Genomic DNA, 231,539 nt, shown 5'->3' with positions numbered 1-231,539 from the left:
CTAAGGAGAAAAACATTATTACTGAAAAACAAAAACACACACACGCACACAAGCTCACACACAATGGGCAATTTTGGTATCAAACAAAATCTGTAGTAATTACTATTGAAATGCAGTAGCTGACATTTTTCAGAACAAAACCCTAAAACTCAGTGATTGAGGGGAACATTCTGGACAGCTGTAAACGCCTCATTTAAGGCTGTTGGCAGCTTATTGGAGTGTTACAGGCGGGGGGGAGAGAGGGTCCAGGTCCCCCCACTAAACCTCTGAGAAACAGCGTTCTGCCTCCCAAAACCACACCTGCGGCTGATGCTCTCATCCTGCGAGCCCCCCCCATTACATAAGCGCCATTATTACCCCCGTGTGGGATGAGGTAATGCCCTGTGAGTGCCGGCTGTCTGCACCGACTCGCTGCATTGTTCACCATTGCAGACAGGAGGCGCTGGTGGACCGGGCCCATCTCGGGCAGTGTGCCTTAGTGGAAGTGCTGTAAACAGACAGCTAGAGTGCTGCCCTACTGTCTGATATAGATGACTTATAGGAGAGTAAATTAGCTACTCCTTTAACAGGCTGTATCTGTTATATATTTATATACATGCATCCTGTAAGTAAATGAAATATCTGGTATACAAATGTTATTAAAGCATAATGGCAGATGACAGTTTATATAAAACGATTCAGGTGAATTATTTTTATGTATTTTGGAGAAATTAAAATTTAAGCAAGGAAAAAAACCCTAAAAAGCAATTTTAAAAGTATCATTCAAAGCTTACCCATATTTGTAACAGTACCCAGCTGAGATTTGTGAAGTTAATGCAGGTATCGATCACATCCAATTTCAATAACTACTTACGGCTACTGGGAGAGGAACCGAGGACGTGGCACGACACGCCCCAACCAGCACATACTGATACGGACACAAATGGAAGTCTTGGTGTCCACCAAATGACTATGCAAGCATTTCTAAGTATATGAAATAAGCAAATCATCAGTGTTTGTGCAACAGTGCAGAGAACCGTACATACATAACCCCCTGACCTATACGAGAACCTTAGCTCCCATGAATTGAGCAAAGGCTGTAATATTATTACATCATAAGTGATGCTTACATTATGACATCACCGCCATCCTATCTAGGGTGTCTGCCTGCCTTGTGCCCTGCACTGCCTCCCCCGCCCAACCCTGACCAGGATCACTGGATAGAATATGAGTGGATGTATGGACAGATGATGACATCATGTTTTTTTTAAGTCAGTCTCAGACTGGCACTGCGGCTTGGAAGAGGCCTTCAGGAAACATCTGGAAGGGAGAAACCTGGACGCCGTAAGATGGCACAGCCCCAGGGCTCACAGAAAGGCATTCAGCTGGAGTTTCCATGGAGACAACAGGGTCACCATCCTGCATGACCCCAGAGTCTGTCTCGCTTTGGCCAAAGTGGAGCTTCCTGTTATCTTGGAAGGTCCTCATCTGCGAAATCCTCACGCTTAGCAGAAATAAACATTATTTATGAAGTATCACATCAAAGCTCAAGCATCGAAAGTGTGAAGTGAAATCCTGATTAGTGACCAGGCAACGAGTATGGTGGTCCGAACTCAAAAGTGTAACATAATGAACAAGCGGCACAGATAGTGCTCTGTTTGCAGAATATGCAGCGATGCCTGCCCGCGACCCTGCAGGGTGAGTGGCAGAGGGCTATCAGGGCCCTCTCAGAGATAAATCGGCCGCCATGCGCTGGCCGGCTGCGAGGGACATCCGCTGGGGCCTCCCGTCACTGAGAGTGATGTTTCTGACTCCATTTCGTGCCGTTTGTATAAACGCCTCAGGACACAACGGCTCTAAATGAAATGTAAACCCACAAAGTTCCTAATCAAAATTTGCATAATTCATTTGCACGCATTTCCTTGAAAAATGCATAATATGCAGTGAAGGAGGGGATGTGAAGCTGTCTGGCTTCGCAGTGGCTAACCAACGAGTTTCTGCATCCAGCAGGATTCTCCGACAAAGGTGCACCTGTGAGTTCACTACACAGGTCTGGAAGGTTCTCTACACATATTCAGTCCGGCGTATGCAAACAGCTTGTTGTCACGGTACCTGTAATACTCTTCATTGGATTCTGAATATCAGTTTTTTGCACTTTCTAATGGATACTCAGCTCTCTTTTGATGTCGTAATGAAACACTCATATTGGGTTTTTTTTTTGCGTTCCTGGTCAAATTATCACATGCATACTAGATTAAGTTCTTTTTTTCCGATATATGGTAAACATGAGGCATCACAAACACCCCACAATCCTATTAAGATCGCCCACTGTATGGGGGTGTTCCATGCTATAGAAGGTCGCCAAAGAGAAATGATTAAAGTTTAAGTTAATTAGCTTAAGAGGAAATGGAGGAATTTCATCGCCCAGCTCTCCATTCATGGTAGTGTGTGAAATATTGGTGAGAAAGGTGGTTTCGTGAAAGAAATATTCCCTTTTTCATGATGGGGCAGTACAATGAGGATGTTTCGCTTAACAGATTTAGAGTGGGAAAAAATGAAAATAAGCACAGGGGGAAAATCGTTTTAGTCAGCCTGGGAAAAGAGGCCCATTTGTTTGCCAAACTGAAAAGCGCACAGGCAAGGTGGTTTTTACTGTTATCCTGTAAATCAATCCACGACTTGAGGTCATTTTTCTCCTGTGCACATGCTGAACCTGCAGCAAGCCCCGCCTTTACTTCCGTGCTGACCTCTGCCCCCCCCTAAAATGGTATGCGGAAGCGTACTGCAGTGATTTTCAGATGGTGTGTAAACCTCTACGTCCTGTCCACTCTCTCGGCGCCACGCTGTAAGGCAGCGAGAGAGAAGCAGAGCCCAGCAGAGGTGAATGCCATCCGCGTTAAGTAGCCTTAATGCTCAGGGATTTTGTTCAGAGAGAGTTAGGAAGTGCAGGACACACATTCTTCATCTGCACCCTCCCGCTGATGGCTTTCATCTACAAACTGTGGACAGCAGGACATGCAGTGGGGGCCGGTGACTGCATGTAGAAACATCTCTGCGGGTTAATGTGTCACTGCCATCGGGTCAGCAGGGGTCGAGACGTCGGTCGCACCTCCTCAGGACTGATGGAGTCCGTGTGGGGAGACGAGGAATGAAGGAGCCGCTCTGGCTAACAAACTAAGAAAATTAGCATGACTGAAAACAGGGCTGCTATCAGAGGAGTCAAGACAAAACAGACAGAGCCAATCAGCGCACAGAGACCCAGTCACCTGACTTTCCCTCCAGAGATTGCCATAAATCCATGCGTTCATGATTTGGATTCTAATAAGTTAGCATCAACCATTAGCTGTATCTAACTTTATTAGATGCAATATACCTATCAGGGTGCAGCAGTTACATGCAGTTATAGTGCTGCCCGTGTCACTGGAGGATCTCAGAGGGAGCATCAATCACAGAGCGAGTCTCGCATATACTGCCTGACCGAGAACATGGTGCTACCCAGAATGAGGGAATCACAGCGCGAACGCAGCTATGAATGTTAAGTGTGCTTCAAGTGTTCAGTACAGGCAACCCCCCCTCCCGTTAAGTCATGATGTTTCAATCACATGGCAACACTGTTTCTGGGGCCAACCCAGGTACAGCAATATGATGCATGTTATTGTCTTTTAATCAGTTTGAAACAAATAAAAAAGAACTGTCCTTATACCCCTTTCCATGCCATGAAAAAGAAAAGAGTGTGTAAACTAGACAGCCATGTTTACAATTTTTTTCATGTTTAGTATTAGGAGTGTAATGGTACTCAAAATTCACGGTTTAGTACAAACCTCAAGTTGGGTTTACGGTTCGGTGCAATTTTGGTGAATGGAATTTGTTCTGAGGTTATTTGTTATTACAGCCACAAACATCCATTTTCTCCCCCCACAGTCCAATTTTCCAAACCGCTTATCCTACTGGGTCGCGGGGGGTCCGGAGCCTATCCCGGAAGCAATGGGCACGAGGCAGGGAACAACCCAGGATGGGGGGCCAGTCCATCGCAGGCCACACTCACACACCATTCACTCACACATGCAATTTAGCAACTCCAATTAGCCTGGGAAACCCCACGACGACATGGGGAGAACACGCAAACTCCGCACACATGTAACCCAGGCGGAGACTCGAACCCGGGTCCCAGAGGTGTAGGCAACAGTGCTAACCACTGCACCACCATGCTGTCCCACAGCCACAAACAGTATTAGAAAAAGTTGTAAACCAAATCTGTCCATCAACATGTCTGAATAACAAGAGATTCTTATTTGCACATTGTAAAAAATATATATAGAATTTTTTTATTGAAAATACAACGTCATACAAATCGTAATGAATATCCTCTGCTACTGTGAATGATCGACGATCTGTAGGTGAATTTGATTAAATGCCTTGCTCCGGTCCTTCACACTTTCAGATGATGTCGTCTTTAACTAGTTAGCATGTTGGATGTGGTTTCAGAAACAGTCGAGTTTGGTATAACAGAGCCAATGGACAATTTTGGTTTTATCAGCTACTCTCTCCCAAGTGATCGTGTAATTTTATGGGAAATCAAAATGTTCCAAAACAATTATTATGATTATGACTGACTGTAATTAGGATTAGCTGTAACAAACTCACAGCCCCAATTAGCATAATGTTTTTCATGTAGAACATCTACTTGTGAAATAAGGTTTCATTTGTGTCAAGAAATGTGTTCCTTAATTTCTTTGTGCGTACTGAACTAAAAACAATGCACCTAGCCTGTAATGATATACCAACTGCATTAAATTGCAGTTTTTTAGGTATTTTTCACCCGTTCATTCCTGTCTTTCACCCTAAGTGATGCCTTACTGAAGAAAGAAGTTATACTGGATAAAATTATTGGGTCTGTCATCACAGTTTGTTTGACCTGGAAATATTTTCACGTCATGAGTTAGATCAGATTCAATTAGTAGATTGAATATACTTTCCATGACACTATGGAATATACTGTAGATTCTAATAGTTTCGATGGCAGTATGGAATATAGATTGTTGTAGTTTCCATGGCAGTGTGGAATATAGATTCTATTCACTGCAATCTGCAGAGTTTCTATTTAAATTCAAAGAACCACATACCGGTATTGGGTTGTACTTTTTATCTAGTGACTTTAAGTAGTTCAGTGTTTCCCTGAAAGGGCCACTCTTCTGTGTTCGAAACTTTTTAAGAGAAATGCGATCACAACACAGCCACCAGGCTCCCTTGGATGAGGACGAGGGATCGTCCTTCACCCTCTCGAAGGGCAGGACTTAACGGCACACCGCTGGCCTCCCGCGCCTCTGCACTTGAGAATGACAGAAATGTCATCATCTAGTTTCGCGAAGTTTTGGTAATAGTCCTAGATTCAGTGGGTAAAGGGGGGAGGAAGAAGGGAGGGGAATAAAGGAGGGGGGGGCATAAAAGCCTAGTGGGAGATTGCGCCTGCGGTAAGACACAGGTGGACGAAGCCGGGAGCAGGGTCACGCTAAAGATTTATATTATGTACAAAGTTAAGACCGGAAGAAAAATGGCTACTCATGTAGCGTATCAGTGAAGCGAGCGAAACAGCTGTTCATGGAGTGAGGAAATGGTCAGGTAAGACAGGCTGGAAATAATAATCACAGGGCCATCTGCTGACCTGGGACCACGGCGCCCCCAGGGCTGCCGGAACAGGCGTCCCCGATGGAGCGCGGCGGGCAGGTGGGCGCGCAAGGCGGTCGTGGCGGCGGCGGCGGGTGGAGGCGGCGGGCAGGCGGTGGCGACAGGCCGCTTGCTCCACCGCCCGCCCTTTCTCTCCCATCTCACCCGCTAACGCAGCCCGAGGACTTCCAGCGCGGTGCCGTCAGGGGAGGCGCGCGTGACAAATAAGGCCTGCGATGCGCTCGCAAATACAGACGGATTAGATTACTCCGCCATATCATTTCAGCCTCTGTTTTTCTAGGCAAGTATGATGAATTCTTACTTTTTTCCTAAAATATGAATGATTTCAGGTAGTCAGATAGCAAAGAAGTCTCTTAACCTTCTCAGAGAAAGAGCCAGAAAGTCGTGGGACTGCACGGTCCGGCAGCCAGGGCTGTTTAATCAGACCATTTATTTAGTTTGCTGTGTAATGAAACATGGAATTAAAGGCATTTATCATATTAGTCTGCATACGGGGCGGATTCCACCTTGCGCTCCCTTAACAGATTCTCTCGGAACTGATCAATACCGTGTTATAATTGACCAATGGGGAGGGTGAGGGGTGTGAGAGCCTGGATTATAAATTTCTATAATTTATTCCTGAAGGAGGTGATGGAAATGGACGCACGGATCTTCCCGAAGATGAATGGAATCGTCCCAAGTTTGCCAAGTCCTTAACTCCATATAGCTTCTTCCTGATGTCCTCTGATTTCTCACTATAGACTAGTATGCCTGATAATAGGATGAGGGTTGTGCAAATAAACCATATTATCCTGGGTTAAACTATCTGGTTAAACTAGACTCTGGCAGCAGCTGCAGAAAGGAAGCAGCTCTTATACCTTATGACCATTATCCAGTACAGGGTCACACAGAGACTGGAGTCTGTCCCAGGAATCGCGGAGCATGAGGCAGGGTGCATCCTGGACGGGACGCCGGCCCACTGCAGGGCACAAACTCAACCACGCCTGTGTCTGTAAATTACCCAATTACCCAAAACACGTGTGTCAGGACCACAGGAGGAACCTGGAAAACCCAGAGGAAACCCCACACACACACAGACAAACACACACACAGACGCTTGGGTGGGAGCCAAACCCCCATCCCAGGAGATGCGAGGCCATGGCGGTACCTGCTGAGACACGGCACTGGCATCGCACACAGCCATTACTGACGTCCGGGGTGAAATCACACGGCAGGAAGAATCTGCAAGTTCGCAAAACGAACTCATGCTGGCCGAGGGCGGGAGAACCTCTAAAGCACAAACATACGGCAGCGTGAACATATCAGGCTGCGGGCCGGGCAGCTTCTGGAGAGGATCGTACACCGTGAAACGGGATTAGCCGGGTCACCGGGTCACAGGGACGGTGGGTAACCGGCAGGATGTTCACATTCACACGTGACATGTGACACGTTACCGCCCGAGTGAGCCTGTTACCCAAAAGCATCATACACTTTCATGTCGGTTTTCATGGTGAAAAACAATCCCAAAATTAAAAGCCTTCCCACCTCATGAAGGCCTCAGAAACTAAATAAACTGTCTGTGTCAACAAATATAAGCAGCGGGGGCCCTTAAATTAGGCAGATTTTAATACTATGGAGAGAAACCAATGAACAGATATTCGTCACACTACTGCTGACTTCCTGAAATAATTTGTCTTATACAAAGTAGATGTTTAAGTTGTGAAGCATACTTTCACTGATGATAATATTTATGCAAATGGAAGCGGGGAAAAGGGAAGTCTGCTGAGAGCGGACTTTGAAACAGAATGGCAGCTTTGCAGAGTAAAGCCCCTTTTAATGCCATTGATTCAGCCTCACAAATGTGTAATTCCTGTATAAAGTGTGGGAGTCAGCAGTGTCTCTCGCACCCGGCTACAGGAAGCCAGCATCTTTTCAAAGAGCCGCCGTCTCGGAATGCAAACGCGCACAAATTCTGGTGCAGCTCGTGCAACAAAACATGAAGAAAAAAAAAAATCCCAAAGCCTGTTAAAGTGATAAATATATCAAAAGCAAGACAAACTACAGAACTTAATGTGCCAGTAATTTCATGACATTTCGGCAGGATAATATAACAGGCTAAAAGACTTTTTTGGGAGCGACCGGTTTTTGGTTGTTTTTCACCTGACACATGACAGATGATTTTAAAGAGACGTGTCAGGTGTGAGTCGTAATAAGGTAGACTGGCCAAATCAGCCTCCCATTACGCTGCCTGTGGATCAACAGTGCAGATTTCGCTCGACACGAGCCGGTGATTATTTTCTGTTTTTCAGCTGTAGGTAGCTATTATGCCAAGAGCTCCCCTTTTATCACATATTTGCAAGGATAAGGGAAAAAAAGGAAAATAAAAGAATCACTGTCATTCATAAACAAAAGGGAACACATTTTTGCAAGCAAAGCCACAGTTTAGAAGAGCGGGAGTGTGGCTGCATCTCAGAAGCTGTCTGTCGTACTTTTTGTCCGGTTTATAGAGCAAACACTTTGATGACGAATCACAGGCACAGCGCACCATGGATACCAGAAAGGGACCAAGCAGCCTCATTGGAAACTATGGCACACGTTACAAGCGGGCAGTCAGCCTCATCGGAAACTATGGTACAAATTACAAGCAACTAATCTGCCTCACCGGTAACTATGGTACACGATAATAGCAACCAAATTAGCCACTCCAGTAACTATGGTACACGCTAATAGCGACCAATCAGCCTCACTGGAAACTATGGTACATGCTATCTCCCTCATCACCTGATGTCATTATAGGTTTCCCTAGCCTGCTAATCTGAAGATGGCCATCTTCATTTAGTGGTAAGTGGTAGGTCGCGATGCTCACTTCCCTTTGTCGTCCTTTTCTCACTCAAATCCGCCCTGGTGGCCCTCACACCGACGACCTTCCCGGGAAGCCTGCGTTTGAAGTTCTAACAAATTGTTTCATCATCCGGAATATTTTAAAAATTAAGGGAAATATTTCTTGCGCAGGTCGAACAACTCGCAACAAGCGATTAAGCAGTAGGCAGACATTAATTAATTAGCTGAGTGCTTTCACAGCTCTGCCATCAGAGAGCATCACGGTACACACAGTGCCCCCCCCCCGAGTAGCATGGCAGCGTAGATGGGAGCAGGCGCTACAGGCCTGTTTAAATGCAGGAGTCTGGGCCAGAATTCAGCCACTTGCCAGGGGATAAGATGGGGCTTCCGGTCCAGTGAGGAATATCACACCTCAGATGATTGCATCATGGGTGGCATCATGGGTCACACCGGGAGGGTTGGGGGTTTGAATCCCACTTCTGTTTTGCGTCTGGCGTCTGCGTGAGCCTCCCCCAGCCTGGAAACATGCAGCTGTGCTCTAAATTGGCGCATCCTGTGATGGACTGACGCCCTTACCTTGGGCCCTGTGCTTCCTGGGAAAGACCCCAGCCTCAATGCGACTCCGCTACGAATAAGTGGAAGATGGATGTGTGATGTTTTATCTTCCTGCACCAAACCGTTCAACGGGGTAACAGTTTGTCTAGTACTACTCGTACATTCTTCTAAAATACAGGTCGTCGTCGACTTACAACCAAATTGAGTCGGAACCGATCGCAGTCGTAAGTTGCCACTTGATTTTTTTTTATGTACAAATTATCATATGTATAGTGTACTGCGTAATAAAATTGTATCATTGCTAAGTCATATTGTTTGGTGTTTTTTTAAGCCTTTTTATCACCACTTTCTTAGTCCACCGCTGCCGACAATTGTGGCAGAAACAGTCACGCTGGGCGACACTGGAGTTGGCGCGGTGAAGTCGTGGCTACATATCTACCGCCTCAGAACAGTCATAAAGTCAATCGCTCATGAGTTGCATAGGTCATAATCCAATGACGACTTGTATAGAATATTTCTGTGATGGCAAGAGGAGCAGTTAAATCACAAAACATTAACCACAGCATCTGTTACACAAATACCACCAGTTTATTTTATTGCACGCACTTCTATGTTAAAGGCTAATAAACAAATCCAGCAAGGGCCCCGTCTGAGAGCACTCCGTAACCCAGGGTGCTTATTCAATTTTTCCTCTGTACAAATATATAACGTTCCCCTCACCCACATAAGAGCATTTGAAATGATCCATGTTCCTCTCGGGACCTATCCGGGCCATTTATTAGTCCTGCCTTCCTGCCTGCACGTGTTGTACAGTTACCGCCTGTAACAGCTCTCACGACGGCCTCGGGGGCAGGAGTACGCCGATGTCGGGTGGGGGGGAATCGCACAATCAGATTAACCCTTCTGACCCAATGGCAATAATTGCAGAAACAGAGCTTCTGCTATCCCCCAGCCTTGAAGATTATTTTTTAAATGCCCTCGGAGTGCAGGGTGTTTGTTCTGTCGAATAACGAAACGCTCCACGTTTAAATCGGCTGGTTTTGTGCAGAGCACCATCTTAAATGTAACGACAGCTCGGCAGCGGAAAACGGTACGTCATCACGGCCACATTCTGGCTGCGTTTAATTAGTGTAACGCTAAAGGTTTTGTGAAGCTCAGCTATAAATACGGCACGTTTTCCTCGAGCGCACGGTGCTTAATTGAGCCAGCGTTCTGATTGGACGGTGATAGCATCTCGATACCATTGGTGCCTCGATATCTGACATCAAGCATCTCTATGAGGTGACATAGTGAGCTGTCCCAGAGATCAGAGTGACGATGATCCCGAAGCAGCCTAGGGGGCACCAGGGCCTTGTTCAGCTTCAGCCTCATCGCCCCAAAACGCTCCCAATTAAGGGAAGCTGGCCTGTTCCCCAAACAAGGATCTTATAGTTATAAGGGCCAGCCGTGGAGTTGGGAGGAAGCACCGACAGTAAACTGGGCCTTTTTACAGTCTCCTCTCTGCTCCTTTAAAATTCTGTTTGTTTCTTCTTTTTTGCATGTTTTATGCTACCTGTTAATTAATGCCCGTGTTTAGGCAATGCTTCTGTGTGTGATTCTGCTGCCGAGTTATGCATTCCTTAACAATACAGAAACAATAATTAAACTATATAAACTATACAGAAAATGATCAGTTACAAATGACTCTTAATTTAATGAATTGACTTTCATTAAAAAGATGAAAGCATTCCTGGGGATACGCGGACTATGACGTGTAGATCATGAAGCTTAATCTGGTGAGAATGAATTTGTCTTCACGCCTTTTCTCCTCCCGTCGTACGCGCTTGTAAGCGCTTATCGTCGCCGAGACGGACGCCGATGTGTCTTTGATGAACCGTATCTCTCCACTGATGTCCTGTCTCGCGGGAGTCAGCATTTATTCAAGAAGCCAGTGTCGGAGTGACAGAGCTGCAGAACTTTACTCTAAAATGTCTGAAGAAACGGTTATTTTCCGTCCTTTTACTCACACAATATCGCCAACCTGTTTAACACAGTTATCACTTTGAGATTATTAAATTAGAAATTAACAGCAGTAGTGTATTAACACACTCATACACTATAAATGACAGTAATTCATTTAATGATTTACGGAAGATTTTGGCATCATACTAATTATCCAGGGCATTGGTGGGAGTCGCATGTTATGGAGCCGATTCCTGTAAGTTGGTTACGGAGGAAATGAGCCCTCGGATTCTGCGGAGAATCCGATGGGATCACTTTTACGACGGACTCTAAAAATACCAATAATTGCATGTGGGATCCTTCAGAGAAAACGCGAGCGGCCCGGGTGGAGAGGAGAGCCAGCAGCGGTGGGGAGGCCTCCTCGAGGTACAGCGCTGACAGGCCTTTGTTCCCGACGATACTACCAGAGACAGCGGGGTGAGCCGCTGGGCGGAGGCATGTTTGAAATGCAGAAAGATGTGCTGCATCATCAAAGGCGTGCGAGGCCACGCAGCGTCAGTGAGGAATGAATCTTTCAAGAGGGGTCAGTGCCCATAATCACCCGCTAAAATCAATATAGTTAAAATTACGCTTGTTATTAGTGTAAATAGGACACATCTGTTTATTGCACCAGAGCGTGACTTGTTTAATGAATTCTCAAGTGTTTTTTTTTAGGTTGCATTGGTTTATTTGGCATTGCATCATCTTTGAATAATGTAAAATATGTTGTTTCTTTTCTCAAACTCACACTGTGTCACCAGGAGCCGAAGTGTGTATAAACAGAAGTGTCAGCTTTAAACCCCTCTGCAAACCGGCCGCGAGACCAGGACAGGACCGAATGTGCTTCTTGGAGAGCCGTGAAGGACGACTCATCAGCTGTTAGGTTGGAAGAACGGTCAGGAAAACGCCAGCGAGGACCACGCGTGAAAGTGAGCAACAGGATGCTTATGGAAATGCAAAGAACTGCATTTCAATCTACCCAGCCCACATGCCAAAACTCACATAGCTCTCACTCAGGTCCACTACTGGACGATATCCTTGTGAAACTAGTGCTAATGTTTTTCTATCAATTCACCGTTGATGTTGCTCTATTAACAAGGAAACTGACGAGGAAGCCTTCCTGAAGCACATGAGCAGTTCACCCGCAAGCTCAGTTGCAAAGGCACATGAATTTCTCTGTGTGACGGATAATTCACTCTAATGTTGACTTTAGAGAGCTTCCAGCTACTATAAGCCTCAGGGTGAAGGACAAGGCATGGATAGCTTTGGGTTTGACAGGGCTGGGCGTCTAGCCTCCCAAGACAGGAAGCACTTTCCTCAAGGTATTGCATGCTCACTAGGTGTAGGTTATAACCCAACAACAGTTTTTGTAAGACTCCTTCTGTTCGGTTGGCACCCACATCATGCCTCAGAAAATGGGTGCTAAAGTGGAACAGGCATCACTGCTGGGGAGGAAGCCAGGTAGAACTTCAAGGAGGACAGCGAGGGGTTTGGATCAACCGATGCCCTAGAGGATTGGTCCGCGGGGAGCTACCTGCAGCTGTCCTTCTTCCTCTCCCTTCGGGAGCATTCCATCAATCGCCTGCAAGGTGAATACATCTCCAGCACGTCTTGGTGGGGGCATGCCTTTCCAGGCCTCTCAGCGAGGTCCTTCAAAAACACTGGGGATGAAGCAGATCCTGCTCCACCCGGCAGGTTGCCTTGGTGCCGGGCAGGCGGGGTGAATCTCCTACTGCTCCATAACTACTAAATTAACAACCGAGAAAGTCTTCACCTTCCTTTGACTTTCTCCGGTTCCTCTCCGGAATTCTTTAAATTTTCCCTTCTGCCCCGGCGGGTTGTCCTTGACCCGGAGCGGACCGCACTCAGCCAGGCTGCGGCAGTCGGGGGATCGGGCCGGACGCACGGCCTCACCTGCACCAGCCGCCGCGCCGACATTATTAATATACAACTTTCAATCAGTCTTTATGACTTATTAAAATGGGTCAGTTGTTTCATTACACACGGAATTTACATGTCTCCCCTGAGAGTAAGGAAATCTCCGAGACACCGCGGTCGGCGGTAACGTTTCTGGGGCGAGAAAAACACACATGACAGGCTGCTGTTTGTGTGGCTGGATTCGACGTCCCATTCCCGATGGCGCTGGCTCCATCCGCGGAAAGTGCCCCCCCCCCCCCCATCTTCCTTGAGAAGTTCGCGCCGCGGACGACGTGACGCGAGCGAATTCATCTTCGGTACCGTGTGCTGTGCATTTGTCAGATTAATTGGCAAGATCATAATGCATGGGACAGTGAAGCCATTTGTCACTGTCGGGGAGGGGGGGGCAAGTGTAAATAAAAAGCAGGGAAAAAGGGAGACTCAGGGCTGCAGTACTTTTTAAAAAGTTTTTGAGGTTGAATAAGAAAATACATCCCAGCTAGACGTGAGATGATGAACAGGGTATTTATGGCATTCATACAGGGCACTTCCACCAAAATGCTCCGTCTGAAAAATCGTTTGCACACTTTTGTGGTAATTAATTCCCTTTATTCCTAGAGCTGCTATAGAAATAGTTTCACTAATGGTGATGGAGTCTGATCATCGCTCTTCCTTACAGGAGTTACCCTGAATTTTGAAGGCACTTTCTGCTGTTAGTCCAAGAGCCCCTTATGTAGAGCAGGGGCCAAAACAGATCTGGGGTGGGGGTCATTCTGTCCAGGAAACTGCCTCCTATTACACAACCAAGGCACTCTCCATGTTGGGGCTGAACCGAAGTGCAGGAGGGTGGGGGAGCCAGGCGGGCGGCCATTAGGACCCAGGGAAAGCACAGCGGATCCAAACAGCTTCATTTACTGCCTGGAGGAGCGGGGGTCAGCGCACACCTGAACCTCTTTGAGGGCCGGGGACGGGGGGGGGCGCTCCAGGGCTTGGGGGGGTAGTTGGTTCACCAGGGCCGGCGGAGCACATCGTTAATGGCTGAGTGAGGAGGGGTGCTGGCATTTTAACATAGCGATCATAAAAGCACCACGGTCCTGCACGCTCGGGAACCACGGTCCTGCACGCTCGAGAACCACGGTCCTGCACGCTCGGGAACCACGGTCCTGCACGCTCGGGACGGGAGCCTCGCATTACAAGCATTTCAAAAGAGCTTTGTTTTTTCTTCTCCATCTTTCCAGATCTTTTTTTATTGTTCTGTATGAAACACAAAGTCCCCTTTTTTGGTTTATATCTCCATCTGGTGGACACTACCTGTCTGGAAACAGCCCCTCCTGGGGGGCATCAGGAGAGAAGCAGTGGCGTTCCGCTTCGTCCGAGTCGCATTCGAAACAATGATACACAGCCCAGAGTCACCAGAAATTATAATGCAAACGGAATACTTCAAAACTGAAAATGTCATAAATGTATAAAAAGTTAGAACTGTAAGTCAAGTAACTTCTGGCATTTCGCTGATTCAAGGTCAGGGGGGTGCCACCTGACTGTTGTCAGTTTTGTGAGTGTTTGTCCCCCCCCACCCCCTGAGCGGCTTTATCGGATGACAGCACAGGTGACCCCTGTGGAGAGAGCGTCTCCCCTCCTGCAGCCCTGCCGCCTCTAATACGCAACATCTGTGCCGAGCGCGCTGTTCCAAAATGGCTGCTCCTGGGAGTGGGGGCGGGGCCTGAACAGAGCCGATCGGGGAGGCCATTCGCCATGCAGATGTTAGCGCTCACAATGTCACTACGTCCTTGGCGAGGGCGACGGCGGCTCGCTACGCTTACGGGACGGAGACAAAGGCCGGGCAGAGCGGGGGGAGGGGGGGTGCAGGCATGGCCATTTCTTCCTTGGCCTGCTCCGCTGTGTGGCCTGTCAGTCTGCCCGCTCCCCTGCCATCCCATCTGCCACCGCCGCACCGCTGACCCTCCCTCTCCTCCGCCGCCCTTTCTGCTCAGACACACGCCTCTCCTCCTCCGCTTGGTAATCAGCCACTTCATACCATTACCCCCACGGTTACAGTGCAGGTCGGATAACACACTCACCTGCTGAAGGAGAACCAGCTCTCAAATGCTTTGGGAAAATGTCCCAGTCACATTTCTTTGTCACATTTAGGAAGAGAAACAGAAGCTAATTGGCAGGCAGCTGTGATAAGATGTCTGTGAAGGATTAAAAGCATCCTTCATACTACTGCCTTGGAGGACACTCAAGGGGTCCACCCTCTGAAAGGAGACAGAGAGGAGACGACACAGGATGGGAGGGGAGGGGAGGAGAGATGGGACAGAGAGAGGGAGAGACAGGATGGAGAGAGAGGGGGCAAGAGGTAGAGATGGGAAGAGGTGGATAGATGGGACGGGGGAGGAGGCAAGACAGAGGACAGACAGGATGGAGTGAAGGAGAAATAGGACAGAGACGGACATGGAAAGGAGGGGAGGCAGGAGAACTGGGAACAGTGAGGGAGAGACAGGATTGAGTGAGGGAGGAAGAGATGGGATGGAGAGACAGGGGAAAGGGACGGAGAGGCAGGAGGAGGATGGAGAGGAGAGGGGATGGAGAGTGGGAGAGAACAGGGAGGAGGAGAGACGGGATAGAGAGAAGGGAAGAAGAGAAAGAAACTGGATGGGAGAGTGAGAAACGGGATGGGGTGGAGGAGAGATGGGACAGGAGAGGAGGAGAGATGACTGCGTAACGCGCCGCTTAGCGAGCAACGATGTTCATATTTAATGTCTGCCGTGACGGCTGGGGTTCCGACAATCTGCCGTCTCTCCTACTGACAGCAGCCGCATCCCGGCAAATTATGCGCATGAATTCCTGTGAAGGAAAAGAGTGCAGAGCAGGGAGTATGACGGGGCTGTGGATCTCAGGCCTTGACGGGGAGCGTGTCGCCTCGCATCAGATCCATCATGCCGAATGGGGAACACAAACACCCCAGAAAAACAGCCTGTGGTGCCTGTCCGCGCAGAGAGGAGGCGCCGCCGGGACCAGGGAAGGCGAACGCCGGCGATTAACCCAGGAGGAAAGGAGACATGGCTACACGTACGGGGAACTGCACACCAGCGACCGCCACCCAACCTCTAAACTCACGCCAAGAGCACGAGCGTCGGACGCCGCCGAAGCTGGCAGGCAGCGAAAACTGCCAGAAGTTTCCGCTGTTGTCTGGGGCGGCTTTAAGTGGCAGGAGACAAAAGATGAGCCGGCCGGCGCTCGGGGTGCAGCCTTGAGTTATGTATGCGCCATTAGCGTCTAACAAGCCTCTGCGCGGCCAGCCGGAACATTCCGGCGATTCATTTGGGTAACACAGAAAAAAGCAGCTGTCATTCTGCTTGTTCAGCTGAATTGTTCCCGCTGTTCATCACTGGCAGGGCTGGAGGTGAGAGATCGGTGTGTTCACACGGACTGCGTGACTGGCCTCTGGCTTATCACACCTCCCACACACACGTCCCTGGGGGGCCATGCTGGCTGCCCCACCTTAAGACATCATATCTCTCTGTTTCTGTCTCTCTCCTTATTCCCTCCATCCTCACTGTCCAGGCTTTTGTACCTTTCCCTCGATTAGCCGCCCTGTTCCTCAGCCAAACAAGGAACCTTTCACCTTCCGCCAGCTCAAGTCCCGTCACCAGGCGTGTTGTGAAACCCCTGAGGATGTCCGAGTAAGAGCCCCCCCCCACTCCACCTCGCTCCCCACACATGTTCACGGTATTGTATACCTGTCCCTCAGCCTGGGGGGGGGGGGTTAGGGGTGCCCCTGCTTTTCTGCGAGACCCTTGAGGCGACTGTTTGCCGGAAGCTTGTGCTCCAGTCGGCCGGGGTTCCTGGTAAGATGGTAGATGAGAGCAAACCCCTCCACAACCATCCGCCCTCCTCCGCCTGTCCACTGTCCTCCACCCATCCTCCACCTGTCCTCCGCCCATCCTCCACCCGTTCGCCGCCCCTCCATCTGCCCGCCCGCCTCTCTCTCCCACTTTTCAGAAACGCGCCTGTTCCTGGGGTCTCCTTTCAAGGAGACGTCTTGACGCGTAAGGAGACTTGAAAAATTAAATTTGACTAAAATAAACTTGTCGGCTGCTAAGATGCATGTGTGCCAGGCTAACATTGGCCTATTTAGGGCTATATTTACAAGGGCAGCTTCAGCTTTCCCTGTGAGTCGATCGCGTCTGAAGAAGACGCGTCTCAACCAGGGTGAGGAGTGAAAATAAAGATCAAACAGTGAGGAAATTGGATCTTAATCAGGCTTTTACTGTCTTTGAAAGAAAGGTTTCGAAGAAGAAATGAGAGCACAGGCATCTTTACGAAGGTGTGAACCACAATTACACTATAGAGTAGTGGTATCTCACAAATAGCAAATTTCCAACAAGACTCATTTTACAATTCCTTCCATTTCGCTCTCTTACATGTTGGCTCGGGGACAAAGTTAATACAGCAAAATATGTAAACGCCGGCGTGTGAAAGCCGCAGGCTGGGGTGGAGAGTTATGAGCCAACACGCCCGTGTGCGAAACATTTATGACCCACACTAGCAGTGTTTAGTGTGGCCTTCTGCAGCAGTGCATGCATTATTTTAAAAAAAGGTGCTGTCAAGTAACTCTCACTAGAAACATAAACTCGGTGAATAAGTGCAAAAATAAGGGATATTTCATAGAGCTGCACGTATTAAAAACGAGATAAAAATTCCACAAATGGGGCCACTATATTATTGTATTTGATTACGCACAGGTCATTTATATCCCTAAAGAATTACCGTGTAATACCGATTAGCCAGAACACACCTGCTACAAAATTCTCAACAAAATTCTTCACTGATCATTTATCGTCTGACATTCAACGATGCCTTATAATAATCTCAAAATATCTGTCAGTCGACCCATTAATCCCTGACTAGTCCAGCACTGTGGAAAGTTCTTTTTATTCAATTACAGGTGGTCAGGATCAACCAATCAGATTAGTGCATTGCGATCCTGTGCTGCCTCGTACCCGAGGCTCTGCGCCGGTCTCACTGCATGCCGCTGACTTTGACGAAGCGTTGAGACTTCTGCTTCACCATCTGATGGTGCCGTCGGGCCACCTGAGCCTCCACGATGGCGTTGCACACTTTCTGTGGAGCAGAACCAAGGCGGCTTTCAAAATGGGCCCCCGCCTCGGCCATGACGACCGCACCCGGCCCTGCCGGCCGGCGAGTGCCCCGCAGGCATCCACACGACAGACCTTCACTTTCAGCTCCGTTGAGCTGACCGCAAGCACAACAAAGCCAGCGTCTGTTTAAGAGAAACCGCTTAAAGTCGTCCACCTAACCCTCACCAGGTGTCTGGTAGGAGGCATTACCTCAGCGATTACTGCTTTCTGCAGGTACAGTACCCTCACTGGCTCCTGCCCATCCTTCTTCTGGATCTTCAGCTTACTGAACTCCTGCAGCGATTTGGGGACAAGCTCAGACCGGACAACACACGGACAACGCAGTGGGAAGCATAGATTACACAGTAGAGAGTATGCAGCTCGGACTATGTGGCAAAAATAACAGCCTACGTGGTGGACAACACAGCTCTTGCAGGGGAGAGCACGGCCTATGCAATGAAGAGCACGGCCTATGCAATGGAGAGCACGGCCTATGCAATGGAGAGCACAAATAATGCAGTAAAAGCACAAACTATGCAGTGAAAAGCATGAACCATGCATTGGAGAGCACGGTCTATGCAGCGGAGAGTACAAACTATGCAGTGGAGAGCACAGCCCATACAGTGGAGAGCAGAAACTATGGAGTGGAGAGCATGGCCCATGCAGTGGAGAGCAGGAACTATGCAGTGGAGAGTGGCCGGCCGTACCTTGCAGTATATTCTGAGCTCACTGCCCTGTGCACATGGTGCACGGGAAAAGTTCTCGAACATGCACTCCCACTCTTTGTTGAAGTGTCCCACAAACTCGATCTCCTTAACACACATGACTCTCCTGCAACGCAAGAAATGCAGAACACCGACACGGTGTTCAGACGGTGGATGGATCACTTCTACCTTCGGAACTGCAGCAGGATGGGTACACGGCCAGTCAAGCTTTCAAGATTTTGAGTCTAATGATTAGCACATACAGACATAGTCCCCAAAAACTCATAGGTACTATGTTATTACAGTTACCATGGCCAACAAAAACCCTCACCTGTTCGTGACTAATATATTGGTCCTCCTGTGTCCGGGGTATTCAAAATGCTCCCGGAAAACCTCCCCGTGAAGCAGTTTTATCTCTGACCTCTGAAACAAATCGACAGGGACAGTTTCACGCTGAGAGACATGCATAGGTGCCGCTGCGGGTTTGGATTACAGCGGTCACGCCTCCAGAGTCTCAGTGACCTGTTCGTTAGTCACAAACAGGTCACATGCAGTGACCGCCTGAGCCCGGAGAGTGTCAGCGATGCTACGCGTGTGCGTCCTACGGTATTCCCGATAAACTTGTCATTTTTGCAGGTTTTCCCTCTTTGTGCGAAGATGCCACATAGGTGCTTCAAAAAACAGCACAACAGAGTAAATATAGATGAGTTTATTATTTCTAAGTTTACACAGGACACAAGACACCGAGTACACAGTGAGCAATGTCAAAATATTCACTTTACAGTGACCTTAGGGTTAATATTTAAGGCTTTTTAATGAATATTAGAAATAAAAATCAAATTTCTTGCATTTAAGGAATGATAAAAATTTTTTGCAAACGAAAATTCACATCTTTTCAAATTAAAAATGTTAAAAAGTTTATATTTGTGTACATAAACTTGGGTCATGCAGTACGAATTATGAAAATACAACAGTTTTGCAAGTCAAAATTGGCATTTATACACATCACAAATTTGGAAGCTATTCAATGTTACAATATATTTAGATTTCAACAAAAAGCTAAAATGTACTTCTTTCATGAGCATGCCAAAGTAATGTGAATATAATTCAAGGCAACCTTAGAAAAACAGGTATATATATTTTGCAATTTTTCTGGAGTAGGACAATAATGCCAAAATAAGATGACACAGGTGAAGTTTAACGATGCAAGACATTTTTAGCGCTAAAATACATTATTCAGTTTCCATGGATACATTAATAGTGTAGCATGTGAAATTATAAAATAATAGATTTAAGATAAACCCACAACAAAATGGGAAAAGTTTACCCAGCAGGAATCTAAAGAACAGTCTGGAGTAAACATTCCCACAAGGCCTACATCATCTTTAGACTGCTTTGCTGGGGCTTCTAAATTTAATTCTGTATAAAATGCGAAACGCTGTGGCATTTAAGCTGTAGGAGCCAAACAGGCGCCACCCTCGGAGCTTAAAAGGTGGGTAAGGTAGGGCAGGAAAAGCGGAGCACGCTTAAACTTACACCGGGGGCCACATCACCCGGAGAGCACGGCACTTTCTAGAATGTGGCGACATGACTCTCCACGTTGTGCTGTACAAACCGGTCAATCGAAACGCAGGCAGCCCTCGACCGACACAAGTAGCCCGTCTCACAAACCCATACAATCCACAAGTCAAGTTTTACCATACAAGACACCCAAAACAAAAACACACACAAGCCAAAATATAGTAGCAATATGTACTAAAGGACACGTATTAAATAAATGAAGGGATAAAGTGTAAATTTACTCGCAGGCCCATCACCTTTTATGTGCTATTATCTGGAATATTTTTTAAGCAAGTCAGGAGCTGCCTGTATATCATAAAATGTGGATTAATTGAACTTCCTGACCAGGTTAAGGAGCCACAGAGTGATGTGGGCATGAAATGGAGTCACAGAGTGATGTGGGCATGAAATGGAGTCATGGACTCATGCGTGAAATGGTACCTTGGCACTGGGCTATGTGCATGGTGTAATGCATGATGGGTAAACATGAGAAAATGAGGGAGCTCTAAGAGGCTACATCTGGCATAAGGACTCTCACACTTCGGGGAGTCATATGAACCCCCCCCCCCCCATCTCAGTCCTTTTTGTGCTGCATGTGAAGAAGAGAGACAGAAAAGGACAGGTGTTAGCATTCAGGAGAGCAAAGCACCTCGACATGATGACCCCGCTCTCTCCGTTTATAAACGCAGTTGGAAAATTCAGGTCCAGAGATTAAAAGTCCAGAGAGGGATTTTGTTTCAGCCAACTAGTTGAGTATCCTGTGACTCTTTATGCTCAAATGGAAGCAAAATCTTGGTCTGAACTTTTACTCTCTGGACCTGAATTACCCAACTCTGCTTGTAAAACACAAATCTCTAAGCTTAGAAGCTTTGGACTTGCTAACTGGACGCCACCGACTTTAAAGCAGTTTGGCTTCATATATGAATTTCGCCTCAGAGCGGGGAGTGTCCCTCCTCACCTGGAATAAATCGTAGCCCTGCGACTCCTGCAGGTCATAGGGCCGGACGATGCCGTCCTCCCGGATCAGCCGGACGGGTCGCAACCTCGTCACCTCCTCCGTTGACTCCGCCACCCTGCAAACCATCAGCCATCAGCAGCTGTTCTCCCACCAACTTTCCCTGCAGTCACATGATCTTGAGAACGTCGGCACTATGCCATCTGAGACTTGCTTATTTGTTCTTATTTTCAGATCCTTTTGCATCACATTCGTATCAAATACAAGTAATTTTTGTTTCTAATCATATTTACTTGTGAAAGCAGTTGTGATATTGAGGCTAAATCCCACCACCTCCCCTGAAGGCGACCCATCAACCCACTGGGAACCAAAACACCCTGAACTACATTACATTTACGTTTCATTTATCTAGCAGACACTTTTGTGCAAAGTGACACACATTTGAGAAAGCAGGGTTATATCCTGGAGCAACTGAGGGGGCTTTTGCTCAGGGGCCCAATGGTAACATCAATGCTGACCCTTGGATTAACACTGTGACCTTCTGATCGCAGGCACCCTAACCCCCCGAGCCACACAGTGCCTCCCCCCACCCCACCCCAAAGTAAAGTCCAGTGGGGGTTCAGGACCTGCACGTGCGTGCAAGAGGATTCAGGAGGTTTCTCAGTCTCACCTTTGGTTATCTCTATTGAGAGAGCATGAAATAATAAGTTGATTTGGTTATTAATAAACGCAGCTTTTTGGTTTATGAACAAATGGTGCCGGACGGCAGATGGAGGATTGGGTGGGTGATTACCAGGGTTTTGGTGGGGGGGGTTACCAGCATCAGCATGTTTAATGGGGGGAGGGCAGGGAGAGCTCAAAGGCAGAAGCATGGGGGGGGGGGGGTTGGCTGCAGTGTCTGACCTAAGGGTCTCGTTCGTACGAGTTCAACAGTCCAGCTGAACTCGCGTTAAACCAGGCTGGGTGGATGGAAGCTTCTGGTAGCTTCAATGGAGCCACAACGCGCCCCTCTACTACCCTGCAGAGGGCATCTTCACAAAGGTGGGACGCTGACCCGGCGCCATGGCGGAGGAGGAGTCTGCTCACCGGACACCATGCAGCCGGCCACGGCGGTGGGGGGGGCTCTGTCAGTGTGTGTGTGCCTTCACGGGGGGGGGGTGGGTTCATACAGCTCCTTTAATTTGCACAGCATATAAAGGATGATTTTTTTTGGAAGCTCCTGCATATTTAATCATGCCGATGCTCACAAAGCAATCTGCTCCGCCCTCGGGGCCATGCGGTCTCTCTCAAAATGCTCCAGCCGGGAAGAGGAGGTATCAGCCGGTGCCGTAAAAGCCCGGGGGGGGGGGGGGGGGTGAATGGCGCTGACTTTTCAGCCCATGAGCACGTGTTAGAGATGGTGAGGATGTATGGTGCTCTGCACGTGGATTCTCCAACCCCCACGATGCATCTGCACCCCCACGATGCACCTCTTACCTTGTCGCGGGAGATGGAGACGTCCCGCCCAACCGGCATACCAAACGGAGCCCTTTCCTTAATGACCCCAACCGTAACTACAGCAGTCAAGCGCGGGGCGGTTAAGAGTCATGTGGCGCATGGACACGCCCATCCGAGGGGAAAAGAAAACGCCAGAGCTTCACTTCCAGAAAACGATTAAATGACTCAGGGTGATTGAATTAAAGGGGAAAAGACCAGAAGAGGGGGCGTTAAAAAAAAAACACACACAAAAGCTGCACTTAAGATGGAGATTTATCTCGCCGCTTGGAAGTGGGAGGGAGGTCTCTTCCGCAGAAAAGGGGTGGAATTGCGTTGGGGGGCTCATACCTCTGGATGCCCTGGAGAGTGCTGCTGGCCATGTCCACGATGCCCCCTGTTGGTCGGGCCACCACCCCCACCAGACCCTTCCCGATGCCCTTGAAGAAGCCGGCTGCTCCTTCCTTCATGGCTCCTGGGAGGGACCCACATGACACATTTCCTGTTTACACGCAGTGGTGGCATTTGTATGGGAGCCCCCTCCTGGCCACAAAAAGTCACTACACTAAGAACAGGGGGCCCATAAAGTGACTTAAAGTGGGCCCCAGATACAACAAACTTGCCCCCCCACTCCTGCCTTTGCCACAACAACTGGAAGCTTCTAAATATAGTGAGGTCACACCAGGACATGTAGTTCAAACATCTACAGGGAAGGAGTTACAACAGAGAGGGTGAGTGTGAGGGTGGGCGATCGTACCCTCGACAGGTTTGGTCACGATGCCGGTCACTCCCCCGACGACACCCTGCGGAGACAGGACAGTCAAATATCCATCAGGACGGCAGACTGCCACACCACTGCATACCACACCGGGAATTCACTGTGCTGCCGTGACTAGCAGCCCGCGGTAACACGAGCAGTACATTCCGGCAGTCTTACGCAGAAAAGAGGAGAAGCGTCTTCTCTACACGTGAAATGACAAGGAGCAGGGTGTATTCACCAACGCTAAAGACAGGGAAATCGCTCACCCACGAATCCACCATTTTACAAGAATATTTCTCCCAAAACCAGCTTTTAATTTGTCTCCTGATGGAAAAATATTAAAAGACGACTACACATCTTCCCCTGGCTCACACTCATCGTGACCTCGGCGACGAACTCCCAGCGCACCCTCTCAAACATAATTAATACGGCTATGTGTTGCTTTTACCTTTCCGCGTCATGAATCACGTGCGATCATATTGCACTGAACTCTGCATGGCTGAAGATAAAATATCCACCAAATATGGAATGCATCAATTAAAGGCCCAACTGGCCCCGCCATCAACACTATCTGCATAATATAAAGCATTAGGGCTGCCTATTTGATCTATAATGAATGTAACTCGTAACTGCATCGCTTTATAGTAATTACTACACCAGTGACATGGTAATTCGAGCCTTGCAGCTAAAAAAATATTAATAAATGATCCAGGTGCTTTTAAACAGCAGCAATAAAATTCATTCATTCAGTAATGAGGCTGGAACAGGCAGCTATAACCCTTAAGTCAGAATTAAAGGAAACTGCACTTGTTTTTAGATGTGACCACAGAACCACATGACTTTGTAATTTACCTGCGAGGGATTCTGCCCGATTCATTAAAAATCACGCTATTTGCGAGCCCTTATCTGTATGCTGCTTGCGAAGTGCCGGTCTCCTGCGGTCTGTTTCATGTGCTTTGCATAGCGTCTGGCTTTTCCAGGCTGCCTTTTAAGGCACATTTTAAGGAACCGGGGCTAATGAACTGCAATGATTCGCGTGCGGCTCATGTCAACATGAGTGCCTCCCCCCCCCCCCCCGCCCCGCCGCGACGGCTCCCCCGCCCCGCTCGAAACCGCACTCAGCGGCAAAGCACGCGATTCATATTCATGTGATCCGTGCCGGAAGCCATTTCAATCTCCTAAAAATAGCAGCGGGATCCAAAGGTCTCTCCTGCCCCTGTAAGAGGTGTGCCCTGTGCGCCGCCGATAAACACACACACATCGGAGGTGTGCTACACCCCCACCGGAGGTGTGCTACACCCCCTCTGAGGTACACAGTGATCAGTGGCCCCCCAGTGGTCAGTACCTTCAGGAGGCCCTTCCCACCCTTGGCCAGGCTTTCTCCAAAGTCTTTGGGCGGTCTGTTCATCTCCTCCCTGCGCTTCTGCTGATATTCCTTATCCATTGTGATGGCCGCCAGACCTTTTCCCACAGAGCCTGTGATGCGGGACACCATGCCTGCTGCGCCCCCTACAGGGAGACGGGAGAACAGCTGGAGTGCCAGGGCACCTTGGGATCATAGGTCTCTGGGAAGTAGCCTGGCCTTACCCACGGTGTGACCGAGCAGGCTGCGGACGCCAATCACAAAGCCCTCCGCAAACTCCTCTGGGCCTTGGACAGCCCCCTGCAATGACAAACACACACTCTAGCCATCTTGATCTTCATGGGGACTCTCCATTCATTTCTATGGACAAAACTCTAATCCCAACACTGACCCCTATCCAGCCCTAACATTAATGAGAAATAACCAAACAAAATACAAGCATTTTAAGCATTTTTAGTTCACCTGGAAGGGCTCATAGAAAAAAGCTTCGACTCCCTCTGACAGACCCCGGATCAGTCCAAACGGATTGCCCAGCACATCGAGGCCCAATACCAGGACGTACATCTGCTTCAGGAACTACGGGGGGAGAGACACGCTCAAGTCTCGACCAAGTCAGAGTCCCGTTAGATTACACTGCTGCTGTAGCTTAGAGAGTCCTGCCATGGTTTAGCATGGAGTCACCCACCTGCTCGGTATAGTGGCGAATCACAGCCCACATGAGTTTATCCCGCCTGTAGAACTCATACCTCACCTCAAAGAAGGCTAATCTGTAGCAAACAGAAGGTGTAAACGTCAAGACAAACACCCCACCAACAGTCCCAGAGCGTGTCAGGCGACTCACTTGAAGATGAGGTCATCGACGTCAGTGAGCGTTGCTCCGATGCTCTTCAGGAGCAGATTGAGCGACTGGATGGGCAGCGTGTCCTGTTGGTTGGAGTCGTCCCCGCTGGGGCCCAGAGACAGGCTGAGGTGCAGCTGGCAGGGCGCAGAGCACACTCAGCATCCGTCACCGTCACCGTCGACCCGCGGGGGGGCCGGGCCTCCGACTGGCCGCAACATTCCAGAACGGAAAGACGTCGGCAAGGCCAATCGCTCACCTTGATGGGCGAGATGTGGAAGTGCTCGAAGAAGCTGAGGCCCGACGTGTCCGTCATCGACGCCTCCATGAGCTCCGCCCGCAGGCTCTCCAGGTCCCGCTCGATGAGCTTGGTCTGTAAAGCGTGCACAGGCCACGGGGCCATCAATCACCGGGCCGGCAGCCAGCCGGCAGCCACGGCTAGGCGGCTGAACCGCTAACGTTCATTAATGATCGCGGGGACCGTGGCTGTCCGGGCAGCTTGAGGAAAATCACCAAATACACACACGCGTGTTCAGAGACCAGCTGAACACACAAAACGACTCTCAGATCAACACTAGAGAGTCGCACTGCTGTACATTAAGGTCATAAACTATTCAGTGTTTCCGATTAAATCGTGAGCGTTTTATCCATAACAGTACTCGATTACAATTTAGCAAAATCAGTGTCACCGCTACCAAAAAGGGGGCAGCATTTCACACACAGCCGGCTGGATTTTTTACAGCGTTATGCCAGTCACCTTCTGCTTCTCTGCCCGTGGGTCCGTGGCCGCGGTAAACAAGGAAATGATGGCCCCAAGGAAGCCCTGGTCAATCTTCACTGCCATCTCTTGAACCAGGGCCATGAAATATCTGGGGAGAAGCGGGATGCTAGCTAATGCTGACCCTTACTTTCACACTCTAGCATGCAGCTCAGAAAGACGCTGAGGTTGACATCGACATCCATGCACCTACACAGCACAGATTCCCCAGCATACGGAAGGTACGCCCCGCATCCAAATCACAGGACGAAAGGGATACAGCCAGGGACGGATTACGGACCGGGCCAGCAGGGCCACTGCCCAGGGGCCCTTGGGGTGCAGGGGGCCCGTGGGGCCCCTAGCCCAAAACAATTTGCAACGCTTATCAGCAATGTATTTTCGTTTGTCTATTTTAGAGGGCCTACATTCTTTGATCGTCTGCCTACATGGGCCCCTGACCCTACAGGGAGGGCGTTTGGCTGCCAAGGGCCCTTGAATTGTGGTGGTTGTGGTGCTGGTGGTGCTGGTGGTGGTGGTGGTGGTGGTGGGACGACCCTCGCCAACGTTTTGCCCAGGGGCCCACACAACCCATAATCCGTCCCTGGATACAGCAAAAACACTTCACCGCTTTTCAAGGAAAGTAAGCGGCAGACATACTTGAACTGCATAACTTGGCTGTGCTCATTAAACCTGGTGATGATGCTGATGTCTATGAAAGGCTTTGGCTCTGCAAGACAAGGAGGGACATTTCAGCCTCTGGCAGCGTGAAAACACGGTGATAAATGGGGCCCTTGCTGGACTGGGACCGTCGGCTACATACCAGAGTCTAAGGCGATGGACTTGGGTGGGGGGACGGGGTGGAACATGATGGGGAATACTGCACCCGTGAGCTGGTTGTCCACCTGGTTCAGGAAGAAATAAAATTTGATGGCGTGCGCTGTGAGCGGTTCTAAAAGCATATTCCATCGTGCTCTTCATTTTTCCCCCACATATTGAGGTGAGAGTGACACTTGGGGTCTGAGTGCAGGGTTAGTCATATACCTAGAACCCTGCAGCATTTTTCAGAAGGTTAAGGGCCTTACTCAAGGGTCCAACAGAGATGTGGCTACCATGGAAGGTCACGGGATTAAAACCAGTCACCTTCCAATCACAGGCACAGAGGCCGAATATGCGGAGCCACACACTGCCCCCTGCTGCACATCTTTAATTCTGGCAATGAGCGCAAGCTGCAGTGGAGGTCCGAGAAGCAGCTGGAGAACATGGGGGAAGGCGTTACCTGGAGCCAGTGCAGCTGGGCCCGGAGACTCCGCTGGTGACGGGACTGCTTCAACTCCACCTGGATCCCAGACAGGAAGTTCCTCCTGATCATGCAAGCGAAGGGCTGCCGCATGGCCATAGGCACCTTGCTGAAGTTCACCTGCAAGCGAGTGATGCGTTTACTCACTGGAATAGGGTGTTCTGTGTTTGTCGCCAGCTCAACTATCATGGAGAACCACCAGCTTTCATAATATATTTATTTGCACTTTAGCTGTGTGAGGACATGAGACCATTCTAAACACTTAGAGGAACCCCAGGGATTGAGCCACCTCCAGATGGAAGCTCTCAGCAGAACGCGAGAAGGTCTCACCTCAATGTTGGTTTCCAGCTTAACCCAGCCGGGCTCACTCTTCTCAGATAGGTAGGTCTCGTATGCCTTCTCAAGGAGGTTGATGTTCTTTTGGTTAAATGGCTTCCAGCGATTCTTTGGTTTCATCTCCCACACGACACCGGAGCTGAGCGGAATCAACGCAAAGCGTGTAGCATGTCAGCGTCAGAGCTAAACACACCGCACGCATGTATCGGAGCGTGTTTAGCATGTTACCTGGTGATGCCCACATAGGCAACTTCCTGCCGACTATCGTTGTTGATGAGCGACAACCCCAGGGTCTGCAGGGAAATGGTGACCTCCTGCTGGAACTGCTCCATGTCCTCGGCCTGCCGAGCCTTGGTGACCAGGGCCACGTCCTCCGTGAAGAGCAGCACCCGCTGCCGGCCGTCCAAGAAGGAGACCCAGTGTATCTGAGTAACGTCATCATAGGCGAACTGGCCACACTCATCCTGCAGGGGGTGGGACAGTGTCAAACTGACCATCAGACAGCTCATGCGGGCTTCAGCAGCGACAGCCGAGCCGCCCAGAGGCTGATCACACTCAAGAGCGCCACCTGGCGGGCACCGGGCAGACTCCCACCTTGACCAGGTCAAGCTCCCCCTTCTGCTCCCGGTAGCCCCAGCTGAGCCTCCTGACCCCGGCGGGGTCGTCCCAGGCAAAACGCCGGACCTCTCCTGGTTTTAGCTCCCGAACCCCTGAGGACCCGCTGTGAAATGACCACAAGAAGGAGAAAGAGAATGAAGGTGAGAAAAAACACGCTTTCATTGCCACAGGTGATTACGGAAATGGAAAAGTGACCGGGTTCAGGCACACAGGAATATTAAAAAATGACTATAGAGAGAAACTGAAGAAATGTAATCCTCCAAATTCAACGCTGTTCATCATAAAGACTGAGATATGAAACCCCTCACTTCTTCGAAATATGCCGCATCGATCAAACCTAATAAAGCCCATCATCGCGACCCGCCCACTCCGCACCGCCAATCCTCTGCTTCGCTTTCACGCGGCTGACTCCCGCTCACCTCTGCCAGAAGCTGACCGTGACCCAGGACGTGTGGTTTACAAGTAGGGCGGGGGCCGCACCCTCGTAGTAGTCAGTGAAGCTGACGATAGTGGAGTGGTCTGAGATGTTCACGTCTACGATGACGCCCCCATACTGAAAGGCAGTAGGACACAGGGAAATAACGATTTACAGGTGTCAGTGTTTAAGAGTATAACCCACTGTCCATCCATCACACCAAACTTGGATTCTTAGCATACATTATATTAATAAGAAGTATTACTATATACCTATCTATGCAGTTATACAATTCACTTAAAGTTGTTATCTAAACGCAATAGATACCTTCGTAATGCATTATAATGGTTCATATAAGACTTTAAAAACATTAAAACATCTTCTTTTGATAGTAATAAGGCATTACAGTGTTCAATATAATACTTCACAAGCTCCAATGAAGCTCTTGTCTATAATGCATTATAGATATCTTCATAATGCATTATAATGGTTACAGTAGGAATTAAGGATTCTTTGTACTGCATTATGAAGGTATCTATAATGATAGATGAGTTTCATGAAGCATTCATAATGCTTAATAAATAGCCATTATAATGGGTTATACCTATTTGCAAAAATCTATAGCCATAAGCCTGATATTGAGCTTTTTCAGTGTATTAAGCGTTATGAATACATCCATAAATGATTATAGACATGGTATTCATAGAAAGTGTTACCGTAAATGTTTTATGGGTTTATTGTCCAAAATGTCTTGCATGACAAACACAGACTAAAACTCTCTGCTCCATCACTGTACTCTTACGTCACACACCTTCCATGTCTCCACCTCACCTACACTGCACCACACACCTGCCTGTCATTTGTTCATATGTGTATGGGAAGGGGGGCTGTTGGGCTGGGGAGTTATTTTTGTGACGCTGCTGGATGTGGTGACAGTGACCCACCGTGTCCATGCTTAGCAGGGTGCCGCTGTCCTGCTTGTTGAAGAAGAAGGACTTGGAGGAAGACTCGGAGCCCACGACCCGGACGCAGAGCTTCCCGGTGGAAGACTCGGACCAGAGAGGAAGACACTACAGCAGGGGGAGGGGAGGACGGATATTCAGAGACAAGGCTGCTCTGTGTGGGGGGACGCTGGGGCTTTAATCCCACCCACTCTACCTCTTCAGAGCCCACATAGTGCCAGCGCTCGTTCACGGTGGTCGGGTCACTCGGAACTTCGCCCACCTCCAGCTCGTAGGAGGACCTGTTTACCAACGTGTAGAAGGGGCTCATGGTGACGATGCGGCTCAGGTTGAAGCTGCTCATCTGGATGCTGACCCCCACCTGTAAGAGGACGTTATGTTATCAATGAAGACGAAAGCCGATGGTCGCAACACAAGGCGAATCAATCTAAGATCCAGAATGCCTTACCAGGTAATCCATATTACTGGCAGGACACTTCACACATCCATAACTTCCCACTGTGTCCAAGGAAAAGCCTTCAGACCAGCTGCTGGTGGAGACGCATAGCTGCAGCTGAAAATGCCAGTGAATGACAACGGCATCAGTGTCATGGATGGGCAGTGATGGAGTAACGATAGTAGGGTTGGGCGATATCATACAGATATTATATCGTACATGTGCAATAATCACCAGGGCTTCAGATGACGCCGTATCCTTATGTTTAATAAACATGTCGGACATTAAACTGCAAAAAGTACTGCCACACCACTGATGTCTTTAACTGGTTTATCCACATGGTCTCCTCTTTTAAAAGACGTTGTGGCTGCTGAGCTGTTCCTTTCTTCACCACCACTTCAGTGCATATCATGTGAAGTATACCAAACCATAGTATACCAAACCATAGTATACCAGAACAGTATTATGCAGTGTGCCCCGCTAGCGAAAGATACGCAAGTTTATACAGATTACTAACTTTTGGATGTCACAAAATGCATTTCATTAATATTTTAGCCATACTACTAATCTGCTTAACAAATTGTGGGTGTAAATAAACGTCTGTATAGTACCGACAAGCTGGCATCCGTCCAAATACTTCACCTGTCATCTGAAACCTTGGTGATAATTGCGCATCTGTGATATGATATCTGAAGCGTATTTTTTTTGGGTTGTTTGTGGGAGGTGATTGGTGTGAGCTGAGGGGCGGCCCTATAGTTCCCAGAAGGCTGTATTAGGTCACTGGCCTTAATTTAGGGGGGGCAGGATAGAGTAAGGCTGGAGATGCTGGTGTGGAGGTGGGGGTCTAGGCACTGTAGCCCACATCCCTGTAATTGTTAAAGGTGTATTTCCTCCAGTTGTATCTGATAGACTTTATGCCTGGATTTTGTTTTCTCTGTCTTGTACATTTATTTCAATTGTTTTCTATGCGAAAGGAAGAAATAAATATTACAGTTTGCACTACCTCTGATCTCCTCCTCTGCCTCTATCCACTGCCCATCTTTCCGATTAGCGTTAGCAGAACAGCATTAGCATTAGCCTCTGAGTGCCCATAAAGAGCTTGGAGGAGGGGGGGGGCAGCTAATACCTTGTTCTTGCTGAAGAGGTTCTTCTTTTTGAAGGAGAAGAGGATGACATCGCGGAAATCAGCGGGGTGCTTGACATGCACGTCCTCGGCCCGGTACTGCAGCACCCGCGAGGTCTTGTTGATTATCCAGTACGGACTGAAGACGGAGAGCACAAGGCGGCCGCTGACGCGTGACACGTGCACGCTCACATCCACCGTGAGCTTCTCGGCGGAGTCACACGAGAAGCACACGGGGAAGAACTCTGCCATGGCCTGGTGTATCTTCACGTGGCTGTTCCAATTGCGGCCCTGGTACCGCATGAGCACCAGCTCCATGATCTCGCCACCAATGCGGGCGTTCAGCACGTCGGCTGCGCTGCCCTCGTGCAGCTCGTAGGTCTCTGCTGACCCCTAGAGGCCCGACACAAACACGCTGTAAGCGCGAGCAAGGCGGTGCGAGCTATTTTCAAGTAGAAGGTGTTTTGTTAAGTTCATTTAAAGCAGCAGTCTCGGACTTAAATAACCTGGAGGCCACTGGCTCGGAGATCTTTACCCAAGGGGGGCTGCTCAAGCTTTTTTTGAGCAGAAAGAGAAACGGAAGGGTGGATTTTGGAGGGGGGGGGGGGGTGGGGTGCAATAGGGGAATGTTGTTACATCATTTTTCATTCTCTGTAGAAAATGAAAGCGAAATCGATCTGTGGACCAAATTTAATTAAGTAAATTAAAAATATGTCGCAGGCTGTACGAACTTGTCTCTGGCCTCAAGGCTGGTACTTTGAGATCTCTGCTTTAAAGGGTGAAAAAACTGTGATGGCATAAAGGGCAGAGGAGAGAGGGTACGGCCGTCACCTCCAGCAGGAAGCGGATGGAATACGGCAGCAAGTTGCGCAGCGTGACGGAGGGATGCAAGTGGATGATGTAGGCGGGGTCCCAGTCATCCCCACCCTGACAGGAGATGAAGCACAGGTCGTCGGGCATGGCCAGCGTGTTGACCACCAGTGGCAGGAAGGGGCTCTCACTGGCCGGGCACTGCAGCACTGACTGCACCTCCGAACTACAGTGCACCTGCTCCTTCCAGGAGATGCAGGTGGACGACTCACGGTACTGACCCTCCAGGGGCCCCGTGGGTATCAGGAAAAGCTGACACCTGCGGCGACACCAAGCACGACCCCGTGAGAGTCGAACAGCAAGCAGAGGTGCCGTCCACCATCACTCAAACCACGCATCTGCGTGAGCCCCCCTGCTGGCTGCAAACAATCACCGCACTAAATATTAAATACACACATTCCTTATGCAGGAGATGCTGAAGTAGCATGGTATGCTAACAAGCTAGCTATGATCTTCTGAATCAACTCTATTCATTTAGCCTCATGAGCGGGCACAGTAAACGCCTCAGGGTCACAAGAGAAACCAGCCACATGGCACTGCAGACAGGTGACAATTCGGGGTACCGGTATGAGTCGAGAGCGACGTGGAGCTCCTTCTCGGGCTCAGCGATACCGATGTGAGTCAGGCCTTGCAACACCGGGCAGTATTTCAGGATGGCAAAAGGCACAGAGAAATGGTTCTTAATCTAAAATAAAAACAGAAAGCATACATTATGGGTCTTCCTGCCCGGTCAGGATCGACGCTCCACTGTTTTCTGCCATTCATTCTCTCTCTTCCCCATTTCATGCACCAAGGCAGCAATGCCAAGGCAGGCCACACCGTCCAGTCAGGTGCCTTGGGCCGACCGTGTTGTGAAAGGCGCTATATAAATATGAACCGATTTGACTTCAGCAAGATACCGGAAAGAGCTTGCAGCCCTCACCTGCAGAGGCGAGCGCACTGTTATGACTTTGTTGCCCTCCGTGGCATCTATCTGCACCAGCACAGACACTGCCTCCTGCTGGCTGGGGCTGCGGACGTTGTACAGCCTACGTCCGGGTCTGTCCACGGGGATGTTCGTCACCTCGCTGTAGCCAGTGGGAACTGAAGCGTTCAAAACATTCACACAGACAGAAAAAAACGCACTTAGATATACCAAGCAGGACTGTCAACCAGAATCACCGAGATGCTGAAATGTGACGTGGATATCATGAAGATTTTGCTGGTTAAAGCCAATGTTTACAGTGAATGTTTGCTGTGGCAGGAAGCCAGCGTTTGATTGTCTGGATTCCTTCCCCCCAGTGTGGAAACTTCCGGAAACTAACGGCACGCCTGCAGAAAGGTGTGAGAGGTGCTGACCGAGGCTGAGGTTGAAGAGACAGCTCTCCTGCCGCTGCAGGGCGGACAGCTTGCCACGGCTCGACGGCTCGAAGACGGAATGTTCCAGATCGACGCTCTTGCCCACCCCCACCTCGTGCAGCTTGCCTACGGATGGCAAGCCCACCACGCGCAGGTTGGCGCCGTGCTGCATGAGGAGTGGGATGCCCAGGGCGTTGCGGATGGTAAAGGGGGCCTTCTCTTTCAGAGAGTGGTCAAAGGTGGACGCTGTTCCCTCGGAGAAAGCCTGTGCAACGTCGCCAAGGAAGATCATATGACGTTAAAAATGCAAATCGACGATTGGGAGCAACTGGTGAACGAGGCATCAACCTAATCGGGCCTACACTTTTCTTCATTACAGCGCCACAAGAAAGCAACCATCAGTGCAGTGACCCTGGTCAACAGGGGGCACCTAAATTGCAGGGAGTCCCACAAAAATGTGTGGCTTGATTGGTGGTAAATATCTCTGCTTTCCTACACAACAAAGTTCCTATGACATCCACAGCAGCTCATGTCTGTAGAGGCCCCAGCTGTCTGTTAAGTATCACCAGACAGCAGGACCTGGCAAAATAGGCAGAGACAGGAGACAGGCTCAGTTTTCTGGAAGTCTCTGCAGCATGGTGATAAGAATTTATCAGTCCAAACATCAGCAGCAGCAGGAATGCTAACAGCTTCCATGCCAGTATGTGATGTGGGTACAGGAGTTTCACGCTGCCCTGTTTGAAAATGCTCCCCGTATGACAGGTCGGTCTCGGCGTACCTGTGCCAAGTTGGAGAAGACGTTGAGGCTGCACTTGGACATGGTGATGTTCATGGTGTCCTTCGAGCAAATGCTAATGGCGGTCTGGGGTTCGGAGATTACCATGAAGTCATCTCCAGGAATCGGACTTCTGTCTTGGGATGGATTGTTCTTCATCTGCGTAGAGAGCATGATTCACAACATGAAATTCGCTCTGAAATAAGCCGGCATGTGACGTCATTACTGACAGGGAGCTGAGGAGGCCACACCTCTAATTTCAGGTTCCATCGACGCGTTCCATTCTCCACCCTTTCGATGAGAGGCTCCCACACAGCATGGCTCTCATTGAAGTAATTGACCTGAAGGAGGCGCCAGAGAGCAAACACTCACCAACATTGAATAAATGTCCAATTTCAAGAACCAAGGACGACCAAACTATATTCAGGCCAATCAATCCAATTAAAAATTACATTACATGCATCATAATTAAGTAATCCAGTAATCCAGAGCGGATGGTCCTTCACATCTCAAACACAGACCAGGGTCTATCGGCACTCCTCACCTCCAGGGTCATGTCTGCGCTGATGTTCAGGTAGGAGGACCAGTTCTTAGCTATTCCACACAGGGAGGACTCTGCTAAGAGTAAGGGCATGGTGCGATGGCCCATACCGGACTCCAAGGTCACCTGCACGACCTTGACATCCACCCTAAAGCTCTCGCCGTCGTTCCTACTGGGCTGCTCTCTGAAGTTCTCTGTCATTTCATGAGCAGAATCCACCCCCAGGAACCAGTAGTTGCACTGATGTATGTTCATGACGGACCAGAGGTTGCTGATGTCGACGGCCTTCTGCTCGCCTTGATCTTCCTTGGGTTTGGGGCTCATGGCTGCCATGATAGTCATGACCGTATTGAGGATGACCGGAGAGATCTGAGAAAAGAGACCCAGCATTTTAAGTGGTTCCTTACATTTTCATTAGGGCTGTCAAAGTTAACCTGTTACTGTGTCAGCTTTAGTCTTTAAGTCAGAATGCTTTATTACGTCTTTGATTGTTCATCAGTTTTGAATATTTGTACTCCTCTTTTACAGAGTTAAGGTTTTTAAACAGAATTTAAATTTCTATACTGAATATACAAACTAATATCTTTTTTTGATGGTATTGTAACTTGATTCTATATGGGATTAAAATGTCAAGCTGTGTCAGATTGCAGTGTAAAAAATAATTGTTAACTTTTGAAATGGTTTGAGCATAATTCTTTTTTAATCATGGTTGTAATTTTGATTAATTTATTGTTCTTTATTTCATTAATTTTATCTAAGAATATTTATTGCCTTTCATTATGGTGTGTACAGCACTTTTAAATGTGCTTTATAAATAAACTTACTTGACAGCCCTATGAATAAGCATTGCTTATAATCTTTTCACACTAGGTTATATAAATTAAAGCATTAGAAGTTAAACACAAACACATTATACTGTGGCTTTAAGATGAACACTAATGTGTTGATGCATCGACTTTGATCTCATTTTTATTATTCATTCATTTATTAGCCATCCAAATATGGACATTTTGAGAGAGAGAGACATGTTCAGGTTCTTCTACCTTAACAATGACCTCCTCCACAGTCAAAAAGCCCGTCAGTGGTTTCTCTGTAGACATTGACGTTTCTAGGACCACAGAACACGGACGCAGTACCTGTGAGAGCAGAGGCGACATCGTGTCACATTCTCAGTCATCCACTCACTGAGAGCAAGTTCAAACTCTGCTTTAATATCATCGAGATGAAGATCAGACTCTCACCGTGGTGACGGCCTTGTCCTCCTTGTTCCTGATGAAGGGGCAGGCCAGGACTTTGAGATCCTTCAGGTTGGCCTTCATGGTCTGAGAACCTTCCTCAGACACCAAGTTGAAGTTGCACTGAAAAGAGGCGACCAAGGCTGGGGCGTCGGCCTTCATGAGGTTAGCCACAAACACCACTTCTGGGTCAAGCACCACAGCCTGGATCGTCATCTTTGGCACAGAAGCTGGAAGGTAGGAAGGAAGGAAAGAATCAGTTATGGTAGCATTCTAATCATAGAGTTTTTAAGAATGGTTTCTACAAATAACGATTCAGAATCACTCACTGCAGCAGACTCAAACTCAGACATACGAATAAGAATATGGACGGTTTGTGCTCCATAGAAGACCCTTCGCCTAATTGTGTTTTACCAGACCAGTCACAGGGATCCACCTCAATGCAAAACAGAAGCCCTGGAATCAGGAACATTTCTCACATGTGGATCCCCATTGGTGGAATGAACTGCTGAACCACATCAATTCAGACTCTCTCTCCAATTTCAAGAAATGCCTCAAGACCTATCAGCTCAAGGAATTCATCTACTAGCTGATTATGTTCCCTGAATGCTCTTAATGCTGTACTGTCTGCTGATTTGAATAGCAGTCTTGTTATGTACTTGCTCTGTCTGGTAGATGTTGTATAGCTCCTACTCTAACGCTGCTCACACTTGTACCTGGGCGTTCGCTGGAAGCTCAGCCTAGCTGTATGTCTGCAATGTGACACACAGGTACCAGCGGTCTGGTCCTGAATGACCCGCGCTCACATGCTTTGGGCTCCGCGCTGCTCTTTGGCTCGGAGATTTGCCTGAGCGACAGCTGACCGCCCCGGTCGGGCACCGCCGCTGGACTCTGGGGCATGGCCTGGATGAAGAAGTCGGCCACGGCCATGAGGAACTCCACGCTGGCGCACACGTAGAGCTTCTGGAGGACGGCCACCACCCTGCGCTCGCCGTCCCGCTCCGAGTACGTCACGTCGATCATCTTGTCGGCACTGCTCTCATCCTGCTTACCCACCATCCTGTGGGGTCATGGATGACAATGTGGTCAAAGGTCAGGAGCAGGATAAATTAAGGGGACGCCGTATTAGCAAGAATGTGGCCCGGAATTCCACTGCTAACTATAGCTAATGGCTGTGTAAACACAGTATAACCTTGTCACAGTATAACCTGAGATAATTCATTGAATTTAAATGGATTAATATGGTTCGCCTACACATCCAACTATTTTTCTTATTTCTCTGCAGCAAGGAGATTCGAGTCGCCACACAGTCTCAGAACGTCCTCAGAGAATCTCTCAATGTGACTCCTCGGCAGGAAGATTCTGGGTTACCTTGAAGTTACCCTCTGGATCCCAGTCCTCCTGTCATCTAGGGTACATGCGGTGAGGATGGTGGAGACCTCCAAGGCACCGCTGCTGAACATTTTCCCTGATGCCTTCATTAAATGCAAGGTTAACTCCCCCAGGCAGAGAGATTCCTGGTGCTGGCTGATTGGCGCCACCTAGTGGAGGGAGTGGAGGAAACATCACCGGGCCTACGCATGATGTCAGGCAGCGGAGTAAAGACCCCCGACAGCATGGCATGAAATGTCTATAATAAAAGGGAAGCACTCGTTTTGTATTTACATATTAGTAGTTTAGCAGATGCTTTTCTTAAAAGCAGGGTCAGACAGTCCTTGGAGCAAATGGGGGTTAAGGGTTTTGCACCCAAAAGTAAAATTACTCTGCCAACCTCTGGGATTTGAACTAGCAACCTTCCGGTCACAGACACAGTGCCCTAACTCAATGAGCCACACATTGCCTCCATTAGTGTCCAAGAAGCAAACCGGTAGATAACCAGCAGATATTCGAGATATTTGAACCATATGATTATATTAATCAACAAGCCATGGTTTCATCCTCTTTGGAGGGTGTCTGGAGAGCATGTGTGAACACGTCAGTCAGACAACAAGACAGTAAGTACATGTTGGCAGCCCGCTGTGGTTTTTACCTGCGTGGGATCATTCCTGAACAGGAGCAGAGTCAGAGCCTCCACATTGATCTTGAATTTGACGGTGACCAGCGGGTCCTGTTGCTGGTCTGCAGGGTTAGTCTCCGTGCTGATGTCACCTAGGGAACAGAGAATGTCACAGCTTACATCTGGGTCAGCGCAGCTTCCAGGCTTATTTTTAACAAGACATCAAAGTTATACCACAAATGTAAAATAGTCTTCAATTTCTTCATAGTATTTCTGACGAAATAAATATTTAATGGGACTCAGACAGACCTAAAGGTCTTCGGAAATGGACATCAATATTGTCCTTTTCCGGCGTTCCCACCTTTGGGAGATTCCGGCCGGCGGAGCGATTCCTGCTTCAGCACGACGCCTTCGGACACGTGGCCGTCTGTCGGGACACTGCCGGCTTCTCCAAGATTATCCATTAAGATTTTCAGCAGGACGGACAGGTCCTCCTGGCTCAGAGCCACCTACAGGAAAAGAGGGCAAGAACCCGTGTCCTTGACGAGCAAAACACCATAGGAACAAAGATGAGGCAGAACCCCAAGCTGGAGGCTTTTAACAGACACCCTGAGACTTTCCATTTCCTGCCTCCATTGGCAGGAGACCACAGAGAGGTGGAACTTCCACAGGGCTGCAGCGGTCTCCACACACCCGATTGGTGACTTACAATAATTTAGCTTAGCGATACATAAAGGTCATTCATGCAAATCCCCAAGGCCTGAGCCGTCTCTCATTACTTTTTAAAATTTATTTATTTAGTTTTTATTTCAAGAGATGTAAAACAGAGAGCAGGATCAGACAATCCCGGGAGTAACTGGGAGTTCAGGGGCCCAACAGTGAAATCACTGTGAAGGCCATGGGATTTGAACCAGTGACCTTCTAAGTAGAGCTATAGAGTCCTAACCTGCTGTGCCACACACCAGTTATTTAACTATATGTGTCAAGGAACACAGATAGAATGGCAAAGCGATCACCTTCATGGGTTTGAGGTCCCCGTCGACCTCCACGGCGGCCATCTTCTGGAACCAGGAGGCGGCCAGGTTCCGCCGGACGGACAGCAGGAAGTTGACGGGTTCGAGCAGCTCTGTGTTAGGGGTGGCGCCCTCTGTCTGTGGGTAGATCCTGATAAACAATGACAGGCCGGAATCAAACTGAGACCCACACAAAGTATGAGGAGTCTGTTTTGCTGCCAGTGGTGGCTTGGAGTGCGGTATGGGGGAGGGGGGGGGGGCACATGGGCAGTATGGTGTCTGTGGGGGGGGCATGCGGGCAGTACCTAGACAGCTTGAGCTGGCTGAGCTGTACGTGCATCTCGTCGATGACAGCGGGAAGGGGGCAGCCCTCCACGGGCAGCAGGGAGAAGCTGTTCCCCACCGTGATCAGCCCCAGATCCACCTCCACAGCGTCCTGGGACGTGGACGACTGCGGCACCACGATGACGGGGGCCTTCAGTCGGATGTCCATGGAGAGCCGGAAGCTCTTCTGGGCGAGGTCCCTCACGCTGGAGGCCGCCTTCTCCGCAGCCTGAGCCGTGGCTGCAGTCAGGGCCTCCTTCGCCGTCTGGAAGTTGTTTGTAAAATTCTAATATGGGGGGAAAAAGCAAAAAAAAAAGAGAATATGTATTTTAAATATCAAGTGAAAAATATGAACTTTCAAGGGGGAAGCGGCCAGATTGGTCCTGTGCCTGTGATCAGAAGGTCACTGGGTCAAATCCCAGTGTCACTTTTGGGCCCCTGAGCAGGGCCCTCAACCCCCAATAACTTCAAGGACTGGCTGCCCTTGCCCTGCGACCCCCCAAGTTCGCTCTCACATGGGTATTCATCCGTGCTTCTCATGGAAAGCAGGACGGGGTAGGTGAAGAGACGATTTCCTCATGGGGGTTAATGTAAAGTAAAGTATCCCCATCATAGAGCGAGTCGACCTAAAGGACAAGCGAGGTAGCAGGGTACGTTCCCGACAAACTTACCACAAGAGACATGATGAACTTGTGCAGGTAGACCACCTGGATGCAGCCCACGTTCAGCTTGACTTTGCCGTCCACTTTGGAGGTGTCCGTGTAGCCGCCGCCCTCCGTGGCCTTGGGCGTGAGGCTCAGGCTGAAGTTAAACACCTCATCTCCCATGATGGAGATGGCCTGCAAGCAAGCGTCAGCCATGAGTGGTCAATGCGGCCGGCGGTGGAGAGGAAGCCATATTCCCCAAGCCCCCAGCTGGCCCCACTTGCCTTTTTGTGAATGGTTTTGGGGTCGACGTTGATAACGATGAAATCTCTCAGGCGAGTGGAGATGTGAGTTTGGGTCCCTTGCATCAGTAGCGAGCCATGACAGCCTACACACAAACCGCACTGTCACGATCCCACAAGGAGGTCATCATTACCCAGAATCCTCTCTGAGGACCCAGGTGCAGACCGTTAGCGGTCGGCCAACCTTGGATCCTAATGTCGGCGATGCTGCCCTTCTCGTCGCATACGAGCACGTTGAAGGCACCCAACTGCATGGCGATCTGCAGATCGATGACATCGCCATCGGAAGGGGTGGGCGGGAGTGCTGTAATGCACGAAGCATACAAAGAAACATCATGACCTTTGACCTTTCCCTGAACTCCACAGCAGAGCAGGGCCAGACAATCTGTAAGTAAATTTGACTAGAAGCAGATTGTCTCATGAAAGAGGAATAGGAATACCTATCTATATATAAATACATGGAGCTGTCACCTTCCATTAGCCTGAGATTCTAAAAATGAAATGCTCACAGTAAACAGCAAAAAGGTAGTTCTTCATATATGGCACAGTATACTTGTGCATTCAGGAACACACATATAGGTCTCATATAACTTTCAGGCAGGATTTCTTTCATTTGCACGAGTCACAGCAATCATCTCCAGACAAAATGAAAGCCTGAGTGGCCCTCGAGCTGCCGGCCAGAGGGGTATTTACTCGGTTTGGCCACTAGGGCCTTGCTGTCCTCCGTCTTCAGCTTCTGCTCTCGTTCTGGGGAGGGCATGGAGCTGAAGGACAGGGCGGCTGACAGGAAGTTAATGGAGGAGAGCAGCGCCTCCGTGTGCAGCATCAGGTCGAGAGATGTGAAAATGACCTGCAGGGAGTGGGACAGGCATTACGAGGGACACCTCAGTATGTCACACAGGACCCCGGCATGAGGCCTCAGCAGAGGGGGTAGGGAGAGGCACATGGGAACAGCATGCAACTATGCATATAGACTTTAATGCAGAGGTAGACATTTTAGGTCCAGAAAGAAAAAATCCAGACCAAGATTTTGTTCCAACCAACCACTGGTGTACGAAGAGTCACAATCACAGAGTACTCAACTGGATGGTTGAAACAAAAGCTTGGTCTGAATTTGTACTTTCTGGACTTGAAAGGACCACCTCTGCTTAATGTATTTAAATCCTGAAGACCTGACCGTGTACAACATAAAATGATCGGGAGCCGGATCAGGCTCCTGGTCATATTTACTTGTCAGACAAATTACATCACGACAAATATACAAAGCCGAAAAAGCGAGGTAGTACAAGCTGCAACTCCACTTACGTCAATCTTCTGCTCTGTGTTCATGTGAACAGTCGCAAAGTGCGGCCCATTTTTGTCAGCCTGTGGAGGGAGAGAAAGGAGCGTAGGGTGGGGGGGGAGAAATCAGGGGAGGGGCCTTCCTGACCGCACGCCGGGTACCGTCACCCCAGGAAAAATGCAATGCGAGGGAAAACTCCAGCTTCCAACGTTATCACTACGTCAAATGTCTGAGGAATGCCATCCTAAAAAGGCGTCATGGCTGGTAGTTCAAGCAGACCCTACCTTTCCTGAACACAAAGCGGCTTTTCCTGAAGACCAAGCGTACCTTGAAATACTGAACTTTAAGGAGCTCCCCGCCAGACTCCACGGAGGAGCTGACCAGGCTGAGAGGATCCCCGCAGGAATCTGCAGAACCAAGACATGACACTTCAACACAATGCTGATCTCACAGCATACCGGCTGGGCCAAAGTAGGTATACAGTTTTTATTTTACAAAATAAAGGTTCTACTTTACAAAGCGCAAAGGTGTCGTCAAGGTGGCTAAAGTGTGTCAGTGTCAGGGACGAGCTCCAGGAATGTACCAACGTTGACGGAGGGCATTTCGAAGACCCCTAAGAGACACCCAAGACTAAACATGACCCAATTAGTACTATAAAATAAACAAACAGTCTATACCTACTTTTGCCTCCCCCGCAATATTAGTGTGTCCCTCATATGCCAAGGTAGAGCATTCATATGGGTTTAACATCTATAGGTAAGCACAGTGCTGTGGAGAACCACCGGTGAGGAACCATGGACCAGGAACCGCAACGCTACTGAAATGCATGTTCTATTGCCAGTAAACATTGCCCCTGCATGGATAGAGAACCACAAAGAGTTGCAGGTTTTACCTGAAAACTCGAGGCACTTCAAGGTGATCTTCTTAATGTAGGTCACAGCTGACATGTCGTACTGCCGCATTCTTGCATCAGTTCCAAAGTGGTCCACGTAGAGCACCAGGAAAGGCAGCTCTGTCTGGCCCTGCACCTTCTTCAGCTTCAGCACCACCTAGGAGACCACATGACCGACCCTGAGTGCACAGTCTAATAAGCTGCACTCACAGAACACGATTCCCAGAAGCTGACACGGGGAGCGGGGCTTTATAGGGAAGCGACCAGACCTCTTTGATCTCAAAGTTGACGAGCACATTGACGGTATTTTCACAGCTTGCTCCGTGGGTCACTGGCGACATGCTTCCCATCTCCACTGCTGAAACCGTCGCTGATCTTGGCTGCGCACCTTCCTCCGCTTTGCCTTTCACTGAAAAACATTATCACTTCATTTCTAGCTGTGATTAAAAAAAGCCAGAAGCTCCCCAAAGCGGCCTGAAGCTCCTCGGAACTTCCCATGGCTCCCCGAGGATCCCTGAAATTCCCCGACCACTTGCCGGCATTCTGAGCTCACCTCCTCGGTCAGATGCTCTTGTCATGTCCACTGCTTGCTCTTTACTTCCTTCCCCAATGTTCTCAACAAGGATTTTCATCAGGACACCAAAGTCCTCCTGACCCAGCTCCATCTAGAGGACAAGGACCATCAAACACTTTACCATAATGTTCACCAGAGTAACATAGATAATCAAAGCACAGCTGATCACATTCATCACTTTCTTTGATTAGCGCTACTCTTCGGCAGCATGTATCAACGAGAGACGGGTTTAACGGCGGAGAAGATGCTGTGTCACCTACATTCATGGACTTCAGCACCCCTTGAACTTCAACTCCTGGGATCTTGGTGAACCAGGACGCTGCCAGATTTCGCCTGATGATCAGCTCCAGATTGACAGGCTGCAGAAGCTCGATGTCAGAGTGCGGTGAGTCGTTCTTCAAAGTCGTTCTGAGAAAAGACGGATCGGAGTTAAAGAATCTGGCCACACATGGTCATACTTCACCCACATATATGCTACCAACTATGTCCTTGTCAGCATTGTTATGGGGTAACAAGATGGAGGTTTCCAGCACTTGGGAATGTCGGCTGTGAAGACAGGATACTCAACCTGGAGAGCTTGAGCTGCGTGAGCTTCACGTCCATCTTCTCAACCACAGCTGGAAGAGAAAAGCCCTCAGCTTCCATTAAAGAAAAGCTGTTTGTTACAGTGATTAGACCCAGGTCTATCACAAATGCATTGTGGGATGTTGGAGACTGCGGCACCACGATGACAGGGGCCTTCAGCCAAATGTTCATGGAGAGCCGGAAGCTCTTCTGGGCGAGGTCCCTCACGCTGCAGGCCGCCTTCTCCGCAGCCTGAGCCGTGGCTGCAGTCAGGGCCTCCTTCGCCGTCTGGAAGTTGTCTATAAATGTCTGCGAAGGAAGAAACCCTCAGGTTATACCCAGAACGTTAAGGCACCGCAGGCGGGGTAGCCTGGCCTGGAGGGGAGATCTTGGCTATATCAAATCACGCTTTTGGCCGGTTTGTTTCACAAAGCCATGCGGGACGTGGGAGCGAGGCTTTAGCGCATCTTCTATCAAATCACATTTGCGGATGATTGATGCAAATTTAAAGATGGTCACTGGATGCTCAGACATCAAGAAAAGCATAAAAGGTGAACGCAAAAAGAAAAGTTCATAAGTAGATAAAGAAATGGGGTCCATATATTCCTCCAGTGTGATTTTCTTCAGAATACGTGATGTGTTTCATAGTGCACACGCATGCAGGCAAACAAAACATAGCATTTTATACAAAATCGTATCAAAAAGGGAATGAACTACAAGATAGCTTCAGAAAACACTGATATGGCTACATCTGTTGAGGTCACAGCATTTTAATTGACTGATGCAGAAAGTCCCTTTATAAATGGCTGAATCAGGCATGACAGTGACATGGGGAACTAACTGGATACATTTAAGCCTCTCATTCATCATTCGCACAGATAACAAGCGGATTATTTAAAAACATGAAAGTTTAATATGCAATACATTAGTACGCCTGCAAATCTGCCCTTATATATCATGAGCACAAAATATGCAGTCTGTTTATTTGTGGATGGAGTTTCTTTTAAAGCTGATTTTTGTTCCGGTACTTTCTCCAGTGCAGTGAGATCATGGGGGCTGCATGGTGAACAATAAATGCAGCTAAGGGTGGCATGCCACAGCCTGTACCTCATCGGGCGAAGGGTATCGATAGCTAAAAGACTCCTGAAAAGAACGAGAGAGATTTAGGGGAAGAGGAACTGAAAACAGGGAAAAAGAAAGAATAAGGAGAAGAAAATAAAAAACAAAGCAAAAAACACTTTTTCGGAGATTTTTGTAGGAGTAACCAATGTTTTTGCAGCTGCTGAGGTTGACATCAGCCACAAGTCAATTTTTTAAACGAACAGTCTCTTAATACTTTCTGAAGATTTCTGAGATCATTATAGTGCAGTGTTTCCCCAATCCAGTCTTTGGGGACCCACAGTCGGTCCATGTTTTTGCTCCCTGCCAGATCACTGCCAAACACTCCACATTTTTGCTCCCTGAGCTGGGAGGGAGCTAAAACGTGGACCGTCTGTAGGGCTCTGAGGACCGGACTGAGAAACACTGTTATAATGTAACACAAAGTCAGTGTATTTCTCTAAAGTAGTTCATCTACAGAAATAAGACCAGCCCACTACGTACTACAAAGTACAATAAACCTAAGAAAGTGAAGTGCAGAGACGATGTTTGTTCCTACTTCACGGAGCACAGACTCACCAGCAGTGAGACGAGGAACTTGTGCAGATAGACAATCTGGATGCAGCCCAACTTCAGCGTGACCTTCCCGTCCACCTTGGAGGTGTCTGCGTAGCCGTCGCCTTCGGTGGCATTGGGGTACAGCAACATTTTGAAGCTGAACACCTCACCTCCCACTATGGACACAGCCTAGAGCAGACACACCGACATAAGCGAGGTCCCATAAGAGCACAGGGAGAACTGCAGATGACAGCAGAAGGGTTTATTGACCAACCCTTCGCAATGCTGCACTCTGCTCAATCAGCCCATTCATAGTCATCCATATCCACATTATATCCATATACATATTCAGATGGCTATGCTCTACCAAGTATCTTTGACTTGACAAGATGGTCTACATTGCACAACCAATGAACCGAGTATTTGCTTTTGTACGGCCATCTGTCGGCGTCACATGTGGCCTTTTTCAGCGACCTCACACCTATTCTGGTGACCTCCCCACGGTTACCAATGACCTTCCTGCAGTTTTCAGCAGACTTCCTGCCTATTTCAGGGATTTCCCTGCTGTTATCGATGATCTACTCCCCTTTTTCCGTGACCTCCTGGCCTTTCTCGGCAACCTCCTCGCCTATTTCAGCGACTCCTCTGCCTTTCCTGGCGACCTCCCTCTCAATTTTGACAACCTCTCCGCCTTTCTTAGAAATCTCCCTGCTTATTTCAGAGACCCCCCCACTTATTTCAGAGACCTCCCTGCCTTTCCTGGCGACCTCTCCGCCCATCCTGCTGAGCTCCCCGCTCATTTTTGATGACCTTCCCACCTTCCTCGGCAATATAGTCGCCTTTTTCGATGGCCTCCTGACTTTTTTCAGTGACCTCACTGCCTATTTCAGAGACCTCCTTGCCATTCTCAGCGACCACCTTTTTTGGTGATCTCACCTTCTTGTGAATGGTTTTTGGGTCGACATCTGTGACGATGATGTTTCTCAGCCTCGCAAACACCTCAGTCTCCTTGGCCTGGACTAACACCGATGCATCGATGCCTGTTAAACACAAAACCGGCATCAGAACTAAATCTCAAGGCGACACAGAACCACGGCATGACCGTGATCCAAGTTGGTACCAACAGCTACGTGCATTCGTACCCTGCACGATGATGTCAGCGATGCTGTGCCAGTCATCACAGACCACAACTCGAAAGGCACCCAGTACTGCAAACAGCTTGAAGTTAAACACGTTCTTCTCCTTGGAACCCCTGAACACTGCAAGACACCAAGGAGCAGAAGAAAATTCAGAAGGGGAAGATCAGAAGCAGATGGGTCATTAAGACTAACACCATGAATCAATCTGTACATAACGGTCATGTGATGTCGGACAGATTGTCTAATAAATGATGCCGCTATGACAAAGACAAGAAAGGACTTCGCAAAAAACTCAGAGAAGCCGGAGTTTTGTCCTTACAGGGGAATGTGCCTTACAAAAGGAGCAAAACTACCAATAAATAACAAATAAAATAAATGACAGATATCTTAAAGCATAACTCTGACATGTCACAAACACGCATGCAGGTTCTCCATGCAGTAGGAATACATTCTGTGTTCACAAACATAAATATGTATGAAGACAGTGGGGGGGCTTTACCCAGCTTGCCAGGAGCGTCCTTATCAGGCAGTTTGGTGGTCTCTCTGGGGTCCGTCATCTGCTTGGGCAGAGCCGTGTTGAAGTAGCTGATGGTGGACAGCAGAGCCCTGGTGTGCATCAGGAAATCCAGCGAGGAGAATTCCACCTGAGCACCAACACAACGGTAAAGCAGCGTCATACAGGTAACCATATAATTATAACAACCTAAATGCCAACAGCCCACGGTAAAGCCTCATTATGCAGGTAATCATACAATTACAGCAAGCTGAACGCCAACACGGGGACCTGAGCACAGCTCATGGTAAAGCCTCATTATGCAGGTAATCATACAATTACAGCAAGCTGAACGCCAACACGGGGACCTGAGCACAGCTCACGGTAAAGCCTCATTATGCAGGTAATCATACAATTACAGCAAGCTGAACGCCAACACGGGGACCTGAGCACAGCTCACGGTAAAGCATCGTTATACAAGTAATCATACAATTATAGGCATCAAATGAAATTACATGCAGTTTACAACTTGTTATTCAGAGTAATTATACATAATTATTTCAAAACAGCTATAAAGATGTCAGAAAATTGGCAAAGAGCAGGTTGGTGATTTTCCCCAATTAAATACACCAACTCAGATATCAAATATCTGCAATCCAAAACAGATAAGAACCAAAAATAGACCAAGTACACCAGGAACCAATTAACCTATTATTAGTACACTTTTATCAATTTCCATTCATACTTCTTTTGATGATAAATATGACTAAACTCTTTGCCCAACCTACATACCTACATTATCATTAAGTACATGCTAAACATAAGTGCTGTAGTCATTGTTTGAACTGCTAATCTGTTTTTTTACATCAAAGGTGTCTGAAGGGCATGCAGAGGGTCAAGATGAAATTAGGGCAGAGAGTCACCTTCTGAAATGCCTTAAGCCTACTTGCACTTTTTTTTTTTTTTTTTTTTTTACTTAATATTACCTTATTGTTTAGAACGGTTTTTGTGTGCATCTGCAATTATTGTTGTCAATGTCTACGCATGGGACAGTGTGAAACGTAATTTCGATTCCTTTGTATGTCAAGTACATTTGAAGGAATTGACAAATAAAACTGACTTTGACTTTGAAATACTAATCCGACTCACTCACTTATAATCCACACCCGATATTCCCATTCCCAGAGACATTTACAACAAACATCAGCACCGACCAACCACAGACATACACACAGCGCTGATTACATCTGAAATTACAAAAATAATGCAGTGAATTGCTCTTCATCCCACAGTCCGGTTACATTGTCTGGTTGCATACGGAGCAGCATGACCCTCACAACATGACTAAAATTACAGTACCGACCTGTCTGTCAATTCCTCGAGAACTGAATGTGTCACCCTGGATTTGCAGTTATTACAGTTATGCCTGAGGACACCAGTCCATCACAGGGAACGTGCCGGTACACACACACACACACACACACACACACACACACACACACACACACACACACACACACACACACACACACACACACACACACACACACACACACACACACACACACACACACACACACACACACAGCCAAGAAAAACACTGCAGAGGAATCTGGTCACACTGTATATCAGCACCACCGACCCACCTTTAGTGTTTGCTCAGTGTTATCAAACATGCTCTTGAAATTCGGGCCATTTGTGTCAGCCTGAAAGAAAAAGAGAAACGTGTTTACAGTCTCTTGTGTGTTTATCATGAGTTTATTAAATCACAATTACAATGAAATACATGGTGCGGGGCTCTGTGGTAAGAGACCATTCAGGTGATATTTTAAAGCATTCTGATTGGGGGGGGGGGGGGGATAACACACTCACTCTGATGTACTCCACTTTCAGGAGGGGCGACCCGTGTGTATCTGACGAGCTGATTAAGTGCAGAGGCTGGTTTTGGGGGCCTGAAACATACCAGAGGATGTTAACAGCTTCTCCTTTATGGAATGTTCCGGTAACACCGTTGACCCTCCCACATCGGAGCACTTTGACCCAGTTTAGAGGAAAGGCATTAATCTGGCTGTGTTTAATCACAATCCGCACAATCACTGAGGCGGCCCCAAAGCCCACCACCAACCTCGCTCCTCACAGTAGTCCAGGCTAATCTTGCACAGGTACGAGGTCACCATGAGGTCGTAGGTCCTCATTTTGCCCTCTGCGCCCAGTTGGGACACGTTCAGCGCCAGAATGGTACTCTCCTGTTGCGCCTGCCTTGTGAGCTCGACCAGAACCTGCCGGAAAGAGCGGAATAAGCTGGCCGGAAGCGATACCTCAAAGCCAATGGTCTCGAAACTCCTTTTGATTCATGTGCTCCATCTACGCTTTGAATCAAAGCCCAGAACCTGCACAGGCGTATTTTCAGAAAGGCCAGACTCCCCCTCCCACAGCATGCATGGAACCATCGGTGTGGTTTGATGCAAGCGGATGGACGTACCGCCTTGACCTCGAACTTGAACTGCAGGTCCGTCAGCTCCTCTGCTTGGGGCACCTGGGACTCGTCACTCAATGCCATCTCACTGGCGTCCTCCTCCGAATCTGCAACAAGGCACCGCAGCCATCTCAGCTCACACAAATGCATGCTTCAAATCACACATACCTTAATTCCTTGTATAAATGAGCATAGAAAAAAAAAAAAAAAACTCGCATGGAAAAAGAAATGGGATAGAAAATCAGATTGCAGACGATGCTTGGATAATTATACAGTGTTAAAACTACTAATTTAACTGGGAATAAACATATTACCGATGCTCAATATTACATTACATTTTTGTGAGAGTGCTGTCATCTCCTGCAGGGGTAGCTATTGCCCTTTGGAAACGCCACACCTGGCTTACTATAAATACACAGTCACACAAACACAATCACACACACACACACACACACACAATGAGACAGACAGACACAGACAGACAGACAGACACACTGACACAGACAGACACACTGACAGACAGACACACTGACAGACAGACACACTGACAGACAGACAGACAGACACACACACACACACAGACAGAATGATGCAGACAGGCAGATAGACAGAGACCTGTCTCCATTGCATCCAGAAGTCCGGAGGGACCCAGGCTCAGGATGCCAGCTCTGGAATCAGCCAGAGGAACCGGCAGCCTCTAGAATTTAATTAAAAAAAACAATAATAAAAATACAGCCGCATGATATATGACGCGTGAAGTACATTCCCAGAGGGCCTTCAGGCTTTCCGCTCAGTTTCATAACCAAAGCTGTGGGCGACACCAAGGTGACGCCAGCACCAAAGGGCCATCGAAGAGCTCATTTAGCATGGAGGACAGGACATGTCACCCGAACAAGCGCAAGACTAGAGAGGTCACCCTAAAGTCACATTTCAAGTAATGAAGTCAACTCCAGAAGCAAAAAGAGACCGGATATAATACTCTTAATTTAATCTTGGGACATTCCAAAGGAACAACATCAATATTAACTATAATAATAACTAAAGTCAAGGTTTCTTTGGTATTATTTGACCTCATATAATCATACACAGCATATCGTCGTCATTATGTTGCATATTATAGTTTGCATATTAGAGCCTCAGTCCTGAGACCTTGTTGTAGGACATCCAGCAGGTGAACAGCACAGCACTTTTCCACCAGAACATCGACATCACAGCATGAGGAAGGTGCACAGCACTGAAGCAGAAGGACTCACTTTTTTAGTGGGGGTGGTCGGCGTCGATGTCACTTGAGGGAGAGGGATGCTATTCACCAGATCCAGCACACCGTGGATTTTCTGGTCAGATATCTTAACGTGAAGCAGAGGAAGTTCTCCAGACAGTTTGAACCTGTAAAACATTAGGTTGGCTGTTGGAAAGGGTTTACGCTGTGTCCTTGTACTGCTGAATTTATGTTTGTCACATTACAGTCTACAAAAGCACAACAGACGTGGTTTACGGCGGAGTGGTGTGACCTGGGCATCCGTGCATCTCTGTCCACCATGGACTTGGCCAGCTGCACCTTGAAGTCCATGGGCTGCAGGATGTGCTGAGAGGAGGACCCATGAGTACGGGCAGCTTGCCACGACTCTCCTGCAATTCAAAAGAGATGCGCCGTCCCTTTAAAACCTACTGATTCCACATAAACCACTTACTGTAAAGGGATTCACTCAAAAACAGCCTGGTATCTCTCTGCATCGTGCTCTAACAGCTAATATTCACGTACCAGACTTGCTGTAAAGTATCTGAACGCTCCTGAGTTCCAAGGCATATCTCTCGTAAGCTCGGTCCATGATCTCCTCTAGAGAGGAGAAGCTGGCGCTCACTTGCTGATTGGCTCCCTGGTCCACGCTGTTCAGCTGCAGAGGACGACCCACAAAGAGGACACGGTCACACCACGCCTGTCAGCTTCAGACTACATGCACCCTCTGAAACTCACCTTCAAGCTTCCGAAATCTAAAATCATCAAGTCCGATTTGCCGTCGTAGAAGCCGGACTTGGGCACCAGCAGATACGAGGGTTTCAGATCGATCCTGAGATCGAGGATCTTGCGTGTTTCGATGATGTGTGAAAGACCTGGGAACGAAAACCAGTGTTGAGCTTAGCAGGGTACGCCAACAAACTACACATTACGTGAGAAGATGACGCATTTTTCATTTTCATGATAATATCCTTGGACATGTCAACAGCCGCATCATGAAAACATTAATATTCTTCATAATTTAAGGGTTTACAGGGAGTGACACTGCTGCTTTGTGCTAAATGTGGCTTCGCTTAGCCTGAAGTGCCTGCAAAGGAAATGGCAATGAGAGTAACGCCTAAGCACCCGTGGCAGTCTTCTCTTTGATCTCCTCGAGCTTCATCAGCGTGGCAGACGTGATGACCTCCAGATCCAGGCCTTTGCCGGTCTTGAAGAAGTCTGCCATACTGTTCACGGTCATCTGTAAGGAGAGAGGCAGCACTCAGTGACTGAGGTTCGAAAGCGCAGCATGATGGTGGGGAATTACGAGTCATTTTTCTCAGTATGATCACAATCAGCAATGATTAATATATCTGTTTGCTGCATATGGTGTTTGTCGTTCAAGCAACACAAGTTACTATAATGATCGAATGAATGAAACAGTTGGCTGAGCAGTAGGGGGCAGCATGGAGACTCACGGCGTCGTAGATGATCTCCACTGGCTGGGAGTGGACCCTCAGCAGCTGGTCGGCGCCGCTGGCTTCTGGATTGAGCTCAAACTGGATGCTGAGCAGGGAGGAGGCAGCGTCTCCCACAGAGGTGATGAGTGAGGGCACGACTCCCTGCTGCTGCAGACCAGTTACATACCAGTGCTGCAGGGACGCCTCCACCCTGCGGGACGGGCACACTGCGCTCAGCGCCAGGCACTGCCCCAGCTGAGATCCCGCTAATCTTACACGACACACGCTAACTTCAAAGACATATACATCACCTGCAGCTGGGATACAGACATGCATGTAACGCACAGCCAGGACACGCTAACGTCACAGACATGCATGTAACGCAGAGTCAGGACACGCTAACTTCACAGACATGCATGTAACGCACAGCAAGGACACGCTAACGTCACAGACATGCATGTAACGCACAGCCAGGACACGCTAACGTCACAGACATGCATGTAACGCACAGCCAGGACACGCTAACGTCACAGACATGCATGTCACGCACAGCAAGGACACGCTAACTTCACAGACATGCATGTCACGCACAGCAAGGACACGCTAACGTCACAGACATGCATGTCACGCACAGCAAGGACACGCTAACATCACAGACATGCATGTAACACACAGCCAGGACACGCTAACTTCACAAACATGCATGTAACGCACAGCCAGGACACGCTAACTTCACAAACATGCATGTAATGCACAGCCAGGACACGCTAACTTCACACATGCAGCCAGAACACAATAAGTTGATGTATTTTTTCCCCTCAGCCATTATGTATGGCTAATCAGCGCCTCAATGACTTTACATTTTATTATTTATTAATTATTTGATTAATTAAGTGAGCTGGTTGTAATAAATGTAATGAATACATGCAATGGCTGTGCTGGAGGAGAGGTTTGGGAAAAGAAGCGATGTTCATCTATCCATCCAATGAGATATCACTGGCTTTTTGGAAAATAGAAGCAATTCCTGTTAGTTTTTCTTTTGTTTCTCTCAGTCTGCAGTTGTTCCAATGCTATATTGTGATTTTTGCGCTGAGCAAATGTAAAAATTTACTCTGGCTGCCTAAGAGTTTAGAAACTTGACTGTACCCATTACAGACACATTAAAATCCCCAAATAAGCCAACAACAGCAAGCTATGGAATTAAAAACAAAAAAAATTTCAAGACCATCTGTAATTACATCTGTTTTCATTAATAAAGGATTTAATGAGATGCTTAATGAGCAATTCATAGTGTGAAACCTGCTTTGTAAGTAAACATGAAAACATCTAATCTGATAAAGTCATGCAGAGGAGAATCCCACATACGCTGAGCTGAAGGAATAAAGTAAATACTTCTTAAAGGATTTCATGCCATAAACCCCCACCCAGGATAGATGGGAAGAAGGCCAGCAATATCTGATCTGCAAGGAAGCATCAGCGTATAGCTGATCGGGGACGACGGAGTCAATAGGATGGCACTCCTGAGCCATAACTGCCGCGTTTCAAGGTCAGCGGTGAGGAATGGAGTGAGATGTGGGCATAAGCTGCCAGCCTCCACATCGCCCCCTACTGTGGCGATGGGGCTCACACACCCCCCACAGCTGGAGAGGGCCGTTCTTACAAGCACATGGCAAATGGTTCTTGGCCAATTATGAGGTGATAACATTCTAGGCATTTTAGATGTCGTTATAACCCAGTGAACAGAGAAGGACCGAGGATGGTGAAGGGAATCTGCACCTGCATGGTAGAAAGTGACTTCACCCCCCCATAAATAGGTGGGGCTTAACGCCTCACCCCAACACGAGGAGACCGCTTACTTCATTGCCTGTGCTCCAGGTCTCTGTGAAATCGTGGTGCTCAGGTCGATCATCTGGACCTTGAGGATTTCCGGAACGCCGGGCTCTTCACGCAACGTGACTGAGGTGCGGTTCAACTTGAAGCTGACGATGACGGCCACGTACTGCGGGGCAGGGAGAGAGAGCGGCCGGGTGAGTGGGTGAGGGTTAGTGTGCCGCGCGAGCGCCCGGGTGCGGCGACCCGGAGAGGCATGGTGGGCACCTCTTTGGGCAGGGCCAGGTTGTGGGAGCTGCCACTGTACCCAATGGCTGTGTAAAGCTTGGCCTTTTCCTCGGGCGTCATTAAGTCATCAATGCCTGTTCAAGAAGGGGTGCAAAACACTTACATCAAATGTGTAACAGACACGTCAGAGTTATACATGAAGATACCCAAGGCTGAGTCAGAATCGCGCTCGGCGTCACGTGACCAGGTCACATGGCTACACTTAGGACTTACTCTCCAGCTCCTTAGACTCCTCCTGCTCCTTTTTCTTCCCCTCCTTCCTCCCGAAAAAGCTGCCAAAGAAGCCCCCACCACCCTGCTTCTGGGCAACTGCCTTCTTTCCCAACACCTTCTGTCCAGACCGGATCATCTGGCGGGGGGGGGGGGTACACAGACAGGACATGTGACTCTACGTGCCGCCGAGATTCATAAGAATTAATAATTCATGTAAATAATAATAATGTTAAGTGCTGAGGCTGGGACTCACCTCCATCTGCGCCTGCTGACGGACCAGGGTGATGTTAAAAACATCCAGGACCTTTTCCAGATCCTGTACGTAAAGAACATTTGCCTTCAACCTTGACCTTACATAGTTACCATCACGGAGAATCAGGAAAGGGGGGGGGGGGGGGGCGGAGGGGGCTCGGCCACCTGGATCTGCTTCTCGGTGTCCTCCTTCAGCTTGCCCTGGGTCAGCTTTGCCTTGTACGCCGCCCTATAAGCTTTCAGGTTCTGCCGGTGCCGGACGATCTGCGACCACGACCACATGCGGTTAAACCTGCGGATGTGCACCTCCAGCACGCTGCTGATGGCGTACCTCCACCTGAAAAGCGAGCGCACGCAGACGTGAGGATCCGTCAGGCGGCTGGAAGCCTCGGGGTAGTTAGTGATCCCACGACCGCGGCCCTTGGCTCACGTGTTAATTCTTCCCTCAGAAGTATATGAAGGGGCTGAGAAACTCACCACAGGTCGGCATTTTTCTGCACAGGCACATCCGGTCTGTATTTCCTGTAAGGACCGTTTTTGACCATGTAGTCTACAGACTCCAAAAGGTCTATCATGGAGAGGTACTGAAAAGGAAGTGGAGCATGTGCTGATTAGACCTACTGAAGAGTCCCAGAAGATACCGATACTGCAAACTCAACGCTGTCCAGAGGGGTCCATCGCTCCCACCTGAGGTTTTGTCATCTCAATGGCGATGTTCTGCACTTCCAGGTAGAGCTTCACTTTGGGAGATTTCAGTTCCACCTCAGCATTGGGGTTGATGCATATTTTTGCCGATGCAAAAATGGGTTTGAAAACTGCATTGGGAGCAAGAAAAACATTACAAGTACAAATTGAATTTGTAAAAAGTCTCCAAATGCAACGTGAAATAATGCGAGTCATAATGCACACAGTTTACACAGAAAAAACAGGTTTTAGGCAAATCAATCATCCTCATTATTTGCACATTATACCTGACAAGTTAATATGTGCTACACAGGATGATATGAAAAGGCATTACAGGGTAGCTTAAGGTCACACTGGGCTGCCATAATCCCACAATTAAATAAACAAATCCCTTGTAAAAATCCTCAATTTATTACAAAAGGCGGAGAAAGAAGGAAATTACAGGAAGCGTCTCAAATTGCCCCCAAGTTGTAAAAAGGAAGAACAATGTGTTTCTTTCCTTGCCAAACTTCAGTTTCATTCTGTGCCCAAATGAGACCATTAGGAATCAAACGGCCTGGATTTCCCCATAGCCACGCTAATCTCCGCTCACGTACTGCACTGGTAATCCTTCAGCTCCCGGTCTTTGGTGCTGATGCCTGCCTGCAGCTTCCCCTGTTGACCGACGAAGAAAAACACAGATTTAGAAGATAAATGAGCTTTGCTGCACGGGGGCCACAGGACACAAAGCACACAGCGAAGTGATATTGCAGTGTCATTTTAATGCTGACTCTCACACTGTTATGCTAATGACATATCATAGCACTGCGATACCTTCAGCGGCGTCCGGAAGAGGAAATAAGATTTAGCAAATATGATTCATATATAATCTCCTCCCAAAATCCAAATGAGGGTGACAGGCCCAAGCCCTTCTGTTTTCTCCACAGAACCAATATCTAAACTTCCCCAGGGCAAATTTTTGTTCTTTAAAATTATGCTGGATAAAATGTGTGACATTACAATAAATTATTACTGCCACATGCGAATGGCTCGCTGTGCTTGTCGCAGACTGTGTGACAATGTTGTGCAACATCCTGTACTACAATGAAACAGGGAATATGTACAAAACAGCATTTATAATCCAAGACCTCAGTATCAACCTCATAATTCATACAGATTCCAAAGAAAGAGACATTCTGTAGGTCCGCACTGATGAGGAAACCAAGAAGAAAGCAACTGTTGTTTTGTACGAATGCTCAGTTACAGCTAAGAAATGCAAGCAGCAGCTTAATTACAGCACTTACTTGCATTAACTGACATTCCTGAACCGATATAGCAGATGTGCTAATTTTCAGCAATTTCGCATTAGCCGGTATTTCTACAGCAAAATCAAACCCAGCGAATGACCATTATGAGCGAGCAGCAGGCACAAAAACACGCATTGTTAGCCAGCGTATTTACATACAAGCTTTCACGTGTCTTCAGTTATGCTAGAAGTCTTTAAATACACTCTTGCGGTTCAGTAAGAGGGATATTCATCTCCGTTGTGAATCCAGCATTTGTTTAAAAGTACAGCATTCCCATAATCCCATGTTCCAGCATAACAGGAAACTAGGTTAGTTAAACAGAGTCTCTAAATCTATTACTGCTCAGCCTGAACCTACTGAAAAGTTTTATGTCACAGATCTGCATATATATATGATCACATGGTCGTTATTCTCAGACACCAGCTAGTTCACCCTGAACAGGTGCAGGAGGTCGGGGCAGAGTGGGGAGTGCAGCCCCTCCCACCTCCAATCGAGGGCCACTTCATTCAAGTAATTCAAGGTAACACAGGCCAGTGGCAGCTGAGACAAAGGGCTCATTTCTCAGGGTCAGGATTAATGGCACATACACTTAATACAAGGCATGAACGAAGTCTGACATCAGACACTAATGAAGATCTATTATTTTTGTATTTAGCCTTCAGTTCTGTATTATTTTAGCCGCGCATGTTATTCAGGCGGATGCAGGTACATCGTTTCCTTTTGAAAAGACACTGAAGCAGCCTTCTGATCACTAAAGGCTCATGAAACAGGCGAAGGCGAAGCTGAGAGGCGTCGCTGGGCCGGTACGTTACCACGATCTCTTCCCAGGAGCCTCTGTAGAATATCTGGCTGTTGATGTTCCAGTAGGCACAGAGGCATTCTAAACGCCCGAGCTGTGAAAGAGCAAACAGGAAAGGGGGATCAACAAACTCGGCATGCGCACGCAGAGTGGCCACATACGCTTCCAGGTTCCTCACTAATCACTGCGGTTTTATTAACGAAGTTGTGAGGTCCTGAAATAGCACAATGCATCGTCATGCATGCAAATCAAAATCAGCAGTTTAGTTATTGCTATTATTTTCTCCCCCTCAATAAATCTGACGTACCTTGTAGATTATTTTGGCCGCTTCGTTTAAGATGCATATCTTCCAGTTTTCATCTGTTGTCTGCAGAAGTAAAACAAGATACAGCTACTTTCATCAAATCAGTCAAGGTGCGCTGGGAAGAAACAGAAACCTTCAACGGCACTCAATTTTTTTTAAAGCTCAAACTCCTAAAAGGCTTGTTATAGGAAGAACACGGGAAGTCAAAGAGGAAATAAAAGAGTTAAAATGGAATTCAAAGAAGAAGTCAAGGAAAGAGTCAAGGAGGAAGTGAAATAGCGAGTCCAAGAGAAAGTCATACAGGAAGTCAAAGAAAACATCAAACAGGAAGTCAGGGAAAAAGACACGGAGAAACTCATACAGAACCTGCAGGCTGAGTTCTGCAAGAGTGATGCCCATGGAGAGAGGCTGTTCCGGGTCCGAAACCTGGTCCAAAAAGACAGAAGCATAAAGCACACGTTAGCAGCATGTTAATCATAAGTGAGAAAATGTAGCACATCTCTGTCGCTTGCGAACTTACATCATCTTCGTATCTGATGTGAATGCTCGTGATTTTGACCTGAAGGTTTTTAATGACTTGTGTGGCCAGCTTCTCAGTAAATGTGTCCTTCTTCTCCTCTTGAGGCTTTTCTGCAATATCGACATTCGCTTTATAAACTTTCAGTTATTTAGCATTAGCTTAGCTAATCCTTCCGTTTGAAGCCACAGACACGCAAGCCTACAGTGGCGGCACTGAAATACAGTGGGTAATTAAATATCACAGTTCGGTTTTATTGTCATATGTACACAGTGTGATGCTTACTCAGTCGCCTCCTGCAGTACAGTAACAATGAGCAGCGACATTAAACAGAAGGACACAGGAATAGTGACACAGATAACACAGAATAACAATAAAAAACAAAAAACATAAACGCACATCACAAAAACAAAAGAGCAGGTGAGAGCAGGGATGAGAGTGATCAGTGGTTTGCGCTACGCTTCTTCTTTATCAACAGCTGATGGGCGACATCATGGTCTGCAGGGACACACTGGTGGGGGGGGTCGAGAGAAAGCGGCACTTTTCTGATTTATGCATTATGCTGATGTGAAGAGAAGGGGGTCTGAAGCCAAACGATGAGAAAAAACAAGAAGCGCGGACAGGTACCCACCTTGCTTGCGCTCATGTCGTTTGGATTTCTTAAACGGTTTTTTATGCAATTTGAGTTTACGTCCTTTCAGTTATTTGACGACAGCATTAAGAGAGGGAGAAGAATCATTAAACAGCTCGACAGAGAGAAAGAAAAACAGACAAGTTTGACAGTGGTCAGAGGGTGGCACAGAAAGCGAGGAGTTATGGAGGTCACTAAGAGAGAGAGAGAGAAAGAGAGAGAGAGCAGGGGGATGGATAAGATTCACAGCGGCCGGTGCTCTGAACTCTTATCGCTGCCGCACACACTTTCACAACACGCCACGGACTCAGTGCCAGAAAGGCGAACAAACACGGCAGGGCACAGGCGAGCTTTCCGGCTCGCCGAGCTCGGCGAAACCAGCACGTGGGAACACCCAAAGCGAAGAGCTGCTGGGGGAACAATAAAAGGAAAAATACAAAATGGGAACTTGGAGCTGCGTTGTCAGCTATCAAATGTGCCATCGTCCTGGGGTAGAGCGTAAGCAGCAGCTGCATGGCACTGCGTTTGTAAGGTACATTACCATGGTAATGATGCTGTACAGTACATTAGAATGACGCCGATGCTGTATGGTGCATCACTATGACACTAATGCTATATGTTACGTTACCATAGCGCCAACACTATACAGCACATTACCATGACAGTGATCCTGTACAGCACATTACCGTGGAATGATGCTGTACTGTACTACACCAGGGCACCAGTACTGCATGCTATGCTACCAGGGAGCTGATGCAGTACGGTACGTTACCATGGCACTGATGCTGTATGGTACGTTACCATGGCACTGATGCTGTATGGTACATACCATGAGAGGGCTCCTTGCACACATAGCTCTCCAGATTGAACATGAAATCCCCCGACTGAGAGCCTGCGTCCATCGTTAGCGAGGGGCAAACGGCAGAGAGAGCAGACCGTTTACTTTACACAGGTTTTCATATCCAAGTTCAGGCTCAGTTATCTACACAATTGACACAGGGATGCACCTCAGACTCAAAGCTGCTGGAAGCCTGGGGAACCATTGTACCCTACAGGTAACATCCACAAACCCGCTCGCTGTTAGGGCTCCTTCCTGCCCATTTCTCCTATGCTCTTATAAAGGCAGCTTTTCACTTCAGGACAACATAACTAAAGGTTCATTAGGACCCCATATGACTCCGTTGCACTGTGAGGGTCCATACTGACCCCGTATGACCGCGGTACACTGCAGGAGGGGGGGTCCATACTGACCCCGTATGACTGCGGTACACTGCAGGAGGGGGGGGTCCATACTGACCCCGTATGACTGCGGTACACTGCAGGAGGGGGGGTCCATACTGACCCCGTATGACTGCGATACACTGCAGGAGGGGGGGTCCATACTGACCCCGTATGACTCTGGGAGTTACACTGGGAGTACTCGTACAGATCCAGCATCTTATAATCCTGGACACAAAGACATGGAGGCTTGAGGATCATACAAATTCCATGGATTATGGTTTCATAATCCTGTATAATTCCCAACTTCCAAAGTATTTAGAATTCATTACTAAAAAGAAAGCAGCTTCTGATCCGACTCTTACAGCTCGGATGCAGGCCACAGAAAACAGTCACCTGAAGGAATGGGTACCAGGCATAGAGAAGGACTATGCTGAGCAAGCAGGCAGCTTCAGCAAACCAGTCACTGGCTGATGTGCAGTGAACCAATGAGAATTTGAAACCAGACTGTAAAGGCAGAAAGCTTGTCCGGTAAAAATGGCCGCCGTTTCTCCACGATGACATTTAACGATGAGGAGCGGAGCTGTAGCCTCAAAAACAATAGCAAATACGAATTAAATTTCAGCTCACTTGATTCTCTTCTGCTGCTAGGAGCTAAAGTCCACCAACAATAAGGAAATTTGGCAGGAAACATCCCTACTTCATAAATACAAACAGTAAAGCTACTTTTCACACTTCATTAATGAACAAACCATGACGGTCACTATTCAAAGGTCACTTTTATACATTAGCTGTGAGTTTATTCTGGTTCAGGATCATTTAAAAATAGTAACAATAGGCACAAGATAGTAACTAAAGTGACAGAATTTTACAGCGAGTAGAGAAACAATAAGATCGGTTTAACGCAGTTTAAAAAACTCAAATGATTCGTTCAGCTGCAGCTGCATGAGTGCAATAAAGACGTAATTAATCAAGAGCTGGAACGTGGTGAAGCATAACCTGAGGCCACAGGAACCAAAATGAGCTGAAGTAGGGAGGCGGGCTGTTAATTAGCAACGGCACATGGGCCGAGGCACTCGATGAGGGGGTTACGCAAATTAAAAATATGGCCTTGCAAACCAGACGGCTGCATCTTACGATCTCCAGGCCATGACACTGAATCTCCAGCCAATGGCAGGGGAGATGGGCCATTGGGAGAGGGGAAGGCGTCCCTACACCAGCCTTGCGGGCGGGAATGCAGTGAGCCCCAGAGAGCGAGGTGCTGGCAAACTGGAGCTGCCCCTCCTCTTAATATGAATGCTGATAAACAGGAGCTCAGTGTGTGTGTTTGTGAGGAAAATCCATTATGCTTTTTGTAGCCAAACCATGTCATGTGATACAAAACCAGTTTCCCCACAGTAAACCACGAGTAAATATCAGCATCAGAGTAACCAAACCAGAAAAAACACAACGGTCACTATAAAATATTTCTTAAGTAGGTTGTTTTTTTTTTACCATTGCTAGAAAGTTAAGGGTCAGGACAGCGGTCACTGATACAGACAGTACAGGCGGCACGGAGCTCCGCTACAGTGGGACACCCACCTCTGCAGGCGGCGAGCTGCAGGGCCTCCTCAATGCGCTGCAGCTCCTTCTGCTTGGCCTCCTGGATGTACTTCTCCTCTTTTGCTGCATCGTACTTGATAGCTGTGAAAAACAAAAAGAATGGCGTTACTAATGTACCTCATCTTGTTTTTCTTTATTCAAAACAACGTAGTGCCATGTGCTCCCTGGGAGGTTCATCCTGGACAGGCCTTGGACAAAGGGGTCTAACAGCAATTTGTTGTCATATTTCATGATCCAACAAACATGCGGCCTTATGCTGTGTTCCATTTACCTGGCAAGTCGAAACTTGGAGCCGGGAATGATGGTCACACCCCAGTTAACCATGATCCAACAAAGCAAGCTGGAAAGCCAGTTAGCAATACCAGGGACATAGCCGCATAACTTGCCAGATTTAAGGTACCCCAGTTTAAATGGCCTTTATTTTTATTTAATTACATTTAGCCCAGACTACCTTAAATCTGACAAGTTATCCAGCTAAGCAAGAAATCCTGCTTTTTGAAACAGGCCCCAGTTCTAGCCAGTTCATTGTTAGCCACTGCAATCAGGTGATGAGGAACATATGCGTTTTTGCGCATAAAAACAGCGTAGCAACATGTCTACAGATAGCAGCTGGACAGTATTGCGTGCACGACTGATTTAATGAGCCACAAATAACCAGAAGTGCCAGTAAACTGTATACAACTGCAGCTTTCACTTCTGTTGATAAAGGGTGCAGCCACTCTGAAGGCGAGGTTGAAGAGGTTCCTCCGTCTTTCTGAGTAGAAATTCAGACTTCAGGGGGGCTTTCCAGTTGAAATTCCCGACTAAGAACTAGCAATTTCCAAATCACGAGTTCAAATGGAACGCGGCATCGCCGTGTATCACATGACTCAGGCTGAGGTAAGGCACACACCCTCAGGCTTTTCCAGGATGCCTGCAGGTGACTCCTCAAGAGGAATTCGGTATCTGGTCTCCCTGCCAGGTGACCCTGAGGGCCTCCACACTGACAATGTGTGGAAGGTGCCGGAAGCTTTCGATTACCTGGGCTGAGGGTCGATGCAAAAAGGGTCCAATTCTGTGCCCATGAGACTATGCATCTGTATACAAACAGCCTGGTCTTTCCGTGCAATGTTTCCAATGGCAGAATGCATTTTCGTTGCATGTTTCTTTTTCTTCCCCACATACGAATTTCCCTAATGCACCCCTCAGTTCTTAATTAACCGAGAGAGACCCTCCCATCGCATGAACAGCTTGGTATCAGATCAACAATGCATGGACTGAAATTTTACAAAAATGCACCCTGTGGCTCCTAATCACCCTCTATGGCCTGCTACCCTGTCAGTGGAAACTGCATGCAGAGTGCTAACTGGGTGTGGCACTGCAAGTCATGCCGCTATGCAGGTCACTGCAGCTTTCTGAACCCTTTCAGGAATGAATGTTTGAGAGAACTTAGAATAACACGCAGTACACTGGATTCACAGCGTGGCTGTACTGTTTGAATCCCTCATCCGCTCACTAGTGAAGCATCTGTCCGAGTTTACCGTCCAAGTTCTCAACAAAACATATTCAGTGCAAGACAAAAAAAATAAAATAAATCCTGCTATGGTTAGGATTGTGAGCTTGGTCTTCACTAGTGTGGCAAACTAAACTTGCCACGTTCATATATTAATTGCTGGTGGCGATGTGGCGAATTGCTAATGAGAACCTAGATGTTGCATAGCAGAGGTGAGGTTCACCTGCGGTTTGATAGAAACAGCGAAAGCTACCAAGCAATGTCGCCCAGCACCAACGTCGGTGGACGCAGGACCCATCCGGACATTCAAGAAGCAGGCGGTTATTTCGAAAATGTGATGAGAGTTTTCATGAGAGCTATACGATTCACTACCAGGAATGAAACATCGTGAGAAAGGCAGTAATACCAACCACATATAACTGTGAGATCGTGGCTGCCACCTTACAGCGTGTTCAATATGCCAACGTGCAACAAAATCCTACTGCATAACTGTGCGTGCCTCTTAAGGAACGACAATTATAAAACAAACACTCAAACTTAAGAAAACAGCATAGCTGATTTTGGACACATTCAGAGGAAACAGAATCTTAAGGTTTTATGGTTTAGGGCCTTTATTTGGAGCCATCATCTGGTCTGCAGTTTTAAAAGCATTTTGATTAAATTAAACCTTATTTAAGTTGAGAATTTAAGTAGTTTGAGTTAGTGGACCAATGCCAAGAAGCGTAAACAGCAGGATTTAGTGGCTAGAACCTTTCCAGAAGAAAGATCACATCTACATCACAGGCCTTGAGATTGTTATGATGCCCAGATTCAGTGATACAGGTTTTTTTTTTGTCAACGGCTCTCTGGTCGATGGTGAAATGGTAACAGAGAGTACAAAGTCTCCGCCTCATAAACCTGCTGTTTAATCATTACTAGTTTCGCGTTCTTTGCTGTCGATGTTGCTTGTATGTTTTTTCCAAAAAGTGATTTCCGTAGCCACTGGCTCAGCTCTGTACTGGAGAAGTGAATGGTAGAATTTTCAAAGGTACGGCAGTGGAGGGTACGAACCAACAACCCTCTGGAGAAGATGGTGGGAAACTGCTGCACTTACTTGCACCTGGGACCACCAGGAGGTAGAGCCCATCTAGGGTAGCAACAACAGCTTCGCTGTAGAGGTTCTTCCAGGGGATCTTCAGGGTCAGCTTCCCTGCAACACACACAGGCAATAGTGTCTCTCTCTCTCTCCTGGAAACCAACTTCGTACATCTTCTGTAATTTCACAGAAAACTATGTCTGCTGATTAACTTCACTGCTGTGTATTCTGTGTGTTTCCAAACCATAATGTCTTTTTACCCTCCAATATTATCTTATAATAATCTTGATATTGAAGTTCCACAGACCTTCTTGCGGCATCTTATGCCCTCAAAGTAAAAAGTTCACTTTTCTATGAAATATGATGCTCCGGGGCCCAGCGGTGACATCACTCTGAACCAGCGACCTTCCGATCACCGGCACAGCCCCCTAAGTCACTATGCCACCCACCTAGACGAGCTGTTTTTCCATCTCTCCAATTATAATTTATGGTTTGAATATTATTTTCTTTTAAAATCTAAAATAAAAAATAATTGTCCTCCCTGGGACAATTGTAGATTTTTGACATCAGCGTTTACATAAAACACAAATGTAGCCATAATTGCCGTTCCCTGTGTGGGCGACATCAGCGGCGGATTGAAAACGATCCTCTAGATTGTGTCATCAAGACGCCACGGAAACGAGACTGGCAAGAGCAGGGAGCACTGCGGAGGCAGCGAATGAGGGAACACCGGCAGGGAGCGGGCACGACCCCAGCGCCGGGCAGGGAGCGGGAGCGGGCGCGACCCCAGCGCCGGGCAGGGAGCGGGCGCGACCCCAGTATTGGGTAGGAACCTACATAATTCCTACATTCCATCCAGCTGAATGGTTCTTCAAGGAGTTAGGATTTCCTCTGATGTAGTGATACTTTTAATCTTTTTCTAATAAAGAAAATCCCAGCTACGTTCAGAAGAATCCCACCCATCATCTGTTGTGTGTGATGCACCTCCATGGCCATTTCAGCTGGTGATCTTCATTAACCAACTGTTACAGCATGTCACTACTAAATTATCCACCCCAAGTGTTGCATAACTAGAACAAACAGCGCATTTTTATCACGGTCATCAGACACGTTTCAAACATCTCTTTCACACCCATCTGAACCACATTCGCAAAAGAGCCATATCACAAGGCAAATGTATGAAGGCACCAGATGTTCTGCAAATATTCCAGGAAAATACAGAATTATGGAAAGGTCACTTACAGTATCAAACTGAGCATACTGTCTGATGATGATATTTCATTGGCTAAGTACCTTAGATTGGTTCTAATCTTTGACTAATCTTAGTTCTTAATTGCGAGAATCCAGAAGTGGGGAACCCTAGCAGGGAAGGTGAAGTAATGATCAGAGATATAATAAGAAAAACAGCGACGAGATGGAAAACAGATGTGAGGAGTCAGAGAGGGTTAGAAAGAAGCAGCATGTGACCTATGGATACAACCAGCAGATGAGCGCGGAAGCGCGTTATAAGTTCTACACCAGGGATTAAACTAAACACCCTCCATCAGGAAGTCTGTTTAAGATTCCCCCCCACCCGCTGCCTCCATCTTAAAAAAAAAAAAAGCCTTGTCTTCCCCCAAATCGAGTCTCCTTCTTAAATACACGCTTTGTTCCCCCCCAATCAGTCACCACCTTTTTAAAGATACACTTTGATTTTCAGTCCTCCCACATGAAGGTCATTAACAAATTATAAACCGTGTTCGATCTGGAATTACAACGTCGAAACTTGTCCCACATTATCACAAGATTCAAAACCGAAATCCTAGCAGGATGGTGGAACATAAGCAGAACTGGGACTTAAATGTAAACAGAACAGGTATCAGAGAAGCGGCACAAACATACACAGGGTTAAAAACAGAAAGCCGACTAGCTGTGTGACTCTCGTTCTTCATCGACCTCACACACCCCCCCCCCCCCCCCCCCGAGAGCTGAGGTCAGCATGTCAGAGATACTCACCGACCTGCCCCGCTTTCACCTTGAAAGGTACATCCAGCTCACTCTGTCAGGAAGAGCAGAAACGAGAGAGAATTTATCTTAAAGATGTCACACAGTAATACGGCACACAAACGAGAGCCAGACACCATATTTACAAAGTCCAGACTGCAGAACGCCGGGCAGCGTAGATAGCTCAGAACAGAAGAGCAGTTTGTCTCCGGATGCCAGGTGTTATGTGTCTAACACACCTGCAGAAGGCGCTCACAGTTACGGGCCAAGATAACCTGCCCAGTTTAAAAGCCACCATCCCATCACAGAGTGACACTGACGATGCCCCAGAGTGAGACTGCTGGCCAACGCTTTGCTGGTCCGAGCTGTAGCACATCTAAACATCAGGAAACAAATCATTTAAAAAAAAAAAAAAAAAAGCAAAGCAAAATACAGTGGTATGAAAGGCCTTCTTTTAGACATTAATGAGCTGAGACGCCAGACTATTTTAACCACGACAAAGGGACTGGACAGCAGAAGCAGCGAAGGCTGTGAAACAAGAGCAACAAGCCGTCAGCTGATGTGGTCACATGACAGCGCGGCGCGGCACGGTTAGCATCCCAGTCTCCCACTGCGGAGAAGAGCCTCTCACCCCAGTCAAGCTTTTAACAGCTGGACCAGTTCTGTCCTTTAGGACAGGCAGGTCATCCCAGACCTGTTAGACCACAGCAGCAAGACAACACGTAGCGGGATAGAAGCCATCTTCAAATACCAGCTAACTGCCTGTGGCTTCATGGGAAAACAAGCAGATGTATCCAAGGAAACACTCTGACTCAGGGGCAGATTTACCATTTCAGTTCCCTGCCCCCCCCCCACAAATGTTTCAAAAACAAGAAAAATAGCTAGTGAATACAGCCAGAAGATTTCAGCTAGGAATGGATTTATTTTATATTTAAGTAACTTTGTGGCCAACAGGGCGCCCCAAACCTCAGGGTATCCATGCAAAGGTGTGTTTTCAGTGGTGATACATACCGGCACCACCTTTAATGCGTGAAAACCCGTTACAGGCACTAAACGATTCAGAGTGATGCTGGCAGTCATCGACATGAAAACACTTACAAAATATGTACCGGAAATGCCTTATTTTTAAAAACCAGCTCTATTTTGCTGTAAGGGGAAATGCATTCATACATATATTTAAAAGTGGAATATATACGTACATTAATATATACACTAGTGACGGACACATTACCAGGACAAACAGAGACAGGTTTTTCATCAAAATCAGACCCGGATTGGCAGCGATGGAGGTACAGAGTGCTGTATTGGACACTCACCAACGCGTTCTCCTTAACTCTCAGGTTTTCAAGAACCACATTACCTGCAGGAACAGAAATGGTGGAAAAGTTAAATTTCACATTAAGGACAGAAGTGAATAGCAGGTATTTCATAGCAAGACGCAAAATATTATCCAAAGACCTTAGAAAGACTTCAGGGGCCTGTTTGACTGAACAGATAACGGCAGATTTCACTGGCAATTCTGCTAATCATGTTAGGGCAGAATGTTCTCTTCTCGATCACCGTTGAAGAAAAAAAAAACATCTGCCAATCACATTACTTGAATATTTTTGCAATACCACAATATTCAATTTTTCGGGATATTTTATTTGTGCACTGTGTACTTTTTAAATTTGTTTGTACCACATTTATTTGTTTGCTGTACTGTCTTTGCACTTTTCCTGCTTGCCACTATATGTACTTTCATCTATACACAACAGAATTCCCCACTGGGATAAATAAAGTCTAATTTAATCTTAAGACCATGGTTGAGTTTTACCTTCACTGTCAGTTAGGGCCACAGACACCCGTTATGGGCTATAGGAGTCGGCAGAGCAGGCAGAATGTTACTGTGCAGGGGAGGGGCTGGTTTGGCACGTCACAGGCTTATTTTAATGCTTTACCCACCTGCTGAAATGAGATGTAGCTTTTTTGCCATTTGTACGACACTACAATGTGTTTGCATACATCCCATCATGCTTTGCTTTTTTAAGACACACACACAGGAGGTGAGAAGATTGGGCTTTGAGTGGGGGGGGAGGGGGGCGGGGGCACCACAGCACCTCCCACTGTGTCAAATAGACCTAGTCCCATAAATCTGTCCACAGCTAAGCAAAAATAACTAAAGCTGAAGAAATAAATGTTTCACAACTAAGATATTCAGCTAAACTTGCTTCTAGCGCAACAGTAACGCTTTACATTCAGTGAACCTTCATAGAACATTCATAAGCTGCATGCAAGTATACCTTAACATGCTAACACACACTATATTGTCAAAAGTACTGGGACACCCCTCCAAATCATTGAATTCAGGTGTCCTAATCACTTCCACAGCCACATGTGTATAAAATCCGGCACCTAGGCATGCAGACTGCTTCTACAAACATTTGCTAAAGAATGGGTCACTCTCAGGAGCTCAGTGAATTCAAGCGTGGTACCGTGACAGGATGCCACCTGTGCAATAAGTCCATTTGTGAAATTTCTTCACTATTAAATATTCCACAGTCAACTGTTAGTGGTACCGTGTTATAACAAAGTGGAAACAATTGAGAACAACAGCAACTCAGCCATGAAGTGGTAGGTCATGTAAAATCACAGAGCAGGGACAGCGCATGCTGAGGAGCACAGTGTGCAGAGTCACCAACTGTCTGCAGAGTCAATAGCTACAGACCTCCGAACTTCGTGTGGCCTTCAGATTAGCTCAAGACCAGTATGTAGAGAACTTCATGGAAAGGGTTTTCATGGCCGAGCAGCTCCATCCAAATTTTAAATCGCAAAGTACAATGCAAAGCGCCAGATACAATGGTTTAAAGAAGGCCAACACTGGACTCCAGAGTAGTGGAGACGTGTTCTCTGGAGTGACGCATAACGCTTCTCTGTCTGGAAATCCGATGGACAAGTCTGGATTTGGTGGTTGCTAGGAGAACTGTACTTGCCTGACTGCATTGTGTCAAATGTAAAGTTTGGTGTGGGTTTGTTTTTCAGGTGTTGGGCTTGGCCTCTTAGTTCCAGTGAAAGCGACTCTTAATGCTGCAGCGTTCAGAGCCATTTTGGATAATTTCATGCTCCCAACTTTGTTAAGGTATACTTACTTGCCGCTTATGAATGTTTTACAATGCATGTTAAAAAGGTGCACTGAATGTTCTGTGAATACATATTAAATGTTTTGTGAAGGTGTGGTCCATGCAAAGTGTTAACCAAAGGATGACATTCAAAATGCTGCAGGACCACGTAGTATGAGACATGGCTCAGGATCTGGCATAACTAAACAAACCAGACAAGAGTGAAAACTAAACGAATCCATAAGACAAACATCAAGGCCGTACACAAGCATCCGCGTAGGGAACCAGGGTAAGATCGTGAATTTGGCAAATGATCTGATGATAAAGCTTGCCAATTATTTTGCCGTTGTATGTAAAATGTACGACATTTGTTTTAATGATTAAACAGGGCAAATGGAGGTTGCAGCATTTCTTTTTTGCGTGCTGCAAAGTTCAGTTTGTGAACCCAAATAGAATAGAATTTCTGTACACGACTCCTAAAATGTGATCTAGTCATTATAATAGACAACCATATTTACAAAAAGTCAAATATAAAACACACATACAACATTTTACACTGCAATGTCTCTAACTTGCAAAACACTTAAACAATCAAGGCAACCAATGGAAGAAAGTATATGAATCTCTAGAATAACAACCTCTTGAAAATGGGGTCATGGGTTGGCAGGTTTTACTATAAGTTCTGGAGTTTGACCCACCCTGTCATACAAGTGCAGTGTTGCTTAGCTGCTCTTCACAGCAATTCTGGGCAGGTGCCATACAGCCTGATTTAAAGATGTCAGACAACCTCGGAAGAGGAGCGACGGAAGCTCATCAGGCTGGTTTACACAGGGATTGCAAAGAACTTGGGCTTCACAGCTAAAGAAGCAGGAATCTCTATCGCTAGATAACGTATGTGCTCGTTAGCCTAACATGAGAAACACACTGAAGAGCAGGGGCGTTTATGAAAGGCCACCATGGAGGAGAGCTCTGATCTCCACGACCACCTAGATGTTCCACAGCAGTGCTAGAACAATGTACGGTACTATGGCCAAATGAGACAAACATTGATCTTTTGGTAAATGTACACAGTGCGACAATTGTAGTAAACAAATCACTGCATAGCAACTACAAAAAGTCTTGGCTAACTCTGAAGCTCGGGTGGGGTGGGGGGGGGTTGTGATGGTGAGGGGGTGCCTGGCTGCCTCTGGGCTGGGAGGGTTTGCAGTCAATGAGGCACCAGTTGATTTGGAGTTACATCAGGATATTCTACAGGAGGAAGTAAGGGCATGTATGTGATCTAAACTTCAAACTAAGCACATGCACCACAGATGGTAATAATAAAGGAAGATTTTTTCAGAATGATTGCGTGTTGATTTCAGCCCTACTGAAATGCTGTCGGCCGATCAGAAGCAGGACAGCCCTACAAGAAAGAGGAAGTGAAACAAACTACTTTCTATGGAAGAATGAGCCAAACAGCAGCTACAGAGACCGTTTGGCTGATGTTACTGCAAATAACATTAGTTGTTAAATATAAGGATTTATATAGTTTTTTCCTTGACCTGAATTCCTTAAACCATTTATTCAAGAAAGTCCTGGCAATGTAAATGGTGTGTGCCGTTTGTTAGATAAGACTGTGTTTACATACTATAAGACTTAAACACGGAAAACTAACAACTGCACTAATCCGTGCTTGCAACAGAGGACAACTTACTGCATCAATCTGTCAAACAAAAAGCAGAAATCACCTAATACGGGATTTGCTGGTCTGCTGACACCCAGACCTGATGCAGGTGACTGGCAGTTTTCCTAGAGACGTAATTATGCTGGGCTGTCATAAATATTTCATGGGACATGAATGAACTGGCTGTTTTTATTTTTCTCCCTTTTCCAAAACCCTCGGCGGCAATGATGTAGTCATTATCTGCATTTGCTTTTCGATGGCTTTGACCGCTGTAATTCTTAAAAAGACATTCATCATAAAGCCAAGTATACGTAACATGTTAATTCGAGGAAAACAGTTCCTGCATCACATCTATTTCTCATTAGCATGGCTATATTTATGTAAGCTAATTAAGCCAGATAAGGAAACCAGCAAGATGCAAAGACATTAACAGAGACTAATCCGGCGCGAGCTTCGGTTAGTTAACTGGCCAGTAAAATAAACTTAGTTATGCTTTCTTTCCCGATAACTGGATGTTTGTTTACCATTTTTCAATATAACACATGATACGGGGCTGGTAGCACATGTATGTACACACTCACCTCCCCAGATCCCAATCTTGAGCTGAGACTTGTCCAGATTCTCCACATAGTCCCCAATGAACCTGTTCAGCAGGTCACTAACCAGAGCCTCGAACACCATCGCTACTTCGAAGACCTGGAGACTCACACCTCTTCCTGCACGGTCTCCAGCTGCCGAATCCCGTGATCGTCGCTCCGCCCGTCCGCTTTCAAGCCCAGGATGATTGAGTCGGAACTCGATGATCTCCTAGTCATGCCTCACGCTCACCGACTCGGCGATCGACTCGTCATGTCTACCTGTCACCACGCAGCTTAGGCCGCCCAGAGCGATCAGTTTATAGTGTGTATGGCCATAGATTATTGTTAAAAAGTCCCGCATCGGTGACGGTCATCGTCCTTGTTATACTTTCTCCTTTTCCAAAATAATATAGCGACATTACATTTTTGTATCACTATTCGAAATAGTTTACCCAAAGCTGTATTTCATATTTTGTTCAGTATTTTGTGTTTCTCAGCCCTTATTTCGTACAATACAGGACGCCACGAATGCTGAAAATGCACCATTAAACGTTATTTTAAGATGAAACAAATACGGATCTTTTAACGAGTTCTTAATTCAGATTCCATGGTAACACTGTCATAGTGGTCTTTGTTGTTCAGTGATTTAAAACATGTAAATCTTGCGTCCGTTTCTTTTGTTAATAAAATAATATGCAGAACAAGACAAACGTAGACCATTTATGAAAAAGAGTTAAGTAAGGATTTCGGATATTACGCCTACGACACAGCAAACACTAATTTAATGCCAAGCTAGAAGTTCATAATTGTTCAAGTCGTGGTGTATATATTGCAAGAACCAAACGCATGTGTCTGCCGGGATTATGGAAACAGTTTGACAGTAGTTAATAAAACTAACAGACGTGGAAAATGCCTCCATGTTTTATGAAAGGTAATATTCAAAATACAGTTGAGTCTGACTCTTATGAATTTTAGTTATTTAATATACATCTTAATGGGTTAGCAAAGTATAACATCTGTACACATTTTTAGCGCAAGACATAATGTGTAAACCTCCATGAAGCTCACTAGGTGGATTACCCTTTAGATGGATAAAGCGCTATAACATTAGAATCATGTTTTGTTTGCAAAGTATGGATGCATACAAAGAATTTAGCAAGGTGTATATACAAAACTAAACAAAAAACTAAAGCTAAACTAAGGTAAGATCAAGATCACTACATCCCGCATGATCCCCCAAAGGACAGTCACTCCCAAAGTCATTTTACTGACAGCTTTAAAGAACATGGACCTGCATCTGATTTCATCTTCTGGAACAAGAAGAAAAAGCAGCCATCATTAAAACCTGGATTGTGGCTCCGATGGATGCACTTTGCCAGGTAGCAAAGAGATGTTTGGGGGAGGGGGGTATGTCCACCAGCGGGGAATATGTCCTCTCAGGTCCAATGAGGCGTACGCCCGGAGCGCCATTTCTCACGCAGCAGCACCTTAAACCAGCGGGATTTAGAGGCGGACCCAAAAAGCAGCGGGGAACCGAAGGGGGAGGAGTCTGAGGAGGAGGCGGAGTCACCATTTATAAGTGCTGGCCTTCCCTGGGGGCAGGTCCTGGGGAGGAGCTTCCATGTGAACGTCAAGAGGGTGGAGGAAGAGGACGGTGTGTCTCGGCGGAAAGTGCCGGGGTTCTCTCTGGGGAGCACGAGCGGAAAAGCAGAAGAGCTGTGATCATCGTGAAACAGAGACTCCTTCGTCCTGGTGTGAGGGACCTCCAGCAGAGTGCAGAAGCCGTAGCACGTCTGCACTTTGGCCAGGTGTGGCAGCGAAAGTGCGGCCTGGCTTTGGGGGTCTGCATTGGTGTTCATTCTATAGCTGGATCTCCTGTCCAGAGGCACCTCACCCGCATGGGGGTTAGTAAGCTCACGTGTCAGGGCCTCCCTCCCATGCCTGGGGTGCCTCTTGAGGGAGGGTGCAGGTCTCCTTGGGCTGGGGCCTCTCTGATCTCCCTGCCAGGGGACCTTTGGCGGAATGCAGAAGTCTGGGATGGTGTCTGGAGTGATGATGTTCCGACAAAGGGAGCCTTTCCTCTTTTTCCCTAAAGAAATTTTATATCTAAACATGATATGACCAATTTTGATATTGTATCCCACTGCAGGGAGAGGAGAGACAGCTTCTTCCACTAACAGACAGACGACATTAAAAACGTGCAGGAATCTCTGGGTCAGTGGGGAAAAGAGATTAAACACCATAAGAAGGACAATTCCTTATGAACTCACAAAAAATCAGCACATACACAAAGGAGACTGAACGTATAACTTTTAATTAAAAAAAAAAACAGTGACATCAAATTTTGACATAATTCACCTGTCCATCCTCCAAAAGATAACAGAATACTTACCTTGGTATTCCGGCAAACGCAACACGAATGAAATACTGCGAGCGGCTGCTCCTCGCGGGGTACCAAGCTTGCGGCTCTCACGCGACGCTGTCATAAATAGGGCTCAGCGCCTGGGCGTGAGCGTGGCGTTGGCTCGAATCCCTCCCGGACCCTCCCATAACCTAAAAACTCTGCTCACATGGAGACGGTCAAATGCCAAAAACGTGGTCGGTTGTCGCGGCACGGAGCACGCTGAACAGGGTGGCCAGGTAAGCAAATATGCAGGAGTCGCTCCAAATGAGAAGTGCTCTGGCCTTATTGACTTTTCCATTCCCGCTGTTTTTCACGATCTGCGCTAACAGAGGCAAAGCCTGCGGTTCCTGTGCCTCCCGGGCACGAATCACATTACAGATAATGGATATCGCAGAAGGAGGTTCTACGCGCGAAATTCACGGGAATTCGGGCTGTTCGACACCTGATACAATTGAATTCACCCTTTGATGTTAGAGTAACAATGCAAAAGACAACCTGGCATGTGAACTCATTACCCAGATATGAACCCTTCACATACATAATGATATGGGAGGGGGGAGCATGGTGCCTCAGAGCTCTGGGGCTGGTGGGGATCTCAGCTCCGATCTGTGTGTCTGTGGTTGGTTGGGGGGGGGGGGGTCCTTTCTAATTTTCTCTCTTGGGTAATTGCTGTGCCCTGAATTTCCCATAGTGCGGGTGTGCAGGACACAATATCGTCAAACTGATAGAATTTAGTGATTAATTGTCATTGTTGACACAGCACAGCACACAGTTCACAACAACTAAATGTGTCCTCTGCATTTAACCCATATGTGACAATGTGACATAGCAGGGGGCAGCTAATCCAGCGCCCGGGGAGCAGAGTTTGGGGGCGGTACCTTGCTCAGGGTACCTCATTAATGTCAGTTCACGTAAAAGCAGATTTTTTCCCTCACATATCCCGTACTGGCCTCATCGTATTTAATGAAAATTATGCTGCTCACTTCTGCCCTCTAGTGATAACCTCAAATGTGATCAAGTGCTTCGGTATTGTACAGATGACTGGCTTCTGCTGTGAATTACGTTTTGCTCTGTAAAGTTGGGGTGCAACGTCAAATCTAAAGCCTTTATTTTCGTTTTGAAAAGAACGAAAAATAGATTTCTCGTCGTAAGAGCAAATTGCCACTAATGTGAAGAACGCTTCGCCTTTCCATTAGACTGGCTAACGACAGAAGATGAGCGTAGGGGACACAAGACGTCACGACGAGCTCCCTGTTGGAGTCGCTCCTCATTATAGAGAACAGGGAGGAGCGGGTAGATTTGGCGCCCGGGTCACCTGATACAGCTGCTCTTGAAAATCCCCCTGGATGTTTTTTTAGCAACATCACACCAGATGAACACCCGGCCCCGCCGGCGGTGGGGGAGGGGGGGGGGTTTCCATTTCCATTTCTCAGCTGGTCTGGGATGGCGTGGATTATCTGAGGAGGAGCGGGGATAGTGCCAGGGAATAGGAAGCATGCTCCCAGTATGAAGTTCAACTGGATAAGTGGAATTGAAAATGGATGGATATACGGCTGGAAATAGAAAGGGTTCTGGTAATACATTTTAATGTCAGCACATCTCACCATACTCTTGTGCAATTCTCCTAAAATTCCTTACGGATTACAAGTACGGCAGCCTTTTTCTTTTCAGAACATTTCAGAAGTCAGCTCTGAAGCTGCGTAAACAAGCCGGCATCTACCTAACAGACTGAACTGACACAAACCTGTAATGGAGAACAAGTTATGAAGGACGCGATAAAACCAAGGAAGAAAAGTAGATAAAACCTCTATTAAACATAAATCAAACACACTAACGTATCTCTGGTGATAAAAATAAATTACAACAGAATATGAAGTTAATTTTTATTATGTTGTGCATAATAAACCAAATACGAAAAAAAGTCTTCGTATATTCCTGAGAATAAGTACCATTGCAACGTAGTTAATCGCCGAATGCTCTAACGGTAACCCAGCGCCAATAAGAATGCACGAGGTCGAAAGTGTTTGCATTTCCTCTAATGGCCACAAGAGAGCAGCATATTAAAAAAAAACGAGCTCTATGTTTTTGAAATGTATTTCTGTCTTCCACATACTATATTATTGAATATTTCAAATAGTATGGAAAATATCAAAACGTGGCACCCTATTGATGCTTCTGGAATACAGTTTGAAATTGCTGAAAATCATCTATATATACGGAAATCATGCTGTAGATTTTCTTTGCTGCCGTTTTCTTATCTATATAACATGCTGTTGGCCGACATCAAGATTACAAGGATGTTTGGAACTAGAAGAATTTCTGTGATTGAGGATCGATGAGACGGACATCAGAGTGAGGTCGAGGTCATGGCTGCACAGGTTCAGGGGAGAGTGCCATGGGCCGGAGCCCCTCTCTCGCTCGCATGAAACGGTCGCGTTTAATAAGCAACACTTTGTAGCAGTAAGATAAACAGCCTACTGTAATTTCAACCCTTTTGCTAAGAAAGAGGCCCTTAGAAAAACAATACCGGGTCACACGCTATCCCCAGTCTATCTGATCGGTATCATTTATCTAACACTTAATCAGCGCTGATGAGAAATCAGCACTGAAGTATTCTCAGCCAAAAAAGAGCCTCATCCTTCATATACATTTATGCACCTCGTAGCAGATATTTGATCCCCAGCTGATTTGTAACACCACGCCGGACTACACGGAGAAGAGAAAGAGTGTCCCTGGCTTATGACGCGCTTCCTCTTTTCCCAGTGCAGGAATCCGTCTCTTTTTCCCTCTCTTCTCGCTAACTTTGAGCTTCTCTCAAAGAGGAGGGGTTGGACTTCAGAGAGGCAGGGCTGCAGCCCGCTCCACATCTAACTCTGCCTGTCTGCCTGCCTGCATGCGATGAAGCACTAGCGGATTCACAGGTATGGACACCCGCCGCCTACCTTGTTCTCGCTCCGTTTCCCTCTGCAGATCGTCTTTTCCCCCCTGATCAGACTGCAATATCAGTTATGTCTGGTTATATGTGCCTTTTGCTACATGGACGCTGATATCTTGATAATGGCTGTTGGATGAATGGGAGCAGCTAGGAATACCGTGTTTGAGCAGGAGCAGTAGAAGCAACCGATTAGGCTCACTATTTCACATCTAAGTGGTAATGAAAATGAGTTATCTAGGCGATATTTCTCGTTTACGGACGTTGAATAATTTCCCTGCTAAATAATTTATTATAATAATATAATAACGGCGGCGATTACTTTGGTTTTAAATGCAAGAGCAGCAAACGAGCCTATACCAGAAATGTATCCGTATAATAGCAGTCTTAAAAATAGGGAAACCCGTTAGGGTAATCTTTACTAAATCAGATGAAGTCTTAATCTGAGTGTCCGTTTTGCATGAGAGCAGGCGTTTAGCGACCAGCTATGGATGGGAAGATGAGACAGGCGATGTTTACGGATTACTTCTTAGTGCAAACCGAGATATTACCCGTGCGGGCTGGACTTCGCCAGCAGCGGCTCCCATTAATCGCAAATACGGATTTTCTGTATTTATTCGTCTCTTGAAGTGTGTAAATGTGTAGCCCTAAGTTTCTGTAGCTGACGGTTTGAAAGGGCGAAATTTGAAGCCGCCATATTTTAATGATACTCCCATTAGTGCCGGGCAAACGGAGATGTGATATATTAATTCGTGAAACTTTGTCTTTTAATCTTTTTGGGCGCGTTTGGGAATATAACAGATGCACATTTGGTGTGCCGATTGATAAACAGCAGCGGCGGTGGGCGCGCATATTCCGTTTTATTGAGAGATGTCTTATAATTAAGCCGCCCCACGTCAAGCCATCATCCGTCACAAAATGAAGATATCAGTAACCCGCATCCCGGCGCGATTGCTGATAAATAAGGTGTGATTGAACGTTTCCTGTTTGGAGAAACGCGGTTATTAACCCTGGGCTTGTTTCCGGTCACTAACACCGCTGCGATACATTGTAACAAATGCCGCTGCGATACATTGTAACAAATGCCGCTGCGATACATTGTGACAAACGCCGCTGCGTTACATTGTAACGCTCGCGATGTAATCAAGCCGCCGCTCCGACCCCCGGCTGCCTTCGGCTCAGCACTGGCGCTTCTGGGGCGCTAGCCCTGGGTCCTGTGTCTTATACTGGAGGTCGCCAGGTAGCCAGGTAGCGGCGCTTTAATGCACGTATGCAATGTAAACAGCGCCCTTTAAGGCTTAAATCCCCTCTGTTTGGGGAGGCGGCGGGGGCTTTTCACGGCTCTTTCCTTTGGAGGGTCCTAACAGCACCACGCCCCTTGATAAAAGCACGGCTGTGAAGTTCTGCACATGGAGGTGAAGCCGGGCGCGTCCTGATCGCTGCCAGTCAGTCAGTCAAGTAATTTGGGGGATTTCTGCGATCACCCACGTTAATGGACAGACAGGCGGACTTGTGTCCACCCAAACCTTCATAGATGAAACGCACGTAACGCGTTTATTTCAGGTCTGAATAAAAATTGCTTCGTCCGCATCGCTACTCATCTAGGGCTGAAATCCCAATTCTGGGTCTCCAGTGTGTCTTATGATGTAAGGAGACCGTTTCAGCTTGGGAGATTGTCGCGTGGCTCTGGAAAAGAGGGCCAGGGCCATTAGCCTAATCTAGAAACCTAAATCTGATTAGATTTGGGCATCTATAAATCTAAAGAGCAGGAAGATGCACAATAAACCAAGGGATTAGATGGGATTGAACTGTGATGTATGGAAGAGGAAATGGATGTTTAAATGTACTCGGCTTTTGGCAGGTTTGTGGGGTCTCTGCTGCCCGGCTATTGCAGTGTTGGAAGTACAAGGCAGTAGATTATGCAGGATAGGCCATTATTTCTGGCTCACTATAACTTGCTGTTGTTGTTCTTAAACAATCAGGGTGATTTTAGTTGATTACAAACTTGCATTCACCAGCTTTTGCTGATTCTGTAGTTAATTCTTCATGTGACATTAAACATGTATTTCATGAAGGTTAAATGTTTTTTCATAACATTGGAGTACCACTTTACATAATAATTCAGTAAGCCCGTTGGCCTGGTAATGGCTTACAAGGAGCTGCTTATATTTGCCGTTTGGCTGAACCAGCTAATTTACTCGTGTCGTCTTCAGTCTGAGTTTGCGTTTGATGCCTTTGAGTATCAGCATGGCAGCCGTGCGGCACCAGTATCATGGCGTTTCCCAGCATGCATTTCAGTATATATTTACTACCTACAGTGGCACTCTAGGCCTGTGTGATTCGCTGTTTTTTCAAGTTACTTAGCAAGTGCGCTTTGTGTCTTTGATCTTCGTTACCCCTCCTCCCCCAATCCTTTACCTTTTTATTGTGTGGTTTCTGTCTCCTTCGGCACAATGTTGTGTCATGTGATTCCGGAATGCACAGGATTTTAACTATTAAAAAATGTCACCTATAAATAGCGCCGCAGCGGCGGGCGGTGTGACCCGAGACTCCGCGCCGAGGTCATGCTCAGGTTTCCAGAGGCTTCCGCCCGGTGTTACTCCGGGACGATAAGCCATGGAGCGCAGACTGGGAGCTGTGCTTCGTGGCCGACGTGTTTATGGCACTGGGAGAGTGGCGAGGCTAGTAACACCTGGTTGCTGGGGAGTTAATTGTGGCTGCTGGGTTAATTTATTGATCCTGTGTCTGCTTGGGGGGGGGGGGGGGGGTGGGTGCGTCAGGAGGAAGTAATGAGCTGCACAGCTCAGCAGTGAGGCTCCTGTAATTACAGGATGTGCTGTGTAAACATGTCGGGCCGGGACACTGCAGCACACGTTTGCCCCCCCCGGGTCGTCTGCGGTGATGGGAGCCTGCCACTGCTGGGGATGTGGCCCCCTGTGGACGGATGTGCCACTGCTGGGGATGTGGCCCCCTGTGGACGGATGTGCCACTGCTGGGGATGTGGCCCCCTGTGGACGGATGTGCCACTGCTGGGGATGTGGCCCCCTGTGGACGGATGTGCCACTGCTGGGGATGTGGCCCCCTGTGGACGGATGTGCCACTGCCGGGGATGTGGCCCCCTGTGGACGGAGGTGCCACTGCCGGGGATGTGGCCCCCTGTGGACGGATGTGCCACTGCTGGGGGGACGGCAGTCTGGAATGGGCCCCTGCCACTGGATAATGAATCTGCGAAGGCTGGAGTCTCATCACCCGACTCTTGCATGACCCGAGCCTGGACCTCCTGTGCGTCTGAGCTCGCTAACGGGTCCGGGCCTTTCCGCTGGCCTTGCTGCATGCTCCGTGTGGATTGTTACTTGATCTAGGCACTTGCAGTACAAAAACGTTCGGGGAGCATATTGTTTATAATTGCCGGTCTGCTGCGAATTTCCGACTCCGTCCTCCTCGGCGAAGGCCTCGTATTCCGCGTGCTTTTGTTTGCGCCGACACATTCATCCCATTGTTGTGTAACTCTACAGACGGCACAGAAAAAACAGAGAGACGGTTCGCTTTCTTTCTTTATACGCGGGTGAAGAGGAAGTGCATCCTGGTGCCAAAGCCGACACGACACACCTTGCATATTCGCACTATATCCGGAAGGTTCCCTGGCCATCCCTCTGTGTGGTGCATTATGGGGCATCCCGGCTGTTGTCGGCACCACTTGCTGCCCCCAGGTCCGTGTGTGAAATCTCTCCGGAAGGTGTGGAGTGTTTGCGCAGGTGAAGGTCAGGGTCTTTGGTGTGTGAAGCTTGGGAGGGGGGCTGCTTGGTGTGTTTGTTCCCCTCCCCGTGATGGTGTTGGTCAAGTAGAGCAGCTTTACTGATGAGCCTCTGTGTCAGCTTGTGTGTAACATAAGGTTTCATGATTGCAGATGCTGGTAACATGACTTTTGAAAATGGAGGGGAAATGAAACCCCAGTCGCGCTGGACAGCAGTGAGTCTCGCTTGATCTTTTAATATTTATTATGGCCAATAACTGGCCACTTGTGTGGATCGACCGGCGGTTCGATCTCACCAAAATGCAACCACTGTTTCAGAGGTATGATTTGCAGGACTGATTTCATGTCAGCAAAATCTGTTGCTCTCGTTGGACACCCCCAGTATAAGAAAGCCCATAATAAGCCACATTGCACTCGGAGCTGCTGAGGACCGGTGCTTGTGGGTACGGGCGCCATGGCGACAGCGTGAGGTCTAACAGACACAGTGATGAAGGAGCAGCAAATAGGTGGGTTTGGGTTATGGCGGGAGACACCGTGACGGCAAGAGGATCCACAGCCGTGCACACGCTCATTTACTCGTGCAGAAGCAGGGTCACATGATCCGTTAGCAGTTCGTTTACTTGTTTGTGAGGCTGATGAGCACAAGGCTACGGACGTGCATTTTAGTTGCTTAATTATATGGGAAAAAATTTAGATTTTTCATATTTGAGTAGCTTAAGTGATGATTTCATAGCCCTGGAAGGAGTGTGAGTGTGTGTGTGTGTGTGTGTGTGTGTGTGTATTTACCACATTGTGGGGACCAAAAAAAACTGTTATTTTTTAACTTGTGGGGACATTTTTCAGCTGTCTGCAACATTAACCTTAATTTTATTTTTAAAGAAAATCTATGAATGCAATCACGAAAGTAAAATAGTCAAAAATGTTTTGTGTGTGCGCATATTTGCGTGTTCAGTGTGTTCTGTATAGCGTGTGTGTGTGTATATTGTGTGTGTCTGTGTATAGTATGTGGTCCCCTTGTTGAGAAGAGGATCGGATCATGAAAACGTTTGAATAGCTCAGCCTGGGGCTGTGAAACCGCAGAAGCTAAAGGCAAACAGGTGGCATGTAGCGCGGGCCGGGCGTTCTCAGAGAGCTCGTGGCCGCCGAATTATCCTGCCATCTGGGAGGGGGGGGGGGGTTGCAGGACCCCCTGCCCCCCCATCCCAGTTATAATTAGGGCTGGGGGTCCATGGCACACGCTCAGTGTCCATGTTACCAGGCGTCTCCACTTGCCAACAGCAACTGCTAAAACCCTACACCCCAAAGCCAGGGGTGTCCCGGGAATCAGCGTGTGGGGCAGGAGCTCAGGAAGGGGTGCCCCCCTCCCACAGCACTCCCCAACACAGATTCCCCTGCTTTTTTCTAGCTGACCCCTGGTACCTGTTTGCTCCGAAGCGTTACACTAAACCGCGTGTTGTGTGGTCAGCGGTCAGGGCGCTGTGCCTATGATTGGAAGGTCACCAGTTCGAATCCCAGGATCCAGGTACTGTCTGACCCTGCTTTCTCAAAAGAATTGGGTAAATTGAATAAAATGAAGGGATGCCTGAGGAAGGAAGCCTGCATGATGAGCTCTGTAATTGACACAGCCGGCCAATGAGAGAGCAGCGCTGGCTCTCCGGCTGTTTCCCATTGAATAATCTCTGTGATTTATGCCTTTGAAATGCTGCACATCTGACCCTCAGCTGGACTTTTACAAGATGGATTAAAATCCGGCAGTGCCTCCCTTTCTGCTGCCTTGCTCTGCTTATGATTCTGTGTCTCGGCTTGTGCCGATGGTGAAGCTCTGTGCTTGATGGCGGTGGCTATCATAAGCACCGGTGCTCACGTTTGTACTCACACTTGAGGTTTGTTTATATCGAATTAACGCGAGGCTTAGTTTTGGCACGTCGACGTAGCATCTTTGATGGCGTCTTTCAAACGCAGGAAAAAAAATTAGCTTTTATGAAGATGGCTGTAATTTTTGTACAAGAACTGATGAAATTTATTCATCGGTTGGCTTTGAGACTCTTCTGAAGGACGGCCGGTGACGTGTCAACATTGGCTCAGCAGATTGGGAGGCTGTGCTCGTGATCAGAAGGTCTTCGACTCAAATCCCAGAGTCAGATCACCATTGGGTCCCCGAGCAAGACCCTTAACAGGTGCCGCCCCGGAACCGGCTGACCCTGCTCTCCCCAAATCGTATGTCGTTTTGGATAAAAGTGGCTGCTAAGCAACATTATCTTGTGCTGTTGGTTCCTGCAGGTATGAAGACATGGTCACTGTCAGGTGTGTAGCGTGTAGCTCCGGCGGCCCTTGTCTGGCCTCTCTGTGTCTGTGTTTATGTCTGGGTCCCAATGGACGTTTTGTTAGCTCCTGCCCTGGAGGGAAAGTGCTTCCCCTCTGGTTGATGCCGTTGTGGTCCAGTTTGCCCAGAGAGTCGTCTGGGGGACGGTGGAGATCTTCCTGGGCTGGGATTGTCTGGGCCAGGATTCTTCTTTCCGGATTCCTCCATTTGGTCTCTCTGTTCCTGGCCACCCCCCCCCCGCCCCCCTGGCTTTTTTCACTGCTCCATGTGCTGTGTTTTCCTGGCCCTCTCCGTAAGCTCTCCGTAAGCATGGGCCCCCCGGGGCCGCCTCCCCCGCAGGGTCACGGCCCGCGCCCTGCCCAGCCCACAGTGGGCGGCACCGAATAGCACGGATTCCTGATTCGGGGCTGGCCAGAGTGCGTGGGAGGTGCGGGGCTCTGAGGGGCGGGGGGCACTGAGGGGCAGGGCGTGGGGCGTGGCCAATGTGCCTTTGTCAGGGGTGGGATTCAAACTGGGCGGATCTTTCCGGAACAGAGAATTTCCTTTTTCTTTCCAGCTGGGTGAAGTGAACAATTCTGCTGTCTTTCCGCACTGCTGTGAGCTCTTACTGCTGTGTCTGTGAGTTCATGGGCACCTTGTATTAGCGTAACTTTTAGGGTAAAAAAAATGAAATAGGGAAATGTGGGAAGGATGGGCATCCACCGCTTCGGAAACGCACAGAAGCTTCCAGCGCGCTGTTGGGCTGCGCTCGACGTCGACAGCCCGATGTTAATCGAATGTCCGAAAATAGAGGTGTTGGGCAGGTGGGCTGACAGCGAGGGGGATGGGGGTGTGAGCTGGATGGGGTTGGCGGTGCAGCTTTGGAGTGGGGGGGCTGACCTTGCAGGCGGCGTGGCGATCGGTCCATGTGTGGCAGGTGGGCTTTAACCCGCTCACACGCTTTCGGAGAGGGGATGCACCGGGCGGAGCCGGATCTTGCGCATTTAATGCACGGCTGCATTAATAATCAGGTGCTGTGCTCTGCCAGTTTATAAATGCGTGTCTGGGGTGACTGTGAAACACAGAGACCCCCTGGATAGATATAAAATACCCCGTGTTACTGTGGGAGAAATTGTCACATTCTCATTTAATGCCCGCCAGTGTGCCTCGTGGTCCCACATGCCCTGGAAAAGCAGCTGCACCGCATGCGCAGTGTTTCCAAAGCAGATCCGGCCTGTGCAGTGCTGAATGTGGCACCTATGCTGCTGCCGTCATTCATTACTTTGTGTGATTAGCCGCCATGTCACGTTAAACTTGCAAAGGAAGAAATCCTAAGTAACAAATCCAGCTGATGAATGTTTTTATTCCTGTTGAAGGCTATAAAGTTCTTCTAAACATCTTCATGCTGTCAGACTTTGGTTCTGTTGTGCTGGGGGGGCGGGGGGGAGTTGATTTGGGGACATCGGTAATTTGTGGTTAGGGTCACTGCACACCCGACATTAAGGTGTTGTTGTCCTACTGTTGGAATATACGCAGTGTTTCTCCCAGCTGACACTGGCCTCGCCATGGTGACGGCACTGTCACGCCCCCGGAAACCAGGCCACTCATCTCCGGGGTGCTTTATGGATGGATCTGATTGGCTGGCAGACATCGTAAATATCTGTCTCGCCGGTGTTTGTGTGGCTGACTGTGTCTGCATTCTGGCTCCATTGCTGTAGGAGAGCAAGGGAGTCCCCCCCCCCCCGAAAGATAAGCTGCGGGCAGTCAGCCGCCGCATGCTGAGCCAGCAGGAGCTGTCCCTGCTCTCTGTGGGGGGGTAGCCAGCCCGCGTCACTGTCACCCCATTTGCGGAGGGCCCCCGGGGGGGGGGCAGGGCATTCGGTAAATCACGGGAAAGCAGGGTCCAATGGTGGAGGGAGTGGGGAGCTTGTTTGCATCACACACATGCCTGCCATGTTTCTGCTCCCCCGGCTGCATGCCTGCATGCGCTCGCATGCGTATGTGCCGGTGCAGTGCCAGCTCCCCTTCTGGGTTTATGGTGGTGGGTGCTCCCGTGCTCTTCCCCGTGTGATATGCCGGGATACTGTAGCTACTCGGAATATTCCGGGACAAAATTCCTTGCGTGTTTCCCATTGAGCCTGTTCAGTGGCGTTTATTGTTCTCTGGAAGCAGCGTGGTGACATTCAGGCTGCCTGCCCCCCCCCCCCCCCCCCCCCCAATCTGTATCTTCGATCGGATTGCTGGAGTTGACTTATCCTCCCAGCCGGATCTGTTCTCTTCCTCGTGCCCCCCATCTCCCCATCCTGTGATTCCCCTTCAGCTGGCCACGTGTCCTGCCCCCACATGGGCCTTTTTTTGCCTCCCCTTGCCCCCCGCCGCTCCTGTGATGTGACAGTAACTCACCAATTAATGTGGGTTGGGGGCCCAGCTTGGGTAAGAGTGTAGTTATCTTTGTAACTTATCTTGAGGTGGGGGGTATACCTTCACCCCCCAGATTGCTTCTTTACTGCCCTTGACATTCCTGATATGCCAAGCGCTCATATTTCAGCCTGATCTTTCCACAAGCCCACCACCCCACCCCCCCGGTCATGTCACCAGAACCCAGCACCCCCGCCCCCCCACCCGGGTACCCCAGCAGCCGGGCTGTTTGGCCGGTGTGACAGCTGCCAGTGGTGCCCTGCAAGCGGAGACCCCCCCCTGGCCCGATCAGCGTGTGTGCCCGGCCAGCAGATGACAGCTGGGATCACACGCTGCGTAAATGATTGGGGTGCCCCCCCATGCTGTCGGGGGGCCAGTGCCCCAGGCCCGGCCTACCCACATAAACACAGAGGCAGAAGTGAGTGAGGCTCTGTGAGGGGGGGGCTGTTCCTTACGCTACCCTGTGGGCCTGGGGGGGCAGGAAGAGGCAGTGGCCATTGAGCCGTCTCCCCGGTTAGCTGGCTGGAGGGAAGGCTGATGGGTGTGTGCTGCCCCCCCACCCAGCCCAAGCAATATGGGCTGATCTTCTGCCCCCTCATTGTGCTAACATGTGTGCCAAAGGGGATGGGCTGTATGTGTAGCTCTTTGAGGGGGGGGGGGATGCCCCCGACCTTCCTTTCCTCTGTTTACCGCCTCCAGGAAGGAGAGAAATGTGCCTCACTCCCTACTCAGCACGGCGCTGGCCCAAAGCCTTGGGATCGGCTTCCTCTCTGGGGCCCCCTGCTGGTTCATCCGAAATGCGCAGCATGAATGCATGAGATCCTTTTTGTACTAATAATATAACAGATTACTTATCCTAATATATTTTGATATTCATTGTAAATTCTGATCTTCATTCCATCTCTCTGTTTTTCCTAATTGTTTATGCAGTCCAGGATTGGCTGAGGCCTGGAGCCAATCCCAGGCAGCGCAGGGCACTGCAGGACGGACACACACACACACACACACACACACACACAGATACTAGTAAGCGAATTTCAGGGATGCCAGTTCTTGTAACTTTGGCAGGGAAAACTGACAAACAGTGATAGCAAACAAACTCCATGCAGAAATCCAGGAGTGGGGACTTGAACCCACAGCCTCGCGGGTGTGAGACTGCAGTGCTATTGTAAGCAGCTTTTTAGTGTGTCATGAAGGAAAGGTACGGCGCCCAGCTCTTACTGGGGGCCGCTGATGGTGTGGGAGCCCTGGTTCGAGCCGGGTTCTTCCGGCTGTCAGTGTCAGCGTATCCCCCAAGCTTTAGAAACACTGCTGTCGCCCAAACATGCATATTAATTCTGCAGTATTCCCTCCCCCCCCCACATAACCAGGTAATGCCTCTTTACTTTTAATTTTGCTTGGCATCTGGCTTTTCTTGGTTGTCCTGAATTGGCTCCAACTTTTCTTAAAACCTCGTATTCTCCAGCCTGCCCTGAATGGGGGGTGGGGTTAAAACTCCTTTTAATATGTAATTAATCAATAGAGGGGCCTCGCACTGTCCCCCATCTTTATCTAGCTGAATGCCCCCCCCGACCTCTGATTCTCTAGCTTGGCGTCTTGATCCCTTGTCCGATCTTGCCCCCCCCAATCCTGTTCCTCCTCAGGTTCCTTACTCTCTGATCGGATCGTGTCCCAGAGAGACTCCGATTCCCAGGGCGTATATCAGGCCTGACACACTCTCATGCACTGGTCACCGGCGTCTCCGATCCGCGTGACCGCTGGGAGTGCGTAACTCCCAGGCAGTGCGTAACTCCCAGGCAGTGCGTAACTCCCAGGCAGTGCGTAACTCCCAGGCAGTGCGTAACTCCCAGGCAGTGCGTAACTCCCAGGCAGTGCGTAACTCCCAGGCTCGCGGCCTACTCTGTGGGGGTGGGAGGGGGGTGGCAGCGTGCCGGCTTTCCTCTGTGGGGGGGGGGGGGCTCGTCTGGTGTTCTCCATGTTCAAGGAATGAGCCCTGTGTCTTTTTGTTAAGGGATGAAAAAAAGTGATAGAATTTCCATGGGCTTCTCTGGCTGAGAACAAGGGGCCATGACACTGAGTGTGTATATACTGTGTGTATGTACCCACCCCATGACACTGAGTGTGTATATACTGTGTGTATGTACCCACCCCATGACACTGAGTGTGTATATACTGTGTGTATGTACCCACCCCATGACACTGAGTGTGTATATACTGTGTGTATGTACCTACCCCATGACACTGAGTGTGTATATACTGTGTGTATGTACCTACCCCATGACACTGAGTGTGTATATACTGTGTGTATGTACCCACCCCATGACACTGAGTGTGTATATACTGTGTGTATGTACCCACCCCATGACTGTTGAGTGTGTATATACTGTGTGTATGTACCTACCCCATGACACTGAGTGTGTATATACTGTGTGTATGTACCCACCCCATGACTGTTGAGTGTGTATATACTGTGTGTATGTACCTACCCCATGACACTGAGTGTGTATATACTGTGTGTATTACATTATGTAATATTAACCCCCCCCCCCCCCATCGGGCTGCCAGCTTCTCCTCCCTCCCTCTGCATTGTAAACCCCCCTTTGCTGCTCTCACATTCCCCTTTATGTGTGTGTAGGTGTGTTTGTGTATACTATGTGTATGTACCCACCCCATCACATTCCCCCCCCCCCCTCCCCCATTCCATTCGTGGCTTGATCTGAAAGCAGAGCTCAGGACATAATTGAATAAGCTCCCCCCCCTGCCGCCCCACATGGATAACAGCCAGGACTCTTTAGTGCGGGGGGTGGTATACCTCATAGGCAGGTCCCACTCTACGGCCTCGTTTTCCAAATCTTTGCTGTGGCCTGGATTACAGGCCATATTCTCTACAAGGGTCCCGACCTCCTGACCCCGGCAGGGGGGGGCTGCAGGCACCAGCTGCCGCACAGATGTTTTGGGCTTCCCGACTGAGCAGCGCCCGGCGATGGCTGTGGTCGGGCCGACTTTCTGGGGGCCTGGGCCTTTTACAGCCTTTTAAAGGGGGTACATGATGGGGGCGAAGTTGCTCTCTCTCCCACACCTTCTCTCTCAGCCACCGTGTTCCTCATGGAGAGCATCATACCTGAATGAAGTCGGTGTCAACCCAGAGGAAGCATGAAAATGCGGTCAAGTGAAGGTCAGCAAACACCGAATGGATTTAGCGCTGCTCGGCGTCTTGATCCCTTGTCCGATCTTGCCCCCCCCCCGCCCCCCCCCGCCCGGCTTAGCCGCCCGTGTTATTTGTGGCTGGCAGGATAGCGACGGCGAAGCACTTCCAGAAGCTTCTGGGGCCACCATCGACACGGCTCGTTAGCCGTACTTACATACAAGCAGCCGTTTTCCAGCTGTACAGCCTTTGTCCCTAGATAGAGAGAGAAATATAAGATTCTGCAAAAAATGTCGGGGGGGCAACGGCGATGTATGTTTTTAAAGCACGGAAGAGTAACATGCTCATTAGGGTGAAATTTACCGCTGTGTAAAACGGCAAGTGAGCGAGCAAGCCCTCGTCCCAAGCCGATGCTTATCGCGCAAAATGTTTGCCTCCCTTGTTTGTTTTTTCTTTGGGTCTTCCCAGGCGCCCCCCCCCACCCTCCCACCCCCATCTCAGGATCTGCTCACTCTCTGCCTCACCTCACGCCCTTTCAGCCACATTCATGTTCCGACTTAAAACTCTCCCCCTTGTCTGTGTGGGTGAACTCCCTCAGCTGTATTCCTGCCCCCACCCCTCCTGTGGGCCCCTCCCCCTACAGGTGTGTGTGTGTTTGGGTGGGGCTCCCCCATCTCGTGAGGGGACCCCAAACTGATTCTGATCTTAGGCTGCAGCCCAATCAGAGACTCCAACCATAACGACACGGGCTGACATCCTCTGTTCAGAAAGCTTCTCACTGGGTTCTGAACTTTCTGTATGATTTAGATTATGATTTATGACTGAGTATTAACTTTTAAATGATCTGTTTCATGGCAAAAATAGTTTTAATTTGCGGCAGCTAGATTATGATTTTTATACCGATTTTAAAGATAACTGTTGTCTGTTACGAAAAGTGTGAAAAGCAACTCAGTCACTTAATCCCATTCATAAACCATCATTAATACATCTAGATTCTATAGTGTTTTTCCTCATAAAACACGCACACGCATGTCTGTTGTTTAGCGCTCAGTGAACCTCACCATTCATCTGCTGTCTCTCTGTAGTTTGCACTTTCCTTATACAGGTTCGTACTAACAGACAGTACACTCTCACCTCAAGGTCTCTCTTCACCCCCATCTCTATTCCCCTCTCTGCTCCCCTCTCCTTTCCCCTGTCCGCTCCCCTCTCCTCTCCACTGTCCGCTCCCCTCTCCTCTCCACTGTCCGCTCCCCTCTCCTCTCCACTGTCCGCTCCCCTCTCCTTTCCCCTCTCCATGCTCCCCTCTCCTCTCCACTGTCCCCTATCTGCTCCATGTGAGTCTGTATCCGCAGGCACCGCCATATACCACCCTCAGATGGCTGTCTGCATTCCGCAGCCCCCCCAATCTCCATCACGGCTTCACAAATGTGTGCCGCTTTTGTCCTGCCCCACCCCCCCTCCATGAAGGGGGACAACGCTCTTTTTCACGCTCCCCGTTTTACTGATCCTTGTGCTTTTTGGGGTCCTGCACTTATAGCCGGAGCTAATTGTAATCGTCACGGTCATATGGAGGCAGCCGAGAACGTGGCGGCATGGAGCGGCCTGTTACACCCCTCGCATTTGTGTCCTCAATACTCCACTTAGCTAATTACTTACACGGCCATAAAACAAGGGGGGGGGATTAGCTGATGGAGATCCACACTCAATGGACTTGCCGCAGCCTGGTGTTTGGTTGGGTTGGGGTGGGATTGAGGGTTGTCACCATTTTGCTTTCTGTGACCTTCACTGGCTGGAAACTTCTGTGGACTTTTAGAAACAGACGAGCCAGCATCTCCGCATGGAGGTATATTGGAGATGACTCTGTTTTTTTATGATATTGTTACATGACGGACAGAGATGGCAGTTTGCTGACTCTGGACTCCAGACTTGATGGAGCCTGTCTGTGTGTGTGTCTCTCTCTCTCTCCCCCCTCTGTCTCTCTCCATCAGTCTCTCTTCCCCTCTCTCTTTCTCTCCCCCATCTTCCTCTCTCTCTCCCTTTGTCTCTGTTTCTTTCTCCCTGTCCCCCTCTATCTCCCCTCCCCCCACTCTCTCTCTCCTCCTCTCTTTCCCTCTGCCCCCCCCAGTGAGACTGTGTATAATACAGAGCATGTCAGGTCAGCTGGACATTTAGGAAAGAGGATTTTCTCGCAGCAGTCAGTCCCGGTTCCCCCCGGTAGATGTCCTGTCTATTATAGCCATGTGATAAATCCACAGACAGTCTTCGAATCCATCACAGAATCACAGGCATGTTGTTATGGGATGTTGCTCCTTTAAAAGCCCAGTCATTTCATTCACTGGATGAACAGGAAAGGCCCTGCTGCTGAGAGGCGACACGGTTTCTGCTCTGTGTCACAAGACCTGCGATGTTCAGTGTGACTGCCCAGCTTAGATACCGCAGGGCCGGCGGGTGGGGGGGGGGGGGGGTGATGTAAGGCTGCTGCAGATGACTGAGGAATTCTGTGATCTTCAGATAGTGTTCTTCAGATTGCCAGTAATGATAAGTTTAAGCGCAGCCACCCCGGGTGATATGGGGTGTAGAGCACTTCAGAAAGACTGGGTGGGCCTCAGTAATTTGTACGTCGCCTTCGCCTTTTTTCCAGACATCGTGTATCAGCAGGTACGTTTCAGTTAATTCAGTGTGGATGATCTTACTGACCTTGGGAGTTTGCTGGTGGGGGTGGCGAATTGGAGGAGCATTGAAGTGTCTGGTTCCTTTACATCGTACCAAGTTTTAGCTGCCCTGAGAGGCAGCATTTGGCTCAGGTGAGACCTGAATGTCAGCCTGTTACCACAGACTTGTGTCTCACCGCTAGCGGCCCGACACGCGGAAAACACACCCGCATCGCACAGCCTTGTCCCCCGAGGCCCTGGGGGTGTGTAAGGCCCGAGGTTCCCCCCTCCCCCACTGAAGCTCACCAGGCTGTCAGCTTTCTGACGCCCATCTCTGGCTGTTCTGATTATTTACACGTGACATAGACGACTAACCCGGTGTTAAGGTGCCAGATAAGGGCGCCGCCTGCTCCTGTTGGCTAATCACCGTGCCACCGTGAAGTGTTTTCACACTGAATTCCCGCATGTTTACAGCGGTGCGATTAATCGGCTTCCTGGCTGATGAACGGCCATATCCGCGATCTGGAGGCTCCTTTCATCTGTCCCGCCGCTGACCTAGGAGGGGCGCACATGCCGACCAGGCCAGGAAACGGGGATCTGCTCCTGAGACCAGTCCTTCTGACAGTTTGGCGTGGAATGTAAAAAAACGCTGACTGTTTGAGGAGCCCTGGGTTCTGATTTTTTCCTGAAAGACTCCGGCATGATGCCCCCCTGCCCCTCTGGCCTCACTCACCCCCTGGCACTCTTCGTGAGAATCCTGCTCCATAAGAGCCCCGAGTGCCCTCCCGCTTCATACCAGCCAGCTGGGGTGGACCTGGCTCGGGGAGGGGGGCAGATTTTACCAGTAAGCTGCTGGGGGGAGCGGGACTCCCAGACACACCTGCTCATTGGTGTTGCTGGTTAAAGACTGAGTTCATTGTGGGAATTGTGGTTCCCCAAACTCTAATGCTGTGTGTGTGTGTGTGTGTGTGTGTGTGTGTGTGTGTGTGTGTGTGCGCGCACTCAGGAAAGCTTGAGTGGGCAGCATTTAAATACGAAACAAATGTAGTGATTTAAGCCCCCCCTCCCCCCCCTGGGCACTCCCCAGAGATTCCCTACTGGCGGGTGGGGGGAGTGGGGGTGGGGAACCTAGATGAAACCTCTGATTAAATGTGACCATCTAGAGTGATTGGATGCTTTTGGGTTCTAGCCGCGGAAGCAGAAATTAAACCGTGAAGGGAATGTGCTGGTTGAATGTCAGGTCAGCTCTGTAGAGCGTGTGTTTACATACTGCACATGTTGCATACACACACAGACACACACGCACGGGGTAATCAGACTGCCGTCTGGCCCTTAAGTAGGATGTAACCCTCTGTCTGCAGATCAGTTCTGTAGTCAATTGACTGGGCAGACAGATCATGTATAGTGTTGTTCATGTATAGTCTGCGATGATGTAGGTTTCATCCCGCTGGTCGTCAAGAGCAGTGTTAGGGTTGCTACTCCCTTGCTGGAAAGGGATAAGGCCACCCCCCCACGTGTCAGTTTGTCCCCACCAGGCCACCGTCCCTGCGCCATAGTAATACCACCCTGCCGTTGAATGGACTGCAGATGGTGCCCCCAGCCCTGACGGTGCTGCCCATTATGCCCGCCTGGGGGATTGCAGCCTCCCACGCAGTACCAGGGTAAAAATAGGAGTTTGCTGAAAGGCATTCTCTCTCTGTCTCTCTCTCTCACCATCCCCCTCTTGAGCAAAATGGCTTCTGAAAGCCTTTATGGCCTGGACCTTCTTGATTCCTGGGATAATGTCATTTCACCTTTTTATGTTGGTAATGCCAGTGAGTTTGGCCTGTTACTGTGTGAACGAGCGCCCAGTAAACGCCATGTGCCGCACGCGGCAGATGTGCGCCCTCCCGTTCGGAACTCCCCACCTTCGTGATGAGTTTTTGCGTCTCGCTTGGGTCAGCGTGCCCTGATGCTCCTTTTCTCACTGGCCGCAAACTGGGAAAACACACGTGTGCGGTTTGTTACTGAGGTGTGACGGCAGAGGGTTTATGGAGTGACAGCATGTACGAGTCCCATGCGTCTGCCTGGGCTGGGAAACCGCAGGCTGGCCCACAGAACGACTGCTGGACCCAGCACTCGGCTATCCATCCCGCACGCAGATGGCGCCTGTAAGCTTTTCGGCCGCTATAAGGCCCAGACTAACAGGTTATAGGTCAGCGGTACCGCTAATCGAAGGTGCTGTGCCATTTCTACCCTGGTGTCTTGGGCAGAGGGAGCAAGATGTCTGCGTTAAACCATTAAAATACCAGAGGAGGGATTAAAAACCAGTTTAACAGTTTAATTACTATTGAATCTTTTGAAGTATGCGGTATTCTTGAAGTGCTGAACATGGATAGGCTTAAGGCGTAGGATTTCAGTAAGCTCCGCCCCTCTGACTGGCCTTCCCCGTGAATACTTATCTGGATCATTCTCCCTTTAATGATCGTGGGCCGCCTCTCGGCCGCTGTGGAGACCCGTGAAGTCCACTGTGGGTGCAGTGTGGGTGGGGGGGCATGTTCTTCATCCATCCACGCACTCAGGCGTTTTGCTGATCTGAGCGAGCCAGCGTGGCGCCTAACTCGTGCTCAACTACCTGCCCTATCTGTCCTGCATTTTATGGTGGAACTTCCTGGAGGTTTCTGCCCTGTGAACGTAAGGTGGACCCTATGGACGGGATCACCGGCACAGTACCTCAAAGCGGCCCAGCCTGACTTATAAGGAAGTCGCGCGCTGTCTGCTTTATGAGGGTGACTGAAGCGGCCCCAGTCTCATTTGGCAAAGCCGAAATCTGTTTTTGAGTTTGGTTCCATTCGTCATCGGAGTGTGACTTTGTTTACGGGCGTGTGGCAGTGACGTGTGGTAGACTGTCATGTGTTGAGATGTTTGCGTTTCGTTGGGGTTGCTGGGTGACCAGCCGAGCGAGAGAGGGGCTGGATTTAATCAGGGCAGCCCTATACTGGCTGAAGCTGGGGGTTGCAACCCCCGTGTGTGTGTGTGTGTGTGTGTGTGTGTGTGTGTGTGTGTGTGTGTGTGTGTGTGTGTTACCAAATGCCTCCACTATGTGGTAAAACCTGTTACTTTTTAGCTTGTGGGGAAAATATAAACCTTAATTTTTATAAAAATCTATGAATGCAAAGAACTGACGTAGCCAAAAGTCTTCTATTTTGTTTGGTTACTTATGGTTAGAGCTGGGTAAGGCTTAAGGTTATCATAGTTAGGAGAGTCCCCACAATGATGATGATATATGAACTGTGTGCATCCCTTGTGCAGCCACTGTCGGTTGTACTGAAGAGGGGTTCCGTTTGCCTGTCTGATGATTTAAGAAAAGGACTAACAGAGTTTTGTCTGTAAACGAAAGGAGTTACGGAAATGAGCATGGGGTCTCGGGTGAAAGTATCTGAGTGTTTTAGCTTGCGGCCCATAAGCTCATTACTGTGATCAGTTTGCTGGGGGCAGGGGGGAGGGGAGATGTATGTCCTGGGGCATTTTTTTTTTTGCCCCATCTCCTCTGATGACCTGCCGCTGCTCTGAAATTCAATAGCTGCTTAAACGATGCCCCCCCCCCAACCCCGAGTAAATGGCTGATTCCCTGTGTGAGGGGGAGGTTTTTCCAATCAGAGTTAATGCAGGCCGCCGCCACCCACCCCTGGCCGGGCCAAAGCCTGGCATAGCGCACTCTGCTTAATGATGTGTCGGAACGGCTCCGGCGCCCGCCGCTTGCTCCGTAACGACCCGCCGCTAATTAACATCGGGCCCGTTAGTGCAGGCCGCGCCGCTTCTGTTTTGAAGCTCTGCTCATTAAAAACGAGCGAAATGTGGTCATTTTCAAACTTCCCGTGTTGGGACTTCATTGATTTCCCCCAGGAATGGTGTCCCTCTTCCATATCCGGCGACACGGTTTCAGGGAAGGGCCCTGGGCCTCGTGGAAAGACGGAGGAGAGGTTTAGGCGTCTGAGGTTTGCTGGTATCGGCCGCCGGTTATTCGGGGGCAGGTCGGTTTTGTCCCTTTCCACAAAACGAGTGACACGTGTGCCCGATCTGTGCGTGAGAATTTCCGATACTCCCAGAATTCTCAGGCATCCAAACAGACATACAATATAACAGAGAATCAATTATTTATTATGGAAATGTAATTAAGGGGAAAAAAGCAGCCATGTGAGTCAGACTAAAGGCTGATTTTAGTTTATTTGTGATGAGAGGCCGAGCAACTCAGGACGGAGGCGTTTCAAAGCAGTGGGAGCCCGCTTGGGTCCGAGTGTTGGACGCTGCTGCCGGCCAGTTTCCGACATGCTGGGATGGAGAAGTCATCTCCATCCATCCTAATTTGCATCTCTGATAAGGAACTCCTATGCAGCTTCTAAGGTGGGGAAGCTCAGCCGTTTGCAAAACCGTTACTAACAAGCGGTTCCTTTACCAGTTTCTTAACATCCCTAACATGCTTCTCGCTGGGGTGCGATCAGCCAACGCTGAAACTCGATATTTTTGAAAGTAGTAAAAGAGAAATTTAAATCCGAGTTTTTGCATCTGGTAGCGATTTGGTGGGATTCCAGAGAGGAGGTATTTTTCGGCAGAATTTTCTACTCTTAAATTACTGTTCATAACCTCTGTCTTAGTGGTCAGTAATGACCTGGATGGACTCTTTGATGTTACATCTGAACTGGTTCTTTGAATGTTCCAGCATGTCTCTGACTTGATAACCTGCTCAGGTTCTAAAACGGACACTAGAATGTTTAAATCCCCAAAGTGGTGATGATAAAAATGACAATTTTCATTTTAACCAAAGCCTTTTGACTGTTGATAATCCAGTCTAATCCATTATTTACATCGACCGTTTGACACGTGATATCAGTAACAGATTATAACTTATGCAGAGTGACTAGTAATATCTCATTATGGCGTCCTTCCATCATGTTCCCAACCCTTCTACCCCCGGGGATAAGTAGTTATAGAAATGGATAAATGAACAGATTTAGTAGATAAATAAGTGAGGAGGGGGCAGGGCGCAGGGCGAGCCTCTCACGAGCCGCGAGTCGCCCTGTGCTCTCTCACCTTACAGCAATACCTGCATCGCGTGGGTTGTCACATCCTCATGCCGCTGCTACTTTGTTCAGCGCTTTGACTCAGGACACTGACTTTGAATTAATTTTGAAGGGAATCCTGTGGGACCTTCAGATGCTTAAGTACGTCAGAGACACGCCAATCTGTGTCAGCCAATCAGCTCTCACTGCATGAGCTGGAAAGATGGCAAAGATGAGCCGTCACCTCTCAGCGACGGTGCAAACTCAGCAGCGCGGATGTTTTCCTCCGGAGGCGAGTTTCTCGGATAAGCGGAGATTAAATGTCTCCAGGACGCGCGCGGGTCCCGCGAAGGCTGACCTGTGTAATCAGTGAGCGGCCTGGGCGGGGCTTGCTGCTGGGCGGGGCTTGCTGCTGGGCGGGGCTTGTTGCTGGGCGGGGCTTGTTGCTGGGCGGGGCTTGCTGCTGGGCGGGGCTTGCTGCTGGGCGGGGCTTGCTGCTGGGCGGGGCTTGCTGCTGGGCGGGGCTTGCTTATGCTCGCGGGGTCTCAGTAGGCCGCCGTTCGCCCCCTCTTTCCCACGGTGGTGCCTCACCCGTGTCTGTCTGTCTGTCAGTCACGGCCTGATCGCCTCCTTTCTTTTCTCTAACTGATTCTTTCTCTTGTTTCAGCTGTAAATACCTGCAGGAGATCCTGGCCCGCTTGCCCTGGCACTAAGGTACGGCGTTCCATTACCGCAAACCTCACCCTGCTGCACGGCACTCACCGTGTTTATGGTTCTCTAAATGGGTCTGAGTGTGCCCCCCCCCCCACCCCTTTCGCCTGCTAGAAGGGGATGGCATCAGCCAACACACCGCACATGTTGTGGTTTCACTTGTGTAAATTTGATTACCCCCCTCCACCCACCCCAGCCTGACGGAACTAACCGGGCCGAATCTGTGGTTGCCTGGGTAACTCGCACAAGTGGAGCATGAGATGTACAGCCTGTTGGCCGGGTGCGGTGGCCCATTTGGATGTCCGCACTCTGCCCTGCAGGGGGTGCTGCATATCCTCGACGCTCGCGTTCTCCCCTCTCCCTCCCCCTTGCCCGAGGACTCCCTCTTCTGCTCCCCCTCTCCGTCTCCCCTGAGCAGGTCCAGCATGCACGGGCACACACACAGTGCCGCTCTGTGCCAGCGTGTGACCGCTGATTCCCGGTCTGCTGGAGATCAGGTTGTGTGCCGGGTTCGAGTGTAATTAAAAGAAACATCTGCTTCTGCTCCTTTTTATTAGGCTTCACTCGCTGACGGTCCCGCATGAGCTGAGCCGCATAAGTAGCCCTTCTCATGTTTGTTTTGAATACTTTCGCGTGACGGTGAGAGAGCGATGGGGAGGCAAACTATTAGACGCAGAGTCTCCTCCTGGCCTCCTGGGGGCGCCGCCGTCGCACATGTTATGAGTTTTTTTTTTTTGGAATGTTCCGGAATAGTGCTCGGCTTGGCAGGGTGTGCTGTGGCGTCCAGGCCTCTGAAGCCTCCACACCAGACCCCCTTGGAGACTTACCACTGGACTCCATGGGAGTCATTCCTGAACCCTCGGAATGGAACATTCTGTAATGTGGAGGTTGGAGGACCGAAGGGTCTAATGCTGCTCGCTTGCCACCGCCCGATTTTCCAAGGCTGGGATGAGCTCATGTCCAGTCGCGGCCCGCTGTACTGACACCACATTATACTCAGGAAGGTGGGTGTGAGGTTAAAGGTGGGGTTCCTGCCCCTCCACAAACACCAAGACTGCCCCTCGGATGTCAGCTGTGTGAGGCCTTTGTTCATTGCCCCCCCCCCCCTTCACCCCACCCCCAACTGCACTGCACCCCCTCATGGCCACACAGCACGGAAACCAGCGCGGCCCTCAAGACCTCACTGTTTAAACACATCCTGATTTTGCCTTTGTTTAAATGTATCGGGATATTAGGGTACTCCGGTTTCCCCCCACAGTGCAAAAACATGCTGAGGCTAATTGGAGTTGCTAAATTTCCTGTAGGTGCGCATGTGTGAGAGAATGGTGTATGAATGTGCACTGCGATGGGCTGGCCCCCCATCCTCGGTTGTTCCCTGCCTCGTGCCAATTGCTTCCGGGATAGGCTCCGGTCCCCCCGCGACCCAGTAGGATAAGCGGTTTGGAAGATGGATGGGATATTAGGGTGGTGCTTTGATAGGCTGGTGGTGAGTTGGCGATGGAGGCATCGCGTACCCAGTCCCTCGTCATGCCAAACCTGATCGCTGAGTCGCTCGGCACTTCATTTTGGACCCCATGAAGGCCTATCACACTGGGCCCCCAACCCAAACCAATGCAATTATCTTTCAGATTTTTTAGGGCTTGGGATTAAGCACTTTATGGTGATGGATGTATGGATGGATTTTTTAGGGCCCCTGAGTGAAATCATCTTAAACCCCCCCTTTATTCTCCCCTGCCTGACACTGTCAGAAGTGAAGGAATCATTCTGAGAACCTGCTCTGTAGTGTTGACATCTGTCACTTTGAACATAACGTACTTTATTCAGACGATGCTGGTAGAACCATAGGTTGAAATGCATTCTGTGGATAGGTATGGATTTTGAAACGGACATTTCACACAATTAATAATGTCCACCCCCCATTCCCTTAATTTATAATGAGGGTCCACTTTATGTTTGGCAAAGGCCCTTGGTAAATTATCATCGTTGCTACCAAGGTAAAACCTCAGATTTGACTACTTATCGTGGCCTAACATAACGTTATGTTGTTCCTGTAACGCTACCGTTGGATGACAGTGAATCGCATGGTGCCCATGGACTTACTCATGTCACACTTGTAGTGGGCACTAGCTGCATGGTTACAAAAAGACAGCATCTTGTTCCCATGGGAACGGTGACTGTAGACTTAATACCTTAATTAAAGTTGGGTCTGGTTCAATCAAAGACTTTTTTTTTTTTTTTAGTAAAATGCAGTTGGAAGTTAAGCATCTCAAACGATTTCTGGGCCGCAAAAGTCCGGACACCTTTAAAAGCACCGACACGGGTTTCGGAAACATTTGGCTGATGCCCCCTTGAAATGAACTTCTGGTTGTTTCTGTTCTGCTTCTTCTGTTGTTCACCAGATGTTTCCCAAAGGCTCGTCACCCCATTCCCACTTTCCCGGTGGTTTGAGCCATGTGGACTGTAACATGTTTATCTCTCATGTAACTGGAAATTCATCCGTCTCCTGACCATACAGGATTCCAGTATGTTTCTGTGTCGATACGTCTCCCTTTACAGCCTTAATCACAAATAATGTGTGTAAGGGAGTGCTGCACTCCTCAAATATTTTTCCTCTCTTCATATTTCTGGCATTTGGTGTTTATAGTAAAATCCCGTTATATCGGACTCGCTTATAACGGAATATCGTCTATAACGGATGAGGTCCACTGGTCCCAGCTGTGCGCCTTAAAGAACATGCAGAAAAAGCATCGGATATAGCGGACTCGCATATAACGGAATTTTAATGGACAAACAATTTGGTCCCCAGGGCTGCTTTTAGCTGTAATTTTGTTCGCTATCATGGACATGCAGGCTCCGCCTACAAGGCGCGCGGCGTGCCGGTGATATCCAGCGCAGATACATAGTCAGGATACAGCAACTCTGGATATAATGGACTTTTGAATATAACGGACTGTTTTGCCAGGTCCCTTGAAGTCCGTTATAACTGGATTTTACTGTATTGTAAAACAGGCTTTGCTTGTTTATGGCGTTACTCAGCTAGTTTAAATATCTGGCTAATGACATACTTGCAGTGTTTTAAACTTGTCATATCTCTCTGTCCTGGGAGATTTAACAGTTAGCCTGTTAGCCGCTTCCAGCATGTGAGACCTACAGGCTGCAGTTACAGATCTGTGGGCTGACGGATCTTGTTTTTCTACACCGCCGTTGCGTTTTTTTCATGTTTTTTTTTTTTTGTTGTTAGTTCTTGTACTTGATATTCTAAACTCAGGAAGGAGTTGTTTTCATAACCTGTCAGCTGTCAGCCTGAAATTGTCATATAGCAGTACGGCGGGAGAGAGGAGCAGGACAGTGGGTCTTACCAAAATAAAGGGTCTTTGTTCCTTGGAAGCAGGATGCGAAATGGGGGCGATGTTCCTTTTAAGAGGCAAATTCAAAGTGAGAAAACGCCCTGTGAACAGCACAGCATCCACAAGCCGTGCACCGGCCTTATCGGAAGCCATCCCGTTCTGCTCCTGGACCAGAATCTGGCTGGCTTACCGCGGTTAAACCCCTACAGGACTCACCCCGCTGCCTATCATTGCCTGGCCTGCTCGGTTGCCATGGAGATTTTAACTGATGCAGCCGGCACTCTCCATCACCCCACATCACACTTGGTTTGCTTTTAATGAAGTCTGACATGCTAAATAAGAAAATCACATTTGTTTTTGTATATCATTAATGATGCTCATTAAAACTAAAAAAATATATAAGCAACATGTACAACATGTACACAAACAGCTGCTACCGCGAGGCATTTCAGGGCTGTGGTTTGGTTTTTTGTCATTTGAGTACTGCGGTCCTCATGACCCCAGTTCCTGACACATCCACCCGTCATCGTTCCATCCCACCTGCCCTGATATCTTTTCTACGCCAGCTGTATGTCCTGATGAAGTGGTTCTCCATGTTCCTCACCAACGGCACCGAGATTTGGTCGAAAGAAAACAAGATGTGAGCGCAAGTAGTGCAGCCCGGCTGACATCCTGCCTCCCAATGTTACAGAATGTTCTGCAGTGTTGCAGAAAGTTCTAGAATGTTCCTATGTGAAATGAATACAAAAACTTACCGTCACTAGAACCAAGATTTCTAAATTACTCAAGTTCTAAAATTTCTGACCTAAATATACACCAAAATATCAATGCATGGAAATGGATATCGCCATTATAATCAGCACCTTAGAAATGCATGAGAACAGTAACAAAAAAATAATGGAAGCAAATTTTTGCGGCATTGTGTAATGGAAGCAGTTTCTGAACACCGGCGCCTCTGGAAAAACCATCCCCACGTGTCCATGTGTTCTAGCAGCTGAGCGTGGCTCAGCTTTGCTTGCACCTTAGCCTGGTCGTGGTTTTTGAAGCGTACGTACTTCTGATACTCTTAACTGCTTGTGATTTTGCATTTCCTCCTCTTTATGATTCCTTTTCACATTTTTGCTTGTCTGATTAGCTTGATCGTCAGCTGCACAGACGCCGTCTCCTATCTACTTCTTTACACTTTCTCTGCTTCTAAAATTTGTCAGAATTCACACTCTAGCACTGTGGACTGGCATAAGGGATGATAAAAACATTTTAAACTGTTCTGATGTGTTATAACTGTATGGCAACTTTATATAATAAGCTCTTAATTTGGGTATGGGGCCGATTGGTGTGTTGATGTTTATGCAGCCTGTTTCGGGGATGCTCTGTCATGACCTGTGTAGTTTTGTGTCCGCGGGTTATATGCATGTAGGCTGAGTGACGTTACATTGCAGCGTTTTGCGCTTTCGCTGCATTCAGCACTCACAGTAACCTCCTGAAGAGCGTTCTCATGCCAAAATGGTCTCCTCCCACTCGCTGAGCTTACAGCTGCTGACAGTCTGATATTAAACATGAGGGAAAGCTGTGATAAGATGTTATTTACCCGTGTAGCAAAGCAGTGACCACCCCTTCCTGAAAACAGAGGTGTAAACAAGCAGGGTTACTGTAAGCTGTGTGCGTGTGTATTATTTATAGGAGTGACGTGTGGCAATCAGCTGGTCACCATGGAGATGAGTTTCGCATGATATCTGTTTGATTAACAGCAGCCAGTCAGAGTTTGGTTAAATGACATCATCTGTACTCACCCCACTGTTGTAAACATCATAATCGGCTAGCTGACGGCAGACAGGGGCCTTGCTGGGTCATTTCAAATAGCCACCGAAGTGTAAGCGGGTCATTGGCAGGCAGCCGCCTGGGGACATCACCTGACTTCCGGGACCTCCTGGGCAAGGGCTTTGTGGTCGGGGCTCCCGGCCCGGAGTCGCAGCTGTGCGGAGACACGACCACCATGGCAAAGCTGCTCTCCCAAACAAGGACTTCGCTGTATCTCAGGCATTACTGTTAATGGAACCCAACTGTTCGTGGTGTGGGAAGCATGTAAGTGGGGGTGGCTGCTGAGTTTCTGTGTAAATCACTATTACTAGACCATCTAGGGCTAAATATCTCCTTAAGGGTACAATAGCAGAGCCTCCAGAGGGCTCCGAGCTCTGTGAAGTGTTTGAAATGCCAGGGGCAGCTTGTGCTTTCAGACATGTAAATGGTAGCATCAAGCCGCCCATGACAAATACATTGTGAGATGTACCTAGTCGCCGTGCGTTTTTCATGTTTCTGTGGTCCTTAATGAATGTTCAGAAGAATTCCTATCAGCTCCCATACTCGTGATAGGCCTCTGCGTGTTCCGGCCTCCGTGACGTCCCTAATCTCGATAGGCCTCTGCGTGTTCCGGCCTCCGTGACGTCCCTAATCTCGATAGGCCTCTGCGTGTTCCAGCCTCCGTGACGTCCCTAATCTCGATAGGCCTCTGCGTGTTCCGGCCTCCGTGACGTCCCTAATCTCGATAGGCCTCTGCGTGTTCTGGCCTCCGTGACGTACTCCTGAAAACTGGCCTTCATAATATCCAGACCCTAAATCATGAGCCTTAGTCGAAGCAGTCTGACGCATTTTCTCACGTTTATAAATGCGTGCTAGACCGCCAAACCACGGAGCCTGGTCTGAGCAGTGATGTTGGTCTCCACGGGAGAGGCAGATGAGCTGCAACCGTCCGCATCCCACTTTTTAAAGAACGCCATGTAGGAAAGGCTATTCCGATGAGTGCGAAGGCTGTTCCCCTGGAGGCTGACCTGTATCCGGCTCATACCCGCCTTACATGCATCAGACACACGGTGAGGCTTGTTCCGTCCCTGGGGCCCCATTAATTACCATTACAGTTGACATGTTGAATCCTCTCTGGTTTTGCCCTAGAGCTTATCCCGAGTTGGTGTTGATAATGATGGGGTGCTGCCGCATAGACCTGTGCTGGACGTCAGCCGGGTAGCCAGTGAATGATTTCATTTTCCTCTTGAGGGGACAAAGGCTCAACATGGCTGTAATGAAACTGGTCTTACCCCTGCAGGACAAGGTTGAGCCCAGTATGCAAGAACTAAAGTTTATGGTCTGTTAGCATGCCTTCCGCCGCCTTTAAGGAGTACACTGTGATTGTGTGTTTTGTCTCTGCAAGTCAGATGAAAAGTTGATGGATGTTCGTCTGGTTCCCCTCCGAAGAGACAGCTGGGTTTCCGGATATCTGGAGCCAGCTGTGCTCGCAGACAACTGCTGAAGATGGACACCGTCTGGGGCAGCAGCTTCGTGGGGTTGAGATATGTCACTCAGAAACTACATATGGCTCAGGATTAGCATTACGGACGCCTTCCAGATTTCTGCAGAACTGTATGTGCTGTTCAGGGGTTTATATTTACCTAGAAGTATGAAGCAGTTTCTACCTTTTTTCCTTAGAACCTGAAGTATCCGGTTTAGTGTTGGCTTGTGTGAATCGTTTGGGAAAGGGGGTGTCATTTAGGAAAGCTTGAGGTTTGTTGTTGTTGTGGTGGTGGTGGTTGTGCACATCCTGTGTGAGAGTTAGATTACTGTACACAATGGTTACGTTTGATCCGTGAGAAAAGGCTTTTGGACCTGATCCAGAGTATGGCGTGACATCAAGTGTTCCTGAATGGTGCCGAAGACTCACACAGCACAGAGTTATTACTGAAACTGACTTGGGCACATCAAACTCACCGATCTGGGCTGTCCTGTTTGGTATACTAACCATGGCCTTTCCCCTTCAGACTCGAGAAGGCGAACCACACAAGCTCCGGTAGCCTGTATGTATCGGGACTGGTAGGAGCTGCTGGGTCACCACAGGACACTGAGTTCTGCACAGGCAAAGACTGTGTGTGTTCAGAACACATATTTAAGGAGTTTTATACTGCCCCCAGTCTCTCAGCCAGTTACTCATTCCTCTCTGCCTCTATTAGCCAATTTAAGAGAGATCATGCTGCTTTACACCTAACTAGCCTCAGCAGAGCAGTGTTTCTCAATCCAGTCCTCGGGGATCTCCAGACAGTCCACATTTTTGCTCCCTCCCAGCTCCCAGCCAATCAAGAACAGTGAACACCTGGTATAGGTGTGTCAAGAGCTGGGAAAGAGCGAAAACGTGAACTGTCTGGGGATACCCTCGGTTAAGGAATGCTGCCCTAGGATCACTTCTTACACCTGCTGTGTACACCGCAGTGCTGTCCTCTGAGCCCCCTGCCCACAGTCGCCTCATATAACACACATTACCTCTGAAAACCTGTGTTTGGGTGGCTTTTCATGGTCAACCATGAGGGGACATGGCTGAATCTCATATTTCCGGGGAAGTGCGTGTGTTGCATGTTTACAGGCCTTCTTCAGCTGACTGCCGGTAGTGTAAGGACACCACAGTAAGAGGGTGGGGGCCCTCGGCCTTCGGTCCCCACAGGTGGCCCTCCATCATTGTCAAGGACAGGGGCCTGGTTCAGTTTCAGGCGTATTTCAGGACAAGGGATGAACATCCCACATCTCCCACAAATGGGTCCCTCATTCCATTACATACTTAAGCCTGAGAATTATATGAATATCATTTGAATGCACTCGTCGAGTTTCAGCTTAGCAAAACACGCAATTTTCGAGGGTCGGGTGGAAAGGCTTGCTGTTGTACTTGGTGTGAAGTGGGAGGCAAGCGGGCTGTCTATTTATTGCTGGTATCTCAGTGGATCCTGGTGGAGCAGCTTCAACCTGCTCCCTTTTACTGGGTATTTTTAGAGCAACCTAACCTCCCCTTGTCGAGGAGGGAGCTATTTTTCTTCCTGAGAAAAGGAGAGGATCCATCATCTTTTCCACAAGTCGCGCTTCTCCGTTTTCATACGTCGGGGAGCAAGCAAGTGCTCACTTAGGGATGTGTGAGCGAGATACCAGAGCAGTCTGCCTCGCGAACCGCACCCCCGAAATGGCGGCCAGCATCGGCTTTCTGACGATAGGCAGTTCTGCGGTGTGAAAACAGATTGGTCGGCAAACCAAAGTCGGGGGGGATGGACATGGCCACGGTTGACTGAACGAATGCTGTGGAGGTATTAGGAAAATTTTGTGGCGAGTATCTGATCCGCGTGGCTTTCGGACGACGCTGAAATGTGAGAAGTGCCATTCAGGTTAAAGCGCTGTGGCTGACATGCTCTGGGCTTGGGGGGGGGGGGGGGCACCTGAAGCCGCCACACCTCACAGGAATATGCGCGTCGTCCAAAAACCGTTGAGGTTCCTTCACAGCGTCGTGTTGCGTCAACCCAATACTGATTTTGCTGAACACGATCCCACCGGGTTACTGACCGGCCCGTTGTGGCTCTATTAGGGTCTGTTCTCAGCCAGTCTGCCTGAACACCGGAACCTTCACTCACTGCAGTGCCCCCTTATGGCAGTGCCGGGACTACGTCACTCGTTCCTTTGCACACCCAGCGAGTTCCTCTATTCTTGCGCCAAGTTTATGCTGCCTCATCGATCTCTGTCGAATTCACTCCCATCCTTCTTCTCTCCGAAGACGTCTTTGGCTGCCCAGCCCTCAGCGGCACATCCAGCGCCCCGAATCCTCGTTACCGATGGAGAGCCCAAGATTCCGTATCTTTCTTTCATTTTTTTTTTCTTTCATATGCGGAGTGCAGTGGCGTCGTTCCTTAATGTTTTCTGCCGTGGAGCATTTGCAGATTTCAGCAGTAGATGCTTTTCACCCAGCCCCCGTGCAGCATCTAATCTGGAGCGGCCCTTTTTAAGCCTGAGACCTGCGCAGGAGCCGTAAGCGTGCTGGTTAGAATCAGGAAGGGGTGGCTGAGGCATGCTGGCTAACATGCAGCTGGGGGGGTTTGCTACAGCAGATGTGATCTGCGACGGTCCCTGCCGGCGCAGCGGCAGCATTCCGCGTGACTCACGCCTCACACGGCTTGCAGGAGGCGGCTGGCAGTGCGTGTGCCGCATGGTGGGCACCTGTGATCCATCAGCTGATGGGGGGTGGGGGCTTACTGACTCGTGTCTGTAGATGTGCGTGTATGTATACGGACTCTCTGTGTTTGTGCGTTCCACATACATCCAATAGCCCAGCTTTCCACAGGACTATGACCTTGAAAAGCTGCCCAAAAGCATAAAGGCAGCATATGGCTGGATCTGCACATCGACCACATGTAATTCAATCAATACGTGCCTAGAAGGGAAGGGGGGCTTTTGGTGTGTGGCAGAGACGTGGCTGGGCAGGACCCTTGGGATTTGGTGGGGTTGGGGGGGTGCCGCTATTAGCCAGCATGCATGACCGTTCTTATGGAAGGCTTTTTATATACATGGATAATCATGACCGTAAAGAAGGGACCCTTTATTTGACGTGCATTTATTTATAAAGAAAATGTGTTATTACTCTTCTGTTTTCCATTAGCTCTAAGTAGATGTTCTCTGTGAAGTTTTAATGGGCTCTCTGTTTAATATAAGTTTGTCTTTATATTTCTAAATTGGACCCGTCTGTCTGTGGGGGTCCAGCTGGGACATTCATTTGCACAGGAAGTGCCAGAGGAGTTGCAGCGCTGTCAGGCAGGAAGTTGCCCTGACAGCCTGCGCTGGGCCGGCACGTGTCGACCTCTGACCCCCGGGTCGCGGCTGCTGTCTCCCGCTGCATCATCTGGTCGGCTTGGCGTGAGCTGGCTTTGAGAGGCGTCGCTGGCAACTGGGAATCGTTGACACCCCCCCCCCCCCCCCCCCCCCTTTTTTATTGACAGGAAGGGTGGGGCCAGGTGTCCAGGGAGCTCTGCTTGCCCTTCCTGTATTATAGTATTTCACTGACACAGCAGCACACTGCCAGGAAGCCCCCCCTTCCTCTCGCGCCAGTGCCCGATGCCCCGCTCTCTCCTTTCACTGCGGTGGGTCGCGGCGGCGGGTCGATCTCGGTCGGTTGCCGCCAGCATCGGGAAAAGCTTCTCCAGCTGATTCCTGTTCGTTAACCGTCCAGACAGGGCCTCCATACTTAAGAGCACCATTGGACAACCTGGCCTCCTTCCTGGGGGGTCCCTTCAATTAACTGTCATTCTCTGAGCCCCCCTCCACCACCACCACCCTATTATTTTTAGTACTGTTCAGTGGCCTGTCCTGGATTAGCATGACACATACACCTTACACACCTCTTCCTGTCGGAACCACTTCTGCCTGTAGGGGACATCTCTCCTGCAACCAGCCGTAGGGTGCTTTTTATATAATAATTAAAAAGCCACAAAATGTTGGACCCCCCCACTCTGCGGGTAATTAGTAAACTATCTAATATTGTTTAGCAGCTTGACTGTAAACCACTTCACAAAGCATCTGTGGCCCCTGAATCAGTGAAATAGCTCTTAAATTATTCACACATTTGTGGATTTGCCAAGCAGATCATCTGTGGTCAGGTAGGGGTTACTTCAAGTCCTTTGAGCCCCCTCCTCCAGCCAATGCCCCGCCCCCTCTGAGAGCTCTGACAGGCTGTACACACTGCTGTCAGGAGTGCAGTTGTAATCTTCAATTAGCCCAGGGTGATGAGCAGATCCCCCCCCTCTGCACAGTGGCTGGATTCTAATTGCTAAGCCGTTCCCCCCTCCCCATTGGTCGGGCTCGATCGGTAGCCCGCCTCTATTAGATGTGTGGTGTCCCCGTGCCGTGGTGCCTCCGCGTATAAACCGAGTTTAAAGTTAATGAACATTTAATCTGGCGGATTTGCTGGGTGTCGAGTCACCAGTGAAGAGCTCCACCCTCAGAGGGCTTGTAATGCAGGCTTATCTCTGCCGACGGCCTGTAATCGCATGTACCCCGGCGTTATACATGCTCAGCTCCACCGGGGGCGCCGCCCTGCTCCATGAGATTCGCCTTGAGGATTGGTGACCCTCTCCCCATTTCATTAATGCATCCCGCCCCCCCCCCCCCCCCCCCCCCCCCCCCGCCGGGTGAAGGTACCTCAGTGGCTGCCCGCTACCTGATCTCGCCCGTGTCCTGTTTCCGTTATGTTTGTAGGACTAACTGCGCGCTTCTGTTCCTGCTCTGTGAAAGGAGAGTCCGGGTCCTTCGCAGTTTGCGCGCTTCAGGCTCGTCTGCTGTGATTTTTAAGAAGCCGCTCAGAGGACCTCGCTGATTAATTATCCTAATCCTGTTTTAAGAGGGAAATTAATAACTTGGAATGGTTTAAGCAGATATGCCTTTATTTATTTATTTCCCTGTTGTGTGTTATAGGATTCATAAGATGCTCTTCCAGTGTTTGAATCTCTTTTTAATAACGACGTGTATGTCTGTCTTAGTCTTGACCGTTCACCCTCCCCCTGAAAACGACTTATTTTTGCTGCTTCTTCGGCCATTACAACCACCCACCCCCCACCCCCATTCCAGTGCAAATTTTTCCCAGCAACACTGATTATGCAACCAGAGTATGGCAGCCATGCTGTTATCCATTACAGCCCAGTGCATGAAGACTCGGCCGGTCCGGCTCAAAGCTCTCTGTTTTTTAGTCCTTGTCAGTAATTAATTCATGCCTAAGGTATGGAGGCTGATTGTTGTGTGGGACCCTGTTCTGTCTGGCTGCTTTTTTCTGCTGGTTCGGTGCTCTTGAAAATATGTGTTATAGATTTAAAATTGATTTTTCAATTTTTACTATTGGCCTTTTTAGTAGTAGATACCATGTCGGTTTCTGCAGAGGCCTCCTCGCAGCATGGGGGCACTTCCCCCCCCACCTGTGTCCTCCCAGTCGCCGCATGCTGAATGCTCTGATCTCCACAGGTGAAGACGTCTGTGCCTCCCTCCGCCCGCCAAGATGGTGGCCCTCTCGCTGAAGATCTGCGTCCGGCAGTGCAACGTGGTGAAGACGATGCAGTTTGAGCCATCCACGGCAGTCTATGATGCCTGCCGCATCATCAGGGAACGCGTCCCAGAAGCCCAGACCGGACAGGGTGGGTGTGGTGGGGTTGGGAGGGGGGGTGAAGCCGGCTGTACACCAGCTGTGCAGCCTTTGGCCAGATGGAGACGTCCTTCCCACTGCAGTGACGCGTTTCAGCAGCCTGACGACGCTCTCGACCTCCCGGTTACACCGTGTTACTGGAACATAACTATTAAAAAGGACTGTCAGACCCCCTCAGTCATGAGCATTGATTTATTGGGGGATGGTGCGTGGCTCAGTGGTTAGGACACTGTGCCTATGGTAGGAAGGTCGGCAGTTCAAATCCCAGGGTCAGCAGAATGATTTCACGGTTGGGCGCCTGAGCAAGGCCCTTAACCCCAATTGCTCCAGAGTCTGGCTGATTCTCATTTCTCAAAAACGTACGTTGCTTCGGATAAATGAATGTTTTGTAAATGTAATGTGCCAGATGTGGAAGTGCCCGAAAAGCGTGACTGGCAGTGAGCGTCTGTGCCCATTCAGCCGCCCGCATTTGCACAGAGGCTGCAGCTGGGTCTCACTCACTCTGCCGGTTATTTGGAGTAAAAAGCCTCCTTCAGGCTCATGTCGGGCATAAACGGGGTGAACGGCAGCTTCCGTAATGAGGACTGATGCGTTTACACGTCCCTCTGTGAATACACCCCCCCCACCTGTGTAGAGCGTGTGTCTGTGCCCCCGATGCTGCATTCTAAGCATGGAATTCCTCGGAAAGCAGCATTATGAACTGCCCTGTCACTCTCGTGTTTTAAAGTGAGTTAAACGTTGACACCTTGACCGACTCTCCCACCTCGTCTTGTGTTTTAGCCTCAGATTATGGTCTCTTCCTGTCCGACGACGACCCTCGGAAGGGCATCTGGCTGGAATCGGGCAGGACGCTGGACTACTACATGCTGCGCAATGGGGTAACGGAGACCTGACCTCTCCCTGCCCTCCGACTCATGTCTTGCCACCACGTCTCGTGTCGTACACACAGCTGGGATTGTAGACCTGTAGACTGCTCCTGGCATGCCGTCCCGCCTGGGAAATCCTGAGCGTTAGCGTTCCGGAGGTGTCTGTGTCGCGGCGACATTTTTATGAGGAGGATTAGTCACATGGGAATTAATCATTCCTCTGAATCTCGTGCGTGTGCGCATGCCTGTCTGACTCGTGCTCACTGCCGCCCCCCGCAGGACATCCTGGAGTACAAGAAGAAGCAGAGACCACAGAAGATCAAAATGCTGGACGGCGCAGTGAAGACCATCATGGTGGATGACTCCAAAACGGTGGGCGAGCTCCTCGTCACCATCTGCAGCAGAATCGGTACGTGCGGCCTGTCGTCATGCGTCTTGCTTGCAGCATGGAGGCGATATTACAGAATAGTACGACCACTTCACCTGCTGTAATTTGAATAAGCTTAGTTTAGTTGCTTAGTTTTTTCCTAATCATTTTTAGATGTGTGTTTGGATATCTGACCTTGAATTCCTGTTTGTCGATCAGCTGATCAAAGAGTTCCCTGACTGTCCTGTTAATGTGAATCCACACTGCCCATTCCAGTTACCAAGGCATTGCTGGAGCCACACATTTTGCCAGTGACTGAACTGGGGTGAATCAGTGTCCCCTCAGAGGATGGCACCCGAGGTGGCCTCCCCTCCGAATCGCCCTCTCGTCACCAGCCGCCCGAGTCGTCCTCCAGCCCCAAAGCTCATCCCATCCCTAGTGGCCTGCCTCCATCCCTGAAATCTTCCGTCTTCCCTTGCAGGAATCACCAACTACGAGGAGTATTCACTCATCCAGGAGACGGTGGAAGAGAGACGGGAGGATGGCACCGGCACGCTAAAGAAGGACCGGACGCTGCTGAGGGACGAGAGGAAGATGGAGAAGCTGAAAGCCAAGCTGCACACCGACGACGACCGTGAGTCCTGAGGGCTGGCGGCACATTGGGGAGATGGCAGGACATGGAGATCCTGGGGAGTGATTGGGGAGCAGCGGCTTGTTACGCCTGCAGTTGCAGCCGAACCCCCCAAGTCGGCACACACGCGGTTTAACCCTTCGCTGCTGGCTTTGTCAGCATGCTGTTCCCCAGATGATTACACCATGCACTCGGAGCTCGCGCTCTAACGAGCAAGGTCACGGAGCTCAGAAATGCCCCCAGATTTCTTATATTCTCATCTTGGTTGGTTGGTACCGATGGGAGCAATAAACTTGGTTTATTTGCAAAAGGATTCATGTAATAATCAGGTTCAGTCCTGTGTGGGCCAGCTACTGCCTGCTTGAGACGGATGTTGTTTTTAAGGAGTTACCAAAAGCAGCACTATTAAGAAATTGATGCAGAGCTGCAGTTAAGGACATGTGATTGCACTCAGAGAGAGAGAGGACGGATGGTGTTGTAGTGACTGGGGCTGGTCTGGGCAGTAGTGACTGAACAGTAGTAATGGTGTGTGTCAATGCCCTCACTCTCCTCACAGTGAACTGGCTGGACCACAGCCGCACCTTCCGTGAGCAGGGTGTGGAGGAGAGTGAGACCCTACTGCTCCGTCGCAAGTTCTTCTACTCTGACCAGAATGTGGACTCAAGGGACCCTGTCCAGCTCAACCTACTGTATGTGCAGGTCAGTACCTCTGCCGCATTACTGCTCTACGTGCGGGTCAGTACCCCCACCAAGTTACCACTGTAGGTGTGTGTCGGTACCCCTGCTATGTTACTGCTCTACGTGCGGCTCGGTACTCCCGCCGCGTTCCCGCTCTACGTGCGGCTCGGTACTCCCGGCGCGTTCCCGCTCTACGTGCGGCTCGGTACTCCCGCCGCGTTCCCGCTCTACGTGCGGCTCGGTACTCCCGCCGCGTTCCCGCTCTACGTGCGGCTCGGTACTCCCGCCGCGTTCCCGCTCTACGTGCGGCTCGGTACTCCCGCCGCGTTCCCGCTCTACGTGCGGCTCGGTACTCCCGCCGCGTTCCCGCTCTACGTGCGGCTCGGTACTCCCGCCGCGTTCCCGCTCTACGTGCGGCTCGGTACTCCCGCCGCGTTCCCGCTCTACGTGCGGCTCGGTACTCCCGGCGCGTTCCCGCTCTACGTGCGGCTCGGTACTCCCGCCGCGTTCCCGCTCTACGTGCGGCTCGGTACTCCCGCCGCGTTCCCGCTCTACGTGCGGCTCGGTACTCCCGCCGCGTTCCCGCTCTACGTGCGGCTCGGTACTCCCGCCGCGTTCCCGCTCTACGTGCGGCTCGGTACTCCCGCCGCGTTCTCTCTCTTTCCTTTAATGACCATTTTTGTTTGTGGGGAATAGTAATTTAAAAGGTCCTAGCAGACGTGCTGCAGTCACAGAGCCATCCGGGCTGTGAAGAGACTTCAGCCCATAAATAAACTCATGTTTGGATACTCCAGCCTTTTGTTTTTTGTGTGCCGGGTAAAATATGTCTGGGCTGGTTGCCACAGTCGTCCAAAAGAGCATGACTTCTCCCAGGGTAACTGGGGAAATCAAGGCACTAATTAATGGACCCAAGTTTTAAGCAGATACTTAAAAAAGCCTCATTTAAATATAAAAGCTAGCTAGCTAACCAGCAGTAACACCAGCAATCTATCTTAGTGACTCTGTAGCTACGGACCAGCTTTTTTCTTGTGCATAGCCTCTGGAACTTTCTCAGGTGGATTCTGGGAAATCCAGCGTGCGGAAAGCTGCCGTCTTTTGCAGTAATATCTGCTGGCACACTGCGGCTCCTGTGCTCTGGGCTGACCCGCTTAGCCGGGGCTCATCTGCCAGTGTCAGCACTGCGGCAGTCACTGGTGCAGAGGCCATAACGAAGGCGCGGGTTTGATTGCGGCCCGTCCGCTGTGTCTGTGAGCTGCCCGCTGTCCTGAGCCCGGCCTCCTCTCCTGTATTCCCGTCCATCTGTCCCCCTACACAGCTGAAACGTCACGACACCGCTGCTCTCGGAGCAACCAGGCCGGCCCCTGAAATCGTTCCCTCGGGGGCCAGGTGGGGTGGTACCAGGGGATTAATTCCTGTCTACTTTTTTTTGCCAACTTTTCAGCGTTTCTGAAATTGATAAGATCACAGTAGCCACATGGATTACGCACACTTTGGGGTACCATTAATTATATAATTACAAAAAGAATCAAATGTAATCTTTCCATCTGGTTTCTCTGCATGGGATGCATGTTATCTGGTACTTGCTACATATTATAAACAGAAGCTGGAGTGCTGCCCTTTTTGTTGAATATGTTCAGGATAAGCTATAGGTGAAATGTAAAGTAAAATAATGTAGGTCGGCCACATTTTGAGTTTTCTATCGATTTATATATTTCATCAGTATGAGTCTCATGGGAGTTTTACTTGCACAAAAAGTTCTGATGACAGAACGAAAAATAATTGGTTCAGAGAGAGAACCAATCAGACTGTAGAGAAGGTGGGTCCAAGCAACTAGAGGAGGTATGACCAAGATATCTGGTTGGTCCTGACTCTTATTGGTTGGACCCACCTCCTCTACAATCTGATTGGTTATGTCTCTGAGCAAATCATTCTTCTTTCTGCCCTCAGAACATTTTCGTATAAGTAAAACTCCCATGAACTTCGAGTCCATTAAAAAGTCACTGAATCGTTGCCTTGGGGTAACGGGGCTGTGTGGTCACCCTCAGGCCCGTGATGACATCCTGAACGGCTCGCATCCCGTGTCCTTCGACAAAGCCTGCGAGTTTGCTGGGATTCAAGCTCAGATCCAGTTCGGCCCTCATGTGGAACACAAACACAAGCCCGGGTTCCTCGAGTAAGCCTCTGTCTCCATGGTGCTTGTTCCTTTGCTTTTCTCTCTGTCTTCCCAAATATTTACACATATCATGAAAAAGCAAATCGATAAACTCTATTCTATGTCTCTCGGAGGTTTTCTGCTCTCAGAGACTCTTGAATGTTTTGGGTAGGATCACAAAGCTGAAGTTTATAGACGTCTTTTATGTGGTTTTAGCAGTTTTATTGTAGTTTGTCTCTTTAACAAGTTGTTTGAGTCTGAAAGCAGGTTTTTCCCGAGACAGTGAGGAACTGTGAATGTAGACTGGGCATGAACCTCTTGTCCTGCGTTTCATGTTTCAGTCTGAAGGAGTTTCTCCCTAAAGAGTATATTAAACAGAGGGGCGCAGAAAAGAAGATCTTCCAGGTAAATTGACCGTACATTTTATTTTGTTTTTTACACTGACAGCCCCCTATATCTTATTGCAGTCTGATGACATTTGTCCTGCTTGCAGTCATCTGCCCTCTGCCCAGAGCCAGGCACCTTCAGCATAGTCCTGTGCAGCCTCCCTTCCTCTGTTACAGTATTTTTTGACTGGGTCTCGTATCCTAGACTTGCATCAGCAGCTCCGGCCTGCTTCTTCTCTTCCTGCCTTCACGATTTAATTAACTTTAACCCCAAAATCATTTTTAGACCAAACCGGCTTCCATTGACCTGACAGAAATGTAGAGCGCTGATCTAATTAGCAGTTTCTTTTTTACAAAATGTAGGCTATTATTTTTCCCAATCCGTGTTAGCGACCTGCCGGCCGCGGTTTGAGGGCACGCACAGAGCATGTGGCGTCTTCTTCTGTCCTCAGGACCACAAGAACTGCGGGGAGATGACGGAGATAGAAGCCAAAGTGAAGTACGTGAAGCTGGCGCGGTCCCTCCGGACATACGGAGTGTCCTTCTTCCTGGTGAAGGTAAGGTGTTAGAGGACCAGAGCGTCATTTTCTTTGGCCCTGTTCCCACCTGGTATTAAGATGCATGTGGGGTGATCCGATCACAAGTGGACAGCGCTAAATACGGGTGTGAACGCACCCAAAACAGATTGAAAACCCAACGAGATCTGATCACTGAAACCACATTCGGAGGTGGTCTGGGACACGTATGGCCACGTTGTTATAGCAGTGTGAATGTGTTCGGGACCGCATTGAAGGACCGCCTACTCAGCTGACGTCCTCCTGTGTGCAGAAATACGTACGTACTCGTTAAACGCAGTAAGTGTTCAACATGATTTATGTCAGAACGTCTGTCAGTGCCGAATTGGCCACTGTGTACTAAGGCATCTTTTTCCCTATTAGAATGTTTGAATCTACTGGGGAACTGGTTTAATATCGCGACCCATTCGCATGGAAACATGTTCGACATCTGCGTCATTAATGTTCTGTGCAAACTGGGGAAAAATAGTGTAAGAAAGGATCTATCAGAGATGTTTTGAAATTTGCACAGATCGTATATTTAAAGCACACTTTGAAGCTTCCTTATCTATGTCAAAGCTGCACCACGCTTTATTAATATCGGTGAAACGTACCAGTAAAAATTACATGAACGCAAAACTAAAGTGTGTAGGCAGGAATGCATGTTCAATAGCCTACATAATGGATATGTCAATGGAAACGTATAATAGTGTAATTGTTTATATCATTTTCTATCTTGTGTTTAATGCTGTCCACTTGTGATCACATCACCCAGGATGTATATAAACACCAGGTGCAAAGAAGGCCACAATTCAGCATATCAGACAAAACGACGAACTTCATTGAAATGTTCACAGATTTTGAGCTTCATTGGTTATGATTTAAAACCGGCATAATGCATTACAGACTGAACCCTTTGCCCTTGAATATAAAAGTATTAATCTAAGTGCTAAAAGATCTTGACACGTACATCTGCATCGTGTTGATGCGGTATTAGAATGCATGCCTACATTGTGAAAAGTTGATTTTTTTTTTGTGAAATCACATTTGCATTATGTGAAATAATATTTTATAATAACGACGGTCGAATGAATATCACCACGTTAATACAAAATACAATTTAGAGATTATACATCAAAAATGAACGTTAAGAATTATTTTAAAGTAAATGGACACATTGATTATTAAAATATTTATTTATCCATTCATTTATTTCGATATATTTGTAGTATTAGCCGTTTATTATAAACCTCTTAGGCACCTTATTTGCCCTGGAATGCGCTCATAGAAATCAAAAGCTAATCCTCCTCCTTTTAATGTTTGTCAGATTCTGCATACGGACGTGATTTACGTGATTAATTATTGAAATAAGTTGTGGGAAAGTGAGATCCGATAAAAAGCGGCCAGTCGGGACGTGTGTGCAGGCGCATGTCAATGGCAGGTGTGAACCGGGCCTTTGAGTGAAATGCTCATCATTTAAAATTTGTGCAGGTATGTGTACTTTGGGATGATTTAGTGTTTTCTCCACATATCCCATCATGCTCTCCTTTGAGCCATACATATATAAGTCAGTGAAGATCAAGTCCTGGGAGCCTGGTCGCTCGTTCTTCCAGCACCCCTGCAAGCACTTTGGGGGGGGGGGGGGGGGGGGGCTTAAGGCCCTTACTGAAGGACCCAATGGAAATATGGCTGCTCCGATTTGGGATTCAAAACGGCAACACCCCCCCCCCCCCATAAAGCCATTGCTGAAAGAGCAAAATCCTATTACCTGAGCTTGTTTCTTGTCATACAGGTTCTGAATTGCTCATTAAAAGTTAATAATGTCTATTAGTAATAGTCATACTCGCATATAATAAGACAACAGGAATGCACATTATTGGGACACGCAGGCCTTTCATCAGTTTAAGCAAACACAGCCCTGTGTCGATTAATCCCGCCTGCTGCTGGGTGCCGCTGGAGAGCGCGATGAATCCTTGGGAATCGACGCCGTGATGTTTGACTATGAAACACCAGATATTTCACCACTTGTGCGGCATTAATTTTCTTATCCCTCCCCCCAACCCTTCAGTTAAGTTCATTAAGTTTTTGGGCTTTTGCTCAGGGGTGCGAGACCTGTTCCATGGATGGCCAGTGTGATTGTGGCTGTTTGGGGTGTCAGCCAGTAATAAAACAGTGGTTCTCAGCTCCAGTCCTGGGGACCCACTGCTATTGGTTGATTGACAGGCCATCCCAAAAACCTGTACCCCCACTGGCCCTCCATGGAACAGGTCCCCCACCCCTTGATTTGGTTCAGTTGTAAATCAGTGACTGTGTTTAAGTTACTTATGCTATATGCTATTAGGAATAACTGTACTTTCCACCACTTAAATACGTTATATAATCGTTATTCCAGTTATTGAGACATTTGGCGTCTTTATCTCCAGTAGCTGCTTGAAGTTTACAGCTTGAATTTAAAAAAAGAAGTTTCATGCACACTCTTCCATCTGAGGATTATCAGAAGTACTGAGGAATTCTTTGAAATATTAACTGCATTCTTCTGTCAGTTGCTCCTGACTAAAGGACTGTTGCTAAGCAACCATCACTTTCCCTTTAAATGGGATGGAAGCCGGAAGTCACTCTGTAATAGTAATCTATTTGTGTATTCTACTTGGGTGCTAAATCATTAGCTTGCGTGCATGTTTGTGATCTGCTCCAGTCTAACCGGGGCCCAGGAGACGCGTCTTCTGGTGGAGAACCGCTATTAATAGGACAAAGGGCAGCATTTGTCTGTGAGCAGTGCATCATGGGAGATATTTCTGCTATTTTTAATGAAGTTGATTGTGTTGTGCCGTTCTGCTACTTTAACCCGTTCATACGCTACCCTCCTGAAAAGGGTCGTTTTGGCCTTGCCCTAGATCTCTCTCCCAATGTGTTTTGTAAGCTCCTTCCTCCGCTTCCACCTAAAAAAAGCAGTATTCAGGTTTAATACCAGATCCCGCAGTCTTGATTTTGTTTGACAGCAGGCTGTTCTGTCCTCAGGAGAAGCTGAAGAGTAAGAACAAGCTGGTCCCACGACTGCTTGGCATTACCAAAGAGTCCGTGATGCGCGTGGACGAGAAGACCAAAGATGTGGTGCAAGAGTGGCCCCTGACCACAGTGAAGAGATGGGCCGCTTCCCCCAAGAGCTTCACTCTGGTAGGGCTGAGGTTCATCGGACATGGGTCTGTACCAGGGAGCCCTACCTGACCCCAGTGTCATCAGTGTGAACATCCGTTCACTGCCACCAATCGCTATACGGTCGGGGCTGTGGATGCCCATCCACACTGATTTCCGTGCTGTATGGTTGTAGTATGTATGATGTGTGTCATACATAATTATCATGCAACCAGGCAGTGGTTCTTGTCATGGCTGATTATGGTGTGAAGGATGTGTGAAAATCTTGTGGAACCTCTTCACGTGCTTCTTTTCAGTGTCATTGGGAACGCTGGGATTTTGCTGGTGGGGTTCTTTGTTAAGACGGCTCAAATTGAGAGATTTATCTTAAATGTCAGCAAGGATGCCTAAATGTAAAATGACAGTCCTTAAATGCGGGTCTGTCTGCTGATACCCAAACTGTGCCGTCTGAATTACCTTATGTGGGGGCTTGTCGCACTTCTGACTCTGAATCAGATCCCAAATCCATCTCAAATTCAGTAATTCTTCATTTCTAATTCTGCAGGATTTTGGAGAGTATCAGGAGAGCTACTACTCTGTCCAGACGACGGAGGGGGAGCAGATCTCACAGCTTATTGCCGGATATATAGATATCATACTTAAAAAGGCGAGTATGATCTGTGGCGGCTTTCTGACGCGATGAGACTTCCGATGTGTGATAGTAGATTCTTTTTCTCTATCCCGATTACTGCGCTACTTTATTCAGCATGATCAGTATGCAGTTAAATGTTTTAAGTGAAAACCAATGTAAACATGTCTCTTGAAACTCTGTGTTCACCTTGTTTTGACTGAATGAATGGTTGATCGATTTTGGTTTTATTACTACAACAGAAGCAGAGTAAGGACCGATTCGGCTTGGAGGGCGAGGAGGAGTCCACAATGCTCGAGGAATCGGTCTCTCCGAAAAAGTGAGTGTCTCTCACAGACACCAGGTCGGTCCACGGGCATCATGAAACATGCCTGCAGGCTAGTGAGCCTCCGCTTGCTTTATGGGGCGACATGCCATGATCTGCATCATAATCTGGAAGGAATTAAACAAAGGAAGTCAAAACTGGTACCTTGATTTTCTAAATTATTTTAACATGGGTAATTTTACCAAGCAGTAACAAACTCCCCTTCCGTGACTTTGACTCTATTTTGTTTCTAGAGTAAAACTTGTCCCCTTTTATTTCTACTTTTTCAGAGCCCAGTGCATGTTTTTAGCTAATTTCAAGTAACCGAGAAATCTAGTCCACGCAGAGTTATATCTCATATCTGGAAGTGGCAGTAGTGCCAACTATATTCTTCCTAAAATGGCTCTCTTCAGAGAAGTTAAACATTGATGAGAGTAGCACGATTAGTTAATGATGATTAACAAACGTAGTGTGATTGGTTATCAGTGATTAATGAGACTGGTGTGATTGGTTAATGATAATTAATGACAGTAGTCTGATTGGTTAATGAAATTTAATGAGTCGTCTGATTGGTTAATGATGAGAGTAATGTGATTGGTTAATGATAATTATGGAGAGTGGCACCATCCCATCAGGTCCACCATCCTGCAGCAGCAGTTCAACCGCGTGGGCCGTGTGGAGCACGGCTCGGTGGCACTGCCCGCCGTCATGCGCTCCGGCTCGGTCGGGCCCGAGACCTTCAACACGGGCATAATGCCATCAGCCCAGCAGCAGATCACGACAGGCCAGATGCACAGAGGACACATGCCCCCGCTGGTGAGCGCGTGCAGCGTCGACACTGTGGCCATATGGAATGTTCCAGAATTTTGTGGAAATGCAGAATGGCGAGGTGTGAAGTCGATGTTTGTTTATGGAGGCGGATGAGAGAGCGACGGGTGCATGACACTCTGCTGTGTGATCGCAGAGCTCGGCGCAGCAAGCCCTGATGGGCACCATCAACACTAGCATGCAGGCGGTCCAGCAGGCCCAGGTGGATCTCGGGGAGGTGGACAACCTGCCGCCACTGGGGCAGGACATGGTGAGCATGCAGGCTCTGCCTCTTCCGCATCACCGCCGGCTTTTGGACATGCGTCGCATTCTTTGCGCCTTCTGGTTGTTTTATGGTCACACAGTGTACATTCCAGCTAAAGCTTCTCAGTTTTATGATCAAACTTAACAAATGAAATAAAATTAATACATGCAGTTGTACTTTTTTATATTCTGAAGAATAACTTGTTGTATTTTATTGAAAATGGAAAAATGTATGTTATACTTGTGGGTGTTTGGTCATTAATGTTAGTCATGTGTTTCGACTCTCCTGCGGTCTGACATTACATGTCTCCCCCCTTCTGTCTCCCCTTCTGACAGGCATCCAGGGTTTGGATCCAGAACAAAGTGGACGAGTCGAAACACGAAATACACTCGCAGGTGGACGCCATCACCGCGGGAACCGCCTCTGTCGTCAACTTGACCGCTGGTACGCGGATGTGGCGCACAACCTGCGTCAGACTGACCTGACATCACCGTGCGGCGCTGGGGTTTCCTGTAACTGACAGGCCTTCTCCAAAGGGCTGGACTTGGGCAACGTTCGCCATGCTGGACTTTTAGCTGCCATCATGAAAAATGGAAAGAGAGTAAAAAGGTTTCAAAGGCCAAATGCGAAAACCACTGACAGTAATTACTGAAGCCTGCTTCTCGTATTTGCTTTCAGGCAGTCCCTGCGTAGTACAGAATAGGACTGTCTTTCTTTTTAGTAATGATCGTGGTGTTCCTCTAAATAATGAATAGATTCCCTTCGTTTGCCTCTGATGAATATTCAGGATCTTCCCAGAAATTGCGCCACGCTCTCGAGTTCGACGCGGCGGGGCGATGAGGCCGAATTAATCAGCCGTCCACCATCTGTCTAACACGGGCTTCCCTGTTTGGGTCCTTATGGTGCCTGGCGAAAAGCGTGCCGCTCACCCAAAATCCACGTCACTGTCGCTCCCGCTGTTTAGTCTGCGGCTATATTGTGTTGGCAGCTGTGATGTGCTGTGACACGCTAACCGCTAACCACTTAGCACAAACCCGGGCAAAAAGCCGGCCGCGTAATCATTAAAATAAAACTTAAACACAGGTAAAGTTTTATGTTCATTTCCAATGAATCATCACACCTGGAACGACTGCTTCCAGACCAGCACACAAAAACCAGGCTCTTCAAATAAAAAGAGAAAACGATTGCGGATGTAGGTATAACGGGGTCAGGCAGGGGAGACTCAGCACGTTGCCCCCCCCCCGCAGGCGACCCCACGGACACGGACTACACCGCGGTGGGCTGCGCCATCACCACCATCTCCTCCAACCTGACGGAGATGTCCAAAGGCGTGAAGCTGCTGGCAGCGTTGATGGAGGACGAGGTGGGCAGCGGGCAGGAGCTGATGCGGGCGGCGCGCACACTGGCGGGGGCCGTGTCTGACCTGCTGAAGGCTGTGGAGCCAGCATCTGGCGAGGTACGGAGCGCCACCTGCTGGCCACCGCCGAACCTTCGCAATGTGATATCCCGCTGTGCTACTGGCTTGTCCTGAAGGGGGCGTCATTCCGTGACCCACTCTGGTTGCCTTGTTTATTATCCATGACATTAATAAAAAAAAATGATTAACATTAATAAAGATATTTTAAGAAGTAAATGGACAGACGTTGGAGCGATGTGATGTAGGCACAGGGAGTTGCGTGACGTGTGACGTGTGACGTGTGACGTGTCCCCACAGCCCCGGCAGACGGTGCTGACGGCAGCGGGCAGCATCGGCCAGGCCAGTGGCGACCTTCTCCGGCAGATTGGCGAGAACGAGACAGATGAGCGCTTCCAGGTATGAGCCCTGGAAAGCCCTAGAACGGTGACTTTGAGGGTGGTGAGTGGAGACCTGCCCAGCACCCCCCCCTGACCCTGCCCTGTGTGTTTTCAGGACATCCTGATGAACCTGGCCAAAGCTGTGGCCAATGCTGCCGCCATGCTGGTCCTCAAAGCCAAGAACGTGGCTCAGGTGGCGGAAGACACAGTGCTGCAGAACCGCGTGATCGCCGCGGCGACGCAGTGCGCCCTGTCCACCTCGCAGCTGGTGGCCTGCGCCAAGGTAAGCCACCTCCACATGCACTGCGATTCCACCTTCCCAATACGCCACCGTTATCTAAGTGCCCTCAAATCACTGCGGCCCCCGGGATAACCGGCTGGCTGCAAGGGCCCCGCTTATCTCATACAGGCATTTAAGCCACAATGAACAGAAATTTAAATTTTTGTTACTCGTAATGGAATCACTCAGCGGCCCCTTCGATCGCGGCTCTCCCCCGTGTCTCTGCCATCCCCGGACGTAACTCTCTTTCTGCTGCCCCCAAGGTGGTGAGCCCCACCATCAGCTCGCCGGTGTGCCAGGAGCAGCTGGTGGAGGCGGGCAGGCTGGTGGAGCGCTCGGTGGAGGGCTGTGTGCAGGCGTGCCGCTCGGCCACAGACGACGGCGAGCTGCTGAAGCAGGTGGGCGCAGCGGCGGGTGTGGTCAGTCAGGCGCTCGGCGACCTGCTCCAGCACGTGCGGCACTACGCCAGCCGCGGCGAGCCCATTGGCCGCTACGACCAGGCCACCGATACCATCATGACCGTCACCGAGAGTATCTTCAGCTCCATGGGTGACGCCGGTGAGTTGGGACGGTTTGGGGAACTTATGGCGGCTTCGGAATTTATTAAGACTATTAAGTCTTAGGATCTGAAAGACTTATAGGATCTGTTAAGATCCTGAGGACTTGTGGGAACTGTTAGGGTCTGGAAGGAAACTTAACTGAACGTTTACGTTTCGTTTTTGACTCTAGTGAAACGTTGGGCTTCCCAGCACAGTACAGAATGGGTCTGTCTGTCTTTCTTGAATATTTTGTCAGCACCAGAAGTATCTCTTTTGGACTGATTTCCATTCCATACTTGTGAAGGTTCTGTGATGTGAGACCTGACCTGGCCGTGAGCCTGAGAGAAACCTGGTGTCAGGAGGCTCACCGAAATGCCGATAAGTTTAGGCAGGATTGTGCCCTTTAAAAGGATCTGCTCATGTCTACATATGCCCCCTCCCCCCGGCAGGTGTTTAACCCTCTGGGGTCTAGGGGCAGGGAACACACTTTCACTGACTGGGGCATGGTCACACATTTCACTCAATATCATAAACTTAATTCATGGCAAATACATTATTTCGTATATTTTTGTTTTGGCATTAAACTCATCTTAGTCTTAGTGCTTTACCCTTAGTACTTGGTAAATATGTCAGATATGTGTGAAGTTTGTTTTGATCCCAGATATCTGATCACCAAAGTCTTGGCTACATGACGATGACTAAATGGTTTAGTTGCAACATTCAGCTGGATAAATAAATAAGAAAAAACAAACTCATGTCACTATTTCTGGCTCCTTTCATTGAATATGTAGCAACTTTCATGTGTATGCATGAGCTATTCACACCTGGCCACATCCCCCCCCCGATGGGGATGTATCTGGATCACGTTTCACGGTTGCATCGTTCATCAAATTACCATGCGAATGCGACTGAAATACGTGTAAATGCTGCTATTTAGAATGCGAATAGCGATCTTGCACCCCCCTGGTGCAGGTAAAACAAAGAAAGGTGACATGGTTTACTTTTTTGCCGATTTAACCTAATTTTAAAAACTTAATTATTTCGAACAATGGACGTTTTGAAAAGATTACGGATTTAGTCAGCGTTTTTTTCCATGTTTCTACAATAAGATTTCAGCAAGTTCTGAACTGAAATACAAGAGATAGATACGCGGCATCGCCGACAATGCCGTCGACTCCAGAGGGTTAAGCTCCTGACTTGGGAGGGACCTTCTACTTAGCGGACATGCAGCTCTGTGCCCCCCCCCACCCCCCACCAGGGGTCCATATGTTCAGGTCTGCCTGTTTGAAGTTCCTGGTATGCTAGTTGTCCTGGATCCTTAAGGACATTTGAGGAGGGGGGAGGGGTGGTGGTGTATGTTCCCGCTCTGACCCAGATACAGCCGGCATGGAAGAGATTAGCTGCCAGATGACTGCTCTACAGAGCGAGGAGCTTGCTGTTCGGAGAGACGGTCTTCATGTAGTTAAGTGGGTGGAAATCTGCAAACAGCTTGACATGGTGTTTTCTCTCCCTCTCCCCTGTCCTCCTCTTTCTCCCTCCCCCTTTTCTCTCTCCCCCTCTCCTCCCACACAGGAGAGATGGTCCGCCAGGCCCGTGTCCTGGCCCAGGCCACCTCTGACCTCGTGAACGCCATGCGATCGGATGCCGAGGCCGAGATCGACGTGGACAACTCCAAGAAGCTGCTGGCCGCCGCCAAGCTGCTGGCGGATGCCACGGCCAAGATGGTGGAGGCCGCAAAGGTGGGGGGCACGTGGGCAGGGCTGCCTGTGGGCTGGGAGACAAGGCGGGGTCAGTCTGCCAAATGCCGTGTGTGGCCCGGAACGCTCTCCACAGCTCATGGTGTCATTGTGGTTCGGGTGTGTGACCGTAGCAGCGTGACCCCCCCCCCCCCCCCGGTACAGTCAGATGGGATGGACTTGTCCTGCCCTTCCTGTGAAGTTCATTCACTCCCTGTCATGCTTGATAACTCTGCATAGGTGTCAGTTTCCTTATTAAATCTGAAAAGGATGTGTGTGGCCATGCCTTAAAGGTCGCCCACCCTGGGGGTCAATAAATCTATGTTTTCTGGTTTCCAGTTGGTCCTTATCATTGGACCCTCCCCCTGCTGTGGGCATCCACTTGGATTTTTACAGTTACGCTGCCTCAGCTTATTGTTAATCTGCCTCCTCAATTAGCCGTTGTGGCGGATGTGTGTAAACGTGGAGGCCTCATAAACCCGGAGCGAATATGGCGACGACGGACGGCCCCCCCGAATCCATCACATTAGTCGTAGATTTTGCTATCTTCATTGAGCTGTGGAGGGCAGTCTGCACAACCCTCTCCATGGTAACTGCTGGAAGAGCAGAACACACTGTGGGCACCAGGGGGGGTGCGATCTTGCTTTGGCTGGCACTTGGCCGTCGGATGGGAGGGGTCTGTGCACCCTGGCCCTCATGTGGGGGGGGGGGGTTGCACATAGTAGGGGGCGATGGGGTGAGCTGCCTTTTTGGGAATTGAGCAGCAGGTTGGTGCCTCACTTAACCTTGTGGGAGCCATTTGGGTCCCTCCTTCAACTGAAAGACTCTCGTGTGCTTTTGAGAGATACTGCACTCCACCATTGTAGCCATTATTAGATGACTATGATTCCATGATATGGTGCTGGTTTCATCTTTGGATCAGTAACTAACTAGTCATTGGGTAAACCGGTGCTTTATTCCCCTGTTCATCCTAAAAAAGAAAAATGAGGGAAGGGAGAGGGTTAGGAAGCGGGACGATCAGATCCTTAGAGAGCGGCAGGAGACCCGCGGAGCCGCACCTGAACATGTATGTGGTCTGATGTCACCCTGGCGACCCCCCCCCTCCCCCCCCATCTGTGTGCACAGGGTGCAGCCGCCTATCCGGAGAACGAGGACCAACAGCAACGGCTGAGGGAGGCAGCCGAGGGATTGAGGGTGGCGACTAACGCGGCTGCCCAGAACGCCATAAAGAAGAAGCTGGTCAATCGGCTGGAGGTGTGTGTGCGTGTGTGTGTGTGTGTGTGTGTGTGTGTGTGTGTGTGTGTGTGTGTGTGTGTGTGTGTGTGTGTGTGTGTTTGTGTGTGCGTGTGTTTGTGTGTGTGCGTGCGTGCGTGCGTGCGTGCGTGTTTGTGTGTTTGTGTGTGTGCGTGCGTGCGTGCGTGTGTGTGTGCGCGTGCGTGTGTGTGTGTTTGTGCGTGTGTGTGTGTGCGCGCATTAGAATGTGTTACTATGCCATCATGTTTTGTTAAGGCCATGGGCGTAAATTAGGAGGGGGTAGGGGGAGGGGTTCTAACACCCCCAATAATCAAAACCAGTCAATACAGCCCCCCTTGCACCCTATTAAATGGGTGGGGATCTCAATCCTCTCAAAGCTCAAGCCAAAGTTATACCCTTGGCTAAGAAATACAAATACACACACCCACGCACACACACACATTGAGGTGAGAGTGAGGCTTGGGGTCCAAGCACAGGCTCAGCCATTTATCTGCCACTCCCAAGCATTTTTCTGGGGGTTAGGGGCCTTGCTCAAGAGCTCAGCAGGTATGTGACAGAGCACAGGGTTTGAACCAGTGACCTTCAAATCACAGGCACACGGGCCTAAATGAGCCCCACGCTCTGTCTGGGTGGGAGGGGTACATGTGAGCGAATGAGCCATTCAGGGTTAGCAGTGAGAGATGAACTGATATGTAAATGAAGGAGTTTCTTCCCCCCCCCCCCCGATCACAATGAAGGCCTGGGTCACATTGCATGTGGCAGAGTACTCACAGTACTCGGAGTACTTACTCACCTCACATCTGGAGTAATTTCAAAATAACAGTAACATGAACGAAATTAAAAATGAAACCAAAGTGGTAACCTTGTTTGGAAGCAGGCTGTGGCTTTCAGCAGGTCTGTGCTGTAAATGTCATGAATCTGAATACGGCTGCTGGCTTGTACGGGCTTAAGTCCGTGATACCGAAACAACCCCCCTCAAGCTGCCATAATTATGAGACACATTCAGTGTGTTTAAAGCCTAGCCCAAAATGTTAAGTGGAAGTTTAGTCGGTAAAGGACAGGAGGAATGGGAGTTGGTGACGACAAGGCCTGGCCTCAATCGCCTCTTGTATGTGAGGAATGTCTGGGATGCTTGTAAGCGAAGCCTGCGCTGCGTGCGTGGAGGGGGGGGGAACGGCTCCCTCTCGTCTTCAGAGATCTGCACCGCTGCGGCCGCTGTACTCGTTTCCATCGAACAAAGATATTTCTGTTCCCCTTCAGTCCATCCACCCACCCAGAGATCGAGATGACTTGCCTTTTTAATAATTTTCCCGCTTTTTGCTGGCCCTGGGAGCAAGATCCTGACTGAACGTGTTGCCATTTTACATTAATTTTACTGACCAGCGCATTACAACTATTTTATGCGCACTGGGTCATTGGGGGGAGCCCCCTCCCACCCATATCCCCGTTTATGGATCGTGTGCCCCGTGTTTTTTACAGAACGCCGCTAAGCAGGCGGCCGCCGCAGCCACGCAAACCATCGCCGCTTCCCAGAATGCCGCGGCATCCAACAAGAACACGGCCGCCCACCAGCAGCTGGTGCAGAGCTGCAAGGTAGTGCTTCTTAAAGCGGCGACGCCGCTTCCCCCTCGTCCCAGACGAGCGGCTGTCTCCTGGTGTGCCCTTGCTGCGCACATGGTCGTGTTAACAGTCTTTGGGGCTCGCAGGCTGTGGCTGACCACATCCCCCAGTTGGTCCAAGGTGTGCGGGGGAGCCAGGGCCAGCCTGAGGACCTCAGCGCCCAACTGGCACTCATCATTGCCAGCCAGAACTTCCTTCAGGTAACTGCTCTATGCTGCCCCCTTTGGGTAGTCTTAATAACTGCACTTTACAGACTTGCATTGCTTGCATCTTAATCGACCTTAGTCATTGCTCGAATGATTAATTGCGTTAAAATGCAGATGCAGCATAGTTCTTCTCCCCTGGAAACATTTCTTCTTGTTCTCTCTGAAGCCTGGGAGTAAGATGGTTGCATCCGCGAAGTCTGCAGTCCCCACGGTGGCAGACCAGGCTGCTGCCATGCAGCTGGGCCAGTGTGCCAAGAACCTAGCGACCAGCTTGGCTGAGCTCCGGACAGCTACACAGAAGGTAACGACGCCCCCTGCTGGCAAAGGCAACCTCTTTCACGCAGCATTATGTTGTACCTGTCAATGCTTCAGAATAACAGGAATAGGAGAGGAAATGCTGGTATTTTGGTAAATATAAGAAGTTCAACAGCCAGCCATTTTTGAAAGGTGCATTTGTATGAGTGGAAAATTCCCCATTCGCCAGTGTTCACAGCCCCGTGAATCGGCGTTTGCCTCTCCCGGGTCAGCTAGTTCGTGTGATGTGTGTTTCCGTGCCTGTCTGTAGGCTCACGAGGTCTGCGGCCCCATGGAGATCGACTCTGCGCTCACCACAGTTCAGACCCTGAAAAACGAGCTCCAGGATGCCAAGATGGCTGCCGCGGACGCTGAGCTGAAACCTCTCCCTGGAGAATCGGTCAGCGCGTGTCTCCCTGACAGTTAATTAGCCATATAGCTGCTACAGCATGTAAATCATTTAACGGCCCCCATTTCAGCCATATCTAATAATTTTTTATGCCACTGTGCCTGTAAATGATTTTGAGTGTAATGCAGGGGTTTTCACCTTGGGGTCTGCCACCCCCTGTGGGGTCCACAGAGCCCTTGTAGGGGGAATAAATTTATCCCCTACAAATTTATCCCTGCTCTGAGCTCTTCATTTGGAGGGACTGGCTAGGAGTTGAAAACCCCATGTTAAGATACCACCTAGACTGACTGTGCTAAGTGTCACATGCATTAACGAGGCGGCGTCCTTCTCGCTCAGCTTGAGAAGTGTGCCCAGGATCTCGGAAGCACTTCCAAGGCTGTGGGCTCCTCCATGGCCCAGCTTCTCACCTGTGCCGCCCAGGGCAACGAGCACTACACAGGTACAGCAACGACCATGTGCAGCCCGTGGGGGGCGCTGTGCATCACCGTCGCCATGGTCATGGAAGGTTCTAGCTGTGAATCCCAGAGTGATCTTTCCACCACATGAATCTCCATATCTGTGGAGCAGCGGCGCCAGTTGTGCGTCGTGTTCCGTCCCGCTATCCGGAATAATCCCACGGCTCACCTGGATGTTTCACATGCTGACCTGGGATCAGTCAGAGCTCCCCCCTGCGTTTCCGTTCGCCAGACTTGCGCTCCGGCTTCCTAAATCTCGGTTAAACCCAAATGGCGCCGATCTTTAGGATGATTTAGCACATCTCGTACGTCTAGCTTTTGTTTTGTCTTGATATAATAGCTCACAGAAATATGGCCGCTGTCATTTTCTCAGGCCAAAGTAATCGTCTGAGTCATTTCCTCAGAGCGGTACTTGTAAGGGGTGACAGGCATTTTTATTGTTTTGGTCCAGTTATTGCCGAAAAGGCTATTTATACTCATACATAAATGTATGTATTTATATATCCAGTAATACTCACAGCCTGTATTGGAGTGTACTTTAAATTTAACACATGCCACCGCTGTCCGGCCAGGTGTGGCAGCCAGGGAGACTGCTCAGGCCCTGAAGACACTGGCCCAAGCCGCCCGCGGTGTGGCCGCCTCCACCATGGACCCCCAGTCGGCAGCGGCCATGTTGGACTCGGCCCGCGATGTGATGGAGGGCTCTGCCATGCTGATTCATGAGGCCAAGCAGGCCCTGGTCTCCCCGGGGGACGCCGAGAGCCAACAGAGGCTGGCACAGGTGAGGAATCGGGCCCCGTTCTGACTCGGTAACCATGGCAACCTTACTGTATGGTTACCACGGTTACCTTTCTGTACCTTATTATGAAGTAACCCTGTCTGACTAGGTTATTAAAGATAACAAGCTTATTGTAACAGTTTCCTTCGTTTTCCTTCGTGTCCTTTGTAAATTTGAATTGCTATTTCAGAATTTTAGTTACTGTTCTTGAGTTGAAGATTCTATGGGTCGTCCAACGGTTTTTAATTATCACTGAATCCAGGTAATCACCACTACAACTACTCCCCACAAAAAGGAGAATTCTCCAGTGTCTCACTTTCTCTAAACTCCGACATTAGAGAACAAACATCCATGTTAAGGAAAAAAACATTTTTATTTTTCTTCTACATGCCTGTATCTTTTTCAGGGCAATGTGTGAATCGGGTGATACTGGGGCTCTTTCTAGAAGGTTTGCCAGGGGTGCAGTAAAGACATTTCCTCACAGACAGACCCGTGTGATGCTTTCATTCATACCCTCATCCCACAAGGCCGCCATTGAATGTCAAGAGAACAAAACGACTCCATCTTCTGCAAACATCCATCCATCCATCCATCCATTCATTTTCCAAACCGCTTATCCTACTGGGTCGCGAGGGGTCCGGAACCTATCCCGGAAGCAATGGGCACGAGGCAGGGAACAACCCAGGATAGGGGGGCAGCCCATCGCAGGGCACACTCACACACTGTTCACTCACGCATGCACACCTACGGGCAATTTAGCAACTCCAATTAGCCTCAGCATGTTTTTGGACTGTGGGGGGAAACCGGAGTACCCGGAGGAAACCCCACGACAACATGGGGAGAACATGCCAACTCCACACACACGTAACCCAGGCGAGACTCAAACCCGGGTCCCAGAAGTGTGAGGCAACAGTGCTAACCACTGCACCACCATCCCACCCCCTTTCTGCAAACACATATGTTAAATTATGAAAGTAATCCATTCAAGGAAAGCTTGGTCATTTTTTTAAAAAAGAAAGCTAGCAGCTAGTTAGTAACGTACGTAATTAAGTTGCAGACTGTGGTGCTGCTGAGGAAAATGGCCACCGCCGCGTTTCCGGCAGATTCCGTGAGAGCCGTGCATTCTGGCTGCTCCACTTATCTCCCTTTCGCTGGGACCATATGGGGTCCTGTCACCCTTCTGTTACTGCAGCCCATCTGTAGATGCTTGTTTAGATTTCTGTGTACATGCAAAACATCTTTGCTTTCAGAATCTGGAAGAATAGCCAAAATATTTTGCTAATAAATTTTTCCAAAACGAAAGCTACACGTTTTATTAATATAACGGCGCTAAATCAAATATAAAGAATGAGCTTTATTTCAGCTTGGCGTGGGGTTACTGGGTGTCCAGGACACGTCCTCTTTTGGGGCCCCTGTCTGGGAGTCCGGGCGCTTTGTCCAGGTTTAGGGCTGCAACCCGTAAGACCCAGTTTTGCAAGTTCCAGTGGTAGGAAAAGGTACCAGTTTTCAGTGTACGGCAGCCACTCCGCATGATCACACAGCGTTTGCAAGGCCCATGCACACGTTCACTTTGAACAGTAAACAATATGCACATCGGTATATGTCACGGTATATGTCATCGGTATATGTCACGCTGCTCACAAGTAACATCATCTTCCACATTGGTTGGCTTAGCATTTTCTGACTTTTGTTGAGAGACTTGTATGCACACACATTGTGTCAATTGTGTGTAGATTGTAAAATGAGTTAACTGTAAGGTTACCATACTTTCGTGCTTCCCTGGACGTGATTTTTTGTTTTACAGGGTGGATTAATATTCACGGGAGAAGCGCTACCTGATTGGCTGCTGAACGTGACAACTCCTTAATATTCTGATTCCCAGACATGTCCTCTTTTTCATATCCCCAAATATGGTAACCCTAGCGTGGCGTATAGAACTTGGTATATGATTTAAAATGGCTTAACATACCCTGGTAAAGATTGTAAGAGCACATTTATAAATGCATCCTTTCACATGTATCGTGTAAGGTACCTGTTCGGGGCTAATTTGATGGGACCTGCCATGGCTAAACGAGTGTATAAAGCTCTACCGGCTTGGTGGTCCTTGCCCTCATTGATGACATCTTACTGGGTTCCCCTGTGCCGTCCTCCTTCGCAACCATAGCTGAAGCTCCAATCTGTCCTGGCCACGCCTCGCTCCCTGGCCGTCTGTGATGTCGCGGTCTGTAGCGGAAGCACAAACGAGGGCCGTCTCCTGTCTGCGGGTTCCCATCCTCAGCGCATGTGCCGGTGTCCCCGTTCTCAGGTGGCCAAAGCCGTGTCCCACTCCCTGAATAACTGCGTCAACTGTCTGCCGGGCCAGAAGGACGTGGACATGGCGCTGAAGAGCATCGGCGAGGCTAGCAAGAGGCTCCTGGTGGACAGCGTGAGCTCCTGCCCCCCGTCACAAATCTGAACAGTCCCCACATTGTCTCTCCACACTGTCAGAAAAAACGATACCACCCTGGTACAGCTTTGTTCCTCGAGGTACAAACAAACATTAATGTACCCCCAATGGTGCTATAACGTTCCTCAGAGTCCATGTCTGTACCTTTAAATTATACTAAAAGGTGCATTAACCTGCAGCTAGGGTATAATTGGCGGGCCCAGTGACAAGTAATTCTACCCTCAAAAGTACAAATTGGTACGTATTCTGACAGTGTAGCAACACGCTCACAGCACTGCAGCCCCTGCTGGTTCTGACTGCGTGCTGCCTGTGCCGCCCCCAGCTTCCCCCCACCACCAAGTCCTTCCAGGAAGCCCAGAGCGACCTGAACCAAACTGCGGCCGACCTCAACCACTCGGCCGGGGAGGTGGTCCACTCGTCCCGCGGCACCAGCAGCCAGTTGGCTGTGGCATCCGGCAAGTTCAGCGAGGATTTCGACGAGTTCCTGGACGCCGGTATCGAGATGGCGGGACACACTCAGGTACTGCTGCATCCACCTCCCGCACTCTTAATGCCATGGCGTGCCTGACCGGTCTGAACCGGAGGTAGTGCTTATATCGTCAGTCTACTTTTAGCTTGTTTAGTCTCTTGTTCTGTGCAGAATTTATGTAAGAGATCGAAACATCTAAGTGACGCAGTAAATGATGCGTCTTCTGGGCAGCACTGCTCACTCACACCTCCAAAGTTGGGGTTCGAAGCCTCCCTACACCTGGCTGGATTTATACCAGTCCGAAGACATGCAGTTTGCTAAACTGGCAACTGAAAATCGCCCATAGGGTGAATGCGTTTGTGTCCCCTACAACAGACCGACGTCCTGTCCAGGGTGAACCCCTGCTATGTGTCCCATGTTGCCTGGGCTCCAGGTTGATGGGTGGGTGGATGGGCTCCTAAATTCTTAAATGCCTCCACTTTATTGATTCATTAAACGTTTATTTAAGTTAATGGCCGCCCTTATCCAGAGCATTATTCGCATCATGATGTAGCTCCTCATTTATTCAGGCTTGAGCTGAGCCGCAGTCCTGGGGTCGCCCTGCATTTGGGCTGCTCAAGATGGCAAGGGGTGGGGTGGCCGTGGGTCTTGTTTGTGTTCGTCGCATAGCGACAAGCTCCCCAACAAGTGTGAAAATAACTTCTTTGTTTCTGCCCTGCTGTTGCATTCTGCCTTTTTTAGTGCAAAGAAGACCAGTTCCAAGTCATCGGGAACCTGAAGAGCATTTCCATGGCCTCCAGCAAGCTGCTCCTGGCCGCCAAGTCCCTCTCGGTGGATCCCGGTGCCGCCAATGCCAAGAATCTCCTGGCCGCCGCCGCCAGGTGGGATGGGGGGCGAGATTCCAAGGGTGATGCCTTTGCAGGTGGTGCTGTTCATGTGCTGAAGGAGAATGAGTCTCTGACTGGGAACTTTTGTCTGTTTCTCCGCCCGTGGTCTGTCAGGTATTAAACGTGACGTGCCACACCCAGACACTTGTGAGCATCCTGCTCGTAGCTGCCCCTCCACCCCCCGACAGCCCATTTCCACCCGGATCAGTTGCAGATTGGATGCACGCCATGGCTGTCACAGAACCCTATCCTGACTAGTGTTCATTTTGACAGCAAATTTTTATTTAGTTTAAGTTATAATCTTTTGACTAAAATGTAATTTAGTTTCTGCCATAATTTAGTCATCTATATTATTTTAGTTTTAGTCTAGTTTTAGTTGACTATCATAAGATTATAGTCACCTAAAACTACAGCTGATGTAGTCGTAAAATTAATAGTGCAAAGTATAATGTTTAAAGTTTCTCTTTGATTTCTGAAAGTCATGATGTTCACCAAGATGAAATGAAACCAATGTTAAGGAATGGTGTTAAGGTCTGACTGTGCAGGACACAAATACACAGATTTCACTCTTATTTGAAACACAGACGTGTTTATTTACCCGGAAACTGAGTCCTGTAAAATCAGTCGTGCCATTAGTGCAAAAATAAAATTACCTCAAAGAAAAGGTGCACAGGCTACAATGCCACCAGGCCTGCTCTCTATTAAAATAAAAATCTAAAAATAATATTTGCAATATTTTTATTTGCTATTGTTCGCTGTTTAATGTTTCACCTGAAATTCTCAAGTACATTCAAAGAAAAAGACCGATAATGGGATCAGGGATTTATACCCATTATCAAGAAAAAAAAACATTCTTCTCAAGGACTCAGTAGCAGGAAGTGCAACCATTCTATTTTAGCATTTTCAACATCAAAATAATTACCCCAAGGCTACAATTCTATTAGTGTATAGAGTCAAAAATCAACTTTCCTCTGATTGATTTTATGTTCATTGACGTTTCTTCTTTTTAACAGCTGTATAAATCAGGGGTCACCAGCCTTTTTGAGCTGTATTAGGGTTTTACGGCTTAAGTTAAGCACTTTATTTAAACATGCACAATTTTCACATTTTATTTTCTCTTATTTTCAAATGCAGCTCTACTTTTAAAATGTCCTTTTAAAACTAGTAAATACATACATACATACATACATACATGTTCAGCTCTATATGTCACGTGACTACATATTGTCAAAATGTTTTTGAATTGTACTGAATTACCTTGTTTGACAGTCAGATATTGATTACATGCAATGTTGATACAACTAATAGGCTACTTAAATATATATATATCACACTAAATAGTTAAACATTATGATCTTCCGGACCTTTGCTTCAAGACATTCTCTCTAACAGGACCTCTTTACATTCTAGTTGAATACCCCTGTATGCGAACTACATTAGGTCTGATTGGATCTCGTCTCCGATAATCATTTAATAACGAATTTAATAACGAAATGAACACTGACCCTGACATTGCCGCCCGGTGGATCCCGGGCCCTGTGTCTGACTGCCCCCACTTTCCCGCCCGTTTCAGAGCCGTGACTGAGAGCATCAATCAGCTGATCACGCTGTGTACCCAGCAGGCCCCTGGGCAGAAGGAGTGCGACAACGCCCTGCGTGAGCTTGAGGTACGGCTGCGTCCGCACCGCTTATGGAGGTGGCCAGCCAGCTATTCGCTCTCCTGTCGTCCAGGAAACCAGGCACCTATGTGACAGTTCTGTTATTCCTGAAAAATATTGTAATTTGCCTTAATCTGAGCCTTTTTCTGGGTCTGTAGTTTTTATTTCAGGTGAACTGGTATCTATTAGTTTTGTGTGAGACTTGATCGCTTGGAGCTCTCTGCAGGTGATGCATGGTCCCTGTTTGTGCTACACACACTGGTTATATCAGCCCTGCTTCATCCCGCACCCCCGTCTTTGTGGCTTCACATCAGTGCTCTGTGTGGGCTGTTAGCTTCTTTAAATAATGCTGCTTAGCCCAGAGGGCCCCTGTATTGGAGGGAGCTACTCGGTTTAATTTATAAGGCAACATTCTTCCTCCTTTTGGGCCTTTGCCAAGCAGAGAGTGGCGGCCACCTACCATGAATGTGTGTGTGTATCTGTAGGTCTGTGTCTATCTGTGCAGTTCCATCTTTAGCTGATGCTGAATAGTGCAGCCCTACACCAGTCAGGCTTGTGTCGATTCGCAGGTTTAAACATGGAGAGGTGACAAGGGCCCCTTGCTAAGGGAACCTTCAGCCTCGAACCCGTGATTTTTATTTACTCTCTGCCCCATCTGGCGGTGCACGCAGGCGGTGAGGGGCATGCTGGACAACCCCAGCGAACCGGTCAGCGACCTCTCCTACTTCGACTGCATCGAGAGCGTCATGGAGAACTCAAAGGTAGGGGGCACCGGTGAGGGCGTCGTCTTTCCAGCCGGACGGGGCACACGTGTGATCGTCTCCCCGCTCCCTCCCAGGTCCTCGGGGAGTCTATGGCGGGCATTTCTCAAAACTGCAAGACGGGAGACGTGCCAGCTTTCGGGGAGTGTGTGGGCGTGGCCTCCAAAGCCTTATGCGGCCTGACTGAGGCTGGAGGACAGGTGAGGCCAGCGGGGCTCCTGCCATGTGGCGCCCCCTGCTTGGAGGGTGGTGTCAGATGCCCCACTTTTTTATGCCATCCCACCCCACGCTGCTCACAATTCTCTGTATCTGTCCTCAGAATGTGGTTCATTTTACGTGGCTTATGTGTCTGTTATGATGTTCGATCAGATCCTTGCTGAGTGGCGTTTTTCTCCTCCTCCTCCTCTTCTCTGAAGGCCTCTTACTTAGTCGGTGTGTCTGACCCGAACAGCCAGTCAGGCCACCAGGGCTTGGTGGACCCCATCCAGTTCGCTCGAGCCAATCAGGCCATTCAGATGGCCTGCCAGAACCTGGTGGACCCGGCCAGCAGCCCGTCCCAGGTCAGCGCATCCCAGCTGATTGGGAAGACTTACTTTAAAGATTGTCCTCCTGAGATCGAACTGCCTGACTCCCATGTTGTCCCCCGCCCTAGTAAACACGGTCTGAATGTCTCATTCACCACCAGGTGCTGTCGGCAGCCACAATCGTCGCCAAACACACATCAGCGCTCTGCAACGCCTGCCGCCTGGCCTCGTCTAAGACGGCCAACCCCGTGGCCAAGAGGCACTTCGTCCAGTCAGCCAAGGAGGTTGCCAACAGCACGGCCAACCTCGTCAAGACCATCAAGGTGGGCCGGCTCCTCAACTCCCCATTAAACATCTGCTGCTGGTGTGGGGTGGGGTTTGGAATTATCCCCAGTATTAATGGCTGAAGGTGGCACCACTCACTGTTGCCCCCTGCAGGCCCTGGATGGCGACTTCTCCGAGGAGAACCGGGACAAATGCCGCGTGGCCACGACGCCCCTCATCCAGGCTGTGGAGAACCTCACCACATTTGCCTCGAACCCGGAATTCGCCAGCATCCCCGCGCAGATCAGCAGCGAGGTACTGAGTGCCACTATGACCCGAATCCTTCGCCAGTTACAGCTGCTCGTCTCTCTGCTTTGGTGCAGTTGGTGTAACCCTGAGCTTCTTAACCAAACTCAAAAGGAGAAGCAGACCATCCATGGTCACAGCATTAGAGGGTGGTGACCTCAGGAGTTCATTCTGCATGAGCTCTATGTCTGGTTTTGAGTAATTATATTAATCTGCTGACGTCCCCTTATAGGTATTCAACAGGTGGCTTAGTAAATTAAGAAAAATATGAATCATGTACAGAGACCCTTTTGATCCCAGTCATGAATTTTTCAGTAATACCCAGAAACCTAAGCTGGAGTCCGGTCCCGTGTTTCAGTGGCGCCCATTGGAGGTTAGCAGTTAGCCAGTGACCATGTCTTCCCAACATGTGCAGGGCTCGGCAGCTCAGGAGCCCATCATCCAATCCGCTCGCGCCATGCTGGACAGCTCCACTGAGCTCCTCAAGACTGCTCGCTCATTGGTCATCAACCCAAAGGACCCGCCCACTTGGTCCATCTTGGCCAGCCACTCACGCACCGTCTCGGACTCCATCAAGAGCCTCATCACGGCCATCAGGTTCGTCCCCCAGCACCGACTTGGCCAGCTTCTCTTTGCTCCCTCGTTCATGGTTCCTGTCTCCATCTTCTTCAGGTCTTTCTTCACTCCATAATATACAAATTTCTTTTTCTTTTCTTTTTTTAAAGAGCCTCATGTTGGAAATGCTCTCCTTTATGCTAAAATAGTCGTTACTCAGAGCCAGAACAACAAGCAAGACTGTTCCACATTTTATTTTGTGGTGCCCCCGGCCTCAACGTGAAATTCTTCTAAAAATGGGTCATTGTGTTACATTACAGTAACTTTATTACAGATTTGCACCAAGTGGCCAGCCTCGTGTTTTTCTAAGTAATAAAATGACCGTATTCTTCCTGGCCGGGGAATCTGAGCTGGAAGCTGCCAGTTTTGTTCTACGGTCTTGTAATGTAAATAAAAATATTGGAATGATATTCGGTGGGGGACCTATTGGTATAAAGCTTGCTGTCAGGGCTGATAGCGATCTCTATTCACCGACTGAGGAAAACAGATTGGGCCTCGATTAGACCCTTTGCAAAGTGGAACAGAAACCTTTACCCATGTTATTGGAGAATGAGTTTCTTTTCCCTGTGCAGAATGCAATGTGCTCTGTTCATGCAGCATGTAATATAATTAGTTTCTGGATGCCCAGGACGACATCTGGGGATTATCCAAAGGCTCTTATATCGTTTTAGTGGAATTCCCCTGTAAGTAACAGGGAGAATCCTCGTGTTGGTACTTGGATCTTCAGGGGGTGACTTGGCTGCCGGAGCAGGGCGCCCCCAGGCCCCCCCCCCCTTGACGGCAGACACACCATGTTACTCTGTCCCCCTCCCCACCCCCCAGAGATAAAGCTCCGGGGCAGAGGGAGTGCGACTCCTCCATCGACAACATCAACAAGTGCATCCGGGACATCGAGCAGGCGTCCCTGGCTGCCGTCAACCAGAGCCTCCCCAGCCGAGATGACATCTCCCTGGAGGTAATCAGTACGGTGCCGGCTCATGGCTCTGCCTTTGCCAGGGGAGATTTGAGGATTTTTTTTAAGCTGGGGGACGGAAGAGAGGCTATAATTCCCACAGTACTGTATCATTAGCCAGTAGTATTTTTTGAATCAGTAGGTGATGGGAAGGTTCACACTGTGGGCAAATTAGCTTTCAGCTCAGCCTGTGCCCCCGCGGCAGCGCCCCTGTATATACCCCTGGCCTGCACGAACCCCCCCCCCCCCGTGACTCAGTAGCACACGTCTTTGACATAGTGCTAACCCATTTCTTCATCGTTAAGGACCCCACACTTCAGGAACCTGCTGGGTTTGTGCCTTTTTGACGCCTGAATTCAGTCTGACGGCCCTAGTTTTTGGTGTCCCGGTTTTCTCCAGCCTGACTCCCTCTGGGTTAGAGTCTCCTGCGATCCCTGGCAGCTTCCATGCGGCGCTTTCACGGTCTGTACCATCTCCACAGGCCCTGCAGGAGCAGCTGACGTCTGCCGTGCAGGAGATCGGACACCTCATCGACCCCATCACCACAGCGGCAAGGGGGGAGGCCGCGCAGCTGGGCCACAAGGTGTGCCTCTGAGTGCGCGCGCACAAACACGCCGGTTACAGCATGACGCTGCGGTTGGAGCCTGACCCGGTCATGTCTCGCCTGCCGCAGGTCACCCGGCTGGCCAGCTACTTCGAGCCGCTCATCGTGGCATCTGTGGGGGTGGCCTCCAAGATCCTTGATCACCAGCAGCAGATGACCATCATGGACCAGACAAAGACTCTGGCTGAGTCGGCTCTGCAGATGCTATACGCTGCTAAGGAGGGCGGAGGCAACCCCAAGGTTCGCCTCAATTGCCTGCGTAGCCTTTTTGATGATGATGATCATGATGATGCTGATGATGATCCCCCCTCCCCCCGCTGTGTCCCCGCTCCCCCAGGCGGCGCACACCCACGACGCCATCGCCGAGGCAGCCCAGCTGATGAAGGAGGCTGTTGACGACATCATGGTGACCCTGAACGAAGCCGCTAGTGAAGTGGGCATGGTGGGAGGCATGGTGGAGTCTATTGCCGAGGCCATGGGCAGGGTAAGTCGGGGGGGGGGGGGGGGGGCGCACTGTCCATAAAGTAACTTCACTGACCTCGCTAAGATAGAGGCCCCCTCTGTAAGGCCCTTGAGAGCCCCCTTTGCTGGATAAGACACCCGTCGCCCCCTTTTGCCCACACTTGCCTTATGCTAACATTCGGGCCTAATGCTATCGGCAACTCCTTACTCCCCCAGCTGGATGAAGGCACCCCCCCTGAGCCTGAGGGCTCCTTCGTGGATTACCAGACCACCATGGTGAAGTTCTCCAAGGCCGTCGCCGTCACGACCCAGGAGATGGTGGGTGAACCACTGAGCCGTCGTGAAAGTTCGCCGCACCCCTTCCTGCGCTCAGTAACCGTGGAAATCTGTGCCCCCATCCCCGCCACAGATGACCAAGTCGGTGACCAGCCCGGAGGAGCTGGGGGGGCTGGCCTCGCAGGTGACAGCCGACTATAGCCAGTTGGCCCTGCAGGGGCGCCTCGCAGCCGCCACCGCCGAGCCGGAGGAGGTAAGAAAGAGAGACCGAGCTGCACAAGATCGGCCCCCATAAGCGGCATCTTCTGTCAGCGAATCCAGGCCCAAATGACGTGTTATTAGCCAGTCTGATTAAAAAATGAAAGACAGCTAACCTCTGCATTTACTTTGTGTTTGAGTCGTCTGTTCGTTTTTTACGTGATGTAGTGGAGCTCTGTTAAAGGTATACAAAGTCGTGACGGACTGCTGTGCCCGCAGATCGGCTTCCAGATCCGGACACGGGTGCAGGAGCTGGGCCACGGCTGCATCCTGCTGGTGCAGAAGGCTGGGGCCCTACAGCTCAGCCCCACGGACAGCTTCAGCAAGAAGGAGCTCATCGAGAGTGCCCGTGCCGTCACCGAGAAGGTAGGGGCCCGCAGACCAGCGATCGCTCCATGCAAAGGAGCCCCATGCAAATGCGTGTTTTTTTTGTGGTGGACGCTGCGGCATGGTCTTACCTCTAAGGTGTGGGATGCGAGTTCAGCAGCGATGTGTCGCTCCTTCATAGACAGTGTCTTGTACCTGTGTAGTCTTGCTTTTGTTAATCCCAAAAGGCTGTGACGCAGGCCAGCCACTCGGGGGCGCTGTCCACCACATGACTGCACCACTCGGACGGGTTTCCCAGTCGTGATTGCTGACGCCGTCCCCGATGGTTTCCATTTTCTCCACTCGGTTCCGCCCATTTACTCGATTCGGCTTGATGTTTGTTGCGGCCTTGTGTAACTTGCGGGTGTATTTGTAAAGTGCTCCGAAGCCTGAGACTCATTTAAAGTGTGTTTTTCATTAAGTGGCTTGTGAAGGACTGACAGCAGGCCCCTCTCTCCTGTGCCACATCTCTCACTTCCTGTCCCAGCAGCCCCTGCTCATTCATGTGCTATCTGGCTGCATGATGCCGTAATTACCGCCACGGAGATGCTGCCTGTGCAAATGTCTTTTGTGGGTGACACTGCCAGTGCGCGCGAGTGACACTGTTTCTTCGGTAACCATGTGATCCGACTCGCTGGCTCCGCCCCCTGCCTACCCCGCAGGTCTCCTTGGTACTGTCGGCTCTGCAGGCGGGAAACAAAGGCACCCAGGCGTGCATCACGGCCGGCAGCGCCGTCTCCGGCATCATCGCTGACCTGGACACCACTATCATGTTCGCCTCCGCCGGCACGCTAAATGCCGAAAACGACGAGTCCTTCGCCGACCACAGGTGAGGCGAGGATCGCCGACGGGCTGCGGTCTGCACTGGGGAGGGACGAATTGTTCCACATGCGCAGAGAAATTCTTGGACGGAAAAGCAGAGAGAACTCAAGCAGAAACGACTCGGTTCAGTTGAAAAATCCCTTTGTCACTGTGTCCAGAGATTCTGCGTATTTAACACAACTCACTGTAGGTCGGGCGTTCAGGGTCATTCAAGGAAGTTCATCTCGCCCTTTGCTTTCATTGACCACCAACTGCATAGATGTACAGTTTGTATATAAACATAAACAGCAACCAAACACGCGTTTGAGATTGTTTTCAGGTTATTGCTGCTCGGATGGGAAAGGGTCCGGCCGTTGCCCTTGTTAAGGTGTGGGTACGCCCCTCACCATGTCACCTGTGATCCTGTTGTTGCACAGGGAGAACATCTTGAAAACGGCCAAGGCTCTGGTGGAGGACACTAAGATGCTGGTGTCTGGGGCGGCATCCAGCCAGGAGAGGCTGGCACAGGCTGCCCAGTCCTCCGCCAACACCATCACCCAGCTCACAGACGTGGTCAAGCTGGGTGCCTCCAGCATCGGCTCTGATGACCCGGAAACACAGGTAACCAATAGGGAGTGTGAAATAATTTGAGTGGTTGCGCTGTACACAGTGTTTGCCTGATCGTAATGGTCCTCCAACCTCTAGGTGGTGCTCATCAATGCAGTGAAGGATGTGGCCAAGGCCCTGGCTGATCTGATAGGGGCTACAAAATGCGCTGCAGGGAAGTCTGCTGATGACCCGTCTATGTACCAGCTGAAGAGCGCTGCTAAGGTATGGCCCCGGGCAGACAGGCCCTCGTTCAGGCATCCACAGAGCTACCTGTGCCTCTGGTTCAGTCACACTCTGTGCCTCTGACTCACTCAGTTTTGGGCATCCACGGAGGTGCCCGTGCCTCTGACTCGGCCCCACTCGGGTGTCCACGGAGGTGCCCGTGCCTCTGACTCGCCCCCACTCGGGTGTCCACGGAGGTGCCCGTGCCTCTGACTCGCCCCCACTCGGGTGTCCACGGAGGTGCCCGTGCCTCTGACTCGCCCCCACTCGGGTGTCCACGGAGGTACCCGTGCCTCTGACTCGCCCCCACTCGGGTGTCCACGGAGGTGCCCGTGCCTCTGACTCGCCCCCACTCGGGTGTCCACGGAGGTGCCCGTGCCTCTGACTCGCCCCCACTCGGGTGTCCACGGAGATGCCCGTGCCTCTGATTCGCCCCCACTCGGGTGTCCACGGAGGTGCCCGTGCCTCTGATTCGCCCCCACTCGGGTGTCCACGGAGGTGCCCGTGCCTCTGATTCGCCCCCACTCGGGTGTCCACGGAGGTGCCCGTGCCTCTGACTCGCCCCCACTCGGGTGTCCACGGAGGTGCCCGTGCCTCTGACTCGCCCCCACTCGGGTGTCCACGGAGGTGCCCGTGCCTCTGACTCGCCCCCACTCGGGTGTCCACGGAGGTGCCCGTGCCTCTGATTCACCCCCACTCGGGTGTCCACGGAGGTGTCCGTGCCTCTGATTCACCCCCACTCGGGTGTCCACAGAGGTGCCCGTGCCTCTGATTCACCCCCACTCGGGTGTCCACGGAGGTGTCCGTGCCTCTGACTCGCCCCACCTCTGATTCACCCATGCTCAGGTGTCCATGAAGCTCCTTGTGCTTCTAGCTGAACAGTGATGCTGTGTGTGTGAGAAACTCACTGTCACCTCCTTCCCCTCCTACTCCTACAACTGCAGCCTCCTCGCACTATGATTTTTATTCTCCTTCGGGCAAGCATTACCGAAATAATGGCTTTATAAGGACAGCAAAAGACAGCTTAATCCCTCAGGTCTCCCACATGGGTGACAGGCAAGGGGTCCCCCCCCCCCCCCCCGGGTACTAAAATAAAACAAAGTTTCCTCGGCCCGGCTTCCTTTATTTAGCTTAAGTTGAAGACCAGGCATCGCTTGCTCCGTCAAACCCCTGACTCGGTGGTATTAATGTCGTTCCTGGCAGATTGCCGGTTTTGGGGGGGGGGGGGGGGCAGGTTCTGTTTACTGCTTCTCCCCAGTGCTGACAGTGACGGCATCCAGCTGAACACTGCTGTGGAAAGCTCAGTCACAGGGGAAGAGGGGGCCATGGCCTGCTTGTGCTGTAACTTGCACACAGTTTTCCATCAGAAACATGGCAGCTAGATGTGAAATTTCCCTGAGCTTCGATATGAGCATCATGTGACTGAATGTCATGGGAGAGGCTGGCATGGGTCACAAGACAAAACCTGCACTGTTATAAGGAAGTCAAAGGCCTCGCTTCTTTAAGGATGGCGGTCTTACTTCTGCCTCACATGGAGACGTACGCGCACTGTGATCTCCACCTTGTCTCTCAGATCAGTTTACGGTCGGTGATGCCCAGCCTGTCTGCCGTTCTTGTCACAGGTGATGGTGACCAATGTGACGTCTCTACTGAAGACCGTGAAGGCGGTAGAGGACGAGGCCACCCGGGGGACGCGGGCCCTGGAAGCCACCATCGAGTGCATCAAGCAGGAGCTGACGGTGCGTTGGCGCCCCCTGCTGCCTACTGTCTGATCGCACAGCTACCCACATTAAATCCCAGCTTAGCTGCTGCTGGAGTTTTAGCCATTAATTCAAATCCATGGCTTTAGCTGTAATATTTATTAACATGAGTCCAAGGACATAAACGGCTGGAGATGGTGATATTTGTGAGTCTGGACTGGAGGTTCTGTTGGAGGTTCAGTCCTGAATTTGAGGTCTTCTGTTTGTTCAGGAACACGTGTTCAGTTAGGTAGCTATATGTTTGGGTCTCTGACATCACTGATGTTTGCAGGTCTTCCAATCCAAGGACATCCCCGAGAGGTCGACCACTCCGGAGGAGTTCATCCGCATGACCAAGGGTATCACCACGGCAACAGCCAAAGCAGTAGCCGCCGGCAACTCGGCACGCCAGGAGGACGTGATCTCCACGGCGAACATGAGCCGCAAAGCCATCTCCGACATGCTCGGCACCTGCAAGGTGCCCAAACAGCCGTCGGCTCCGCCCACACCGGGACGCTGTTGGCTTGCCGTTCGTCCTGCTCTCGACGTGTCCGATCCCTCAGCCAGCTTGGGGATGTACGGCTTTCTGGCCCCCATACTTTGAGAACAGTCCGCATTACGAACCCAGTAGAGGAACTTGCCTGCTTCGCCTTTTTCTCCAGCCATTTGTCACAAGTCTCCTGGTGCTTGAATGGCCCAGTGCAGAGATGTCAATAGTGCTCGGTCAGCGTTTAGTTTGGCCTGGCGTAGCTATTTGTTAGCGCAGCTCTTCACGCTCTGTCATTAAGAAGGCGGGGGCGGCCCGGTTGCCATGCATCCCGGCTGGACGTGGCCACTCTGTACACACCTCTGTGAGCTGAATGTTTGTCTCTGTCTGACGGGGCTGTTGATGGGTAGGCTGACTCCCCTGCTCGCTGTAAAGTATAAATCTCCACCCCCGCAGCAAGCGGCTTTCCACCCGGAGGTGGCCGAGGACGTACGAGCCAAGGCCTTGGCGTTTGGCACAGAGTGCACTCTGGGATACATTGAGCTGCTGGAGCAAGTGCTGTTGGTAAGGCAGGGGGCAGGTGGGCTCTGCGATCCAGGCTGTGGGGCTGGGTGGGGGCTCTGACCGTGTGTGTGTGTGTGTGTGAGCAGGTTCTCCAGAAACCGATCCCGGAGCAGAAGCAGCAGCTACCCACATTCTCCAAGCGTGTGGCCAGCGCAGTCACAGAGCTCATCCAGACGGCAGAGGTCATGAAAGGTGAGCAGGCCCAGGCAGCCTTGGGGACTGGGGGGGGGGGGGGGGGGGAGGTGTAAATGGAGACGGTCACGGGTGTAAAATCGGTGTTAACCATAGGAATGTAAACTCAGTGTTAACGATAGGGCTGTAAACTTCATGCTAATGATGGGGGTCTAACTGAGTGTCAGACGTGGGGGTGTAAACGCAGTGATGTCCTCACTCTGGTTTTGCATGTCAGCATGACACACTGCATAAATAATGGCCCTCGACTGCGTGTCTGAACTTTCAAACCCGCCTTGGGCAGTATGCTAGTCATGTGACCCCCAGTGCTCGAGAGACTGGGACTCCCCATCACCAAGGTAACCAGCCTTTGTCTTTCTCTCTTGCCTCAGACGGGGGTAAGTTGACCACACACTCTTTGTCGTCGACTTCGCCTCCCATGTACGGGGCAGGCAAGAGTTTTTAGTACTTTCATCATCTCATCTCCACACATCATCATGGCGACACTGTGAGAATCCTGTATAAAACCATGCGATCTGCGCAGCTCTGGTTCCTACGCAGCTAAACGCAGTTGCATGCTGTGCTTAGCCACTGCACACTTTCACTCAGAGTCGGGGTCCAATCATTGACCACAGAGCAGCATTGACTACAGCTGCATTCAGGCCATATGGGGGGGGGGGGCACATGGGGTGAGGTCACGACACCCCGTGTCACGATGGCATGATGCCTCTCAGACATGCCCCTGTACCTGAGGGGGAGGCCTCACGGGGCTGCGGTGGCCTTTCAGGCACAGAGTGGGTGGACCCTGAGGACCCCACCATCATTGCGGAGACGGAGCTGCTGGGGGCGGCAGCATCCATCGAGGCAGCGGCTAAGAAGCTGGAGCAGCTGAAGCCTCGAGCGAAGCCCAAGGTATGGGTCTCTCCGTGTGTGTGTGTGTGTGTGTGTGTGTGTGTGTGTGTGTGTGTGTACGTTTCTGTAATTGCATCTTGGACGAGATTTCCGCACAATTTGATAAATCTGTTTGTTTGTTTATTTATTTTTTTTTACATTGTGGGGACCGTTTTTTTTGGTCCCCGAAAGGGGAAACTCAATTTGATAAAAAAAAAATCTCTGACTGCAATCAAAAAACTAAAAATGCTGTGTGAACCTGTATGAATTTGTATGAACTGAGTGTGCGGTCTGTACCTCTGTGCCAGTCAGCCAGTGTCATGCCGTTTTCCATACTCGGCATTTGGGCTGCAGGCAGCACCTTGCCTGCCCGCGGTTATGCTGCCCCACTCCCCCCATGCTGGGCCGGCCGGAGCCCATGTTGTGGCCCCCGTGGCCCCTGCTGTCTTTGAACAGAGCCAGCTGGATTAATCACAAGCCGCGCATGCCGGCCTTCTCATCCTGCATTCTTCTTGAAATACTTTGTATCGCTTTAGGGCTTAGAGGTGAACTTTCTGAAGCCTGCTTTAAATATTGTGCCCCCTCTGTATCTTTGGTGGGTGGGGGGGGGGTGCTTGGTGATGGTGTTGAATTTCAGAGCAGAAGTGTGTTCGAAGGAGTCTCTGTTTGCCTTATGTTGGCCTCGTTTCCAACGACCGTCCTGGGGACGGCAGATAAGCCCGGTCTGTGTGCCTGGATCAGGGAGATGCACTCTCACTCTCACTCTCACTCTCACTCGCACTCGCACTCTCACTCTCACTCTCACTCTCACTCTCACTCGCACTCGCACTCTCAGCTATTCTCGGGCGTCGGTTCCTCATTTTCGTGGTGCAGGTTTCTGCTTCTCTGATTACTATTGTTATGTCTATAAAACACAAACAGGGATTGCAGTTGCATTCGTCTGAACCAGGTCAGGTCGGGTGATCTTATGGTCTTGTCCGATTGTCTTCTGGGCAGTGTGGAGAGGCTCCACCCTCCCCCTGCGCCCCCCTCCCCCCCCCCACTCGTCCTGTGTCCCTGTCTAAGTGGTCACTGCTTGACCTGCTGTTGTTCTGTCACCCGGTTTTAAAGCTGGAATCCTGCTCTGCAGGGCTCTGTCTGATATGTTTGATATATTAGGTTGTTATTCAGTCCAACTATATATCAAACATATTCCTACAGTGTCCCGCCCTGTCTCCAGACACATGCTTTCTGTGTGCTCCTCCGCTGTCCTGAGGTGATTCAGGAATGCTTAGATGTTCTTGCTGTTTCTGTGTTGACTCTTAATTTTGCTTTTTTTTTGGCTTGGAGAGTCATTGCTTTAGTTGTCAGATGTTCTTTAGCGTGTTTTACGCATCACAATGAAGGATGTTTGTGTGTCGCGTTGCGCTCGACCTCAGGACGGGCAGCTATGACCGGACATAAATCTGAACCCCCTTTATATGAAGCTGCAGTTCCCAGTCTTCACCACACGATGTCACCCATGGAGTCTGTCTGTGTGTGTGTGTGTGTGTGTGTGCGTGTGTGTGTGTGTGCGTGTGTGTGTGTGTGCGTGTGTGTGCGTGTGCGTGTGCGTGTGTGTGTGTGTGTGTGTGTGTGTGTGTGTGTGTGTGTGTGTGTGCGCGTGTGTGTTTGCATAGATCACATTTGGGGACCAAATTGTCCCCAAAGTGCAGTAAAACCTGAAACTTCCTTCCTTTTGGGGACACTTCTTCAGGTCCCCATTTAGATAACCTCAGTTTTATAAAAATCTGAACACAATCAAAAAATTAAAAATGCTAAAAGTCTCATATTTTGCTTGGTTACTTATGGTTAAGGTTAGGGCTGGGTGGGGGTTATGGGTGTCGTGACCGGGATTAGGGTTTTTCCCATAGAAATGAATGGATGGTGTCCATTTAGATAGGAAGACCAACTTTGTAAGTGCATGTGGGGGCATGTCTACTGAATTCATGTAGGCCGTGTTCTTGCAGAATATCAGAGGGATTATTTGCTTATAATTAAAATGTTTCTAATAGAGGTGGTTAATCAGAAGAGGAAATCTGTAGGGTTTTATATGCATGTCCCTTGATGATGCTTTTTCAAAATATGATTTTTGGCAAAATTTATATTTGAGTCTAATTTTTCATTCCCTACTGACAAAGGCTTTTAAACATTCTTGCATGCATTTATAAATGTAAATGAGTTTTGAAGTTTATCAAAAATTTGATAAATTCATTTATTTTTTACCAAGATGAGTATAGAAGACCCCTAGGCTTTGAAATGTAGTCAGCATGGCGTGGGACGGGGGGGGAATACGCAAGCGTTCATCCAGCTCGCTTGAGCCGGTAGCGAGGCAAAGTCCAGTGGCTGTAAGTAGAGAGGAGGAAGATTGGACTGTGTGCTACACGTCTGGTTCCCTTGAGTCCTCCTCACATAACTGGGTGCCCATCACAAGGCCTCATGGCACCACCAGTGATGGCTACCACACTACACACTTGCTTTCCAGTGCTTTGGTCAGTCTATGTTTTTGTGATATGACTGTTGGCATTTGGCCAGTCTGTGCTTTTTTAATGCAGTTGGCATTTTGTTCAGTCTGTATTTTTGTGACATATAATGCAGATCGCGTTTGTTCAGTCTATTTTTATGTATGGTGCCTGGCATTTGAGCGCATCTGAGCTGTAATAGGTATCATTGAGCTTCCGCAGTTTAATCTGTCCCTGAGTTGCATGTTTCCCTTCTGACTGGACCTTGTTAACTTTGCTGGGGACTGACGGACTCATTTCACTCTCAGCAAGCAGACGAATCCCTGGACTTCGAGGAGCAGATCTTGGAGGCAGCAAAATCCATCGCCGCAGCGACCAGCGCCCTGGTGAAATCGGCGTCTGCTGCGCAGAGAGAACTGGTGGCACAGGGCAAGGTGAGTCTGTGCGCCGAAGAGACTGGAGCTGAGGTGTGGGACACAGTTTCTTTAACTGCTCTGTTTTTCAGGTGGGCTCCATCCCTGCTAATGCTGTGGACGATGGTCAGTGGTCTCAAGGCCTCATTTCTGCTGTGAGTTTCGTCGTTTAGCCCTTGGACATGGGTGGGGGGTTTGTAGCAGTAAATGTTCACCCTCCTTGGGTTAAATGGCTCCTCCTGTCCCCTGCTTCCTCCTGAAGGCCCGCATGGTAGCTGCTGCCACCAGTAACCTGTGTGAGGCAGCCAATGCCTCGGTGCAGGGTCACGCCAGCGAGGAGAAGCTCATCTCCTCAGCCAAGCAGGTCGCTGCCTCCACCGCCCAGCTTCTGGTGGCCTGCAAGGTCAAGGCTGACCAGGACTCGGAGGCCATGCGGAGGCTGCAGGTATCTCCACACCCAGGCAACTCCCATTTGCTAGTGGGCAAAACCGTTGATTGGTCGCAGTGGTGACCGCCCACTCCGTTTCCCGAAGGCTGCCGGGAACGCCGTGAAGCGGGCATCCGATAACCTGGTGAGGGCGGCGCAGAAGGCAGCCTTCGACAAGGCAGACGACGACAGTGTGGTGGTGAAGACCAAATTTGTGGGAGGAATCGCTCAGGTGAGGCTTGGCTTCGGGGGCCGTGCCTGGCCGGTGGTCTGTCCAATCGCGTCACGTGGCTGTCCAGCCCTTCGCAGATGAAATTCCTTCATGGTCCAGTGGGTGTTTTCTCAATCAGGACTGAAGGAATGTCTCCGTTATCAGTCATTCCCAGTCCTTTGAAACAAATTCTTCAAATTCCTTTTTGACCAAAGGCCTCATTACTCCTTTAATCTGCACCCAAATTTCCGATAGGGTGGAACCGTAGGTGACGCCTTGTTCCCGCCTCCTTGCATCTGTCATCCCACTGCCTTTGGGTTCGGTCTGAGCACCTGGTAGCCTCGTCTCGATTTGCCCTGAGTTACTTCCTATATTGCACTGCATTGTTCCCTATGGGCCTCCCGCAGGACCGCCTTGATCCGCCATTGACAGTCAGCTCAGGAAATGGGGCTTCATTGTATGAATCCTCTCCCTACCCATTCATTAGAGGACCCCCCCCCCCCCAGCCCTAAACGCCGGTGTCAGACACCTGTGCTTCCAACTGTGTCAGGATGGCTGATCATGAGTGCCGCTGGTTTGCCGTTCCATGGAGACAGACGGCTTTGGTGTTTGCGCACTTCCTGTTCCTGTGTGTGTGTGATTATCCCCGTTTACTGGGCCAAGTGTGCGTCTGCCACTGCTGTATAACATATCTGTCCTACAATAGCAAAATACAGAAACTACACTGATAATGAAACTAAGAAAAAGGCCTTTAAAATGTTTTGATTAGCCACTCGTACTGTATATGTAGCAGATAGGTAAATAACAGTCTTCAAATTCAAGCATAGCTCAAATAAAATATTTTATCATGTGATAAAACTGATCCTAAGTGACCTGATTTTGGTCACAACTGAATTTTGATGAAATTCACAGTTATGCAGTTAGTGTTTTGCCTTTGTACAGCAGATATGCTCTGCCGCAGCCATAGTTATGAACCGGACGGGTCAGCCCTGTGCTCAGGTAGCTCTGGGACCTCCTCGCACGCAGAGTGTGACAAAGGCTAACAGGGAGCGCAACTCCTCCCCGCACGCAGATCATCGCTGCCCAGGAGGAGATGCTGAGGAAGGAGCGTGAGCTGGAGGAGGCCCGAAAGAAGCTGGCCCAGATCCGACAGCAGCAGTACAAGTTCCTTCCCAGTGAGCTGCGAGAGGATGAGAACTGACCAGCCCCGCCCCCTTCCCAGCCCCGCCCCCTTCCCATCACGGACCAATAGAGCTGCGTGTGTATGCGTGCATGTGTATAAACCCAGGAGAGTGCCACACTCCCCATCTCCATTAAAGGGAGCCATCTCCCTTTCTGCTGAAGCTGCTTCTCATCAGATATTCGTTTGGTCTGAACCCATAACTCCTCCTGCATAGACGTCCCTGCACCCTTTTAAAAGCACCTAGACATGCTTCTCCCCCATCAGAAAGCAGAGATGGGAATAAGGTCGAATGAGCACCTGAATGACACACCCGCATGCACACACACACAGCTCGATTTGGATAATTTCAGGAGAAAAGAATTTTTGCTGGTGCAGTTGTGAGGCTACACACATTGGGCAGTGTGAATGTAAAAGTGGGACCTACTCACTCAATCTGACCCCAGTGCGGAAAACCTGTGGAGATGCCGTCTTTCGTTTCTGGGGCTCAGATAGTTCTTGGCTGCATTATCTGCTGTGACATGAGAATTAAATTTTTGAGGCATCAGGTCAAAGCCATCTTTAACTATCCTTTGTTTCTTTAAGAATGTAGATGGCAAATGCAATGTCAGTGCTCCACCTAAAGAAGGTCATCATCTTTAAGATAATCTACCTGTAACTTTCAGTCGTTTGGATGTGTTTTACTGTGTGAAATATTTTTTTTTTTTCCCCCTAAAGGGCAGTTTTTTGTGTAACTCTTGCCGCCGTTTGCAGTACGTCCTGCAGATCGCAGTGGCAGTGCTTGCGTCTGTCCCATTCGGGCAGCCTGTCACCATTACAGATCGCAGTCCAAGTGCAGTCCGTTAGTATGCATTGAGCCACGCATCCTTTCGAAGCTGTCTCCTAAACTAACTAACTAATGCAATACAGTTTGAAGGGGCTGAAACACATCGGAGCGGGATGGAGTCTGGTTGTCGAGGATGCGTCCTGAACCCGCTCCCCCGCCTCCCTCTGCATGTCTCCTCAGTACACATAGGATGGAACATATCACACTTTCACCGCTCAATATTAGTTAGTAATCAAAGCCACTTATAATTGCAATGACTACCGCATTGTAACCAGACTGCGTTTTCTTAATGACCACTAGGCTTTCTGAAGACCGCACGCAGGACCAGCAGAAGTGAAACCGAAGTCAATCTAGATATAGATCCGCTTGCCTGGAAGCTGCGGGATCTGCGGTCTGTTAGCAGATGTCCGCTTGGTTCTTCTTAAATCTAAAGGTCCTCTGTGTGGCTCAAGTCGTTTAATATAGGCTATACATTCTTCCTGTTTTGATGTCAGGTTTTCAGTGTTTCGCTGCATTGGTTACACAAGCAAAACAACCGGATCTTTAATAAGTGTGTTTTGGGGTGAATTGACAGTTGAGACACTAAGAAGGTCCATGAAAAACACTGGCTTGGCTTTGCTTTAGGTTAAACTCTTCCTGTGGTAGTGCCTTTTTGCCAGTTTAAATTGATTTTTGGGAATATGCTCATCTGTGAGTGTCCGTAGTGTAAGAAACCCCTTCTTTAGCAAGCGGACAGCGTGAGACCAGATCGTTCCCTGTCTCGTTGAGCATGCGTGGATTTAGGGCGAAGCGGACGGACGGCGCCACTTTTACTCACCAACGCTGACACTGTAGAATGCACTGATATTTGTACTTTTTTTAAACACTGCACATAATTAATGTTACGTTCTGTTTTCAGCCATCGTTTTTCTCCGCTCATATTTATGTTTAGTCCATTTTCTTCATGCATTGAGTCGCACGACACTGCTTGCCATCGTGACACTGGGTCATTTCACGTCCTCGTCCCCGGCCCCCCTGCTCACTGCTTGTCTGACCTGTGTAGTTTTAGTGCCTTAGTCTGTAGTCCATACAGCATCCGCTCCACGTAGCCTCTAGCGTATTCCTTTGAGAGACAAGCTGAATCCGATTTCTCATGTCCTAATTAGATCCTAATAGGTTTCCCAGTGATGTCATACTCCTCTCACGTACCGTCCTCCTCCGATTAGTAAATTTCCCGGAAGATAAAATGTCATTCCCTACAAGATGTTTCAGTGTTTCAAATGCTACAGTTCGTGAGTGAGCGTACGTGCGTATATATATAATATAAATATATGTACATGCGTGTGTGTGTGCATCCCGTAAGCATGCATCGAGATGCATTTGAACTGTTGGATAAGGAGATGTGTCCATCTCGGGGTTACTGTATGCTTCACGTATGTATCAAAGGTGGTATTCATTGTCCCATTTCTCACTAAGCCACTATGAATGGAAGTTCTTGAGCTTTTTTTTAATCTTTGTAATTAAGATATTCAAATATATATCTATGGTGAACACTATCTAGTATGAAGCATTTTACTGGAGTGGAAAGAAACAGCTGTTCTCATATTGTTCGCTTTTACCCTTAAATTAAATGGCTATGAACCTACAGCAGTAATGGATAATGGCGTATGTATACTATTTATCTGGCTTCAAAAAATATTTTTTTGTATTCATTGACAATAAAGGGTTTCAAAGAACGTTTTTTCGTTTCATGTGACCTGTGTGTTTCGGTAGAAAGCAAAGACGCGTCTGGTCTGTCGTTACTAAAACAGGTAACTTTGATTTGTTCTAAAAACCACAGCTAAAATTAAGACATTTGAAGCCTAATATTTATATTTCCTAAGATAATATATCAAAAAAGATTACTAATAGTTTGCCGAACGCTGTCTCGACGCTTGTAGGAATGTCAGGGCGTTGACATTCTCACCACAAGATGTCAGTGTTGAGCCTTTCAGCGTGATTGTATTTTAAAGGGTTATGCGCTTGACTCTTAAGTCAATGCAAGCTCACCAAATATGGAGAAATGCGTCTTCTCCTGTCAGTTTTCCACTGATGAAAAAAGCGATATAAATGCGTCCTCGTGTGCATGACGTTCTGCATTAATCTGAAGCTGGGACACAGTATAAATTATACTTCTGGGTGTTGATTGTTCTGGAGCTGCCCCAGTACCTGTGTAGTGCAATGGCCAACCTGCATGAAGGCCATATTTGGGCATCTGACTTTTTAGTGGACAGGCACTTCCCTGACAGTGCTACAGGAAGCTGGGAAGGCGTCTCATCATATAACAAGGAGAGAAAACATTTTCAGAATCCGGGAATTTTAGGATCACCGACAATGACAATCTTGCTATATAAATAAGCCATTTTAATTAAGCACGTGCAGCTCTATTTTGAGATTAGTCAGACGCGGTATGGCCAGGAGTACTCTGTCGGAGCATAACCGGGCATCTCCCTGCATGATTTTACATGTTGGTGGACCTCACCATGCCACTGTTCCTACACTCTTCCCTCCTTGCCTGGTCATTTCAGATTGAGGTTTTTACTGATGCTGCATGTCATTAACATGAGTATAAAGGATCACTGCTGACAGAGTGGTCACTCGCTGCCTGCAGAGTCCCTCCCGGTCCGGTCGCATGCCCACAGGCCAGCTGTACCTCTGCTGGAGGTTCTGCCAAGCCTTTGCTCTTTAACACACAGGAGAATCACTTATGGTCACCCAGCTGCCGATTCCGCACAAGGCCCAGACCCTGCGTTGGTGCTTTGGCCGTGAGTTGGCACCAGAACGGAGGATTTCATCCGCAGCTTTGCACCCTGCTGCCATTTTCCAGACTAGGTTCCCATTCTCTATTTTGATATGCTAGAACCACTGGGCCGAAATTCCACAAGCTTCATTATCAGCATGTTAAAAATGATCTGAATGTTACCATGGTGATGAAAGATGAGAAAGGGCACAATGATCATAATTAGTGGCTTACAGAGCAGTTAATAGTAGACGGCAGTCAGTATTTGTATGGCAATATTATGAAATTATGATATAAAATTACAGGCCAACAGGAAGATTAATAATTAACTGCAGTAAATGTTTTTCCCCATCCATCTGTAATGCTGAGTGTATTCCTTGGGGGGGGGGGGTTGCAAGTAATTTGACATTTTCATTGCACCCGCGAAATTCAAGCAGGACAAAAATGACGACAAAACATAAATGCTTCCTAAATGTGTTGCATCTGTAGCAGATAAGTGTTGGTGTGAGGGTGGGGGGTTCATGCTATAGCAGCCTCGCAAACATCAGGCTGACCTCCGGTAATGCTTGGCCTATTGTCGTAAGATCTTTGCCAAAGACCCCTAAGGGACGAGCTCCCCACTCCATGCCAAAGAGCAGAATAACATAGACCCCCGTGCGTCACTGTATACATCCACAGCTGGCTGGCGTCCGTTTCATATGGAAAAATTCAAACAAGGCTAAGTAAGTCAGAAGTAACTCTGAAATACATGCTCCAACGATTCAAGGCTTTTAAGCACGCGTCGTCCCCCCCCCACCGACACCATTTTTAAATCGTGTTTGTTCTCCTTTTAGGGAGGTGGGTAATGTAAACAGTGAGAGTCTGCAGCTAATAGTCATCTGAAGCTTTGTATGTACCATACAGTAGATGCCTATTTTAGGGAGGTATGCTAAGACGCTATCCAAACAGCCAAACTCCTGAATTATTTACACTGTACAGAGTGAAGTATGTAGTGTTGATTTGAAGGTGAAAACTTTTCACAAAGCAAGAGTATTCTGGGATCAGGATGAATCTGAGAACATTCTGGAAGATCAAAATGTTTCCAGTGACCATTAAAAGTTTAAATCTGCATATGGTTTGTGGGGTGGGGGGCTTGTACCCTAGTCTGTCATTTCTACTTGCCTGTTAGTGGAATTATGTTTTCTCCTCAAAAGAAATAAGAATTTTCTGGCTTCAGACCTCCAAAAGTTCTTTGTTTGCTCACTTCCTGAAAAGGGAGGCTGTGGTATTTCGCTGGATGCAGGACGTAGTTGCACATTCGTTCTCGGGTGTCGTGACTTTACCGTATATGGAAGCGCATCCAGGACGAATCCCGCTCTGCTGCCTCATTCCTCGACATGCTTGTGTTCTTGTTACATCAGCAGGCTGAGCTGCCCTCAGTGGCAAGCCATGCATTTGCCATCTGCCTCATGTTTAAATAATGACATTTTACAGGTGCTGCCCCTTGGACGACATTAGCAAGTACTATCGACTCTCCTGGACAGTACATATCTCCCCACAAAAGTTTTTTTTTTTTTAATGCTACTGCTTGTAAGTATTTAGAAATGAGTCCATGTGGAATTGTGGGGTTGAGTATTTGCCAAGGAACTAAGTTCCTTACAGTGAAAACAAGACGCATCCATAATTCACGTTCCTCTTTGAATCAGTTCAAGCTGCAATGGGATGACAGGGAAATGTCTGAATATCCCATTCTCAGATCAGTTTAGCAAACAAATGCTCAACTCTTCTAAGAATGTCTCCTGTGTGTTTACTTAATAGGCTGCTAAAGTCTCCTGTTTGTAAACAGTTCAGTATGAGCTGTTTATTGTAGCCTTTTGTGACCACATGAAAATGTTGGTATACGAGTCTATTCCTTTGGGGAAATGACTTTGGCTCCAGTTGTCAGGTGAGTTCGCCTCGTTAATGTGCAGAGGGTTCTGGAACTAAGGAAGAGGGGAACTCGTGCAGTCAGCACTTGGAGCGAGATCAGGAACCTTACGTTTCTTAGTACTGCTTTCAAGACCGAGGTAAATTATACCAGCACAGCTGATTAGATTAAATGACCCTGCAAGTATCTTCTGCTCCTTAAAGTTTTATGAGTCGGAAATCAGATCCTTCAGTCTTCATTTCTACAAAGAGCAGAAAGTGAGGAATCTGCTCAGCCTGGAAATGTGCTCTGACTTTACTGTACACACACCACCTGCAACTGCCCTAAGCCTAAACCTAAACCTAAACCTAAACCTAAGCCTAGTCCTAGTTCTGCAAAGGCAATCCTCAGGTATGGGCTTTTAGCTACAACAGAAGTCCCTTCGGTTGTAATGCAAGCATTTTATTCCAAAAAGTGACCTCCTCGAACCACAAAGCTGGGTAATTACCAGCAATAATTGTTTTTTCTTCAAGCTCCTTTAAATTTTCATGCAAATGATTCCCCCCCCCCCATTTCCCCTGAACTGAATCAAATTTTAAAGTTGTCATAGATTACCTGGCAAAACTGCCTCGTCGTACAGTAACCAGCGAGGCAGGTGACATGGATCAGGTACTGAGGCATCCGGGACCCTGCTGAGATCACTCTAAGGCTTCCTTGTTACCCCTCATCCAAAACCGCTCTGCTCAGACTGATGGCAGTGACACTGCAGTGACACTGCAGTGACAGACGAGCTGTCCTGGACTGAGCTTGCAGAGGTCGGTAAAATTCCCTGTAGCATGTCATCAGTTCTGACAGCGAGAGATCAGGTAAGGGCGAGGGACATGGAGCAGCTCTGCGACGTCTGGATGTCGCTCAAACATCTGCATAAGCAAAGCATGCTGTGAACTTCAGTGCACAGGCCCAAGCCCAGGCAATCAAAAACTGGATGAGTGCAGTGAATATAGAGAAAAGGAATTGACTTTAAAAATAAAAAAAGCAAATTTTTTCCTTTAATAAAAAGTATTCTGAAGCAGAAGGACTTGAATTACATCAAACTACATTCTCACTGAAGTAGTTTTACTACAGATCTAATATAGGATTACAATATATTCAGCTATTTAAAGCACCTCATGTACTGTTTGAATGTGAAACCTGTCTATAATTTCCTGACGGTAATGTAATTGTCAGACGTGTTTAGCATAACGTTTTGCATCTTCTTGGCTTTCAGTCCTCATTTTGCCATTGGTGAAAAGAATTTAAACTAGATGTCAATGACGAGCAGCCGTAATATCTCACTGGAATCAATAAAGTTAATGATAAATGTCATCAATGTGACGTCGTCCAGCTCAGAGCATTTGAAAGTGATACTTCAGACGGACCATCAAACTTGGAGGCTAAATTGTAACAATGTGCAGTATAAACAAATATTTTTTACCAGGCATGGGCACGACCCCCCCAAATAAACTATATTGTAACAATGTGCAGTATACACAAATATTCTGTACCAGGCACGCCCCCCCCCCCCCCCCCCCAATAGACTGTTTTGTAATAATGTGCAGTATACACAAATATTCTGTACCAGGCACGCCCCGCCCCCCCCCCCCCCCCCCCCCCCAATAGACTATTTTGTAACAATGTGCAGTATACACAAATACTCTGTACCGGGTACCCAGGTCTGCACTGGCTATCAGTAGTAGTTGAACCACACTAAATTTATAACATGGAAAATACAAATTGTTGCACATAATATTGTACTAAGCCCTTTATGTCTATGGGTTCCATGGCTCATTTCATTTCATAAACGAGAGAGGCGAGAGTTCGATGCAATTATATTCTAATAATTTGTTTCCGAAGATGTTATTAATGTTCGACAAAGTCCGTTTGTGCTGGTGTCGGTTCTTCATGTACCGCCCACCGAAAAAACTGCTGCTGGCCGAAAGTACTCACTTTCTGTTCTTCTGCACTATGTCCATGCTACTTGTTCTGCATGAAGAACAATGTGTTCTCATACTCATCATCATCATCGTCATCATGGTGACAGAGCTGCGTCAGATACGTGCTGAACTGCGGTGTTTTACAATGCGCAGCCGCGTGTAAACACGGCCACTGCGAGGCTTCGCCTAAGGATCACAGAACTATTATACAGGAATTACCCTGACTGCCCCCATTGCCTCCAATTACTTTGCACATTTAAGACATAACTTAAGCTATAAAGGGGTAAATTACATAATGTAAAACACCGGCATCTCAAAAATCTATGACGGTGGAACGAAGAGGTTCAACACTTGGTTTTGTTCACTGACACGGAGAGTTTGGGGGAGCCTGGGAATTTTCCCAGTTTTACTGAAGTACTATAACTGTTCTCCCCAGAGCAGCACTGGTAAAATAAACAGGCTCCAGACGAAGCAAGGCTCCTCCCAGCCTGACCCCGGAGTGTCCGCGGGTAATCTGTAAACACAGGAAACCCTTAAAGTTCATTAAACTGGTCGGCATCCTTTCTACTGTCAAAGAGCATGTTTCATGTTTGATATTGAATTTCGTCACTTCACCCCCCCCCCTTTTTGTACTTTATATATATATATATATATATATATTATACACACACACTAATAAGGGCACTGTTGTGCGATTTTGTCTGCTGTAGTTGCTGTTACAGTATTTTCCCACAGTTTTCGGAATTTTATATCATTTGAATTTAAAGTTCACAGTTTTTTCCGCCAGAACCTCACAGTAATTTGTGAAAGTCATATTCCAGGTGCACTCGCTTGAATGCAGAACTGTTTGATGTTTTGTTCGCTTCATAAAGTACAACTTTCCGAGCACACGACTTTTAAGTATAATAAATGAAACGTGCTGTTAACAAATGAGCTGGGAGTCATTCCCGGAATATTTCTGAGCATCCGGTACTTTAGAAACCATCTCGGGAGTTTTAACCCTTGAGAAGCCCGATCATGAACAGGAACGATTTCCCACGAAACAAGTGAAGCTACGTGGGACAGAAGAAAACTGAAGACAGTTTCTGCAAAGCGTCCTCAAAAATAATAAATACTGTTTCATATTGTGGTGTGAGCGATCAAAGTCTCTTTCTAATTTGTTTGAGATGGCACATATTCATGGTTTTATTTCATTTTTCAGTTTCATTCACCAGAGTTCAAATTAAAACAGAAATTTCTGTTAAGGCAAAAGACAATAAGTATGAAATGCCGTATAAAGTGTTAAAATATGCTACATAATTTTAGCATGTGCTTGAGAACTGACCCTAAATGTAACACGCAAATGTAAAATAATTATGTTACCCACATGGGAAAATTTCGTAACGCGTGGCCCCCGACAAGCTGTATAATATACTATCAGCAGAATACAAGAAGTCGTTTCATGCATCCATCTAGTTCACGTTTTTGGTTATCCAGTTCAGTGTGGTGGTCTTATTACACGTAGGCTATACGTTAAATGCATCCATATTACGAATTTGTTGAATAATTTATTTTTCCTCTATATTACATGTGTACATATGTATACATTAACCAAATGACTAATGTAGGCCTCATTTTATAAATATATGGACTTTTTATCCTCCCAGTGCAAAGTGTCTCCGCGGTTAAACATCTGCAATGTGAGAAATACCGGTCTTTTGGTGGGTGTTGTCTTCTTGCCCAGGAGATCCCATATATAGTCACATTACTGGTGAAACTTCTGGGAAGAGCGAATCGCCCGGCAGATCTATTTAATAAGTCGGGGGGGGGGGCTGGCACGAGGCCAGCAGGAGCTGTTTCCATAAAAGTATTGGATGTCCAGAGGAATTCGCTCTTCTAAAAACACATATTTCGGTAGCGTCCGGATTCCCCCGCACATCGGCGCAGCGTTAAGCTCTGCACGGACGTCCGTACCTCTCTCCCTGGAGACTTTCTTCTGCTTTCTGAGACCTGTGTGAGCCCGCGCCAGCCACCTACAGCCATGGATGCCATCAAGAAGAAGATGCAGATGCTGAAGCTCGACAAGGAGAACGCCCTGGACAGGGCAGAGCAGGCCGAGGCGGAGAAGAAAGCGGCCGAGGACCGCTGCAAGGAGGTGTGCGTTTAAAAGGCGTATGCCAGGGGCATTTTAAAAAGCATCCAAACGCCACTCTAAGTATAACGGATCCATCCCCCCACCCCGGTGTGGATTTATAACAGGTTACGGATTTGAATGCAAAACGATTTATTTCTTTGTGGGAATATACTGTTTAAAACTAATTTAATGTAAGAGAAGCGTGAGAGTGTTGTATGAAATAAGATGAAACTTGCGTGTGAAATGTACCCTTCAGTGTCTGACTTGTAAATCAACTCTCGTTTGTATGCATGTGTAGTTAGAAGATGAATTAAGTCAATTGGAAAAGAAATCACGTATCACCGAAGACGAGAGAGATAAAGCGCTTGAAGATTTCCAAGCCGCTGAGGAAAAGCTGCTGAGCGCTGAGGAGGTCGCTACCAAGGTAATTCACCAGACCCCGAGAGTGTCGCCCCCCTAACTTTACGGCCGTTTCTGCCCGGGCGTCCTTGCATGCACGTCCTATTCTGCGTAACACAGTCTCAGTATGAGGCATCAGATCATCCCAGACCATTACGGAGGACAGTTTACTCTGAAGCTCTAAAGATGCACGTGAGAAACTGGAACTGCCTTAGAGGATAATAACCGACGTAAATGCAGAGGATGAGACACTCATCATCCTTGCAGATGACAGCTTTCACGCAAATGCCTCCGTATTGATGGAATTAACAAGATATATGTGGTCTTCATTTACTCAAACCGCTAAAAGTCAGCCTGTAAAGATTAATAGTAAAGAGAGCTGAAAAGCAGACTAATTAACTTGTACAAAATGTATACAAAATTTGTGTTCAAGAGCCCCCTACTGGTTCAACCGAGGAACTACACTACACCTTTGCTCGAATTTCCTATTTATTAGTGGTGGAAAAACAGACACGCATTTGGAAGATAGATGGATGGATGAATAGTGGTGGGAAAACTGCACAGAGAGAAACATGGGCGGGATTATCGTGCGCTGTCAGTCATCGACTGATTGTATCCATTTCCCATGGGGTCAACCAGTGATTTACAGCATCCAAATTATTCCATTCTAAGTGGGTTAAGAATCATGCTTTTCCCATCAGTACTATTTATTCCTCCATAATAATTTAGGCCTATTATTTTCTGACCTTTCTCTGAATATAAGACGGTGCCGCAAACACGTAATTCAAGACAATACTATTCAATTAGTATTAAATATACACTAAATTATGCCCCGGGATTTCGTGCATCATTTTTTTTTAAATGTTACGAACTCACTGCAGACACCCTCACTGCTTAAGAACGTCTATTGTGTTTTCTATATATTGAATTAACGGTATAAAAATCACAGCTCAGATATGTGCCAATAAAATCAGAATTTTCACGTTTTTTCCCCCAAGAACCACCCGGACAATAAAAACACTGCTGTAACTGCGATCTTCGGGACACACAGCCACGTACGAGCTTTCTTCGTTTTCGTTTTTCTCCCCAAAGTGCTTCGCCGATTAAGAGGCGTGGTTTGCTCTTTTCTGTCGCGATCCCGCCTCTTGATTGGATGCTGGGGTTACCTCGATTTCCTGTTATGGTCAGACCACGAAACACCAGACTGGGGAACTTCCGGTATAGTCGTAGTCGCTGCTGCCGTTTTGCCCGTCCCCCAGCATAGATACTGGGGCGTTTCTGGTAGTGTTAAATCGCCGAAAGCATCGCCGTATCGGGATTATGGCGGGTTTAACGTCGCTGGAAGCGGTGAAACGAAAGATAAAGTCGTTGCAGGATCAGGCGGACAGCGCCGAGGAGAAGGCTAAGATCCTGCAGAGGGAGTTGATGCAGGAGAGGGAAGCCAGGGAATCCGTAAGATGATGCTTCCTTATGGGCACCGATGGGCTGCAGAATTGTTATTCGTCGTACCGTGTTCATGTTTGCATTCACACTGTGATCAAGATCAAAGCCGGAAACACTTACAACTAAGGTCCTGGGTGGTTGATGTTGCTTGATCCCGATGTGCAGCTGGTAGGCATGATGTCTTATGTGCAAAGGCATGAGTTATTGAAGGGAGGTGTTCGGTGTGGTTCGGCTCGGCTCGGCTCGGCTCGGGTACTCAGCAATTCCATTGCATTTGCTAGAAAGTCCGGATTTTCCGACCGCTAGAAGTTACATATTTCAAAAGGAAGATGACTTATATAGAAACTGAGTAATCCAGGAAACACCACTGATGCTGGCAACCGACTGTAATTATTTTATTTTGTATTATGGCACTGAGACAAACATTAGACCCAAACATTATACCAAACTTACTGTAATAGCTGGTTTGGAAGCTGATGTAATTACCCGTTGATTAATTTCTAATAATTAATTACTTGATTGTTTAAACTCATACAGAGAGGTTTTTCAGACACACTTAATGGACACTTGTACCAAACGTACTAACAGGCTTTCTGTTCATTTCAGTGATGTATTATTGACATCAAAAGTGTCAGCAACCTTCTATAATGTACAGTGCATTTCGTGGCAGCATTTTGAGTGGGCCAAGTCAAAGGGAAAGCTCACATTTCAGATGTCCAAGAAGGATTCCGAGTAAAAAGGCCAAACTGTCATTCGCTTGCTGAACACGCTTTCAGCTTTTTTTAGTTTACCTTATAAGGGCACGAGGAGCTGAGCGTCGCGGCCGAGCATGGTGGCGGTTAGCGAGGAAGCTATGGCAGCACTACATGAACGGGAAGTGGAAGCTGGTACTTGGGTCGCTTCACGAGCAGCCTGTTTCTGCAGCTGCTGCTTGTTCCTGAAGTGAGAGGGAAGCTCACTTCACTTTTTAAATTGTAGGTCCTTTATTCCCCTGAATTGAATGTGATGCTGTGACTTGCGTGTTGCAGCACAGTCAGGAACAATATCCATCCATTTATCCATCCACCTACCAAATGCATATCCTATAATCGTGGGGACATGAAGCCTGTCTCAGGAAATACGTCGCAGCTCAGTGACTTAGGATTCGTGTCTATACCCAGAAGGTTGTGGGTTCAAAGCCCGTGACTGGCAGAGTAATCATATCACTGTTGGGGCCTTGAACAAACCCCTTAACCCGTACAGGGACACAGTCTGATCCTCACTTGTGCATTGAACTATTTACCAAACAGGAAGAATATGAACATTAAAATAAAAAGACTATGTGCTAAAAATGTTCAGTGTGCCATGCAGTACTCACAGCCACATCAGATTTCTTTAGTTTTTGCGTATTTCATCTTTTTATTGTCTTTTGAGACATAGGTGAAGCTTGGGGAAGCTGGGTCTGCCATTTATCCTGCTGCCCTGGAACAGTTATGGAGTTAAGGACCTTGATCTAGGGCCCAAGCATGATACAGTTAGTCAGTGAACTTCCTGATCTTGGGCACATGGTTACCTGTGGTATTAATAATCTGAAGGGTAACAGTGGTGCGTAAGTCTGTGTATGCGTGTGCCGGTGCTGACTGGCTGCCCTGCCGTGCTGTGGTCTGTCAGGCCGAGGGGGAAGTGGCCAGCTTGAACAGACGCATCCAGCTGGTGGAGGAGGAGCTCGACCGCGCCCAGGAGCGTCTGACCACATCCCTGCAGAAGCTGGAGGAGGCGGAGAAGGCGGCCGACGAGAGCGAGAGGTGGGTCTGTGGAGTGAATGGGGTCATGCTGTTGGATTGGGGCCCGGTGCTGGCCGGCGCGTTAGACCGGGGCCCGGTGCTGGCCGGCGCGTTAGACCGGGGCCCGGTGCTGGCCGGCGCATTAGACCGGGGCCCGGTGCTGGCCGGCGCGTTAGACCGGGGCCCGGTGCTCACATACATAAAGCTCTGGAAAAAAATGAACAGACCACTCATTCTTTTTTAAAAATCTCCATTTTTAAATCGTGGTTTAATCTTGATTCTACTAGCAGAAGGCTACACTGCAAGGCAGGCTGCTTCCAGTCTCAAAGTAAGACAGCAGTACACAAGAACAGGAGACACTGGGAATGACCAGAAACCAGCCAGGCAGAGGGCAGAAGCGACTTTCTAATGCCAGAGATGACTATCAACTAATCCGACGGTGCCTCATGAATCGGAGGATGACCTAAAGTGATCTTCAAAAAGACTGGGAAACATGTACACTGCTATGACAATTCACATCAGACTTCTAAAACCAGGACCGAAGGCCCTTCATCAATGAGAGGCAGGGAAGAGCCAGGCTGGAGTTTGGAAAAAAATGTCACACAGGCGCTTAACCATAAATTGAGAAATGAATGAAAATGAAAATTTTGCTCTGGTCTCTTAATTTTTTCCAGGTGTATATCTGTCCTGAAATTTATATGTATACAAGGGTTAATTTGCTGCACGTTTGTACATTCGTTTGATTTGAGTGTTTTAACAGTCTGTAGTGCGTCAACACTATGACTCTCATTTCCCTACATCATTCACGCATGTGATTTTGTGACAAAAAGCAGTTTGGAGACCAGACGGACTTGTCGACGATTCCTCCAGATGAAAGATCTTGCAGCCCCCCTGTCGCTGATTAGTTGTCTAGTGTGTAAACCACCATGACTTAAAGATTCCTGATTACAAGGCATCAAGTTACCTAGTGTGAACGGTATAACGATCTGACGAATTTGAACATCTTGTAGCGTGAACTTAGCCTTAGACTGCTTTTGAACAGGCCACTTTAAGCTCGATCATTTTCAAAAGGATTTCCCCCTATTTTGTAACATTAAATCATATGTTTTGTAGATGTTTATTATGCTGTCTGAATGTCCAATAGGAGCTAAGGGTGGTGTTTCTCGAGTATAACAGAGAGAGGCATTCTGGGAATAAACAGGCAGGGATTGTTTCAGGAGGAGTGGCGCCCAGGATAAACAGCATTTCCCTGGAATAATGCGGCTTTTGTCCTGTATAATCAGCGCCTCTGTGTGGCCAGTCATGAAGCTGAGATGCATCCCAGCTGTGTGGCCTCATTGTTGCTCAGGCCTGTGCCTCCCCCAGAAAAGCCGTCAGCGCGTCGCGGTTTCAGCGGTGTGACCCACGGCGTTCTCTTACGGTGGCACCGCAGAGCTGACGCCGGCCTCCCGTCTGCCCTCCCGCAGGGGTATGAAGGTCATCGAGAACAAGGCCAACAAGGACGAGGAGAAGATGGAACTGCAGGAGGTGCAGCTGAAGGAGGCCAAGCACATCGCTGAGGAGGCCGACCGCAAATACGAAGAGGCAGGTTCCCCCGAGGCGGTGGTGACCTCGGGTTCGAATCGGGCCACGGTGCTGACCCACCGGTAGTGACCTGCTCTCTCTGCAGGTGGCCCGGAAGCTGGTGGTCATCGAGTCCGACATGGAACGGGCAGAGGAGCGGGCAGAGCACGCAGAGAAGTAGGGAGCTGCAGGAGCGGGCTGCATGCATGCCGTCTCACACGCACGCTATCCCCAGATTTCTCTCCTAAATGGAGTGACAGGGGCTTTGTGACACCGCGGCTTGTCCCCTCGCTGCATGGCGAGTCACTTGTTTGTCACACTCACTAACAGACGCGTGCGGAAGGCGGACGATGAGCTGAGGCTTAAGGACCAAAAGGTTAAATCCTTAAAGGCCACAAACACCAAGGTACTACGGCCGGACGCCCCGCCCCCCACCCTACCCAGCGCGGCCCTGTCACACTAATGCCTCTCGCCGCCTCTCCGTCTCTTGCCACTTGCGTTTTTTTCCTTCGCCACTCGCCTCCCGTCCCTCTTGTTCTAGCGCCCCCTTTTGGACTTTATGGTCGTTGACGCTCAGCTCTCAGTGCGTGTACCCTAACCCAGCAGGGCCTGTGTCCGGTGCTCAGATCACAGTGTGGACATGAATAAGTCTGCAGAAGCTTCTAGAAGCACATGCCTGCATGCAGTCATGGCCGTCCCTGCTGTGTTACACCCCCGAGTGCTTCCCCCCCGCTTGCCGTGCCTCCATTTACTTTGTGTTCTCCGTCTACTCTGTTTACTCTGGTTTTGTCCCTCCCCCACTGCGCCCCCCTAATGTGTGCGCTCTCTCTGAATCCTCCCCCTTCTTACCCTGTTGCCCCCCTCCCAATCTTCCCCCATCCTGGCCCTCTGCTCTCTGATTACGCCTAAATGCCAGCAAATGTGTTGAGCTTGAGGAGGAATTGAAAACGGTGACCAACAACCTGAAGTCACTGGAGGCCCAGTCTGAGAAGGTAGGCGGGCACCGGGTCCGGGGGCTGGTCCGAGATGGTGGAGCTGCTCAGTTTCAAGAAAGTGTTAATGGATGTTGCTGCAGCAGAGGTGTACAGATCATTTAATACCGTTAGTAGTTTGCAGCAGATTATCAGCAGGTTATCAACAGATTAATGGCCGATTATCGGGAGGTCTGTAGCAGATTAGCAACAGATTAGCAGCGGAGGGGAGGTGGGGATATACCGCAGGTATGGGGGGGGCGTTGGGCCAGCTGACAGGTCCTGCTCTCCATCCATAGTACTCACACCAGGAGGATAAGTACGAGGAGGAGATAAAGGTGCTCGCTGACAAGCTGAAAGAGGCAAGTTGTCCTCCCTAAGGGCGCTCCCTGCATGGCACTCTGTCTGTCTCTCTCTCTTTATCTTTGTCTTTCTCTCTGTCTGTCTCTCTTTATCTTTGTCTTTCTCTCTGTCTGTCTCTCTTTGTCTTTCTCTCTGTCTGTCTCTCTCTCTCTTTATCTTTGTCTTTCTCTGTCTGTCTCTCTGACTTTCTCTCTGTCCATCTCACTATCTCTCTCTGTCTCTCTCCATCTTTTTCTTTTTGTGTTTCTGTCTTTCTCTCCATTTCTGTCTGTCTTGCTCTCTTCATCTGTCTTTCTCAGTCTCTTTCTTGTTCTATCTCTAATTCTGTCCATTTCTGTTTTTCTGCACATCTTTGTATCTCTCTCTGTCTCTGTATGTCTGTCTCTCTCACTGTGTCTTTGTTTCTGCCTTTCTGTCTGCCTCCCTGTCTCCTGTCTGTCTGTCTTGCTCTCTGTTCATCCATCTGTCTCTTTCTGTCTGTCTCTCACTCCCTCTGTCCATTTCTCTGTCTTTCTGCTCATACCTGTATCTTTCTGTCCATCCGTTTGCCTGTCCGTCTGTCTTTGTCTCCACCTTTCTGTCTGCCTGTCCATCTGTCTCTCTGTCCATCTGTCTGTCTCTTGCTGTCTGTCTCTTTATCGCCGCCTTTCTGTCTGTCTGTCCATCTGTGTGCTCATGTTGGGTGTAGTTTTGGCCATTTGAATCCTCCCTAAAGTTACAGCCTGCTTTACCCTTCAGGCTGAAACCCGCGCCGAGTTTGCCGAGAGATCAGTCACCAAGCTGGAGACGGCCATTGATGACCTTGAAGGTATGACCCTCGTTTTAGATTAACGAATTACACACACATGCCGCGTCTCTCGTGTGCCTTCTGGAGAGTAGCCTTCCTGGACAGATACTGACCAAACAAAACAAATGAATTTCAGCTGGTGTTGTGAATAAGGCAGGAGTGTATTTCATACTTGGAACACTGAGTGTCATGTGACTGCAGGAGTCGCTGCAAGCTGGTAACAACCCTGGGAATGTGTTTTGCTTCCACAGGTCTACATGTCATCATGCCGCTTCCAGATTAGCACGTAGCAGCAGCCGTAGCAGTTTTCTACCTGAGCTGTAGCAGTGTAGCGCATTTTGAGCCTTCTGTGCTAGTTAGGAAGGAGAGTTATTTTTAGAACAGAGGGCACATAGTATGCCAGTAACCCAGGCTGCATGGGCCCACTGTTACATTTACATTGTGGATGTAATGATGTGTAGGTGTTTTTCACTTTGTTTGTACGCAGTTTATATCCTCCAGGGGTCCTTAATTTGAGCCTAGTTGTAGTCGTCCATGACGTGCCTGTGGAATCCGGTGCTCTTACCTGTCGCTCTCTGCATGTCCCCTGCTGAATGTGACCTCTTCATCTCTCCACTCTCTGTCTCCCCGCCCCTCGGGCTGTCTGTGCCATCCCATGATTTTCTGTAAGATGAGCTGCATAGACAGAGAGTGAAGTACAGGAGCGTCAGCGAGGAGCTGGACCACGCGCTCAGCGACATGAGCACCATGTGATCCTCTCGCCCACTGCGTCTGTTCACCCATTCTCACCTTCACCCCACTTGTCGCTCTGCTCCGAAGTCAGCGGCGGATCTCTGCTGTGTCTAATTGTGTGTTTGACCTCCTTCCTGCTTCATTCTGTGTTTTGATACCAGCTTGACCCTGCATACTGCCCCCTACATGTTGTCCTCTGCATAACAGTCTTTTCCATTCTAAGAATAAGACTTTGGTGTATTGACACTGGGTGCAGTTGTTCTCCCTCTACTAGCCTGAATGCTCTTAATGTTGCACTTTCTGATTATGTAAATATTAGTAGTATTAGGTTCTGGCTTTATTGGTACATGTTGTGTAGCTCCTGCTGTGATTCAGCTCAGACGTCTAACTGGGCGTTCACTGGAAGTGCAGCCAAGCTGCATCTATGCCTAGTCCACTCCTTCACAGCCAAGCACCTTTCCCCGACTGTCCTGTTTCATTCCTCCCTTCATTCCCGAGCGGCCAATCCCGTGAGCTTGTTGCTTTTTAATTAAATTTGTATTTGCCAATTACGAAACACTCTCCAGCTGCCTGTTCACATCTTACTATTTTATCTGATTACTCTTGCTTACCAGAACTGCATGTATAATATGAACCGTGATTGTTGCACCTACACATTTCTGCATTATATTGTCATGGATTTGCTTATACACGCACACTTGTGATTATGTGCTGTATGCCCCCCCCCCCCCCCCATCGAATAACAGTCTGTGTACCGTGTGAACATGGATGGTTCCGGTCCAAAAAGTAGCTGACGGTCTCATCTGAGGCTCTGCGCCCTACTGCAAAGTCAGGGACGTGGCATGGAGCTGCCTGCTAAATGTGGATGGACAACATCTACAGAAGATGTCTTAATATAACGAGCTTCGGGAGTGATTTCTCCGCACGGATGAGTAGATAGATTGATTTGACTGTCAGCAAGGTAGATTTACGGCTTTCCCCATGAATCAGGGAGCTATACGAATATGTTTTCTTCCCTAGATGCCTAAGTGAGCACCTCCTGGGTGCCTGCAATCATTGCGAGATGAGCCTTTAATGATGAGCTCCCAGCTGCATTTAGGCCGTCCTGCCCCCCCCAGCCGGTCCCTTCACAGTTCAGCGGTCCTATTGGAGGGGGTCTTTATTAACCTGTGTGCTTTGCCCTCTCCGCCATATTGTTAGCGCGGCCATTCGGAAACATAGACCCTCTGTCTCCAGACATACTTGGTCTTTGTGCGGCAGTCTCAGTGATAACCGCTCTGCTTTCACAGGAAGACGGGTCGCCTACTTACACTGTGAAAAAATCCCACTTAACCACGCGTTTCTGATAACCCTTGCTAACGCCCCTCTGCTCTCTCTCTCTCTTTTTCTCTCTCTCTCCCTCTTTCCTTGTTAAACTGCTTTCTGACGGTCCAGACCGCCTCTACCAGCAACTCGAGAAAAACCGTCTTCTCGCTAATGAGCTGAGACTGGCCCTCAATGAGGATTAGAAATGTTTTCTGGATGTTTCCGTCTCATGAGATGAAGTTTGTTGCATTTATCATGTGCTTCCTTGTAATGACGAATGATGGCAGCTGCAGGATGTTAGGGTTTGCTGACCTCCCACATATAAATCTTTCAGTGTAGCAAGGGGTGTCAGACTGGGGAAGAGGAATTCAGGGATTATGTCTGTCGTCTGTGTTTCCAGAGCAGACATATAATTAAAATATACATATAAATTAATATATATGTATCTATTATGGAATACTGTACGTCCTGTATGTTAATCCTGCACGTCCAGAACATGATTGCAGCTGTATTCTTGATATATGTGCTGATGGTTTCTGGGTCTTGTTAGTGAATGTGCCGCAAGTGATCCTTCTAACCGTAAATGAATGTTCGTGTTCGTATTCCACTCATTGTGCATGCATGTTTGCAAAAGCTGAACGTTCTGTTTGGCGAGCGTCACATGACCGTGCTTGCGTCAGTGGTGATGGGAGGAACCTCAGCTATGAGTATTTACCAGCTGGTGGGATGCCACCCCAGGCTTGGCATTTGGGTGTGTGTGGTGGGCACCCTGCTTTGCGTAAGTGTAACATAGGATCTGCGACCTTATTTACAATGAGAGCTACTTCTACAAAGGCAATGAGGGAAGCTAACAGTTTTTTGCGGGGGTAACCCTGAATTATATATTATATATTATATATTATGAAAGCCTGCCTTTAGCCACGCCCCTTCGAATGACTGCGTGCTGTCAGTCAGTGCCTGGTTTAAGCCCATTCGGTCATTACCAATAAGAAGTGACCAATAAGATGGCTGATCAGTGATGACTCTGTGATCCCACCCACTGTTTTGGAGTCCTGTTCCTCCCGTCACAGCCTGTCAGTTGGACGGCAGGGCCGACTATGTAATGAACCTGAAGCCTGCCGCTGCATGTGAACGGTCATGTCACGGTCGTGTACTGTAATGTCACGGTCATGTCAAGGTCGTGTACGGTTATGTCATGGTCATGTACGGTCATATCATGGTCTTTAATGCTCTCATTTGCTGTTCTGGCAGAGAAACTCGCACACGCTAAAGAAGAAAACCTGGATATGCACCAGATGCTGGATCAGACTCTAATGGAATTAAACAATATGTGAAAGCCTGCCGCCTGGCCACCTGTCCTTACTGCTCTCACCTCGCTTGCCGTGAATGCCCCCCCCCCCCCCCCCCGCCCCATCCACACCCCCCTTTGATGGAAAAAGAGTAACCAGAAGCTTTAAACTTGCACCATGCTACTTGCGATGGAAATCGACAAGGGACGAAGGAATGACCGACGTTTTCATGACAACGTCAGTATTCATGCCAACTGATTTACAATGTGTGTGATGTCAGCATTAGCGTGTGATTGTTACGGGTAACCCGGCGTCACATTGGCCACATTCCCAGCTCACTCGGGCTCTACGTCAGTCATCCTCTGCAGTAAAGCTCTTTATCTGTAGAGCTCACACTACGAACGGTGACGCTCCGGCCAGACGCAGCGCTGACAATGTGAACCTATCCCGGCCACTCAGTGGTCCACATGCTCCATAGTGTTATGAGTCTTAATCGGAGTGCCATCTGAGGGTACGTGAGGCCCCGTGAGCTCGGCTTCCACCCTCCTGCCCACAGGCCCCCTGAGACCCACTTCTCCAAACCAAAGCCTAGCAATATGAAGGCTCTTGTGGGTCGCACACACCCACACAGTCATCTGTTGGTGTAGCATGCAGCCCGTAGTGTGTCCAGGGTGATGTCGGTGCTCCTGAACATTATGGGCTGTTACCAGAGTCCTAACTATAACAGGGGTTACCGCCGTTTACATGGTCTTCGTTTAGGATTTATTTCTTATGCATTTTTAAAAATCGGCAGGAGGGGAAGGTCTGTGGCTTGTCTGAGCGCTCAAAGTACTCTCTTAATTTACGTTTGCATTTCGTTTTATTTTTTTATGCGATGTCATACGTGAAGAGCTGCCACTTCCAGCTAGGTGCTGCTGTAACATCAGCCAGAAACCTCCAAACATCCAACTTGAGCCTGACAGCTTAGATCCAAACAGTGTGTACATTGTTTCCTTTTTATAAAAAGCTTCGGGTTTGTTTTACACTCCAGTACATATTTATTTTGCTTAAACCCTGAAGTCATTAAAAGAATCATTTAACTTCTAAGTTTTGTTTTATTTCCCCCTGTTATTTAAAACTCATGTTTTCTCTTTTTCTGTTTTTGTCAAATGATAAATTTGTTCGGTCCCCTTTTATTTACAACTTTTTAAACATTCAAAAATAAAATATGCCTTATGCAGAATGTACAAACAAATAAAACCACAGTTTTGACTTTTGTTTAAGTGTTTTATATCTGATTTTTTATTATTTCTTATACATTTGCTGTTAATGGATTTTACTCCCTCCAAGTGTATGGTTTAATAACATATTCATTTTATTAATTGTGTTCACCAGAAGTTTTGCCAGGCAGACAGTTTTGTTAAATATGTTATACAGCACACAGAGTCTTAGGAAAACGTACTAAACAGGTCATTGCGCAAAGCCTGATAAATTATGATACATATTTTCCTAATAAAACTGGTCGCTTTGACGAATCAAATGTCAACACACACACAAGAGCGTCGTATGCTAAAATACACTTTAAATGGAGGAAATGGTGACCTCCTGTGGACGCAGGTTGCCGTTGCAAGGTGAGTAATGTCCTGCTGCTAGGGGAGTGTCACGTGACTACCCCAGGAGTGAAGCATATTCACGGACATGAATACAAAGTAAGCAGAAGCTCAGAACTCAATGTGATCATCTCCGTAGATAACAATTATAGACATTATCTGATACCGACATTAAGAAGTGACTTCCCACGGTATTGAAGTCGGCTTATATCCGTGCCGAGCCCTAAACATTACCTAGAGCTACATAATTGCTAATGCCTGTATTACAGTATCGTTACAGTTTATTGTCCAGTGCGTATTATAAGTACTGGGTCATCCATACCGATGAAATCCGTCTCAACGAAAAGAAAACAAAAATCATGGGTATTAAACCAATAGAGGGCAGTAATAGATGATCTTGGGAACAGGTTTGAAAAGCGGGATGTCCGGAGGCCTTGGACGTAGCCCCCCCCCCAGGGTTTCGAGATACAAAGGGTGGGTGGGTATAAATTATTATTCTCTCGTATTATTTTTTCGTATTGAATCTATCAGGGTATTCATGTCCCTCTGACGCCCCTGCCGGAGCTAAAATGTATCTGACAAAATAGTAGCTTAGAATAAAAGAACAAAGAGTTAAGAAAAACCCTGAAGTATTGGTGCATTTCTACTGCATTGCTAGGTATTTACTGTTTGTTTGGATCAATGTTTCAATTTCTGCCGTAATGTAAATACTGATACTGCAGTTATTTCTTTATGATACTAAGTCCTACACACGTATCAGGCTATGTGCATTATGAGTAAAATGACTACCAGTTTCTAAAAAGATTGTTTCGCTGTGCAAGCCAGCTTCAAATTACACAATATCTAAGACTGTGTTTTTATTTGATAATTGATAAAGTACTTTGTTTTCCTGACACTCGTGCCGGTTGTGGGAGTGAGTTGTAATGAATCTACGACTATGTGGGAGCCATTCGACTGAACTATTTCTGGTGGCCGATGGTGATCAACGCCTGCATGTGAGGGGGAACCACGTGTTTTACTGCAGGGGTACCTGCTTTGTGCTGGGGGAGAATGTATATCTTAGTGTAGAGCTATTCAAATCAAGGTCCGAGCCCTGCTGATTTTCTAGCATTCCTTTACCTGTGAGCCAGGTGTGTACCCTCTGGCCAATCCGAATCAGTAATTATTGATCTAACTACCTGGGAGAATTGAAAACAAGGTCTGGATGTGAAATCGAGGGCCAAATTTGCAGGGCCCTGTATTATTGTTTTGGCTGGAAGTGAGAACAGGACCGCCAACTCTCACACGTCTGGCCTGACACTCATGCATTCTAATTCTCACGCTCACGCAAGCAGTCTTACGGCAAATCTATATTTTTCCATTATAAACCTAAAATTAGCTACATCAAAAGCATTGAGGTAGTTTGCTAACCATACAGACTGTTTATAAGGTAATAAAACTCTTACATACATGTAAATGCGAGTTCAGTCTCAAATTTAAAGTCTCTTGTCAGGCAGCTGACCAAAGTTGGCAACCCTGTGGGGTTATGGGAGGATTGACTGGGTCAGGACACGCTACCGTGACTGAATAAAAATTACCTCCCCTTTCCATAATGGAGGCGGGTAATAAATTGCCCACAATGCTATTATTTTCCGTTCTAGAGAAAAGCCTTCAGGGTCAGTCTCTGCAAGAAGCCGGTCATTTCTTATGGTTGACAACGCTCCTGTAAATCACGTGCTTATTGATATGAGAGTAAATATTATAAAGCACGGTTGTTCGTTTTGGTATAAGCGCAGCACATATTTTAAATGTAAATTTCTGAGTGCACTGAATGTCAGCCCCGCACCGACACCGCGGGCCTTGAATGCACGTTTAGGTAAGTGCTTGGCTTTCAAACAATGAGATTTAATGCGACGAGGACCTTGTGGCAGGTCTGAGAATGGGCTCCAATCAGAAATACTTCTGCACCTCATCTCCTTACTGTATGCTGCCTTTATATCGCATCCTTGTCCCTCCCGTTTCCTTCCGACTCTTTCGCTAGTCATAAACAGTTCAAACCTCCAAATCGAATCTCTTCATATATGCATGTATTTTCACTAAGATCCAGGTTGTTCTGCTTCGAATTACATACAAAATATTAATACTAAACACGTATGAAGCATGATCCGTGTTTCTCTAGCGTGTTTTGATGTACGAATTACTGACAGCAGTCAAAAATGAGATGGTATTAATATGTTGCACTGTCAAAAAAAAGAGGTAAGGATATCAGTGAAAATATAATTTAAATGCATCAGATGATTCAAATAATGCAGTGGAATTTATTATTTGAGGTCTGGCTATCAATACCGATTGCCTTAACAAAAAAGTAATTTTGCTAATTAAATATGTTCCTTTCATTTTATAATAATAACACATATCAAGTTTATATAATTTAAATTACTTAAGTCTGCATTTCTCACGGGCTACATACAAATACTTAGTGATTAATATAAATGAAATAAAAATGATTATTATTATTTGTAACAAAAGATATGTCGAATCATAAAGTCGTTATTTTTACCGTCCAAATTATAACTAACTGCGATTGGAAAATTAAAGCGAGCGTTGAGCTTAATGAGATTTTAATTAAAATCTTTAAAAATTAAAGCGTTTCGTTCAATCAGTGGCTCAATTGGGGCAGGGTAATTAAGGACAGGGCTGGACGAAAGCCGGCCTGCAGGGAGGGCCAGGAGGCCGGGGAGATGCTGAGCATGGAGAGAAAAAGCAGACATATGGTGCTTCTGTACTGACAAACAAACCGGCGTGTTACTGCAGGCTTAGGCGCACACGGGGCGGGGTCCGGCGACTCAGCGGGTATAGCTGCTGCCTCACGATTCCGGACTTTGGGGTTTAAACTTCACTCCAGTTTTTATCTTCTTCTCGAGAACACCGATTTTTTTTTTCTCCTACAGTGACTCTACGTCGCCCATAGTGCATTTGCCTCTATACATCCCCGACAATGGCTGCAATCCCCTGTGTCAGGCCCTTTGCTTAATGGGACAGGCTCCAGGTTCACCGCACTCCTATGCTGGATAAGCAGTTTTGGATGGGTGGATGGATGGATGGATGGATGGGTGAGTGAGTGGGAGAGGATATAGCAGAGTCACCTACACGGGAATGAGAAGATGCCCCGTTGGATTAAAACCCGCGACATGAACTGATAACCTGTAAAAAAAATGATTAAATGACATGAAACGTATTTCTGCTGACAGAGCTGTGCGTCGTACTTCTGTATAGGTCTTAGATTCCCCTGGCTGACTTTTTATCCAGACGTATTAAAGGCAGTAAAACGTCCATTTCCCGGTTGTCTTTTTTGATATTTCGAAATGCTTTTTTTCTAATAATTTACGCTCTCTGTTTAGTGATGGACTTATCGGTGTGCAGAATGTGTAGTTTGGTCCACAGTCAATTCCAAACATTTATTCAGCTGGTCTTATTTGTTCAGCCCCGAAACATTTCAGCGGAGGATTTTTTCCTGTTCATGTTTTGATTTTCTTTTGACAGAATTATCATCGTGTCCTTGATCCCTGTCAGGCTTAGGATCTTTCTGTCTAACTAACACATTCTAAGTCATACACTAATGATTATTTTATTTATTCTAACTAGTTTCGTTCCGAAAATGTTATGTTGCATGTTATAGTCCTGATATGGATTTAACAGGACTCTGGCAGCATAAAACGATATTGTGATGACTTATCTGTAGAATGTTAATTAGAGTTCAACGATCCCTAATGCATTCATAAAGCATTTTAAATGTTTTAAAGACCTAAATTCTGCCTTCAAACAAGAATACAGAAAACAAAAATGAGCCGAAATCACCAAAGTTTTATTTATTTTTTTCGGACCAGGGTAACTAAAGTGCTTAATTATCAATAACTTCTCTTTTTTCATATCACTACGCCTGTACCCCAGTATTAATGCCACTTCATAATGGTTTTAAAGCTTCCCGTTAGTGTTATGCTCTGTCCAACCATCTTTCACCTGCTTATACTGAGCTGGGTGTTGGGGGCCTGGAGCCTGTCCCATGGAACACGGGACACAGGGCTGGGGACACGCTGGACAGGATGCCACTCCATCGCAGGGGATGTACACATACGCTACAGGAAGCACTGAGATGCCAGATTCACCGAGCTGCGGGTCTCGGGACTGCGGAAGGAAGCTGGGGTGCTCGGAGGAATCTGGCAAGACATGGGGAGCGAGCAAACTCCACACCCAGAGGCTGGTAAGTGAGAGGTAACAGCACTGGGCCGTCATGCCACCCCGCAGCAGTGCTACTGAAGTATAAAGTTACTCATGTACTGTGTTATAATTTTCAAATGTGATGCAAACTATATTAATTTCTCCATACAAAATGCAAACCGTGCATGTATAGTTCTTGACATATAATGAACATGCACTGTGTTGTGCATGTACTGCAAATTGTTAAAAACAAATTGCTAACTGTACGCTTATTCTCCCTGTGATTAATGACTTCGATTGGCCTCTTCCTCACCGCTGCCCCAGGCAAAGGTGTACGATTACCGATTGATACAAACCCCGTTGTCTCCTTAATGGTAACTTTTACTGTTCTCTGTGTTGAAAAGGCTTATTTCACAGTGATTAATGGAAAGAGGAATTGTAAGATCACCTCTCTGAATGCAAAATAATCCATTATTAATGTGCAATGCACAAGGATGTGAGTGCTGCCCAATAGCGGTTTGTGTTAATCATTGCCTTGCACATGACACCTCATTTATAAGCTGGAAGAAAAATGACCTTGCTGATCTGGGCTTTGTAGGGGAAGGCAGCCGAGTACGAGACCCAGGAGAAAACTCAGTGACAACAATGGCAGACATTATCAACAGAGCAACGAGCTAGCAGCCATGCTAATTAAATTAAAGGGGGACAGGGTCAGTCTCTGTGTCTGTGGATCACAAAAGAACCACAAATCCAAACATCTAAAGTGTAATACTAAAGCTCTTTTTTAAAATGTATAATTAACAGAATGAGTTATGGCAGGAGATCAGTTGTTTAAATATTCCTATTTTGTTGACATAATGACCCCGTTAAACTGCAGGCCAGGCTACAAATGAACTGCAGTGCCATTTATACAGGAGATTTTATAATTCTCATGCAGGGCAGAAGGTGCCTTGTAGTAGGATTATCATTGTTAAGGACAGGCTGGAGTCTCATTCACAAGCGCTGTGGTGTTTAGTAAATGATGTTTGTCACTGTTAAGTAGTTTCTGTAGGGATTGGCATTAGATGGAACACCAGATCTCATTGTTTTGTGTCTCCATAATAATCAGTGATCATCTTGTTACATCACTGTTGTGTCACAGTGGAACAAAAACAGGAAACAAATTGTGAATCAACAACATAATACATAATGTATATGCTCCATGTATTAGCTATGAGCGTATCTTGATGAAATCAAGTATTTTTGCTCAGTGTTAACACTAGATGCATAAATTCTCTCCTTCCACCTTGAACCTTAGTCTGTGCTACTGGGATTTTGGAGACGTCCACCTCTGACAAAATGGAGCTTTTTTTCATGTAAGAGCTTCATGATGACACTCCTGTGCTCATAATCCCCGAATCCATTTGGCTCTCACCAAATATACATGGAACACTTTTGAAAATGTTTATTTAGCAGTTATTTTTTATCTAATATCATGTACATTTTTAGAGAAAGCTCAGTCAGAGAGTTCCTGGGATTTAAACCAACAACCTTGCAAAAAAAGGCACAGTATTCGAACCCACTGAGCCACACACTGCCAAGTGCCCCAAACGCTAAAACCCTCAGCTGCTCATGGCTGAGTGACGTAGAAGGCTTTGCCAAGACATCGGGTGAGAAGCTGACATTTGCTGGGTCCGTACTAACAGAACCATTGGGGAGCTGCACTGGTCCCAGGATTTAAGCACAAAACCATCGCTGCTTTAGAAATAATTCTGCAGAAATGTACAAGAAACCAAAAGCACGCTCAGGCTTTCAGAGTGAAAGACTGATGAGATGTTGCTTCTTGCTGGAAAAGGATTTCCGCTCGGTCTACGGGGGGAAATTGCGGCTCAGGGGAGCCACCACCCCCCCCCCCCCCCCCCCCCAGAGGTGACTGTTAGCAGCTACTTGTTACTGAAAGGAACCGGAGATGCATGTCCTCATCTTTTAATCATGACCAGCATATTCCCAAGCTACATACAGGCAGCCCCAAGCAGCTGAAGCAGTAAGACCTCAGCTCACCTGCCCCTGGGCTACCCCACAGTACCCTTCACATTAACAGGCACCGTTCCAGTTGACCTTACACTCTCAGCTTTTTATTATGTCCAAATAAAGAAAAAGCACCTGTGTCCAATGGGGCAGAGGCTTATTGAGGGCAGCCGAAACGCGCTGTGGGGAATCAACAGGAAAGGGTTAGCTAACGCTGTCCTACAGAGAGGTGACTTCCAGGCTCAGTGGCGCTGTTTACCCCCACACACACAGGCATGGGTGTGGGGCCCTGAGGTTTGAGGGCCCCCTGTTGGCCACAAACAGTCATTATATTAAATAGTTAATAAATGTGCTCCTTGTTTAGGAAATGCTGAAGCAGCGTGTTCTGCTGACCGGCTAGCTGGCTGCTATCTTCTGATTTTACTCTCTAGCTGTACAACAAAATATTGGTTTTGTGTAAGAAAAACGTGCAATTTTTTTAATTTAGTCACATTTTATCTAAAGTTATATTATCCAATGGATGAGGAAGTTTTAAATTCCAGGTCATATGTTCATATCAAGAACTTGCATACAGATTAGATGTGTTAGAATGAACTTTCCCTTAATTATTTAATTTATTCGCAATATTGTTCAGGTCACTCTTTAACATATATAGGCCTACAGCAGAAATAGGACAGCAGGTAGTAAAAATTGGGTTCGTTTGCTCAGGAATAATATAAAATAGGTTTTTTTCAGTACTCCACAAGCCTTCCATCCATAAGAATTGCCTATATATTAAACAATCTAATTAACAGAAGCAATTTTCTTTCAGTAACGATTGAACTGTCCTGCAGATATCACCAAGATTAATAATCCAGCCTTAATCTTATGGCGGAGACTGTTTATTCACTTATGGCCATTTGCATCGGTAAATGAGATTTTTGACATCCCGGCGAATGCTGGCGGATAGCGCTGATATGACACGCTGGCTGCGCTTCTCCATGATCGCAGAAACAGCTCCAAGCTTATTGACCGTTAATCGTGGCGGGATGCTGTAGTTCACTTTAAAGCCTTTACGCTCCGGGTAGCTGCAGCGCATGCTAATCTGCGTGTGGGCAAAACGATGGGCGTTGTTTTCTGTAAATTTAGGATTAACTTCGTTTAATTAATTAGTTTGATTAATGATGCGAGACTCAATGATTTCAATGTTGCGTTTCATTCTTTAATTCTCAACAAATGTGCTAAAATCTTGCTGTGTTTTGCATCTTCGGCAAAGCTATTTTATTAGTAGCGGTTATGTGCCTGAATTTTTAATCACCTACCTACCTGTTGACTGGATTCTTTTCCATATCCATAGATTATCCCACAACGCTCGAAATATTGTCCATACTCGTTCAGTCTTGCTGTACCACTAAACATCTTATTAATGACATCTCAAGGATTCTTTAACTGCTGAGCAAAAAAGATCAGCGCTCATCAGGAATATATTAAGGAATTAACAATAATATCTACTTATGCAGTCTATATGGTCAGTGTTCCTGCGCTTGATAAAATATTGAAGCATTTATCAGATCCGTGTCATATCATTAAAATCGTATGACGTACCAGAGAGCCTTGTTATCGTGGATCTTTTTTTTAGACGTTTTTGTTTTTCAGCACAACGCTATTTCACTAAGTCGTTGCTGTAAATGCCATGTATTCGCTTCAGCGCCATTTATTTAAAGAAAATGGCTGAAATACGAGCTTTAAGAAGATGTACCGCGTTCATGCTGTAGATATCGAATAACCGGCGCAAAAAAATGTAATAATAACGCGCCCCACATCTTAGTGCGATCGTTTCGTAATATTCAGGGAGCTTATTAGGGTATGATAATTATGCCTGGCTGTTGTCGCGATCTGCATAATAAGCCGAAGCCCCCGATTCACAGGAACCCCAGCGCTGTCAGCACACCCGGCCGGGCTGCCTTCATCTGAAGGAGGCTGAGGAGACGCTCCGAGGCTGATTGATGTCAGTTTGGACCATCTACTGCCTCGTCGATTTGAATGGCAAACGGCGAAGCCAATTGGTATAAGGATATAACATGCATTTCCGCGCTGTATTTATTTTGCACACCAAGGGAGAATAACTGGCGACACGAGGAGAGGGCATCCAAGCGTAAAACTCGCAAAAATTAGGGGTCTGGATCTGGACCCATCTGACGGGGGATACCGGGACGCACTGACACATTTCAGTCAAGCTCATCGGTCGAAACATTTGTAGCCTCTTTCTGGACGTCTGGATTGGACTTATTATGGGTACTTTGAAGCCTGAGAGATGCAAAGCCATGGCGCCTGATCGCATGAGGCTATATTCTGGTTTTTAGAGAGGGGGGGGGGTCGTCGCTTTTCAGCACCGCGGACAGTTCTGTGCGGGATCCCTGCTGCGGGGAAGCGCTCCGAACGCGGCATCCGAGCGCATCATGCCTGCCTCCACACCCAAGGGTGCCGTCCTGTAGTCCTTTGGCTGGTCGGGGGCTCTCGGTAACATTTTCCCGAATTATGAGGCTTGTCTTTCAGCTTCTCCGTTATGCCCTCTATCCTAAGCAGCAGCGGGGGTGCCTCTCCAATGCCAAACTGTCGAGGATAGCAGCCTACACACTGCAAGCAGGAAGACATTATCATTATCACCATCATCATCATCACCATCATCAGCACTGGGCAAGGGAGGCACGATTTAACTCAACAATGTAAACTAAGGAAGGTAGGTGCGCCGCTGGAAATAAATTATTCATAGTTAGTAGTTGGGGCTCCTCCGGGCTTTCCCCCACCTTCACTTACTTCATGTTTTATTAATTTTCATATCATTGTGTGGTAATTTTGTAAGAATGCAGCCGTGTAAATTGCAAAGTAGCGATTTTGGTTTGGATGGGAACCGGCGCAAGTGGCGTTTGTGCGGTGAATCGCGGAGAATCACCGGGGACTGAGTTACACGCTGAATTTATCATGGGGGTTGGTACAGAAATCCGTGCGCGGCCCTGTGAAGCCATGCAGACACATCGAGATGCCTCAGAAACGCGTACGGATATATAACCAAAAATCCGTCTGGGGATTTAATTTCTACTACTGCTTTGCGCTTTGGCTGCGGGAAAAGTCCGAAATTAGACGGTTTCTGGGCTGTGTGTTGTGATTGTGAAAAATGAATCAGAAAGCAGCAGTAAAAGCGATTTCTCTGATATTTGACATCGTGGTAAAAAAAATATGGATAACGCTTATGCAACGGTCTCCATGTGGGTTTTGAGAGACAGGCATGGTGCAGTAACCATGCTGTCAGTCCTGTGAATAAAATTAGGCTTGCTTAATACCTCCTTTCCCAGTTCCTGCTTTTTTTTTTAAAGCAGTACGAACTCAAGCAAAGTTAATGTATCTGCCTTGTGCTACCACTAGTAACGTCTGAAAGGCCTATTTTATTTTATAATATAAACTTTTGCATTATAATATATTTTAGCAATAGTATATGTAATTTTAGTAATTCCGTTCTTCATTGACTGTCACCATGTCTTGGAATAAGAGAAATATGAATATGATATAAAGCGGTGCGTCCTTAATGTGCTACTGTGTGCATGAATGAGTGCATGTATGAATGCTCGGAAACAGCGCTGTCTTGGTGTGTCGTGCTTCTTGTCGGGACTCTGTAAACACCATAATACTAGATTAACATTATCGAAGATCTATGGATGTTCGTATGGATGGGCGTGATATATATTTGTCACAATAATTCCGATGTTCAGTTGATTAACGTGCGATTGTTACTAAATAAATTTCTAAGACATATTTATTTGTCATTTTCATATCAATAATATCTTTCATATATATATAGTGTTTATTGTATTTATGTGTTTTATGCAATTAGCCTGATTAATTGCTATATCCCCCTGTAATGGATTGGCACCCCATCCTGGGTTGTTCTCTGCCTTGCGCCTGTAGCCTCTGGGATAGGCTTTGGACCCCCCTTGACCCTGAACAGGACAAGTGGTTACAGAAATGGATGGATGGATGGATGGATGGATGGATGGATGGATGGATGTAATTTCTACAACCATGTCGCATGACAGTTTCGTAATACATTGTCACTTCATCGATGAGTGAACTTCATACCATCCAATTCACACTCTAAAATCAAATGCCATCTAAACAGAATTGCCGGCTGTTTATCAATGTGTCACTGTTAAACATGGATATTTATGGTTACATGCAGAGCTCAGGCTGTGTAACATGTCTGAGAGTGTATGAAATATACAGAGGTGTCTTTTTAGAGAGAGTTTTATCTTTTCACACATGCCAGTGGGATATCCCTCGGCTCTGCTGGCGCTGGGGATCGCTGGCGTGGGCTGTTTGGGCACTAAAAAGAATGGCACTGTCTTCAAAGAACAGCATTCAGGTGGAAGCACATGTCTGGAAGCTTTGATGTCCACCAAAACACTAATGAGTTACGCATGAGAGTTAGGCATCCTATGTATCCTCAATAATGTAAACAGCTATCAACATACCAATTAATGCTGTAAGTATGGGTCCTGAACCATGCGCAGTGGGATGCTGAACCATATCTTCAAGAGGAAAAGCTTCCAGTTCTGTGAGGGATGAAGGAGATTCAAATATTCACAGGTTGGAGTCTAGGGCATCCCACAGCGGTTCAATGATGTTTAGATCTGGCTATCAGAGAGGCAATGCATGACATTTGGCTTAATTCTGGTGTTCATGAAACTACTCCTGAATGTTTAACTTGTGTATGGGGACATTATGATCTTTGAATATGGGAACATCATGAGGGAACAGTGTTTGCAATGTGGGGTGCAGCCAGTCCTGTAAGACGGCCTCATATTTCTTGGCAGTTATACAACCACACATTGCGATCATCAGACCTAATGACTCCCGAGAGACGGCAGCCCGTACGCACAGACGCCGAGGACTGAAGGCATCCTTTGGCTTTCTCAAAACATGAACCTGTTCAGGGCGGCTTCATCATACCATATTATCCTTTTATTTGTTTTATTCATTGCTTGGGGGTCCTAGTTTTGTGCTTGTTACCCTGCGTTTTGCACCGGCCTTGGAAACGAGCGGCACACATTCCAGCTGTGAAGCTGATGACACGCGGTTTTGGGAAGAGGCTGGGTCACCGAGGTGCTGATTCAGATCTGTAGTGATTTTTGAGGTTTTATTTTTGTGGTGTAGTGACTGTCCTGTTAAGTGTCAGTCCATCCCTTATGCTGAGCTTCAATTTACACAACGAAAGCTCCTCTTTGCTGATAAATTTCTTCACTGGCGTGATTTTTGAGACTGTTCCACGTGAGACATTAAATATTTGAGGCCTTTTGTGACTGGTGATCCTGCAATTTGGGCTGCAAGCTGCCTCCTGTTCCTCTGAAAACTGCGATATCAAAGTGCTGATTGTCAGAACCCTTAATAGCTGATACACGTGCTGCTGATTGGGGCTCCACCTGATGTTACTCACCTCAGGAGCTGCGTTTGTGATCATGATTCGGTGACTTCAAAGTCACTTTCCGTGTGGCATTTCCATCACGCTGTCCACCTCCATACCCTGTCAGAATGGAATATCCCAAGATTGTATTGCACAGCAGGGTTTGCACAAAACATCCAGTGATGCTCGGAGTAACTGAACAGTGGAGTAACTGAACAGTGGTGCAGAATCATACAGCAAGGACTGTGTGGATGCACTCATCCTTTTTGTGCAGCATTCCGACATCCCATGATGCTGTGATTTTTCCTGTTCGATTTCATTGGGTTTGTAGATGAATCCTAGATTGCTAGACTTCTACAGACAGCTGGGCTGTTGTGAACAGCACCAAAATCTCCCTCATAGTGACACTTAAATTTAAATTTAATTTTAAAGGTGTTCTGTGTTCGCTCCACATTTCTGCAGGATAGTTTGAAACCCTTGGTCATTAACGGTAACATTATATTCTTGCTGGCCAGAATGCATGCAGTGCTCAGGAGTCTAACCTAAACACACGGACATCGTGGCCATGTTTAGATATGTACTTTGATATTTCGCAAATATTGTGCAAATTCATCCAAATCAAATGCAAACTTTGCCACATATTTATATATACATATATTTGTTGTACAATAGCATCATGCATTCGTCCTGTCATGACCAGTTTCAGTAGGGCAATTTAATGTATTATAGACAGAGTCTCTGGTATGGGATCATGTTTGTGTGTGTAATGGGCTCTCCGGCTCCTTTCGCAGGTCGGCTGCGTGTGAAGTATCTTTCTCCTGTGATGACTTTGGCAGTGAGGATTGGGTGAAAGAGTGTGGAAAGTCAGCCCTCGACATGACCAACACTGAGTGAGTAAATCGCGGGGTGGCGCCCCCTTGAAGATGGCTGCCATCCAGAGCCCTTTGCCCTGCCCGGGTCCCGGGCCGCTCATCCAGAACATGGCTGCATGCACCTCTCTCATCTTCACCTTTTTTTAATCAATCCTCATCTTAACAGTTACATTTATTTACTTAGCAGATGCTTTTATGCAAAGTGATACAATTGAGAAATTAGGGTCAGACGATCCCTGGAGCAACTGAGACTCTACAATGAATTCGCTATGCTGAGCCTTGGGCTTGAAGCGGCGACCTTGCTATCCCAGGCCCAGCATCGCGGCCTGCTGAGCTGAGGCAGAGGCTGGCCCAGTGCCCATTGTGCAACCTTCCTCCTGAAGACCTTTATCTCCACCTACCCTCTGTGCGGCGCCTGTCGCTTGCGTGCTGGTTCAGCTCGACGGATATTGCCTTATATTTACGCCACTGTAATCTCACGTTTTTGTTTTATGGATTCCATATAGCTGCCCCATATGTATATGGCTATATGACTTCTGTTCGTTTTTTGTTGCATGATTTCATTCTTCCTGCAGTAAATGGGCCATAAAATGCACAGAGCAGAGATATGCATGAAATATGGCGTGAACAGCAGCAGCTGCTTAGCTTCCCTTAGCCTCACTTAGCCTCCCTCTCAGCGAGGCGGCGAATGCGCCCGCAGTTCAGCGCGACACACAAATCATATGCCTCGATCGTCAGACGGCATTTCCTCGGACGTGGGGCCCCCGCCTTCACTGCTAAGCTTTTTTTCTGAAATAATCCTGTCACATTTTAGGCTGCTTGACTTCTCTGCTTGCCTTTCTCACCTTTAACGCCCCTGCGGTCCTCCTGCACACCTCAGAGGTGTGAATACCGTTGGACCATGTGACTGTGTGAATGCATCAGCGGAGGCGTGCAAATATCCCCGGTGTGGCGAGCCCTGGGCGTGACGAGGCGGTGGCCCCAAGCTGTGATCTCACACGGTGCCCTGGCAGGCCGTCGGCGGTGCAGCTTTAACACGCTGACACGCCTCACTGTCGTAGATGGTTTGATCACAGCTGCACTTTCTGCTGCACCTTCATGCTCCTCAGCGTGAGCGGGCAGGGCCACCCTTGTGCTGCTTCACGCACACTGAGCGCATGTCAAAGGTGTGTCTTTATCTTTAAGAGGGATGCGATGGGCTGGCATCCTGTGCAAGACGTCCCCTGGCTCATACCCTGCCTTTTCTGGGACAAGCTGCAGGCGCACTGTGACCTTACTCTGGGTGGGTGCTTAGTGGAGATGGATGGATGGATCTTATGCTGTTAAAAACTGGGGCAAATCTTCTGAGAGTCTGCAGGAGGCCACGCGATCACTGCGGGGGAGGTGTGTTGCTCAGCAGGTTTGGCCTCAGTACCTGTGATCAGAAGGTTGCTGGCTTGAATCCTGTGCTCGGCAGTGCACCCATATCTCCATTGGGCCCTTGAACAAGGCCTTTAATCCCCTAAAATGCTCCTGGGGTACTGGATGGATGGCTGACCCTGCAGTCAGACCTCAAGCTTTGCTCTCACCTCTATGCGTGTGTCTCAAAGGGGAGCATTATGGGATATATGAAGACTAACACCTACCAATTTACCTGTACTTACATATAAACACATATAGAGCTAAGCGAGAAGCTGAGCGCTGGATTCAAAACAACACCCTCCTGATCACACTCACAGAGAAGTCGCCCATGTCTGATGTTTAAGCTCACCATCATCCTTATATGCCATCCCCTGTTCTGCTGGTTCAAACCTTAAAGCATGAGGTGCCACAATAAACGTTGCCGGTTTGCGGTGTTTTCCAGTATAAACGTCTAATCAGCATTCAGATCAGGAAGCTGAGGTTTCCTGCTGGAGTCTGGAAGCTCCTGGCATGATTTCAGGCTGTACTGTGTTTTTCCTGAGCATAAATCAACAGTAAGAACTGCTACATAATGGCTCCCTGGTTTAGCTACTCAGATCATATATTTTCCTGGATCGCTGCTATTGTGTGGATGATTCTGCTATAACTTCTACCGCAGAATCTGTGAATTAAAGCATTACTGTATATCTGCCTCCTCTTCTTGCTCAAAGATGCTTTTTGGCTCTTACTTAAGCTATAATAAAAAAACTAATTGGCACATGGGGATACGGTCACTGATAACAAATCCAAATGTTCTGCAGGAAAAAGGCTGCAGTTCATATTCATTTTGTTTTATGGTGGAACCTTTTGCCTTGTATCTGCAAATTTCCCTCAAGGAACATTTTAAGATTGCAAAAAAAAACTGTACATCTGTCGTTTTTTATTTAATATGTCTCCCCGTTCCTCTATAATACTCAAAGGCCCCTCGGACTGATGACTTTCCCCATCCAGGGCTTATGTTTCATTTTAGCATGCTAGCATTGCACCTGCTGGCCGTGGTTCCTCAGCTTCCCTTGATTCGATCTAAGTATCAGCGGAGTGGAATAAGTGCGCGATTCAGCAGTTTTTGGGAAATTGCGTGACCCCTGCCTGACCCTGGCTGAATTTGGCATGAGGAGCCAATGCTAAAGCACTTAATATCGTTCCACGTTCTGTTGAGCTTAGCAGGACGTTCAAGGTTAACTTATAAACAAACAAATGAGTAATGGAGCAATATACAGGAAGTTAGACCCCTTATAGCCCCGCCTCCGTTGTACTGCGGTGCCAGAAACAACCAGTCCGCTTCCCGGGCTTTTGGCCCGGCCCAGCAGCCCCTCCCACGAGTCTATGGGCTGTAGTGATGGTGCATTAGTTGGCACCATGTTGCTTTCATGAAGGTGACATCGCGTTCTGGTGACCACTGAACCCTCACGCCCAGTCCAGGCAGAAACGTCCGTGCTCCTGTCACGCTCGATGTGCCACACTGGTCCGCTGCAGAGCGAGGGTGTCCCCATCATGTCACGTGTGTTCACTCCCTCCCCTGTCACTGCATGTGTGACCTAATCTGAAGCCTGTGTCAGCAGGATCTCCATCCCTTTAATAAGAACATCCCAAAATGCCGACTAACATCTCCAATGGAATTCTTGGATAGCGCTTGGTTATGCTTTTCTCCGATGCCCTGTTTCATCGCCAAGGTGCCGCTTAGTGTGTTTTTATTTACTGTACTGGATTACTGTACCCAGCCCTGAAAGTCCCACGTAAGAGACGGTTGCTTGTTTTGGTTTGTAGCTCTTTTATTTAAATGCCTGTTTGACCTGCAGCCTATAGATGTTGTTGCGGCATCATTACAGCCCAGGCTGTGACCTGTCAAGCCTCAGCCAGCAATAAATCACCAGCAGAACAAGAAGCTCAGAGATCATTCTGACCTGGAGAAGATTCCCGACTGCCTGAATTAGCATAAATATTTATTTGCACTGATTGGATTGCAGCAATTCTTCACCTTGACTGCAAATAAATTTACTGGGGCTGGAGTGTGAATGATACTAGGGAGGTTCTGCCAGTGATGCAGCATATAATGTGAGGCTGTTATGCATGCATGCAGATGTTCCGTGACCATGTCATCATATATCTTAATGTGTGATGAATATAGCATGTGATATCTCTGCCTATCTGATCATTGCCAGTGTGATATTGCTATCTCTGTGATATCCCTGTTTGTGCGATATCCCTGCCTGTCTGATATTCATGGCTGTGTGATATCCCGCCTGTGTGATACCCATGGCTGTGTGATATCCCGCCTGTGTGATACCCATGGCTGTGTGATATCCCGCCTGTGTGAAACCCATGGTTGTGTGATATCCTGCCTGTGTGATACCCATGGCTGTGTGATATCCCGCCTGTGTGATACCGATGGTTGTGTGATATCCCGCCTGTGTGATACCCATGGCTGTGTGATATCCCGTCTGTGTGATATCCATGGTTGTGTGATATCCCGCCTGTGTGAAACCCATGGTTGTATGATATCCTGCCTGTGTGATACCCATGGCTGTCTGATATCCCGCCTGTGTGATACCCATGGCTGTCTGATATCCCGCCTGTGTGATACCCATGGCTGTGTGATATCCCGCCTGTGTGATACCCATGGCTGTGTGATATCCCGCCTGTGTGATACCCATGGCTGTGTGATATCCCGCCTGTGTGATACCCATGGCTGTGTGATATCCCGCCTGTGTGAAACCCATGGCTGTGTGATATCCCGCCTGTGTGATACCCATGGTTGTGTGATATCCCGCCTGTGTGATACCCATGGCTGTGTGATATCCCGCCTGTGTGATACCCATGGCTGTGTGATATCCCGCCTGTGTGATACCCATGGCTGTGTGATATCCCGCCTGTGTGATACCCATGGCTGTGTGATATCCCGCCTGTGTGATACCCATGGCTGTGTAATATCCTGCCTGTGTGAAACCCATGGCTGTGTGATATCCTGCCTGTGTGATACCCATGGCTGTGTGATATCCCGCCTGTGTGATACCTATGGCTGTGTGATATCCCGCCTGTGTGATACCCATGGCTGTGTGATATCCTGCCTGTGTGATACCCATGGCTGTGTGATATCCCGCCTGTGTGAAACCCATGGCTGTGCTCTTGCTTGCCACTAATCCCTCTCTGGCACTAGGGAAACCCAGACTAGTCACAAAGCAAAAAAGGGTGTCACTTACCGTGATCAGGCTGAAAAAGTGCATCTCTGGCCCAAAGAGGCAATGTTGAACCACTTCACTGGTGCAGAAAGTCTACTGCCCCTGCAAGACAGGAAGTGATGTAATGTAATGTGATACTAATCAGCGTAGTGGTCTTGGGAGAAGTTTTTACTTTTATTTCACTTGATATTTAATTTAGGGAATTTAGCCATATAATCATTTGCACAAATAGAATATATTTTTATAATGGTTCCAAGCAAATGTTAGCTTTACTGAAAGGGGAAATGTTATATAAGGATGAGTCAACAGCCAAAACCGAAGAGGGTAACAGCATTTAACCCCCAAACTGCAATCCCAAGGCCACTTGGCTTTATTTTTTACATTTTATTTTACGTTTATTTTTCTTAATACTCTTACTCATCAGTTATAGCAGTGTTTCGCATCTGTTGGCACATCTACTTTTTATGTCAAATGTAGGTTTACATCACAATCCTGTTTGACAGTGAGTTCCCAGAGGCTTGGTATCCGAGGCCTCATTGTGAATATTAATAATAACAGTTACTCTGCATAATTCTCTTCTGGAGGATTTTAGACGTCATGTGATGCTCTTATCAAGTTGTTACTCTCTTCTTGGTCCATGAACTAACTCTTACACACTTTTCCTGTCCCACCAGGATCCATTCACCAGTCACTTCCTGTGTGCATCATATGTCACCATGTCGCTTCCTGTTTGTAGCTGCGGTCGTGACTTAGGAAAATTCTCAAAGCTGCCCATGTGTTTACTGTCACACAGGACAGTAGGCTGCAGCTGAGGTCTATGGCCACCACTGACTACATATCTTCATGAGTAAACCAGACCGTTAACCTGTAGGGTGGTGTTGTTTCATGCAGAATCATGGGACGATGTAGCTATGTTCGGAAGGTCGGCGGTTCAAATCCCAGGATCGGCAGAGTGATTTCATTTTTGGGCCCCTGAGAAAAGCCTCAATTTCTCCAGGGACTCTCTGACAGGGACTGTCTGACATTTGGATAAAAGTTTCCACTAATTAAATGAAATGTAAGCTGAGGGGTTGCAGAGTGACAAGCTGTCTTCGTGTCTAGAAGTGTGGCCTTTTGCCATCGTTGCTCCATCTCCCATTACCAAAGGTATACATCCTTGCCCCGGCAGACCCCAGCAAGGCGGGAAACAAGCACCCTGCATTCCCCTGCCCCCTCCCAGTGCCGGCTTTTCACCCTGTACATTCTGTTTCGCTTTAGTGCGAGTGCATATCATGCAGACACACTCAGCTCGGGCAGTAAGTGCACTGATCTGCCTTTGATTTAAAGCTCTACTTTCATCTGAATTCACACACTGGGCTCTTTTACAAGACTGTCAGCAACTCTAATTACCCAATATGATAAATAATTTAAGGATATGACAAAAAATGGCCAGAGAGGCATAAATCCTGACACATCGACAAACACTGTTCTCATCGTTATCATTGTGATGGATACTGGTATGTTCTGTATATCCTTAGTCCCAGCAGTGGTGTTTACTACCAGTCAAACCACATATATTCACGGGGCCCCCTGTTGACCAGAAACAGTCACTGCACTAAATAAACAAAACACATCCCTTACTTAAGAGACACTGAAGCAAACATGGTCTATGAACCAGGCAGCTAGCAGGTGGGGGGAGGTATTTTCAGTGGAGCCCCAAAAGTAAGCCTGCCCTTTGCAAGGGTGGGGTCTGCTGAAATGTTTGCGTAATTTTACGTATCTTACATTACCAAAATAGAAATAATCATCCATCTCAGACAATAATCCATGTGGAAATGACCAGTAATAGGATTTGTGCAGTCTATTGGAGCTCTGGTATCTCGTATAACAAGGTCACTGCCAATTTCCTGTTTTCGTCCCATGGTTATATGCATTTTAAAAACGGCGTCGTGCCCCCATCCTGACCCCTCCCCCCCAACCTGTTAAGGGCACGTTACATCACTTCCTGCTTTTTTGACCTCCATTCACTTCTCCCTGTAGAAGACAGCTGTCTTCCGCATACTTATAATAGCTGCATTATTATGCATGCTTACATTGTTTACATTAATTATATTAATTTGCTCATTGTAATTGTTTATTTGTTCATTATTCAAGGCCTGTACAGAGGGTCGGAATATATTCCTAAATTTCACATGTTGAATCACCGGCAATAATGTTTCTCAACTCAAGGGGGGAATTTATCCCGGGCCTTTTGTTTCGCTGTCACTCTGTGCAGGCGGCTGCCCTGCCCCTCGCAGGACCCCTGGCCACGCTGACCCTGTTAATCCCACGTGATGACAGACCGAGACGGTCAAACAGTGATGCTCTGGTCTCTACCCCGCAGGGCATCCCAGCAGGCCGGGCTTTCTGAACTGGAGGTCATCTCCCAGCCTGTGGAGGAGGAGAACCAGTGCATGGCCCCACTGCAACTGGTCAGCTTCGCCTACCGGGACCTGCCACTAGCCGCCCTGGACCTCTCCCTAGCAGGATCCCAGCTGCTGTCCAACGTCGACGAGGAGGACGCCAGAGAAGGGTAGGGCCCTGACCTGCACATCCGGCGCAGGGTCCACATCTAGCAGGAGCCCCATAGCAACACCACCATCATTTAAAGGCGTGTGCCTGAAATCTCAGGATTATACAGCTCAGGAAAAAATTAAGACACCTCAGCAAAATTTTCAGTTTCACTCATTTCTCAATTTATTGGTGTGCGTCTATGAATAATATATATAATTTTTTGCAAACTCCAGCCTGGCTCTCCTCTGCTTCTCCTTGATGAAGGGCTTCTTCTTTGCTTAATAGGTGTTCAGTCCCGCTTCTTGCAGCCTGTTATATATAGTCCTAGCAGTGAACTTCACACCACTTAATGTTTCCCATTCTTTTTGAAGGTCACTTCAGGTCATCCTCCAATTTTTGAGGCACCGTCGGATCAGTTGACGGTCATCTCTGGCATTAGAAAGTCGCCTTCTGCCCTCTGCCTGGATGGTTTCTGGTCATTCCCAGTGTCTCCTGCTTCACCTAGTTCTTGTGAACTGCAGACTGGAAGCAGTCTGTCTCACAGTGTAGCCTTTTTCCAGCAGGAAGATGGTTTGCTGTTAACTCGGCTATTAAATAACTCACCTTAGTACCTTATCCAGGATACTTTACCTGGCAAACAGCGTTAGACATTTTGTGCCGTTAGAAATCATCTGCAGAATGAAATGCGACGTACCTCTTAATGTCAGTGAGTGTTTCCCTTGTGACTCTCCCTCTACGTGCGCTGAGGGTTTTGTCCTGGGAATTTGTCATTATTCAGTCACCGCTGCTGCTGTGACTTGGGTAATTCGATAAATGCATTTTTCTCCAGGTTGAAATATCTCCCTGCCCCACCCCACCCCCCATTTGGTTACTTTTAGTACCTTATTAGTAGTGGGCTGTCAGGTTCCAGTCCGTGAGACTCTCAGCCTACACACAGCAGGGGGCGCTCTGCCTGGCACGGCATGGACAGCGAGTCCCCGCGGCTCTGGCCGGGAAGTGTGACTCGCCTCCCCTTCGCGGGTAAACACCATAAGCTTTATTACACTGCCCAGCGCACGGTCCAGGTGCTCCGTTTGTCACCGGATCACTCCCCGCTCCGCTGATCTCTCCGATCCCCCCCCACCGCCGTCCCCAAAGTGGACGGACGGCGGTGTCTGGAGCACGGCCGTTGGTGTGAATGGTGATCCGATTCCCGCTGGCTCACACGAAGGGGACCCCGTGCAGTTATGTAGGGGGTTAGGGTCTGACACGGTAAAGGTAGAGAGAGCGCGCGGTGTGTGTGTGTCCCTGTGTTTGTGTGTGTGTGCCTGTGTGTTATATCAGTGACAGACCAGCATCCCCTCCTATGTCTCCCGATCCGCTGCTCTGTTCTGCCCCCTTTTGTCCTTCCTCGCATATGAATTATGGGTAAAAGGTATGAGTCCCGCCCCATATTGCCGACAGACCGTAAAATGGAAAGATGAAGTGCCTCGAACCTGCGCCTCTCCTCCAATCTGCCTCGTAAATAAAAGCACGAGTTTCAAGACGTTTTTACGGGAAGGATTGGAGACGCCTGCTGCAGGTTTAACGAAGCCTGGAGCTGCTCCGCCCGCCCAGTGGAGCCTGTCGACGTACGCGGCAGCTCGTTTTACGGGAGCCGCGTGTCCTCGCGGACAGCGCCGGCACTCGCTGCGTCGGCACTTTGGCCGCGCCGGTAAGCAGAGGGCGGTTATTAATAGGCGTTCGCCGATCTATCTTGCAGGCTGAGACACGGCCTGCTCCTAGGGGGCGTGGCCTTCGCTCCCCATTCTCACTGCTGTCTTGTGGGACTGTATTTCTGTGCATTTTGCTTCTTTTTTAAAAAACTTGTTTTGATTTTTTTTTTCAAATCAACTCACCTTTTAAGGCAGGGATCCCCAAATCCTATCCTGGAGGTTTAGTTTGCAACACAGTTTGCAGGGTATTTCTCTCCTCAAACACACCTACCGAACCTGAAAATTGGCTGGTGAGCTGCATAAGGTATCTTAAATTAATGTTAAACTGTGTGGCAAACTGGCCCTCCAGAAAAGGATCTGAGGGGCCCTCCTGGGGCCTCTGATACCAGGATGAGAAGTAAGACTGGAGTGAGAAATGGAGTGGAACTCCAAAAAAGAGCCTCTTATGGTCCCTAAGTAAGCAGTCGCTCCCTGTTTGCTTAAGCTGTGATCATCTCTGCCGAGCTCCTGTTCTGGGTTATTAACCACACTGTACACACGCTGTATGCACTCTAATCCCCAGCGAGGATTGTGTTTGTGATACGCTTGTTGGTTCTTCATGATGATTAGCTGGATCTCTGGCTCGTAAACGATGTGATTAATGACTGTGTCAGACAGATAGTGTTTTCTGCCACCTAGCAGGGCTCGGTGGATGGGTGCTGTCCGAGGAGGGGGATGCTGATAGTAGTGTACCCCCCCCATCCCCATCCCCTGGTTTCCCTCTTCCAGGATTGCCCCATCATTGCTGCAGCAGTGAAATTTGATTATTTGATTAAACACTGCTCTATGGCTGTGGGGGTACGTTGTTTTGACATGCGGGAGTAGAAGGATGACCCCATAGTGTTTGTAAAACATCTACAGTTTATCTCTCTGCATTGTTTGGAATGGGTTTATAAGGGGGGGGGAATAAAAGAGGCCATAATTCATACAGAAGAGCTAGCCTCATCTTTAGCCAATTATATGTTTAAGTCGGTGAGAGACAGGGGTGGGGTACTCTGCTGGCCAATCAGCTTTGATCTGGGACCAGTGCCCCTGGAACCCCGCCCCTTTATTGGTGTTGCATATTGAAATATGTAATAATGTATGGATTTGTGACTTCGGTGACCTGTATAGTAGGATGTCATGGCAATATAAAATGAAGGTGTCACCGTGAGCATGGCGACAGAAGCCAGCTCGCTGTGGTGCCTCGTAATGAGATGCAGATCCTCCCCAGCCCCAAAGCCTCTCACCTCCCCCCAAACGAGCAGTAACGAGTCCCACAAGTGCGGCCTGCGCAGCCTTGCCGAGATGACGTCATGGCTGCCAGGAGCTGAAGATGCAGCATATGCCAGTGATTTCTGCGCATCTCTTGCGCACGGGCAGGCAGGCTGGTGGAGCGGACCGTGGACAGATGGCCCATCTGGGTCAGCCTCCTGAGGGGCGGAGGAAGGTGTACAGAGCAGCCCCCCCACTCCTCACCCCACTCCCTTCAAATAACCTTGAAGGCATTTAGGGTTGCATATTTCTGTAGATTCATCCATCCATCTGTCTTCAGACAGCTTCCCCTGGTCAGAATCAGGGAAATTATTTTAAACAGGTTTATGAAATGTTTCATTTATGGACACGTTAGGGGTGGGATTCACCAAATAGCATTTAATAACTGCACAGTAATAGGCAAAAGCGATCCGTATCATTTTAATTAACATACGGTTTTTATAAATGAATTGCATTATTGCTTGTTTGTTTCAGATGTTCTCAGGCAATAGCACCATTGCCTCAGGGGTTTGAATCCCACCACCACTTTCTATGTGTGGAGTTTGTGTGTCTTTTCTGTGTGTGTGTCTGTGTCTGTGTGTGTGTGTGTGGAGTTTGTATGTGTGTGTGGGTTTGCATAGATCACATTTAAGGACCAAATTGTCCCCAAAGTGTAGTAAAACCTGAAATTTCCTCTACTTTTGGGAACATCTTTTGAGGTCTCCATTTGGATAACCTCAGTTTTATAAAAATCGGTGAATGCAATCAAAAAAGTAAAAATGCCAAAAGTCTTGTATTTTGATTGATTACTTATAGTTAATGATAGGGCTGGGTAGGGGTTAAGGGTGTTATTGTTGGGATTATGGTTTTTCCCATTGAAATGAATGGACCGCCCCCATTTAGATAGGTAGACCTGTTCCCCATGACCCTGTGTTGACAATCGTGGCTGGTCCAGATCAACATGCCTAAAGATGTGAGCTCTGAGCTCCCAGATAACGAAACCAGGAGGTGATCTGACCTCATTAGTGTTAAACAACCAAAAAATAATCAGTTACCATTTCTCCATCTGCAGCCCTGGGAACAGCACATCTCCCAATGAAGGCTCATTAACACATGCGCCCCTCTAGTTCCCACCCTGGTGTCTCACATCAAGCACGTTTTTTTAAACTAGATCTAGTAATTGCATTCATAGTCATAATGCATAAATGCCAAATATCCTCACACTTTTTGAGCTGGTTCTGTCAATATTTAGGGTTCCCCCCAGTCAATTGTGGACTTTAGTTACACTGCGAAAGAATGTCTGAGAGGAACTTCAGAATGTCCACTTCGCTTTGCAGTTACTGTGTCATCGTTGCTTGTATGCAGTGGGACAGATGAACTCCTTCCTACCTGCTCTTAGTTTATGTGGTGTCCTCTAGAAAACAGCGGATGGATCTATGATTATGGACCCTCCTGTCAGCTTTACATCTCCACTTATCTTGCATTAAAAAGAAAATTTAACTTTAATATATCCTTGTCAGTGCACCACTCTGTAAGGCCAGGAGTGCTGACAGCAACTAGGAAAGACCTTGTTAATTATGTTGAAAAATTGTCAATTCAATGACCCGTCAGTTTTCTGCTCTCGCTTATGTAATTAGGGTGGCACTGATCATTAGGCAATGTCATACAAACCAGTCAATGGAAACCAACTGCTGGTCTAAGCATTATGCTAAATTAGTCGATGTTTATACGTGGCGTCAGTCGCTGTCCACGGTGCTGAAATGGTCACAGACTGGGACCAATATAAATCATTTATCCGTTTCTGGTTTTTAAAATTCCAGGAGTGACTGATCATGAAGTATATTTCCTGATTCATCTGCTCAATTCTACAACCAGTAACAATTCTGCATTCTCTTCATTATTCCCGCGATCATCATTTTGAATTTGCTTCTATCATGTAAAATTACAAAAAAATACATATTTGCTAAAATGTGAAAAACAGAGGCACACTGTTCCACTTGGGAATCACGCTTTAAAGCTATTTAAACCATTTGTCCCCTTCGGCTTTGAAACGGTCGGCTGCTTTTACACTCCGCTCATCCAGAGGTCCCACTCGCTCCACTCATACCGGCCGTCCAGCCGTCGTCGTTTCCAAGCTCGGCTCTGAGTAGGAGTGTCCGCTTCCTGTCTGCCCCTCTCGTTCCCAGGGCACCTCGCAGCCTTAACCCCGCCCACTGACATCCAGAGCGTCGTGCCTGAACCGGGCCAGCGCCATCTGGAGAGTTTGGCTCCCTCCGCAGCCTCAGCCAGGAAAATGATTGCTAACAGCATGATTATGCTTTGTTTGATTACTCTGACATCGTTTACAGGCCACTGGCTTTGTCCTTGTCTAGTGTGTGTGCAGCTCCCTGGAAAAGGGTAAAACAGCTATTTTAAAAAGTGTGTGCGTGTGTGAAAGATAATGAGAGAGAGTATATCAGTATCTATACATGTACATGTGAGTGAGTGTGAGGTCACATCTGCTCCCCTGTCTTGCGTTACTGCATAAACTCTTACTATGGGAATCGATCCCTAGTCTGTCTGTCCTGTAGACTGGAAAGTGTCCTGACAGATAAAACTGGGCGCATTCATTGCAGTTTGTGCCTTTCCTGCAGTGTGCTCTGGATGAAAAAGGGGCACTCTGCCGCCCCCGTCTTTAACAGCAAATGGCCCACCTGCCTGAAATCTTTCCAGCTTGTCATTGTGACTCTGTAATCAGAGATGGCGCTCTCAGCGAGCTCGCTCCTCACAAACCTGTCATCGACACATCACGCCTAGCACAAACACAGGACGGGGAGCTCCCCCCCCCCACCCCCCATACACACGGCGACTCTGACTCACCACGCTTGCCAGCAGGTGACAGTCATGGGTGGATTACAACTTGGGCCCACTGGGGGTCCCAAATGATGTCCCTCTCCTTGTGAAGACAGTCTGTGGCCATTTTAAGATGAATTCATGCCCTAGCTATGGCAGTACTTGTTATTTAATAAGGCCCAGGGCTGTCTTATATACTATATAAGACAGGGCTGTCTTATTTAAAATAGCAGTTTTGGCCAGCTCTGGTTCACGGAGTCCCAAGACCCCAGCAGTTAACTAGCGAGGGCCCTCAAAGGGTTCGTGCTCAGGGGCCAATGATTTCTTACTCAGGTGGTAGCGTCTAATGTGCATTAACATAACTTTACTAAGAACAAACCAAAGGTTAGCAGTGTACTGGTCAAATATCACAGAGCAAGTAAAAGCTATCAAATTAAATACTGTGGGTGCCTGTTAATAATTTAATGCTCTGGAGGGTTCCGAGACACTTCACAGATCACAGCTGTACTCTTATTAAAATCGTAGACTTAATTAAAGCAATAAATATCCCATTGTTTCCACCTGTAAATCTGTGTAACCCCTGGCAGTGAAAGTGACGGGAGAAAGATTGTTTAAAGGTCCGCAGTCAGCTCTGATTGTAATGAAAAGTTGCGTTATAGATCACCGAGTACGAAGAGCAGCTCAGTTACGGCAGACATTTTGGTTTCAAATCCATTCGATTATCTTTAAGGAGGCAGGCAAATTAATCTGCCAAAGCAGCTGTACGTCCCACTTTTAAAAATAATTATATGCGTCCTACCTAAAGGCATCGTAAGGAACGGCAAATATCAGCTTAATCAGGTTAATTAAATTAGCTAATTGTATTATTCTTTTGACTTAATGTTAAACACTGTTCAAAGTCCTGCTGGTTAAAGTCAGCCAAGTCATTGTTAAAAAAATTTACGCGGCTTGGGATCGCAAGTTGAATTAACGAACAAGTAGCTGAAGGGCCGATAGCAGGCGATGGATTAAATAGTAACGCAGCTAGGAGATTTGTTTGGGGGGGGGCGCTGTAAATATGATATGAGGAGCACGGTTTCATGAAGCACCAGCTCCTCCTATGTTTGCTTTTGAACAAGTCGGCCGTGTTATTTGGAAAGGGGCGAGGGATCATTGAGGCTTATTAGCGCTGCCAAGCGCGTCGGGTGACGGCGGGGGCGCGGGGCCCCGAGGAGGAAGCCAGCGTTCCCTTCCCGTCAGGTCCCCTGCTGTCAGGCTCCGCGGCGAGTCTCGGGTAAGGACAGCATTTTCCACTCGTAATGCACCAGGGCTGGTCAGACTGTCTGAGGCTTGGGACGATCAAAGCAATTACGAATGAGACCGAAAGACGAAACTAGGATAGGCAGGAATTCTTCTATGGATCAGGATCTGCAATTCGACACAAAACTCAACATTTAAAAATTATTTTAACATAAATTAAAAAATCAGGTAAGATAAAAGTTAGGACCGAATCCTTGGATTATAGGTGCCTGTGTATACTGCGTTTTGTACATTTTTCTTTTATATAAGAAATCAGTATTCCAGGTCAGGATAGCACAATTAAGACCTGTACGCATGTTTGCGTATGTATTTTTCCAGGTTTTGCGGACCTTGGCTGTGTGACGCCGTAAATCATTTTTCATCTTCCTTTTATTGTAAATGTGATTTATTTGCCGTCTCTCATCCATTTTATCTTGAAGCTCTGTTTCTCTTCACGTTCTATTTTTAGGCTACCATGTTGTGTGTAGTACACCGCCCTCTTCTGACTCATATAGGGATCGTCATTTCGTATTTTATACGCTTAAAAAATACCAAATATTGCAATTTTATAATCCAGTGCATGGTAGTCGTTAGGTCCAAGTTAAGCCTAGTCTCGAGCATTTTAGCCCCAATGCCAATCTTTCCTCAAAAGAGTCGAGCCCCAGGTAAACTTGATTTAGCCCCTGATCTTTTCAATAGTTAGAAACCCCCTTGATTCCGTGTATATAGTTATTATTATCTTTTCAAATTATTTATACTTGCTGCAAAAGTGAGAACCAGACACGTTGAGATTAGCTTTTATTTATTTGCTGTCACACATTGTAAATTATTTGTCTTGGAAATGTTTTATTACAGGATTGTGGCAGATGTTTAACCCTCTTCTTATGTGCTGTGTGTGATTTATACACTAACTCCAGATCTAACTGGTTGAAGCCGTGTTGCGGACGGCGAGTGGCACTCTGGCAAGTCTGTGTACTGAGTGCAGGCTTCAACTGCTTTCTGGTGGCCTGTGTGGTTCTAGTGGTGCTTTTCCTGGCCTTGGAGCTCCTCATAGACATCAAACTTCTTCAGTGTGAGTGCCTACAGACCTCCTCAGCGTCAGTTAGAGATGCACAAGATATCAGTTAACATCAGAATCGGCCGAATTTCGTAAAAAAAAAAAAAACAAGATATTTGCATGAGTCTGATGTATCAGTTTTGGTGAATATCGACAGCCGATATTTAAAATTTGGCAATAGTCTAACTTAGAAGAACCAGAGATAAAGGTACAACTAAGGAAATCATGGAGATGTTTGCATTGGGATGATCAGTCATTTTCCATAGTGGAGGAGGAGGGAATAAATCAGCTCACTCATCACTTACAAAGTACCACAACATGGAAATTTGGCTCTTAGATCAATCTTTTGTTTTATTAAAAAAAAAAAAAAACAATGTAACATCGTTCCGCTAATCTGTGCCTGTAAACTGGTCGAGTTTCACCACCAACAATCCCTCCCCCCGTAAGGTTAGTCAGTCAGCAATATAAGACAAATATATATATCAGTTATCAGTATCAGTCTACATTGGTCTACTATTAGTGTCAGTGCCTTTTGCCTCATTTATGGCAAAATTTTTCAGTGTCAGTACATACAGACTTGTGGGCATCAGTCTTGTTTGTATGTTACCCAGACATGGAAAGTTCAGGGACAGAAAGTGCAAATCCAGAATAAGATTTTCTTTTAACCAACCAGTTAAGCATAAAGTACTCAATTGGTTTGTTGAAATGAAAACTTGGTCTGGATTTGTACTTTCTGGACCAGAACTTTCTACCTGTGATGTCGCTTTGTGGCCTTGAATTATATTAGTTAGCATCCTGAAATGCTTTAGCGTTATTCCATGAAGTGTGAATGGACCATAAGCCGCTGAGCATAGCTGCTGCTTGCTGGTTATCATTGGTGCTTCTTAACACCACACTCTCTGTTTTCCAGTTGCCAACGCCTCCCAGTTTGCTAGCATCATCCACTGGATCAGCCTCGGTATCCTCTCCGTTTTCTTCACCGAGGTATGGATTACTAGGGTTAGACAGATATCATCAGTGGGGTGTGTCATTTGTGGCAAATATGATGTGATTGTTGAACAGGTTTCTTTGCTGATGAATTGTGTACATGGAACATCAGTGTGTCAAAGTCTTTGAAAGTGTGTCCTGTGTCTGTGTGTATCTCTCGCACTCAGACTGTGTTCCGCATCGTGGTCTTGGGCATCTGGGATTACATCGAGAACAAAGTTGAGGTGAGAATCTCGGGATCCCCGATTGGCTGTGTGACTGCCTGGCAGCAGACCGATGCTGCCAGGGGTCCTGGAGGGACCGGGAGCTCACACACCCCAGATCGCCTGCAGCACTAAGGTTTAGCACAGCCTTTACTGGGGAGGAGCCGCAGTATTGAATGAAATCTGCGTCTCGGGTTTGCACTTTTAGCTGATTCACTTTCTTAACATTTAACAGGATGTAGTGATGGACAGCCACGTACTCTCGTCAAGTGCCTTAGAGCCAGGCGCTATATATAAAAATAAACTGAATTGAATAATGTTTAGGTCTACAAGCAGATGTAGTGTTTAACTGTTCATAATATATGAGATGAGTCCCGGATAAATTGACAGTCAGTAGTAGATATAACATATGAGGAATTCTGTCCCCATGTATGTGCAGGCAGGGAGGGTCCTTTTAATGACACAGCATGGGCAGTGATGCTGGTCGCATGTTTTAGATGCGGCCTTTCGGGTTGTCCGCTGTCAGCACGCGTCACAGATGCGTTTTTCCCGCATGCAGGTGTTCGATGGCGCCGTCATCGTCCTCTCCTTGGCCCCAATGGTGGCCTCCACTGTCGCTAACGGACCCAGCAGTCCATGGGATGCCATCAGCCTCATCATCACGCTGCGTATCTGGAGAGTGAAGCGCATCATCGACGGTGAGAGCCAGGGGGCGCCATGGGGACACTCTCCGCCAGTCACCTGGTCCAGCGCTTTATATTGTTAAACGCACGCGGCTCCCCGCAGTGCCACACCCTGGATGAACACAGGCTTCCGAAACCTCCACCTCTAAGCTGTCAATCCCACCAGGCTAAAATTTGCCATATGTCCGGATCTCACATTTAAACAGTTAACCAAGACACCCTAAGTCCACAAAAGCCAGCGGACCGATTTGAATTTCTAACATAGCTCCCTTTAAAGCAGGTTAATATCTCAAGATTTTACTGCTGGTCTTCAGCTGAATGCCAAAGCTTCAACTGTGAATCCAAAGCTGTATCAGTATTATTGTAATAAGCTAACCACAGCAATAGGAGCTGTCACACCTGATACGATTAATGGATCACCTAGGATATGGGAATATATCACAATCAGTTCCTGTCATGTGAAGTTGTGAAATCAGCTGTCACGTGATCAGCTTGTCACCCGCAATGTAATGTGCTGGGTAACATGTCCCCTTGTGTGTCTGTTTTAATGCAGATGTTACTGCCGTGCGCAAAACCAGTACTCTACCACACCCTCTGGTGGTGGAATATGGCGGCGCGTCCCCACCACATCCTAGCTGTTTGTAATGGGCTGTGTGAGTAAATGCCTGGAAATGGTCCTGTCACAGCAGCTAGAGCCCCAGTGTGACCCAGTGATCTACTGGAATTACATCATCTGGCTGTAGCCAGTAGCTGTTCCACCTTCTGCCACTTAAACATCCTTAATAGAGGAAATTATGTGTTTTATGTCAGTTGTTGTGAAGCAAAATTCAGTGAAAGTCGGAAACTTAATCCAGATGTCCATCCTGCATTACTATGGTTAGAAACATTATAAAAGCATCAACGTTTGGCAAACTTCACTCCCATTTGATTGATATGTTGTGCACATGTGAATGGTGCAAACTGCCCAGTGTGTCTCTCTTCAAATAGATACAGGCAGCTTTAGATCAGGAACAAACCTGTAACTCTAACTCACCCATGTGGGATCACTCCAGCTGCACCCATATATCTACAGCTCTGGAAAATTTCCATAATTTTTAAGAATCTGCATTGTTAAATCCTGGTTTAATCGTGCTTCTGCTGGCTGAAGGCCTCACTGCGAGGCAGACTGCTTCCAGGCTCAAAGTTTCTAACAGAGCAGTACACAAGAAGACGGTGAAGCAGGAGACACTGACAACGACCAGAAACCAGACAGGCAGAGGGCAGAAGCAACTTCCTAATGCCAGAGATGGCTGTCAAGTTATGTGACAGTTTCTCATGAATCAGAGAATGACATCTGTGTCGTTCTTCTTAAAGTGACCTTCAAAGAGAAAGGAAAACATTAAGTGGTCTGAAGTACAGCGATAGAATAATTTATAACAGGTTCCTAGAAGCAGAACTGAAGACCCATAAAGCAAGGAAGAAGCCCTTCATCAGTGAGAGGCAGGGAAGAGCCAGGCTGGAGTTTAAAAAAAAGAACATTATTATTCACAGTCGCACACCCATAAATTGAGAAATGAGTGAAATTGAAAATTCTGCTGTGGTGTACTAAATTTTTCCCAAGCTGTGTAGAGCAAGAATCTCCCTGCCATAAAGACCTTGATTAAGTTATTCTAGTACCAGCTCAGGAAATAGCAACATTAAATGAATTGCTGTGCTTTTCAGGCAAGCTCTCTGTGATCCTCAAAGACTACCACTACATGCCTGGTGTGAAAGTCGCACACAGGATAACAAATATGGCGCCGATATTTCATTGTTAGAATGTAGTTTTGGGACATTCATGACTGGACGTGTCATTTATGTTGCTTTTGGCCACATCCTGGCTGTCAGTGCTCCTTATGGAGAAATTGGCACTGGATGGTGACCTGCGCCACTCTGCTCTACCGCAGCCTACGTCCTCCAGGTGAAGGTGGAGATGGAGCTGGAGATCCAGCAATACGAGAAAGCCAAGGCGGTTCGGGAAGATCACTTGGAGAGGCTGACGCAGATCTGTCAGGAGCAGGCGGTGAGTCCGGTCCCCTCACTGGGATGTATGCATGTGTCAAAATCCATCCATCCATCCATCCATCTTCCAACCACTAATCTTGGTTATGGTCCAAAGGGGGTCTGGAGCTTATCTCAGTTAGCACAGGACACAGTAGCTCACCCTAGAAGGGACAGTACAATCATTCACACACGTTATGGCCAATTTAGAGATGCCGCTAATTGTATCAGAATCACTGATGAAAAATAGGTTAATCCATCAATTTTCTGTACGTGCTTGTCCAATGCAGGGTTGCAGAGGGTCAGAGACCTATGGGCACAACCCAGGATGGGGTGCAAACCCATCACAGGACACACTCTCGCACTATTCACACCTACAGGCAATTTGGGAACTCCGTTTAACTTCAACGTGTTTTTGGGCTGTGGGGTGAAACCAGACTGCTTGGAGGAAAAGCATGCAAACTCCACACACACGAAGACCAGGCAGAGACTGGAACCCTGGTCCTAGAGGGGGAAGCGACAGGACTAACCACTGTGCCGCCCCTATAATTAAATTGCATATTTTATATATATTGCATATTTTATACATATAAAAAAATATTTTTTTATTAGATATGATATTTATTTAAATATTTTATCACTTATTTACATAACTACAGTCGAACCTCGTTACTACGTACAAGACAGGATATCAAAAACATGTACGTTATAAGCATAGAACGTTGTAACCACTTAGTGCAAGATGGATGAAAGAACTCACGAAATATCCATGTAAATGATAAAACTTTAATAGAACAGACCCTTAAATTGACTACAAAACAAACGAACACATTATTACTTGTTAAATAATCCTGTACGTTGAAAGGGTGAAAACGTTGTATCCGGGGTACGTAGTAACGAGGTTCGACTGTATTCACTAAAGCAGAATGACATCTTAGTAGACACAGGTTGTAATTCTACGTTCTGCCAGCAGAGGCCAGGAAAACACCATTTAAGTCACCCCAGGCTGATCTTGTAGCACTTAGAAATTTGCGTTATATGTACTTCTTCACAATCAAACTATAGGTCAACGAGGAAATTACATTTCTCATGTAGTGCAATTAGTTAACACACTCAAGGGTTTTTATTCGGAAAGGTACCGATATTTTGCATGTGAAGTACATGGTGTGCGATATGTAAAATACAAGCCGTAAAACATTAAATGCTCTGCTTAGTTCTGATGTGTATCATATGTGGATTATACTGTTTATGTGCAATTATGATAACAAATATATAAAATATTATAGAAACAAAGCTTAATAATAACTTTCCAGCATACAGCTGCATATGAGGCAGGATCCCACAGCGCAGAGGTACACGTGTAAACATGGCTGACCCCCGTGAGGCAGTACCACGTCCACCACACACAGCCCCTGCTTTCCACGCTGCTGAACACCGCAGCTGCCTTTGCTCCAGGGCTCAACACCCCGAAAATCAATGTTAAGACACAGAACATGCCGAAGGCGGCGCCCAGCTGGGCTCCGTGGGCCTGTATGCTTGTCGATGTCGAAGGGCGAATGCAGCCCCCCCTACAGGACGGATCGCACGTGTTGTTGAGCGTCGTGATGACTGTGTACCATCTTTTATTGTCCAATTAACATTACTGAAAATGACTATGCTGGTGGTCTGTATTCCTCTGTCTGTAATTCTGTTGTGGGGGGTCTAAGGGCTTAATTCTAAGTCTTAATAAATTGCTAGTGAGCAGAATCAGAAGATCATAGGTAGCTAGCCAGTTAGCAGAACACGCTGATTCAGCACCTCCCAAATAAGGAAAGGATTTATTTAATATTTAGTGTAGTGACTGTTTGTGTCCAACAGGAGGCCCCATGCAAATGCATAGTTGGAGTGGTGGTAAGATATATAGTTTATATAGAGTCTCTCACACATTGTAAGTCATTCCTGAGTAAATGGAATGGCCCTGTCCCTTTGGATGTTGCATGTCAGGGCTGGGAGTGGGAGCTTCTGACCGTGTGCCTTCCACTCGCTCTCCGAGCAGTTCGAGATCCGGCAGCTGCGGGCGCATCTGGCACAGCAGGACCTGGACCTGGCTGCGGAGCGCGAGGCAGCCATGCAGATCCGCCATGTCTGGCACAAGCAGAGCAGTAGTTTCCAGGTGGTAGAGGGGCTGACCCCCGGGGAGTCTGATGACGAGGGCCATGGCAACATCCGGGAGGCCCGGCCCCCCACAGGTAGCACCGCCGCCCCCCCCCTTCCTGGGTGTCCCCAGGCATAATCAGACCAGGATTAATCAACCTTCACATTATCAAAGAGCCAGTTGAGGTTTTTTTGGACTAAGAATTTGACCTCATAATAAATACATTAGAATTATTATATGTGACATGAGACTAAGAGCTAGTCACCATTCATTTATAATTTATTATATTTTTCTTAATATATCATGAAGTAAATGGTAATTCCAGGCAGTTGATCACATTCAAGGTTTAACAGAAACTGCCTGAAATCTCTGGACAGGGCTAAGCTGGGACATGTGGTCTGTAAGTGATCACAGCAGACAAAAAGTTACAAATGGTGTGACATCAGATCAGTGTGGGACAGAAACCCCACCCCGTTTAGCCACCATACTCGCCCCTGGGCACCCCCCCCACCCGCAATGGCAACATTAGCACACGGTGGCTCCTGGCTGCAGCCGTCGGGATCAATAGAAGCTAAAAAGCTTTTAGGGTCTCATGGAGAGAGAAGCCCATGCCCCCCTCCCCCCACGCCGCAGTGGGCAGGGCTATTTCAGGTACAGAGTGCTCTGTGCTTTGGGCCGTGTTCGGCGGAGAAAGCACTCGCCAGCCAACATCTGTTCCTTTCACCTGGAAACCACAGCAGGCCATGCAGAGCAGTCACACGACCGCCCCTAGGGGATTGTGGGAAATCTGGCTTGCAGAAACAAGTGCAGTGTTTTCCAAAACACCGTGCTGAAAAAGAGCACTTAGGATGGGGTAAGCCGCTGGTCAGGCGGAGCTGGGGGATTTCGGCGGTTCTCTCCTGTCTCAGAGACCCACAGACGGCCCCTGCTCTTACTGAGGATGATGGAAAATTCCCATGACACACCAGTGTGAAATAACAGGCCTCTCAAAATGTATATCTGCACGTATCCAGAGGATACAATCCCTTCACATTGTAGATCGCTGCAGACCTGTTAGCCATGGGTTAAATCCCGGCTTCACATTGCCAGTCCAATGATTACAGTCACGTTTGTCTCTCTGTGAAGGAGCTTCTGTGAAGCATTCATCAGGTCGTACAGCTCTGAGACCATAAACTTATTCATCCATTGGGGGTCTGTGTGTGACCCCCCATTTCTGAAATTAACAATCCTTCTTGGGGTGTTTTTGAGGGACGCACTTCCAGCATACAAAGCTTATAAGGACCAAAGTTAATCCTATATATAGAAAATAGAGATTCATTTACGTATTTTTAATCAATCCAGTGACATTTTTAAAAAATACTATGCCTGACACTGTGAAATGTGTTGATTTGAATTTGACTACGTTTCCAAGTGCTCCACTGCCGACCGCAGTGCTTTCTGTTTCACAGTGTACGAGAACTCACAGAAGTACATGGGAGGTTATTCTGTGAAGCAGCACCAGCGATATGCCAATGCCTGCGCTGGACAGAGCCGCCATATCCGGAAACCTTGCTTTTCGGTTCATGCGTTATTAATTACGGGATGATCGTCCTGTCTATGCTTTCGCGGGGGGGGGGGGGGGGCTTTCTCCACAGTACAAGACCCCGATTAAAATTTAAAGCAGGAAAAATAACAGACCGATGGACGGTCAGACGGACGGACGGATAAGATAACATGGCAAAATAAGAAGCAAGGGAATCCATCCATCCATCTTCTGTACCCGCTTGTCCCTTTCAGAGTTGCAGGGGTGCAGGGCAGGGAATAACCCGGGATGCGACACTGACCCATTGCAGTGCACACACACCGTTCACAACTGGGCAACTCCTATTCACCTTAGCATGTTTTTGGACTGGGGGGAAACTGGAGAACCCAGAGTAAAGAGGGCCCGGAGGTGTGAGGCAGCGGTGCTACCCACCGCGCTACCACAGACTGGGTATAGTTAGCTGTAAAATAAAAGTTAGCTGAAAGTTAAGCACTCATTCTGCATCATCCATGGGTATGACCAGGAAAGCTTAATAGCTGCACATACTCAGGGACACCAGCGGTTCATTTATACATGATGCCTGTTCAGGTGTCACACTTAAATCTGCCTCTTTTCTCAGAAGCTGTCGGTCGGGATGATATGAACAACTACATCCGGCAGTACTACAGCGAGCCCAGCAGCGGTGAGTGCACAGTAACGCCCCCTGTCTGTCAGTAATGACCGGCAGCTTGCCTTACTCTGCCTGTACTGTTTCTTGCTCTTGACCAATGAGTATTTTTCTCTGCAAGCATGTTCCCAAGATGCCCCTAATGTTATGCTGTCTGCTGATTTGAATTGTAGTTTTATAAGGTTCTTGCTCTGTCTGGTAGATGTTGTGTAGCTCCTACTCTAGCGCAGCTCACACTTGTACCTGGTTGTTCACTGGAATCTCAGCCTAGCTGCACTTACGCCGAGTCGACTCCTTATCTACTGTAAGTTTGTAATGTGCTATTTCTCTCATTTTAATTCCCCCCACCCCGTGCAGATATGGACATCCCCGAGGCTGGGGCCCACATCATCACCACCACAGCCATCGACGTCCACCTCCCCAATAACCCGCGCCACCTGTTGTCGGGGCTGCTCAGTGTGGACCCGGAGCACACGGGCGCGTCCGCCAGCGACGCCTCCTCCACTGTGTGCCGCTCCTCCTGCAGTGTCTCCACGGCGAACCCCTGCTCCAGCAGCCAGACGCTGGCCTCCACCACCGACTGCACCACCCAGGAGGCCTCGGTGGACGGCGGCCCGCCAGAGAGGACAGCCCCCTCTCCGTTCTCCAGCCCCTTCCCCCCGGGGCGTGAACGCTGCGACCCCAGTGCTGTGGTCCAGGAGTTACTCTCCTCACTCTCCGAGGACTCCTGCCTAGCCCAGAAGGGCCTGGACCCAGTGAACCTCAAGCTACCGAGCCCCACCGGATCGGCCGAAACCAGCCCAGAACTGGAGCACCGGGTCAACATCTACAACAAGAGGAACCAGGAGGGTCTCAGCACTTTCCAGACCAAACCCGTCATTCACCTGCAGGCCAGGAAGGCCTCGCTGGAGGAGAAGTACAGGTTCCTGGGGCCCGTCAATGCCCCACTCAGCCAGCTGCCCGATGCCTAAGGTCGGTGGGCGGGTAGGAGCGGGGCACCAGCGCCACCTCCTGGCGAGAAGCCGCAGACATTTCAGGCCAAATCGCACAACTGTCTGAGGAGAAGATGACAGGATGGGGCATTTTAGGAACCAGCACTGAGCAATCATCAGGAATTTCCAATGTGAACCAGTCCCAACACAGAAGCGAATATATATTGAAATATAAGTATTAGCATTAAGTATGTAATACCAGCAGGGGGCGATGCTGAGGCTTTGAAATAAGTGTAATTGGCAGTGTTAATGATGACGCAGGTCTGGTGATGGGTGGGGACTGGCTTTTATCTTTGTATGAAATATAATAAAATGTATAGTCCTCTCTGATCTGGCTACTGCAGGGTATATTTGATTGGATGAGTTGTATTCACTGTAAATTTCTTACCTTGGTCTTTCTACGTTACAAATATTGACATTTGTATTCACAGAGAGGGTAACCGCATTCAGGTCCAAACCTTAAACCAGACAGGCAGGCGGTTGAGGTTAAAAAAAAAAAGCTAAACATTTCTCGAATTTTATAGGACAAGTACTGTAAAGGGAATGATGCAGCGGAATGGATGCTCATAGCATGAACCTTTAAGACGACCTGCTTTTACGTCCGGCAAACAAACCCTGTGCACTTTCATGTTTACAGACCTTTTATATTCCCAACATGGGGGGAGCAAGTGCAAGACTGCAGTTGTTGTCAATTGATAAAAATAAAAGTTTGTTAAATAAAGGGAAATTGTAAGTGTCTTGCTAAATCCTTTACAGGCCACTTGTAGTCCTCACGCTGGAACAGGTAAGAGTAATTGTTGGCAATTAATGAAAAGCCGATCGCCATGGTTACATTCTTATATTCTTAGTTTGATCTGTTTTATATTCTATGTAACAAACATGAAACGACACTTTGATTTCACTGCAAATTTGAAAGCTCAGTGGTAGCCTGAATCGGCAGCCTGCTTACTGCAGGACTGCAGTATTTCTCCTCTCACTAAATGTCCACGATAGGGTCAGCGGTGGGTCTCCATGTCGCTCACAGTGTGTGAGTTTTGTTTGTTTATGCGCATGCAGTGACGCTTCCAGCTGTTACGGCACCCAAATCGAAGCCCACCTTCAGCTGCCCCCCCCGCTAACAATAAAAAGGATCATTCAGCACTAACTGTCATTTTTATTAAGACATTTGGAACAAAGCAAATAAATAGATATAATTTAAAACTATATACTGTAAATATAAAAATTAATACAAAATAAGATTCATAAATATAAAATGAAAGTAACAAAGACAAATAGAAACAAACTGCAGTATATAACTAAAAAAAGAGAATCAAATTATTACACTATTACACTCTTGGCTAACAAACACTAACGTTATACTGCCCTGTTCCACTACATGCATAATATTATACTCATAAAGAGATAAAATATCTGCATTCCTCTATCAGTTCCATGTTTCTCTTTTTCTTGCTTCCTCTCTTTTCTAAACTGGATACCTAGACTTAGACCTTTTTGTTTTCACTTGTGATAATTTGGCACTCGGGTATGAATACATCACCCATCCCCCATCACTGTCAACCAAAAGTCAAAACTAAACAAGTTACCTCGGTGGTGTGCAGACTGCCTCTGGGTTATTCTTAACAATTTCACATAAACCAGAAAAAAAAATGCAATGATACAGTATGTCTGTGGAAACTAAAAATCTATTCATAGTAATAATCAATACTTCATTGATCCCCGTGGGGAAATTGTCCTTCCGCCTCCCTCAGCTTGTTCTTTGTGGAGTAAGCCGTCCGTGAAGAGCAGCCACCTGCAGCGACGCCCAGGGAGCTGGGGGTTAAGGATCTTGCTCAAGGAGCTGTAGAGGTGGGGTTTGAACTGGCAACCTTCTGATCACCGGCACACATGCTTAGCCCACTGAGCCACACAAGGAATTGTGCTTTACTTGGTAGCATTTTGTATGTGATTAATTTTCTAATTGCAGAGGTGCGCCGTTAGATTCCCCTGCTGCCCCTACCTCGGGCTTCCAGTGGGGTGCCCTGAGGTTAATAAACCCCTGCCCCCCTCCCCATCTTCTCATCGGTAGCCAGCCTAGCTAGAAACTAGAATCAGGGCATCCATTCCAACAAGATTAAATGTCAGCATTCCCATTTTTTTAATGTAGGCGCCCCGTGTCGTGTGTGTCCTGTGATGGACTGGCATCCCGTCCAGGATGAAGCCCACCTCCTGTTCTACAGGCTCCCTCTGATCCTCAACAGCAGTGCTTTCCAATCCGGTCCATGTTTTTATTCCCTCCAGGTCACTGAGGATTGACTGGGAAACGCTGCCGTAAAGGATAAAGGGTCATGTGATCGTCATGCATCTAAAAGAAAAAGTGATATGTCTACAGTCATAACGTCTGCATTCATGAATTTAAATGATATTCATCAAAAGAAATCTGTTCATCCAACTCACATCCAATAACATGTATAAGAAGTGAGCATTATTTTAGAGATAAACGACATGGTAATCACATTTACATGTCACACTCGGTCGGTGACTCAAAAGCGGTCAGAAATCTGTAACCATGATCACCTTAAAAGATCAGAATTGACCTCACAAGACATTTTCTGTTTTTCAGTCTAGTCAGTAGAGCACAGAACACAAAGCACCAATTTGACTCTCTGTCTTCAAGGATGAATTAGACCTGTGAGCTGGTTTTAGGTTTAAAGTCTCCATGAGAAAATAACCACCGGATGCCTACAGAAGCCGATTTCCTTCTTGATGAATCCCACCTGATATGATAACTGCATGCTTCCACCTTCGAATCAAGTGTTGTCAGTCATTCGGTGCACACGTGAAAAAGGCGCAGAGCCGGCTCGCTATTTCCTGTTACGCTTTTGAAAGTGTCACCTGCAAGCCAACACATGTAATCTGATGACTTCCAGGTGACCATTCTACAGCTGCTGCTGGTTAATCCCAGTCAGGCTTAGAGTTTGCTGAAGCGATGGGACTATCACGCATCGCAGCACAATGTGGACACTGCCTGCCCGCTACAGTGGTGTTTCCAAATCCGTTCCTCCGCCCGTGTTTTTGTTCCCTCCGAGCTCCCTGCCAGACAGTCCACATTTTTGCTACCAGGAGCTGAGAGGGAGCAAAAACGTGGACTGTCTGGGGGTCCCTGAGGATCAGATTGGGACACACTGCTCTACAACACATGCAAGCCAGTGGTAAGGAGAGCATCCTGACTGGCTGCTGGAATCAGCTGATCATGTCAACTCCAGGTGGACAGCAACAGAAGGTACTCCTGGAAGCCCATCCTGTGCACTTGTTATCACTTGCACTATCAGTTACTGCACTGGTTGGAGGAGCAGCTGTCCCGACCTGCACACACTCCAGGCTGAATTCCTGGCCGGCTAATTGAGGGCCTCAATTATTAAACAGATCTGCATATCCTTTACGAGGAACAAAACCTCATACAAAATTGATCGGCATTGTAAATGTTGTTTTGTCTATTGGTTATTGAAATGCCTGTGCTTTTCGGGCAAAGGTTTGCAGCCCTGGGCCTGTGTGAAATGTGCCCAGCACATCTGGCCCACTGCCCACAGTGGCAAACAGATCCAAGGTAAGTGGGCACTCGAGCTACACATCGCCCCCCCAGTGACGAAAAAATCTCAGTAGCCAAGTTATAACTGAGACCCCATTAACAGCAGCAATAAATCACAAATGCAGACAGGAGACTCTGTCTTTAAAAGTTTGACAGAGGAACATTCCTTTAAATCAAAGTCAAATGCAAAAATGTTTTTCTATTTTTAATTGTGCCTTCAATTAATCTATGGGCATTTCTTTCAGATACTTCATTTCTAAATATAAGTGCCGCATTACTTATCTCTATTATTCCAGCCCTCTAGCATATGCTGGGGCTTTGTGGGACACCGCATTTTAGCTAATGGTATTACAAGAATGTATTGTTCAAATGATGCGTATTTCAACACACCTATTTCAAAGCAAATCACCAAAATTCAAATGCAAATCCCACCATCTACCTAAACATACTGGTACAAAGGTTTTTATCTGGTGGAAATCTCTGATTTCAAAGCAAAAACATTTCATTTAATTACTTTAAGTTGTAATTTAAAAATTATTGAATATTTCACACAATATCTAAGAAAGGTTTTCTTATGTGATGGTGTATTTTTATAAATTATATATTTATAACAGGGAACATACATATATGTGTGTGTCTGTGTGTATGTATATATATATATATATATATATATATATATATATATATATATATACACAACTTAGCAGCTTTGCACACACAGGCCTCTGAACACTAAATACTGATGGTCTGAACTTTCAAATTGCGCATTTATTCAAAGGCAGGAGACAGGAACTGCACAGAAAGTTTTAAAGCAACATTTCGTAACAAGAATAGCTAAACTAACTTATAAGGAAGCATCCACGTTATTAATGAACTCTATCATTCTATAATGGCAGTTTTGAGGATAACTTTTACGATACACTCAGACTTATGATTCCAAGTGACAGTGAGTTGATGAAAATGCCCATCAGCTACATAAATAAGCAATCGGGGGCCCTGCCAAAAGGAAAGCGCCACAATTATAACCAGAAAAAACATTCTGCATAATATATTCCAGGCACATCCAGGCCACAGCATTCATTGTAGATTCTCTGAAGCAAAAATGCAAATAAATTATAGATAGATTCCTGAAAAGCTTTTCAGGTTCCCATTTAATACAGGCATCCTGAGAGCGCTTCGCCATGGTTACAGAAGAGTTTTTTTTGTTTCTCTTCAACTGTCACGTTTTCTAAAGCAGGTTCTTTCAGGTTCTGCACACCCTTCTTCGCGGTCCTTATAAAAGTGGGTCACGCAACCGAGAGAGAAGGGAGAGAAATTAATGTCGGTCTTATCTGCAGAGGTGCAAAACTCACCGACGTACCACATGAGAAATTCCCACACTGGTCAAATCACGATACCATGAGGGAGAATGCAGCGAGAAGGTGGGATCAAATCCTCAACCCTGAGAGTGTGAGATGACAGAGCAACAGGGGCAACAGCAAATGAACATGTTTATACTAGATATTTTCAAGAATCAGTTCAAAATATCCATCCATCCATTTTCCAAACCGCTTATCCTACTGGGTCGTGGGGGGTCCGGAGCCTATCCCGGAAGCAATGGGCACAAGGCAGGGAACAACCCAGGATGGGGGGCCAGCCCATTACAGGGCACACTCACACACCATTCATTCACGCATGCACTCCTATGGGCAATTTAGTAACTCCAATTAGCCTCAGCATGTTTTTGGACTGTGGGGGGAAACCGGAGTACCCGGAGGAAACCCCACGACGACATAGGGAGAACATGCAACCTCCGCACACATGTGACCCAGGCAGAGACTCAAACCCGGGTCCCAGAGGTGTGAGGCAACAGTGCTAACCACTGCACCACCATGCCATCCCCACCAGTTCAAAATATGAATTTCCATAAAATTAGAAATCTTAAGTGATTTAAAACAAATCTTATTGCAGGGGGATTTGCAAAGGAGGGCAGGATTTAGATTCGCTGGCTATTGAAACCTGTGAAGAACTGAATGAAAATTAGCTTTATTTGTACGAGCATATTGAAATGGCCTAGTTAGATACTTTATTGATCCCCTGAGGGAGATTCATTTGTTTTCGCATATCCCAGCTTGCTCTCCTTTTTAAAGATGCACCCTTACATATAGGGGTGAGAGTGAAAGTTGGGTGCTGAGTGCAGGGCCAGACATGGATCCTGCATCCCTGCATGGAGAACAGCAGGGGGATAAGGACCTTACTCCCAGGCCCAAAAGAGACATAACCAGTTTGCCAATGATGGGATTTGAACTAACAACATCCAATGACAAGCATAAAGATCAAAGTTAGTAAGCCACACATCACATTCAGGGACGGCAATGTTGACTATATGTCTACAGCTAGACACACTCTGGACTGTTATCATGCATGCCTGGATTCATGTGATTTCTGCAGCTAACAGATGCGCTTAGCTGCGATATAATATCGAATAGAATATTCTCTACATTTGGAGTTAAAAGCGCTATGTTAATGATGTTTTAGTACTTTCCAGAAATATTTGTGCGTGAGTTATCATAACAGAGACGTCGAGGCGAAGATTAAATTACCGTCTACCTAACCACTGCGAAGTTTCCAGAAATAAACCAAGAGCTGCACTTTTATACATCCAAGAGCTTTCAATGTCAGGGAAAGAAGCCTGTTAATTTATTAAGCCAACTACAAGGAGTCTATTATCATTCGTACAAATTAAAGTGCCTATATATGGCTAAGAGTTTCCGCTATTACCTTTCCAGCTGAGGTATCTAAATATGAAGCCAATCGAAGTATTCATCCATTCGCTGAACTTCCGTTTCATAAAATCTTATACAGTCTTTCAAAAGTATATATTTTACTTATTCAGTCTTTGGGAGACGGAACGCCGTTTTGCAATACAGCAATGAAATGCAGCGGACGGTTAAAGCCACGCACAGTGTAGGCGAAATATTCCGGCGGAAAACAGACCCGATTTTGGTTATTTTTAGGTGTGATACGGGAGCGTCACAAGATCTGATGGAAATCGCCCACATCAATTAATGAAACTATAATTAGTGTACATTTATTTGGGGGGGGGGGGAGGGGGACTAAAGCAGGCCTAGCACCCTGTGTAATACCACAAATCTTTATGTTATTAAAAATCCCATGTTAAAATGGGAACATAATGTTTGGAAATAAGAACCATTGCCTAATCATTTCCAAAGTGCCGCTCGCAGCAATGACCGTAAGACCGTTTAAACTGTGGGATCCCATTACTACACCGGAAAGACCGGGGCGTGTATGCAGTGCATGGTCCACAGATTCAAGAAGATATCAGTAGGATCTGCTCAGTACATTTTCAAATTAGCCACACAGCGTGCATTTTCTATGAAAATGCCCTACTGTTGACGCACCATCAGACGAAATAGGGACGCTGTTCTGCTCAAATTCTTTAAATATTTCCCAGCATAAATCCACACTTTTCTAACAGTAGCTGTATGACCGGTTCGCGTCCACAGAGAATTGCTTGTCCTTTGCGGGCGGTCTGAGGTTGGTCCTGATCACGTTTACCGCCCTAATCTTTAAAGAGCAAATCCAAGCCCTGGGACTGAAGACTAACACCGACCAAATCTTCCCCATCAGCCCCGCCCCAGTAGCGAGACCCCTCGGACCCCCACCGGGCAGCCCCTGTAATTACTCTTAAGAAGACTGCTTGTGGTGTCTGCTAGACAGACGGCCCGGCAGCATTTCCATTTTCCCTCTTGGGAGAAGCACATCAATGGCTTTCAGCTAAATGCACTCACATATGAATATTTCAGTACGATTTAATGTTTCTGCAGTAACCCCAGAGGAGCAGAGCATCAATTTGTGAACACAGTTCTCCTAGAGTTAAAAGCCCGGCCGGATAATACAGTATGAAAGCCCTGTCAAGTCGGAAAGGAAAAAAATCAGCCGCATATATACCTCTGTCCCTAGCCGCATACAGACACTTCTCCGAAGTTTTCCATTGCAAACTACTTCTGGGCAGGCAATCTCTTAAAAATGTACATGCCCCAGGAGAAGCGAAGACCACCGGTCCGGCATCCCCGGACCAACCCCCCTGGCAGGACCTCGCAGCTGAGCCCGGAGCACCAGTCCATCTGTCGGCCTGTTAATAAATCACCCCCTAAGTGATGCTGTGAGCCCCGCACTGACAAGCAGCGCCGTCCGTAAGGTGTCACCTCACAGGCCAGCTCTGGAAAAACTGCACATCGTGGCTTAACGTAAAGGCATGAGCAAAGCACGCTGCTTGGATTGCTGTCCACTGTATAGTTCTTTATATTTACAAACTATTTATTAGCTGTACATACACTTGAATATTGTTACGAGTAGTCGACTTAATACAAGAGAATAAAATACATGATAAAGTTTCATGAAATAAACAGATGAATACCTCATTGCAACAGATACATTGTAACATATTAGCATGCAATCTAACAAATTCTAATTATTGTGGTTACTTCAAAGTCTCATTTATCCGACTTCGCCCACAGATGCGAAAAAATAAAACAAAACCGCAACAATGGCCAGTTTACAAAGTAATACATTATATTATGTACAGATGTAGATGCTATGCAAGTCTGTTTTTTCATGGTGTATATAAATATTAATTATGGAAGTTATTTTTCTTAGATTTTTTTACTCAAAACTGCTTCCTTTACCCACTGAATTGAAAAGTAACTTTGAAGGTGTAAAGGTGCGATTAACTGAAGACCAGAAGCGACACCAAGTCGGTATTTCTGAGTGTCGCAAATACTCATTTACACGGACACGTTCTAGTATATACTTGACTTGTATATATGGACTGAGAAAATGCTTCTTAGTGGAATAATTAGAAGTTGTTAATTATTAAAACGCAACAGACAACAGACAGGCACATCGGTTAAGACAATAATGTGTCGAGTTCATCCAGCAACCGTGCAGATGTACCAACAGACAGCAATTATGTGAAGTCGGTATGATCTAATCAAATGAATTATACATCCACAATATGGTTCTTCTTTCATATAATTATGGATAAAGGCTTACTTTCCTCTTCTTATAGTTTTCAAAGTTTTGAACAAAATTAAATGTTTCCAAAAACCTTAGATTACGAAGTTTCTAACCTTGTTTATGAAGCTAAACATATTTTAAAAATCACAGAAATGCAGTAATCGGTGTGAAGGGATGACATTGCAATACTATAGCATTTAGCCTCCAAATTGTGCATAAGGACAGCAAGCCCGTCAGCTAAAAATATGAATGGAAAATGAACCCTTTCAATCTTATTCAATTTCAAAGTTTATTCGGTTTTGAAGTACGGTATGTATGTGGTCTTTGTTATAGGGTTGGGTTTATAGTTTATTACTGAGCGATGTCCTGTTTGTTTACAAATGTGCATGACTGGCGATCTCAGGTAATACGCAGTGAACGCCAGCAGGAAAATTAAATCAAGACAAGCTAATAAAATCACCGCATTTATGTATCAAAAACTAGACAACGCACCGACCTTTACCAGCTGAAACATCAGCATCACCTACGAGGTCCATATAAGAGTATGTGATAATTCATTAATTGATATCACACCAATCACATGTTTTATTTTGGTGCAGTGTGTATAAATTTGTATTTATATATTAAGCATTGTTATTACTATTACAGCAGACGAAGATAAGTAAAACGAGCAAACTCAAAAGTCACAAGAAAGTTTGCTGCCTTGACGCGTTCTGTTAAACTTTGGTACATCCATCCATCCATTTCTATTCGATTGAATGCTCCTCGCGCTCCACCATAGTTTTTTGGACATATAAAAAAGTTAAACATATGTTTCTGCTAAAGTCAAAGTGGTGTGACATGGGAAAGTCCTATCTTATTACCATAGAGCACTCCCTTCCACTATGCCTACTACCTTGAAGGAAATCCGGAGAAACTATACGGCATAACTATTCCCGTTACTGGGCACGCGCATGCATGCGTAAACATCACGCACGTTTTTCTCATTTTTCAGGTAGGAAAGCGGTGAAATCGAATTGGCCCGTTTAAGACCAGCAACACTACGGTGCACGAATAATCCGTTAGTTGGCGACGTTTCTTCCTACAAATGAGAAAACAAAGCAGTCCTTACAGAATGTTGGTCTGGTAAGCTTCAATATCGCAATCTCTGAAAATAATAACTATCGGAAAGCAATAGCAGGCCGAAACAATACACGCGGCCGTAATCGCGGTTATGTAGGCCTATATAGATGGGTCAAAATGAATGACGGTATTGATAATAACATTATGGAGTGTGGAACACGAGAAAATCCAAATCGCCCAAACAAACGTTCGTGATGCGACATAAACTGAACAATTTGCATTTATATGCTGCTGAAATACCTGTAAAGAAAGCTGATCCAGAATAAACCTTGAACTCAGAGAATCTGAATAAATGAACATATTCACGCAGAATTTTACGTCGGTCCACTAGGACCATTTATTCCACATAGAATAGTTATGCCGTATGCCTTCAATCTCTGTCACTGACTCTATGCTTGAAACAGTTACGAAAAAGGCCTTAGTGTACGCAGAAAGAGAATATTTGCAACAGAGATAAAAGGTCAAATGATCTCCAAAGTAAATCGATGAAACAATGAATAATAGCAATGAGGTACAGTGATTTTAAAGATATCTGAAAGATGGTCCACCTGACCACATTAACAGTGCTTTCTACTATATATAGTAGAAAAGACTTCCAGCGCTCTAATGTAACACGTGGATTGTTGTCTCGATGTCATTTTTACGATTATAGAAACAAATAAGGAAACTTAGTGAGTTTAATACAAAATGGCCTGCGTATGTATAGCAAAGCAGAAATTGAAAGTTATAACTTTAAAAAACAAATCGAAAAACTGACGTAAAAAAATTGTTCTTCAAAGATGATTACTAATAAAATAAGACGGCATCTACGATACAAACATGGATCACGCGAAGTGCACTCAGCTATTCGGGAACACCCAGACTAATATCCTGCTTTAGTCAATACAAGTTGGGTTGTAATACACAACATACATTTAATGTATTGTAATTCAATTTAAATACCATTAGATCACCAAGGCGACAGCTCTATACACATGACAAATTGCAAAACATGCAACAGCGGATAATAACAATGTCAATTTCTTTATAATATGTTAAAGAAACATATCAAACATGCGGCTAATCATTTTAAACACAGAAAAGTGAATTAGCTATATTAATAAAAATATTCAATACATAGCATTTTTATGATATTTAAAACTTGCGTCATTGGTTCTATGGCTTAGTAACAAACAGGAATTTCACATTCAAACAGACAGATATGAACTTGCTTTTATTAGTACTGGAACAGTGTGAGCACAAAATAGACGCCGTATAACATTATGGTCAAATTATGTTTTTGTATGACATTCTAGTTTGTTTCTGTAGTGGAACGAGGTAAACGAAAGTCATCTTCCAAAAGTTTTTCAAGCAGTGTTTCCGGTCACCGGCCGTGTGATACCGCGTTTCCACGGAGCTTGGGTCTCCGTGCAGGCCTACTTAAACTGCGAAAGCAAATTTGCTTAAATGTCCGAGACAGGCGTCATGCCCTCTCGACCCTGTACAGAATAAGTGGGTGGAAGATGGGTGGATGAATAGATGGATGGACGGACGGACGGATGGATGGATGGACGGATGGATGGATAGATGGGCTGCCGAGAGTAATTATACTAAGTAAAAATCTTCGCCGTATAGTTGATATACTGTTTTTGTTTGTTTTGTCTTTCTTTACAAAAAGGAGCTTCTACTCGTTTATAAGATGCCAGCTTACACTACTTTAGTTGCACTTACAAGGTCCAGGAACTAGACATTTATTTTAGGCATAGAAGAGTGTTGGCTGAGCTTAATAAATCGACAGTATTCAGAGGTTATGAAAGTTTTGAACGCAATCATTTAATTACTGAGGAAATTTGAAAAAAAAATAGCACCAGGTTATAATTCTTATAATGCAACTGTCCGTACTATTGGTTTTACAAATTCATTTAAAATCCCCCTCCACAACATACATGAAATGCGTTTGAGTGAATTTAATTAAAATTAAAATTACCGGAGAAGTAGTATAATATTCTACATTATGACCCAACTCTGGTTCGGATAAACACCGACAGGGATTACTCCCCTGACTGCAGTCTGTCTGAAGCGGCTATGCTTATCTGGCAAGTGCACCAGGCGCTCCTTACGTGCTCACATAGGCTAGCATTGCGCTAAAATACGCTACATCGGGGATGTTTCATTAATCCCTAATTTATTAATGTGGTCTTATTGTCCTTGTCCTGTGTATTGAGTGATCGCCCTTTGACCATGTAGAGAATAAACTAAAGTCGCGTTCTGTTGTCTTTCCAGAGACTTTCTGCGGCGGTGATTAACAACGGCAGCGGCAACATACTAAGATGGATGGAACTAAAACCCTGGAAAAAGGGGGAAGAGAGAGAGAGAAAGAGCTAGAGAGTGAAAGCACAGCAAGCTATATAAGCTATATAAGAATACGTTTGTAAGTAATCAGCATCTAAACACTAAAGAGCTAAACCTATTTCATAAATATTTGATTTTATGTTATTGATTTTATCTGTATAGTAGTTGTTATATGTATGACTTCAATCGGATTTATCATGCACTGCCTCTGCAAACCTTTCTCATCTATGTTTTGATATAAAGTTTTCACGTACCTTACAAGTTTTAAAAATGTATTAAAACCACATTATAGTTAAACTTAGCTTGAGTGCGGCCTGAAATATGGACACCAAAACCACCCGAATGTTAAAGTGAAAATTAATACCAACTGTATGCAGTTAACTATTCTTGTGTTTTTGATAACAAGTACGATATTATGTGATTTCTTACATGAGCTATTTCGTACCACAATTGGCTAATAAGTAAACAGCATCGTCAAAGGTTGGGTTCAATGTTTTACTTATTTTAAATTTGTTTTTAATTTCTGGATTTGGCTCGAATATTTAGCTCAACCTGTGAATGAAAATCTGTATTACTTTTGTTTCATATAAACATAATCACCGAATTTGTTGCTGTAGTGTATCTATTAATAAAAATATGGCCGTAAATACATATACGCTACCACAACTTCTCAGAAAGGTGTTATCTTTTATTGGTTTGCATTGGGAGTTTAAATGTATCCGGTGTTAAACCATATAACACCAACGCATGTCATTTTAACGTTAAATTTGCTGTCACGATTTACGAGTTATAGCGTGTCACTGTGTTTCCAGTCCATTCACGGATTTAGATAAATGTGGCGAGAGCAAGTGAGATGGAAAAAACTTAAACGTTCCAATTAAACTGTGATTCGTGCAACACAATTCGCAACCGTCGAATGAAACAGTTTCCTCGTGCAGTGATCGCCACTGATTTGCCGGTTTGATTGTGGGATTTCTTACATTTCATCATCAAATAGTTTCCTTCTGGAAATACAAAATGAAAAGTGACCGAACAAAACAATTCGAAACAAAAGTGGTTAGTATATGTAATTTATTTCCATGTGTTTCAACGTGAAAACATTTATTTTATTTACCAGGCCGTTTATAAAATAACTTGCAGTGGTTCGAGATATTTAATATCTATCGAAACATGAGTCATCGTGACAAGTATAGGCTAGACAGACCGAAAAAAATGAAATGGGATCTAATGATTCAGACACGTTTCAGTCGGTACACTATACTGTATTGTAGATTATTGGAGTTAAAACATGCCCATATTAGACGGGGATATTAGAAATAAATACGGACCGTGTTAATCATTATGCTTACATCGTGATCAACATTAAAAACAGGACTGAAAAGGTTCGTCTTGAAATGATGTTTTGAAATTCTTGACTTGCGTTCAAAATGTTGGATGCAGGACAACATTCGCTGAAAAAATACACGTTGCAATAGTAACATCAAAACGACGTTTTTGTTATAAGTCTGCCTATCGTTTTTTAATATGCGCGAATTATTCGAAGCAGCTTAATATACGGAAAAGATTTGCCTTTAGCAATACTGCTGAGATTTTTGACCGGGAGCGGAGAAATATGGATATATCTTTCATCCAGCAGGGGTCGTTTTTTTTCCAGAACGATGCCATTGATGCGAAGGGTTCTGACATTCTTAGGCTAATAATAATAATATTATATGTGCCAGGAATCTTTGCAGCAAATGCTAACGTTACCCATTGGTCACGTAATTTCCAGTGACATGTACATCAATACTACATGTTAACAAGTGTGATGCGTGGATATGTTTTTGAATTGTGAAAGTACAGATGTCATGTAGAAGCGAGAATGGGTATGCAAGATTTTTTTTCTTTACGCAGATTAAGTGTTTTGACTACTATCGTATTATTATTATTATTTAGAAAGTATAAATTGAAAAATGTACTCCTTAAATAGTACCAACTTATTAGATTAATATTCCTCTCCTCACCAATTACTTGGCAGGTCTACTGTTGCCCCCTATTGACCCGTCTGGGTCCAAGTGTGCCTGTGACGTCATGCCGCATGTGAGACATTGCAGGGTCTTACCCGTACTCCGCTCGGAGGATACAAGTTATGAGGCAGTAAGGGACTGGGCACGCGGCTTCCCTCTTCATTTCTGCATCTGTCGTTTTCTCCTTCATCCGTCCTGTATGGTGGATATTATTTTAAATTCTTCTTTCTTGGGTGATATGGGGGATCATTCCAAAAGTAAGTAAAATTGTACATTTTCATCTACGTGTTATTTTTATTCCAACAAAGTTGCGCGCTGTTATCGATTAACAATGAGACACCGAGGATTCTGTGCACTAATTGTTTGAAATATTTAAAATGAAACTGCGGTGAGCATTTATATAGTTATTTAAATATACGCCTTTGTCATATCAAAAGAATATGGCAGGTATATACGTCGTTATTGCCAATACCAAATAAAACAAGGCAAACACAATTTTCCACTAGCAACTTGCATAGAAATAAACTGCAAATTCTGTTGACCGCGAATGATACGTACATACTATAGTTAAAAAAATATTTCGTTTTTGAGCTTTTGGAGGTTTAATGGATATATTTTGCTTTCCAACAGAGAAGCCTGCAATCGCTATGTGTGTCGGCTGTGGGAGTCAGATACAGGACCAGTACATACTGAGAGTTTCGCCCGACCTGGAGTGGCACGCTGCGTGTTTGAAGTGTGCGGAATGCAATCAGTACTTGGATGAAACGTGCACTTGCTTTGTTCGAGACGGCAAAACATACTGTAAAAGAGATTATGCAAGGTAGCTACACGCTCGTGGTTTTTTCACCAGTGGAACTAGTCCAATAACGTCACAATTCTACATATGTGCATTTGGAACATACACATGGTAACTATTTTCTGATATATTCACTTAATTTAACAAACCAGATGAATCACCATTTTCTTTTATTATTTTGGCTGATGTCCGCTAGGCCTATACAATAAAATGTATCGTTATAGAGTTAAGATTGCTCATAGATAAGCAACGAAGCATATGCGTCTTGTCTTCTGTCAAAACAATTTGACAAATATACTTCTCAACAATGTTTTATGTTAAACAGAATGCAGATACTAAGAAGTCATTTTCTAAGCCTGTAAAATACTAAACCAGTCTATTTTATCTTCCTCCAGGTTGTTTGGCATCAAGTGCGCTAAATGTAACCTTGGCTTCAGCAGCAGCGATTTAGTCATGAGAGCCCGGGACAGCGTGTATCACATCGAGTGTTTCAGGTGCTCGGTGTGCAGCAGGCAGCTTCTGCCAGGGGACGAGTTCTCTTTGCGGGATGAAGAGCTTCTCTGCCGGGCGGATCATGGTTTACTGCTGGAGCGGAGCGCCGCCGGAAGCCCGATCAGCCCGGAGCACCTTCACTCCAACAGGTCACTTCACATGGCAGGTAGGGTCACCCGTTACTTACTATTGTTCTGGCTGGTTATAGGCTGACATTTTGAAATCATGAAAAAAAAATGCCAACTGTTATTTTATATATGTTGCATTTTTATTTCAGAGCCCTTCAGACTAAACACTGGCCGGAAAAATTATAATCTTTGTTTATAGCTTTCATCCATATCTGCTTTTAATTAAAGTTAAAGATCTATTTAAAATAGGCCTCTGTACATATACATATTTTCGAAATGCACAGACCAATACGAATACGAATATTATCTTTGAGCTAAAGTGTGTAAAAAATATTCATTTGAATGTCATTGTTTAGACAATCGACACCAGAATTATTTAAAAAAGAAAATCCCTCTAAAATGTCAATGTTTATTTAACCGGGATTATTACCTGACAGGTTAAATTCAGTTTTAACCAAAGGGCAAGCTGCCATACGCATTTGAAGTGCCATTTCGGGGTATTCACAAACACAACTGTTTTCTGTTACATATGCGGGCGGATTTACCCGACGCGCTGTTTCTCTAAGGGGTCACAACTATATGTACACAGTAGTGAAAAAGGAGACGGATGGGAATGCAGTCTCACTATAGCCGCAGCACGTGTCGTTTAGCTGTCATTGTGTTTGAATAAATCTTATGAGTTTGTTAAATATGTAATTCGGTGTAGCTGATTTGCCCAACATTTTATCCAGAGCTTAAGTCTCTGGTGTTTTTCGAGAACAGTTCGTAAGACGATCTGAGTTTGCCGTTGCCATTTCAAATGTCATTCTTCAGGCAATGATATTTTCATCCAGATGGTAACAAAATAATGTCAGTTATTCATATTTACTATAAAATTCGTTGTTTTCTTCGTCATTTGCATACGCGATAGGTGATAGCATAGCAAAGAAAATATGCTTACATTGCATGCGGCATGTAAATAGTTTTAATTTAATTAACCTTATTAGAAAAATAATTAAAATTAAAATCAACATAAAATTGATATTATAATTATGTGAAATATGCCAAATTCTTTTAAAAAATAAATTAGGACAAGGGACTTTTGTAGCTAAACAATGTATTGATTAATGATATTTTATTAATATCGCTATATTTATTTTATTTAAACCTGTTGTTGTCATTGAGCGTACTACCGCTTCTATAACCACCAATAGTTCCTTGGATAATATGATACAGTAGAGGTCACACAACGTGTTGTATTATGTAGAAATTATTCTAAACTCATTGTATATCAAAACGCTTAACATTTTAAATTGTATTTTTTTTTTAGCAGATCCAGTATCAGTTAGACAAACACCCCATCGAAATCACGTCCATAAGCAGTCGGAGAAAACCACTCGCGTACGGACGGTGCTGAATGAAAAGCAGCTCCACACCCTCCGGACGTGCTACAACGCGAACCCGAGACCCGACGCCCTGATGAAGGAGCAGCTAGTGGAAATGACGGGCCTGAGTCCGCGAGTCATACGGGTCTGGTTCCAGAATAAACGCTGTAAGGACAAGAAGAAGTCCATTCTGATGAAGCAGCTCCAGCAGCAGCAGCACTGTGACAAAACCGTAAGCATTTTCCTAATTACCCCAAGCCTATCATTACCTGCGTGCAATACCTGCTTGCAGGTAAATCTGCCATTCTGTTTTTTTCCCACAACGAATCTTATCGTTAGCGTTCAAGGAAAATTACATTTAGCGCCATATAACATGGTTGCGCTTTTACTGTTCATTGTTAAATAATACTTATCTGACGCGACCTACAGTAGAAGGGATCGAGGTTATACGGTTTATGTATATTCTCTAGGATGTGAACCCACGACCTTAACGTTGTTAACGCGGTGCTGTTGATATAGGAAGGACCGCTAAATTTAATAGGTCTATTTGTACAGTTCTAACTTAAATTTCTCACAGAAGGTAAATGTTTTGTAAACTGCGTGGAACTCTATCTGAGGTGTGAATTCTGTACTGGTGCATGATACAGCATTATTATTGGACTGAACTTCTGTTTTGGGTGAAACTTCAGAAACTGGACGAGTTTTCCTCAGAATCAGCGCTATAGGAGACGGCACATTTGGCGGCTTTTTTGATCATTTCCGATATTTTCATTTATTTTAGTCGGGAGTAGGCATAATCATTTAAGACATGGGACACGTTCGTCTTTCCGTTTGAATTAAAAAAATATCGTAATGTTATTTTTGAGCGCTTCACATATTTTTAACAACAAAAACGATTAATTTTACAATTGCGAAGTAGACCTACCATTACTGATCTACAATACAATATTTTTCTGAAATGTAAAAATATTTGTAATATTTCCATGTTTATTTATAAGTCATTTTTAAATATTTTACCAGAATCTGCAAGGCCTCACGGGTACGCCTCTTGTGGCAGGCAGTCCAGTTAGACATGACAATACGCTTCAAGGTAACCAGGTGGAGGTACAAACCTACCAGCCTCCTTGGAAAGCCTTAAGTGAATTTGCCTTGCAAAGTGACTTGGATCAACCCGCCTTCCAGCATTTGGTGAGTATTAACACTCCACTTTACAACAATAGGCTGCAGCAGGCGAAAGCTTTATGAAGCATATATGTGGAATTTTATTTTTTTCCCTCCAGTTCTGAATTACGATTTGACATTTTACAGTGTAGACCTTCGGAATCGCTCCTTACTCAACCAGTCCAGTACGGTTGTCCTCTTGTACTGAACACATCAGTACCTGTATAGACGTGTTGCTCTGGCATGTCGTTTGCATCCGCCATTTGGGCACTTCGGATCATTCTGTTTCAACATTTTCGGCTGAATAAAAACCAAAAGCTCTGTAAAACGCCGTTGCTTTAAGTTCAGTAGGCCTATTATTTAACGGCACGTACAACCCCAGTTCACATTCCATATTCTGTACTTTTAAAGAACCGTTTCCATGTGGCAGGTGTCTTTTTCAGAGTCGGGCTCCTTGGGCAACTCCTCGGGCAGCGATGTGACGTCCCTGTCGTCCCAGTTACCGGACACTCCGAATAGTATGGTACCCAGCCCCGTGGAGACGTGAAGCTTACCGAGATTGTCCCTGGCCAGCATGCTCCTGATGCCCTGCATGACGACAGACCAGCTCCCAGAGATTTTTACAGAGGATTTGTCATGGAGGATGCACTGTTTGCGATCTCCCATAAGCGAACGCTATCTTCAATGAAGACCGCGCAAATCATCATTGTGAGGATTTGGGTGGAGAAATATCTCAACATAATCGCATCGCCAGCTGCGTTTGCAAGCCCAGAAGACATCATGAAGGATATACAAACCAGTCTTCCTAACGCTGACTCGGAGTCACTAACTCTATCCGTGCTGAGCGTTTTTCATTCATTGGTGATCGTTGTGTCTCATTTCTTACACATTTTTATATATTTCGCTATTGAGTCTCCAGATCCTCGTGTTTGTCTTAATGCGCATGATTTCCGAAGGTGATATAAAACATATTCTTGTTGTAAAATATTTTATCTTAATGGACGGAGGACATATTGTTTGTGCCTCTCGAACAAAGTAAGTTATTGTTATTTATTGTAAGAACAACCGTTCATACAGAGATCAGAAACTAATGATAATAATAGTAATAATAATTATTATTAATAATAAACTGAATTACCGAGAAGCCCATGAGAGAACTTTGGAAAAGATCTAAGCGAATAATTTTGTGTTTTCTGACTGATTGAATAACGACAAATACAAATAGGCCTAATCGCAATCTGTACTTTCTCGAGAAAACATTGACATGTCCGTAAGAGTAATATATTGTCTACACGTCGAAATGACGAAACAGACCAAAAGTCATATGAATGAAGTGGCTAGTTGTTCATCGTGGCCTGTATCCAATATTTGTGTGAATTTGCGGGGAGTCGGTATATATGCTTTATTTGAAAGCCTCACTGTTACTAAAAACTCCCCGTCTTAAAAGAATTTCGTAAGCAGGTTACTGTCTTTAAGAGCAAAACTTTCTCGAAGACCAGGAGCTAAGAATAAAGGACATACCGAATAAAGACTTGAGACAGAGGTTGTGATTCAGCGGCCAATAGGCCTACATCTGTCCCGGGGTGTCTTCGACAAGCTCACCTGTATTTTTTTTTATTTTTATTTTTTAATTAGATGGAAATTTAGAGGATTTTTTTCATATATTGTCCTGACGGTGTGATGCCAAACTGCAAAATTTAATATGTGCACAATTAGATACAGATGATTAATTAAATATGCTTACAATTTTGGGGAAAAAAGCTAAGCGAAAAAATTATATGCGAATCAATTTGAAAATAGCAAACACCATTGTGTTTAGGGTTTTTGCCAAGTAATACAACCATAAAACAGCCAATTTGTTGATTTTCTCCTCTTTTAAAGTAACCACATTTTCACAGTAGTTTTAATAATTGTAGAAATTGTTTGGTGTTTCAGCGATACCAAGTTGTCTCTCGCGGGTTTGAGATAAATCCCGTTTCACTTGTTAAGTCACAAGTCTAGACAGGACAAGGTTTGGCGGCTCCTTATCTCTGCTGGCATCACCTGCAAACGATACATTGAATGAAGCTTCAACAAACGCACTTCTTTCACTAGCGAGTGTATAAAAAGGGCTCAGTGTGCAGAGACACGCTGGCGTGTCAGCGCTTTATTCGCACAGCATCGGTGTCAGGGCTGGGAGTAGCAGTCGGGTCAGCCTGTCGTGTCATTTCAGGCCACCACAATTTGTACGGGACGGGAATTTGGATGTGGGCAAAACCTCGAAAACTTTGCAAGAATTCAGCCATTAACCTAACCTGAAGACCAGAATCACCGAGGTTTATAATACTAGGGCTCTTTTAACAAGTACTGTAACGTAGCATCTAATTCGAGCATTATTTGTTTTTACAGATGAGTTAAAGCTGTCAAATGAAAGATTTCGGTGTATAATTAAAGGTTTCAAATAACAGGTACGAATACAATAGATGAAATCGGAGACAACGTGGCCAAAGTTAAACAGGCGGCTCGTAAACCAAAACTCGGAGATAACAGAAAACAATACAGATAGCTGGAGATAATGACCAGCAACAGCGACATTTATCAATGAGTAGCCAACTGCGCTCATTGATAAATATAAAAAATATAAATTTGCAAAGGATGTTGCATTTCCAATGAATGCGTGAGAGATTTAGCCTCCGTTCTATTGGATTTCATACGAGTTAAGCTATGTCATTAATTAAATCAGCGAGCACAGTTGGTAAATGACATAAACAGCCGCGTAGTAATATGCATCTTAAGGGAAAATAAGTGTGTATTAAATACAGCTGAAATTAAGTTATTGTCCTTGCAACTTGCAACGTTTTTTTTTTTATTTAAAAGAAACAGCCATCGAATGCTTAAAATGACCAAAATTCCTTACACATACCGTAGGTGATATAATATTTTTCTTAAAAATTAAAAATAAGGGCAAATCAGATAATGACGTACACCAGTGTAGTTTTCACAATCCGTTTGTGACACTGTAGATCAGTAGAAAGCGCGCGCACACGCACAGAATGGGCCACTTATTCTTAAATGAAATCATCTTACTAGCTTCCGTTATTATAGTCTTTCCTCTTCGATTTTTTTTCCTTTACAAATTATATTCGGCTTTGCACAGCCACCAAAGCAGTTGCTTCTAAAAATTTTCAAAAGTGTACAATCGAAAAATATACATATGAAACCAGTTAAAATTTTATTTTAAAAGCATATTTTGACTCCGATCTAATATTAATAATCAACTAAACATTTTTAGTTATGCATCACTAAACCCAACAGTAAAATAGTTTCCAAATTTTCCTTTTCGGTTTCAGCTCTGTTATTTTAGGGTGACTGGATGCGGCTGGAGCGTTGCTGCCGTCCGAAGGCAGGATATATGATATAAGAACATTTATTACGCATATATTTCAATAAAACAAAAGTCTTATGAATTTATTTAAAAGTTTTATATTTTGTAAAACTATTGCATTTGTCTGTATTTTAAATTATCATCGAACAGAACAAACCCAAACACAGCGGTAACTCATTCCCACGAGCCTTCCCTGGCGAGCTACCCAGCGATAAAACGAAGGATTAACTCCCACACCGCATACAGAAGCGATATATTATTACCATAATAAATTAGACAGGGGCATCGCCAATTATATGAAATATAGATTCGTTCTTGGAGAGAAAGCGTGCAGACTGCCTTCCTGCAGATACGTTGCTTCCGCAGCCTTTTCACGGGGCGACTTTCACAGTACCTTTCTTGTTTCTTACAAAAACAAAAGACAAACAAACAATAACAGCAACAACACTAATAATAAACAAAAGGCTAGGTCCCTAAAGTTGGAAAGCAGTACCAAAAAATCGGCAGCTGGAAGCTGACAGGGAATATTTACAACCTTGAGGAAAAATTCAAAATCACCGTTGAATTTGTTAAACATG

General features: G+C 47.4%; 5 protein-coding genes across 20 annotated transcripts; 4 read left to right on the top strand and 1 right to left on the bottom strand.

Annotated features, from left to right (window-relative positions):
* Window positions 1-17,184: 17,184 nt before the first annotated feature.
* Window positions 17,185-72,186, bottom strand: vps13c (vacuolar protein sorting 13 homolog C). 2 transcript variants are annotated; one of them, XM_048969354.1, is made up of 83 exons: window positions 71,981-72,186; window positions 67,955-67,998; window positions 66,651-66,693; window positions 64,674-64,769; window positions 62,068-62,169; window positions 58,641-58,750; window positions 58,487-58,546; window positions 58,124-58,183; window positions 57,830-57,910; window positions 56,328-56,385; window positions 55,735-55,862; window positions 55,525-55,631; window positions 55,213-55,384; window positions 55,049-55,111; window positions 54,796-54,931; window positions 54,562-54,656; window positions 54,321-54,463; window positions 52,483-52,675; window positions 52,151-52,265; window positions 51,764-51,900; window positions 51,551-51,683; window positions 51,300-51,417; window positions 51,042-51,174; window positions 50,404-50,485; window positions 49,795-49,895; window positions 49,438-49,591; window positions 49,185-49,264; window positions 48,959-49,018; window positions 47,319-47,463; window positions 46,823-46,939; window positions 46,617-46,720; window positions 45,702-45,869; window positions 44,029-44,333; window positions 43,721-43,868; window positions 43,440-43,551; window positions 43,156-43,295; window positions 42,887-43,043; window positions 42,322-42,401; window positions 42,018-42,077; window positions 41,406-41,562; window positions 40,897-41,016; window positions 40,695-40,798; window positions 40,438-40,605; window positions 39,748-40,052; window positions 39,446-39,593; window positions 38,791-38,938; window positions 38,463-38,581; window positions 37,805-37,974; window positions 37,240-37,493; window positions 36,440-36,663; window positions 36,242-36,334; window positions 35,202-35,567; window positions 34,909-34,998; window positions 34,661-34,816; window positions 33,883-34,147; window positions 33,467-33,627; window positions 33,108-33,229; window positions 32,506-32,803; window positions 31,678-32,067; window positions 30,564-30,668; window positions 30,312-30,476; window positions 30,098-30,223; window positions 29,158-29,291; window positions 28,715-28,841; window positions 28,349-28,584; window positions 28,115-28,259; window positions 27,764-27,904; window positions 27,308-27,389; window positions 27,145-27,214; window positions 26,488-26,599; window positions 25,990-26,103; window positions 25,734-25,867; window positions 25,578-25,659; window positions 25,355-25,468; window positions 25,117-25,192; window positions 24,875-25,038; window positions 23,527-23,572; window positions 23,121-23,244; window positions 21,300-21,414; window positions 19,113-19,204; window positions 18,785-18,908; window positions 18,288-18,371; window positions 17,185-18,060 (listed from the first exon to the last, which is right to left on the bottom strand). In XM_048969354.1, the coding sequence occupies exons 1-83, from the start codon at window positions 72,078-72,080 to the stop codon at window positions 17,959-17,961; spliced, it is 11,112 nt and encodes a 3,703-aa protein (XP_048825311.1). In that variant the 5' UTR covers window positions 72,081-72,186; the 3' UTR covers window positions 17,185-17,958. The 2 variants fall into 2 exon arrangements, with proteins under 2 accessions (XP_048825311.1, XP_048825312.1); XM_048969355.1 differs by lacking the exons at window positions 17,185-18,060; window positions 18,288-18,371; window positions 18,785-18,908; window positions 19,113-19,204 and adding an exon at window positions 19,476-20,930.
* A 4,928-nt stretch (window positions 72,187-77,114) lies between these two features.
* Window positions 77,115-153,398, top strand: tln2b (talin 2b). The gene is made up of 58 exons (XM_048969357.1): window positions 77,115-77,302; window positions 97,290-97,336; window positions 109,477-109,646; window positions 110,435-110,532; window positions 110,800-110,929; window positions 111,369-111,521; window positions 112,075-112,217; window positions 114,242-114,369; window positions 114,690-114,753; window positions 115,187-115,291; window positions 118,307-118,462; window positions 118,986-119,087; window positions 119,312-119,388; window positions 120,009-120,189; window positions 120,338-120,451; window positions 120,781-120,889; window positions 121,693-121,901; window positions 122,160-122,258; window positions 122,355-122,522; window positions 122,783-123,077; window positions 124,631-124,797; window positions 125,920-126,048; window positions 127,528-127,641; window positions 127,755-127,868; window positions 128,041-128,175; window positions 128,440-128,568; window positions 128,914-129,016; window positions 129,605-129,813; window positions 132,116-132,235; window positions 132,579-132,776; window positions 133,467-133,606; window positions 135,186-135,279; window positions 135,942-136,031; window positions 136,109-136,231; window positions 136,448-136,591; window positions 136,717-136,878; window positions 136,994-137,134; window positions 137,541-137,722; window positions 138,563-138,695; window positions 139,174-139,275; window positions 139,366-139,536; window positions 139,634-139,780; window positions 139,975-140,076; window positions 140,168-140,287; window positions 140,512-140,658; window positions 141,321-141,487; window positions 141,897-142,080; window positions 142,165-142,290; window positions 143,913-144,029; window positions 144,322-144,507; window positions 144,973-145,080; window positions 145,167-145,272; window positions 146,039-146,163; window positions 148,931-149,056; window positions 149,128-149,190; window positions 149,298-149,480; window positions 149,569-149,694; window positions 150,746-153,398. Exons 3-58 carry the CDS (start codon window positions 109,511-109,513, stop codon window positions 150,872-150,874), a joined length of 7,629 nt encoding a protein of 2,542 aa, XP_048825314.1. The 5' UTR covers window positions 77,115-77,302; window positions 97,290-97,336; window positions 109,477-109,510; the 3' UTR covers window positions 150,875-153,398.
* A 6,706-nt stretch (window positions 153,399-160,104) lies between these two features.
* Window positions 160,105-172,279, top strand: LOC125751806 (tropomyosin alpha-1 chain-like). Of its 13 annotated transcripts, none has more exons than XM_049031089.1 (9): window positions 160,105-160,429; window positions 160,707-160,832; window positions 163,901-164,034; window positions 165,480-165,597; window positions 165,683-165,753; window positions 165,907-165,982; window positions 166,847-166,909; window positions 167,649-167,718; window positions 169,864-171,076. In XM_049031089.1, the coding sequence occupies exons 1-9, from the start codon at window positions 160,316-160,318 to the stop codon at window positions 169,935-169,937; spliced, it is 846 nt and encodes a 281-aa protein (XP_048887046.1). In that variant the 5' UTR covers window positions 160,105-160,315; the 3' UTR covers window positions 169,938-171,076. The 13 variants fall into 13 exon arrangements, with proteins under 13 accessions (XP_048887046.1, XP_048887054.1, XP_048887044.1 ...); XM_049031097.1 differs by lacking the exon at window positions 169,864-171,076 and adding an exon at window positions 168,368-169,857; XM_049031087.1 differs by having other exon boundaries at window positions 160,108-160,429; window positions 170,986-172,279.
* Window positions 172,280-180,225: 7,946 nt separating this feature from the next.
* Window positions 180,226-210,329, top strand: LOC125704172 (transmembrane protein 266-like). Of its 2 annotated transcripts, none has more exons than XM_048969524.1 (11): window positions 180,226-181,535; window positions 185,042-185,140; window positions 192,104-192,292; window positions 200,267-200,421; window positions 201,317-201,390; window positions 201,561-201,617; window positions 202,156-202,294; window positions 204,205-204,320; window positions 206,334-206,526; window positions 208,577-208,636; window positions 208,979-210,329. In XM_048969524.1, exons 2-11 carry the CDS (start codon window positions 185,127-185,129, stop codon window positions 209,590-209,592), a joined length of 1,611 nt encoding a protein of 536 aa, XP_048825481.1. In that variant the 5' UTR covers window positions 180,226-181,535; window positions 185,042-185,126; the 3' UTR covers window positions 209,593-210,329. The 2 variants fall into 2 exon arrangements, with proteins under 2 accessions (XP_048825481.1, XP_048825480.1); XM_048969523.1 differs by having other exon boundaries at window positions 180,227-181,535; window positions 208,574-208,636.
* A 13,428-nt stretch (window positions 210,330-223,757) lies between these two features.
* Window positions 223,758-229,443, top strand: LOC125704285 (insulin gene enhancer protein isl-2a). 2 transcript variants are annotated; one of them, XM_048969719.1, is made up of 6 exons: window positions 223,758-223,913; window positions 224,287-224,476; window positions 224,848-225,110; window positions 226,385-226,668; window positions 227,457-227,624; window positions 228,028-229,443. In XM_048969719.1, exons 1-6 carry the CDS (start codon window positions 223,856-223,858, stop codon window positions 228,142-228,144), a joined length of 1,080 nt encoding a protein of 359 aa, XP_048825676.1. In that variant the 5' UTR covers window positions 223,758-223,855; the 3' UTR covers window positions 228,145-229,443. The 2 variants fall into 2 exon arrangements, with proteins under 2 accessions (XP_048825676.1, XP_048825675.1); XM_048969718.1 differs by having other exon boundaries at window positions 226,382-226,668.
* The last annotated feature ends 2,096 nt before the right edge of the window (window positions 229,444-231,539 follow it).

The sequence above is a fragment of the Brienomyrus brachyistius genome, chromosome 11 (assembly GCF_023856365.1).
Source record: "Brienomyrus brachyistius isolate T26 chromosome 11, BBRACH_0.4, whole genome shotgun sequence".
Lineage (NCBI taxonomy): Eukaryota > Metazoa > Chordata > Actinopteri > Osteoglossiformes > Mormyridae > Brienomyrus > Brienomyrus brachyistius.
Note: the sequence above shows the minus strand (reverse complement) of the source record. Positions and strands in the feature narration are given on the sequence as shown.

Bases quoted from the DNA above. Each gene is read 5' to 3' on its own strand.
- vps13c (XM_048969354.1), bottom strand. From the start codon at position 72,080: ATGGTGTTCGAGGCTCTGGTTAGTGACCTGCTGAACAGGTTCATTGGG. The intron at 52,266-52,482 runs GTGAGTCTCCAT...CTCTCCTTACAG, and splicing joins TGGAGATCATCTACGACGCC to ATGACCGTGAACAGTATGGC. The intron at 49,896-50,403 runs GTCTCTGTCTAT...GCCTTGTTGCAG, and splicing joins TCTGGATGCAATGGAGACAG to ATTCGGAGGAGGACGCCAGT.
- tln2b (XM_048969357.1), top strand. From the start codon at position 109,511: ATGGTGGCCCTCTCGCTGAAGATCTGCGTCCGGCAGTGCAACGTGGTG. The intron at 137,723-138,562 runs GTTCGTCCCCCA...CCCACCCCCCAG, and splicing joins AGCCTCATCACGGCCATCAG to AGATAAAGCTCCGGGGCAGA. The intron at 149,191-149,297 runs GTGAGTTTCGTC...TTCCTCCTGAAG, and splicing joins CTCAAGGCCTCATTTCTGCT to GCCCGCATGGTAGCTGCTGC.
- LOC125751806 (XM_049031087.1), top strand. From the start codon at position 160,316: ATGGATGCCATCAAGAAGAAGATGCAGATGCTGAAGCTCGACAAGGAG. The intron at 166,910-167,648 runs GCAAGTTGTCCT...TTTACCCTTCAG, and splicing joins TCGCTGACAAGCTGAAAGAG to GCTGAAACCCGCGCCGAGTT. The intron at 167,719-170,985 runs GTATGACCCTCG...CTGTTCTGGCAG, and splicing joins GGCCATTGATGACCTTGAAG to AGAAACTCGCACACGCTAAA.
- LOC125704172 (XM_048969523.1), top strand. The intron at 192,293-200,266 runs GTAGGGCCCTGA...CACTAACTCCAG, and splicing joins GAGGAGGACGCCAGAGAAGG to ATCTAACTGGTTGAAGCCGT. The intron at 201,618-202,155 runs GTGAGAATCTCG...TCCCGCATGCAG, and splicing joins ACATCGAGAACAAAGTTGAG to GTGTTCGATGGCGCCGTCAT.
- LOC125704285 (XM_048969718.1), top strand. From the start codon at position 223,856: ATGGTGGATATTATTTTAAATTCTTCTTTCTTGGGTGATATGGGGGAT. The intron at 223,914-224,286 runs GTAAGTAAAATT...GCTTTCCAACAG, and splicing joins TATGGGGGATCATTCCAAAA to AGAAGCCTGCAATCGCTATG. The intron at 226,669-227,456 runs GTAAGCATTTTC...ATATTTTACCAG, and splicing joins AGCAGCACTGTGACAAAACC to AATCTGCAAGGCCTCACGGG.